The sequence below is a fragment of the Acinonyx jubatus genome, chromosome D1 (assembly GCF_027475565.1).
Source record: "Acinonyx jubatus isolate Ajub_Pintada_27869175 chromosome D1, VMU_Ajub_asm_v1.0, whole genome shotgun sequence".
NCBI classification, from domain to species: Eukaryota; Metazoa; Chordata; class Mammalia; order Carnivora; family Felidae; genus Acinonyx; species Acinonyx jubatus.
The window spans coordinates 74,266,417-74,554,774 of NC_069390.1; the positions used below are offsets into that span (position 1 = coordinate 74,266,417).

Genomic DNA, 288,358 nt, shown 5'->3' on the forward strand with positions numbered 1-288,358 from the left:
CCATAGTCAACTGGGATTTATCCCTGGGATGCAAGGGCCGTTCCATATTTGCAAGTCAATTAATATGATATATCACATCGACAAAAGAAGGGATAAAAACCATATGATCATTTCAATAGATGCAGAAAAAGCATTTGACAAAGTACAACATCTATTCATGATGAAAACCCTCAAAAGAGTAGGTTTAGAGGGAACATACCTCAACATAGTAAAGGTCTTATATGGGAAAACCACAGCTGACATCATACTGAATGGGGGAAACCTGAGGGCATTTACCCAGGGTCAGGAACAAGATATGGATGTCCACTCTCACTACTATTATTTAATGTAACCCTGGAAGTCCTAGCCACAGCAATCAAACAAGAAGAAGGAATAAAAGGCATCCAAATCAGTAAAGAAGAAGTAAAACATTCACTATTTGCAGATGGCATGATACACTATATGGAAAACCCTAAAGACCACCAAAAAACTACTAGAACTGATAAATGAATTCAGTAAGTTGCAGGAAACAAAATCAATGTACAGAAATCCATGGAATCCTTTAAAATATAATTTATTGTCAAATTGCTTTCTATCCAACACTCAGTGGTCATCCCAACAAGTGCCCTCCTCAATGTCCATCGCCCACTTTCTCCTACCCCCCATCAACCCTCAATTTGTTCTCAGTATCCAAGAGTCTCTTATGGTTCGCCTTCTTCCGTCTCTGTAAATTTTTCCCCCTTCCCCTCCCCCATGGTCTTCTGTTAAGTTTCTCAAGATCCACATATGAGTGAAAACATATGGTATCTGTCTTTCTCTGCCTGACTTATTTCACTTAGCATAACAGTCTCCACTTCCATCCACGTTGCTTCAAATGGCCAGATTTCATTCTTTCTCATTGCCAAGTAGTTTTCCATCATATATATAAACCACATCTCTTTATCCATTCATCAGTTGATGGACATTTAGGCTCTTTCCATAATTTGGCTATTGTTGAAAGTGCTGCTATAAACATTGGGGTACAAGTGCCCCTATGCATCAGTACTCCTGTATCCCTTGGGTAGGTTCCTAGCAGTGCTATTTCTGGGTCATAAGGTAATTCTAGTTTTAATTTTTTGAGGAACCTCCACACTGTTTTCCAGAGCGGCTGCACCAGTTTGCATTCCCACCAACAGTATAAGAGGGTTCCCGTTTCTCCACATCCTCTCCAGCATCTATAGTCTCCTGATCTGCTCATTTTAGCCACTCTGACTGGCGTGAGGTGGTATCTCAGTGTGGTTTTGATTTGTATTTCTCTGATGAGGAGCGACATTGAGCATCTTTTCATATGCCTGTTGGTCATCTGGATGTCTTCTATAGAAAAGGGTCTATTCATGTCTTCTGCCCATTTCTTCACTGGATTATTTGTTTTTCAGGTGTGGAGTTTGCTGAGTTCTTTATAGATTTTGGATACAAGCCCTTTGTCCGATATGTCATTTGCAAATATCTTTTCCCATTCCGTCGGTTGCCTTTTAGTTTTGTTGATTGTTTCCTTTGCAGTGCAAAAGCTTTTTATCTTCATAAGGTCCCAATGGGTCATTTTTGCTTTTAATTTCCTTGCCTCTGGAGATGTGTCAAGTAAGAAATTGTTGCGGCTGAGGTCAAAGAGGTTTTTTCCTGCTTTCTCCTCTAGGGTTTGGATGGTTTCCTGTCTCACATTCAGGTCCTTCATCCATTTTGAGTTTATTTTTGTGAATGGTGTAAGAAAGTGGTCTAGTTTCATTCTTCTGCACGTGGCTGTCCGGTTCTCCCAGCACCATTTGTTAAAGAGACTGTCTGTTTTCCATTGGATATGCTTTCCTGCTTTGTCAAAGATTAGTTGGCCATACATTTGTGGGTCCAATTCTGGGGTCTCTATTCTATTCCATTGGTCCGTGTCTGTTTTTGTGCCCATACCATACTGTCTTGATGATTACAGCTTTGTAGTAGAGGCTAAAGTCTAGGATAGTGATGGCTCCTGCTTTGGTTTTCTTCAATATTGCTTTGGCTATTCGGGGTCTTTTGTGGTTCCATACAAATTTTAGGATTGTTCTAGCTTTGAGAAGAATGCTGGTGCAATTTTGACTGATATTTCACTGAATGTGTGGATAGCTTTGGGTAGTATGGACATTTAACAGTATTTATTCTTCCAATCCATGAGCATGGAATGTTTTTCCATTTCTTTGTATCTTCTTCAATTTCCTTCATAAGCTTTCTATAGTTTTCAGCATACAGATCTTTTACATCTTTGGTTAGGTTTATTCCTAGGTATTTTATGATTCTTGGTGCCATTGTGAATGGCATCAGTTTCTTTATTTCTCTTTCTGTTGCTTTATTATTGGTGTATAAAAATCCAACCTATTTCTGTACATTGATTTTGTATCCTGCAACTTTGCTGAATTCATGTGTCAGTTCTAGCAGGCTTCTGGTGGAGTCTGTCGGGTTTTCCATGTAGAGTATCATGTCGTCTGTGAAAAGTGAAAGTTTGACTTGATCTTTGATAATTCTGATGCCTTTGATTTCCTTTTGTTGTCTGATTGCTGATGCTAGGACTTCCAACACTATGTTAAACAACAGCGGTGAGAGTGGACATCCCTGTCATGTTCCTGATCTCAGGGGGAAACTCTCACTTTTTCCCCATTGAGGATGATATTAGCTGTGGGCTTTTCATAAGTGACTTTTATGATGTTTAAGTATGTTCCTTCTAGCCCGACTTTCTTGAGGGTTTTTATTAAGAAAGGATGCTGAATTTTGTCAAATGGTTTTTCTGCATCGATTGACAGGATCATATGGTTCTTATCTCTTCTTTTATTAATGAGATGTATCACATTGATTGATTTGCGAATATTGAACCTGCCTATAGCCCAGGAATGAATCCCACTTGATCATGGTGAATAATTCCTTTTATATGTTTTGGAATTCGATTTGCTAGTATCTTGTTGAGAATTTTCGCATCCATATTCATCAGGGATATTGGCCTGTAGTTCTCTTTTTTTACTGGGTCTCTGTCTGGTTTGGGAATCAAAGTAATTTTGGCTTCATAGTATTAGTCTGGAAGTTTTCCCTTCATTTCTATTTTTTGGAACAACTTGCAAGGATAGGTATTATCTCTGCTTTAAATGTCTGGTAGAATTCCCCAGAGAAGCCATCTGGTCCAGGACTCTTATTTGTTGGGAGATTTTTGATAATGGATTGAATTTCTTCACTAGTTATGGGTCTGTTCAAATTTTCTATTTCTTCTTGTTTGAGTTTTGGTAGTGTATGGGTATTTAGGAATTTGTCCATTTCTTCCAGGTTGTCCAGTTTGTTGGCATATAATTTTTCATAGTATTCCCTGATAATTCTGGGAACATAATTCCCTTGTATTTCTGAGGGGTTTGTCATAATAAATCAATTCTCATTCATTATTTTATCTATTTGGATCCTCTCTCTTCTTTTTGAGGGGCTTGTCTAGAGGTTTATTAATTTTGTTTATTTTTTCAAAGAACCAACTCTTGATTTCATTGATCTGTTCTACTGTGGTTTTTGGATTCTATATTTTTTATTTCTGCTCTGATCCTTATTGTTTATCTTCTTTGGCTAGGTTTGGGGTGTGTTTACTGTTCTGTTTCTAGTTCCTTTAAGTGTGCTGTTAGATTTCGTACTTGGGATTTTTCTTGTTTCTTGAAATAGGCCTGGATTACAATGTATTTTCCTCCTAAGACTGCCTTTGCTGCGTCCCAAAGGTTTGGGATTGTTGTATTTTCATTTTCATTTGTTTCCATATATTTTTAAATTTCTTCTCTAATTGCCTGGTTGACCCATTCATTCTTTAGTAAGATGTTCTTTAACCTCCATGCTTTTGGAGACTTTCCAGACTTTTTATTGTGGTTTATTTCAAGTTTCATAGCATTGTGATCTGAAAGTGTACATGGTCTGATCTCAATTCTTTTATACTTATTGAGGGATGTTTTGTGACCCAGTATGTGATCTGTCTTGGAGTATTCCATGTGCACTCGAGAAGAAGGTATATTCTGCTGCTTTGGGATGTAGAGTTCTAAATATATCTGTCAAGTCCATCTGGTCCAATGTATCATTCAGGGCCATTGTTTCTTTACTGATTCTCTGTCTAGATGATCTGTCCATTGTTGTAAGTGTAAGATCTGTCCATTGTTGTAAGTCCATTGTTGTAACTGCAATTACCACATTCTTATCAATAAGGTTGCTTATGTTTGTCATTCATTGTTTTATATATTTGGAGGCTCTCGTATTCAGCGCATAGACATTTATAATTGTTAGCTCTTCCTGATGGATAGACCCTGAAATTATTATATAATGCCCTTCTTCATCTCCTGTTACATCCTTTAATTTAAAGTCTAGTTTGTCTGATATAAGTATGGCTACCTCAGCTTTCTTTTGACTTCCAGTAGCATGATGGATATTTCCTCATCCCACTTTCAATCTGAAGGTGTCCTCAGGTCTAAAGTGGGTCTTTTGTAGAGAGCAAATAGATGGGTCTTGTTTTTTTATCCATTCTGATACACTATGTCTTTTGGTTGGAGCATTTAGTCCATTTATATTCAGTGTTATTATTGAAAGATGTGGGTTTACAGTCACTGTGACATCTGTAGTTTTCATGCTTGCAGTGATGTCTGTGGTACTTTGTGGTCCTTGCAACATTTCACTCACAGAGTTCCCTTTAGGATCTCTTCTAGGACTGGTTTAGTTGTGATGAATTCCTTTCAGGTTTTGTTTGGGATAACCTCTATCTCTCCTTCTTTTCTGAATGATAGGCTTGCTGGATAAAGGATTCTTGGCTGCATATTTTTCCCGTTCATCACATTGAAGATTTCCTGCTATTCCTTTCTGACCTGCCAAGTTTCAGTAGATAGGTCTGCTACTATTCTTATGTGTCTACCTTTGTAAGTTAGAGCCTGTTTATCCCTAGCTGCTTTCAGAATTTTCTCTTTATCTTTGTATTTTGCCAGTTTATGATATATCATGCAGAAGATCAATTCTAGTTACGTTTGAAGGGAGTTCTCTGTGCCTCTTGAATTTCAATGCCTGTTTCCTTCCCCAGATTGGGGAAGTTCTCAGCTACGATTTGTTCAAGTATACCTTCAGCCCCTTTCTCTCTCTCTTCTTCTTCTGCAATTCCTATGATATGGATATTGTTCTATTTGATGGAATCGCTTAGTTCTCTAATTCTCCCCTCATGATCCTGGATTTTTTTTTCTCTCTTTTTTTCAGCTTCCTCTTTTTCCATAATTTGAGCTTCTAATTCACCTATTCTCCCTGTGCCTCTTCAATCTGCACTGTGGTCACCTCCATTTTATCTTGCACCTCATTTATAAAATTTTTTAGTTCATCATGACTATTTTTTAGTCCCTTGATCTCTGCAGCAGTAGATGCTCTCCTGTCTTCTATGCTTTTTTCAAGCCCAGCGATTAATCTTATGACCATTATTCTAAATTCTTGTTTAGTTATGTTGCTTATATCTGGTTTGATCAATTCTTTAGCTGTCACTTCTTCCTGGAATTTCTTTTGAGGAGAATTCTTCCATTTCATCATTTTGCCTAGTTTTCTGTCCCTTATGAGTTCTAAAAGCTCGTTATGTGCTCTGCGTCTGAGAACACTGCTATATGAAAGCAGGGGGTCATACACTCTCCAGGGCCTGGCCCTTCAGGAGGTGTTTTTTTTGGAGACTGTTACTTGTTGTCTGTTGTTTTGATTTCAGTTACTGTATCTCCCTACTCGTAGTGATGTTTTGGACCCTCCACCAGGTGTGCTTTGATTTGTCCCTTGAAGTAGCCCTGGAAAGGAAAACAAACAGACAAACAGGAAACCAAAACATGCAAACACACAAACCAAGAAAACAAACAAACAAAGAAAAATAAAAAACCAAAAAACTAAAAACAATCCAAAAGCAAAACCCAGAAACACTAGCTACAAGCAAAGAACAGGGTAGAGGCGGTGCTGATGGAAGAGTGCATACAAAAAAAAGAAATGACAGGGGTGGGAAAAAGTAAAAAATAAACATTGACCAGGAAGAGAGACTAAAGGCCTAACCCAGAGAGAGAGAAAGGAACATAAGGAAGGGGGGAGGAAAAAGAAATGAAGATAAAGTTACCCAGACGGAGAAATTATATGGCTTGGTTATTCCAGAGAGAGAAGGGAATGTAAAGAAGGAGGTGTAGAACATGTATCAAGAGAATGGATTAAATATGTCTGTTTAAACAAACCAATAACCAGAGTAAATAGCCTAGAGGAGGGAAGAGATAAGAAGGAGAAATGGAAGGGAGAATATATCCAAATAAGAATTGTCCTACAGTTAATCCAGGCAATGCAACAGTGCTGGAATGGAGAAGGGGTCCGTCTGGTTCCACAATGTCTATCCCACTCCAGTAGGTACGCAGTTACCCATGGGGAGGGGGGTGGTTTGGTGTAGGCTGGTCCCGCCTCCACTGACCAATCCCTGAGGCCCTGCCTTGGTGGTGGTGGGGAGAAAAATGGCAACCCCCCAGTCTCTTCTCCACGACCCAGTGTCCCAAATCACTCCTTTGGAGCCGTCCTCACTGTGCTACAGGCACAGATGAGGCTGTGTGTCTCACTCCACTGACTCCCTTGCCCCAGTGCTTGGCTGGGAGTTAAACTCCCACTCCATATGCCCCGGTACTGGGGAAGCGCCTCCCGATATGTGGTCCCAGCTGGTTTTGTCCTGTGTTGCAGCACTTCAGGGGAGGGGACCGGTTTCTCCTGCTGTGGACTGTGCCCTTGATCTGCCACTGAACCTGGAGGTGGCTCCCCTCCTCCCCAGGTGCGCGAACAGAGCAGCCGGCCCCAGTCCGAAGATGGGATCTGCAGTTAGAGATCCTCCAACCTGCAGTTAGAGATGAGATCCCTCTCTGTCCTGGTCCAAGGTTTTTTCTCTTGTCCAGATACAGTCCAACACTTCCCCAGCCACTCTTTGTCTTCCCTTTGTCTCTCTGCAGAAGGGGATCCCTCCCCTTTGTGCCTACGAGGCCTGTTTTATCTCCCCCAGTTCACAATCACCCACCTATGGCCCCTCAGATTGTCCCAGTTTCTCCCCGGTAGACTAGTCTCTTTTCCTCCCAGACTCGGGGTTCAAAGTCCTTTAGCTTCAGTCCTTCTTTGTTTGAGAGACGCGGGAAGTACGGATTCCCCTACTTCTCCCCCATGTTGACTCCAGTCCAATTACATACCAGAAATCTGTGGAATTTTTATGTACTTATAATGAAGCAAGAGAAAGAGAAATTAAGGAAGCAGTCTTGTTTACAATTGCACCAAAGATACTAAACTACCTAGGAATAAACATAACCAAGTAAGTGAAAGACCTGTACCTGAAAATTGTAAAACATTGATGAAAGATATTGACAATGATGCAAACAAGTGGAAAGATATTCCATGATCATGGATGAGAAGAATAAATATTGTTAAAATATCTGTACTATCCAAAGCAATCTACAGATTCAATGCAATCTCTCTCAGATTACCAAAACATTTTTCACAGAACTAGAACAAATGATTCTAAAATTTGTAGGGAACGACAAAAGACCCCAAATAGCCAAAAACGATCTTGAAAAAGAAAAATAAAGCTGGAGGTATCACAATTCCAGATTTCAAGTTATACTACAAAGAGGTAGTAATCAAAACTAACATGGTCCTGACACAAAAATAGGCACATAGATCAATGGAACAGAATAGAAAACCCAGAAATGAACCCACAACTATATGGTCAAGTAATCTTCAACAAAGCAGGAAAGAGTATGCAATGGGAAAAAGACAGTCTCTTCAATAAATGGTGTTGGGAGAACTGGACAGCAACATGCAAAAGAGTAAAACTGGACCAATTTCTTACACCATACACAAAAAGAAACTCAAAATGGTTAAAGACCTAAATGTGAGTCCTGAAACCATAAAATCCTAGAAGGGAGCATAGGCAGTAATTTCTTTGACATTGGCTGTAGCAATATTTTTCTAGGTATATATCCTGAGGCAAAGGAAATAAAAGCAAAAATAAGCTATTGGGACTATATCAAAATAAAAAACTTCTTCACAGTGAAGCAAACTACCAAGAAAACCAAAAGATAGCCCACTGAATGGGAGAAGATATTTGCAAATGACATCTCTGATAAAGGATTAGCATCCGAAATATATAAAGAACTGATACAACTCAACACCAAAAAACCCAAATAACCTAATTAACATATGGGCAGAAGACGTGAATAGACATTTCTCCAAAGAAGACATACAGACGGCCAACAGACTCTTGAAAAGATGCTTAACATCACTCATCATCAGGGAAATGCAAATCAAAACCACAATGAGATATCACTTCACACCTGTCAGAATGACTAACATCAACAACACAAGAAACCACAGCGGTTAGAGAGGATGTGGAGAAATAGGAACCCTCATACACTGTCGGTGACAATGTAAACTTGTGCAGCTCCTGTGGAAAACAGTATGGGACTTCCTCAAAAATTTAAAAATGAGGCCTACCCTATGATCCAGTAATCACGCTACTGGGTATTTACCTGAAGAATAAAACAAAACAAAACGAAACACTAATTCAAAGGGATTCATGCACCCTTATGTTTACTGCAATATTATTTACAACTGTCAAGATATGGAAGCAGCCAAAGTGTTCATCAATTGATGAATGGATAAAGAGGATATGGTATATATATATTCAATGGAATATTATTCAGCCATAAAAAGACTGAAATCTTGTTATTTGCAATGACAGGGTTGGAGGTAAAGAGTATGATGCTAAGTGAAATAAGTCAGTCAGAGATGGACTCATATGTGGAGTTTAAGAAACAACAAATGAGCAAAGGAAAAAAAAAGAGACAAACCAAGAAACAAACTCTTAACTATGGAGAACAAACTGGTGGTTACCAGAGGGGAGGTGGTGGGGGGGATAGGCAAAATAGGTGATGGGGATTAAGGAGTGCACTTACCATGATGGGCACTAAGCAATGTCTAGAATTGTTGAATCACTATATTATACACCTGCAACTAATATAACACTGTATGTTAATATACTGGAATTAAAATTAAAAACAATAAAAAAGTAACAGTGATTGAAACCATATAGCTTGCAGTTTAAGAGATTTATCAGTGCAATAGAGTAATAGAAAATTCAGAAATTCAAAATTGTATAGAACTTTATAACATAGTAGAAACAGTATGACAGCAGGGAAAAGGATCATTATTCAATATGCTTTGTAGAAACTGGATCTCAGTAAGGAAGAGAATAAACTCAGAGCTATACCATAGAATAGACACTCAATAAGTCAAAGAACAAACTATGTAAAAACAACCTGTCAAAAAAGGAGCTTGAAGTAAAAAATTCATGTAACTGAATACTATGGAAGACTGTCATGGGACAGCTTGAAGGTCAGTATCACTATGTTGCCTGACTACAGGGGCACCATTCATGTACAAATTTCTGTGATAGCAGATGTTGTAAGTACCCATTGAAAAGAAAAGACATAGGTTGGGGAAATTTTATATCTGAATAAGTGTAAAAATTTTATAGAAATGTATAATGTTCCCATTTGGATACTACTTTGAATGTAGTAAAAAATGAATAGATGTTTTGTTGCTGATGGAAAAGATGCTGTATCTTATCATGTGATAAAATGTCCATCCATGCTAGTGATTAAAAACAGACAAATAAAAACAACTCAGAGATACTATTATATCCCCATTAAAGTAACAAAACTAGTGATAAAATCCAATGATGACAAGGTTGGAAAGAAATAGTTTCATGAGAAATTGTATATTAGCCCGGTCTCTTTGGAGATCAGTGTGGTGATGCCCCTAAAAGGTTGTAAAGATGTTTATAAGTTTTGACCAGATAATTGCTTGTTGCCACAGGGAAGCACTTATTGTTTAAGGCCAAAGATGCTCATAAGAAAATCGATTATAAAAACATAAAGGGTAATGAATAGGCATGTCTATAGCTGTTAAAAATGGCAAAAGCCTAGATGATGTAAAGTGAAAGATGAGAACGTGCACGATTGTTCTCTGCTGGCTACTATCATATAAAGCTATGTATGGACATTGATAGATATCAAGAGTTAGTTCAGTTTACAGAGTACTTGCTAGGAGGCATGCTAGGCTCTCAGAGACAGAGGAAAAAGACAGGCATAGATACCCAGGTAAGTGTGCAGATATTTTCATTGTAGTAAGCGATACCAAAATAAATGTAACAACTAGCATTTAGGGCATAGTTAATACATCCCAGGTATAATTCTAAGCACTTTACATAAACCTCAAGTAATTATCCTGATAACCCTTGAGGTGGAAACCATTCTTCTTCTTCTTTTGCAGAGGAGGAAGCAAAGATAAGAGAGGTCAGGTCCTGTGCCCAAGGTCGTATAGCTCTGAGAGAGGTCAGCCTAAGATTTTGCCAGAGCTTCAAGTTGGAACTGCTAATCCAAGCTGGGGAAGACCAGAAGTGTTTCCAGAGAAGGTGATACATGCTCTGAGTCCGGCAGGACAGGAAGACAGATGGGGCAAGGGCATTGCCAGCAGAGAAACTGAGTGAATCAAGGTAGAGAAGAGAGGCGGTGTGGCATGGTGCATCCATGGACTGCTGGCAAGGCGTATTGCTGGAACACAAGGTTTCATCGGAAGAGGGGCAGGTATCAGATGTGGGCATGCATCAAATCAGTAGGGCTTTATATGTTGTGATGAAAACTTTGGACTTAATTTTTTCGAATTTGACTTCAATGATGGAAGAGAGAAGTACTAGCATTTATTGCTTACTACCATGTGACAAACCCTCTTTTATGTGTTTGACAAGGGTTATTTCAACAGATCACATTCTTTCTACAAAACTTTCTGTATTAATAAGAAACAGAGGGCACAGGTTATTTTCATCAGCCCAAAGGCTCTGTGACAACCTATCCCATTTCATGTTGGCACCATAAGAAAGATACTGCCAGAATTAATGTTACAAAGTACTGTTTTAAATGGGAAAGTGATAAGAATAATGTCCATGTGTTATTTATACTAGATAAAAGCTTCATAAATATTATATTATTAACCTTAAAGTGACAGGAACAATTAACCAGAAACCAACGTATCAGAACTACAAATCATCTTTTTTTTTTTTAAAGTTAATTTGTTTTGAGAGAGAGAGAGAGAGAGAGAGAGAGAGAGAGAGAGAGCAAGCAGGGGAGAGGCAGAGAGAGAGGGAGGGAGAGAATACCAAGCAGGTTCCATGCTGTCAGCCTCACTGAGAGGCTGGAACCCATGACTGTGAGATCATGACCTGAGCCAAAGTCAAGAGTTGGGTGCTCAACCAACTGAGCCACCCAGAAGCCCCACAACTCATCTTTTTTAAAGGTATCTTTTCTATTTTTTAATTAAGTTTTTAATTCTAGCATAGTTAACAAATAGTGTTATATTAGTTTCAGGTATAGATTATATGATGATTCAATAATCTATACATTACTCAGTGCTCATCATGATAAGTGTACTCTTGAATCCCCATCACCTCTTTAGAAACATAAATCATCTTGATCTCACCCTGTGATTCCAGTTTGGACCTTCCACCAGGTGTGTTTTAATTTGTTCATTGAAGTAACCCTGGAAAAAATGAAAAAGGGGGAGGGTGGAAGAAGGCTTACCCCATAGAAAGACAGAAATGACAGGGGCAGAGAAAAAAGACCAGGCAGAGAATCAAGGAAGCCATAGGTCCCACCAAGCTGTCTCCGTACACTCGTGGAGATGTTTCTTTCACTCTGTAGCCTGGATTCCTGGAGTTCCAAGGGTTCTGATCTCAATACTGCTGTGTTCCAGGGACCATGTTAATTCTGGTTCCCTGACTTCTCCGCCATCTTGGTTCTCCCCTCTGTGATTCCACTTTAAGGAGAAATAAGCAAAAGACAAAAAAAAAAAGTTGCTTTAGACGTATTAAGAGAAAAACCAACTTCTGAGTCAAGTCCTAAGGTCAACGAACATTCATTCCGACTCACTGTCTCTACCCTGCAGTGTGTACAACGAGGCCTGGTGTCCAGAGCAAAGACCACTGACCCTGCAGGATGGCAATTATCAATTCAGTTCATTGTGCTATACTTAATAAAGCAGGGGAATTTAACAGACAGTATAGAATAATTTTTGTATGGGGCCTTTCCAGGAGCTGGAGTTTTCTCCAGAACAAGGGAGTTCTTGAGCTGAGACATGAGATATGGAGTTTGTCAGGTAGACAAACAGGAAGGAAGTGTATTCCAGTTTGGGGGCCCTGAAGCCCCACTGCACATGGTGGGTTTGCAGACATATAAAGAATTCTCCACAGTGGAGGGTAAAGTTAGCAGGAGGTGTATGAGGTGGTGAGGCTGGTTTGTCCTCAGGGACCAGATTACAAGGGCCTTGAAGAAGGTTGAACTGGATGGATCAGGATCAGATTCATGTAATCGAAAGACAACTGGCAGAGTGGAGCCACCATGGAGGGGACAAGAAAAGCCCCGAGACCAGTGAAGACATGAGCCATCTCCAAGTATGAGATCACAGCTGTCTCAACTGTGGCTGTTGAAGTGAAGAGGAAAGGTAATAGTCGTTTAGGGAGACGGTAGTGGTGAGTGTGGCAGAAAGTGAGAGGAGGGTGTAAGAGGAATCCAGGTTTCTGGCCTAGGTCCCTAAGTGATGGCGGGACTTGTAGCTAATATGGAAGCAGGAGGGGCAGGATTGGGGGTTGAGATGTAAATCCTGGTAACACTAGTTCTAATTTCATACTTTAATAACTACAGGGACAGGTTATTCCTCCCAGTCCCTGGTGATGGAACAGCTCAAGTCAGATCGGTCCTTGACAGAACTGAAGGAGTCGTGGGCCTACCACATGGCAAGACACCATTTTCCATTTCTAAGAAGCAAAAATGGATCCCACTCACTTTTTTTCCTTTTTAAAAAATAATTATACAACTTCTATGTGACCATAGGCCTATTGGAAAAATTCAAGTTTTGTAATTTTCCTTTGCTAGGTTTATCAGAATAAGTCAGCAGTCCTCAAACTTTTGAATTCAAGACTTCTTTATACTCTCAAAAATTATTAAAGACCCAAAAAAGCTATCATTATGTGGATTATATCTATTGATCTTTACACATTAGAAATTAAAACAGAAATTTAAAAACGGTTAATTTATTTTAAATGAATAATAATAAATGTTAACATAATACCTATTAAATGTTAACATAAATAACATATTTTTTAAATGTTTATTTATTTTGAGAGAGAAAGAGCCCATGCACATAAGCAGGGGCAGGGCAGAGAGACGGGGAGAGAGAATCTCAAGCAGGCTTTGTGCTAAGAGCACAGAGCCTGATGCAAGGCTCAATCTCATGAATCATGAGATCATGACCAGAGCTGAAATCAAGAGTTGGAGGCTTAACTGACTGAGCCAGCCAGGTGCTCCTAAATAACATATTTTTAAATAAAAATATATTTCGCCCCAAAATACTTAGCGAGAACAGAAGCATAGCTATACAGTTAGGCTAACTTGTTCAGAGACAGATTGATATTCTCATATATGCTTCTGCCTTCAATCTGTTGCTGTATCACACATCATGCGCCTCCGTAGAACTTCCATACATACCCGATAGGATGAGAGCGACAAAAACATAGTCTCGACCTCACAGATGCCCTGAAAGGATCTCAGGGACCCCAGAGGCCCCTGGACTACACTTTGAGAATCACTGAACTAAGCACATTAAGGGAGGCATCACAGCTGAAGTGTAGTTGGGTTTCAGCGAAGTGCCTGGCGGTCTCAAGAGAGACATCTACCTTCTGACCACTCAGCTTCTCACTAAATTTAGCTCTGCCTTGGAGCAGCTTTGGGGCATTGCATGAGTCATGCAGCTCTCTGTGCCTGGCTTGCACCACCTGTGAGATGAAGTGGTAAGACTAGAACATCTCCAAGGACTCTTCATGCTCTAAAATTCCATACGTTTATACGGCTGCCCGTAGCAGGTGCTCAGTACACATATTTTGAATAAATATGTGAAAACTTGAATAAAGAAAGACTGCATGATGTTGTTGAAAGGACTTTGCATTGGGTGGAAACTTGTACCAGAATTCAAGGGTCACAAACGCACACACATTTTCCGGCCAAGTGTCCTGAACAGATGAAGTAAACAGATGCAAGACAGTGAGGAATGGTTAGATCTATGATTAACTGGAGGGCTCATATCCTACTTAGATGCAATAAAGTTCAGAATTTGTAGTAGGCACTATTCTAGACCAGTTACACAGGCTGGGTGTGGCCTGTGGGCTGTGGGTTACAACTTCTGAACCAGATGGTCACTTGGATTCCTTCTGATTTACTGGACCTCTTCCTGGAAGCCCAGGTGCCTTGTGCCCTCTCCCTTTTTCCTCCCAATCTAAACCTATTCATGGGAAAGGATCTAATAAACTCATTCATCGAAGGCAACCTCAACCAGCGAGACCAATACCAGGAGATATATTTACATGTTTACAGTGTTAGTCTTAAGCCAAAATCGGGAAGCTCTGATGGTGGAGTTGGAGCATCAATGATGAGACCAGAGCAGGGAGTCTTGGCCATGGTCCAGAATCCGTGCTGCATGTGCCTACATGCCCCAACTTGGGAGCTGAAGCATTACCTATAAAGATCTTCTCTACAGAATCACTAGGTGCTTTGATCGTCAGAGACATTTCTCCTGGGAATCTATGTCCCAGGGAGGTCTCAGGTGAGGTATGCCCCACCTGGAGCCAGGGCCCTCCTTTCTAGTAGGAATTCGCTTCCTGAAGCCACCCACACCCAGACATTTGCTACAGCTAACCAGCATCTTTGATGCCATATACTGGGGCTTCCTGAAGAGGAATCTTCAGGTGGGGTTTTTCAGAAGTGTTGAGATGAGCAGTCTGCTACCTTCTCAGAAAACATGTTGGAAAGTCGATAAACCCCTTTCTGAGTGCCCTTCCCTGCTCCTCTGCATTCCATAGAGCCAGGTCACCAGGGGTATACTAAGGACAGCCCTACTGAACCATTACTGGAAGAACAATAGAAGGGTAGGTGAAGGTAAAGGGGCTTTTCCATCTCCTAAAAATGGGGGAATCTAGAGTCTGGATTGACTTTCAACCAATCAATCCTATATAGCATCTTGATTTGCCAAATGCCTTCACACAGATATCACTCTGAAACCCTCGGGCCTCAGACAAGAGAATTCTAAGTCTCTAAGACTTCTTTGGTCGCTAATGATTAAGGGAGTTGGTGTTTTCTCCACTGGTATAAATCAAGACCATCACAACCAAGATTATTATAAAACGAGCCTCAAGGCTCAGGGAGAACCCACCTATTTTAAGAGAGTATTGGATACACACAAAAACTCTAGGTCCCTCAAAAGAATCCTGAGACTTTTGTTGCAATGGAATCTGTTACCGACCACTCAGCTAATTGTCAGACCATTGTCTTCTTAGTTTATGAATTGTGCACACACAGGCAGTCTCAAGAACATTTAGAGATTAACTTACAACAGAGCTGGCCATGAGATCTGAGCATGGAGGACAGCAGGGCACAGTCATGATGTCACAGAGATGGTGAAGGATAATCCCTGACATGGAAAGAGACAGGGAGTGGGTCTCTACCAGCTCTTTGCTCTTGGTTTTCTCTTTGAATGAATTACCTTAAAGGGCCTAGAAATGTCACTGAGATGTTATGAAAAAACCCTAAGTCTAGACCACAACGGCCAGATTGTTCCACTCCACTCCCCGACACACACACACACACACACACACCTGGAGCTGAGGGAGAACTAAACCCAGTATTTCCTTAGACCTGGCAACAGAATCCCTGCTCTGAGCCCTGGCCCTTAGGAAGTTCCTTGTTTTAGAGAGACTTCCTCCAAGGTGGTTTCCCTCTGGTGTCTGAGACTGTCTGGGCCTAGCAGTGCCACCTGGACAGGGTACCTTGAGCCCAGACAGGAACCTACATAGACTTCGGTCTGTGGTCCCATATCACCCCTTTGGGTGCTCTCCAACCCTCTAGCTTGTGCATGGGGTTGACCAGATGCCACCACGGGCTCTAGGATTTGCTTTTACACAGTTATCCCATGTGTCCTGGTGGGCAGATTGCTCCTGTTGGCATATGTGACATTTCTTTTGTGGGATTGTGTAAGATTGGCTTCCAGAAGGGTGCTAACACTCCAGTTCTTCATATTGACTTCCTCCCTACCCTGCCACACACACCCGAGGGGCAGCCCTGTGTGAGCCCATCCATACATCAAAGAGGCACTAGGGGATTGAATCATCTCCTCCATCTGTGCTGGTTTGTGTGAAAAAAGGGGAAGACAGTGGAGTCTGAGGAGAGAGCAAAGGGAAGTCCATTTCCTCTGCTCTTCCTTTGACTGTGTCTGTGATTGAAGGCTGGCTCTCTTGACTCTCTGACAGCAGGGGTTTGCCTCAGGCCTGTGGGAAGTGAGGTATCATCTGGTACTTCCCTAGTGGAGGAACAAATGAGGCCCTGAAAGTGGAAGTTCCCACTGGGCAGGTATGTGGCCCATTAACTTTCCTCCCAGAACTCAACCAAAGTGTCTCTTAGATCTGACGTTGGGTTTTTTATTGTTGTTGTTGTTTTGTTTTTTATGATGGCAGTGGGTGCAGCTTCTAGGGATGGGACTTCGATATGCTCTATTCCACCCTATAAAATATAAGCATGCTTCAAGAACAAGCTACTAGGCCACCTCCCCAAGCACCTCACACACCTCCTGGGTGCGGTCCTGATATGCTCCCCACACTATTTGTACTGAATTGAACTTGAACCTCACTGAACTGAACACAATATTTAGTTAATATTTTGAATTAGTATTTTAAAACTTACTTCTTTTTTATATTCTGTCTCCCTCACTAGAGTATAAACTGGTTGAGGGCAGCAACCTTGCATGTCTCATTTCTAGTTGACTAGAACAGTTAACAAGGTAGATGCTCAGTAAATATTTTCAAATGGTTGAATGAATGATGTTATCACTGGACTTTTGTGGACTAATTGTCCATGTACATTCTATACCCAATTCTGTTTAAATTCTTAGGTGGTGTCTATATATGAAGGAACTTCTCATATATTGCTAATGTTTCTTTCCTTGAAATGGTCTGCTGACCTTGCCTTAACTTTCAGTCCAGTGCAGTCCCACTAACATCTATTGAGTTTGGCTGTCTGGAATGGAAACTTCTGAAACAGGCAGACTGAGGAAGGTTTGAATCCTGGGTCTGCTATTTTCTACTTATGTGACCTTGGACAAGTTATTCGCCTTACCAAACCTTGGTTTCTCCATCTGAAATACAAGGACAAAAATATCTACCTCAGGGAGTATCATGGTATGATACATCTTACTGCTCAGTAAGTGAGCACACTGCCTACCATATTGGAAATACAACAGCTGTTAATACTGTTTTCTCCTCAGTGCCTACTGCTAACCACTGGCCTGTGCTAACCACTGAGGATGCAGAGATGAACAAGATGCCTTTTAAAGCTCCCAATCCAGACAAGAAGAGGCCTGAGCAGCAGACCGGGGCATGAGGCTGAGGCAGGACTGGCTTTCGGGCCTCAGAGCTTGGAGCAGAGGCATGAGTGAAAGATAGCACTGTGGGAGGGAGGCAGCAAAGAGAGGGGGAAGGCCAAAACCCCAGCCTAGGTGAGTCAATGGTCCAGAAAGGATGGGCGGGGTGAGACTGTTGGAAGAGTGAATGCAGAGGCTGGGCACCCTGGGCAGGGCGGAGGGGGGCAGGTGGAGGCTGGAGCTAGTCCCTGAGCTGCAGGTTCTTTCCTTGATACCTCATGTGTAGTGTGAGAGAGGTATTAAGGGCTGGTTGGACATTGCTCTCTAGGAGTTTAGAGACTAGTAAGGAAGACCGACACGTAAGCAAACAATATTATAAACAGTGTTATTAGAATATTGTATGCGCGCCGTGTCCAGAGGAAGCACATCGGAGGGAGTGGCTTATGCTGTGGCCTGGGAGGGAAGGCGTGGTGCTTGTGGCAGCAACCAAGGAAGGCTTCAGAGACAAAGAGCTTAGGAGGGTTTGGAGGATGAGAAAGAATTCAGTGGGGGTGAGAAATGGAGTTGCTGGAGGGTCTGGATCTAAGATGGGGGAATGAAGCAGAATGGTATATGTCTGGGTGTTTTCAATGTTCTGTAACAAATTAGGACTTTACCTGGGCTGTCGGGGGTGCATGGATGGGGCTGGAGGCGCATCTTGGGATCCTTTTCCAATGGACAGGTCGGGCTTATGTTTCTTTACAGAGAACGGGTCCCACTCGGTATGAAGCAGGCCACCATGATCACTGGGGCACCCCCCTCCTGTTCTCAGTCTGAGTGAACTGGGTAGGAATACTGGCTTCGGAGTCTCACAAAACTCTGCTGTTCACCAGCTGTGGGGCACTGAGCAAATCACCTCACCTTTCTAACCTTAGAGTTTCCTCATTTGGAAAACAGGGATGGAAATGGTGCACCCTTAATAGGGTTGTTTTAATAATTAAATGAGATGGTGCATGGAGAAGGCTTTGTATGGAAACCACTGCACAATACACCTGGGGTACATATCGGTAAGCATCCAATCATTCATTCACCCATGCATTGGTTCACCATTTAACAGCAGACACAGGGAACACAAATACGAGCAAGGCCCAGTCCCTGCCCATAAGGAGCCCGTACTGAGTATTTGTGTGGGAAGGCAGACGAACAAACAGGTGATTACCATGTGTGTGATAAGTGCAATGGCAGAGGCACCCACAGAGTCTTGACAAAAGCACAAATGAAGGGCGCACTCGTTGCCATGATCACGATCATCATCAGAGCATGGATGAAGTGTTGAGGAGAGGTCCCAGTCCCCAGGAGTCAGATCAGGACCAGCCTTGAAAGTCAAGTCAAAGCTGTCAGCCTTATCCTGAAGGCCACAGGAGCAACTGAAAACTCTGAAGCAGTGGGGATGTGCTGCTATGTGCATTCAGGAAGGTCACTCTGGCCTCAGGGAGAATGGTTAGGAAGCTATAGAATTCCAGGTGAGAAATAATGAGGTGCCGTCCAGGAACTGAGGGTCCTGATGAGGCCCGAGAGCCACAACCTGGCAGGGGAGTAAGACTGATGGGAATTTTCAATCCGAGTTTAGGATACCAAGAATCACTTAAGGAATATTTAATGTAGTTCCCAAAACACACACAAAGCCAGAGAAGGACAGATATCATATGTTTTCACTCATATGTGGATCTTGAGAAACTTAACAGAAGACCATGGGGGAAGGGGAGGGGGAAAACTAGTTACAAACAGAGAGGGAGGGAGGGAGGCAAGCCATGAGACTCTTAAATACAGAAAACAAACTGAGGGTGGATGGGAGGGTGGGGAAGAGGGGAAATGGGCATTGAGGAGAGCACTTGTTGGAATGAGCACTGGGTATTGTATGTCAGCCAATTTGACAATAAATTATATTAATAAAAAATACATTTTCCATTGTCATATTGTAACTGGTGTATTTATAGAAATTTATAGAAAAAATATTTATAGAAAAAAAAAGAGTGGGATAGCCAACTTTGTCTTTGACCCTTTATTATTTAAAATGACACCTCAGCCAAGGCTAGCTAGAATACTATTTCTCTGAATTGGTTTCTCCCATGAACGGTTTTGTTGTTGGAATATCCTGTACTCTGTTTCAGAGAAATCTGATTTGATGCAAGACTATCTTTCTCTTCTATCAATGCATGCCATCAAATTGGCCATATCTCAAACCTGGTGAGTGTATTGAGGAAATAATGGACTGTCATCTCACACAGTCAATGCTCTCTAGACACTGGGTTTCTCTGCTTTATTTATGTATGATTTGTGTCCAAGGGAGTTGAAAATACATGTCAGTGTTATCACTCACAGATTTCCTAATCAAACGCCAGACACTGCCCACCACGTCTTGTATTTAACTTTGGGTTCTCAGAAATGAGTGTCATAGGAACACTGCATTCACTTACACCAGTTACTTCCCTTTCTTCTAGCTCTTATGTAATTTAGTTCCTTGCTGAGCATCTTCGTTGTCCCAGGGTAAAGAAGAATTTCAGAGTGTTCTCCAGATGCGATTTCACTGCTTTCAGTAAACTGTTTCCCTGTCTCTTTTGCCTCTCGGGAACCACACTCTTAGCTCCAGACAGATTGAATGCCCCGGTCCGCTGCCGGAACTCTGGGGCTTCGGGTCTCTTGTATCCTCTGTCAAGCCTTGGTGTGAATCAGAAGTTAGGTGATGCCTTCCTCAGGGACTCAATCGCATGCATTCAGTGTCCCAGGTAGGAAAGTTAACTCTTTTGTGTTTTCGATCTGTGCCACTTATACCTCTGTTTCTTCTGCCCACCCCCACCCCCCAATCGCGGTGGACTATATCCTAATGAATTTTTTGATGCCACATCAAACCTGTTTGACCTAAAATAATCTGCTTCTGGGGTGCCTGAGTGGCTCGGTTGGTTGAGCATCTGACTCTTGATTTCGGCTTGGGTTATGATCTCAGGGTTGTGAGAGCGAGTCCTGCATTGGGCTCCGTGCTGGGCATGGAGCCTGCTTGGGGTTCTCTCTCTCCCTCTACCACTTATGAGAAAGAAAGAAAGAAAGAAAGAAAGAAAGAAAGAAAGAAAGAGAAAGAAAGAAAGAAGGAAGGAAGGAAGGAAGGAAGGAAGGAAGAAAGAAAAAGGAAGAAAGAAAGAAAGAAAGAAAGAAAGAAAGAAAGAAAGAGAAAGAAAGAAAGAAGGAAGAAAGGAAGGAAGGAAGGAAGAAAGAAAGAAAAAGGAAGAAAGAAAGAAAGAAAGAAAGAAAAGAAAGAAGAAGAAAGAAAGAGAAAGAAAGAAGGAAGAAAGGAAGGAAGGAAGAAAGAAAGAAAAAGGAAGAAAGAAAGAAAGAAAAGAAAGAAAGAAAAAGAAAGAAAGAGAAAGAAAGAAAGAAAGAAAAGAAAGAAAGAGAAAGAAAGAAAGAAAGAAAGAAAGAAAGAAAGAAAGAAAGAAAGAAAGAAAAATAATCTGCTTCTCTAGGGTATAAACACAAAGCTATTTGGCCCAAGACATCCAGATTCCAAAAACTCCTGAAGCCCTATTTCTCTTGAGGCCATGCTCCGATTCACCCTGTGAGTCCTTCCTCTGTAGTAGCTACTAGTGACAAACTCACGCAAAGCTTCCAAATGCATATTGAAGAGTAGATTTCAGTTAAAGGAAAATGTGCTATGGCAATTACTCTGTAAGTGTCTTGACGTAAAAACAAATCAATATGGCCAAGATGTTAAGAGTCTGGTTATGAAACAGAATACTCAGCATGTATTTTATCAGCTAATATGGATGTTAATTCAAAACTCATGCTGCAGCACATCTCTGAGGTATCTATAATTTAAAGAAAAGGGACTCTCTTACTTGAGGCTTGTGGGAGATATGGTGGATGGGACTCCTGGGAAGAAAGCAAAAGGTTGGAGATGGCATTCTGTCATCACAGAGGCTGAGGGAGTCTTTCTTAAGGGGGTGTGGATGGGGAAGAACGAATTGAACATTTATTGCACACGTACTCTATGCTGGAGCCATGATAGGAACTTTGCAGACATCTTTTTAAATATATATATATTTTTAACATAGATTGTCTTTTTTAGAGTGGTTGTAGGTTCACAGAAATGTTGAACAGAAGGTACAGAGCTTTCCCACACATGCTTAGCTTTCCCTATTATCCACATCCCCCACCATCATGGTTCAGTTGTTATAACTGATGAATCACATTGACACATCACCCAAAGTCCATAGTTTACATTAGGGTTCACGCTGGGTGTTGTGCTTTCTATGGGTTTAGACAAATGTATAATGACATGGATCTATCATTATAATATCTTATAGAATATTTTCTTATATTCTATAATATTATATATAATATAGTATATAATATAATATAATAATTCTTATATTTTATAATATTCTTATAGAATATTAGCTTGTTTCCTTTTAATGCTGCATAATATTCCAGTGTTGGGATGTGCCATAGTTTATTTACTTACTAACCTACTGAAGGACATCTTGGTTGCTTCCAAGGGTGGACGATTACGAATAAAGCTGTTGTAAACATTCATGTGAAGGTTTTTGTATGGACATAAGTTTTCAAGTCCTTTGGGTAAATATCCAAGAGCATAACTGCTGTGTCATATGGGAAGAGGTTTTGTTTGTTTGTTTTGTTGAGGTATAATTGACAAATAAACCTGTAAGATATTTAATGTGTGCTGTATATTTAGGTTTTTTAAAAAAATCTTTTTGAGTTTCTTGAGATTTGTTTTGTGGCCTATTCATGTACTCAATTCTGGAGAATGTTCCATTCGTATGTTTAGTTCTGTAAGAAAGTGCCAAAATGTCTTCCCAAGTGGCCGTATCATTCTGCATTCCCACCAGCAATGAATGAGTGTTCCTGTTGCTTCACACGCAGCATTTGGTGTAGTCAGTGTTCCAGATTTTGGCCATTCTAATAGTTGTGTAGTGGTATCTCATTGTTGCTTTAATTTGCATTTCCCTGATAGCATGTGATGTGGAGCATCTTTTCCTATGCTTATTTTCCATCTGTATATCTTCTCTGATGGGGTGTCTCTTGAGACTTTTTACCCATGTTTTAAATCAGGTGGTTTGTTTTCTTGTTGCTGAGTTTTTAAAAGTTTTTGTATATGTTGGATAACCGTCCTTTATCAGATGTCTTTTGGCAAAATATTTCCTAGTCTGGAGTTTCTGTTCTCATTCACTTGGCAGCAACTTTCACGGAGCAGGAATTTTTACTTTTTGAGTCTAGCTCAGCAGTTGTTTCTTTCATGCACTATGCCTCTGGTGTTGTATTGAAAAGCTCATCATCAAACCCAAGATCATCTAGATTTGCTGCTCTGTCATCCTTTAAATCTCCTTAACAGTCCCTCCATCCCTGTTTTACAGATCCAGGCTTAGAGAGGGCGAGTGATTCTTCAATGCCACTATGTGGTGGAACTGGATTCAAACACAGATCTGCCGATCTCAAAGCCAAGCCAGAAGGCCGTCTTCTTATTCCATGGCTGCTGCCTCCAGAGCAACTCTTCATGGCGATCAGATTGGCGCTCCTCCAGGGTTGGACAAGGTCTCCGTCAAGATTCTAGGTCACAGATTAGAGCACACAGAAGAGTAAGTACTCCCTTCGCCTTTTTGACTCAAACACCTGCTACAGAATTTTATCTTCATGTGCCTGAACGGTACTCCTCCTGCAGCATTTTCATTCATCCTTACAAAGGCAGCTCACTGGGGTGATGACCTCTAAAATTTTGGCTGAACTGAGTAATTGAGCTTCTCGTTTTTGCTGGTAAGATTTGAGAGAATTTGGGGGAGATGGTGCATGACCAAATGGAGAATTAGTGAGGTTTTACAATGTTGTTATAAACTTTATGATGTGAGTTGATTGTTTCATGTAGCCTCATAAAACAAGTTGGAGATGGCGGAGGGGGATTACATCACTCCCTCTGCCCTCCCATCAGAGATGAAGCTTTCTTTAGTGCTCAGGAACTTTCCTGATGGTCCACTCAGGCCAGCCCAGTTTCCAGATTTTAATATGTTCCTATAATAGGTGTGGAGAAAAAACGAGGAAGAAGGGAGGAAACCCATTAGCCCAACTTGTTGCACTCCCATTCCTGGCAAAGATGAATGACTAATGTCACAGCCGTGCACCAAAACTTACAGAAACAGGCCTGTTTGGCTTGGGTGCTAAATAAATAAGCCAGCTACACATTTCTTGGATGGCAGGCAAACGTTTTGTCATCATCGAACTCCCCTCATTGTTCGCGCTACTTACACAAGTTGTCAGTCTCTGTCCCAACCCCAAGCCACCTAAGGGGGAGGAGCTGGGCCTCGTTCATTCCTTATTTATAATTAGCTTCAAGTGAGGGGGAGGGACAGGCCGGGCTGCCTCCTGTGCAGGCTGCTTGCCTGAGTTACATCCACAAATGCCTCGGAAGCAGCAGGCTGACTGCGTCTTTCTCTTCACATTCCTGGGTCTGTCTGGGCTGGTTGGTGCAGTTACCAGAACATACCACATTGGGATTGTGGAAGAATACTGGAACTATGTGCCCCAAGGAAAGAACGTTATTACTGGGGAAAGCTTTTCAGAAGACAAGTGAGTAATGTTGGGGTTCCCTTAGACTCCTAGGTTTGGCTTTTTTCTTGCCTCTGCATGGAGGTTATAGTCCTTGGGTGGTTGTAATGGGGAGGGGTTGATCTAAACCAAGTGAAGGGGTTTTGTGTTGGTCTGGAGGGCCCTCACAAGGGAGGGTATGTAATGTCGACATTCTTAGCCGTACCTATTTGTTGAGCTGTCTATTCACAGCCTTCTCTGTGAAGCACTCGCTACACAACCAGGTGTTTTCAATAATGGCTCACTCTCTAAAAGGACCATTTTCGCTGAGCACCACTAGGGACTTCCAGGGGGTTCTGGGCTCAGTATGTTAAAAAAAAAAATTAACAGCGACCCTTGGGATGAGCATTTGAGAACTTTTACGAATTCTTTACCATTAAAACACCGTGTTTTCTAAGTTTTATTTTTGGAATGAAGACTGGAGATAAGTAAAATATGCCATAGGTAGTTATGTTTTGTTTTTCTTTTGCAACATTTAAAAGAGGGGCTGGGGCATCTGGGTGGCTCAGTCGGTTGAGCGTCCAACTTCGGCTCAGGTCACGATTTCACGGTCTGTGAGTTCGAGCCCCGCGTCGGGCTCTGGGCTGATGGCTCAGAGCCTGGAGCCTGCTTCCGATTCTGTGTCTCCCTCTCTCTCTGCCCCTCCCCCGTTCATGCTCTGTCTCTCTCTGTCTCAAAAATAAATAAACTTAAAAAAAATTTTTTTTTAAAGAGGGGCAGTTACAATAGATTTGGCTGGTATTTTAAGAGTTTCCCTGAGGCTTTTAGAAATGGCTTTTTCACTGGTGAAAGGTTTGTTACGGCCACCTCAAAGAAATGGGGACTATTCTAGTCCCCAGGCCTGTGGCATAGCTGGGTATTTCTCTGATTTTTAATTTTTTTGCAGAAAATAGCCCTCGCCCTTCCTCTCTCTCTCGGGGTCCAGTGTCTTGTATCTCTTATTTGTTCCCCGGAGCTCCCTCTGAAATTAGCTCCCGGCTTTAGAAGCTGTAATTCATACTTTCAACTTCGTGGTTCTTAGAACATCTTATGAGATGTTCTCGCAACCACTGTTGGATATACAGACATACTGGCTTCTTTCTGATAGGCAGAGCTCAGTACGCTCAACATCCAAGTTCTACTTTCTAAGGATGAAGTTAGTCGCTAACATTCAGGAATACCATGGGGTCTCCCAACAAGTCTTTAAGGCTTGAGGAAAGACCTCCCAACAAGGCTCTCAAGAAGTCCCCCTGCCTTGAGGAAAGACCAAAGAGCCAGTTGGCTTAGACACACATCTTCCGGGTTTTCTAACAATACAAAGGTGGCCTAGTCATGTTTGGTTAGAGAAGGGTAAAACTCATGCCAGCCAGGCTGCCGAGAAAGGATCTTCCTAAAGCCTTGAACCAGGAAACTTCATGTCCAGGGGGCTGTTTCCACAGAGAGCTCTTGACTTCCTTCAATCTCATATCTGCTGACCATTGGTTGTGGTAGTGTTTACTGTGACAAATGGATGTGGGAGCGAGAGGTTACCCTAACTGCCAGTAACCTTTCCCAAAATAGAGCTCTGCTGTCCTCAAAAAGAACTCAATAGGAAATTGTCATTGTGAGTGGCTATTGAACATGAAACTGTTCAAGACGCGTACAGTGAGAGTAGTGAATATAGTCTTTAAGCACGATGTGATATTGGATTGCCTTTCCACAAGGTTGAGTAAAAAGCTTAGAAGTCTATCTTTCTCCTAAAATATCAGCAGAACTGTTTGTGAGCATTTATTCTGACCGAGGAATTTCACCAGAGACTTTTCTTTCTTTCTTTCTTCTTTCTTTCTTTCTTTCTTTCTTTCTTTCTTTCTTTCTTTCTTTCTTTCTTTCTTTTTCTTTCTCTTTTAATTTATTTTTGAGAGAGAGAGAGAAACAGAGTACTAGTGGGGGAGGGGCAGAGAGAGAGGGAGACACAGAATCGGAAGCAGGCTCTGGGCTGGCAGCATAGAGCCCAATGCGGAGCTCGAACTCACAAACTGTGAGATCATGACCTGAGACGAAGTCGGACGCTTAACCAACTGAGCCACCCAGGTGCCCCTCACCAGAGACTTTCAACTCATTATTGCTTGCAAATGTTATTATTCCCATTTTACAAACTGAGAACTGAGGTTCCGAGGTTAAGTATTGTTGGAGTTTACAGAGTGAAGGCAGCACCAAACTCAACATTGCTCCAGAGCTCGTATTTTTTTTTTTTTTTTTAACCATACAACCTGCTTCTTGGTAAAGGTAATCCTCTCCCGCTGAATTAAACTCAGCTTTGATGGCAGCCGGGGATTCCAGCAGAAGGAACTTTCTAGAAAGTCCCAATTCTTACCAAAGGTAGGTTTAGTCCCATGGGTTACTCTTCCCAGAGAGATATTGTGGCCAAACCGGTTACCTGGGTTCATTCAAAAACCCAAAATACTTTAAATACCCAAATACTGCAATGCTATTTCCACTAAAGCGGAGTGCGGGAAGACGTTAGGGACTCTGTTGATCATTTCAGCCAGAAGATGGTGCTTTGAAGAACATACCATAAAGTGTTTGAAAATAATTATGGTGAAAAAGAAAAAAAATAAGGCATGGCTAAGTCATGGTTCGGTATCAGTTTAGAGTGGGGTGGTTTAACAAATGCTGTGGCCCCCCAGGAGAGGACTCTTGCCCTTCAGGCACAGCTGGCTTTCTAGACGTCATGCCAAAGTCCCCAGATATTTCCTTCTCATGGGTAAAGGGGTGGTGTTTGTGCAGGGCGGCTTCCTGATGCTTAAGGGGGAGCCTGGGTTACACAGTGTATACCGGCTTTTATTAGCAATCGTGTCCAGCAGGCTACCGGTGTGACAGGTGGCCCAGGGCAAGCCCCTGAGAGGGAACACTTGGAGTGGGCTGCTGACTCTTGCTTGGAGAACACAGGACACATGTCATGATTCACGTGTGTCACAGCTGCCACAGGTGTCACGTGTGAAGATGCCACAATTGTGGGACATAGGGAGTTCAGTACGCGTATTCTATTTTGTGCCATTTCCCCAGAAGCAAGGAGTCATCTTGGATACTGTGACCATGCCTCTCACTCAGCCTCCTGCACTTCTGAGGACAGTCTGCTGTTGAAGATATTCAGATCCAGACAAATGCCTGATGTTTAGGGGTCCAGGAGAGCCCGGGGTCTAGATCCCACTTTGAGTGGAAGGATTCTGACATAGGAATCAGGAGACCTCACTTCCAGTCCTTGCTCTGCCCCCAACTTGCTGTGAAACCTTGAACATCTCACATCATCTCTCTGAACATCAATTTCCCTAATTTGTATAACCAGGGAGTTGAACTATAATCCCTAAAATCACTTGAGAAGCGTAATTGTAAGGAATCAAAAATAATTTTTGAAACCGAATGAGAAACGTCTTACTTGGCTCGCTGGTTCTAGAAAGATTTTCCCAATGGTGAAAGAGAGAAGATTTGCATACATTCAGTCTAGGAATCAGAGCTGGAGACGGTCTGAGAGTGCGGATGTGTGACAAATTTTGAAATATTCTATATTTTTCTTTCTCTATTTTCCCCCTGTTCTTTAAGAACTATCTCCACTTTTTTTATGCAAAAATATTTCCCTGCAACCCTGGCTTATTCTGATCTGTTTCCTTCCTCACCGTTCACGGAGCTTGGTGTCTTTCTTAAGCCTGGGACACAGCGTTTTCTTCTCCCTGCATTGCTGTGTGGGTGTGTGAGGTACACTGGTCCCCTCTGCAGCTGAATGAAAAGTGCCACGATGGCTCAGAGGAAGGCCTAGAGTATATGTAATAATGCCCCTCACCCACACAGAGCTTCGCTGGTGACAGTGATTTATGGAGGACTGAACACAAGGCTATTCCTTTGGAATCATTAAAGCAAAAACTAACCCCTTTGTCAATTTAGTTATTGGGTTGCTTGATCTTTGATTACGAGGATGGGGAAAGTTAGGGGGATAGAATGGTGAGTGCCAAAGTTTCAGTGATGTGAAAAAAGCTTGGAAACCAAAATTAGGCAGCGCCAAGAGCCTAATAAATCCTGATTCATAAGGATAAAATAGGGAATACACTGACATCATTTTTTCCAAGACTCCATAGAAGTCAGATGGTACAATTTCACTTCCCTTCTTGGTACCTCTGCTTAATCATAGAGTTCAGAAATACAACAGAGACTGTAGGCACTAATATTTCCTAGAAAGCACAAAATTTAGGAGTTATATTCTATTTAGAAATATTTTATCCAGATGAATATATTTCCCCTGTTCCCCTTTGGGCCTAATGGGGACACCGGGCTCCTTTGATTTGCCTGGGGATGGTGTCAGCATTTGATCCATTCGTGCCCGTCCTGTTCGGGCTCATAAAGCGCTTAATTAAGGTGTACCTGTGCTTTGGTGGTAAAGCCTTGTCTTTAATGGAACCAGAGTGGGGTCACCTTATTTAAAGCTGCAATTCTCACCAAAGACCTCATTAGGCAACCAACACACATGCAGGATTTTTCTTCCCAGTAACGTGGGGGTTTTCATGGGTGCTAACTCACAGGCAGAACCCATCCTTGGCCATGAATGAGGCTGACCACTGCTCAAACCCCATCCAAGTTAGTTAGCATATAGTGCAATAATGATTTCAGGAGCAGATTTCAGTGATTCATCGTCTACATATAACACCCAGGGCTCATCCCAACAAGTGTCCTCCTTAATGCCCCTCACCCATTTAGCCCATCCCTCCACCCACAACCCCTCCAGCAACCCTCAGTTGGTTCTGTATATTGAAGAGCCTCTTATGTTTTGCCCCCTGCCTGTTTTTATATTATTTTTGCTTCCCTTGTGTTCATCTATTTTGTATCTTAAATTCCATGTGAGTGAAGCCATATGATATTTGTCTCTCTCTGAGTGACCGATTTCGCTTAGCATAATACACTTTAGTTCCATCCACGTTGTTGTAAATGGCAAGATTTCATTCTTTTTGATTGCCGAGTAGTACTCCATTGTATATAGATACCACATCTTCTTTATCCATTCATCTGTCGATGGACATTTGCGCTCCTTCCATACTTTGGCTATTGTCGATAGTGCTGCTATAAACATTAGAATGCATGTGCCCCTTCGAAACAGCACGCCCGTATCCCGTGGATAAATACCTAGTAGTGTAATTGCTGCATCATAGGGTAGTTCCATTTTCAACTTTCTGAGGAACCTCCATACTGTTTTCCAGAGTGGCTGCACCAGTTTGCATTCCCACCAGCAGTGCAAAAGAGATCCTCTTTCTCCACATCCTTGCCAGCATCTGTTGTTGCCTGAGTTATTAATGTTGGTCATCCTGACAGGTGTGAGGTGGTATCTCATTGCGGTTTTGATTTGTATTTCTCTGATGATGAGTGATGTCGAACATTTTTTCATGCGTCTGTTAGCCATCTGGGTAACCCATGATCTTTAGCATGTGACTTGATTCCTTAAGGTAGTTCATGGTCACAGTATGGCTGCTGGAACTCCAGCCCTCATGTCTATGTTCCAGGAAGGAAGAGAGGAAGGGAAAAGGTAAAGAGGGCACAATTCCTGCTGCATTATCCTATTAGCCCTTTAAAGGGCTCTCATGGAAACTCCAGACAGTCAGTTCTATGTACATCTCACTGGATACCCAAAGCCACAAAGGGGGCTCATAAATACGGGCTTTTAGTTTTGTGTTTTTCTTTCTGAGTGAAAGCAGACTTTGATTCTGTTACTCAGAAGGAGGGGAGCATAAACATTGCAAGGCAGCAGGCAGTCCCTGCCAACCTTCCCTTACCCCATTTCTCCCTGTTTCCTTCCCATCCATCACAAACACCCTCTTGGTCCCCCTCTGCCTTTTCCCGCCTCCAGATGGGGGGGGGGGGGTTCCAAGGCCTGGTTAGTGGGATTTAAGAGAACTCACAGACAATATAGTTGCTAACCGTCACTGCGCCCTCACTAGGTTCCAGGCATTATCATAAAAGGTTTTTATGCCACGCAGTGGGGTGACAGATGTCCTGTCTCAGGTCAGGGGGACCAGGAGTCCCAGGGTGGGTTTCCCTAGTCAAGTGTAGTCCAGCAGTGGTCTAACAGAGATGCCAAGGCAGCCTGGCTGGCTGGGGAAGTGTGCTCCGGCATCACCTGACAAGCTTACAGTTCTTGTTTCACCAACAGAGTAAGTATCTGAATCTCTTGTTGCCTCAACATGCTCATCAGTAAAATGGGGATAATGATAGCACTTGCTTTGGGGGTATACGAGTTCCCTGTGGCTGCCGTAACAAATTATCACAAACTAGGTGGCTTAAAACAACAGAAACGTGTTCTATCCTACTTCTGGAGGCAGAAGTCTGAAATAAAGATGTTGGCAGGGACACACTCCCTCTGGAGGCTTAAAAGAGAATCCATTTACTGACTTTTCCAGCTTCTGGTAGGAGCTGCTGGCGATCTTTGGTTGTGCCAAGGTGCCATGGCTCCGGCTTCTGCCTCCCTTTTCTTATCACTTTCTCTATGTGTGTCTCATCTTTCTCCTCATCTCAAAATCCTTAACTTGATCACATCTGCAAAGGCTCTTTTTCCAAATAAGGGAATCAGGACTGGGACTTGTCTCTGGAAGCCATTATCAGCCCACTCTGGGGAGGAGGGGATCAGGAGGCTCAGATGACATAGGATCCGTGAATGTGCTCAGAAGCGGTGCCTGGCACTGTGGGTTTGCGTGCAAGAAATGCTAGCCATCATGGTAGCTCTCCTATCTTGAGGGGTCTCTGGAGAGCAGGAGTTTTGTGGGAAAGAGACTGAAAACGGTCACGTTTCCCTCTTTCTAATTAGAGCTTTGCCATAACTCCCACCGACTGAGCACCCCCCTCTCCCAGATCCTCTGCAGGAGGCTCCATATCGCCTCCTTTTCTCCTCATGATGGCTCTGTCATGGTCACCAGTTTTCAGCCAAGGAAACCGGGGTTCAGAGAAGTTGCTTCCCCAAGATCTCACAGCATCAAGTAGGGACGCTGGGATTCAAGTGTCCTCTCTTTTCCCTTTACTGCAGAAATCTGTTTTTAGCCCACCTGTGTGTGTTCTGAGGGGCTTCTGGGGACATGAAGTGGGAGAAGGAAGAACTCAGGACTTGAGTGGTGCCGAGGAACCAGGGTGAGAGACTGCGTAGAAGAACGCATTGATTGGATGGCTTAAAATACATTAATTAGGGAGGGCGTGGCTGCACCCAAGTGTGAATGTGCATAGTCACCATCATCACCCTTCCTTTGCCAAGTAGCACTTGCCCCAATCTGGTCCTGTTTTCTCAATGTCCCTTCTCAAGCTCAGGCAACAACGTTGCTCCTCCTTCTTGGGACCATCATGGTCTCTCGCATGTTTGCTCTGACCACACCCCCTGCTGCTGCTCTGACCACACCCCCCCCTTCACCCCATCTCCCCTCCACACACTCACACCTGCAGGGTCTATATGGTGCAGCTGTCAATATAGAAAACTGGGTGTTGCCATTTACTCTCCTGTCTACGTTTTGGCTTCCCAGCCAGATGGTAAATCTCTTGAATGCAGAGACTGACATTCACACATCTTTGCCCCAGTTTCTAGTGTAGGGTCCCATTTAAAACGGAGGTTTATGGGGCGCCTGGGTGGCTCAGTCAGTTGAGCGTCCGACTTCAGCTCGGGTCACCATCTCGCGGTCCATGAGTTCGAGCCCCGCGTCGGGCTCTGGGCTGATGGCTCAGAGCCTGGAGCCTGCTTCCGATTCTGTGTCTCCCTCTCTCTCTGCCCCTCCCCCGTTCATGCTCTGTCTCTCTCTGTCTCAAAAATAAACAAAAAACGTTAAAAAAATAAAAAATAAAATAAAATAAAACGGAGGTTTAACAATTGCTCAGTAGTTGAATGGATGGGGGAAAAATCTGACTGAAAGATCCAAGTTGTCAGGGACAGAGGTGCTGGTGAGGTGCACATATGCTGTGAGCTACCAACTCCTCAGAATCTAACCTGGAAGCCCATCTCTGCACCGGTTAGATGGTTCTCGAAGTCAGGTTCCTTCTCACAGTGGCTAATCTCACCTGCTCCTGGAAGGCGTCTCCCTTCACGGTATTACCTGTGACCTTGGCAATGTCAATGTTCTATATGCTCATTTTGTCTTTCAAGCAGTTGCTCATGAGAAATTTTTCAGCCCGACTGGATTTTTTCACAGCATAAAATACATACCTCCTCAGTTTGAGTCAAAACGTCAGAATGTTGGTTAGGGATGAGCCTGAGTGGTAGTGATTGCTCAGTCCCTCACAGTAGGGCCATCCTGCGGCTACACTGTAAATCATATAAAGTCCACGAGCACAGACGTTCCAACTAGTGCTCTCTAGCTGTGTCAGAGGCTGCTTTCTGTGGACGGCTTCCTTGAGGTCACCTTCTTTTGTTTCTTGGGCAAGGGTTGCACCTTCCCAGACTCATGCGTGATGGAGCTTCTGTCCCACTGTTACGAATGTATAATGCGTTCTTAGCAGCAACTTGCTGCAGAGCCATTAAAAAGACTGATTTCACTGACTTTCATCTCTCCCTATTTTCTCCTCTTTGGCTGGTTCCTATGGTTTCAAACAGTTATTATGTTCTAGTTTCAAATAGCTGCTATGGTTTTTGTTTTGCACTGAGTACTACAGAGACGTGATTTCCCAACTTGTCTGCACATTCAGAACTGCATGGGTTAGAATAGGACAGGTTGTGCCATAGCAACAAAGAGCCCCCAGATCTCAGGGGCTTAACCCCACAGAGGCACATTTCTCACCCACTTGGCTTCATACAGGGCCATATGGCTCCAGGACAACTGTCCTCCTGGGACAAGTAATAAGCGGGGCTGCATGGATCTCGAGGCTTCACTATCTTCACCGTAAGCTTTTCCTACAGCAGAGGAAGTGAGGGGTTATTGCAATGGCAATTAAATGCCCCGGCCCAGAAATGACACATGTCACTTCCACTCACAGCCATTTGCCAAAATCGCGTGGCCCCACCTATCTGCAAAGGCTCTTTGCTCTCCCCTTCTGCTGGGAGGAAAGAAGAATCAGAATGGGTAAGCACTGGAAAGTTCCGCCGTAAGAATCGTTTGGTGAACTTAGGAAAAATAAAGATGCCACGCCAGAAAGTGTGATTCAGTTGCCCTGAAGTGGGGCCTGGGGGCCCGAGTTTTTGGCAAACGTCCCAAATAATTCTGAGGCAGCTGATACATGGATGGACATTGGGGAAACTACTGCTTTGGAAAACCTGATCCTGTCTCAGGATGACTATCGGCTCCCTATGTGGGAAGACTGACACGTCCAGGAATGTGCAAAGCAAGTCAATACATACAAGTCAGTGCTAAAATATGCAGCATATGTAATAGGTACTGTGGGAAGTCAACAAACATTCGCCCTCCTTCCGATACGCTTGCCTCTTGTTTGGGTGGCTCCGCCAGACAACTCGCGCCTGCTCAGGAACTCTTGCTCAGCACGCATTTGCGTGTGTGAGAGCGCGCATGCGTGCCCGCGCAGGCTGGGAGCCAAGAGTAGAGAAGCGGGGAGAATCAGACGTCCGTCTTTCCCTGCAGTCCCTGCTGGAGAGACAGGGCCCTGCCTATGAACGACCTTTTTATAGCCTTTTCCCCAACAGGCTGAGCCTACAGAGGACGCCAGTGATTCCATATCTAATTCTTCCTCTGTCGTTGCCTTCCTGGGTGGTCCAGTGTCAGCTATAAAGCCAGGTAACTCTCCTACTCTGGGGCCAATTAGCCAGCCTGAGGATGACTCATTTCTCCCCTGCTTCCTCCTCCTCCTCCTCCTCCTCCTCCTGAACAGCCCTATTCAATTAGGACTTGTATTCAGCTGCTGGTTAACAGAAGCCCGAAAAACGCTCAAATGTATTTTTTGGTTTACTCAAGAGAAAGCCAGAGGTTGGCAATCTTCAGGGTCCCAGATGCCTTTGGCTTTTCACTTGCCCTTCTGTAGGGTGTGACCTTCTTCCCCATTCTGTCAAGATGGCTGCCGAAGCTCGTCATCGTATCTTCATTTCAGGCATGAAAAAGGGGGAAGGGCCAACAACTGCGAGGGTCTGCGCCAGAGGAGTCCAGAAGAAGTCTCAGAATGACACATGCGTACATCTCATTGGCTAGAACTGTGTCACATGACCATCCAAGCTGCAAGTGAGGCTGGGAAATCTAAGGGCTCCTATCCCCAAAGCCCCAGTGTCAGGCGCCCAGACTTTTAATCCTATTCCCCTGCACAGGGAAATAGGCTTCTGCCTCACGGAACAGAAGAGGGTTGAACGCCTGCTTAGGGGCAGACACACACAGGCTCGGTAGATACACAGAAGACCGAGTGTTTACACATGGGGTCTGTGCCCAAGTTCTCGGTCTCGATGCCTGAGCGAGGACTTGTCAAGCCAGAGAGGTTGGGCAGTGACTGCCTTCCCTCCAACTCAGGCTGCAGGCGCTGTGCTCCCTGCTCAGGGCGCCAGTCCCCCCCCCCCCCCCCCCCCCCCCCCCCCCCGTGGAGGAGAACTCACTCGAACAACGCCCCTTGTGGTGGCAGCTATGTTTTCAGAGGGAGAAGCCACATGAGCAGAGAAGTTTGGCCCCTCAGTTGCCTAACAGCCTAGACCCTCTCTTCTAAATAAGATGTGAGCTTGTTTTTTTATTAAAGCTTTTTTTTTTTTAATTTTTCTAATGTTTATTTATTCTTGAGACAGAGACAGAGCGCCAACAGGGGAGGGGCAGAGAGAGAGGGAGACACAGAATCTGAAACAGGCTCCAGGCTCTGAGCTGTCAGCACAGAGCCCGACGTGGGGCTCGAACCCACGAACTGTGAGATCATGACCTGACCTGAAGTCGGATGCTCAACCGACTGAGCCACCCAGGCGCTCCGATGTGAGCTTGTTTTTATTATGAAAGTAAATAAAAGGTATAGAGTCAAACACGCCCAAGTACCGAAGAGGGTGAGTAAACTCATTCCTTCCCACTCCTGCCTGTGGCCTCAGCCCGTGGCCCAGCGGTTACACTTTTATGGTTTCCGTGGCCACTTTCCAAATGTTTTCTGTGCATATGTGTAAATGTGTATATTGTTTAAAAAAAAACACAGAAATGGGATCATACTTTACGTGCTGATCTGCAATTTGCTTTTTTCATGTGGTATCTTGGAGACTGTGCCATATTGCCCCCTGTAGAACCTCCTCATTCTGCTGTCTGGCCATGTGGTCTGAATATGCCATAGTTTATTTATCCAGTCACCAGTTGAAGAACATTTTGGTCTTTCCAGGCTTTTGCTACCAAAATCACTGTGGTAATACTCCAATCCTTTTGTCAGGATTCCTACCTTGTTAGTCCCATTATTTAGGTGCTGAACCTGGCAGGGTGGGGACAAAGAGCCTTTGCTGTCTCTGGGAAGACTAGTCCCCTGGTCCCTGACTCCTTGAAGGGGAGCCTAAATCCATGGATTTCCCCTCTGTCCTAGGGACTTCCTACCTACTGACTCCACACTAAGGGCAGGGCAGGGTTGACACTTGTGGGTGCCTGGCCAGGCTAGTAATCTGGTGCTCTGGGAAAATAAATAATATTGGGGCTCCTTCAACAGATACTTGCTCAACTCTTATTTGGAGGCAAGGCTGAGTGCCGAGGAGAGAAGAAGGTGGCCTGGTGGTGGCAGTTCATACCATCCCCTTGGTCACCAGAAGAAGGAACCCACTCTCCAGGTCACTGGAGCAATCCTTCTCGGAAGGGATTTCGGTGACCACCTGCTACTACGTGCACACATCCCCGGGGGGCTCCTTCCTTCCACCTCACAAACCCCATCTGATGCAGCTGATTCTTTCTGACCATATACAGTACTCACCACCCAGAGAAGTTCTAGAAGTTGCAATTCTCTCCACTTCCAATGTCATTTCCAGTTAATTTTATCCCTCTGGCAATGCCTTCAGCTCTACAGTGATGTGGCAATGCCCTTTAGAGCTGAGGCCTAGCTGCTCCACCCCTTAATTTGGCTTGGCTGAGAACTCTGGGAAGTTCCCTTCTTCCAAGGCCAGGACCAGTCTCTTTAAAAGGGGCTTTATTGGGGTGCCTGGGTGGTTCAGTCGGTTAATCGTCTGACTTCAGCTCAGGTCATGAACTCATGTTTCGTGAGTTCAAGCCCCTTGCCAGACTCTATGCTGACAGCTCAGAGCCTGGAGCCTGCTTCAGATTCTACGCCTCCCTCATTCTCTGTCCCTCCCCTGCTCACACTCTGTCTCTGTCTCTCTCTCTCTCAAAAGTAAAGATTTTTAAAAATTTTATTAAAAAAACAAAAAGGAGGGCTTTATTGCTGACAGGTGTGACCATGGTCTGTGATCTGGAGTAAGCTGGATGTCCTAGCTGGTTAGAACAAGGAAGTAATGACGCTGTGAAGAAAATGCTATTTATTTATTTATTTACTTATTTGAGTCGGTGGGGTGGGGGCGGGGGAGGAGATGGGCAGAGAGAGAGAGAGAGAGAGAATCCCATGGGGCTCAATCCCATGACCCTAAGATCATGATCTGAACTGAAATCAAGGGTCAGGTGCTCAACTGACTGAGCCACCCAGACGCCCCAAGAAATTGCTTTTAATCTGACTGGAAAACCATGCTATGTTCTGTTTAAATGCTTTTGTTTTAAATTTTGTTGTGCTGTAAGGGTCTGATTATACATTACAAAAAAGTAAGATGGTTGTTTGTCAGTAGGTCCTTAGGAGAAAGAAAACAGTCTTTGGAGGACAGGTCAGCAAACCAAATCTCATAAGGTCACAGGTTGGATTTCAGAGATATTCACTGGATATTTTCTGGTGTCCACAAACTCTTTCCTGGACCCAGCCATTATTGGATAGAATGTATTCTGTATTTTGGCTGCAAAGGGACCTGAGAAACAAACAATGAGGAGCTTATTCCCTCACTATTGCTACTACGAGAGAACAACTGAGTGTATGTTCTGCCAGTAGTGATAGAATTCTGTCATTCAGTTGTAGAGAAGGCCACACCCGAAGACCCTAAGGTATCCCGTTACCTGGCAGTCTGTGTAGAGCAAAGAGAGCAACCAAGTATGCCTCCAACCCCACATCCACGGTACACATCCCGAGGGGTTCATTCTTCTGCCTGCTTGAACTCAACCTTGACTTTTTCCCCTAAGCAGTCACTACCAATCAATCAGATTTGGTGCACAAGTTAAAACCTATCTGCCATCCCTGGCCTGGAGAATACTCAAAGTCAAGAATGGCCACATACCCTTTTCTGCAAATGTAGTTTGCAAAATTATCCCAGTTTTAAGCTGCCAATCTGGGGGCAAATTCAAGGCTTTTCTTTTTCTTTATTCCAAAGCCACTAAGCACCAACGCTTCTTAGGCAATTACTAAGCATTACAATAAAAAAAGGTATTTGATGGATTTTTGTCTTCAATTAGCTCACAAACCAGAGATGTACGTATCTTACTGTGACACGTTTTTGGCAAGTGTGTGATTCGTGCATGAACAGAGCACTGTGTGTGTCCAGAAGGGGAAAGGAGGAAGAGTTGCAACTGATTTGGAAGGGTGCTTGACAGGTAGAGAGTAGGGAATAACATCCAGACGCGGGGAAAGAATGTGTGCAAGTCTTGGAATGCTGGAAAGGATACAGTGCATTTTGAGGAGGCTGAATGTGAGGCCTGGCAGAAGTGTGAGGTCAGGGGAGGTAGGCAATGAGGAAATGAGGAAATGAGGCCGGGGAAGAAAGCTGGGCTGGATGTACCAAAGAACACTGCTCCTGCTTTGACTTGAGCCACTGGATCCCTGTCCCCTGCTTGACCCAGACACCCTCTCCTCCATCTACCTACACCCCTATCTGCTGCTCCATGGTGGGCTGGATGCCTGGCTGCTTGACACGCTGATATCTGGCTCCATCATCCTGAAGAGCCTGCAGGGTGGGCAAAGCTACCATTCATACCTGAGACTGCTGGACAGCTTTGTGGTAGGAGCTGCTTGGGAGCTTTGTATCTGAGTCACTGGTTACAAACACTGGGTAATCTCTTTGAGGAAATGAGGACGGAACCCTGAAAATATCTTGTGTCTTTGGCTTTTTGATCTATAGTGCTTTCCCCAACCTTAATGAAGCAAACAAATCCATTAGTCAATACTGAGACTCTCAGACCTGGTGTGACTCCATCAGCTCAATTGGTACTTAATCACATACTGCTGTATGTCGCTACCTAATTTTTCCATTAGGTCATACACTCTTTTGTATCCCTCCATAGCACACAGCAAGGTGCTGGGAACATGGTCAATACCTACTTAGTGTTTGTTAAAAGAAAATTGAAGGGGAACGTGTTGAACCCAAAGGGGCAAACGGACGGCGTGATTTTAGAGCATTTTGGTTTAGTTTGGTTGTGAATATTATTTGTGTCTTTTGGCTTGTCACTTACTCTCTTAGCCTCAGTTTCCTCAAAAGTAACTGAAAGATAATCTCACCATCTCTACAGAGTTTAGAGGGTTGTGTCCAACACCATATAAGAAATCATACACTCAAGTACTTTATGAACTGTTAAAATAAGCTATTAGGATTTCTCTTTTAATGTTAATTATAAAATATTTTCTTTCTTATTTTTAGACTTGCAACCTTATTTCTCGAAAGAGGGCCCAACAGGATAGGTAGTCTTTACAAAAAGGCTGTCTATAGACATTACACAGATGAGACCTATTCCACGGAGATCCCGAAACCTCCCTGGCTTGGATTCCTGGGCCCTATCTTGAGGGCTGAAGTGGGTGATGTGATTGTCATTCATTTAAAGAACTTTGCTTCCCGACCATACTCTTTGCATCCGCACGGCGTTTTCTACAACAAAGATTCAGAAGGTAAATATCAATCCTGTATCATTGGTGTCTTGTCTGTATTCCATAAATAAGGGAACTGTCCATTTCAGTTAAAGGGATCTAGGAGACAATGATCACACGTGTTCATTTGTCTTTTCCCATCTCCTCTCTCCCCATCTCTATCTGTTCCCCCTGATATAGAAGACTTCAACAACACTATCAACCACCTTGACCTAATGGACATCTATAGAACATCTCATCCACTGACTAAAGAATGCATCTTCACAAGAGCATATGGCACACTCCTCAGGGTAGACGATAGACTTAAAAGAAATCTAAATAAGTTTTAAAGAACTGATAGAATGCAAAGTATATTCTCCGATGGAATTAAATTTGATACAATCAATAAAAGAAATTTTGCAAATTCTTACAAATATTTGGAAATAAACAGTATACTTCTAAATAACCCATAGGTCAAAGAATAAATCACAAGATGGATTGTAAAATATTTTGAAGTGAATAAAAATGGAGATAAACCCTACCAGAATTTATGGTATACAGCCAAAGAAGTATTGAAAAGGAAATTTAGAGATTTAATCACTTATGTCAAGAGAAAAGAAAAGTCTCAAACCAATAACACAAGCTTCCACCTTAAGAAGCTAGAAAAGGAAGAGGAAACAAAACCCAAAGCCAGCAGAAAGAAGGGAATAATAAGGATTGGAGCAGAAATTCATGGAAGAAAAAAAAACAGAAAAATAATATAAAATACATTAAGCCAGAAGTTGGTTCCTTGAAAAAGATTAATAAAATTGAGAAAACTTTATCTAGCCTGATGAAGAGAGCACAAATTACCAAAATCAGGAATGAAAGATAGGACATCACTGTGACCTTACAAAAATTAAAAGGATTGTAAAGGAGGATTATAAACAATCTAATGGCAAAATATTAGACAACTTAGATAAAACTGACAACTTCCTAGAAAGACAAAATTTACCCAAACTGACTTAAGAATAAATTAAAAATTTGAACAGACCTACAAAATATAAAGAAATGGAATTAGCAATTAAAAATCTTCCCTCAGAGAAAAACCCAGGCTCAGATGGTTTCATTTCTAAATTCCGTCAAATACTGTAATAATAGTAATAATGAGAATCCTTTACAAAATCTTTCAGGAAACAGAAGAATACTTCCAAATTCATCCTATGAGGCAAACATTATCTTGATGCTAAAGCCAGATACGTACATCACAAGAAAACTACAGACCAATATTCCTCATGAATGTAGACACAAAAATTCTTAACAAAATTTTAGCAAACTGACATCAACAACATATAAGGAGAATTATACACCATGGTCAAATGGAATTTATCCTGTGATTGCAAGGTTGGTTTAATACTAAAAAATAAATGAGTGTAATACAACATATTAATAGAATAAAGGACAAAAACCATATGATCATCTCAAAAGGTGCAGAAAGGCATTTAACAAAATCTAGTACTTATCAATTAAAAACTTCCAACTAGAAACAGATAGGAACTTCCTCATCCTGTTAAAGGTTATCTGAGAAAAACCCACAGGTAAGATCATGGTTAATGGAAGGGATACTGAATGCCTTCTTCATAAGATTGTGAACAAGGTGAGAATGTCTGCTCTCACCACCATTATTAAATATTGTCCTAAAGATTCTAGCAAATGATAGACAGGTCTTCTAGCAACAAACTCAGTCTTTGTTTATCTAGAACGTCTTTACTTTCCCTTCCTTTTTTTAAAGGGATAGTTTGCTGGATAGGGTATTCTCAGCTGGCATTTCCCACCCCCTCACCCCAACACTTTGAGTTTGTCTTCCCACTGTCTTCTCATCTCCCAATATTCAGATGGGAAGTCAACTGTTAATCATGTTGATGCTCCCCTGTATGTGATGAGTCATTTTTCTCTTGTTTTTAACGTTTCATCTTTGCCTTTTTTTCCCTAACAATTTGACAACAATGTGTCTGTGTATGGATTCTTTGTATTTATTCTACTTGTGGTTCATTATGCTTCTTTGATGTGTAGATGAATGTTTTTCATCAAATTTGAAAAACTTCAGGCCATTATTTCTTAAGAACAGGTTTTTGTTTGTTTGTTTGTTTTTTGTTTTTTGTTGTTTTGTTTTATTTTTGTTCTGTTTTGTTTTTTTTCCTGTCCTCTTTTCTGTCTTTTCTCCTTTGGTGGATTACTACTATGCATATGTTAATACACTTGGTGTTGATCCACAGGCCTCTGAGGTTCTGTTTATTTTCTTCAATCTTTCCCTCCTCCTCTTTTTCAGACAGGATAATTCTGTTGATCTATCTTCCAGTTCATTGATTCTTTTGCCATCTTGAATCTGTTGTTGAGCCCCTGTAGTAAATGTTTTATATCATTTATTGTACTTTTCAATTTTCTATCTCCTTGAGGATGTTTTCCATTTGTTGAATCATTTTGTCCTACTTTTATTTAATTATTTAAACATAGTTTCTTTTAATTGCTTGAACATTTTTATAATAGCTTCCTTAAAGTCCTTATCTGCTAAATTTAACATCTAGAGTCATTTAGAGATAGTTTCTATTGGCTGCTTTTTTCCCCTGAGAATGGGTCACACTTTCTTGTTTCTTTTATTTTGTTGTTGCTATTGAAAACTGGAATTTTTTGAGAATATATTGAAGCAACTCTGGATTGGGATCCCTCCCTCATCCAAGGTTGTTTTTCCTGTTTGTTTGCTTTATTACTGAGTAACTTATCTGGACTAAATCTGTGATATCTGTCTTCCCTATAGTGTGAGGCCACCAAGGTTTCTGATCTTTCTTTTTTCTTGTATTTATTTTTAAGGCTGGTTGCTAAGGGTCACCTCTACATCTGCTTAGCTTTGAAGTCAGAAAGTTATTGGACAGAGGTTGTGGTTAAGCATCAGTAAATCTTCAGTTCTCAGCCATTGAAATTGTGGGTGGATAGAAAACCCATTCAAAGTTGTGATGGTTTTTGTCTGCCTTGGATTTTAGTTTTTGCTGGGCTCTTTGCTTCTCCTCTTTACGAGCACATAGCATTAGAGTCAGCCAGGAGTATGTGTATAAACATGTGCAACAATTTTTCAAGTGCAAACATTGCTGGGTACCTTGATTTGATTTCCAGAGCACTGAAATCGTCATTTTTCTCCATTTCTTTCAACTTTATGATTACTTTTGGGGGAGAGGATCAGCTATCTCACTCTCTTCTAATGAATTTTTCTCTTGGCTATAGTTGCACGCCTGCTAGTCTTTTTTTTTTTTCTTTAAGTTTATTTATTATTTTTTTTGAGAGAGAGAGAAAGACGGAAGAGCAGAGAGAGAGAGGTAAAGAGAGGATCCCAAGCAGACTTTTTTGTTGTCATCATGGAACTTGATGTGGGGCTCCAACTCATGAACTGTGAAATCATAACCTGAGCCAAAATCAAAAGTCAGACATTTAACTGATTGAGCCACCCAGGCGCCCTGCAAGCCTGGTAGTCTTGAAGTCCCTGCTCAGTTCAACTTAGTGTTTACTGTGAACTAGACCCAGTGCTGGATACTGGGGCTGTAAAAATGAGTAAATACACACTTGTTGCTTCCAAGATATTCATCTGGGGAGAGGTAGAGAATGAACTCAGAAGGAGTAAGTAGGTGGGACTAACATTGATTAAGCAATTACTAATATGCCAATGCCTATGCTAGAGCTCTTACATGCATTATCTCACTTAATAATAGAATTAACTAGTGCTTTCTTGATCTCCATACAAATATAGTTAAGTATCAGGACTATTTACAAACAAATTTTATTTTTGTCTTTTTAATTCAGAGAAGAATAAAGAAGGGGAAAATATCTTACATTCTCATTTCCTACATATCCACTAAAATGAGTTCAAAATGAAAAATTAAACAAAAAGTAGTATGTGAACATGGTTAGAAAATTTTAAGAGTGCAGAGAAGTATGAAAAGTAAAAATTCCTCCTACTTGTCTCTTACCTGAAAAATGATCGCTTTAAAAAATGTCTTATGGGGCACCTGGGTGGCTCAGTTGGTTAAATGTCTGACTTGGGCTCAGGTCATGATCTCACGGTTTGTGAGTTTGAGGCCGGCATCGGGCTCTGTGCTGACAGCTCAGAGCCCGGAGCCTGCTTTAGATTCCATGTCTCATTCTCTCTCTGCCCACCCGCCCCTCCCCCCCCCCCCCACCGCCCCAGCTTGTGCTCTGTCTCTGTCTCTCAAAAATAAATAAATGTAAAAAAAAATTTTTTTAATTAAAAAAATTAAAATGTCTTATAAATTTATCTTAGAAAATTTTCTATATATATATATATTTGTGTGTGTGTGTGTGTGTGTGTGTGTGGTTATGTGTGTATGTGTGTGGTTTTGTGTTTATTTGTACAAAAGAGATTATACTATCAGGCTGCTATGTATTTCCTGTTTTTCATTTTTCACTTCATCTTGGAGAGTTTCTCATATCATCACACATAGAAAGACCTCCTTTTAGCACTTGTGCAATATTCCATTGTGTGAATGGACCAGTTTGGTATTGACGATTACTTAGGTTGCTTTCCGTTTGGGGTTGATACCTGCACATTCCCCAATGAATATTCCAGTTCCAGTGTACAGTATATTCCAGTGAGTTTTGTTTTTTAATGTCCGTTTATTTTTAAGAGAGAGACAGAGCGTGAGCAAGGGAGGGGCAGACAGAGAGGGAGACACAGAATCCAAAGCAGGCTCCAGGCTCTGAGCTGTCAGCACAGAGCCCAACGTAGGGCTTGAGCTCACAAACCAAGAGATCATGACCTGAGCCGAAGTCAGATGCTTAACGAATTGAGCCACCCAGGCACCCCTATTCCAGTGTATTTTCAAAAACATTTTCAAGGATATTTCAGGGGTAAATTCCTAAAAGTAAATTGCTGGTTATACTCATATTCCTTCTTTCCTTCCTTTCTGCTTTCCTTCCTTCCTTCCTTCCTTCCTTCCTTCCTTCCTTCCTTCCTTTTTCTTTCTTTTTCTTTCTTTCTTTCTTTCTTTCTTTCTTTCTTTCTTTCTTTCTTTCTTTCTTTCTTTCTTTCTTCTTTCTTCCTCTTGCTCTCTCTCTTTCTCTCCTTCTTTCTTTCTTTCTATGGGAACTGGCAAGTTGTCCTCCAAAAAATTGCATATTTACACTTCCACGATTTGTTTATGAGCTGGCCTGTTAACTCCTACAACTTCACCAGTCCTCAATATTCTCAAATCTGATGGGTGAAAACTTGTATATAATAATTTCTAAAAACTCACACAGTCTCATATGCATAAAACCAAATTAATGTTTTAAAAATACTCTTATATTGTTAATGTTACCACTGCTCAAAACCTTTGCCAAATCAAAATCCCTTCCTGGGGATAACCTTCAGAACAACTTAATAAGCTACCCCCTCCCAAATCACTTTTTACTTTATATTCATGGTTTATTTTGCATCGCAAATGATCTTCCTCATCTTGAGTGCTGACACCAAGGATTTGCTTGGGGACTCTAGCCCCTCCTTTCAATAATAGCCATCAACACCTCCCAGTGATAATAAGCAAAAAGAAAGCACGTTAAATAAATTGTGAATATACGAATCTCTGGAAAAATTTCTACTGGTATTGATTTATATCATACAATCAAAGCAAAATGGGTGCTCTCAGTTGACGTTTCTAGACAAGTCCACAACCCTCCCGTCCTCCCCCAGCTACTGACCCTCAGTAAATTCAGAAGCTTCCAAGCCATGCATTTTGTTCACAGGGCTTTGGTGTATGGTGTATACTCATGCCACTCATTCATTATTTCATTCAACAGACGTTTGATACTGAGCACCCACTATACCAAGCACTGAGGTACATCTTGCATATAAAATTATGAGCATAAATAAACTTGGTTTGCATGGAAATTACAGTCTAACATGAGAGACAAGTATCTATCAAACATTACAGACACAATATTATCCATGTATAATTAAAAACATGGGCAAGTGCTATGAATAAATAATAGCTGATATTTACTGAACGCTTACTATATATGAGGGGCTGTGATAAATGTTTTGTAGATCATATGTCATGTAGGCCTCAACAACTCTATGCCATAAGGAGAATTATCATCCTCTTACAAATAAGAAGCTAAGATTCATAGAAGAGAAGGAAATTGCCTAAATCACAGCTAAGAAGTGAGAGAGATAAGATTTGTTTTCAGGCAGTCTAGCTTCAATGGCTGTGAACTTAATCACTGGCTATTCCGCCCTTCTCTTTGTGTGAATGCATTTCAGAAAACTGACCTAGTCCAGCGAGTTCAGGATTGCAAGTTTGTTGAATGAATTGGTGAACAAGTGAAAGAATGAAGAATGAACTTGGAGTGTGTCCACGCCCGTGTCCTTCTGGGCCGTTCACCTTCCAGCCTTCTTCTCAGTGCCGTCCAGTTCCTCCCCGTCCTTCCAGGCCCCTACCTGCTATCCAGGTGGTTATCAAACTAGTTTTGGCAGTGGACTTGCCTTCATTGAAAAATCTTGTGCCATCTTAGTTGATATAACAGAGGAAGGGAATGCCATGCCCATTTGCCCCTACCCACTCTGTGGTAGACCCCCCACCCCCACCTAGCTGAGCCCAAAATTTCATTCAACACATCACTCTATTTTACTCTCCAGTTGTCCTATATGATAACGATTCCTATTCTGGTCTGCTAAACAGAACTGTAGGCTCTCTGGAGGAAAGATGAATGTCTTACTCTTCCTTCCTATCTTTTATGAGACCCCAAACAAGTGCTGAATCAGTAATAAGTGCCCAAGAATTTCATTATTTCTTCTGCCTTTTCTCCTTTCCTTCTTGCGGTGATGTTAAATGGAGTGGATTCAAATCTTCCTGATTGGTACAAGAGGACCATCAGAAGGGGTCCTTATGAACATTTATTGAGCGTCTGGTTTTGTTTTGTTGCTTTGTATACATTGTGTCATCTAGTTTTCACATTCCTATGGGGTCGATATCCCCATTCTAGCTTTCCTGATAGGAAACCAAGGCACTGAGAATTTAAGTAACTTGCCTCAATCCCACAGGAAATACATTTTAATTCATATGTGTTTGATTCCAAAGCTCCGGCCCCGTCCACTATAGCATGTGATCTCTGTATTTTAAGTACGTTTTATCTTTTCTTGGAAGGAGCTCTATACCCAGATGGAACATCTGGAAGGAATAAGGATGATGATATGGTTCCTCCTGGCAAAAACTACACCTATGTCTGGCCAGTGAGAGAAGAGTATGCCCCTGCTCCAGCGGATGCCAACTGCCTGACCTGGGTGTACCATTCGCACATCGACGCTCCTAAGGACATCTGCTCTGGGTTAATTGGCCCACTGCTAGTGTGCAAGGAAGGTAAAGAGAGCCCCCTCCAACACACACACACACACACACACACACACACACACACACACACACACATAGAAGCCTATTCCCAGAGGTGTTGAAAAGTGTATCTAAATTTCAGGTCTTGTTTTGCCCACCTGCCTTGCTGCGTATGGAATGTGCCTTTTCTTCCAAGCTTTCTGTAGGATTCGGGAAATTCTTCTAACATAGAAGGTCAATCTGATGCCACAGCAGGGGCAATAATGCAGACTTCAAGCATCATAGCATTCTGAAACTTGCATGCTTTTCTTGTTCAAACAGGGACATTCCCTATTGAGAGCCATTCAGGCCACCCTGACACCACACATAGGCAAGTGAAAAAATGTAGCCCAATGCCCATGGGGGCTTTTGTTTTGTTATTTCAACTGCTTGATGATTTTGTGATTTTGTTCCCTATTGCTGTCAGTAAAGCTGACTCCCTTTAGGAGCAAGATTTTCAAGTCTCTGGTTGTGAAGACTTCTGTTTTATGACTTTTCTCTTCAGCTCTGTCATTTCTATTAAAATCCTTTGCCTGCTTTCATGTTGTGGTTACTCCTGTACATGTAAATCTTGATGAACCTTTACACTTACCTGGTACCATTGGCAAGAAACAAAACTCAACTTGATCTAATCCACTTTGAACTTTTTTTCTCTACTCTTTTAAATGTCCCCGATAGGTATCCTGAATAAATATTCAGGAACAAGGACAGATGTGGACCGAGAGTTCATTATAATGTTTACTCTGGTGGATGAGAACCAAAGCTGGTACCTTGATGAAAATATCAGACATTTCTGCACTGACCCCGATTCAGTTGACAAAAAAGATGCTGTTTTCCGAAGAAGTAACAAAATGCATGGTGAGTATTTCCCGTGTTGTCACATATGTACCAAATGCCTTTTGTGTATCTGATACTATGAGGGATGCAAAAACACAGAAGTGTCTAACCTGGTTTTCTAGGATTTACAGCTCAGGGATAAGAGTGATTAGAAAGTGATATGAAACACAATACATGTCAGATCCTAAAACAATCTGAGAAGGGAGAAAGCGATAGTTATAAGCTAAATTGGGTATGACAAAGCTATGATATAGAAAATGGAAGGATTAATGTTCTAATTAGGAAAGAATCAGGAGGTGAGCCTAGAGAGGATGGATGGGTTTATACTGATGGGAGAAAGGAGAATGAATCATCATCATATGACAATCCTGTGGTTTGCAACCTTTTGCATTTATCCAGTAACCATTTTCTGAGTGGCTGCCAAGTTCAAGAACTATGCTATATGCTGTGTTTAAATACACACTGCTGAATCTGTTATGTTTCCCAGACATCCTTTCAGTCAACATCTATTGAGCATTCACGATGTGCCAGACCCTGTGTTTGTTGAAAATAATGAATTTCTATAGTTACCCTGTCCATTGAGACAGAACACGTACCCATTTCTGTTTTGCAGAGCAGTGGCTTCATACAGAATTTTAGGACTTGGGGATTATTAAGTAGTCTCATTCCACTGTTTTCCCAGAGAGTTCTAGTGAACGGAAAGAACATCTTCAATGTAAACAAACTCTCCATGTCATTCATTGATAAATTTCCTCCATATTTGCTTGTCTGTCTCTCAGAGTCATCCTAACCAAGGCAGCATCAATGTAGTCATAAAATCATAGGAGAGAGGGAAGGAGCTGAACACCATCTGACCTCCCCCATTTTACAGATGAAGAAACTGAGGTCAAGGGACCATCAATGACTTGCCTGAGGTCAAAGTGGTGATTAGTGCCAGAGTTGCCTGACAGAACCTGAGAGAGAAGTCCCATAGCAAATAAATTTTAGTTTGGTTGTGTTTGATTCCAAAGTGTGCAGAAGTGTGAGTGTCCCTATTCTGACTGTTTCCACTGCATCAGACACCCTCTCTTTTCTTCCTAGTGGTATTTCAGCCACCTTGCGTGATGTGGATGTTGGGCAAATATTTTAGGAAGGAAGAAGTAATGGAGAGAAGGGAGGGAGGCAGCGAAAGAAACGAAGGATGGAATAAACAAAGACTTAAATTCAAATCGTTGCTGTGTCCAGTCAACTTGTACCTCTATTCCTTACAAAATGGTAGCGATGATCTCAAATCTTGCTGAAAACTACTAACCGTGATGGTTTATGACTCAGCTGTCCACATAATTCTTACTCTTTCAGATGAAAATGTCCAACAAAAGAGAAGGAACCACATAAGCAAATACAAACTATGTTTAAAATAAAATCCGTCCTGTGTGCAGAAGTAGGTGTTTGTAAACAAACAATCCTTCTTCGAGCTGGTAAAGGAGACCCAATGATAGAAAACAGAAAAATTTAAAAAACAACAAAAAAATGCTTAACCAATATAAGATTTATTGAAACATTTATCTAAATTTACTAAAATTATTCAGAATCAATTGTGCTGCCTTAATCATCATTATCTTAGTAACAGCTGCTTCTTAACTCAGTTTGAATTTAGGAAGTGATGTTGTGAGGGACGCCTGGGTGGCTCAGTCGGTTGAGCGTCTGACTCTTGATTGTGACTCAGGTCATGATCTCACAGTTCATGGGGTTCTCTCTCTCTGCCCCTCCCCTGCTTGCTCTCTCTCTCTCTCTCCCTCACTCTCTTTCTCTCAGAATAAATGAATAAACCCTTAAAAAATAAAAAATTCCTAAAAAAAAAAGAGAAGAAGAAGAATGATGTTATGACTCTTTAAAACCCTGAATCAAGTTTTCTTCCGCTCTTGGTCAAGTCCTTGCTGCCATTCAGATGATTTGATTTGAAAGAGTGGACCTTGGACTTCCAGTGTCAGCTCAACCAGTAAGATTCTGCCCCAGCAAGACCTAGTAAAAACACTGGCTTTTCTCCCTCATTTTAAAGTAACAAAACTTTAAAGTAACATGTCTTATAGGTCCCTTCTAGTCAGCTCCTTTTCTTTTCCTTCTTGTTGCAAGCTTTGGTTACTCAAGTTAAGTAGCTACTAGGTGCCAGCTTTTCTGCCAGGTCCTGACAGCTGTGAAATGAGTAAGACAGAGTTTCAGGAAACAGAGCCCCGTAGGGAAGTCAGGTATGAAAAGGAAGGATCTTGGCAGGAGATGGCGGAGCCATCCTGAAAGTCTGAGCAGCGCTCCGTTTACTCCTGACCTGGGTGCTGTGTTCACACAGCAGCTCCAAGGCTGTTTCCACGTGTGCTCATCTCCACTTTTGCTGAGTGCTTTTCTCTTGAAAAACCTAATACCTTTCATTCCTTTCTGGGACTATGTGAAAGGAGCCGCGCTTTTCTGCACAAAAACCTTGCAACCGATGACCAGTGCTAACTCTTCAGCTGTGCCGGCGCATGTGTTACCATTGTTTCTGGCCCTGCTCACCTCTACAGGGGAGTCTTTCCCACCAGTGTGCTTCTGTGTTTCAGCCCTCAATGGATACCTCTTTGGAAACTTCCCGGAGCCTGATATGTGTGTTGGTGAATCGGTGTCCTGGCACCTATTCGGGATGGGGAATGAGATCGACATCCATTCCATCTATTTTTATGGTAACACCTTCGTCAGCAGAGGGCATCGGACTGATGTCGTCAACCTGTTCCCAGCCACTTTCCTGACAACGGAAATGATAGTCGAGAATCCTGGGAAGTGGATGATAACCTGCCAAGTTAGTGATCACCTGCAAGGTAAAAAGGACAAGGACCAGCGTGTAGATGCTGAGAGTTGTACAACTGCACCACACAGTCAATGGTGTTCACTCAGTGCCTGCTGCTAGATAGATTCTTGTATTACATCTAATTCAATATTGAATACATAGGAATGCCCGTGCTCATTTATTTGCCATCCTGTCACCAGGTATTTAGTGATCACCTCTCTGTGAGACAGGTGGGAGGTGAATGCAAGAAATGGTAAGACTTTCAAGGAGCCTACAGTCTAGTAGCTAGACTTAGACATTTACAAAATGAAAAACTTTTTGAGGGAGAAAAATAAAGGTTCTTTGTGCACAACAGTCAATTCTCTGGAACAATCAGAGAGACTTCCTGAGGAGTTGGCTTCTAGTCTGAGTCTTGAAATATGGGCAGGAATTGAACAGATGAAGAAGGGGAGGAAGGCTTTCCAAGTAGAGGAAGCAACACGAACCAGGAAAATACACGTTCTATATGAGCAACTCTACATCAAATGATAACATCTTACCATCGGAAAGAAGTGTATAGATGATCTGGACCCATCCACCATCCAATTCTTGAATTTCTTTTGGGACTTCTCTTTTAAGTAATCGTAGCAGCCCATTTCATCTCTGGGCCACTCTGTTAGAATGTTCTTCCTTATACTGAGACAAGATCCAATGATACTTGCTAAGTCCCAGCATAGGTACATGATAGAATATTTTTTTGACTTTAATGCCTGGATAATGACTTAGTCTTGGTCCCTTGGGACCACATAGAATCGGTCTCTATTCACCTGGACCACAGGCTTATGCCAGAGGAGTGATAGAAGAGAAGCCCACGGAGGCAGAGCCCAGTAGGAGGAGCTTTGAATGGGAAACTGAAGGAAGCAGGGCTGTGTCTGGAAGGCCACAGTGAGTGCTTCCAGATCCTTTGGCACATCAGTGACATAATCAGTGCAGCAATTTAGGAAGATAAATATGGTGCCTGTGCACAGAAAGGATTTGGTGGAGAGATTCTGGCCCCTGGATGTTAGTTAACAAGCATGGTAACAATAGAGTTACAACACAGAAAAGGTCTGGCCTAAGATAGTGAAAACAGAATAGAAAAAAAAAGTGTCAGCGGAAGAGACACAGAAGAAATAATGTGTAATTATTGACGAACTATACACAGTCACCAGCAGGTACAGGGATGAGACTCTCCAGGGCAGGCTTTGATGACATATTCTTGTTCCCGTCCACCTTATCTTGCTGCTGTCAGCCTCAAGCAGCTAATCTTAGCATTAGTCAGCTGGATTATTCCAATTCAATTCAATTCAACAAATACAGAATTAATCAGTTAGTATGTGCCAGATACTGTTCTGGGAAGACACAGATTATGAAGACAAGATTGCTATTCTTATATTCTCTCAGTTTCATTGAGGCATAGTTGATGCATAGGAATGGTATATATTTAAGATGTGCAGCTTGATGTTTTGATATATGCATACATTGTGAACTGATCACCATACTCAAGCTAGTTAATATATCCATGACCACGCATAGTTAGCTGTGTGTGTGTGTGTGTGTGTGTGTGTGTGTGTGTTAGGAATACTTAAGATCTCAAAGAGTACAAAGTTTCAGTTATGCAAGATGAATGAGTTCTGGAGACCTAATGTACAGCATGGTGACTATGGTCAATACTGTAATCGAAATTTCCTAAGAAGGTAGATATTAAGAGTTCTTACCACAAGATGCCTATTCTTAAATGTTATATCTGGGGAGAAACTAATTGTAAAATCAAGGTATTAGCAGCCATTTGAGACTAATAAGATTACTAAGCTTGGCCAGTGGTTGTGGACATAAGCTGGTGTTTGTACATTACTGAAATATGATATTTTCTAAATTGTCCAAACCCTCAAAAAAAGTTATTGTAAAAAATTAGAAAATGCATTTAATTTTTTATTTTATTTTTTATTTCTTAAAAAAAATTTTTTTAACGTTTATTTATTTTTGAGACAGAGAGAGACAGAGCATGAACGGGGGAGGGTCAGAGAGAGGGAGACACAGAATCTGAAACAGGCTCCGGGCATCGAGCTGTCAGCACAGAGCCCAACGCGGGGCTTGAACTCACAGACTGTGAGATCATGACCGAGCTGAAGTCGGACGGTCAGCCGACTGAGCCAACCAGGCACCCCTACATTTAATTTTTTAAAAGTTTATTTACTTATTTTGATAGAGGGAGAAAGAGAGAAAGAGAAAGGGAGAGAGAGAACAGTGGGGGAGGGGCAGAGAGAGAGGAGAGAGAAAATCCTAAGCAGGAGGCTCTGTGCTGTCTGCACAGAGCCCGAGGCAAGGCTCCATCTCACAAACCAGGAGATCATGACCTGAGCTGAAATCAAGAGTCAAGCATTCAATTGACTGAGCCACCCAGGTGCTCCAGAAAATACATTTAATTTTTAATAACAGTAATCCTGTCTTAGGATAACGGTATCACATTTTGAGGAATATTCTCCCTATTTTCTAGACTTTTATACATAAATGCATATTATTTATAAAATGAAATTAATCTATTAACACTGTCCTTTATCTTACTTTTCCCACTTATTAATGTAACAGAAATATATTTCCATGTCAGTCAATAGAGACCTACTTCATCATTGTATATCCCCCTGTGTCCTTTCAAGGGAGATTACAATTTACCTAACCAATACCCCAATGCTTAACATTTGAATCCCCCCTTTCTTTTTTGTTTTTATAAACTATACTAAAAACCAAGAATTTATAGATACATTACACCTTTGTCTGACATATCTTTAGGAAAACTCTTAGAATTCTTGGGTCAAAGTGTTTGATTTCTCTCTTAAAGCTATGGAGGGACATAACATTGCCAAATTCTCTTTTATTCTTCACCCTTAGTGTGTGAAGATTCCCCTCCCCCCGTTCATCTGCCAACACTGAGAATTATTAATTTTTCTAATCTTTACCAATCTGATAAATGAGCAAGAGTGACGCTTGATTACTATTCAGGTTGAACTTTTTTTTTCATGTGCTTATAGTTAGATAGTATTTACAGAGATTTTGTGAATAATATGTTGATGTCCCTGGCCCACTTTCCATTAGGATATTTACTTTTTTCTTTCTCATTTGTCAAATATATTTACATATTGATCTGTCATCCTATGCATTAAAATATCTCCCAGCCCACCATGTACCCTTTACTTTTAACTTTGTTAAGGTCCTGTTTTCTGTACAACAGCTTTAAATGTGTATGAAGTCAAAGCTATCAGTCTTTTCCTGTCTGATTTCTTATGTGAGCATTTATACCCCGGCTTGTGGTTTCCCTCTGTTCTGCAGCTGGCATGCTGGGGCAGTACAATGTTGGTAACTGCAAAGGTGGTATTTCTCATCCCAGGATGACGGGTCAACAGAGGCGCTACTTTATAGCAGCTGAAAAAATTCTTTGGGATTATGCTCCTCAAGGCTATAACAAATTCAGTGGTCTTCCCCTAAATGCCTCCGGCAGGTAAGCTCTCTTTGCTGGCGTTTCTAAGACTCTCATAAGAGAGGCACCTGTTAGACTTTTCCCTGTGACCTCATTTATATACACAGCCCTTCTCCTATGAGCACATATGCATGGATGGCGTCATGACACCACGTAAGGAGTTCTGAGCCTCGTAATGTACATATTGCTGAGAATTGGCAGAGTATTTATTGTTTCATGATTTGCTGGCTAAATCAAAGCACTAGGTTCATTCATTCATTCATGAAGCATTTCTTCAGCACCTACTGTGTGCAAACTGCAATGCTAAGTGCCATAAGAAGTACTAAGCTGACAGAGAATAGAATAAGGCCTCTGCACATATGGAAGAGAGAGTTTTGAAGAGAGAAGAAGACAGGACCCTCTCTCATTGGAGGTGAACTGGCCAAGGAAAGTTATCCTTTTTGGTTCAAGGACAGCCTGATAGGTTGTGACTTCTCTACCCAGAATGTGCTTGTCCTACCTATCCAGCAAAATGTTACTTTTTCTTCAAATTCTAATGTCACTTCCTAAGTGAAGTGTCCCCTGACTCCTGAGTCATTAGTAATCATTTTCGCTCCCAGAGCATGTAGTATTTTTCAAATTGAATCTAACAATTCATTAAGTGGATGTGGACTCCTGTGACTTGTTATTATAGAATTCTGTGTAATGGTGTCTGTGAAAGCATTTAAAATATATGGTATGATACAAGAATGATTTTTATTACCCTATGATCTCTTTTATGTTCAAGGGAATGTTTTTAAAATTTTCTTTCTGATTGATAAGACACCCTTTGTTTCTTTCATTGTAAATTTCACTCATTCAGTCATTCATTCATTCTTCCACCAAACCAACGCACCTGACCCCAGCCTAAAGAATTTGTGTGAATCATTTATGAACGTGTTCGATATCAAAACTCTCTTTTGACCAGTATTTCTCCATAAACAGAATGAGAATTAGCACTAAGAATTCTGTCTTAGAAGGCTTCCAGAATTCTGAAGCACCTTACAAAATATAAAATATTGAATTATATTTAACTGATATTTAATGTGATATATGAAAGCACAACATAAAAAGCTATGGGAGAGTTGCAGGGAGGTGCCTAAGACAGTGTTCCCACCCTCAGGTCGGAAAGAAACTGCATGCACAGGAGAAGAGAAGTAACTTTGCAAGTTACAAATAAGATTAAGATGAGTTGCCCAGACAAGTGAGTTCTCTGGGCATTCAGAGAGCACTAAGATAGCCAGGGAACCCTTCACAGAGTCAATGGAACTTAAGCAGGGTCCTAAAGAATAACAGAATTCATGAAAGTGAATAGTAAAGAGAGAAATTTTATTTTATTTTTAATGTTTATTTTTGATAGAGAGAGAGAGAGAGCAAGGGAGGGGCAGAGAGAGAGAGGGAGACACAGAATCCAAAGCAGGCTCTGAGCTGTCAGCATAGAGGCTGACATGGGACCCGAACCCACAAACTGTGAGATCATGACCTGAGCCGAAGTCAGAAGCTTAACTGGCTGAGCCACCCAGGCGCCCCGAAAGAGAGATATTTTAGATGCAGGGGTTAGTTAGATCAAAGTGACTGGAGCGAATATTTGCATAGAGCCATAGGAAGAGAACTGGGTAAACTGGATCTCAACTGCATAGGGCCTATCATCCTTTTGAACTTGATTTGATTGGCATTTGCATGTGAGTGAAGATGCTGGAGCAGGTAAATGACTGTGAATATTACCATCTTGGGGATTAATATTATAGTAGTGTGTATGTTGAAGGGAAACTCTGAGTGAGCCAATGGAAGAGGGAGGGTGCCAAGAGCACAGTCGGAGCTCCGTGTAATGTTGCCAACACAAGGCGACGAGGGCAGGTACTGGGGTTGCAGCAGTGGGAAGAAAGGAAAGGAAAAGATGCCAAAAGGGCACAGAAAGGAAGGAAGCAGCAAAAGGCTACAAAATAAGGGTGAACAAGATAAGGGGATGAGGCAGAGAAAGAGGACAAAGTCAGCCTGTGTGACTCCAAGAGTGAAGGCACCATTGGCAGAAATAAGGTGTCTAGGACAGTGCTAGTCAGAATGTACGTTACTGTATTTCACATTTGGAATTTGGCTTTTCATGTATGTCGTTCGTACGATAACTCCACCAACGAAGCTATTTGATGAACTAGACACTTCATTCCTTGATCATGCCAGATATGAAAGAGCTTACTATATGCAAGACTATTCATACGGACATCAGCAAGAGATATAGAGGGATACTTACTCTGCAAAGAAACCAGTTAGCTCTTTACTTTGTAGGACACCATTCTGGGACTCTGACGCCGGTAAGTAAGGAGTTCACCTGTGCTTTCTTCGGTTGCTGGACCTCCAGGGAAGAAAGTACAGTGGCTGAGAGAGGAATGAGCTTGACCACCATCCAGCCCCCCCGGAGACTTTCAAAGTTGGCTAATTATTCCTGGGAACTTAGTTGAAGACGGTTCCGTCTTTCCTGGGGAGATATCTGGGTGGGTGGACGAGCTAAGGACAATCAAAGGGAGCTCCATAATTAAGGCATCTGGTGCATATGTAGAGATGTGCTCTCAGCCAGGTTCCTATTCTTTACACAGTGACTCCGAGCTCTACTTCACACAAGGGGACAACAGAATTGGAGGAAAATATTGGAAGGCTCAGTATATGGAGTATGTTGATGCAACTTTTACTCGAAGAAAGAGACTCTCTGAGGCAGAAGCCCATCTTGGAATTCTTGGTAGAATAAAACCATCTGTCATGTTTTGAATGGGGGGAGATGCTTTAGTGGGGCATATATGTCTACGTGGAATGACTCTTCCTCTCCTGCCTATATTCACTTCTCTCTGCCTCTTTTCATCCTCTTCTCCCTCCTCCTCTTGATATTTTTCAGGCCCCGTCATCAGGGCTGAGGTGGGTGATACCCTGTTAGTGACCTTTGCCAACAAAGCCGACAAAGTCTACAGTATTTTGCCTCATGGCGTCATCTATGACAAGGCCTCTGATGCAGCCCCGAACGTAGATGGTGAGTCTCAGCCTGGCCTCTGGGAGGAAAGAAGATGAGTAAACAGAGGACTTAGAAGTGGGTAGATTTGGTTCAAGTCCTGGTCCCTTTCCTTACCGGCCCTGTGAGCTTGTGCCATCATTTAAACTTTCTGAACTTTATTCTTCTCCCCTACTGAGGCAGGTAGTGACACTCACCTCACAGGGCTTCAGGACGAGCTGGAGAGAATTCAGGGCAGGGTCTGCCCCGCAGTAGGCACTTAGGAGATGTTGATGCCTTTCCTTCTCCTTCAGCAATGTAATAAATCTCAACGTGGGCTACGTTCACAGTCACTCCCACTACCCTGAGATGGAAAGATTTTTAGCCACGGGTTGTGGGGGATTCTGTGGGTGAAGGCTGAGGAGAAAATCTGATTTCCAATGTTTGGTTGTCTTCAAAATCTTACACATGGTCTTTGTTCTGTCTCTGTTGACAAATATTTATTAAAACCAGTCTTTTATGCCTACCATCATATATGGCCTCTCCTCATTACAGAGGAGGTAATAGAGATTCTACATATAAGAAAGGCAGTTTCTGCCCAGTAGCTGCAGGAACTATCTTCCACTCATGATATTGCTCTTGGGAAACTCCTGATATCTTTGGAAGCCTTCCCCATTCTGGCAACAGACATCATGAGTTCTGGTATACTTCTTTGTGCCCAATGATGGGGCTAGGCCCAGTCCAGAGCAGGTGTGAGGTGATGGGGAGGGAACAGAGAAGGAAGGAATGGAGGGAGGATTCCCCCTCCTCAGACCCATCATCACTCTCCCCACCTGGAACATCATCTCTTGTACCTGCACTTCCTTGGTCAAATGGTCACAAACACTGTGTGTGTGTGTGTGTGTGTGTGTGTGTGTGTGTGTGTGTGTGCACCCAGAAATGTCTATATTTTCTATTGTTTAACTTAGCAAACTTATTGGGCACCTTTTTGCAAAACTCTGAACAATATGCAGAGAGTTTCTGACCTCAGTCTAGCTGGAGAGACTCAACGTGTTCATTTAGCAATATAGTATGCAGGGTGAGTGCAAAGTCTTGGGAACCAGACAGTGCTGAGTTTGAATCCCAGATCTGTCACTCATCAGCCTTGTCACCTTGAGTATTCACCTACCTCCTCTATCTTACGATTATGTGGGGTTATTTTCTAGTTCAACCTTCTAGATTTCAAATTCTATTTTTTTAAAGATTTTTTTTTTGCATTTCCTTTTTTTAGTGTTTATTTATTTTTGAGAGAGAGAGGTGGGGGGGGGGGTGGGCAGAGAGAGAGAGGGAGACAGAATCCCAAGCAGGCTCCCTGCTGTCAGCACAGAGCCCTAGGTGAAGCTCCAGCTCACAAAGCTGTGAGATAATGACCTGAGCCGAAATCAAGAGTCAGACGCTTAACCTACTGAGCCACCCAGGCACCTCAAGATTTCCAACTCTTTAAAGTGAGGTCTCTTGCTTAACTTTCTGGGATATCCTCGTAGTGCCAACTTTAATATATTCCACATACAAAGGTGCTCAATGATATTTTATAGATTTACATTTAATTGTGAAATAGGCAACTGTCACTCTTTTAATATTTGCTAAACCTAGTATTTGAGTAAGAAATAACATCTATGAAGGTACTAAATGTAATCTCTGAAGAAGATCACCCTTTGATCCATACTTCTCTCTCATAAAACATCGGACTGTGGCAGTGGTCTCCCTGGTAGCATACACACGTGGGAACAACTGTCCTTCTACAAAATACATCATCAGAGAGAGACCCAGGGCTGGAAGACCCAGTCCAACAAGTTTAATGTCGTTGGCTCTGGCTTTGAGTAACTTTCATTTACCTCCTCAGGATTTCTGAAACCAGGGGCACATGTTAAGCCGGGTGAAACCTTCACATACAAATGGACGGTGCCTGAAAGTGTAAGCCCGACAGCCGGTGATCCCCCCTGTCTGACCTACCTTTACTTCTCAGCGGTTAAGCCAATCCAGGACACCAGCTCTGGCCTTGTGGGGCCCTTGCTAGTCTGTAAAAAGGGCGTTCTCAATGCTGATGGGACACAGGTAGGCCATCAAAGATCACCAAGTTCTTCTCAGGGTTGTATGTGGGAGACACCAGGAATATGGCTAGGGATTAAATAGTAATAAAGGGTCAGGTACGAAAAGCAATGCTTCCTCCACCCTCTTAATATTGATTTCTACATAATGAGTAATTTATTTTATTTTTTTGTAAATTTAAGATCTGAATTTAAATTTAATGTAATCTTAATGTAAAGTTAAGATCTAAAACTTACAGATGCCCACCCAGAAATCCAGGATTTCTGCTCGTTGCGGATGGGATTCAGTGGGTCCCTTTCCCTGTGCATTGTTTTGATTCTAGAATCTTCGGAGGTCCACATGGAATGTGAATTGAGGCCCTTTCTTCTTGGACGAGGCTTCTCAGACTTGGCCACGTGGGGAACCTTTTAAACACCTTTTATTCAGGCACTCCAGACCAATTAAGTCAGAATCTGCAGGGGCTCTCCAATGTGCAACCAAGGCTGAGAACCACTGTAACTCACCGCTGTAAGCCGAAAGTTAATCGTTAGGGTCGAAGGCACAAGAAAGCATGTAGATAAATTCTTACAAGTCCCACCTTTGAGGCTCCCCTGGTTGCACTGACTAGTGTGGCACAGCACAGCACTTCAAGCTATGTCCACATGATATTAAACACACTGATGAGAAGAGGCAAATCTAATCATGTAACCATTGTGGTTTACTTCACCAATCAGAAATAGCAAGACTATTTATTTAAATGGTATATTATATGATGTTTGGCATTGTAAGCACCCATTTCTGGACTCAACGGGATTTCTAGGTAGAGGACACAAAGTGTCTCGGTCCGCCTCAGACTTGTACTTCCCTGCACAAAGTTCCAACCCTAGAAATGTCTATTAGAGGCTGTGTCCCTAGCCCTCGGAATTGGCCCTCAGTAACGCACGTGCAATAAGACTGAATACAGTTGCACTGTACAACAAGAATCATATAGGGCAAAGCAGAATGACTATCCCTATTTTTTAACTAAGATGTTTATTTACTTATTTGGAGAGACAGAGAGAGAGCATGCATGCGTGCACAAGCGGGGGAGGGGCAGAGAGAGAGGGAGAGAGTGAATCTCAAGCAGGCTCCGCGTTCAGCACGGAGCCCAAAACGGGGCTCGCTCTCACAACCGTGAGATCATGACCCGAGCCGAAATCAAGAGTTGGCAGTTTAACCGACTAAGCCACCCAGTGCCCTAAGGATCCCTCTTTTAAAGTTGAAGAAACTGAGGCTCAGAGACAGTGAGTGACATCCCAAGAGACACCCCTAGTAAGTAGTGAAATTCGGCAGTAGAACGCGGAACTTTGAGCTTCCAACTTTGTTTTTGTTTTTGTTTTTGTTTTCCAAGACACCACCCTGCTTCCTCTAGCTCAATACATGAGCCCAGGAAATTGAGTGCCAAAAAACTTGTGTAAGGAGGCCCTGATTTTCCCCCAACTGCATCTATTTAATGGTGGCTTGAACGCTTGCTAGAAGCACCTTATGGTACATGGGGGGTTGTTGCCTGAGCCAAACACCATTCGCGGCCAACCCATTTCCACCAAGTTCATGAAAAAATTAACCGTAACCCGAAATACACCCTACTTGGGATTTGGCCGAGCGAGGAATCCATTTGGCCAGACAGAAAGTTATTTTCAACGCAAAAAATACTTAGGAAATGCATACTGAACCAGGCCCTCTATAGGTAAAAGCTTACGTCTCTCCTAGGTAGGTAGGTAGAGAACATAAAAGGTGTTTTCAACTCTTTCCAGTAAATTCTCCCAGAGGTGAATGGTTGTCACAGAATCTAACCAGGTGCTATAGGGCCCTTTCTAACATGTATGACCTTCTGCAACAGCCACTTAAACTCCCTGTTTGTCTATCCAGCCGTTTATACCGCCCTTATATTTTTTTATTTTGAGTAATTCAGTTTCAGATTTATGTAAAAGTTGCGAAGAAAAAAAACCCACAAAGAATTCCCGTATATCCTTCGCTCAGATTGCCCAAATGTAAACATTTTATCTCATTTGCTTTCTTAGGCTTCTCTTTATTTTTCTGGGTTTTGTTCCCCTAAACTATTTGAGGTAGGTTATAGACATGACGTCTCTTCAATGTGTTTCCTAAAAGCAAGGTCACTTTCGGACATAAACACAATGTAATTATCCAAGTCAGGAAATTAACCTTGATACTGTACTATTATCAAAGCTGAGTACCCTTTAAAATTTTTCTGTCTTTATCCTTTATAATAAAAGGAAAACATGTTTTTCCTCGACCAGGCTCTGGTCTACATCATGCATCATCTCTTCAAGCCCCTTTTTCTCCTGTGATCGGTTTCATCACAGGGAAGCAAGTGTGACTTTTTTTTCTTTAAAAAAAATTTTTTTAATGTTTATTTTTGAGAGAGAGAATGTGAGTTGGGGAGGTGCAGAGAGAGAGGGGGACACAGAACTCAAAGCAGGCCCCAGGCTCCGAACTGTCAGCACAGAGCCTGACACGGGGCTCGAACTCACAGACTCACGGACCGTGCGATCATGACCGGAGCCAAAGTCGGTCGCCCAACTGACTGAGCCACCCAGGCGCCTCACAAGTGTGACTTTTCTAAAATGCAAACAAGATCACGTAATATCCATGTTAAACAGCCTCCAGTGACTTCCTATCACACTTGGCATAAAAATCTACATTTCTTAGCCTAGACCTATGTCCCCCGGCCTCCAACTCCTTTGATGTATCTCACACACACCCTCATGCCTACTTATACTCCATCCACATAAGCCTTCCTGTTCCTTGAACAGGCCAAGCTTATCCTTGGCTTAGGGCCTCCTTACTAGGCTCCCTCTGCCTGACATGCCTTCTTCTGACCTTTGCGTGGCTGGCTCTTCCTGTCACCTCCTTAGAAAAGTCTTCCCTGATCACCAAGCTAAAGTCATATGCTATTACATGACCCGATTTTAATATCACTTACCACCAGAGGACATTTTCTTTGTTTACTTTTGATGTGTTATAGAACGTTTCTCCTCACAAGAGTGTGAGTACCATGGAGCAGGACACTTGTCTGTCTTATCTTCCTTTCCCAGAACAATGCCTGGTGCATTGTTGACACTCAACCAATATTATGGTTGATGAATGAAATACAGGGTAAGCATTCTTATCTTCAAAGTCATTATTAAGAAGTTTAGTTAACAAAAGGGCCACATTACACACACACTCAAACACTCCATGTGTGGCCTGCAAATAGACACTAAAAATTCCAGGACAAGCTTATTTGCCAAACTCCCCACATCCACGTTTTAAACACTCAGAGTTGTGTGAAGGACCATGGTTCAGACATCCCAGCTTCCCTACTGCTGTGGGAACCTAAAACATAGTGATGTTAAGTGCTTTTCACAGAATAGCTTTGTGCTGCAGACGCTAGCCATCACTCAGGTACATTCCATGCACGAGTGCAGGTTGGATTAATCCAAGTTCTCCAACGAAACAGAACCATAAGGATGTGTATGCAGACAGAAGCAGACTTATTATAAGGAGTTTGCTCACATGATTATGGGGGTTGACAATTTCCAGGACCTGCAGGGAGAGTCGGCAAGCAAGAGACCCAGGAGACACAAAAGTACAGAGGGCTCAAAGCCTTTGGAAGAGCCTCTGTTTGAGTTTGAGTCTGAAGGCAGAAAAAAGTCAATGTTCCACTTCAAAGACAGGAAGAATTCTCTTTTACTTGTGGGAGGGTCAGATTTTTTTGTTGTATTGAGTCTTTCAACTGATTGGATGTGGCCCACCCACATTGGAGACGGCGATGTGCTTTGCTCGTCTACCATTTAAATGTTAATTTCATCCAAATACACCTTCATAGAAACACCCAGAATAATGCTTGACCTAATATTTGGGCACCTATGGCCCAGTCAGGTTGACACATAAAATGAACCTTCACGTGGGTTATCACCATGTGGTATCACCTACTTTCTAACCTTTTCCTGGGTTAATTTCCCACCCTCATAGACCTAGTTACCTTCCAACTGACTCTCAGGTGATGAGGTTCTTCAACTCAATGCCTTTCAGTCATTCCTTCTTGTCTTATGGACAGTTGCAATTGCAGCTAATAGTCACAATTAACATTGAACACTTAGTATCTGCCAGATGTTGTCTTGAGTGCTTTACCTATATTATCTATTTTAACCTTCACACACACACACACACACACACACACACACACACACACACACAAAACCCCAGGAAGTGGAGACTACTCTTATTCTCATTTTTCAAATGAAGGAATTAGAGCTTAGAGAGAATAAATCACTTGCCCCAGTTTTCACAATGGATGTGCAGAATAACATTAGCACCCATAGCCCATAATCTTTTAAAATATCTTTGACCTCTTATTTCTCTCCAATTCTTCATATTTTCCTTTAAACATTGCAAGCCTACATCATTTCTTTTCATATCCCATGATCTTAAACTACTGCCTGCTAAAACACCATGTGATAAAAGCAGTAGGTGCATATAAGATATGGTGTGAGAATAAAGCAAAGGGCACCCACATCTCTGATGATGCATTAGGAAAGCATCACAGAGGTGGGACAGCTAAACTGGCTCTTGAGGTTGGATTGGGGTGGCATACCTTCAAGTTGAAGGGATGCATGCACGAAGGACAGAGGCCTACCGAACACAGCAAGTTCAGATCGCTGCAAGGGGCTTGGCCTCACTTTGGTCAAAGTGCCAAGAAGGAAGGGCTAAGAGCAGGTAAGCAAGAACGAGATCACTGTGACTTTAGACTGTATTGTCCAGTTTCAGAAGGAGAGAGATGTGATCTGTGGCAGTTCTGGGGATTCCTCCAGAGCAGGCAGCGGGTTAAAGGGTGAGTTGGAGGGGAATACATTAGACATAGGAAGATGGTTGAGGGACATAAAATACAGTCACCTCTCTGGTTCAGCTTTAAAGAAAAGCATATTTCGGCAATGCAGGATATTGTGTGTTGCGTGACATGCTCGGACAGGTAGATTAGGAATATACACAGCGGGAAGTAATCCATGGTGCCCTCCATTTCAACTTACATTAACGTAATTTAGCAAAGTCTGATGGGTTATGTGAATTCATTATTTCACTCAAAAACATGTAGAGTGCCTGCTTTTCCAGACATTATTTTATTTTATTTTATTTTATTTTATTTTATTTTATTTTATTTTATAAGTTTATTTATTTTGAGAGACAGATGATGCAGGGGAGGGGCAGAGAGAAAGGGAAACAGAGAATCCCCAGCAGGCTGCATGCTGTCAGCACAGAGCCCAACACAGGGCTTGAACTCATGAACCACGAGATCATGGCCCAAGCCAAAACCAAGAGTGGAATGCTTAACCAGCAGAACCATCCAGGCTTCTCTCTAGGCATTTTTTTAAAAGCCGGGGACACAGAGAGGAACCCAAAACTTCCCTACTCTCACAAAGCTACAATGCAATGGGACAACACTAAAAAAATGTAAGTTCACAAATGAAATATAATTGCAGGTGGAGTTAAGTACTATAAAGAAGAGTGAGTTGGGGGTAAGTGAGGTGAGTTTGCAGGCAGGGTGGATGCTAGGTGACTGTTTTAGACAGGGTGGTCAGGAAAGGGTACTTGAGGAGGTGACATTCGTGCAGAGAACTGAATGGAGTAAGGGAGTGAGCCAGGAAAGACCCGGGAGAACCTTCTAGGCAATGGGAACAGCACATGAAAAGTCCCTGAGGCAGGAGTGAAGTTGGTGTGTTCACAGAAGAGCAAAAGGCCGGGGTGGCTGGAGTAAATGAGGGGTGAGTACAAGGAGATGAAGTCAGAGAGAGAGACAGCCCAGGGCATGGAGGCCCTGGGAAGGAGAATAAGGTAGTGATGACCAGACTGAAAATAGGAGTCCCACAGTGTAGGGAAGCTTCTGAGCAAGGACCTATTTCCTCTGAGCAGATCTCAGAGGGATAAGGGAGGGATAAGGATATAAACAGAAAGATGAAACGTTAGGGTGTAAAATGAATTGATCAGAATCATGCTCAGAATCCTGATTTACAAAATGACCCAACTCACGTTGGTCCTAATTTATTTGTGTTCACGTTGAAAGTGAAGTAGAGATTAGAATTCCTCCAAGCTGTACTTTTTATACAGTTATGTTCTTCTTCTCTTTAGAGAGGAATCGACAAGGAATTTTATCTACTATTTACAGTCTTTGATGAGAATCTGAGCAGGTATCTTGATGAAAACATTCAGAGGTTTACATGGCGTCCCTTCAGTGTTGACAAAGAAGACAAAGATTTTGTGAAGTCCAACCGAATGCATGGTATGAAAAGTGTCTTTCTCTTCTGTGAGGATTTGAAGTGAAAATATTTGGAATGTTTTAACTATCTTGATTTTGGTTTCTTGGACATTGTTCTTGGTCAAGAGTAAATTGTTTCATGACTTCATCTCACAAGGTCTGGTGAAACCTCCTACCTCCCAGGGACATTGTGCAACTTAATTAATACTTCTGAAATACCTCATCAGCTTTAGATGAAGCAACACAAAATATGAACCAGCAGAGACTGCAGTACTTTATAAATGTAAAAAATGACTGACAAAATGCCCTCCCTTGGGTTCGTAATAACATCATTGAGGCTAATAATCCAAGTGATAATTGGAGATAATCATTAAACAACAAAGTGTCTCTTATCAAGTTGCATGAAAAACTGTCTAAACTGATAATGTGTAAAATACTAGCAAATTCCCATCCCAGATCTTATTTAAAAGGAATTACTTAATTCTCCTTCTCTTTCTTATATCAATTGTAACAGTGGCAAACCACCTCATAATTGGCGTGACTAACACAGGAGTCTCGTTAGTCTTAGGCACACTACCCTAGATGGCAGAATAGTGAGCGAGAGCCCAATCCCAAATAACTATGAGAGCGTGCAGTCAAAAAGGAGCTGAAAGCAAGCATTGTAAGATAACATGTGCTAAATTGCTTGTTTTAGGACCAAGGACAACATCTATTTATTGTTTTCAAAACATTATAGGAGAATAACAAAGTAGACCCTAATCTCCTTTCCCCACAAGGAGGTCAAGAAAGTCCAAGCTTCCAAGTGTCCCACAGCGACCAGCTCACAGACTCCTATGGTCCTGGATACTCCATGCCAACAGTCTCCTCTTGGACCAATGGAAAGCATAGCGTAACGCATTTTCAATACCATTTTCTACAAAATGTTTGTTATAACTGAATCATGAAATTTGGTTCCCACCCTCCTAGCAGCCAAAAAAATAAAAATAAAAAAGAAGAAGAAGAAAGTAGAATGAGGAAACATAGCAATTCCTTAGTGGAGAAGCTAAGTCGCAAAAGAAACTTATCCTAAGAGAGGCCCTTAGGATAAAGGATAAAGAGAAAAGATAAAACAACCCAACAGACCACATCACATCCAGCTCCATCCTGATTTGGCAATGTAATATACATGTTCATATTTTCGACATGGAGAGTACGTCATCTTTAAAACAAAATGCAAGGAAAACAATGTATTTTAATTTAAATTTTACATTAATTATGAATTAAATTCTATCTCCAGTCTTGCTTGCATGGAGTATGAGAGACAATGACGGCAACAATACCAAAGAAAAAGTGCCTCTCGTGTTACCCAGTGCCTTGCATTACACCTATTATGTGGTCTATATGAAAAGATGTGGACCTCCTTTCCTAGAGGGCATCCTCAACAGCTTGTGAGCTATCCTTGGGGGTCTTTTCTGATGAAAAAGAGGCATACCTACAGTAGTTCTTGGGTTAGTCAACAAATATCATCTGGGTTAGGGGACAAATCTACACGAGAAGGCAGAACAGTATAACTTCTTTACCAGACCTTACCATGGGCTTTGACTACCTTTATCTGACACTATAACCAGCAATGACATCATTCTTTCAATAAATTTTTAGAGTACTGTTAAACAAGCAAACAAACAAAGGTGTTTGTTGAATGCATGAATGAATGTTTCAGAAAGAGAGAATTTAAACTAGAGTTCCAAGGCAAGAGAAGATTCTCTACGGGCCAGTCAAGGACTAAATCATTAGTACCCCAATTTACAACATCACTTTAACATTCAATGGGCAGGATTTACATAATTTATTTGCAAAGGTATTATCAAAGATTTTTTTTCAGAAAATGCAATGTTCTCAAAGCATCCTTCTTAGATTTTCTGCTAATAATCTCAGATATTTGAGTAAAATTACCAAGCACCATTGGTTCTGCAGACGCAGAAATAAAAAGCAATTTTATCTGGCAATGGGATTATAACAGAAGGTCACTTAGGTGTGTGATAGTTGTTCTTTCCTACTATGGGCATTAGTAAGAAGTGGGAGAGGATAGAATCTTTATCTCTCTACGGGGCATCACGCATAAGACATGTGTGGTCACCCCTCAAACAGTGCTATTCAGTTAATGCATTCATCCCACACAGAGTGGGGTTCATCCCACACAGATGTGGTTTCTAAATTCTTTTCAAGACACTGCTCCAGGGAGCCACTATCAATGGATCGAGGTTGATATAAAAGAGAAAAACACTTTTCATTTCTGGAGATTCAGAAGATCTTCATATCTAAGTAACCATTATTCAAAGTTCCTTCAGTTATTTTACTGAGGCAGGGAAATAAAACTTACCAAAAGGCAAAATTATTTAATCAAAGGCTAGCCTCTTATAGACTTAGCATCCTTCTCCCTCCCCCCCGCCTCAAAACAATCCCTCTTCACTGACCAGACGTGCAAATACAATGTCAATCAATTGCAAATCTTTCAAATGACGCCAGTTCCATGAAATCAGTAATGAGATGTCTGATAACTTCTGGAATCAAATGTAAATCCATTGGTAAATGAAAATCTGATGAAATTAAGTGAATTAATGACCGAAGAAGAGACACTTAAGGGAGATAACAGAATAAGAACCTCAAAAGAAAGTGATTTTCAAATCACGAGTTTGGGGGAAAATGGCGAAGTCCATAAATATTTTCACAAGGACGATGCTCTTTATAATCTGCAAAACTAAAATGTGAAATGAAGGATATTGTATTACACTGTCAAACAATTTTGTCAGAAAAACTTATGCCAGAAAAAACCTGATTTGTTCCTTATCGATTCTTAGGGTTTGTGCCCTTGTGTATACATTGTTATACATAATATTTTCACAATTTTAGTATATTTTCATTATTCATTGTTCCTCTTAGTCTCCATTTTGGATTGAGTCACTGTGTGACTTTTCTCTAGTGTGTTTACTCTCTGGTAGTAAGGATCTTCTGTAAATAGTTTGAACTTGAGCAATTGAACAGACTGCCCCCACACACTGATAATCTTGTACTAAAATGGTGTGTTTTCTGTATCTATAAAATCGTACTGGGCTCTGACTATCTTTTTCCTTTCATTTAGCTATTAATGGCTATTTGTATGGCAACCAGCCAGGCCTAAGCATGTGCAAAAAGGATAGAGTTTCCTGGCATATGATTGGAATGGGCACTGACACTGATATGCACGGAGTTTATTTTCAAGGGAACACCATCCACCTACGAGGAACTCATCGTGACACCCTGGCCCTGTTTCCCCATACCTCCACAACGGTGTTCATGCAGCCAGACCATGCAGGTAAACTCGGCAGGGCCACCGCAGGTGACCAAATTACTGTCTTCAGGCATATACCCTTAACGTCCTCCCCTGGAATAAACTGGTTGAATTTGGGCACTTCAGAGGATGTAGCAAGACATACAGTCTTGGTTACAATCAGGTAATCCTAACTATTTTATTCCAAACACACAGTACAAAGGACAGAGGAGAAGCATCTAAAACGACATAAAGCATCTAAAATGACACAAAGAAGAAGTCCCCTAAATGACCTTGCCACACAAATCTTGGGAGAATGCCCTTGATTCATTCCTAGGAATGATTCAGCCCCAAGAAAGAGGGTATTTCTTGTTCTCCTGAAGCACAGACATTTTAGTTGCTGCTCTGAAGCATCTACCAGGTATAGACAGCCCAGTGGATGCTTCCAGGTGATAGACATGACCTTCTTTAGAGACTGATAAGTTACTTGGAGACTTCTCCATTTTCATTCTGTTGGGCACCATTAGTTTCCCTGGAGGGTAAGCTGCACTGGGTCAGAAGTCCACCGAGGGCCCATTGAAGGGCCAGTACTCATCCCTTCTCTTAGACATTTCCAAGCTAATTGGATAATTGGGGCATTTTTATAGAAGATTCAGAGCAACACATGGCTCGTTTGAAAAATAAGATAGCCAGTGCCATGGGCATTCAAAATGTTTCTCCAACCCAACTTTTTCATTAGTCTTAAAACAAAACCAATAAACTACCCAAGATGAGTACTTGTTGGCTCTGTCTTCTTTATGAATTAGTGTCTACTTTGCTTCGCACTAGAAGTACAGTTTAGATGCCTCTCAGTGTCATTGGTTAAACACTTAGGGCTTGTGCTTCAAAACTTTTGCCCAAGAACTGCCTGAAATTAGGAGTTCCATAACCCGTGCATTATAGACTTTGAGTATTCTACCTTTCTACATTAGTATAATTGATCAGTTATGAATCACCCAAACCAAGGAATGCCTTGAGCACAATGATTTTTGTTTTTGTTTCTTAAATATGCTCTTCGACACTGAAGATGGGAGAGGAGGGAAACAGCCAGATTTAATCCACAGAAATAGAAACTGGCATTCAAAGCTGCAGTTGGCTGCAATAATTTTAGAGACTTGGTTAATTATTCTAATGCTTTGGGTATTATACATGTGCCCTATGAGCTTCCAAATTGCTTATGACAATGTTTTCCAGTTTATGTTTTGTGGTGAGTATAAATCTGTGACTGCTTAACAGCTTGGTCATTTGGCCAAAATATGAGTAGACCCTAGGCTTCAACTCAAATTTTTTTGTCTTGTTCTTTTTTCTAAAAACCACTTTATTGAGATATGACTGATAGATAAAAAGTTGTTGATATTTAATATATACAAATCAATGAGTTCGTTAGGTGTCTTGTCATGTGTCTGTTGGCCATCTATATGTCTTCTTTGGAGAAGTGTCTATTCATGGACATTTTTTAATTGGATCATTTGTTTTTTGAGTATTGAGTTGTATCAGTTCATTATATTTTCTGGATACTAACCCTTTATCGGATATGTCATTTGCAAATATTTCTCTCATTCAATAGGTTGCCTTTTAGTTTTGTTGATTGCGTCTTTCACTGTGCAGAAACTTTTTATTGTAATGTAGTCCCAATAGTTTATTTTTGCTTTTATTTCCCTTCCCTCAGGAGACATATCTAGAAAAATGTTGCTATGGCCGATGTCAGAAAGATTACTGCCTGTGCTCTCTCTCCAAGAATTTTTATGGGTTCAGGTCTCACATTTAAGCCTTTAATCCATTTTGAATTTATTTTTGTGTATGGTGGAAGACAGTGGCCCAGTTTCATTCTTTTGCATGTAGCTGTACCAGTTTTGCCAACACCATTTGTTGAAGAGACTTTTTCCCATTGTATATTAATTCCTCCTTTGTTGAGGATTAATTGACATGATTAATTGTAGAGGATAATTGATATAATTGATACAATTAATATAATTGTGGGTTCATTTCTGGGGTTTTCATTCAATTCCATGATCTATGTGTCTATTTTGATGCCAGTACCATACTGTTTTAATTACTACTGGTTTGTAATACAACTTGAAATCTGGAATTGAGATCCCTCCAGTTTTTTCTTTTTCATGATTGCTTTGGCTTTTTGAGGTCTTTTGCGGTTTCATACAAATTTTAGGATCGTTCGTTCTTGTTTTGTGAAAAATGCTATTGGTATTTTGATGGAGATTACATTAAATGTGTAGATTGCTTTGGGTAGTATAGACATTTTAACAATATTTGTTCTTCCAACCCATGAGCATGGAATGTCTTTTCATCTCTTTGCGTCATCTTGAATTTCTTTCATCACTGTTTTATAGTTTTCAAGTACAGGTCTTTCACCTTGTTAGTTAAGTTTAGTTCTAGATAGTTACTGTTTTGGGTGCAATCGTAAATGGGATTGTTTTCTTCATTTCCCTTTCTGCTGCTTCAATATCAGTGTATAGAAATGCAACAGATTTCTTCACATTGATTTTGTATCCTGCGACTTTACTGAATTCATTTATCAGTTCTAGTAGTTTTTGGGTTTGCAAATTCTTTGCAAATTAAAACCACCATGAGATGTCACTTCACACCTGTCAGAATGGCTAAAATCAAAAACATAACAAACAATAAGTGTTGGTGAATGTATGGAGAAAAAGGAACTCTTGTGCACTGATGGTGGGATGCAAACTGGTGTAGACACTGTGGAAGACAGTCTGGAGGTTCCTCAAAAAATTAAAGCTAGAACTACTCTATGATCCAGGAATTGCACTACTGGGTGTTTACCACCCCCCCCCCCCCACAAAACACACAATTCAACGGGATACATGCACCCTGATGTTTATTGCAGCATTATTTACAACAGCCAAACTATGGAAGCAGCCCAGGTGTTTATGAAAAGATGAATATATAAAGAAGATGTGGTATATATGTACAATGGAATATTAGTCAGCCATAAAAAGAATGAAATCTTATCATCTGTAACAACAAGGATGGAACTAGACAATATAAGGCTAAGAGAAATAAGTCAGAGAAAGACAAATACCATCTGATTTCACTCATATGTGGAACTTAAAAAACAGAACAAATAAAGGGGTTCCTGGGTGGTTCGGTTAAACATCTGACTTCGGCTCAGGTCATGATCTCACGGATTGTGAGTTCGAGCCCCGTGTCAGGCTCTGTGCTGACAGCTCAGAGCCTGGAATCTGCTTTGGATTCTGTGTCTCCCTCTCTCTCTGCCCCTCCCCTGCTTGTGCTCTGTCTCTCACTATCTCTCAAAAATGAATAAATGTAAAAAATAATAATAATAGTAAAAAAACAAATGAGCAAAGGAAATAAAGAAAAGGAAAAGAGAGAGAGAGAGAGAGAGGGACAAACCAAGAAACAGATTCTTAACTACAGAGAGCAAACTGATGGTTACGAGAGGGGATGAAAAATAAGTAAAATGATAAAAAATAAAAGAAACATATATTTATGCATAAAAAAACACAGATTAATGGGGCGGGAGGTAAGTATATATACATCTGTGAAACCATCGCCACAACCAAGGCCTTCAATTCCTCTTTGTTCTTAGAGAAGATAATTCCTCGGCTAGTGAAGAACATAATGAACACATGAATAGCAAGCAGGCTGCCTGCCAAACAACACGTGCAGAGGGAGCTCTTCCCATGTCTACCTTCAGAGCGTCTTCTGTGTGGTTTCCCAAAGACCCTTCCTCATGAGGTCCTCGTCAGTGCTGGGGGGCTTGAGTACCCACTGAACCAATGGGTTTTGCTCATCCTCAAGGGGCAATTAATGAAACTAATCCCTGATCACTCGCCTCTAAGAACAGTGTCTACCAAAGGAAGGGAAGGTTTATTGATGCAGCAATTCCACTGACAGTTAATATCTTCCAATATTTTTGTTTCATATGATTTTATGGTGAGTTCAATTAAGATGTATCTACCTGATACCAATCTAGAAAATTCAGTTTATAAAGTTACATAATTCTCAGACATGCTTGTTGGCATCATGTAGGGCAATCTGGCTGATTTTTTTTTCTTTTCGTCTGGCATAATGTAGACCTGCCATTGGTAATGAGAACCTCCTTTGCTCAAAGGCCTAACGAAGTAATAATACACCTGGCTTTAATAATAGTACCTTACCTGTATATTGCACTGTATATAGTTTATGAAATATTTTAGGGCATAATACATGATTTCAGAAATGTGCCCTATTTGAACTTTGTTTAGAGTATTAATGATACAGGTCATTAGTTCATTTTAAACTGGACCAGGCTAAGATAATCGTACCCATCAGTGATTTTCCGGGGGCAACTATCTTCTAACAGGTGTATACAGTAGGGAAGACCCAGAGAAATCATTTCTCGGTAGCAACTTTGCAAGTTTTAATTTTCCATTACCAATGAATTTCAGATGGTATCTTTCCCCTGGTAAGTAAATATATTCAACGTACTTTATTCCCCCTTGGAGTCTGGCTTTAAACTACCATATAAAATTGATATTTGAAGAATTCACCTTACCATTTATTTATTTGGGAATAAAATGCTGTAGCTTGTGAGCAAACCGAAATCGAAAGCATGGAGCACCGCACACAACGCCAAGCGATTTCTGTTTCAGGTATTTTCAGGGTGTTTTGCTCCACCTTGCACCACTTCGTGAGAGGCATGAATCAGATATATGAGGTCAACAGCTGTGGCAACAGAGACCCTTCTGAGCAGCCGTACGGGATGATAAGAACCTTTTACATCGCCGCTGAAGAGGTAGAATGGGATTATGCCCCTAACAAAAACTGGGAGTTCGAAAAGCAGCACTTGGACGCAGGAGGGGAAAGGTACCACGGGCGAAGCCGTCAAGTCTCTTGGGTGGGATTGCACACACTCTGTAGACGTTTAGCAAATGTGAAAACCTGAACACGCCCTGCTTCTGTCTGCACTATTTTGGCAGACAGCGGCTTTTACTAGGGGCACAAAAGAGGAGGGAAGCTGCCAGGGCCTCATCCCGGGAGGGGAGTCTGAAGGAAGTCATTTGCACCCCCATCCCCACCCCCGCAGGCTCTGCGCATCCCCACCCACAGTGCGGTGCCGGTTGCAAGCGTGGCTGTCCCAAGAATGCATGTGCCTTTGAGAGAGCGCCTAGCGTGAAAGAAGGCCTTAGGGGAAGAGGCAGATCCCAGTGACGTGGGACTGTGAAGACGAAATGGGAGGGAGGGAGGGAGGCAGAGGCGGGTGCGCAGTGGGGTGAGCAGATGGGCTGCTCTAGATTGAGGAGCGTGGGGAAAGAGCATCCATCTGGATGGGGAGTGGGTCGGAGGCATTGCCTTGGCGGAGATCCTGGGACTGGGGGAGGGAGGAGCTGGTCTCTCTACTAGGCCCTGTACCCAGAAGGTCCCCAAGACTGACCTTCCCGTGAGAGCACTGTCTGCCGAAGCTGAACACCAAAGAGTCGGCAAGGCTGTGAGCCCTGGCCCCCCACCCACCCTAAGTATCCTTCACTTTCCACTGGGGTGTACTGGGGTAGAGTCATGCAAGGTATAGAGTCATCTGCTGGGCACTGACCTGCAGACTCCACCCCAAAGTCCATACTCTCCACTAAACAACTTGCTGCTTAGGTTATTTATTCCCTGTCCCCATATACAGACCAGGAGACTCAGTGCATAGAGGTAAGACTAACCTCTAGTCATTGACACTGGAATTGAACAAAGACCAATCTGTGTTCTCACCACCAAGCATGTTAATTTCCATGTCTTTGTTCCTCTTTGTTGTTTATTATCAGACCCCTCCCCCATACTAATTCTCTTCAGTCGTGTCACACACGGACTCCTCTATGCCCAAATGTTCCTAATCTTAACATGTCTTTTTTCTCGTCTTACTTGTTGGCCTGTTTTGAGGGTTTAGACACCCGGAAAAGAGAGTATAACAGCATCACCTCATGGATAAATGAAGAAACAAAATGCCTCTTCCACTTAAAAAAGATTTGCCTCAGGGACAGGGCGGTTTAAAATGTATTCCATGACTCACCAACCCACTTATTAAACCAGACACTCCTCTCCTGCAAAGCCAGTGCCGCCAATATAAGCTAAAGACTAATACTGGTGCATTGGAAAATGAAATGAATCGTAATTCAGCCTTTTCTAAAGTGATTATTTTTACTAAAAGGCTGCTATAACTGAAGAAATAGTTGTATGATAACTCTGTTGTATCTATATTGCGTGTATATTCTTAGCCCTTATACTCTTCGTCTTCCATGACTTTCTTGAGACTCAGTGTAATTTGTGTCTTCAGACCCCATCTCTCTGGGCTGGCAGGAAGCTCTAGTCTCAGTCTTCCGGGATTGTCTCCAGGTGATGTAGAGAGATAAAGTGTGCCGGGTGTGTCGGTACCCTGCCCTGCCACTCTGGATATTGCCCATAAATCACTAAAAACAAAGCCGATTGAGAGCTTGTTCACATATTCAAAGTACAACAGATCTGTAGATAAAAATTCAGTAGACATTGAAATGACCGGTTCCTGTCGTGGCATGCCTGTGGCACCCCTGCGGATCGAAGCCCAGGGACAAATGTCCTTTCTGCCCCCCAGTGGCTATGCCTCTGCTCGTTGAGCCAAAGCCATGGCATGGAGACACCCAGCTTTCAAACCACCTCTCAGTATGGGTTATCCCTGAGACATTTATTGTCCGGGTTAGCCCAGACCCTCTGCCTCAGATGTCTTTCCCACAGCTTCCTAAGAACGCACTGAGAAGCCCTCGGGATCCCAGAAAAGCAACCAATGGGACCATCAGCACAATGCCAGGGTTTGTGCAGTGGGAGAGAATTCGAAAACAGAGATTAAGTTGTTATAGAGAAAAAACCTTGTATTCCCAGTACTCCTGAGCTTGTGGACTGATACGCATTTAATTTAACCACCCTGGGACTTGAGATAGTGACTGCCATTTCTTGAGCACCCGCCATGTGCCAGGCATTTGCTAGGGTTTTTACCAACCCTATCTGATAAAGACCCTTAGGGTATACTTGACCCATTTGCTCAGCTTTGGCCCAGCATGTCACATGACTTCCCAGCAAGATGGTGATAGAGCATGCGCTTCCCTGGTGCTCAGTATGTGTCTGGCATAGCACTTTACAGATCGTAACCCATATAATCCTTACAGCAATCTGGGAGACGAATGCCTTATTATCATCCCACTCCGCAGAAGAGGAAAGCCGAGAAACAGTAAAGCTATGGCTCCAGAGGCATTTCTGTCACTACCACGTGTGTTATTAGGACTTCTGGAAAATAAAAGTAGGAGAAAAATTCTCTTGCCTCGGAAAGCATATGGTCTAGGTCAAAGATAAAGGTGCCTTTGTTGAGTACCTGCTGTCTGCTAGGCATTGTACAAAGTACGAGTGAAACAGTGCTGATAAGGGCAGGCCAGGTCCTTCCCCATACAGACTTCATGGTTCGTGGGGCAGACATTAGAACAAGCATCCTGAGTGAGGCAATCACTGTGAGAGGAGAGGTGCAGGGCACAGGGAGAGCTCACGGCAGGTGCACATGGCCCCACCTGGGGGAGAGAGGGAGAGAGGTGGTCAAGGAGGGAGTAGTCTTTGTCCTGGGACTTGAGGAATAAGACAAAGAGGTGGCAAGAGTGTTCTTGGCACAGGGAATAACACATGGAAGGCCCGGTGGTGGGGAGGGCATGTGGAGCTCAAGAGACAATGTTTAGGATGACCAGAGCGTAGAGTGCGTGGGTGCCAGTGACGAGAAGTGAGGCCTGAGAGGTTGGCAGAGGCAGACAGCAAAGGGGTGTGAGAGCTAATTTGAGGAATTTGGCAGTGGGAAGCCATCATCAGGTTTTCCACAAGGACTCACTTGGTGGAATTTATAGGTTAGGGTCACTCTGCGTGTAGAGTAGAGGATGGAGGGAAGGGGAAAGCGTGGGTGACAGGGAGAGTGATTAAGAACAAGTCCAGTTAATACGGGTAAGTGACCTAGCGGGCTTAGGTTGGAGTGCAGGTAGTTTAATAGAGGGAAATGGAAGGATGGGAGACATACTCTATTTTGTAGATAAAACTGATAGATTTTTTTTCTGTCTTTTTGTGATGATGTATCTTGGTGATGGATTAAATATATGGTTGATCCTCATTGTTTGCAGATTCCATATTTGTAAATTTGCCTAGTCACTGAAATTTATTTGTAACACCCAAACCAATTTTTGTGGTGCTGTTGTGGTCCTTCGTAGGTATGCATAAAGCAGCAAAGAGTTTGTGTCTCCCAATGTGCACATTTCCAGCTGAGGTCAAACAAACAAAACATCCCTCTGTCTTCACTGTCTTGTTTCAGCTTTCACACTGTAAACAAGCATCCTCTTTGTGGTCTATTTAGTGCCTGTGTGTGTGTGTGTGTGTGTGCTTTTCGTTGGTGACTTAGCTGTTTAAAATGGCCCCCAGGGTAAGTGCAAGAAGGCTGCAATGTGTCTTACAGAGGAAATACATGTGTTAGATAAACTGCCTTCAGGTGTGACTTATAGTGCTAGTGGCCATGAGTTCAAAGTTAATGAATCAGCAGTATATATTAAATAAGATGTCTTGAAAGAGAAGCACACATAGAACAAGGGTATTTATCAATCTGTTGATGAAAGTATTGGGACCAGAGGTCTGAAGAAACTTTTTTGCTGGGGAGGTGGATTTTCCTCTACCGTTCAAATTCTTCTGGCTGGCCTAAAAATTAAATTGACATGAGACAGATGAACAGGAGAGAATCAAATTTACTTACATAGGGAGAATCCACATAGACATGAGAGATTCCAAAGACAGTGAGGCCAAAGGAGATATATATGTCATTCTGAAGGAAGGAGAAGGAAGTAGGGGTCTGGGACTTCAAAGAGAAGGAAAGCAATTCATAGGAAGATGAAAAAGAGTACATGTTAGGTAAACAAATGTTGATTGGGCCACTCAGAAACAATGGGACAGAGAGAAGAATTTTAACAGACTTTGCTAAATTCCTCTCTGTCTCCCACCCCTAGTTCATATTATAAGATAGTTACCTTCTGTAATAGCCCCTTCCTGGAGTGGGTCCTCTACCTAAATTCTTCTGGGCAGTTAGAGGGAAAGTCAGAGCTTTTTCCTGCATCTTTTGGGTCTTGATTGCTTTCAACTCAACATAATCCACATGCCAAAGTGGCACGTCTTGGGGCAATTCATTCTGAACACCTGCAAAACCTAACCTTATGTTTCCCCTAGGGACAATGGTTTAGCGTTCATTATTTTGGTATTCAAGATGGCTTTCTAGAACATGACTCCTGTGAACACCAAGAATCAACTATGCCTATATTTGTATATGAGTATGTGCACAATATACAACCCAGAGTCTTTCTTGAGATCTTTAAGGTGGAAAAGTAGAATAAGGTATGGAATGATATAAATGGAATCTGAAGGAATTCAGGGTAGTAGAGTGTGAGCATGTGCATGTGTGCATACACATGCATGTGTGTGAGCTTGGCTAGTCCCAGGAAGAGGAGTACCACCTCAAGGGGCCCTTAGGAGTCTCCAACTAAGGCTGGCCCCCATTCAGCACCCTTTGGAACAATGGTTCCCAAGAAGTAAGACCTGGGCCAGTGCTGGCCTGCCCCAGTCAGAACCCCCTGCGGTGCTTTCAAATGCAGATTCCTGGCTCCACTCCCAGAGAGCCTGGTGCAAAAGTTGAGCTCCACTGGGAGATTCTGATGGCAGCCAGGTATGGGAAACTGTGCTCCCGAGTACCCCTGAATCACTCAGGAGCACCCAAGGTTCTTCTACCTTCTGACAACTTTAATTTCTGCTGCTTCTGATTTATAGACATGGAGATATATTTATGAACCACACTGAAAACTGGATTGGCTCTCAGTACAAGAAAGTGGTTTACAGAGAATACACCGATGGGGAATTTGTGGAGATCAAGGCCCGGCCGCCACGAGAGAAGCATTTGGAACTGCTGGGTATGACACAGATCGCAGCCATGCGCTGCCAGCCCCAAGGCACGTGAACATGTACACATACACTGTCACACTTAGACCTGAGAAGGGACAGCAGGGACAGAGTGGCCTGAGTGCATTCACCCAAGTGTGACATCTTCCTGCCCTCCCATTGTCAGGGAGCATGCTCTGTACTCAGCTCATTCAAAGGAGAGTTAACCGGATAACACACAAACACGAGTCCATATCGTCAACAGTCTAACCAGCATCTGTTGCCCTGAAATTCCTTTCCCATCCCTCTGCTGAGCCAGGACATTTTAATTGGAATAATGTGATGCCTCAGATGAGCAAGGAGAGTATTTGCATAGCTTCTTCAAGGGCCTGGATCATCTCTGCACAGGGCCATACGAACACACCATAAAAACAACTCCAGCAAAGGGCGCCTGGGTGGCTCAGTCATTTGAATGTCTGACTCTTGATCTCAGCTCAGGTCATGATCTCATGGTTTGTGGGATCAAACCCTGCGTCAGGCTCTGTGCTGACAGCACGGAGCCTACTTGGGATTCTCTCTCTCCCTCTCTCTTTCTCAAAATAAATAAATAAACATTAAGAAAATAATTCAAGCCAATGAGAAACTCCTTGCACAAGAGAAGTGCTAAGGGTAGAAGGCCTGGTTTGAGCTCAGGAGGCCCTGAATGTGGCTATCTCAGAACCTACTGTGCCTGTCTGATACCCTGGGCTGCCTGACCTGGGGATCAGATAAGCTCTTCCTTCCTGCTTTCCTTCCCCACTTTCACCTGGGAGTCACCAAACCTGACCCCATCATGAATATGAGATCTTTAGGCAGAAGGCTAATCTAGATGACTTTCTGAAATCCGTTCCCTTTTTTTTTCTGTTCTCATTTTTATTTTTTTATTTAAAAAATTTTTTAATGTTTATTTTCAAGAGAGAGAGCGAGAGAGAGAGAGAGAGAGCGCGCGCGCACAAGTGGGGGAGGGGCAGAGAGAGAGGGAGACACAGAATCCGAAGCAGGCTCCAGGCTCCGAGCTGTCAGCACAGGGCCCAACACAGGGCACCTCGAGATCACCACCTGAGCTGAAGTTGGATGCTTAACCAACTGAGCCACCCAAGCGCCCCTCTGTTCCCATATTTAAATGCACAGGGCGACTTGTATAAATAATATGAGTTTACACAGTGCTTCTTAATATTAAAAAAGGCACCAGGACAGCTAGCTTGATAAATTATTAGATGCCCCATCCACCTTCCCTGCACCCTCCCTGCATTGACATGCAAGCCTATCACACTAAAAGAGTCAACCCAGTGGGAACATTCCTTCTTTTGAGCTGTGTTTGTCATATGAACTCCAGAAAAAAAGGTGCTGGTCCTGCCAAGGGTGGGGTGGTTTGCCCCTCAAAAAGCCCCGGCTTGGGTCTACTCAGTAAAATGACACAAAGGAGGGACTCCGTCAGAGGCAAGCCCAGTAGTACTTCCCCTCAGGAGAGCACAAGGCCCATCCACTCATTTTCTGCATTTTCAGGGACAGGCCTGTGCTCCTGAAGTTCCAAAGGGCACAGGGCAGGCAACAGGCACACCTTTGCTCCTTACCACTCCCTGGGACCTATCAGGCCCCGAATCAGAAGACATTCACCCTTACCAGTACAGCAAAGCAGGTGCAATTGAAGTAGCAATGAGTCACAAATAAGGATTTTAGTACATGCGTGCACGTGCACCTATCTGTAACTATGCCCAAGTATGCTGTTTAAAAACATGCATTCTTTTCTAGCTCTATCATAAAAATAAAAGCATTTTTTCATACACTTCCTGATTCATACTCAGTATTTCCCTCCAAAGATTATAATAGCCCAACAAATTTGATTTAAATTTTTTTTAATGTTTATTTATTTTTGAGAGAGAGAGAGAGCGCGAGGGAGAGTGCATGAACGGGGGAGGAGCAGAGAGAGAGGGAGGCACAGAATCTGAAACAGGCTCCAGGCTCCGAGCTGTCAGCAGAGCCCAACATGCGGCTTGAACCCACAGACCACGAGATTATGAGCTGAGTGGAAGTTGGAGGCTTAACTGACTGAGTCATCCAGGCACCCCAGTCCAACAAATTTTAGGCTGATTTAACACTTCAGTGGCCTTTCTCAGAAAAGCAGTTGTGACCATCAGTAAAGACTGGATGGGTATATTCAGACTCCCTACCATGAGTGTGTCTTTCTATGATGTAGACTGCCATGGGCACCCAAGAATGCAAATAAATCCCTCAGGACCATAGGACCAGGTCTAAGGTGACTCCCAAATGGGAGTCTGTTCCATCCTTCTTGAAGCAGTGTCACATGACCCCGGTGTGTCTGGTGCTCTGTCAGGGGGGCGCCTGCACCGAGCAAGCTGCATTTGTGCCACTCACTGTTGAGGCACGGAGAGGTGAGGGGCACCCGGCATGGGCATGCTGGTCCAGCAGGGTGTGGGCCGATTCCCAGTGGCACACAGGAGGGCTGCTTCTCACAGAAATGTGTGTGCACGAGTGCTGAGGAGCACACATCTCCTCAAGGTATCCAAACACTAGGACACAGCACTGGACGTGCATTAATGAAATCACTGTATTGATCATAAATCAGCACGTGGATGTTTTAGTTTTGCTCTTGTCTTTCAAATCCCTTTTATACACAATATTTCTTTGGATCCTCATGATGGTGATGGTTATTAATATATCCATTTACCAGAAAATGAGCGATTTCAGACTTACCAAAGGTTACATACAACTGAAAAGCCACCATATCATGTGGATATGGCTTTTCCTGGAGATTATGTCTCAGCAGTAGTAAAATTGGCAGCATTTATTTACTGAGTACTTACTGTGTTTCAGTGTACTGAGATAAGCGCGTTACATACATTATCTTATTTAATCCTTATGATAGGTGTTATTAAACCCATTTCGTAGGTGAGGAAATTGAGAGTCAGGTAGGTTACTTGACTTTCCCAAGACCTCTCTAATAAGTGAAGGAAGCAGGATTTGAACCCAGGTTGGTCCAATTGCCAAATACTACATGAGTATTTAATGTTACGTATATTGCCCTCCAAAGGAAGTGCACTAATGAAGAAGGTAACCTTTGTTTTATTTTGCCAAATACCATCTACATTTATATTACATCAGTGTTGAAAAGAACAACGATAACGCACACAGGCCTGTGTTTTGCCTTTAGGCCCAATGGTTCATGCCGAGGTGGGTGACTCCATCCTGGTCATATTTAAGAACAAAGCTAAGCGGCCCTACTCCATCTCAGCCCATGGTATTGAAGACACGGATAGTGGGAAGCAACTCCAAGTGCCCATCACAAAGCCAGGTAAGTTACACCACACATCTGCTCCATGCTGATAAGGACACTGGACTCAACTCTCTTCTGATCTTTGAAGGGCCTTGGAAAGTTCATGTTAGTGTCAATATGTTCCAGCCATCACCCAGTCACTCCCAGTATGAAATCATCATTCATCTAATGACCAAGTGGTTATGGTGTTTCTAGGGCTCTATTTGGGAGCTAAAAGTGTAGTAAGACATAATAATAGCTAACATGTATTGAACGTTCATCTTTGGCCAGGTGCTGTGCCTTATATATTTTTTAAAAAAAACTAATAATCTCATGTTCTAGCAAGGTAGACACTAACATATGTCATGGACTATGATACCCTTGGTTGTAATATCCATCATTTTATCTGTTACTAAAAAAAAGAAAAAACACACTGCCAATTAAACTTTAACGTGCCACTGATTTGAAGATGCATCTTGATTTCAGTTATGTGAAAATGTGAAAAATGCACATTCTATAACTGAGGAAATATGCTATTGTCACGTCCACTTAACAGATGACTAAAACACAGAGGGGTGAGCTTGACCAGGTCATATATTAGTAATGGCAGGACCTCAATCTGTTGGATTTCAGAACCTATGCGCTTAACCATATATTTCTCTTGCGATGCTTAAAATGAGTTTGGAAGAAAAACAAGACAAACAAGATGAATTATTTCAGTAGTAATGCAGACTATACATAATGAAATTCTAACTGGTAGAGAGTTTCAAGAATGTATCTGGGAGTGTTTATAAAAATTTCAGAGAAGGAAAATCCATGAAGATCGATTGATTGATTCAGAGAAAATAGAGAAAGCCTTATAAAATAGGTAGAACTCCAGTTGAGTTTTAAAATATGCATTGAAGGGAGAGAAGATCTCATAATTAAAAGAACCATACATTTACACAGTTGGAATGTGGTTGTAGTAAATGTTAAGAGCCTCTGTGACCTTCAGTTATGAAATTGAAAGCAATCATAGGTGTAATTACAGGGGAATTATATGCCACTTAACTTATGTATATATATGAATAATACTAAATACTATAGTAATTACAATAAAAGTCATATAAGCCTTGGAAAAAATTAAAGATGCATAGAAGGAAGAAAAGAAAACAGTCTGATGCATCACCAGAAGACGTTAGCAAGACACTCTTCCATGGATGGGGGTGGGGGGAGGAAATCTTCACTGGACACAATCCCAAACTCTCCTGCCTCTCCGCACCCCACCCTACTCCCCAGTTCAGGAGCCTGTGTTTTACTGCTTTAGGAAGTCTCTCATGCATGTTCTAAATGTCTATCTATAGGGAGATACTTAATTAAATTTTGGAATCCCCTTACAGTGAACTATTACACAGCCATTAAATGGATGTGAAGGTTTTAATGACATGAGAAAAACCTGTGGTATCATATTAAGCAAACTACAGGTATGGAAAAAAGGTTAAAAAGGAAATAAGCCAAAATGTTAATAATGGTTGTACATTTTGGGTAGTATTTTAAGTAATAGTTAGGGTGATACTCTTTTCTATTTCTTCACGTTGTTTGTACTTTCTTCATTTTCTGTAATGGATGTCTTGCTTTTATGAAGAGGGCAATTGTTTTAATTAATTAATTAATTTATTTATTTATGTATGTATGTTAAGTTTATTTATTTTGAGAGAGAGAGAGAAAGTGCGAGTGGGGGAAGGGCAGAGAGAGAGGAGACAGCGATTATCCCAAGCAGTCTCTGAGCTTTCAGCACAGAGCCCGATGTGGCGCTCGAGCCCAAGAACTGTGAGATCATGACCTGAGCTAAAGTCAAATGCCAACTGAGCCACCCAAGCACCCCTGAGGGAAATGGTTTTAAATGGGCCAAAAAAGCAGTTAAAATTACTCATTTTTGATGGTTAAAAGCAACTCAGGAGGGAGGAAGAAAAGTGCCAATCAGGCATGGGTAGGCAGTCTGAGAGGGCTGTTGGGCCTGCTGGGTGAGCCCTCACAGGCTGCTGTGCCCTAATGGTGAGGACTAGTAAGGGACATAGCTCTTCTGTGCTGACTAGACTTCTAAGCATCCTTGATGGGGTTATGGGGTTAGAGAGAATGATTAGAACATGGCAGAGAAGCATTTTTCTCACTGAAACTCTGAGGGGAGAATCCCTATAAGGGATCCCTCTCTGATTCTATAAGGGTCTCTGACAAGCCTGAAAGTCTTGGGAGAGTCCAGAGATTAGGGGTAGGAGCAAGAAACTAATTTGGTGCACGAAATCCAGGCAAATTGGAGAAGAATGGTTATTCTAGGCATGCCTGAGATAAGGAAAGCAAACTAGTGCCTTAAGAAAAGTAAGCAGCCCCCTCTCAGATTTCTCCTCCTCCTTCTTCTTCAAGATGCCACTCAACAAACATGCACAGAACATCCTCTTTTTGTTTAGAGCTGCACCCCCCACTGGGGCGAACAATGAATCATTCCAACTTTAATAACACCACCCCTTAGCTATTTGCATTTAGGAAGCTAAATATCAGCTGTTTATCTTACAATTAACAAGGCAGGGGGGCTATTATGAAAGGTAATGGAAACCAGACCTAAAATTATATTGCTAACCTACTGGTGTATTTGCAAATATGGAGCAGTTTCATGTAAGCATAAGTTTTGTTTAACCTTGTGGCTCACATTCAGCTATAGGTTGTGTGTACTCATGGGGTGGGTATGGGACCTAGATAGTTCAAAAGGAGATAATGATTTAAATGTCGTTTTTATTTGAGACGTTTACAATGTGATTATCTTGCTAATTTATGTGAGTTTATTTATTACTTCTCTGCAAGGCTCTGGGTCAGCCACAGGGGATGCATAGATGTAGTCCCTGGCATACGTTTGTTATTAGTATACATACAAATAAACATTTATTAACTGCCTTCAATGTGAGACACTAACCTAGGTATTTAATTTTATTTAAACTTCACAACAATCTGAAAAATGGATGACTAACCCACTTTACAAATAAGGAGACTAAAGGTCAATGAAGTCAAGTAGCTTGTCAAAGGTTAGATAAATAGGAAGTGATAGGGTTGAGACTTGGAACTAAGTCTCTCTGATTCTCTCTGGTTCTAAATAGGTCCTGCTTATCTGCACATTAGAATCACCTGAGAATCTTTAAAAAAAATACTGATGCCCTTGTCCTAGGCCCCGGATACTCTAATTTCATTGGTTTGTAATGAGATCTCAGCAGTTAAGAGTTTACAAAGCTCCCTGGTGATTCAATCAGAAATCAAGGCTGAGTCCTACAGTAACTCAAGTGTGCTCAAGCATAGCTCTTGTGAGGGAGATATGGAATTTGAGGAGAAAAAACAGTGAAAAATAAAATAAGTCTTTGTGCCTTGAATAAACATCAGTTGATAATATATAGGGCAAATTAGAAAGAAAGCTATAGTCTGAAATGAAAAATCTGCCATTTTGAGAATAGAGAAACTCAAGATGTGAGTTTAATTGGAGCATTTCTAATGAATGAGTAATTCTCCCCAGTAATAAATATTAACCAAAGTACATAAAGATCTGTTTGTTATTTCTTTAGGTAAAACATCTGGAACAGAAGTAACACTAGTAAATTCTTTCTATTACTTCCCATTTGTTTCAGGAGAAATAAAAACTTACAGGTGGAATGTCCCTAAAAGGTCTGGTCCAGGACCAAATGACCCAAATTGTATTCCGTGGGTTTACTATTCAACAGCAAACTTTGTGAAGGTAAGATGAAGGGGGCAACCAAAATGCTTAAAGTAATATGACTTTAAACTGGTTATTCAAGTTATCACAACTCTGGTGTGTATATGTGTAATGGCCAACAGCAGGGATCTCAAACTATGGCCATGCACATTTGTGAACATTGTCTATGGTTGAATTGAATAGTATTAAGAAAACAAAATTCAACTGAATAAATTTTAAAGATCTAATTAGCTTTATTCAACAATTCATGGGCAGCGTCCCATCTAGCAGATAGAAAGGATGTTTGAAGAAGTGTACAAAAATGAGAGACTTTTATAGGCAGAGGGAGCCAAAAGAAGGAAGTTGCCAGCAAAAAGGAGATTGTCTGGGGCAAGGTCACCTTCCTTTGAGGAATAGCAGGGGTCTCACTACTGCTAATCAGGTAATTCCAGATTGACTAGTTTAAGATTCTGCTCCTGGGAGAGATTGAAACTTTAGTTAACCTAGGAATTAAGCCTTAGTTTGGTGATGTGGGCTTAGCACAAGTGACTCTATTTTGGACCTGTTGTCTCTCTCTCTCTCCCTCTCTCTTTAACAATTCCCCCGTTTTGATCAGACTCTCATCTTTATTGAGAGATGTGATAAAAATTTAAGGCATTAGCATCTCTCCCAGCTACTGCTCTGAAGCTCCCACAATTTTTGTTCATCTTCTGTGTGGTATTCACAGGTCATAATGCTTTTTGTTGAATCTCTGTGGTATTTATAGGACACAACTTTAGGTTCACATTCCTTAAATTGGTCATTTTCTTCATTCTTTTTCTGTGTTCTAGTCTTAGTGAGATCATTTGCTTGTTTAGCAGCTATGAAAATGCATTTCAAGCTTTTGAAGGAATACAGTGCACCAGGGAGACTACTGTGATTATTATAAGCAGAATAATCCCCCATATCTGGTGTGCACTTTGGAACCATGATCTCCAAGGCCCAAACCAATCAAAATCAAATAAGTCAAAGAAAGACCAGGTTGAAGGAGTCATTTTCTAAAGCCAAGTGGCTTGTTCAGTGGTTTCGTGTATCTGAGTTTCAACTTCCCAGAAATGTTATCCAGGTTCAAGTAGTGCTGGCCACAGCAAACGCACCTCCTTGTTCAGCTAAAAGATAATAAAAGGCTATCATATGATCAAGTACAACTTTGGCCTTGCAAAGGTGCATACTTTTAGCGAGATCTTTTTGTGATTGGGGCAGATCTGATTTACGTAATCATAAGAATGTAGGGGTGAAAATGTACTATGATTTGCATAGGTATTTGTGTTTAACTGAGCAAAGTACAGTTACAACTGGAGAAAGGTAAAAATGGGATACTGGATATTCTGGCCATAAAAGTTGGACTTTGTAAGTGCACTCCTAACTGGTGGTAGTGGGGGGGTGTCAATTGAGAATAGAAGAAAAACTGGTTGGAGGGAGGATCACAGGGTCTTTAGCATCATGGATTTTGAGGACAAATCTAGCAGTCTGAAAGGTTTCTGTCTCCCCTCCCCCCGCCATTTAGCAAGGGCCTGAGAGATATAGATGATGGTGTTATCTTTCCAGGCCAATGCCAGAGTATAGGAAGGAAAGAGAAGAAGGAAGGGTTTCATGTTTAGTTAAAGCATGCAGCTTTGGTGTGGCATCTTGGATGGAAGCAGTTTATCACAATGTAGGCTATTTCTTTTCCTCGTCAATTTGATTTGGAAATCTCTAGCATTTCTACAGGAACAGATATCAGGTGTTGGAGCCTTTTTCAGCTTTGAGATGTGTATTTGAGATCTAGTTTTACAGAAGTTGTCAATGGTCAGGAGCACTTGATAAGGCCTTTTCTATGAGTCTCACTCCTACAAAAATATCAGAGTAAATAATAACTCTCTGTGAATGATAAAAGTCTTCAAAATTTTCCATGGTTAAAGATCTGATGAGAGTTCATTATAATGGAATTCATAAGGAAGTTTGGTTATTTCTGTAATATACATTTTAAAATAATACATGGAATTATGACTGATAAAATTATACTAGGGTATATCAAATTTCTAGGAATTTAATCAATTTCTAGAACATTTATAATATATATCCATATGAATATAATATAAAAAAGGCTTAATATTACTTCTTATTTCACAATGTTTCCCATGTAATTTAACCTATCAAATACACTTAATTACTTTAACATCTCTCTTTCAATAAGGGGAGAGAACAAATCTTTTGAGATGTCCCAGGACCCTCTTAAAATATCCCCAAAGTTGGTTCAAGGTCAAAACGGCTTAATTTAGGATTTGATTTTTGGGAGGTTTCTGAAAAATATCAAAAGATTTAAAACCCCTTGATCAAAGAGGATCATAGGTCTCTGTGAAACAATAAATAGTTATCCACTTAACCATAGTGACAAAGATTTCACAAGGTTAAATAGTGAGGGTTAAATACACAAATACAGAAGGTTAAATAGTTCTAAAAATATCTTAGCTCTTCTAGTAGAGAACACTCAGCTCTTTCAAGGAATTGAAGACTTGATAAAGACAACATGAAATACAGAAAATTATTTTGATATGATAGAATCTCTGTTTTCTAGGCAGATTATGTAATCTGGGTAAAAAAAGAAAACTATACACACACCTTTTATTATCTCTTATCAAGAGTATATCAATAATCCAAGAAAATTTTATCACTTTAACAGAGAGGAAACTAAATTCTAACTTTATACCAGTGTACTGTTTTTTAAAAGGATAATGAACATACTATTAGTTTCAGGGGTACAACATACTGATTCAACACTTCTGTATATTACTCAATGCTCACCACAATAAATGTCAGTCACTATCTGTCACCATATAATATTACTACAATATTACTGACAATATTTCCTATGCTGTACTTTTCATCGCCTAGACTTATTTATGTTAGAACTGGGAGTTTGTACTTCATAATTCCCTTTACCTATGTCACCCATCCACCCATCCACCGCCTCTCTGGAAACCACTAGTTTAACTTGGTTTGGAGTTAACTTGGTTTTGTTTGTTCTTTGTTTCTTTATTCATTTTTTTTTTTTGCTTTTTAGATTCTACATATAAATGAAATCATATGGAATTTTAATTTCTTTTGTTGATTGCACTCAGCGTAATACCCTCTAGGGCCATCCACATTGTCACAAATGGCACAGTCTCACAAATTCTTTTTATAGGCTGAGTCATATTCCGTTGTATTCCTCTTCATTTGCTTCCATATCTTAACTATTGTGAATACACTGCAATAAATATAAGGATGCAGATATCTTTTCGAATTCGTTTGTATTTTCCTTGGGTATTACCTAGATGTGGAATTACTAGAGCATATGGTTTGTCTATATTTAAGTTTTTGAGGGACTTCCTTACTGTTTTCCACAGAGGCTATGGAAATTTACATTCCCACCATCAGTGCAAGAGGGTTCCTTTTTCTCCACATCCTCACCAACATTGCTATCTTTTTTATCTTTTTGATTCTAGCCATTCTGACTATTGTAAGGTGTTATCTCATTGTGTGTTTTTTTAATGTTTATTTTATTTTTGAGAGAGAGAGAGAGAGAGAGAGAGCAAGTGGGGGAGGGGCAGAGAGAGGGAGATACAGAATCCAAAGCAGGCAGGAGGCTCCAAGCTGTCAGCACAGAGCCCGACCTGGGGCTTGAACCCATGAACCATGAGATCATGACCTGAGCAGAAGTCTCAACTGACTGAGCCACCCAGGTGCCCCTCATTGTGGTTTTGATTTGCATTTCCCTGATGACTAGTGATTTTGAGCATTTTTTTTTATGTGTCTGTAGGCCATCTGTATATATTTTTGGAAAAATGTGTACTCAAATCCTCTGCCCATTTTTAAATTTGGTTACTTGTTTTTTTGGTGTTGGGGTGTATAAGTTCTTTATATATTTGTAATATAACCCCTTATTCAAAAATCATTTGCAAGTATCTTCTCCCATTTAGTGCGTTGCCTTTCCATTTTGTGACTGGTTTCATTCATTGTGTAAAAGCTTTTTATTTTGGTGTGATCTCAGTTGTTTATTTTTTTGCCTTTGTTCCCCTTGCCTGAGGAGACATATCTAGAAAAAACTTGCTAAGACTGATGTCAAAGAGTTTCCTACTGAGAGGGAGAGAGAGAGAGAGAGAGAGAGAGAGAGAGAGATTCCTACCCTGTTTTCTTCTAGGGGTTTTATGGTTTCAAGTCTCACATTTAGGTCTTGAATCCATTTCAGTTAATTTTTGGGTATGGTGTAAGAAAGTGGCCCAGTTTCATTCTTTGCATGTGGCGGTCCAGTTTTCCCAGCACCAGTTATTGAAGAGCCTGTCTTTTCTCCATTGTATATTCTTGCCTCCTTTGATATAGATTAACTGACCATATAATCACAGATTTATGTCAGGTATCTCTATTCTGTTCTATTGATCTCTGTGTCTATTTGTGTGCCATTACCATATTATTTTTATTAGTACAGGTTTGTAGCATATCATGAAATCTGGTATTGTTGATACCTACTGTTTTGTTCTTTTTCAACATTGCTTTGACAGTTTGCAGTCTTTCATGGTTACATACAAATTTTAGTGTTATTTATTCTAGTTCTGTAAAAAATGCTGTTGGTATTTTGATAGTGATTGCACTGAATCTGTAGATTGCTTTGGGTAATATGGACATTTTAACAATATTTGTTCCTCCAACCCACGAACATGGAATATCTTTCCCCTTGTTTGTGTCATATTCAGTTTCTTTTGTCAATGTTTTATAGTTTTCAGAGTACAGATCTTAACTTCCTTAGTTAGGTTTATTCTTAAGTATTTTACTCTTTTTGGTGCAATTGCAGATGGAATTGTTTTCTCAATTTCTCTTTCTGCTACTTCATTATTAGTGTAGAAATGCAACAGATTTCTGTATGTTAATTTCATATTCTGCAATTTTGCTGAATTCATTTATCAGTTCTAATAGTTCTTTGGTGGAGTCTTTAAGGTTTCCTATATATAGATTACTCACCTTATTTCTATGGCTAGGATCTGGTACTATGTTGAATAGAAGTGGTTAGAGTGGATATTTTTGTTTTGTTCCTGATCTTAAGTGAAAACTCTCCATTTTTCACTATTAAGGATAATGTTAGCTGTGGGTTTTTCATATATCACCTTTATTATGTTGAGATACGTAAAATCGCTTTGTTGAGAGTTTTTATCAAAAATGAACTTTGTATCTTATCAAATGCTTTTCTCCATCTGTTGAGATGATCATATGATTTTTGTCCTTTCTCTTGTAATATGATGTATCACATTGATTTCAAATATCAAATTACCCTTGCATCCCTGGAATAAATCCCGCTTGATTGTGGGGAATGATTTTAAGTGTACTGTTGAATTCTGTTTGCTAATATGTTGTTGAGGATTTTGGTATCTATGTTCATCATAGATATTGGCCTGTGGCTTTGGGACTTTGTTTTGTTTTGGTGTGGTTTGGTAGTGTCTTTGTGTGGTTTTGGTATCAGGGTGACATATTGACCTTGCCCACCTGCAAGCCCATGGCAGTCTCAGACGGGCCCCTCAATAGCCTAGGGACCAAACCCTGCCCTGTACATCCACAGCAGGTCATTGCAGCTCACTGCACTGAAAGCAAACATGTCTCTGCCACAACAATAGGAAGCACACAACTCACATACGAAACATCCCTGTATCACATGGTTCTGGTGATGGGAGGACAATGTGTTACAGGGCAGTACAGTACATCTTTTACAAAGGCCACCATTTTCAAGAGCAGGAGATGTGGTTGACCTCTCCAATACATAGAAACACAGAGAGTTAGACAACATGAAGGGACAGAGGAATAGGTCCCAAATGAAAGAATAAGACACAATCATAGCAAAAGAGCTAAATGAAATGGAGATAAACAACATGCTTAATAAAGAATTCAAACCAATGGTCATAAAGATACTGGACTTAAGAGTGGATGAACTCAATGAACACTTCAACAAAGAGATAGAAAATATAAAAATGAACCAGTCAGACATGAAAAATTCAATAACCTAAATAAAAAGAAATACACTACAGAGAATCAACAGCAGATTACAAGATGCAGAAGAATGGATTAGTGATCTGGAAGACAGGGTAATGGAAAGCAATCAAGCAGAAAAATAAAATAAATAAAATAGAATAATAAAAAATGAGGATAGGTTAAGGGACCTCAGCGACAACATCAAGCATAATACCATTCACATTTTAGGGATCCCAAAGAAGAAAAAGGGGAGGAGAAAAATTATTGGAAGAAATAATAGCTGAAAACTTCCCTAATCTGGGAAAGGAAACAGACATCCTGAACCAGGAAGCACAGAGGGCCTCTGATAAGATTAACCCAAGGAGGTCCACACCAAGACCTATAATAATTAAAATGGCAAAAAGTAATGATAGAGAGAGAATTTTAAAAGCAGCAAGAGAAAAGAAAACAGTTACGTACATGGGAAGTCCTATAAGGTTAAACAAATCTTTGAAATGTAGCCATACCAGCTTTTAACAGGAAGTTTATAGCAATACCTCAAGAAATAAGAAATATCTGAAATAATCTAGCCTTACACCTAAATGAGCTAGAAAAAGAAGAACAAAGCCCAACACTAGTAGAATAAAGAAAATAATAAAGATCAAAGCAGAAGTAAGTGAAATAAACACACACACACACACACACACACACACACACAAAACAATAGAAAAGATCAATGAAACCTGGAGCTAGTTCTTTGAAAAGATCAACAAGATTGACAAAACTTTAGCCAGACACATTAAGAAGAAAAAAAAGAGAGAGGACTCAAATAAAATCCGAAATGAAAAAGGGGAAATAACACCTAACACCACAGAAATACAAAGGATTGTAGGGAGAATACCATAAAAAATTATATGCCAACAAATTGGACAACCTAGAAGAAATGGATAAATTCCTAGAAAGATAAAATCTTTCAAAACTGAATCAGGAAAAAATGGAAAAATTTAACAGAACAATTACTAGTAATGAAATTTAATTGGTAATCTAAAAACTCCCAAGTAACAAAAGTCCAGGACCAGATGGCTTCGCAGGTGAGTTAAATGATACATTTAAAGATTTAATATGTATTTTTCTTAAACTATTCCAAAAATAGAAGAGGAAGGAAAACTTCCAAATTCATTCTACAAGGCCAGCATTATCCATATATCAGTATACTTTTGATATTAAAATGGTTTTTTTACCAAGTTTATTAGTCTTAGCCAGCTTGACTCACATAAAATTTCCTTCCCAAGATTCCCTTTTACAAACCTTCTACAACTTCCTTTTTCAAATCCAAATTTTGTCCTTTGTTTTTTCTCTTCCTTATTTTGAAATAACCAGCCTCGCTTTAGGACAAAATTGGTTTCCTTTCCCTCAACGAAAATGCATCTCCGTTTCTTATATCTTCTTTTACCAAAAGCACACAGCCTAGTTTCCTTGTGAACGGAGTTGTTGCCTTTATTGTTTCTAGTAGCTTACGTATATTGAATTTTTAAACATTAAACACCTTAATTTCTAGTGAAAATAAAAAAGTAAATAATTGTTAGCTTTTACGTTGGTATTTTGTGGTTTGGCAAATTTAAAATACATTTCATACGACACCCAGAGACCAATTTGACAATAAATTTCATATTAAAAAAATAATAAAATAAAATACATTTCATAATTTGTAGCAATATATTCTTCCGCATAGTAAATTTGTTAACATGGCATAAAACTTGTTTACTAATAGACCTCAATTTCTGGGCCAGTGTTTTGGTGATGGACCCCTCGGAGGGTATAATGAGGAAGGCCTAGGTATTGTTTTAGATACCTTTTGCATCTTTGTTTTTTCATTGGCCTTTTGCAAGGAAAATTTTTTTAATGTTTTCTTTATTTTTGAGAGAGAGAGAGAGAGAGAGAGAGAGAGAGAGAATCCAAAGCAGGTTCCAGGCTCCGAGCTGTCAGCACAGAGCCCAGTGCAGGACTTGAGCTCACAAACCATGAGATCATGATCTGAGCTGAAGTCAGACACTTAAGCAATTGAGCCACCCAGGTGCCCCTTGCAAGGGAAATTTTAATGAAGCTATTTTGGAATCTTAAAGCCTTTTGGAAGCTTTTACACACCAAATAAAATAAGTATCCCTTTCTGTTTGCTTGATTTGGAAACCCTTGTTTTTAAGTGAACTTCTTAAATAAATTATTTTGTCTCATTGGAATGTTCCCCACAATGGCCATTATAATTTTAGGTTGTCTTTAGTTAGATTTTGCCATTTTGTTAATATTTATAGTTTCTGGGAAATAGTTCTAAGACATAAAATAAGCAGGTGTGCCAGAAGGTGGCATGCTCAACTCTTTGGAATTTGAGGACCCCATTTTTTTTAAGCTAAGCTTTTGGGTCTCTTGGAGCCAAACTAATACCTATGGGGGATGTGCCACTGGGTTGGGGATTATGTGGTGTTTTACAGAGTACCTCTGTGCACAGACATTTTCTTAAGTTGGTGAGTGACCTAGTGTCAATCTAACCCATTGCATGACCAACTTATCCTACCATAGGAGTCTTAGAGTTAGGTAACAGATGTTGTAACAGCTTTTACGTGCTCAACCCATGCCCACCAATTTTGTAGCTTTTGGCTTCCAATTTTCCATTAGCAACAGATTTTACCTACACAAAGCAAGTAAAACAAAATTGTATTTTGGACACTGTGCGGTTTTTAAGTTGGATCCAGTCTGATTCCAGCCAATAACCACCAGCAATTACAAATGTGGAATTTGGGGACTGAACCAAGGGCTGGAGATTCCAATCATATGGGGCACTGTAGAAAGCTAATTAGATTGGGAACTTGACACAAAGAGAGTGGAACTCAGAACCACGAAAAACTTTCCTACAGTCCTCAGAAACGGCAATAAAGACAGAATTCAAAGGGTTTGCAGGTACCATGCCTGTGTTTCTCATTGTCCCTGATGCCATCAGGAATGTACTTTGGATTCTATCATGGCTACCAATGCTCTTAAAAAACAAAACTCAATTGACTACATTTTAGAGTTCCTATTAGCTTTATTCAGTGTCTCACGAATCAAGCAGCATCCCATCTGGCAGATAGAAGAGAGCGCCAAAGAGCTGCACAAAATAACTTTCATAGGCAGAGGGGGGTGGGATAAAGAGGTTTCTAGTAAAGGGTGGATTGCTTGTGTCAAGGTCACCTTCATTTAGGGGGGATGGCAGAAGTCTATGAGGCAGATTACCTCACTAGTGATGACCATGTCATTCCAGATTAAGATTCCACTCCTGGGAGAGGCTGAAATTGTATGGGCTTAGCACAAGTGATTCCATTTGGAGCCTATTGTCTCTGTTAACAGTGGCTGTGACCGAAACAGTATGGCCAACAAAGTAAAAAGTATTTACCATCTGGTGCTTTACCAAAAAAGTTTGCCAACCCTTATCTAAAATATAGGTTACACACACACACACACACACACACACACACACACACACGAAATCCCAACGTTTCAGTTGCCAAATTTAGAACTTACAAGGTAGCTGGAAGCAAAAGAGAATATGTAAATAGATAACTATAAAATAAAAATATGTATTAATGGAGTTTATATCACGGATTTTGATGTGTGAAATCTACCACTTTTAAGGCATTACCATGTTATTATCTGGACTCAGGAAGGAAAGCACACTCCAAACATAATAACCAAAACTATAAACTATTTGAATAATAAATAAACTAAAGATTCAATATTGAATTCAAGTCAAATATGTATATATAAAACAACTAGTCTCGAACTTTAGGTCGCAAGTCAAAATCCTAACTAAAGGTGTATCTGACATATAATGAAGCATTGCCCATTATTTAAAAAAGGTGAAGGATTATCCAACCTTCCTCTAAAATATTAGATGGCTGCATTAGCATCCTTGAGTTGTACTGGACAGTGCAAGAGTTCAGGAGAGAAATACAAGACATTTGAAAAAATAAAGTTATATATTGGAATTATGGGAATATGGGAATATTATGGGATAATATGGAATTATGGGAATATGGGAAACCCACATTTGTTTATTCCTTTGTGCATCCTGGTAAATATTTATTGAGCACTCGTAATATGCAAATGGACCTACCAAGTTCTGTGAGGGATGCAAATATTCTTATCTTGAAGGAATTTATCATCTTTGGGGAAAATAATCCATGTGCACACCCATAATTATAATACAACTCGGAATCTGGTGAGTTCAGTAGGAGTACAGAGCTATATAGGAGACATTGGAAAGGGAGTCTAAGAAGAGAGAACATTATGAGCAAAGTTGAAAATAGGAAAATAAAAGGTATGTTTGGAAAATGTTGAGCATCCTATTGGCTATCATATAAGGTAGGAAAGGAAAGCAGTTTGGGGATTATAAGATAGAAAAATCCATTGGTGGAGCACATGAGGGGCTTACAGCCCTGTCAAGGATTTGTATTTTATGCAGTAGGAATATCATGGGAAAATCACTGATGACTGGTAGATATGGGGGTGATGAGAGTAAGCTGATGGTGCTCAAAAAGATAGGCAGCAGGTGAGGTGAGCCAGAGACCACAGAGGAACTGATTTCTAATCCAGGGTGACGTATTAAGATCCTACACTAGATGGATGGCAGATGGAATGGAAAGAAAGTAACAGAAAGGAGAAGCATTGTGAAGGGAAAAGAAACATAAGATTTGACAGCAAGCGAGATGGGACAACGTGAGAAAGAAGTAAGAATTAAACACTGAAATGAGGTTTTCTGACTTAAATGACAGGAAATAGCATAGTACTGTCAACAGAAATAGAGAGTTCCAGAGAAGGAAATGGTCTGAGGGAAATAATAAAATCCACTATAAAAATGCTCAGCAGATTGAATTGTTGCAGGAAGTACATCCAGATGGAATATCTAAATAGGAAGTTGGACATGTGGGAGTTTTCATTCAAAAGAAAGCTTAGGGGCTGAACAATTTGATGTGGAGGTCATCCATGGTCCCATATAATTTTCTAATTATCCTGTTCACTTTTACCCGTAGAAAATGGACTATAAGCATCTGCATGTAGCCTCACTTGAAAAGCAAACAAGAAAATAAAAATAAGAATTAATTTATTCAACAAATATTTGAGTATCTTCTATGTACTAGACACTGGACTATACTCTGGAGACTCAGTGATGATGGAAGGACACAGCCTCAGCCCTCAGAGAGGTCACTCTGTAGTTCATCTTTAGGAACACTCAAGGCTTCTTAATACTTATTTTGTGGCCAATAGTCTTTTCACAATGACTCTCATACAAGCATGCAATCTGTATTATTAAACTATGTAAAGGCTCTTCTAATTCAGTTTATTTTTCTTTCAGGATACATATAGCGGTTTGATGGGTCCTCTGATTATTTGCAGAGAAGGGGTATTGAATGAAAAGGGAAGAAGAAGCGATGTTGATTATGAATTTGCTCTCCTGTTTTTGGTATTTAATGAGAATGAATCCTGGTATCTGGATGACAATATTAAGAAGTATCTCAATAAAGATCCACGAGATTTTAAGCACACTGACGATTTTGAAGAGAGCAACAAAATGCATGGTACACCAGAGGTTTAAAAAGAAACCCTTGCTGAGATAAACTCATAGAAATTCCTATAACTGTAGGAAGTCCCCAGCCTCCTTCTCTGAACCTTTCCCATTCCCAGGGGCACCTAGACTGAGGAAAGTCCTCCAAAACTTTCCTTCAGAGGGAATGAACTAAGCCATTGGTTGATTGCCAGCAAGGTCCAGTGAGACTCTGGACCAATTGTTTAGGGAGCTCTGTCTCTGAAGGCTGGAATCCCTAAACTATAAGCCTATAAAGTAATTCTTAAAAAATGAATCATCACTTATTGGTGTATTTCTATAAGAATACACAATGACATCTAGCTAATCAAATTTAAGGGTGTGGTTTAACTGTTGCTGGGACTTGAAGCACCATGATCAAGTTTCTGTTTTAAAGTGTCTATGTTATTTATTTAATTCTATGTAATTTAAGGTTTTTTTTTTAATGTTTGTTTGTTTATTTATTTATTTAGAGAGAGGGAGGGAGAGGGAGAGGGAGAGAGAAAGAGACAGAACGCAAGTGGAGGAGGGGCAGAGAGAGAGGGAGACAATCTGAAGCAGGTTCCAGACTCTGAGCTGTCAGCACAGAACTCACGAACTGCAAAATCATGACCTGAGCTGAAGTCAGATGCTTAACCAACTGAGCCACCCAGGTGCCCCAGTAGTTTCGTTGTTTTTTTTGTTTGTTTTTTTGTTTTTTAAGAGAGTAATATGTTGACACATCCACACTCTCTGTCCAAGATCTACCTCTGACCAAATGTATACAAAAAGAGGGCTGGCCTGAGATCACAAAATCAGTTCATTGACAACATTGATTAGAATATAGTAGGCTGATTTCTGATTCGGCTACTCTTTCTCCTATAGTTTTGCTTCCCTTTCCCCAAAATTTCTTAGTATGCTCTCTATTTTTAATAAATGTAACTCATTTGGTTGTGCCATGGTGCACAGAATAAAAAGTTAGTAGAAAGAGTGAGAGTTTCCATCATGTCAATCCAGCTTGAGTTTGCTTTGGTCATTGTTAGGTCATGGGCTCAGCCCATGTGAAGCTTTCCTTCTTTTGGAAATTCAGGTATTCTTAGGAACTTGCCCTAAACTCGTTCTCAGAAAGTGAAGTATTAAAGAAATGGCTCTTAATTCATTCAATTTTGATTTATATAAACTTGATTCTCTGTGCTTTAGTTCACTCATCGATAGACTGGTATAAGTAATGGCTGCCTCACAAATGAGCCTCTAACCCTCTCCATAAAGAGAATATGCCAAACAAACAAGCAACCAAACAGCACACGTTGCTACCCAAGACGTAGCTTTTAAAAATTAACTACTACTTCCCTTTTCTGTCTCTCTTCTATAAGGATTTCTTAGTAATCTGAGTTTTGGGTCTAGAATGGTGGGGACATGTTTATCAGGTAGATGAAAATATCGGTAACCTAAAGATCTTGAACCATTTCTAAAACCAGATTAAGTACTGACCACTAATTGAAGGCTATTTTGTTTTTCACCTTCCTAGCTATCAATGGAAAGATTTTTGGGAATCTCCATGGTCTTATCATGAATGAAGATACAATGACAAACTGGTATCTGTTGGGACTAGGAAATGAAGTGGACATACATACCATCCATTATCATGCTGAGAGCTTTCTTTTCAAAGTAAGTATAAGGAATATGCTTTGGGGAAGACTTTTTGAACTAAAAGATTCAATTTTTCACTGTGAACAAAGAGAGTTATTTGGCACTAAGGCTTGTGAGGTTCATATTAGAGATTGGAACAGAATAATGTGAGCCCGTCATTGGGTGAGCTCGAGCCCCACATTGGGTGAGCTCAAGGTAAGCAGGAGTCCTGCTTTGGGTAAGCTTGAGCTTCACTTCCCTTTCTCTCTCTAGCCCCCCTCCCCGCAATTTCTCTCTCTCTGCCCCTCGTGGGAGTCTCTCTGTCTCTCTGCCCCTTGCTCACCTGTGCCCCCCACTCTCTCTCAAAAATAAACAAACACACAAATAAATAAGTAAGTAAGTTATCCCAAGTGCTTAGTGAAATCTATAAGGAAATAGAATAGAAAAGAATCATCACATCTAATCTGTGGAAGTAACTGCATTGGTCCTTTTCTAGTTATACAGGAAGGAATAAATAGTATATTTAGTAAAACATCTGTTTTTCCCCTCTGTATATTTATTTAACATAGTTTAAGATACCCAGTATTAGTCTACAGTGATTACAGTTTTACATTTTAACTGGCTATCCTGCTTTTCAGAATTTGGCTTTTTCAACTCACATGTTAAAAAATGTATGAAAATTTATAGAATTCAATAAAATTGTAAAAATTGTAAAAATTCAAAAAAATTGTAAAAATTTACAATAAAATTGTAAAAATTGTAAAAAAATGTAAAAATTATAGAATTCAATAAAATTGCAATTATTTTGTATTATGTCTGTAAACTTGTAAAATTCAGTGTAATTTACATTGAGTAAAAGTCCCTGTTTTGGAAAGCACATACAGTAGTGTCATCTTAAAATATAGGACGTCTCCATCACCCCCTAAAATGTTCGTGTTGCATTTTCTGGAGCCAGCTACTTCTGACTGATTTATTTCCATCTCTCTCGTTTTGCCTTCACGGAAATGTCGTATAAATACCACCCATAGCACTTTGAATCTGGCCTGTCGCACTTGGCGTAGGCATTTGAACTGCATCCGTCTCGTGTGCATCAACACTGTGTTCTAGTTGATTGTCGAGTAGGAGTCCAGTGGATGAATATACTGCGGTTTGCTAATTCATTTCCCTATTTAGGGACATTTGGGTCTTTCCTGCGTTGGGGTCATTACAAGTAAAGTCATTATAAATATTTGTGTACGTATCTTCCTGTGAACCTAAGGTTTCATTTCCCGTGAGAAAATACCTTGGAGTTGGATTGCTAGACCATGTGATACGTGTACACTTAACTTGATGAGAAACTGCCAAAATACTTCCACAGAGGCAGTGCCACTTTGCATTCCCACCAGAAAAGTATGGGAGCATCACCCGTGCCATATCCATGTCTGTACTTGGGGTCTTCCATTTTTATTCATTTTTCTTCACCATCTTATTAAGTAAATAGTGGTATCTCATTGTGTTTTATTTACATTTTCCTAATGGCTAATGATATTGAGCACCTTTTCATGTTCTTACTTACCATCTGCCATCTGTAAACCTTCTTTGGTGAAGTGTCCACATTTTATACCCATTTTTTAATTTCATTGTTTGTTTCCTTATCGTTGAGTTTGAGGAATTTATACGTACACATACTTTACCCGCTATGCAATTGCAAATATTCGCTCCCAGTTTGTGGCTTATCTTTTCATTTCCTTAATGTTATCTTTCAAAGAACATAAATTATTATTTTTTAATGTTTATTTATTTTTGAGAGAGAGAGAAAGAGAGTGTAAGCAGACGAGGGGCAGAGAGAGGGAGACAGAATTAGAAGTAGGCTCTCAGTTGTCAGCACAGAGCCCAATGCAGGGCTCGAACTCACAAACCAACAGATCATGACCTGAGCCCAAGTTGGACGCTTAACCGACTGAGCCACCCAGGTGCTCCAAAGAACATAAATTCTTAATTCCGATGAAGTACAATTTATTTTTTTTCTTTTATGCATCATGCTTTTGGTGTCATATCTGGGAAGTCTTTGCTTAACTCAAGGTTATGAGGATTTTCTTCTAGCAGTTTTATAGTTTTAGGCTTTACATTTAGACCTCTGACCCATTTTAACGTTCATATACGGTCAAGGTTTAATTTTTGTATATGGATATCCAGTCATTCCATCACCGTTCATTGAAAAGGCCACTGTGGGGGCGCCTGGGTGGCGCAGTCGGTTAAGCGTCCGACTTCAGCCAGGTCACGATCTTGTGGTCCGTGAGTTTGAGCCCCACGTCAGGCTCTGGGCTGATGGCTCAGAGCCTGGAGCCTGTTTCCGATTCTGTGTCTCCCTCTCTCTCTGCCCCTCCCCCGTTCATGCTCTGTCTCTCTCTGTCCCAAAAATAAATAAACGTTGAAAAAAAAATTATTAAAAAAAAAAAAAAGAAAAGGCCACTGTGTCAAACTCATATCGATTGTATATATGTGGGTGTGTTCGGGGACTGTCTATTCTGTTACATTGATCTACGTCTCTGTCCTTTCTTGAATACCACCCTGTCTTCATTACGTTAGTATGATAGCCAGTCTTGAAATCAGGTGGTGATTATTTTAGCTATTCTAGATCTTTGCCTTCCCATATAAATTTTAGAAACGGCCTATTGATTTCTATTAAAAATCCCACTGCAATTTTGATTGGAATTGCATTGAATCTGTACATTGGCTTGAGAATTGATATCTTAACAATATTGAGTCTTCCAATTCGTGAACGTGGCATACCTCTCCATTTATTTAGATCTTCTTTGATTTCTTTCTTCAGTGTTTTGTAGTTTCAGCATACAGATCTTGCACATATTTTGTTGGATTATTGCCTAAGTGATATCATAGGTTTTGGTGATAGTATAAGTGGTATTGTCTTTATTTCAATTTTTAATTGTTCATTGCCAATATATAGAAATATAATTGATTTTTGTATAATCGACTTTGTATCCTACAACTTTGCTAAATAGTTCTAGTAGCTTTTTTGTAGATTTGGGGGTGATGGTTTCCTGCATAAACAATCTTCTTTTCTGTGAATAGAGATGGTTTTATTTCTTTATTTTCCATTTGTATACTTTTTATTTCTTTTCTTCCCTTATTGTACTGGCTAGGACCTCTAGGATAATGTTGCATATGATTAGTGATGGGGGGAAAGGATTCAGTCATCCATCATTAAATATAAAGTTATCTGTAGGGGTTTTTTTTTCCAATAGATCCTATTAACAAGTGGAAGAAGTTTCCTTCTAATCTTAGTTTGCTGATGGTTTTTATCATGAACAGATGGTAAATTCTATCAAATGCTTTTTCTGCATCTATTGAGATGGTCACATTTTTCTTCTTTAGTCTGTGAATTATTTTCTTTAGTACATTGGTGATTTACATGGATTGATTTTCAAGTTTTGAAACAGTTTTCAATCTCAGGATTGTCATAATGCATTATCCTTTTTATATATTGTTGGATTCAAGTTGCTAGTGTTTTTTTTAAAGGATTTTACATTTATTTTCATGAAGAATATTGGTTGTAGCTTTCTCTTCTAGTAAAGTATTTGTATGATTTGGGTATCAGGGTAATGCTGACCTCATAAAATTAGTTAGAAGTGATCTCTCCTCTTCTATTTTCTGGAAGAGTTTGTTTAGAATTGGTATTATTTCTGCTTTAAATATTTGGCAGAATTTGCCAATGAAGCCATATGGACCTAGAATTTTAACTTGTTGGAAAGTCTTAATGTAATTTCAGTCTCTTTAACAGATAATCTGAATAGTGACGTGAGGCAGTTTTCATCTTAAGGAATTTGTTCATACCACCTAAGTTGTAGGATCACAGACAGTTATTCATAATATTCCTCTATTATCCTTTTTAATGTCTGTAAGGCCTTAGTGATGTCCCCCTCTTTCATTCCTAGTATTTGTAATCTGTGGGCTTTTTTTTTCTTGGTCTGTTTGTCTATGAGTTTGTATTCGTTTTTTATTCCTGTGTAACAAACTACTCCAAAACTTCGTGGCCTAAAACAACAAACACTCACTCACAATTTTTTGGGTCGGAAATCTGGGAGTAGTTTAACTAGTTGGTTCTGATTCAGCATTTCTCATGAGGCTGCAATCAAGATGTCGGCTGGAGTTGCAGTCATCAGGTTTGACTGGGACTGGAGAACCCACTTCCAAATTCACTCACAGGGCTGTTGACTGAAGGTTTCAGTTCCTCACCACGTGGGTATGGCACAGGAGCTGACTTCCCCCAGGCTGAGTGATCCAAGAGAAGGGAGCAAGAGAGAGGGTCTAAATCTTTTGGAAGTAGAATGCCATCACTTCTGGCGCACACAGCTGGTCTCACAGACCGACTCTCACACACTGTAGAAGGGGACTACAAAGGTTATGAATATCAGGAGGCGGGGATCATTGGGGGCCATTGTGGAGAATGGTTACCACAAGGTTTATCACTCTTACTGACCTCTTCCAAGAACCAGCTTTTGCTTTCTTTGATTTACCTCTATTATTTTTCTATTCTCAATTTTATTGCCCTCTGCTCTTATCTTTATTACCTTCTTTCCACAGATAGATAAATCTTACCGAGAAGATGTGTATGATCTCTTTCCTGGGACATTCCAAACCATTGAGCTGTTTGCAGATCACCCAGGGACATGGCTGTTACACTGTCATGTGTCTGACCACATCCACGCTGGCATGGAAACAACTTACACGGTCCTTCGGAACATAGGTACTGTTTTCTGTCAGTGATGATGGGTGATAGCACCGGGCTTCCTGTACGCCCTGAAAATAGGGGGCACTAGACCCCCCAAGAGCTCAGAGTCAAGTAAGAGAAACAGACATATAAATAGTAACTATAAGGAGTGCCTGGGTGGTTCAGTCGGTTGAGCATCTGACTTCAGCTCAGGTCATGATCTCACAGATGGTGAGTTCCAGCCCCACCTCGGGCTCTGCACCGACAGCTCAGAGCCTGAAGCCTGCTTCGGATTCTGTGTCTCCTCTCTCTCTGCCCCTCCCCCATTTGCACTCGGTCTGTCTGTCTGTCTCTCATAAGTAAATGAATAAATAAATAAATAGTAACTATAATAGAATGCGACACATGCCAAAATCGAGTACGGAGGACAGGTTCAGTGGCAGCAGTAGGAGGTAATGGTTTATAGTTTGGGGGGGCATGAGCAAACATTCTAGAGACTATAATGCTTCAGCTGGGTCTTAATGGGTGGGCAGAAGCTTGGAAGGTAGATGGGGTAAGAACAGCATGTGCACTGGTGTGAAGTAGAAAAGGGAGAATTTCAGAAAGACTTGCGGATACAAATGGGATAAAATCCTCATTGGTACAATGAAATAACTCTTGAAATAACTCACGTCATGAAAAGAATCTACTTCGTTGTTTATAAAACAATCACCTTGTCTTCTTTGTGCAGACAACAGGATCCCTTACTCCACCAAGTCTCCGTCTGGAGCAGCGTCCACAGTGCCCCCCAACGGTAATGATACCCTCCCCGAATCCTGCATGTGAGTGGTCAGTGTTCATTCCCTGGGGAAAGGCAGAGGACTGACACCTCACCTCTTCTTGTTCACAGAAGAACCTGGCAAGGAGCAGCTCTATTTCTTTGGCAAGAATCTGGGTCCTAGGGGAGCCAAAGCAGCCTTGGTCAGCCTCTTCATCATCGGCCTCCTCCTCCTGGCCTCCACAGTGGTTCTCTCCCTCAGTCTGCACTCTGCAAGGAAGCGGGTTGTGTACCAGGAAGTCCAGTCCTGCGCACTCCCCACGGATGCTCTGTGACCCAGCTGGCCTTCCTCAGCAGGGAAACTGGACAAGATACGTTCATCGACAAAGGTTTACATTATTCCTGGATCAGGCTCTGATCGTCCGGAACACAAAGCAATTTGCTTTTACTTATTTATTTTTTAATGGGCTGTGAATAATCCTCAGGTATGAAAAACAGAAAGGAGAATACGTGTGACCGAGAAAACACACTCGGCCTGTTCTCTGAATGAATTTGCTGAAGTGGGGAAACCCTCTGAAAGGGATCTTTATTTTCCATTTCTCATAATTCTTAGATTAGACAGTGCTTCCTCAGCTAACCATCCCAAGTTTCCAGAAGGACGACCTTGGGAAAAGAGTCATAAGTCCTCAGACATCTAACGGGAGTAGCACTGATTTTTCAACACTGTTATGTAAGACGCTTCTCTTAGTCGTTCCAGGGAAAATAACTTTCTGAGGAGTTCACGAAAATGTCTAACTCAGTATCTGCTGGTAGAATTTGATCAGATGAAGTTTTGGGGAGGCTTTTTGCCGGCTCTCCTGGCCTTTTCCACTTGAATATAAACAGCCTGTGCAGTTTGCCACAGAAGGCAAAGGTATCAGCATTTAAAAAAATAATTGCTGCTGTTTTTATGCAAACCTATAGAGATACTTTAATGTTTACACCTCACTTACATGTTTTTACAATGTTTCCATTGCAACTTTTTTTTTTTTCCAAAAATCATCTGGAGAATTTGTACTTATAGTTGAGAATGTGGAGGGCTGGAAGCTGTAAAATCACAGGCTAGGTTCTCCTGTGATGAGACAGAGACTCCCTAAAAGGTGAGTGAGAGATTCTACGAGGGAGGGAAACTTTGCAGAAGGCGAGTCTTGACTTGAGCTCTGAGTCTGATTTTTCATTCACCTAGCAGGATCTTCCCATGTCTGCATCTTCTAGGAAATAAAAACAGCCTCATCATGTGAAAAACACCAGAAAGAATTCATCAGTGCAGCTGACTGGTTGCGAGATCTTAAAACATTCTTGATTCCATGCCTCTTAAAGACATAGCCCTTTGTGGGAGGAGAAAACAAAAGAAAAAGAAAGAAAAGAAAAGGCTAGAAAAAGAGAATACCAGTGGGAAGTTTTTAATCAGTAAATCAGCTTTGAAGATGTGCATTACAGTTTTCAGAAAGGCTCAAATGTACAATTAAAATATCAGCAGCTAAAGTCAACCCATTACAAGGCAATCCATACTCTCTGTACGCCTAATGCCTAAACATTAGGTTAAGATTGATAAAAGCAACTTTGCTTATGACTAGACTGAGACATTGCCCTTAGCTCGAGGTGCCCTGCGATGCCAATGTCAATGCCAGATGAGTGATATCAGTATATCTGCTTTAGCAGATCATTTGGATGTCCAGGTGAACGAGCAGGACCTGAAAAAATACTCTGGTGGCGGGATATTTCATACTTTCTCATCTTCATCTTGGTGAGGGGAAACGGGTAATTTGATAGAAGCTATAGTCTTATATCAAACAGGATGCGAATGCTAGTAGCTGTTTGCTCGAATGTCATATCGAACAGCGTACCCAAAGGATTTTGAATTCCAGCCTGCTAACCACTGATAATGTGATTTTGTAGTACGTGCTCTACAGTTTTCATCTGTGTGTAGGCTGTTTACTTTCATAATAATAATTATGATACATGCCTTATTTATAACTCATCTAGACAACAAATTAGTTATTTTTTCCTTTTCTCTTAGTCTATTTTTTAAATGAAAATGAAACCACAGAGTAGTTTGATCATACATACCATTTCTCTTTTTAATAAAGTTTCCCAGATTATAAAACGGCTATTTGCATTTTTTTTCACTAAGTACTACCAATCCCTGGACTTGGCATAGGAGATTGGTTAAAAGAGAACTATCTCTTAGATTTAGCAATTATCTTAGTTATACATGCTAAAGGAAATGAAACAAAAATAACAATATATCTCCAGGAATAATAGGACGCCCCCCCCCAAACATTGTTACCTGAAATGTACCATACTTCTTTCTCTGCTGGGGTCCTTTGAGAAAATCAGTTACATTTAGATACATCTCCTGTTACAATGCAGGACGTGTCCTTGCTCCTGGCAGGGCCCCTCTCTCACTTGGCTCTGGACCTCACCATTCTTACTTGCTCAAGGACTTTATTCCCTCAATATTTTGTTTTCTCTCTGAGAGGAAGTCGTCAACGGTACCCACCACTGAAAGTAGAAAACAGAGGGCTGTTGTCCTCAATTTCATAACCTAGTTTCTCTGTTCCCTCCGTAGCAGAACTTGCTACCTGTAACCACCTCACCTCCCGCTTTCCTCAACTTATTCCAGGGGCTTCCAATCCAGTGTGCCTTGCTCCCACATCCCAATATGCTGCTGTCAAAGCAACAACCATGATGCCATTTCCAGTGGCTTCTTCCCCATCTTTATTGCCCTCCACCTCTCCGCAACAGTCGACAGCTCCTTCCTTCTTAACACCCTCTGGTCCCTTGGCTCTTCAACATGAACCCCCACCAGCCTTCCTTCTTCAGTTGTTCTTCCTTCTTAGGCTCTTGCTAGTTCCTTCTCTCCCTTATAACTTAAGTGTTAGCATGCCTCGGGGCTGGACACTGGACCCTCTTCTCTCTTTTGCCCTCTAGGGTAGGCTGAATAATGTCCTCAAAGATTTTGTGTCCTAATCCCTGAACCTGTGTTGCCTTGTATGGCAAAAAGGACTTCGCAGGTATGAATAAGTTAAGGATTCTGAGACAGACTACCTAGATTGGCCATAAATAAAGTCACAGTGTCCTTCTAAAAGGGAAGCAGAGGGAGATTTGACTATAGAAGAAGGCAGTGTGACAACTGGAGCAGGACACTATGCTGCTGGCATTGGAGACAGAGGAAGGGGCCACAAACCAACGAATGCTGTTCTAAAACCGGGGAAAGGCAAGGGAACACATTCTCCCCCAGAGCCTCCAGAGGGATCTTGGCCCTGCTGGCACCTTTTGTTCCAGTGAGCATGATTCTGGATTTAAGAGCTCCAGAACTCTTAGAGACTAAATGTGAGCCATCAAGTTTGTGGCAATTTGTTATAGCCTTCTCCATACCTTATTTTATGTATCTTCGTGAATCTGAGAACCATCTTTATACTAGAAAATTAAAAATGTGTTTGGGCTGCAGGCCACAAATCCTGCTCAAGCAGGATCACTGCGGCAGTCTCCTAACCAGCCTCTCCACTGTCACTCTTGTCCCTTCCAACCGCTCCAACAGCTGCAGTGGTGTTCTTCCAGATCTGATCATGTCACTTCCCTGGGGAATACCCTTTGGTGTCTTTCCATTTCACTTTTAATTATATCCAAACTCCTTACCTTGGTCTAAGGCCCAGCCTGATTCGGCCCGTGCCCACCTCTCCAACTTCATCTCCAACTCTTCCCTGACCTTTTATCAGGTCTTGTGCCCTGCTAGTTCTTTCCTGCCTCAGGACCTTTGCACAGGTTGCTTTCTATGCCTGGAATACTCTTCCATTCCCCTCCCTCTCTTTCCTAGCTCATCTGTGAGCTCCCCTGACTGCCCTCTCTAAAGCAGATCTCTCCCCTTGTTATTTCCTATCTCCACTGTTTTCCACTGGAGCAGGGGTGGGGGCAGGGCAGGCGGGGAAGAAGATGTGTCATTCAATCCCAAAATGTACCTTACACTTAGAAACAAAGCAATGTCATCAAAACTAAGGAGAGTCTAAGAAACCGTCATAGCTAAGAGGAGCTAAGGAGACAAAGAAACATAATGTGGTATCCTAGATGGGATCCTACAACAGAAAAAGGATCCTAGGTAAACATTAAGGAGATACGAATAAACTAGATTTTCACTAATATTAACACATCATACTAATATGTTCACGGGAGGGGGAAATGGATGCAGGAAGGAGTGGGGGTAGATGGGAACTCCCTGTACCATCTGTTCAATTTTTCTGTAAATCTAACGCTATTCTACAAATTAAAGTCTATTTTTTTATTGAAAAGCAGCGTTACACACACTCGTGTGACACCTTAAACAGTAAATTGATAAATGGTTAAACGAATACTGTTAAATTGTAATTGTGATTATCATTAGAAAGGAAAAATAGGGGTGCCTCGGTAGCTCAGTCGGTTAAGCGTCCGACTTCGGCTCAGGTCATGATCTCATGGTTCATGAGTTTGAGCTCTGCCTTGGGCTGTGTGCTGACTGCTCGGAGCCTGGAGCCTGCTTTGGATTCTGTGTCTCCCTCTCCCTCTCTGCCCCTCCCTTGCTCGTGCTCTTTCTCTCAAAAATAAATAAAACATTTAAAACAAAGAAGGAAAAACAGAAGGCACAAATAACAGAATATTCCCATAGCATCCATCAGTCGCCAGGCACTGTTCTTGGCACTTTACATGTGTTAACGCATTTGATTCTTAGCACAATCCAAAGAGGCGTAACACTTTACAGATGAGAAAACGGAGGCACAGGAGGATGGGCTAACTTTCCAAGGCCCACAGCTAGCTACCAGTAGTGCCAGCGTAACAAGAATATACAACAAAGGGCCTAATTCAGTTAATTTACTCAGGGAAGACTTTCCTAAGGCAATGACATCCAGCTGAGGTGAGGAGGGTGCGTAAGGCCAAGCAAAGAGGCTACAATGGCAGTGTCTGGGGCAGGGAAAGGCTTGGAGGAGGCCAGGGGCTTGGCCAACTTGGAAAACTTTAGGGGAAAGTGTGAAGTTTGGTGAGGCAGGCAATGGCCATGCTAAGAAACAGGGATTTTATCCTAAACCCATTGTACACTTTAAGCGGGGGGTGGGGGGACGTGGTCAGATTGGGTCTTTTAAAAGTTCCCTCTGGCAGCTGTGGGAGCAAAGTGGCTCCCACACCTAGGGGATATACTCCTGTATGTGGTAAGGAGATAGGATGGTGGCCTGGATTCCAGTGTTGGAAATGCAGGTGGAGAAAAACCATCAGATTTTCTATATTTAGGAGAGAAGCGCCCAGTGAATTCGGAAATTGGTTATGGCAGCTGGAGAAATGGAAACGTGAGAGGTGGTGCTCGAGGTTTCTGGCTCGGTGGTAGGGGTGGATGGTGGGGCATTCCGCCAGATGGGGAAGACGGGAGTTCCGGTTGAGAGGAAGGGGGGTGGGCTGCAGTCCTGGCCGTGAGGAGTCTGAGGTCCTGTGAGCCATCCAAGTGCAGAGTTGCGCAAACTGTTGGATGAGCGCTCAGAGGACAGGCCAGGGTGGAGATCTGCTGGAGGGACCTGAGGGCACACGGAGGAGGCCTGCACGGACCTGCCCAGGAACAAAGGGCAGAGAAGGCAGCCCAGGCTAGCCCAGCCCAGCCCGAGGAGCCCTCTCGCTTAAAGGTCCTGTCAGCTCCTAATGTTGCCCGCTAGAGCATCTCCTCGTGTCTACTTCTGCTCCTGCTTACTTCCCGTAAGCGGTTCAGGAGCAGCCGCCCCCAGCCCCACACCCGTTCATTTGCGGACAGCCCGTAGCTGGCTCCCATCCCGAGGCTCTGACTGGGAAGGCTGGAGGCAAAGCGCGGACCGGGCAGCAATAAGGGAAGCGGGAGGCTCCGGCTCACCACGGACCTCGCGCCTCCCCTCGCGCCCAGCCCCTGGAAGGGTCCAGAGTCCCCTCTTCTCTACACCTCTTATGGAAGCCGTTGCTCTTTGAAGCCTTTGCGGCTCCTTTTAACCCGATTCCACCGTGTAGGAGTGTTGCGAGTGGGGCGTCAACGGGGACCATCCTGTCTCCAGGGTGCGGGGTCGCTTTCAGAAATGATTTCAAAACTCCCGGTCCGGGAAGAGGGGAAGGACGAGGCCGAGAGGGGCCGAGCATTTCCCGAGGTCCCGCCCCGGAGGAAGACCCCTCGGCAGAGGTGCGTCCCGGGGTCGCGGGCCGGCTGCCCGCGTCACCGCGGTTTCCGGCAACTCCACGCCCCCGGCATCTCTGGCTCCCCGGTAGTTCCGGAAGAGCGCGGCGCAGCGAGCGAGCGAGCGAGCGCGCGAGCCGGCCGGGGGCGGCTTCTGCCTCCGGAGCGGGGCGGAGGGGTCGCGGGAACGAGGAGAGAGGTTCTCGCGCCTGCGGAGGCGGGGCGGCGCGGGGCGCAGGCGGCGCGCGCATCCCGGGGGCCTGCGCGGGCCGAGCGCTCGGGGGCGGGCCTGCGCCCGAGCGAGCGCGAGAGCTCCTGCGCCCGGGCGCACGGCGCGAGCTGAAGCGGCGGCGCTGTGGCTCGCTGGCAGCCGGGCGCCTGCAGACACAAAGGCTGGTGGGTTGTATGAGCAACTGGGGAGCCGGCAAAGGGAAAGCGAAAGCCGGGGGCGCGGCAGGTGACGGAGAAGGCGCCGCGCAGTCCTCCGAACCCTCCAGACGTCGGCGGTACCGGCGCCTGCACTCCTGCGCCAGTGGGGCCGAACCCGCGCGCCTCAGCCATGGCTATCGCCCACCTGGCCACCGAGTACGTGTTCTCGGACTTCTTGCTGAAGGAGCCCTCGGAGCCCAAGTTCAAGGGGCTGCGGCTGGAGCTGGCAGTGGATAAAATGGTCACGTGCATCGCGGTGGGGCTGCCCCTGCTGCTCATTTCGCTGGCCTTCGCGCAGGAAATCTCGATCGGTAAGGCCAGAGGGGCGGGGAGGGGCGGGGAGGGGCGGGTCGGCCTGGCCGGCGCTCTCCGAGGTGCCGGGGTCTGGTGGGAAGTGATTTTACTGCGCGCCCCTGGCAGTCCTGGAGGCTGCGATGGATTGAGCGTTGGGAAGAAAGGTAGCCCCGGTTTTATTCTTTGTCCACGTGGTTCATTTACACCCCTGTGGATCCTGCTTGCATCCCTACTGCTCAGTTTTTCTCTCTGCTCCCCACTGATCCCGACAGCGGCTTAGTGTTCATGTCCCACACTTAGGACCGGCGCCCTTGCCATCAGCTTTGTCGAACGGCCTCCTGTCTCCTTCCCGTACCCCTACATTTGTGCAGGTACCTAAAATTTTGTAGCAGAGAAGTTCCTGAGTGGCTGAATAGAGGATAAGCACTCCATGAAAAGTGTGTGCGCTCTTCATCACCTGACATTTAGTTGATCCTTACTGAGACTTTGGCTCTACAGGGTTGTTGTGAATCATGGGAGAGAACTCAACTTGGCAGGTGTCAGGGGGATACCAGAATTCTTCATGGTTTGGGCAGGATTACATGGCCAATAAGAGTCTGGCCTTCCTCAGATGTTCTGACTTACACTATCTAAAAGGATGCTTATGAGTCAACAGGAAGTCAGTGTATGACAGCTAGAGACTGTTCAGTGAGGGAGAAGAGAGACCCGTGGGACTGGGCCTTGGGGAAAGCTTATGTGAGAAATTGTGCTGGGCCCGAGCTCTGGAGCATGGGTGGGAATTGAATAAGCAGAGGTGAGACCTTTGCCAAGATTATGAGATCGCAGAGAATGTTGCATGTTCCTGGAAGGAGAGAGGCAGGAAGGTTAGTCACAGTTCTTGGGATATGAGCATGAATATGGGTCCAGGTCAGTTAGAACAGAAGAGTACAGACTTGATGGTTTCAAAAGTGCAAAGTTACTGTTTGAGCAGAGGATGGACCCGTTGAAAACAGTCCTTAATAAGCCTGATGGTAACATGTAGGGTCTGTGAAGGGAGTTGGAGCTAGGGAGGCCGGATGCCAGAAGCTGGGGCATTGTTTGAGGTCTTGCGCTTGGGTGGGGGCCAGGACTTGAAGGGAGAGGATGGGAAGGGTGACTTAAAAGAGATCAAGGAGCAGTAAGCGGCACTTGGGTACCTAGTTTTTAATGGGCCATGAAGGGAAGAGACTGACCAGAGTTGTTGTAAAGGCTGCAGGCCCGAGTGATTGGAAATGGTGGTTGATTAGGAAAGGGTTGTGGTGAGCTTGATTTTGTGATCTACAGCCCTAAGTCATTAAACTTGGCAGGAAATTGCCAAATTCATTGTGGAAAATAAGTGTTCACCTTGTCTTTGGGCAGGCATAGTCATGGGGTATCCTTCCACCTTCCAGATGGAAGTTGGAGTTCCATCTTCCAACTTCCAGATGGAGTTGGGGAGTTCCAATAGAAAGGAAAACCAGCAAGTAGCTTGGGTCCTGGAGATAATCTCTCCCTTCAGCAGGTGTTCCTTGAGTACCAGCTGTGGCTGGACCAACGACCCAGGAGTAAAGGATGCACGGTCCCTGTCATGGAGAAGCAACAGTCTTGGGCATCTATCTGATGCCAGGAGGGAGGAGTTGGTTACCCTCTGTGATCAAACTTAATGTCTACCCCGCATATTAGAGGGATTCTGAAGGCAGCTGCACTGGAAGCACTCTCGACACATCCAAGTCGATGGGCTGCCTGAGAGGCATTTGGTTGGCATTGGAAGTGGGCTTACCCAGCAGGAGACTGACCTTATGCTATGTGCAGAGCACTGCTGTGTGCTGAGTGGGACATGAAAGGACTTTGAGGCATCGTCTTCTTCCCACCCTGCAAGAGTTTACCGTCCGCCTGGGCGCTAGAACAGACATGCTGACAGGTGCCATTCAGCAGCGTATGACTCAGTGACAAGACAGTGTCGAGCTCCGAGCACCAAGCAGGTGAAGGCTGGCAGGGACTGGGGTGAAGTTGTGGAGAGACCCCCATTCTTCTCAAGAGCTTCAGGACTTCCAGGGAGAGGACAGGCATGTGGGATGAAGCCAGCAGGACTAGGGAAGACCTGTCAGTACTCATTAGATGAAGCCAGAAAGAAAGACATTAGAGAGGAGAAGAGAGGTAACATAAATTAATGCATGGAGTTCGTACAGCGGGGTCATGTCAGACAGCATTGATTTTTGGGTAATGTCGGCTTTTGTGTAAAAGCAAAAACAAGCAGAGCAATTAAGGAGAGCAATAACAAAGAAAGAGAGTAGTAATTTAACATGTTTATTTATTTTTTACTGTTGAGAGAAAGCGAGCGCATGGGCAGGAGAGGGGCAGAGGGAGACGGAGAGAGAGAATCCCAAGCAGGCTCTGCTCTGTCCCACAAACCATGAAGTCATGACCTGAGCCAAAACCGAGTCAGATGCTCAAGTGACTAAGCCACCCATTCTCTCAAAGAATGAATAAATAAACTTAGAAAAATTTTTTTTAATCCTCCTTTTTTTTTTTTAACATTTTATTTATTTTTGAGAGACAGAGACAGAGCGTGAGTGGGGGAGGGGCAGAGAGAGAGAGAGACACAGAATCCAAAGCAGGCCCCAGGCTCTGAGCTAACAGCACAGAGCCTAACATGGGGCTCGAACCCACAAACCCCAAGATCATGACCTGAGCCGAAGTCGGACGCTTAACCAACTGAGCCACCCAGGTGCCCCCCCAAAATCCTCTTAAGCATAAAATAAATTTTATTTTCCAGTTTCTGAAAACTAAATTTTCCATTAACTGATTTCTACAAAACAGGATGCAGGTTGTAACTGGGTGACAATTTTTACTTTAAGAAAACATTTTTACTTTAAAGAAAAGATTCTAATAAATCTGAAAATTTGCACAGACTTTTTAGAATTAAAAAAGTGTATGCATATGGAAGCAGAGTGTTGAGGATTGGAGAATGTCCTCGTGATAAAACATATTAGGCTTTGTATTAAAGGCTTCTCCTTAGTCTTTGGCCCATTTTCTCACTAGTTCAGCCCACCGGGCTCCTCTCAGAAAAAAAGGGACAGACCCTGCCCAGGCCACAGGGACCTGCAGGTGGGGCAGTGAACGACCTTTATTTAGGCCCTGCTGGGTGCCGGCACAAGGGCTGCAGACAGAGTCCCCTCCACAGAGATTCTGGCCCCTTCACTTCCCATGGGCCCTGGTGAGGGGCTGCTTGCAGGGATGAGGATTGCTGCAGGGGTGGGGAGCAACAAGGGACTCCACCTTGCTATTTGCCCACAAGGTGTGGGTCATCATAGAAGTGATGAGATGCAGACGAGCAGAGAGGGGCTGGTGCCCATGGTCAAGGTAAAGGGAACTCCGGTAGCGCCTGTAGCGCCTGAGGCTGGGACTGCTTACTGATCCTGACTGCCCCGTGATGGAGAGAAGTACAAGCAGAAACATTCTGGAAGGAGTTGCTAGGGGACTTCTTAACCCCTGAGTTGTGGTTGGGAGCATTTTGAAGGCTTTTGGATAGTGAGCCACTGACTGTTGAACTGATGTAAGAATTAAATAACTCCTGGTCTGGTTGGGCCCGATGCTTCTACTCTGCTCTCCTGAAACACTCCAGGCCCTCCCTGCTCCCCAGAGGGTAAGTTGGGTATGGAGAAGAACAACCACTCAATTTTACATCACCTGGCACGCAGCAGAAGACGGTCTGAATGTAATTGTGACCAGACTGGGACGATCACGTGGTGGGAGCCCGGCAAGGCAGAACGGACGCTCTGTTTGACCAGCCCTCACTTTTTCTCTCTCCGAGTCTGGCATCATGTCTTGTACGCCACGGGCGCTCAGTCAAAATGTGGTGAAGGAAATGCTGGAGCACGTTCAAGACGCTCTGGGGTCCTCTCTTGGACTGCAGCTGGGCTGAGGGGGAGCAGGGGCATTCCGGGAAAGGGGAAGCATGGAAGACGGGAAGCCAGGTTCACATGCCAAGGTCAGGCCAGAGGTTGCAGTTGGCAGGTCCTACCCGGTGCCTGGAATTCACCAGCTAGAAGCGTGGGGTCCCTAGTATGGAGAGGGAGATTCCCAGTCGCCGGGATTCCCAGGTCTTTTAAAAATCCAAGTCATGCCTTGTCATGGTTTCCTTCCTGATGTCTGCCCCAGATAATAGCATTGACGGATGTGGGTTATCAAGAGACAGAGCCAAGTTGCCTCACTTGACTTAGAAGTCTAGGTTATATTCCAGGTACCTCCAGTTCCCTTCTGCAGTGTTCTGGGGCATGGGGGGAGCTGTGTTTGTGATGTTGAAGGGCTCTACCTCTACTGTGTAGGGAGGATGACATTCCCTGTGGCCCAGAGAACACACACGTCACCAGTGTGGAAGCTGCAGGGAGACAAAGTTCTGGGCCACAGAAGGCCCCTCATTCTTTTTTTTTTTTTTTCATTTTCTTAATATAATTTATTGTCAAGTTGGCTAACATACAGAGTATACGGTGTGCTCTTTGTTTTGGGGGTAGATCCCCATGATTCTTTGCTCACATACAACACCCAGTGCTCATCCCAACAAGTGTCCTCCTCAGTGCCTAACACACCTGTTTTCAGAGAGAGTTTAGGAAACATGCGGGTGACAACTCTGTGTAGAATACAAACGTAAGTAGACTACGTGGCCTTTAAGCTCAGATTCTGAGTATGTATCCAAACTATTGAAGAAAAGTGCTACCTTTCAACGTGAATGGGATTGTGTTCTTGGAGTCTTTTGACGGGGTCTGCGGTGCCCTTGGCTTAGGGCTGTTCAGGGTCTGATGCTGAGATGCTCCTCTTCAGGGACCGCTCTGATTCTCTGGTGCCGTAATCTGGCACGTTAGGCAGCCCTGGGAGAGGAGAGCTCCCGTCTGCTGCCAGGATATGCTGCTTGCCCTGAGCCCGGCTGGCTGGAGCAGATGAGCCGTGGGGACAGCCAGCAGGCCCTTGGGAAGGGGTGTTTTGTCTGCCCTTCCCTCCCTGCTGCCCTCCCAGTGAACACCCACGGTTCTGGGCAAAGGGGTTTGGTCTCTCCCGGCTGGCTCCGCTCTCTGGCTGTTTTTACAGGGCACTGCTTCCAGTAAGCAGTGGGGAGGCTGCCAACGAGTACAAATTTTTCAGGGTGAATTTTGTCTTAACTGTTGTATTTTTATTGTACGAATAGTACCTAAATACATTCTCATGGTAAATAATGCGTAAACTTCCTCCATCATGTGCCGGAGGTAATCGCCACGGACACCCGGTACAGCTGTGAAGCGCTTTCCTCTCATTAGTGCAACAGGTGTACGCATTCTTTTAGAAACAAATTGAGTCATATGTAACGGTTTGCTTTTCCCCACATAGTATGTTTTGGAGAGCATTCCATGTTAGTACATAGGCATTGCCTTACTATTAGTCTTTAACTCAAGTGTAGTTAACTTACAGTGTTAATATTAGTCTCCGGTATACACTGTAATTACTCAACTCTTCCATATGTTACTCAGTGGTCATCATGACAAGTGTCCCCTTTTCCTCTTTACCTGTTTCACCCATTTCCCCCTCTTGAAACCATCAGTTTGTTGTCTGTATTTAAGAGTGTACTTTGGGGTACCCAGGTGGCTCAGTTGGTTAAGCATCTGGCTCTTGATTTCAGCTCAGGTCATGATCTCATGGTTTATGGGATCAAGTCCTGTATCCTGCTCCGTGCTGACAGCATGGAGCCTGGTTGGGATTCTCTTCTCTCTAACCCACCCTGCTTGTGCAAGCACTCTCTCTCAAAATAAATAAATAAACATTTTTTTAAAAAGTCTATTTGTCTCTTTTCTTTATTTCTTAACTTCTACATATGAATGAAATCATAGGGTATTTGTCTTTACCTCCATCCATGTTCTTACAGAGCATAGTATATCCTTATCATAATTCATCTGAGCACTCTCTGAATGATGCACATCTAGGTTCTTTCAAAATTTCTTCTATTAAATTTTTTTTATGTTTATTTGTTTTTGACAGAGAGAGAGAGACAGAACATGAGCGGGGGGGTGGGGAGGTGGGGGGAGAGAGGGAGACACAGAATCTGAAACAGGCTCCAGGCTCTGAGCTGTCAGCACAGAGCCTGACGTGGGGCTTGAACTCACAGACCGTGAGATCATGACCTGAGCCGAAGTCAGATGCTCAATCAACTGAGCCACCCAGCTGCCCCAAAATTTCTTCTATTAATTAAACACAAAGTTTGTTTGTACATAAGTCTTTGTAAATACTCCCCTCCTCTCTACATTGAAAGAAGAAACCAGTATCAATTTCCAGGATGAAATAATTTTCCAGGATAGTTGTGCATTCCTGTGTTCTTACTGCAAGTAAGTACAAAACACACAAGAGCCTCCACCACTACCTCCCTCTAAATGTGACTCTATCAGAGGATTGGAAAAGGCGTTTTGATGTGCTTCCAGCTTTAAGAAAGAAAGAGCGTGTTTCAGGAGTAAAATTATAATAGTCAGTGGACTTCCTGATGTGTTCTCACAGCATCTATAAGTTTCCTTCCTAGCACTTAACCACAAGTTACAGTTAGGTAATTTGTGTAAGTATTTGTTAAATACTGTCTCCCCCTAAGACTGTAAGTTCACTGAGGGCAGGAACCACTTGTCCTCTCTGGTTGACTGCTCCATCCATAGCCTCGAACATAAAACTTGATACATAGCAGGCGTTTAACAGAGTGTGTGAAGGAATAGAATGAGCAGGGATGTCAGAAGGATTGAATCTCTGTAAAAATGGAATTTTATGTATCTTGGAAGAGTCAGTGTTAAAAAATTGTCATAAAAATATTTGAAAACTCTGTATATTATCATTGGAACTGACTAGAATAACAATAATAGAACAAGGAATTGAACTGAGAGATGAAAAGCAAACATTTAGTAATGATGAGATTGGTTTTTAAAACAACTAGAAGTTGCCCAGGCAGCATTTGTTCTGTTTTATTCTTTTTATTTATTTATTTATCTTTTGAGTATAGTTGATACACAATATTACATTAGTTTCAGGTGTACAAGCTAGTGATTCAACATCTCTATGTGTTACGTTATGCTCATCTCAAGTGTAACTCCCATCTGTCACCATACAGTGCTATCACAGTATTGTTGACTATATTGCATATGCTGTGCCTTCTCTTCCCATGACTTATTCATTCCATAAGTGGTACCCCTATCTCCCACTCCCCTTCACCAATTTGGCCAGTCCCTTCATGCCCCCTTCTCTCTGGCAACCATCAGTTTGTTTTACATATTTGTAGGCATGGTTCTGCTTTTCATGTATTTGTTTTCACTTATTCATTTGTTTTGTTTATTAGATTCTGCACCTGAGTGAAATCATATGGTATTTGTCTTTCTCGGTCCGACTTATTTCACTTGGCATAATACCCTCTAGTTCCATCTATGGATTGTCATAAATGGCAAGATCTCATCCTTTTTTGTAGCTGCATAATATTCTTTGTGTGTGTGTGTGTGTGTGTGTGTGTGTGTGTGTGTGTACATTTTTATACATTCATCTATTAATGTATACTTAGGTTGCTTCCATATTTTAGCTATTATAAATCATGCTGTGATAAACATAGGGTGCCTTTATCTTTTCAAATTAGTGTTTTTGTTTTATTTGGGTAAATACCCAGTAGCGGAATTATTGAATCATATGGTATTTCTATTTTTGGTGTTTTGAAGAGCCTCCTAGTGTTTTCCACAGTGGCTATATCATTTTTACAGTGGGAAAAGGACAGTGTCTTCAATAAATGATGCTGGGAAAACTGGACAGCTACATGCAAAAGAATGAAACTGGCCCACTTTCTCATACCATACACAAAAATAAGCTCAAATTGGATTAAAGACCTAAATGTGAGACCTGAAGCCATAAAAAACCTTGAAGAGAACATAAGTAGTGATTTTTTTGACGTCAGCCATAGCAACATTTTTCTAGACAGGCCTCCTAAGGCAAGGGAAATGAAAGCAAAAATCAACTGTTGGGATTACATCAGAGTAAAAAGCTTCTGCACAGCCAAGGAAACCACCAACAAAACAAAAGGCAACCTACTGAGTTGGAGAAGATGGTTGCAAATGATACATCCAATAAAGGGTTATACTACCAAAAATACATAAAGAACTCATACAACTCAACACCAAAACAAAACAAAAAGACCAGTCTGATTAAAAATAGAAGACATGAAAATTTTCCAAAGAAAGACATACAGACAGCCAACAGACACATGAAAAGATGCCCAACATCACTTATCAGGGAAATGCAAATCAAAACTACAATGAGCACCTCACACCAGTCAGAATGGCTAAAATAAAAAAAATAAAAACAAAAACAAGAAATAACAAGTTGGCGAGGATGTAGAGAAAAAGGAACCCACATCTGCTTTTGGTGGGAAGGCCTTCTTTCTGTTTCTGTTTCAGTGCACAATGTTTCCTGACTTGAAGAGTCCCAGTAAATTAGATCCATATTTGATTATTTACTGCTCCCTTTCTGTGTCTCCCCATTCCTACCCCAAGAAGAAAAAGGAAGGAAAGAAAACGAAACTTGAGGTGGGGGAAGTCTATTTTTTCGAAATAGATGGAACTCCCATCCCTAGCAAAAACTGAAAATACATCTTGGACCTTTGGCAGATTCCAAGTTTGGATCGGCAGCATCCTTTTTAAAAACCATGCAAACACCACCTTTCCGCTGCAGATTGCTCCCTTGGATTGCTTTTGTCTCAAACCCCTAACTGAGGCAGTGAGTTTGGTCCAGAGTGGAGAAGGGTAGGCAGTTTGAGGCCCATGCCCACTGGGCCCTGGCTGAGTGAGGAGGGCAGCGTGGGGACATAGGTGGCCAGGGGTGGGGGAGGAGGGACCTACAGAGAACCCATGTGCTACCGAGGCAAGCCTGGCTCTGTGTGGGATACAAGGAGCATGTTGGGAAAGGGGTTTTCATTCTTATGTATTTTTTATTCATCCTCTCTAAAGCTCGTATTCCTTTATATGTGTGTGTGTGTCTGATTGTAAAGATAGGGCTTATTGTAGAAAATACAGGAAATGCAGAAGAGAAACTTGGTAGTAATTCTACCACCAGTGTTAGCCACTGTTACATCTTGGTGTATTTTATGCCTTGGCTTTTTATATATACATAGCTGACAGCTTCTACTTAAAAAAAAAAACAATCAAACACTAATTCAGAGCCTTTTGCCATATTCTTTTTTTTTTTTTTTAAGTTTATTTATTTTGAGAGAGACCGAACACTTAAGCATGGGAGGGGCAGCGAGAGGGAGAGAGAGAATCCCAAGCAGGCTCTGCGCTGTCAGCACAGAGCCCAAGACGGGGCTCAAATCCATGAACTGTGAGATCAAGACCTGAGCCGGAGTTATAGAGCTAGGCACTTGGGGCGCCTGGGTGGCGCAGTCGGTTAAGCGTCCGACTTCAGCCAGGTCACGATCTCGCGGTCCGTGAGTTCAAGCCCCGCGTCAGGCTCTGGGCTGATGGCTTGGAGCCTGTTTCCGATTCTGTGTCTCCCTCTCTCTCTGCCCCTCCCCCGTTCATGCTCTGTCTCTCTCTGTCCCAAAAATAAATTAAAAACGTTGAAAAAAAATTAAAAAAAAAATAAAGAGCTAGACACTTAACCACCTGAGCCACCCAGGTGCCCCATTTTGCCATATTCTTAAACTTGATGTTTGGTGGCTGCAAAACTTGACGTTGAATAGGAATATCAAAATTTAACCCTTGCACAACATTTTTGCTGATATAAATAGCATTGTGCAGAATACACCTGAACACAAACCTCTTCACTATAAAGATTTCAGTATTTCAACAAATTGTGTACGTCTCATTATGAGGCCAAAGTGTGTGCAGACAGTTTCAGGACTGGTTGGCATGGCAGCTTGCCCTCCGGAAGGATGGTCCCTGCCACTTCCACCAGCAGTGAGGAGAGTACCCTCCTCATCGCCGCCAGCAGCATGTAGCGATGGTCCCTGGCAGTTTAGTAGACGGATAAAAGTACACCATTGTTTTAGGTCACATTTATTCAATTACTGTGTTGAACATTTTTCCATAGGTATTTTTACCATTTATATAGTTCTGTGACTCGTTCTTGTCTTTTGCTTATCTTTCAAAGGGGATGTTGGTTTCTTCTTTTTTTTTTTTTTTTGAGATTTATTTATTTTGAGAGAGAGAGCGCATGTGCATGCTGGAGCAAGGGAGGTGTAGAGAGGGAGACAGAGGATCCCAAGCAGGCTCAGTGCAGAGCCTGACTCGGGGCTCAATCCCACAAACTGTGAGATCATGACCTGAGCCGAAATCAAGAGTCAGACATTTAACTGAAGGAGCCACGCAGGTGCCCCAGGATGTTGAGGTCTCAATGGATTTTATGAACTCTATGGGTAACATAGTTTCAGATATTTTTTGGCTCTCTTTTATTGCAGGTATCTTCCTTTCAGTTGTCTGTGACCTTTGAATTGTGGCTGTGGTTCATTTTGATGAGCAGCAGTTGTTTTAAGTTTGTCAAACTGCCCATTTTTTAAATTTCTTTAATTCTGTTATGATGAGATTGATATAGCTCCTCCTTACAGCACTTAAATAACCATCTCCTTTTTCTTCATTATCTTCAGTGATCTTATTTATTAACCTTTACCCCTTCAGTCTGTTTTGTTCTTTTGATGGTGGAAGTGAAGACTGTAGCTAATTCCCCCATTTATTCCCCCATGTCATTTATTGAGGAACCTATTCTTTACTCATTAATCTATGGTGGTTTTCTTACTACAAACTCTTACGTAAGTGAGCCTGTTTTCGGGCTATGTGTATCGTCCCTCTGGTCTATTCTTGTAAAACACCAGACCTTTCTGTTATTGCTTTCGTACTGGCTTGTTTCTAGGTGCAAGGAGATACGTGTGTCAATTAAGTAACTGCAATCATGGAATATTAGAATCATGAGCTAAGAAACCAGTGCAAAGCTCAGCAGTTGAAGCAACGGACTTGCCTAGGGCAGATCGTTGCATCTTTAGGAGAAAAATTCTTCACACCGTATTAAATATTTAAAATGTTATTGGATTACAGGAAGAGGATCATTATCAGCTGGTCCTTATTGGGAACTTGTCAGGTTATCTCAACTATTGGACATTTTGTTTTGATAGTTGCAAGAACCAGTCTATTGCTACATTTTGGGGTGTCATCAAGGTTACTTTCCATATTTTGATCACTGCTATTCCTCTGTCTTTGGGATGACAGGAAGTTGAAACAGATTATGAATGGGCTTTGAGAAGAATTACAATTTCCAAGTTGGTTTGGAAAGTGGTGAATATTCCAGGAGGAAGTATGAATAAGCTGTACATGACCTCGGGCTTCAGCTGATGAGACAGGCTGTGGGCATGAGGCTGTCCTGAGATGCTCCCTGCCCCAGTACCAGTAGGTCTCACCACCTGCTGCTGATAGGATAGTGGAGGGAGTTTCCCAGATTTGTCATTCGAATTTGCCACATGTCTGTAAGTATGTGTGTTTGTGTGTGTCTATGTTAAAGTTCAGACAGTAAGAGAAAATTAAAGCCCTGCCCTTGCTCACTCCCCAGAGGTAACTAACGACCATTACTGCATACTGTTAGTGTTTTATGCTGCTCTGTGTTCCCGTGGAAAAAACATGATTTTATTTGCATTTCATTATTATTAAATTTTTAAAGTTTTTTTGAGAGAGAGTGAGGGAGGGAGGGAGGGAGGGGCAGAGAAGAGAGAGGGAGACATAGAATCTGAAGCAGGCTCCAGGCTTTGAGCTGTCAGCACAGAGTCTGATGGGGGACTCGAACTCACGGACCATGAGATCGTGACCTGAGCTGAAGTCAGATGCTTAACCGACTAAGCCACCCAGGCGCTGCCATTATTATTAAATCTTTAAGAAAATGTTATGCCACGTATTAATAGTGTGCAATTTGCTCACTTATCTGCAGTGTGTCCTGGAGATATTTTCACGTTGGTGCACGTAGATGTATCTGCCTCACTCTTTTTAGATGTGGCATCGTTTTCCGTAGTCTGACTACACCCCAGTTCATTTAACCATTCTGTTAAGGGACATGGAAGTTCATTCTGCATTTTCCTACTATACACAGTGGCTCAGTGAACATCCTTGGATGTGCTTCCTCATGCAAAATGTGTTTCTCTAGATCAGTGGTTAGTGGTTCTCAAACTTTTTGGTCTCATGACATTTCACACTCTTAAGTCTTATTGAAGATTTCAAAGAACTTTTGTTTGTGGGTTGTGTCTGTCAGTATTTAGCATGTTAAAAATTAAAACAAATTGCGAAAACATGAACTTAATAAGAAGCCCATTATATGTTATATTGTCATATATTTTCATTAAAATGTGTTATTTTTTCACATATGTGTGAAACATATATTTTCATTTAAAAAACTTCAAAAACAAAAATCTTAAGAGTAGCGTTTTCCATTTTTGCCAAATCTCCTTAATGTCTAGCTTAATGGAAGACCACTGCATTCTCACATCTGCTTTTCATTCATTATGTGGCAATATCCCATGTCCGTAGCCTCTGGAAATTCACTATCTAAACTCATAAAAGAATGAGAGTAAGAAGGCAAATAAAGCTGATTGTGAAAGCAGGCTTAACATCACAATCTTCTTGAAAGATTCTCAGGTTCCAGACCACACTTTGAGAACCATTGCTCCAGGGTCAGACTTGAGGGTGGAGTTGGAAGTTCAAGGGTCACAAGGTATGCACATTCCAAATATAAAAGCTACTTCCGGTTGCTCTCAGAAATGTTAACACACACATCAGGGATGTCGGGGAGCAGCCCCCTTCCCCACTTCTTTAGTGATACTTAATATTTTCGGAGTTTTATATTTGCCATTCTCTTGGAAACGACATCTCACTGTTTCAGTTAGTAGTTCCCTATTTGCACTGGGATTTCACAAGACGTGGCTCTGGAGTCTGGCTATGACACTTAGAGGTGTGCTAGGGGCTGCTCATTGTTTCCAGCCACTTACTGTTGCGTTTTGGCCTCAGGTATTTGATCCTAGAGAGACCGTCAGGTCTCAGCTCTTTATCATTGCTTTATGAAATCTCCTCCAACCCCAGTCTGTCTTGACTTTTTTTTTTTTTTTTTTTTAAGCAAAACGTTCTCTGCTTAATCTTAGTCAATGAGCAAAACTAGCACATGCCTACTAGGAAATGTAAGGATGTATTTTATTTTATTTTATTTTATTTTATTTTATTTATTTTTTTAAATTTTTATTAATTTTTTTAAATTTTTTAAAAAATTTTTTATTTTTAACGTTTATTTATTTTTGAGACAGAGAGAGACACAGCATGAATGGGGGAGGGTCAGAGAGAGAGGGAGACACAGAATCCGAAACAGGCTCCGGGATCTGAGCTGTCAGCACAGAGCCCGACGCGGGGCTCGAACTCACGGACCGCGAGATCATGACCTGAGCTGAAGTCGAATGCTTAACCGACTGAGCCACCCAGGCGCCCCAAATTTTTATTTTTTTAAATATAATGTCAATTTGACTAACATGCAGTGTGTACGGTGTGCTCTTGGTTTTGGGGATAGATTACCACGATTCATCGCTTACGTGCAACACCCAGTGCTCCTCCCAACAGGTGCCTCCTCAATGCCCATCACCCATTTTCCCCTCTCCCCGTACACCCCCCCCATCAACCCTCAGTTTGTTCTCAGTATCCAAGAGTCTCTTATGGTTTGCCTCCCTCCCTCTCAGTTTGTAACTATTTTTTCCCCTTCCCTTCCCCCATGGTCTTGTTAAGTTTCTCAAGTTCCACATGGGTGAAAACATATAATATCTGTCTTTCTCTGACTTATTTCACTTAGCATAATACCCTCCAGTTCCATCCACAGTGCTGCAAATGGCAGGATTTCATTCTTTCTCATTGCCAAGTAGTATTCCATTGTATATATAAACCACATCTTCTTTATCCATTCATCAGTTGATGGACATTTGGGCTCTTTCCATACTTTGGCTATTGTTGAAAGTGCTGCTATGAATTGGGGTACATGTGCCCCTATGAATCAGCACTCCTGAATCCTTTGGATAAATTCCTAACAGTGCTATTGCTGGGTCATAGAGTAGTTCTATTTTTAATTTTTTGAGGAACCTCCACACTGTTTTCCAGAGCAGCTGCACCAGTTTGCATTCCCACCAACAGTGCAAGAGGGTTCCCGTTTCTCCACATCCTCACAAGTGTCTGTTGTCTCCTGAGTTGTTACTTTTAGCCATTCTGACAGGTGTGAAGTGTTATCTCAGTGTGGTTTTGATTTGTATTTCCCTGATGATGAATGACGTTGAGCATTTTTTCATGTGTGTCTGTTGGCCATCTGGATGTCTTCTTTGGAAAAGTGTCTCTTCATGTCTTTTGCCCATTTCTTCACTGCATTATTTGTTTTTCGGGTGTTGAGTTTGGTAAGTTCTTTATAGATTGTGGATACTAACCCTTTATCTGATATGTCATTTGCAAATTTCTTTTCCCATTCCGTCAGTTGCCTTTTAGTTTTGTTGATTGTTTCCTTTGCAGTGCAGAAGGTTTTTATCTTGATGAGGTCCCAATAGTTCATTTTTACTTTTAATTTTCATGCCTTTGGAGATGTGTGCAGCAAGAAATTGCTGCAGCTGAGGTCAAAGAGGTTGTTGCCTGCTTTCTCCTCTAGGGTTTTGATGGTTTCCTGTCTCACATTTAGGTCTTTCATTGTAAGGATGTCTTTTTAAAAAGTCTTTCGGGGGCACCTGGGTGGCTCAGTCGGTTGAGCATCCAACTTCGGCTCAGGTCATGATCTCATGGTTTGTGGGTTCGAGCCTCGCGTCGGGCTCTGTGCTGACAGCTCAGAGCCTGGAACCTGCTTCCGATTCTGCGTCTCCTTCTCTCTCTCTGCCCCTCCCCTGCTCATGCTCTGTCTCTTTCTGTCTCTCAAAAATAAATAAATGTTAATAAATAAATAAGTCTTTTGCATCTCCTGGGTGGCTCAGTTGGTTGAGCATATGACTCTTAATTTTGGCTTAGGTCATGATCCCAGAGTCATGAGATCAAGCCTGTGTTGGGCTCCACACTGGGCATGGAGCCTGCTTGAGATTCTGTCTCTCCCACTCTGTCCCTCTCCCCTGCTCACACCCTCTCTCTCACACTCTCTTAAAACAAAAAACAAAAAACAAAAAACAACAAAGCTCTTTCTTTTAAGTGTTAACATCTGCTGCACATTTGATGATCATGCATAAGGGTTCTTAAAATTTCAAAAAGCACAGACAGAGACGTTCTGTACCCTTTCTTGGTGAGGTTTCCCTCTTCTTTGACCAGGTTGTGTTTGCAAAACAGAAAATGATATCTATCAAATGAGAGAATAGATGGAAAGAGGCCTGAAGCATGGTTTGTATTCAGTACGTGCTGGTTGATGCTGAAGCTAGTGTATGTTAAGCTTTTGCAACCTGGGCGTGCTTTGCAGTATTGTGATGAGCCAATACAGCTGAGATGAGAGGCTTTGCTTCTTCCCAGCTCTCCCCCATACTCAGGCACTACTCGGGTGCTGGAGGCTCAACTCCGGATGAGTCTGGGTGACAGTAACTGGCCTCCTTTCCCCTCGCCAGTGTCCCTTACAGGAAGGAGGGTCTGATGATTGTGAAAATCTTCTTCCTAATAAGGCTTCATTCCTTTTAAGTCTCTGTAAACTCTCTAAGCCTTTATGCTTTCAGTTTTCTCTGCTGCACACACCAAAGTGAATAGTGGGACAGAAAACGGATGCTCTGGGGCTTTCTGGGCGGCTCAGTCGGTTAAGTGTCCGACTTCACCTCAGGTCACGATCTCATGATTTGTGGGTTCAAGCCTTGCATTGGGCTCTGTGCTGACGGCTCAGAGCCTGGAGCCTGCTTCAGATTCTGTGTCTCAGTCTCTCTACCCCTCACTCGCACTCTGTCTCTCTCTCTCAAAAATAAACAAACATGAAAAAAAAAAAAGGATGTGCTGTAAAGAACAGAAGGAACACTCTTGTGACACTTAATGCTTCCCAGTGAGGAACAGCTGTGTGGGGCACGTGGGCCCAAAAGGCATCTCGCCTTAGAATCTGTATCAACCCTTGTAACGTGAGGACATTGGCTAAAATTAGTTACTGGATGCACACCAGTCCCCTTCTGATTCTGGCCTGCGGTTCCCTCTGTGCCTTACTGTTCTTTTCCACCCCTCATCTCCATTTGTTCATGTTCTTATTCATTTGGCCCTTCATTGAGCACCGCACTGTGCACTAGGACCTACCAGTGAAGAAGGCTGGGGGCTTGCAGCCTGGCGGGGGAGACAGCTCCCCGGGAATTGCTGTGAGAAGTGTTTTGGAGCAAGGGCCCTGGTGGGGAGCCTCACCCCATCCGGGACACTGGAGATGGCTTTAGGAGGAGCGGTCCATCAGCCTGTGTGAAGCCTCTTAGGGGAGAGCGGACATGGTTTCTTGAAAGAAGCAGAAGAGGGTCAGTGTTGCTGGGGCCTGTTGAACAGGGGGAAGAGGTGGGGGGCAAGACCTGGGAGGGGTGGGCAGGGGCCCCATCAAGGAGTGCCTGTGGCATTCGGATTTTAGCTTATCCAGCGCAGTCAGAGGGCTCTTAGCTAAACGGGACATAATCACAGCCACGTTTTAAAACCTCACCCGGGTGGGCTGCAGGAATGGATTGCAGTTGTGGAGAGACTAATTAGGGGCTCCTGCAGTGCAGTTCGGGCTGACGATCTCTGTGCACTTTGAGGACGGGGACTGTTACAGGTGTCTTGGAGTCCACCACGATATTCTGTGTGGGGCGGATACCTTATCACAGTTTCCCAGGAGCCATCGTGGGGAACTCCGTGAGCACATGGGAGCTCTCCTGCCCCTCCTGGGGTGTTGGAGCTGACCTGGGAAGGACCCAAGCCAGTCCCATTGGGCAGCTCTGCTCTGGGGTTTCGTGGTCACTTCCGCAGCCTGGCCTGGCACTGGACGGTGAGGAAGGAGTGGGCCGGGCCTGGTGTGGAAGCCTGATGTCCTGGGTGGGGCTGGCGGTTGGCACTCAGCACCAGGCCGAGCAGGCGGCCCTGTTGTGGGCCTGTGAGAAGCCGCAGCTCTGGGAGGGCCCTGGAGGGGGGCAGCTGAGGGGCTGGGGTCCTGCAGGGAAATGCCACTTCCCTCTGCGCCTGGACAGTTGCTCCCAATGCCTGCCTTCCTCTGCTGTCTTTAGGACCAGTATTAACAGCTACTGAGGTGCATGTATACACACACACACACACACACACACAAATTTTATGAAGGCTCTACTTTCCTAGAGCATTAAGTTCACAGCAAAACTGAGGGGAGGTACAGAGATTTGCTAAATACTCCCTGCCCCTACACAGGCATGGCCTTCCCCATTATCAACATCCCCCACAAGAGTCGTACATTCTGTGGGCTGGGAAACCGTGAAAATGACCTGTATCCATCATTATGGTATCATACAGAATATTTTCACTGCCCTAAAAATCCTCTGTGCTCTGCTTATTCGACCCCTATCCCCACACCCCTGGCAACCACTGATCTTTTTACCGTCTTTAGAGTTTGGTCTTTTCCACAGTGTCATAGAGTTGGAACCGTATGGTATGTAGCCTTTTCAGATTGGCTTCTTTCACTTAGTCATACACACAATGTTTCTCCATGACTTTTTGTAGCTTACTGGCTCATTTCTCTTTAAATTTTTTTTTAAATGTTTATTTAGTTTTGAGAGAGAGACAGAGACAGAGTGTGAGCAGGCAAGGGGTAGAGAGAGAGGGAGACACAGAATCAGAAGCAGGCTCCAGGCTCCAAGCTGTCAGCACAGAGCCCGACACGGGGCTCGAACTCACAAACCACGAGATCATGACTTGAAGCAAAGTCCGCCACTCAACTGAGCCACCCAGGCTCCCCAGCTCATTTCTCTTTAGTGTTGAGTATCCCATTGTCTTGAGGTACCACGGTTTATCTGAAGGACATCATGGTTGCTTCCAAATTTTGGCAAATTATGAGTAAAGCTGCTGTAAACCTCCATGTGCAGGTTTTTGTGTAGACATGAGTTTTCAAGTCCTTTGGGCAAATACTAAGGAGCAAGATTACTGGATCATGTGGTAAAAGCATGTTTAGTTTCTTAAGAACCTGCCCGAATGTCTTCCAAAGTGGCTCTACTATATCGCATTCCCAGTCACAACGAATGAGTGTTCCTATTGCCCCAGGTGTTGTCAGTGTTCCAGATTTTGGCCATTCTAATGGGCACGTACTGGTACCTTGTTTTCATCTGCATTTCTCTGATGACACATGACTCTCTTCATAGACTCGTTTCCCATCTGCTTGTCTTCTTTAGTGAGGTCTTTGCTAAGGTCTTTGGCCATTTTTAATTGAGTTGTTTGTTTTCTTATGTTGAGTTTTAAGAGTTCTTTGTATATTTTGAGTAACAGTTGTCTCTCACCTGAACCCAGCATATACTGACTCCACCTGTGTGTCAGGTCCTTTCAGCGCCGTGTTTTCCCGGCAGCAGTCCTTCCAGACAGTTCCATTTGTTTTTCACTTTTGAGAGACTGTGGGATAGCCATTAAGATGCGAGTTTTGGAGTTGGACCGCCTGGGTTCCGATCCTGGCAGGCGACATACCCACTGTGAGACCTGAGGCAAGTTGCATAATTTCTCTGTCCCACAGTTTCGTCATCAGTAAATTGGGTAAGAGTAGAGCCTGTCTCATGGGGTGGTGACAGTGAAAGGGACTAGCACAGCGAGCACCAGACCAGGGTCTAGGACAGGGCAGGCACTCTGGAAAGACTGGCTGCCGAGCCGACAGATGAGGAACTGAGGCGGGCAGAGGTCAGATCACCAGCCCGGGGGCACGCGGAGCGGGCCTGGTAAGCAGCTCCATCCCGAAGCCTGTGTACTCTGCCCTCCCCCAGTCTTGTGAGCGGGGAGCAGTGCAGACAGAGCAGGCTAGCTCGTGCCCCAGCACAGAAGCTGCTCACTTATGCTGGGGCTTGGGTCCCGCCGCTGTGGGATCACCCTCCCCACCGCTTGCACTCTTGCTGGGGAGGCCACTTGCTCTGCTGCAGCCATGACCAGCCCCACCCCAGCCCTGCAGGTCACCAGGGCTGCAACTGTGGGGCTGACAGCCGCAAGGACGTTGAAACCCCCTCCCCCCACCAAGCCCTCCCTGCCAGGATCAAGTCTGCAGGGCTGTCCTTTACGTGATCCCCAGATGGACCCTGTGTCCCGGGTGCAGTGGTCTGCTCCCCTTCATGATGCGCCGCAAACTCTAAAGGCTCCAGGTGTCTGCTTGGGCTGGTTCCCCAACTGGGTCCTCCTCCCTTCAAACAGGAACACCTGCCAGGGCTCAGCCATCACCCTGATGCACTTTGTCTTGTCTGTTATCACTGGTGGCTCTGTTCTTGGCCTCCTCTACTGGACTGTAAGCTCTTCGAGGACAGGGACCATGTCGTCTTTACCTTTGAGCCCCTGAGTTGAGCTTAGCACCACTGAGTTCCGAGTACCTTCGGGAGAACATCTGTGCTGTGTTGCCCTGTGATAGACACAGGAAGAATAGAGCTCCTGGGGAGGGTAGGTGTCCTTGGCACCTTGGCTGTCTCTGATATGCTGCTGGCACAAAGGCCCTGTGCCATTAAATACCTAGCTCTGATGAACTTGGATGTCTCTTTTCTTTTTTGAGGCTTCTTGAGAAAAGTGTTTGCCCTGTAATCCGCGATATCTTAGAATGAGTGTCTTTGTATTTGCAAATGAGTCTCGTGACCGGTTATCTGAATAATGGAAACAGTTGTTGTGAGTTGTTTTCATTTTATTGGAGTCACTAACTTTGATTCATTACCAGATTTAGACACTCAAAGCCTTATCCTACACAATAGAGCTCCTCTGTTGCCAGAACTCCAAAAGCTAGCTTTTACAAGCCATCATTGAGGGGGAGATGATGCAAAAGGACTTAACAAAGCTGTCTGGTCTCAGGCTGTGGCCCCATTAAATCTAAGATCCCAGTTATCCAAGGCAGGCTTTCACGGTACGTATGTTCAAGAGTTGTGGGAGATAAGACAAATGTGTAAACCAGTTAATAAAGGTGAAATTCAAATAATTATAAGTGCACTGAAGAAAATAATACAGGGTGTGACCGAGGAGCCCCGTATCCCCATTGCTTACCGTGGAGTCTGATGCATAGAACATAAGACTGACAGCTGCTGCTTATTGAGTTCTTATGGTATGCTGGCACTGTGGCAAGCATTTCTGTGAGGCTTTGCCAATGAGAAAAATCAGGTTCTCAGAGGTTAAGTGACTTGTTAGTAAAAGAGAAAACCCAATGGCTCTTCGATATCGTGAGATCTTTATAAAAGCAATATTCAGGAATAAAGATTCCAGAACCTCCCCCCCCCAAAAGATTTACCTAACTTTTCCCTTCAGGCTAAAATGCCTTCCCCCTATCCAGTTGGACTTCCATATTTCTTTCCACACAGGTTGGCCTCTGTGTCAGGGACGACTGGCTGGATGGTAATTTTCTTCTAACCTCTTTATACTTAAAAGTGTTTGTTGGGGCGCCTGGGTGGCTCAGTCGGTTAAGTGGCCGACTTCGGCTCAGGTCATGATCTCGCGGTCCGTGCGTTCGAGCCCCGCGTCGGGCTCTGTGCTGACAGCTCAGAGCCTGGAGCCTGTTTCAGATTCTGTGTCTCCCTCTCTCTGACCCTCCCCCGTTCATGCTCTGTCTCTCTCTGTCTCAAAAATAAATAAACGTTAAAAAAAAAAAGTGTCTGTTAAATTGCCCCTTGGCCTTAAGTGTCTGTTCATTGGACATTTTTTCTTAAGCTGACTTCATGTCCCTGACCTCCTTGTTTGGACAGCATCCATTTCTCGTGTTCATTTTGAAATGGTGTTTCCCTGCTGCCCTCTTACAGTGCAGAAATCCAGGCTGCATTTCCTTTAGTGGAGGTGTGGCAGGTCTGGGACTGCTAAGGAACTTATTCCTGGCTCTCACATGTCGTATTCCTGCTGGGATGTTTTGATGACACAGTTTATTTGATCTGGCCCTTCCCTTCCATGGGTCCAGCCTCCATCCCTACTGAGTAAACTCCATGCCAGAGATAAAGACTCATATGTGCCACCGACTGAGCCAGCCAGATGCCTGGCACTGTGGGTTTTGATGACACTTTCTTATCAGCTTGGGCCCGGAGCTCAGGACCAGGCTGCTGGGGAGCTGAGGCTCGCCCTTTCCTGCTTCTTCTCGTGTCATTGGCTGGCCTGGCATTGCACAACACCTACCCTTCTGCACTCCACCCTGCCTCCATGCCCTGCCTCCACCTTCTCTCCTCCCTGGTCACTCATTCCCAGGGTGTCATCACCCTGGGGGAAGAGCAGGGACTTGGGATCGTGTCGCATCTGCACCAAGTATTAGCTGTCTGACTTTGGAAGTTACTCTGAGCCTTATTTCTTCATCTGACAAATAGGACCAGATGACAACTAGTCCGTAGGTTCTTTCATTGGATTGAACAAGAGCATCTAATTCCTATTTAATTGTAGTATTTAATAAATGACCCATTTTCCTTTAGTAAGTGATTCTGTGATGGGAAGTAGCTTGTATGTGATCAGTACGTGAGGGAATACCAGTATGGGGGAGTCACATTGGTTTTCATGGCTTGGTGAGTACATGGTACCCATTCACCCCATGCTCTTCCTCTGGGCTCTGGTCACGTGCCGTGTTTCAGAAGTGCTGTCAGGCAGTTCTCTTTGGTCTTTCTCCATTTTCCTTTCTCTTCTTGTGCACATAACCCAGCAACCTTCTTCACATACCCTTTCATCGCACTAGTATGTTTTTATCAGGATTGTTGCTGTTTGGTTAGTGCTCTAGGTACAGATCTTGTGTGATTTTCTAGAACGGTACTATTCTTTTTTTTTAACACGTAAATGGCATTGTAGCAGAGATGCTTGTGTTGATTTCTTTGTTCTGCCTCCCATCTGGCCTTTTGCACTGCGCTTCATTTCATGGAACCAATCCTTTAGCCTGGACCTGGCTAGGACCTACAGGAAATCAAAGACAGTTCAGCCAGGGGCACCTGGATGACTCAGTTGGTTAAGTGTCCGACTTCGGCTCAGGTCATGATCTCACAGCTTGTGAGTTTGAGCCCTGTGTGGGGCTCTGTGCTGATAGCCGGGAGCCTGGAGCCCGCTTCGGATTCTGGAGCCCTCTCTCTCTCTCTCTCTCTCTCTGCTCCTCCTCCACTCCCGCTCTGTGTCTCTCGCTCTCAAAAATAAATAAACATTAAAAAAAATTTTTTTTTAAACAAAGACAATGCAGGCAGTTGCGTACTGTGACTGTTTTTTGTTTTTGTTTTGTTTTATTTTGTTTTTTCTTTAGAGAGAGAGAGCTTGAGCAGGGGAGGGGCAGAGAGAGAGGGGGACAGAGAATCCAAAGTAGGCTCTGCGCTGACAGCAGCAAGCCTGATGAGGGACTTGAACCCACCAATTGTGAGATCATGACCTGAGCTGAAGTCAGATACTCAACCAGCTGAGCCCCCGTGTCTTTTCATGTGTGCCCCTGTGACTGTTTTTTCGTGTTGTTTTCACCTGCACTGTTGTGGCACATTCCTGACTGGTGTCCGCTTCTATTCTTGACCCTGGATGCGCAGTTATTGACATCACATCTAGAGTAACCCTTTAAAATGAAAATCAGAATATATGTTTGCATTAAAAATTCTGAAAGTTATTCTGTGTGAATTTTAGGATTGAGGAAATGAATATGTGGATATATTTGGGATCTAGGGTTCTCACTGTAAGAGAAAATACAGATGTGGACTGGGGGAAGGGCAGTGGTGTTAAATTGGAATTTTCAGTATAAAGTCTGTCTCTCTCTCTCACACACACATGTACAGATTGATTTCCTAGCTGTGTCTGCCGAAGGAGGCTAGGAGCAACAGCATCCCTGAGCAGTGGGCACATCTGGCTTCCATATCCTGGGTTTACAAATTCCGTTACCCACTAAAAGGAACTGGGGCTCCCTGAAGAGAGAATTCTTAAACTTATTCCCCACAGGGAGCATGGCAGAAGGACACAGGAGCTAGTTTGAAACATTTTGAGTGTCAAGATAAGTAACAGCAACCAGATCATAAACTGTTGAAAAACAAAAGACCATATGAGTCCATATTGATACTAAAAAGCATAAATTGGGGGAAGGGGAAGTTCCTTGTTATTGTAAAATGCTAACTGTTACAAATGCAGCAGGAAGGATAAAGTTGGAAAACTCCATCTGCGACCCCAGTTGAAGTGTCTGATTCACCTCTGGGTGAAAGTTTGTTGGGGACCAAATACTTACACAGTCAGAGGACACAGACAACTTGCTTCTCAGGAAAAAAAGGCACTTTTACGGCAAAGCCCTGACAGTAGCTTAACCAAGTAACCGTCATATGTGACATCACTTGTTCTGGAGGAAACCGATGTCAGGTGCCTTCCCAGGGTGTCCTGCAAGGGACCCCCAACCCTTCTGTAGGAGACCTGCCTGTAATGCACAGTCTGGGTTGGAGCATGAAAAGACAAGCAGATGAACACAAATTAGGGATCATCACACAAAACAGAGGGCCTGTGGTCTTTGCCCCCGTGAGGGTCACAAATAACAGAGGAAAGCTGTGGAACCCTTCCACGACAGGGTGACTGAAGAGACGTGACATCTGGATGCATGCTGTATGGTGCAGGATTGGATCCTGATTGGAGGAGGGGAAAGTTGCTGCATAAGATAGTTTAGAAAATCCAAACATAGATAGCAGTATTGTATTTTTTTTTTAAATGGATAATTGCACTGGGTTCTATAGGAATGTCTTGTTCTTAGAATCACACACTCCTGAGAGGAAAGGCTCATGACCTCTGCAACTTACTCTCAGGTGGTTCAGGAAGAAAAATAAACGTATGTATTATATATACATGTGTGGATGGAGAGAGCAGAATGTTAACAATGGTTGAATCCAAATGCCAGAGTATTTGGGATTTCACTGCAATACTCTTTTTTGTTATGCCGATACTGTATTTCCTGCACGTTTACAGATTTTATGTAATTTTTCCACTCGTATTGTACAGCTCTCTTCAGAGCTGTAACTGACATATAATATTCTGTAAATTTAAGGTACACAACATAATGATTTGACATATGTATGTATTGCAAAATGATGACCACAGTAGTTTTAGTTAGCATTCATCACCCCACATAGTCTTTTTTCTTACGATGTGAACTTTTAAGATTTTATTAGCAGCTTTTGAATATATGGTACAGTGTTGTAGTTTTAACTGTAGTCACTATGCCATGTATTACGTCCTCAAACTTACTTATCTTCAAACTAGAAGTTTGTGCCCTTTGACCACCTTCACCCACTTCCTGTACCTGCCCCCATGTTCCACCTCTGGCAACTACCAAACTCTTCTCTGTTTCCATGAGTTTGGTTTTGCTAGAGAAAACATAGAAGTAAGATCATACAGTACTTGTCTTTCTCTGACTTCTTTCACTTACCATAATGCCCTCAAGGTCCATCCATGGTGCAAATGGCAGGATTTCCTTCCTTTTTTTTTTTTTTTTTTTTAAATACTTTATTTGTTTTTGAGAGAGAGAGAGAGACAGAGCAGAGTGGTGGAGGGGCAGAGAGAGGGGAAGACATAGAATCTGAAGCAGGCTCCAGGCTCTGAGCTGTCAGCACAGAGCCCGACACGGGGTTCAAACCCAGGAACCGTGAGATCATGACCTGACCCCAAGTCGGAGGCTTAACCAACTGAGCCACCCAGGCACCCTGAGGATTTCCTTCCTTTATAAGACTGAACATTATAACTTCTCCGTAGGTCTGAAAAAAAAAAAATCTAAATAAAATGCTTAATTAAAAAAAAAAAAGAGGTAAATGCAACAAAATGTCGATATTGTTTTAAACTCCTGGGTGTCTGTTATATTATTTTCTGTAATCTTATGTATGTTTACGTTAATTAATCTCTGATGATAAAAAACTTTTAAAATAAAATATTTAGTACATTGGGTACTACTTGCCTCTTTACTAGAACACTGAGTTCTTTTTATGCCTTTTTTGCCCTGGTACCCAGGTTATGGGAATTTTTTTACTCACTGGACAATCGTCAGGTTTATACAAGCTCTTCTTCCCTGTGGTGTAGACTTTCGGGGTTCCCCACCACAGGAAGGAAACCCTTCTCGTTACTCCCACCCTTCTGTCCCAGCTTGGCTCCTGCTGTTCCCTGAGTCTTGACTTCCTGTATTTCTCATTTCTGGCCTGGGAATACCCTTCGGGGCTCGATGTGTTTCTTTTCCTGGATTTGTCTTTGACCCTTCCCAGAAAGCTCTGCCCCTCTGGTCACTCAGAAGAACCACTTGGCCCAAGTCGCTCCCATTCCAACAGAGCCCTGACTCCTGGGACCCCTCTAGCATGGCCTCGTTGGAGTGATTGGCCCAGAGAGGAGTGTTTTAAGAGACTGAGAGATTAAAGTTCTGGTGTTACCAGTAACTAGCTTGGATAGAGATTATTTTGAGCTTTTGGTTTTATCTAGGGTAAAATGAAGATAAGATACCGTTTTCTCCCTCCCTCTCTCTTTCTCTCTGATTTGGTCGTGAGGTTTAAATGAGGCAAGGGTTTAAGGACCGCCTGTATCCTGTGAATGTGGGTTGTCTGTTGTCTTTTCTTCTGACCTTCCATTCCAGATGAAAAACATTTTGAGCTCAGCACATCCTCAATTTCCGTCTCTCTAGACTCAGTTATATTTTCTTTCTTCCTCTTTTGCAAAAGCTTTGGTATGAAAAGTTTACTTATTTATGCTCTGGCAGTTTCCACCGGTGCCTTGGGGGAGGTTTTTGAGGTCCCAAGACAGGACCTGAAACACATTATCCTATAGAAAGAATGTTACTACATGCTGGCTATGTGCACTGCCAGGACCATACCTAAGAAATACAAGGAAGGAGCAGACAGGTTTTCATGAAATCCTGAAAGTACTGTCCTTTTGCATGAGAAAGTATCTGGAGAGAGGATACCAAGCAAGCAACGCATCAGAAACCATCCATTTATAACCGAGATCAGTAAGCCTTGGTGGGTGGGGACTTCCTAGGCAGCGTTTAGCAAAGTCATGCTAATGCAAGAGCTGTGTGACGTTATCCTTACGGCCCAGCGCTGTTCTGACCACTCTGTTTTTATAAAATGCAAGAACTGAAGTTCAGTGGGCTATGAGAATTGAAAGCTCCTTGAAATGCGTGACCCACCCCCAACTCATACTGAAGCCATTCCTAGCTGGCAAGAACATACCCTATCGTTGGACACTCTCTGACGATATGTGACTTTTCACTGTGATGTCCTCCAAGGGCTCTTGCTGACAAGTCCTTTCTTGATGTCTGTGGGTATAAAAATACCCAAGGAAGTGGGGGTGCTCTGACCTCATTGTACCTCCTCCACCACAAGATTCTGCTCCCCGGACAACATCCCCGTCACTGCCTTCTCCTGCCACAAGCGTAAAGCCCACCCCCTCCCCAGAGGGAGGTGACGCTTTGAGGCTTTTTATGTTTCAGGGACTAGGGAAGTCCACCCCAGTATCTTCCTGCCACCCCTTTCCCCTCTTTCCAGGGTGGCATGCCCCCACTCTTTAAAGCAACAACAGAACCTGCTAGTTACCTCATACAGAAGAATGCAATACTTCCTGAGTAACTCCTGGGAACCAGGCAGCCTACTGAGAATATAGACATTAATGTCATCGTCTGTTTGGAGAGCCTTGGCTTTGGAAGGTGAAGTGACCTGAGGTCACCCAGCTGTGAGTGGCAGAGTTGGGTTTGAATAGAACAGCATCAGAGCCCAAGCACCTAGCACCTCTCACACTGTGCAAGGTGTGGAGGACAGTGTGCCTGCTCTCGGCTTGAGATACACGCTCCCACATGTGCCAGATGGGGGCCCGGGAGTAGGACCCAGGTTTCCTGCCACCCCGCCCCACACCCGTCCCTCCGTTAGCGGGTTTGCTCTCTCTTCCTCGGGCTGTACTTTTACCTGTGCCTTCTTTCTTCTTGGAGGAGACGGAAAACTGCTGATTTGCCATCCAGTGACCTGTCACCAAAAGTTTCTTCAGCCTTCCCTTCATCAGGGTAGAAGTCCTGGCTTCTCTGTTCTAAAGGACTCCTTTTCTAGTCCAGTTTTCTTTCTTTTTAAAAAAAAATTTTTTTTAATGTTTATTTTTGAGAGAGAGACAGAGCATGAGCAGGGAGGGGCAGAGAGAGAGAGGGAGACACAGAATCTGAAGCAGGCTTCAGGCTCTGAGCGCTCAGCACAAAGCCCAAAGCGGGGCTCGAACTTATGAACCACGAGATCATGACCTGAGCTGAAGTCAGAAGCTTAACCGGCTGAGCCACCCGGGCACCCCATCTTTTTCTTATTTTTTTTTTAATGTTTATTTATTTTTGAGAGAGAGTGAGAGCACATGCCTGAGCAGGAGAGGGGCAGAGAGAGAGGGAGACAGAAGAACCAAAGCAGGCTCTGTGCTGTCAGCAGTGAGCCTGACACCGGGCTCGAACTCAAGAACCGGGAGATCATGACCTAAGCCAAAGTCAGATGCTCAGCCAACTGAGGCACCCAGGCACCCTTTTGCCCAGTTTTCTGATAGACCCTCCCCCTTCACTCAAACCTCACCCAAATTCAGCCAGCCTTGCTATTCTTTTAGCCCTGGTTCTTTTCCTGCCCACTTTTTCTTTTTATGGTGGTTTCACTTTCAAGAGCTTTCTCCAGCTGAGCCCAAGCTGCCGTCATGACCAGCGTCGGCCAAAAATCTCTCAAATACTCAGCTTTAATATGAATCTGGTTTTGGTTCTGACCTTGTGGCGCATTGCTCTGTGACTGCTACCACTGAGAGACCTGAGGCTGGGGGGTGGGGGGTGGGGTGGTCCAGATACTGCTCACACATTTATTTAGCGCTGTCTCTTTTTGCTTCTCAGGTACCCAGATAAGCTGTTTCTCCCCAAGTTCCTTCTCCTGGCGTCAGGCTGCCTTCGTGGATTCTTACTGTTGGGCTGCCGTTCAGCAGAAGGACTCCTTGCAGGGCGATTCCGGACACCTTCCACTGTGGCTGCATAAGGTAACTGGGGATGTTTTCTCACCCGATAGCCTTGTAGACGGGGGACCCGAGGCCCGGAGAGGCTGTGCCACGCAGTCACACAGATGCGCATGGCCAGCCAGCAGCCCTGTCACTCGGATCATACAAGCCTAGCACTTTAAATTTGGTCAGAAGAACTCAGAAACCTCAGAGATTACTTGCTTCGGCACCTTCACTAGCAGATGCAGAAACTGAGGCACTTTTTGGATTTTCGCGCCATAACGGCGGGCACCTATTGTGTCATGTTTCTACCCTTACTGCCCAGTGGCGTCTGATGCAGAGTAGGCTCTCGGTGCCTTTTGAATTGCCTGGGTGAGCGATGTTAGATAGGGGCAGAGCCAGGACTCAAACCTAGCCTTGGCCAGCGCCTTTTCCACTGCTCCCAGGGTCCCTTGGGGAAAGTGGCCGCCAACATACAATTTGGTGTCTTCTCGCCAGTGCGTTGCTGGAGCATCGGGAAGCCTAGTGATGACTCCTTCTGGGGGTGTTGGCTGCGACAGAGCTGCAGGGATTGATTCCTTGGCGTTTTGACGGGTCCACATTCCGCAAGGAAGGGGAGACATACTACATAGGAGACTCCAGTGTCCTACAGAGAAGAGGCCCCGTCAGGAGCTCCCTGGTCAGGGAGTGATGGAGTTGGGGGGTAACATGGGGTATGGGCGGTGAGGAACCGGCGCCGGAGTCAGCGGGTTTGTGCAGAACGTTTTTTGTGTCATGACACGGCTCGAGTAGGTCTTCTCCATGCGTGTGAAAGTAGGACTGTGTATCAACCCGTCATCATTTTCAACCACTGGTTCTGCCATCCATCATGAAAACAAAAAGAATGTTTGTGTTTCTTCTGGTGTTCTCCTCCACTGAGGAAAGAGTGCTGCTTTAGTTTCTGAAAAGCCAAAGGCTGAAAAGTTTGACTCTGGCCTTGACCTGTTGCTGAACACACCGCATCCTTTGTAAAAAAAGAACAATTTAAGTCCTTTGCTATGACTCAGGCCTCATCCCCTCGTGTTAATTTATTGTGTGCCACCAGGCAGAGTGATGCCTACAGTGGCTGCTTTCTTCTTTGGGGTTGGGCTTTGCTCTTTGACTTTTAGCCTTAGGGCTAGCTGGGTCCTCGTCAACACTGTAGGTCTTAGTAGCCAGGCCAGCAAATAATAAAGATATTCTATAGGAATGGGTACAGTTCCAGAAGCTGAACAGCCTTGTCTGCACGTCAGAATCCATGCTGTTTTGACGTGGGTCTCTGTGTTGTGACGCTCTTAGGGGAAGGAAGGAAGCTGGGCACTGACAGAGCCGCAGAAGAAGAATGTATCATCTGGCGTGTCCAGCGTATGTTAGGGATGTTAGAGACTGTGAAACTTTGAAAGTAGGAAGAAACAAGGGTTCTGATGCAGTATAAGGTGAAGGACACCTAGAGAGACAAGCCGAGGACTCAGGACTAGTTGCTGACCACAGTCAGGTCCCTGGCCATCCACTGCCCCTGCCGTGTAGGAGGAGAAGCCCTGTAGAGTGGTGTGGGCAGCCAAGCCCCCGGTGTCCAGTGTTAGTGAGACACTAAGGAGCTTTCTGGTGGTAGTAGGCTAGCTTGTTTGGATGGAAGTTTGGCTGAGAGACTTTTCCAGATCCACAGGGCTTGGGGCAAAAATTAAGAGTTGACACAGCCAAGTTGAAAGGAGCTTGGTCAACACACCCCAGGCTCGAGAGCCCGTTGCTAGGGAGTAAGGGGTGATCCTAAATTAGACCAGCCCTCATGGGGACCAGCGTCCTGGTTTGAATCACTTTCAGTACTGACTGAATGAGGAGATACGGGGACTGTCAGCATCTCGAGTCTGCCCACCAGCCAGCAGCAAAAATAAATCTTTTCCAGAAGTAGGTAACTTCATCCAGAGCCTCAAACTCTTGTCTGGTTTTTCACGTGTAGTTTCAGCAGCTGATACACAGGAAAACCAAGAGAAAAATCAGAACTAGAAACAGACCCACAGGATATCCAGTTGATAAATTGATCAGATACCCTATTTATTTATTTGTCAGGTGCCCTCCTCAGTGGCCATCACCCACCCTCCCCCCTACGTGCCCCATCAACCCTCAGTTTATTCTCAGTTTTTAAGAGTCTCTTATGGTTTGGCTCCCTCCCTAACTTTTTTCTTTCCTTCCCCTCCTCCATGGTCTTCTGTTAAGTTTCTCAGGATCCACATAAGAGCAGATACCCCATTTGAATAATCACTAATACTATAGTATTAGTATTAATACTGATGATATGGAGCATTTCAAGAGAGTGGAAATTCTTTTTTTTTTTAAATATGAAATTTATTGTCAAATTCGTTTCCATACAACACCCAGTGCTCATCCCAAAAGGTGCCCCCCTCAATACCCATCACCCCCCCCCCTCCCTCCCATCCCCCATCAACCCTCAGTTTGTTCTCAGTTTTAAGAGTCTCTTATGCTTTGGCTCCCTCCCTCTCTAACCTTCTTTTTTTTTTCTTCCCCTTCCCCATGGACTTCTGTTAAGTTTCTCAGGATCCACATAAGAGTGAAAACATATAGTATCTGCTTCTCTCTGTATGACTTATTTCACTTAGCATAACACTCTCCAGTTCCATCCACTTTGCTACAAAAGGCCGTATTTCGTTCTTTCTCATTGCCAAGTAGTAGTCCATTGTATATATAAACCACAACTTCTTTATCCATTCATCAGTTGATGGACATTTAGGCTCTTTCCATAATTTGGCTATTGTTGAAAGTGCTGCTATAAACATTGGGGTACAAGTGCCCCTATGCATCAGCACTCCTGTATCCCTTGGGTAAATTCCTAGCAGTGCTATTGCTGGGTCATAGGATAGATCTATTTTTAACTTTTTGAGGAACCTCCACACTGTTTTCCAGAGTGGCTGCACCAGTTTGCATTCCCACCAACAGTGCAAGAGGGTTCCCATTTCTCCACATCCTCGCCAGCATCTCTAGTCTCCTGATTTGTTCCTTTTAGCCAGAGAGTGAAAATTCTTGAGCTGAAAACAGTAAATGACAATTGATTTTAGCTCACATTCACTGACGTCCTGCCTACCGTATACTAGAATGTATGTGTGGCATCAGAGAGCCACACATGACGCGGCCCCTTCCTCAGGAAGCTCCCTGTTTGGTGGGGAAGACAGATATGTAACGAAGACGCTGAGAAGGAGTATTCCAGAAGCGAGATGGGAAAAGAAGAGTGTGGTTATCACGGAAGCCTGGGGGAGAGTGTTCTTGGACAGAGCAGTGAACTCTGTTCAGTGCCCTTGCAGAGGGGATGGTGCAGTAGGAGTGAAGCAGGCTTACTGGCGTGGGTGAAATCATTAGTGCCCCCGGCAGAGGTGATTTTAGTGAAGCAGTGGGTGAACGGTGAGGTGAGGAGGTGAAGATGATGGTGGTAGATAGTTCCTTCAGATTTTTTCCCCCCAGAAAATCTCTCTCTCTGGGAAAAGGAGGAGAGAGCAATAAGCTGGGTGGTAGCTGGAGGGAAGGTTTGGGAGCCTCTGGGAGATTGTGTAATATGAGAGAGTTTGGCACACATTCAGATACCAACGGCAGTAAGAAAGTGGACTGGCTGCACCAACGGTGCACTGGCTGGGGAGGGCCTGTGGCACCTTCTGGCACAGGGGAGGGCGCCGGCTTGTCCTGTTGGGGGGCAGCGGGGCCTCGACTGACTCTACAGGGTAAGCCCAGGTTATACGGGACCTTTGAAAACTTAACAGGTGTGTGTAGGCTAAGTGCTGGAAACAGTGAGAGCCACTGCAGTTCCTTGATCGGGGAATATGGTGTTTCCAGGAGACAATCCTCAGAGGTGGAGTGCGGGAGGGAAAGGAGGGAGGGAGGCAGGGAGGGAGCAGCCTGGCAGGCAGATTGAGGCTTTTGATCAGGAGACAGAAAAGAAGGGGAGCTGTTGGCATGAGAAAGGGAAAGAACAATCTAAAAGCAACACAGGTGTTTTGTTGTTGGCTGGAGGACCACAGTGAAGGACAGTCACAGGTGACATCCGTGTTTAGACTAGGGGTCAGCGAGCTTTTCTGTGAAGGGCCACATGGTCCATTTTCTCATCAAGGCAGGTCTGGCAGTTACTCTGCGGAGATGCAGATGCATCTGTGGCCGCATTGGGCTCGTGGGAGCGTTTTGCTGTCCTGCGGGCTCAGGGGATAGCAGTGGGGGTGGTGGGAAGTACAAAGATTCTGGGCATCTTGGAAGATGTGCCAGTGGGACACAGAGGACAAGGGAAAGGTCAGAGTCATGGACACGGCACGCCCAAGGATTTAGGCAGTGGGTGAAGAAGGTGAGGCCATTCGCCCCTTTGAAGAAGTCTGGGGAGGGAGAAGGTTTTGGAGGAAAGCCAAACGGTTCTGCACACATGCAGTCAGAGCTGCTCGGTGAGCGGCACGATGTTAGGTAGGCCGTGGGCCGTGGTGTCCCGAGGTCCAAGGCGAGAGGGGTGTGGAGGCACCCGCGACAGTGTGTCAGAGGGAGGTGGTAGTCAACGCTGGGGTTTCCTAGGGCGTGCGTGCAGACAGGGCAGTGTCTGAGGGGGAGGAGGAGAAGTTGGCCGAGGAGTCCGAGCCGCGGCTGGTGGGGAAAACGTGAAGGCTGTGCGCCGCAGGAAGGAAAGCCAGGAGGTCCTGTGAGGAAGGCCTGTGTCAACATAGTACCGTGTCAGGTGCTGCCGGGGGATGGAGATGAAGTCTTCATTTGGGTGGGGGTGTGACCTGAATTGTATCCCCTAAAAGGTCTGTTGATGTCCTAACGCCTGTCCCCTCGAATGGGCCCTTTGGTGGAAATAGGCTTGTTGCAGGTGGAATCAGTCGAGGTGAGGCCCTGCCAGAGTAAGGTGGGCCCCTCGTCCAGTATGGCTGGTGTCTTCCTGATTGGGGGACATTTGGGCGCAGACACACACAAAGGGGAGAGATGCGAGACACCGGGGACAAGATGGCGTGTGATGCAGAGACCTAGCGCAGAGCTATGGTGCCGTGAGCCAAGAACCCTGATTCCACTTTCTGCAAGAGACGGGCACGGGTCATCCCCCAGAGGCTCTGGCGGGAGCAAGACCTGCCAATACCTTGATTTCAGACGTCCGGCTACCCGGACTCTGAGAGACAACGTTGTTGTTTAAACCATCCAGCCCGTGGGACACGGTTAGGGCAGCCCTAGGGAGCTGGTGCAGGTGGTTAGAGAAATTGGGACTCCGGCCTCATTGGAGGGGAAATAAAAGCTATGTCAGATTTGAATGTCCATGGGGCTTTGTTAGCCAAGCCAGATTCTGTGATCGCAGCTGCTTTATTTTCACATTGATTTCGTCTTCGGCTTTTTTCTTTTAATTGTGGTCAAATGCACACCACGGAAAATGTACCTTCCTAACCCCTGTTAGGTGTGCAGTTGGGCAGCACAGAGTACGTTCGCCATGTTGTGCAACCATTGCCAAGATCCATCTGAACTTTCTCAGCTTCCCAAACCGGAACTCTGTGCCCCTTAGACACCGACTCCCTGCTTTTCCCTTCCGCCAGCTCCTGGCAACCACCATTCTACCTTCTGAGTCTTATCTCCTCTTCCAGGCACCTCAGATAGCCACGGTCACGCAGTCTGTGCGCTTTTACATCTGGATGGTTTCAGTCAGCATGTCTCCAAAGTTCACTCATATGGTAGCATGATCAGAACTCCCTGCCTTTTTAAGGCTGCATAATATTCCATCGTGTGTGTGTGTGTGTGTGTGTGTGTGTGTGTGTGTCTGTATGCGCCATGCTGTGTGTGTCCACGCATCCAGCCGTGGGTGCTTATCTTTCTTGCACCTTGTGGCAATTGCGATGAATGCTGCCCTGAACATGGGGGGTACAGACACCTGTCTGAGTCCCTGCTTGCAGCTCCTGTGAGTATATACCCAGATGTGGAGTTGCCAGATTCTTTCTCAAGTTTAGAACATCTTTCCCGGTGGCTTTCTCTTGGCTTCTCCACATTTAGCCGACTCCTGATTGCTAAGCCAGCAGGCACCCTGTGAGCCAGGCTCCCCATCTCCTGAAGGGCCAGAGCAGTCGATGCTGTGTGCAAGGCCCCATGGCCAGGTGGTGGCAAAGCACAGGACCGCCTTCAGACTTCAGGTGTTTCTCACATGTGAGAAGGTGAAGGCTTAATTTGTATGGCTTCAGAGTGTGCACTCTAACCTGGGGGTAGCTACCAGTGGCTGAACTTTGGCTCGACACAGAAAGGGAGTTTCTGGCAGAAGGGCTGTCCAGCAGGGGGCCCACCCGCTGGTGGAACCAAGGAGGTCTTTGGTTCCAGGTGGGCACGAAGGTGTGTGTCTTCTCCCCATGTCTTTATTCCTTACCCCTGCTGCGCTTCCTTCATGTAAAATCCCTCCTGAGCTATTCTTGACACCTGGCTACGTCATTCCCCACCCCCCCCATTGCTGTCATCCTCTGTCACCCCAATTCGTTCACGACTGCGGTAGTGGCTCATAGACATTCCCGTCCCAGGAGAACTCTGTCCTCCCCGAAGGTGCATCCAGTATCCCATCCACTGTCTGATCTCCAAGGACTCTGACCCCCTCTCCACATGTCTGCCTCATCCCGTGGCCGCCTCACTCATTACCTGGAACTAAAGAGGGGACCCCACTCCCTGCCCCCACCTCCTGCCCTCTGAGGTCCTGCCTTTCTGACTCTGTCATTTCCCCAAACAAACCCCCCCCCCAGAGTCCCTACAAAATGTCTGTATTTCTTTCAAAAGACAAACTACTCTGGCTTCCAAGCTTCTCTCTGCCACTGGGCCCTGTGAACCATCCCAGCCTCACTTCTGGGCCCATCCCCACCATCCCTGGGCCCCCGGGACCCTGACTTCCTGTAGCTCTCACCTTTCCTGGCTGTTTCACACGCATCTTCCGTTGACCCCTCCTCCCCTCTAATCTGGCCACCTCCTATTGTATGATTCTGCTCTCAGCTTCCACCTGGAAGTTTCCTCTGGATCTCTAGATGGAGGCTTCTTGCTTTCAGGGCCAGGCGGGTCAATGTGAAGTCTCCAGGAATAAGACCATGAGGCCACTGTGTGGACAGTAGACCGCACACCCTGCCTAAAAGCAGTGAGATCCTAAAAATGGGGTGTTAACCAACAAAACATCGGCTGCACCACACACACCCTGGTCAATACTGTGCACTCCCAAGCAGTCTGTGCTTTTCCTGCAGTCACCATGGGACGCGGCAATTACTTGCCTGAAGTCTACTTAATTGATTCTTCATTTCTTTTTATTTAAAATTATTTTTAACATTTATTTATTACAGAACAGGGGGAGGTGGGTAGAGAGAGGGAGACAGAGGATGCAAAGTGGGTTCCGCGCTGTGAGCATAGAGCCTGATGTGGAACTCGAACCCATGAACTGTGCGATCAGGACCCGAGCCAAAATCAAGAGTCAGTCACTTGACTGATCCACCCAGGTGCCCCTGATCCTTTATTTCTAAGACTGCAGGTTCCATGCACGTAGAGACCATGCCCGTGTCCCTCATCAGTGCACTCTGGGACAGCATAGCCCATAATGGGTGCTCAAATCACATGTGTGGAAGGGAGGAGGAGAGTGAGGCGGTTTCTATGTGCTGTTCAGAACCTGAGTTCCTTCTCCAGGAGCATTCTGAGTCCAGGGCGAGAGCCTTAGAGGCACCAGGTTTATATGAACACTTCTCAGTTCAGTTCTGATGCCAGACTTCAAACCAGGAGACCCAAATTCCCCCCAAAGAAATGAGTCAGTGTAATCTTTAAGTGTACATCAGTGTAGTGTGTGGTCCTGGTATAATTAATGCTGTACTTTCTTTCTCCCCAGCTGTTTATTCCATGTCTCCTTTCCTCTTCCTCCCCCTACTCTCTCCTACTCCATTTCTTTCCGGTAGCCTCCAGTACCTCTGAGGAAATAGATTTGTGGAAATGAGTGTGCTTTCAGGGGGGACCAGCAGGTGGTGCTGTAGGACCTCCAGGACTGTTTGATAACCGGCATTTTCTTTTTCTTTCTTTCTGCTTTCTTGCTTTTTTTTTTTTTTTCTTTCTCTCTTTCTTTCAGTGCTCTTTTCTCTTTGTTCAAGCTCACAATGTAGGCAAACCGTTAGGCAAGATTTTTTCAGAAACAGGAAAGCAGGGTTTTGACTGAAAAAAAAAAAGCAACAGAACAGGAAAATAAAATTAATAGAATGGACAAATCTTTATTTCCTTTAAGTGGATTCACAGAAACTTAGTTTAGAAGGGTCCTCTGAGGCTCCCAGACCAGAGGTTTCCAAGCCTTAGCATTATCTGGGGTGGGGGGGTAGGGGGTGTGTGAAAATTTAGGATCCTGAGGGCCAGGAATATGGTTTTCATCAGCTTCCCAGGAGATTCAGATACTGCTGGCCCAACTTGGGCTCCCGTGTGGGTACCCCTCATCTAGACCAGTGTTTCCCAAATTCTGTGTGTATGAAAATCACCTGCAGAACTTGTTGAAATGTTGACTCAGGTTCAGTAGATCTGACAGGGCCTGCATTTTTCCTTTCTAACAAATTCTCAGGTGATACTGACGTTGCTGGTCTGTGGACCATTCTTTGAGAAGCAAGGATCAGGAGCAAGGGATTGACCAACAATGGCCTAAACGCTCCAGCCAAATCCAGCCCATCGATCACCTGTTTCTGCAAATAGTTTTATTGGAACACAGCCACGCCCATACCTTTACACATTACCTATGTCTGGTTTCACGTATGCAACAGAGGTCATATAGCTCACAAACATTTACTGTCTGGCCCTTTGCCCGCCCCTAATCTAAAATTCTAAAGCCCTCCCAGATGATTCATTGAAAGGGAACTCCCTGCCTCACAGGACAGTTCATTCCATGTTGATACAGATCTTTAGGAAGGTTTTTCCTTGCTTCCTTGTGACTTGGTATTAATTCTGTTGTCAGGAGTCTCTTTCTACTTCCACGCCTAAGTGCTTTGCTCACCATCCTGTCTTCCCTAGGTCTCTCCTGTGGCCCTTCTAGGCCCTTCCTAGAATGTTATGAATCATGAAGCCCACTGCCTTGGGTGTCTTCCCAAGAGCACAGAATAGAATGGCGTACCACCTCCTTCTCTGTCCTCTGTAAGCTGCTCGTGGAACGCATTTCATTGGCCTTCTGGGTAGACCTTCACTCGTGACTTCCTACATTTGGGATTATCTTTAACGTGGGTTTCTCTCTGGGGCGCCTGGGTGGCTCAGTCGGTTAAGCCTCTGACTCTTGATTTCAGCTTCAGTCATGATCACATGGTTCATGGGATCTAGCCCTGCGCTGGGCTCTGTGCTAATAGCACAGGATTGTCTCTCTTCCTCTCTCTCTGCCCCTCCCCTTGCGTGCACGCTCTCTCTCTCTCTCTCTCTCTCTCTCACATTCTCTCTTTCTCAAAATAATAAACTGAAAAAAAAAGTGGGCTATTATCTGAAAAACATGCAAACAAGAGCAGACATCTTTTGTGTCACTTTTTACATCACTTCCCCAGTGCAATTTGTTCTTGGTTTACCTGCTTCCTACTTTCTGACCATTCCTTCCCATGTCTTCCAGGGTTCTCTTTTTGCCCGACCCTAATGTTAGGATTCCATGTCCCTCTCTTATTCTCTTGTCTCCTTCTACATATTCTCCTTGGATGATCTCGGTCACTCTTGGCTTCAACCATCCATATGCTACAAAATCCTCAATTGTAAGGTTGGCTGGAGTTTTTTCTTTTATTTCCAGTTACTTACTCTCCACTAGGATTAGAGTTCTGGGGTGTGAGTAGCTTATGTTCATAATTTCTCATCTTCTTGGGTCTGCCTCCCACCTCACTCCCCTCTGCTTGGAATCTGTTCCTTCTTGCTTCTTTATTGCAACTAATGGTACTATCACCCACACCCTTGCATAGGCTAGAAATGTAGAATTAGCCTCTGTTCTTCCCTCTTGCATCCCTCACTTCCAGGTAGGCACTGAAATGTCCGTCTCTTGCTTTTGATAGCTCTTAAATGTCTTCCCCTCTCCCCACGGCTGCTGCCTCAGTTCAGTGCATATCACTTCCCGCCTCTCCGTCGCAGCAACCAACTGCCTTGTCTCTCTCCCCTCCAGTGTGTTCCCTTCTCCACGGCTGAAGCAATCTTTCCAAAATAAATTTTCCTCGTGCCCCCCCACCAGTGGCTTCCCATTGTGTATGATGTGGGAAGGTGAGGGCCTCGTAATTTAGTTCCTGCTTACCCTGCATATGAGTCTCCTAGGACCACTGTAACAAATTACCACAAACTCAGTAGCTTGGAACAATGGAACTTCATTCTCTCATATTTCTGGAGACCAGGAGTTGGAAATGAAGGTGTCAGCACGGTGGGGTCCTTCTTGGGGGCTCAGAGGGAGAGTTGTGTGCCTCTCTTCTAGTGGCTGGTGGTGGCCAGCCATCTGTGGCGTTCCTTGGCTTGTAGATGCATCACTCCAGTCTCCCCTGTGTGTCTCTGTGTCTTAAAATGGTCTTCTTAGAGGGACATCGGTTACTGGATTAGGTCCCACTCTGATATAGTACAGCCTCATTTTAACTAATTAGATCCGCAAAGTCTCTATTTCCAAACAAGGTCACATTCTGAGTTCCAAGTGGACATGAGTTTGGCAGGGGGGGACCCCATTCAACCCTAGTACATTCTTCCAGCCTCAGCTCTTACTGTGTCCTCACCATGGGCTCACTCATTTGCTTTGGTGCCCTCGACGGGTAGGAATTCACTTGGCAGAAAAAGAGAATTCCATGCAGAGGAAGGAGTGTGTCTGAAGGGCCACAAGAAGGTGAAATCTGAGCTGGGTCTCAATATACTTATGGAATTATTTTGGGGGTTTTTGTTGTTGTGGTTATTGCCTCACAGTACTTGAAGACGTAGCTCAGATGTCACCTCTTTTATGAAGCCTTCCCTGAGCTCCCCAAGGACATTTCAAGTTGCTCGCTACTTAGTACCTATGTATTTAGTGGCCTTCACTTTTATGTTTTGTTTAATCGTTAGCTTGCATTCCCATCTGGCCTATGTGGTCCTGGAGCAGACTCTGTGCATTTTGTCTGCAGGGGCCAAGCTTCCAGCCCAGATGTGGTTTTCCGGAGTGGGAGGTGGTTTGCCTTTTGTTTTTAAAGATTTTATTTCTTTAAGTAATCTCTACACCCAGTGTGGGGCTCGAACTCATACCCGAGATCAAGAGTCACGTGCTCCACTGACTGAGCCAGCCGGGTGCCCCCAGCCCAGATGCTTTTGAAAGAAATTACCCATCTGCATTTAATCCCGTAAGAAGCGATCACATACATTTCAGGGGAGGAGATGGTCAGTCCTAACTGGATGCTTCTTCGCCTTAGAGGAGGTCGGGGTGACTCGAATGTGGAAGGAGGCTGTACCAGAGCCTCTCCACACTTCCTTCCATCTGGAGCTTCTGTTGTTCTAACTACAACCCCTTCCGGAAACAACGCAAACTTTTAAGGCACACAGACTGGGCATTGTGCTTCCTTTTGGTGGTTTCGAGAAGCTTCACTGTCACTGGAAGGGCTCGGTGTTAACATGAACCACATTAACGGACCCCCGTGGCCTTGAGAGATGCTCGGTGTCTCGGACCTCACTGGGAGCAGACAAAGCTTACGGACAAAGCCATTCCCACCCAGCAGATGCACTCGTAAAGCTTGGCAGTTTTTCCCTGTTCTTTATGTGGACAAAAGGATTTTAAAGACTGTAATTTAATGCTGTTTTGGATTCCTGTTGCTGTTGAATCGATTTTAATACCTTGTTACAGAGTTACATTTTCCTTTTTGATGAAAACGAAAAAGAGGTTTCACTGTGGGGAAAACCAAGGAGTGGGCCATTCAACTACATTCCTTACAGAGGTGATCAAGGTACAGGGATATTGGAAGCGAAAGCAAACACCCTATATGTAAATACCCTTAAACATTCATTTTTTCCAATTACAATGAGCTATGTTGATCTATTCATTGGTACTAATTCTTGTACCACCTAGGCATGTTGGGAAAATTGCCACAGATTGTAAACAGGCACTTTTTAACTCAGAAGAACAGTTTGTGGTAAAATTCTATTAATTCAAATTGCCTAGAAACAAAAGTGACTTCTGAAACTACTCCGCAGTCCCAAATTAGAGATCGTGTTCCCTCTGTAGTTTCCAAAGAAAATGCCAGGTTCTCTTGGTCTTGGGAGCAGCACTGACTCTATATCACACGGTTACATTTTTATCCCATTTTTACCCCCCTTTGGAGTATGCAAGGATTGAAGGAACAGAGCTTCTCACCGCAGCCAGCTACGAATTATGTAGCCGAAATTCATGGAATCGCAGCCTGTCACGGTTGTCATTGTGTAGCGGCCCTTTGCACATGGGTTGAATCATTTTGAGAAACCCCATCCCATGCCCAGTACAGACTGAAGTGCCTGTACTGGTGAAGGGGCTTTGCAGAGTTTCAGAGGCGTTGTGCCATTGCCATCTTTCCTGTGGGGCGGGAATTCCGAGCGTGGGCTCCAAGTGGTGGCAGGGAATCCGGGAACAAGGGTAGGAAGACACGTCACAGCTTTATTTTTTATGCCTTTCTTGACTAAAACTTAACCTCAGAAAACATGTACCATGGAAGCAACGATCCATCATGGTATTTGTGGACTCTGTGATTCTGTCACAGATCTCTTCACCACTTCAGAGTTGGTGGTACAGCACGGGTAGGTCCTACTTAATGTGTTAATAAGCACACACAAATTTGTTTAATATTCTGATAACTATATCCGTATCACCCATTTCTTCTGTGAACTTTTAGGTGCTACTTTATGTGTTAGTTTTAAATGAAAAGCATGGAAAACATGAAAAACCAGGAAAGACCTGAGAAATTGTCACAGAATCAAGGAGACGAGGGAGGCACGACGCCTCAATGTCACGGATAGACCCCGAACTGGATCTCTGAACAGAAAGAAGACAATAATGGGAACACTGGAGAAATCCAAGTGAAAGTCTGAAATTTGGTCAATGATGGTTTCTTAGTGTTGACAAGTATACCACGGAAATGTAAAGTGGTAACAGCGGGAAAACCAGATGAGTGTTACTTGAGAACGCTCCGTACATCTGATTTTACAGTGAGAGTCACGGTGTTGGGCCAGCTGCCTGCCCCTAGAGATCTGTGGGGTGGGACTTCTGTGTCATCTCAAGGCCATCACTGTCACAACTCTGAGGCAATTGGAGACCAAGCCAAAGATCGGGAGAAATTTTCCAGAGAAATAATTTGCAGCATATTCCAGTGGGAAAGGCATGGCCGTGGGTTCACTTTGTCCTCTGTGGCTAGGAGCTGTTCTGGGCTTCCTCTTCCCCTTTGAGAGTAAAGCCATCGATAAAGGCCTTATCAGTGCCCATGCGAGGACTAAAGATCACGTGCCCACCAGGTGGCTCTTCTGTTGGTTTTAGCTGGTGTGCTGTCTTGCATTTTACATGCCAGGCACCACGCTAAACACTTTTCATATACCATCTAATTTAGTCTTCATAATACTTGTATCACACAACCATTTCATTCTGAGAGTGAGAGGCTCAGTGACCTCAGTACCCAAGAATGCTTAAGCTGGACTAAATCTCAGGTCCGTGCTAACTGCGGTACATGGTGTTCCTTTATCTTCTCTCAGGGCTAAGCCTTTCCTAAGGCTGGATGGACCTGGTGACCGGGTGCTCTTTGCTTTCTCTGACTCCTGAACCCCTCTGTGTTTGTTTTGCACGTACATCCACATCCAGATGCTCTCCACATGTCTGTTGCCCGTCACGGTTGGCTTGTCTGGACTTGAGATTACTCCACTGTAAAATGAGGGTGTTGGGTGGTCCTCAGGAGTGTCCAGCATGGAAGGCCTATTCTGCATTCTGTGAATTTTAACGGCTTATTCCAGCTGTTTAATAGGGGTGACTATTGGATCACTGAAGCCACAATTTTTCTAATTCGTATTGGATAAGGTCTGCATTCCTGGGTCATTCTCCCAAATTCTAGAGAGAGGAGAAAGAAAAGAGCTCTAAGATTAGTGACCTCCTAACACCATGGCAATGAAAACCCAAAAACCACCAGAGACCACTGTGACATTTATCCGTTCCCTAATTGGGATTTTACTGAGGAATTACTCTAAAGGCCGCGGGAGTAATTTTATTTTTTTGTTCCCTTCCGTGATTAGGGCGGAGGCACCATGCGTCACTGTGTAGTTGCCAGTTATTTCAAATTGAAGTCTTTTGGAGGGGGAAAAAAAGGTAGTTACCGCTGTTAAGTAGCTGCACAGGTGAATTCAGCCAAAAATGGTTACGAGGTAATGAGCCCTATTTCCGAAATTGACATGCGCGTGCACATTGTCTCAAAGTGAGAAAAGTGAGAGCAGCACTGGTACACTTTGTTTACTTAAGTGGGGCACCTGTTGAACCCATGATTTGCTCTCTTGTTTTCCAGTTTTTCCCCTACATCCTGCTCCTGGTCGCCATCCTCCTGTACCTGCCCTCCCTGTTCTGGCGTTTTGCAGCAGCTCCTCATCTTTGCTCAGATTTGAAGTTTATCATGGAAGAACTTGACAAAGTATACAACCGCTCCATTAAAGCCGCAGAGAGCCTGTGTGATCAGGACATGAGAGACGGTCCCGGCCCCGTTCCAGGTGTTAATGAGAACACAGGACAAAGGTAACTCAGCCCCCGGCTCGTTTCTCATCAGGCTTTGGGGTGTGACGTCTCAGCCCTTCTCCTGCCCCTCTGGGCTTACGGTTCGCACTGTACTAGATGGGGGGGGGGCGGTCATCCACCTACAGACAGGCTGTGGGAGCCTGGAAGGCCCGCCCCCGCGAATCTCACCCCCACCTGCCTGCCTCCGCACCTGTCCTCACATCAGGAAACTTTCCCTTTTTGCGAGCAATGCCGCCGTCTTGTGGTCTGGAAGGCAGATGTAGGTAGGGTAACAGGTTAAGGCGCTACGTACTTGCTTGCTTTGACCTGCTCCTCAATGGAGAAGCACAGAGGATTATGGGGCTGCTGAGCTTGGAGAACCGGGGTGAGAAAAATGGGCAATGAGTAGGCAGTGCATTGCCTGTTGCACAGTCTTCTCTGGTTCTTGTCATCAACAATGGTGATCGTATTTATAGCTAATATTCCCGATACCACATTGAGCTCTCCTAGTACATTATCTCATTTAACCCTCAGAATGTCATTACAACTAACTGCATTTATTTACTGCCCCCCCCCTTTTCCCCAGATAAAAACATTCTCCCATAGCTACCAGTGGGAGAGCTGGGACCTGACCCTGGTCTGTCCGTCTGGAGCCTGACCCCCCTTGCCTGCAGGAGGCGCGCATGTTCTGGTTAGGCTGGAAAGTCTTTATTCTGCACACTTGAGAAAATTGTAGGTTGTTTTTTTTTTTTTTTTTAAAGTAGTAGAATCAAACAGTCAACATTTAGCATTTACTGAGTGCCAGGCACTTTAAGGATTTACAATTATAACTCATTTAATGAACCAGACCTTTAAAACGTTAAGGGGGAGAGCATTTTATTTATTTATTTTTTTAAACAGGATTTTATTCCCTGATACCCCAGCGAAGTTATAGGTAAAGTAGGGAGGGAGGAAAGGTGTTTGAGATTTTTAGTGTGATATTGCTCTGTGTGTACGTCTTTAACATTTGATCTTCGTAAGGGTTGAAGTTTTTATTCTCCCCCCACCCCCTTTAGTTTGTGGGAGATATCTGAAAGCCACTTCAAATACCCAATTGTGGAGCAGTACTTGAAGACGAAGAAACACTGTAACAATTTGATCATCAAGTACGTCAGCTGCCGGTTGCTGACCCTCAGCATAATACTGTTAGCGTGCATCTACCTGGGCTATTACTTCAGCCTCTCCTCCCTCTCAGATGAGTTTGTCTGCAGCATCAAGTCGGGGATCCTGAGAAATGACACCACCATCCCCGAGCGGTTTCAGTGCAAGCTCATCGCCGTCGGCATCTTCCAGCTGCTCAGCTTTATCAACCTCATGGTGTACATCCTGTTGGCTCCCGTGGTTGTCTACACGCTCTGTGTTCCGTCCCGACAGAAGACGGACATTCTCAAAGTGTACGAAATCCTGCCCACTTTCGAAGTCCTGCGTTTCAAGTCTGAAGGGTACAACGACCTGAGTCTCTACAATCTTTTCCTGGAGGAGAACATAAGTGAGCTCAAGTCCTACAAGTGTCTGAAGGTGCTGGAGAACATCAAAAGCAGCAGCCAGGGTGTCGACCCAATGCTTCTCCTCACGAACCTTGGCCTGATCAAGATGGACGTTGTCGACGGCAGAGGACCCGAGACTGTAGAGATGATGGCACAGGAGGAGGAAGACCCGACAGCAGAGCTCAAAGGTAGGGTTAGCTCTCAGGGCAGAGGCTGAGGAAGCCCACGGAACACCCAGGCGGCCGGCCTCCACGAACCATCCCGTCTTTACCCCGGCCCGGCGTCCCTAAACCATTCTCCTGTGTGGTCTTAGGTGAGACCCCTCCCCTACTGGGTGACGGAGGGAGAGAACTGGTCAGACCTCCACAGGAAGGTGTGCCTCCTCCAGACTGTTCTCTCCTCCTTTTCCTCCTCACGCTGTCTCCTGCGCTGCCTCTTGCTCAGGCATTCCTGCTTGCTGTCATGCTCGCTCATGCTTGTCCCGTTCTGCTGCTTCTGTCCCTGCACCTCTGAGCCTCTTGCCTGTTGTTCTCCACCTCCTTTCAAAGAGACTGAAAGGTCATTGATTTAGTCGTGGCGCTGACCTAGCTTCACTGTGCTCTGAAATTTGGCTCAGAAGCAAAAGCCGGTAAGGCAAAGAATGCTGAGATTTCTAGAAGGGAAAGTAATTCCTGCTGTGGCTTCCTGCTGTGTGACTTCTGCCATCAATATTTGTTTTCCATTTTGACAGATTTGAATGCACCCAGTGAAACTAAAGTAAGCAATGGAGGGAAGGATGCTCGGCAGAGGCTTCTGGATTCTTCTTGCTGAAGGTTTTTTCCTTTGAACTTGAGATCTGTGACTTCTGTGAGGTGGGATTTGTAACGGCTGAAGCACTCGGTCGGGTTTCCAGCTGGTTTGCAGCCAGTGCTTCTTGGTAGAAACACTGAGCTTGTCTTATCGAGTCCCTGATGAAAATTACGGTCAACAGAATGGTGTGGAAGTAAGGTTCATGGACTTCCAACGAGAAGCACCATGGAGATAAGTGAACCACAGCAAGTGTTGATGTGTAAGTCCTCATCGAATGGAAAGTGGAAAGGCTCATCAAAGAGTCCTAGCCCTTTGAGTGCCTCAGAGGGACACCTTTCTGTGGAGATAGTGCAGTGAGACTCAGAGCTACCAGCAAGGACTTTGGGAGGCCTTATTTTTAATTTGTTTTAGGAAAAAATAATAAACATGTCAGGATACAATTTTAATCTGAGTCTCCTCTGTGTTAATAACTGTTGGACAAGAGAAACATCCACCGACCCACAGGCAGTCCTGCTCCCGGTGGTGTCCTAACCTGGGGACGGTGCTGGTGTCTCTTCACACTGCTGCTTGTCACCCTGGCTAACTGAAATCGCTGACCGTGGTTTGTCTCACTCTGCTGGGAAGGGCTGCGGGCCCATGCACTGCTCTGACGGGAGACTTGGTGAACGAGATGTGTGCAAAGGATACTTCATTGTGACTTCTGTACAGGAAAAGAATGCCGCAAAAAGGGCCCCGTGGGGAAATCTGCACGTGCACAGCAACTCAGTTTTCCAAGAGGTTTTCTGCAGGTAATCCTCTGCTGTCAAAAGAATGGAAACAGGATGTTACTTAAATGAGCGGAACACAGAATGCTTAAAACAAGGGACATTTTGCTTATTATGATCAGAACATATGAATGACATCTGCCATATGGCGTGCTTGGAGCCAGAACAACTTAGCGGTTTATTTACACTGGAGCATATCTTTTAAAAATTCATTTTAATTTAGAAGTGTATGATATCAAACTTGAGGCCATTTGGGAAGGATGTTCTGGTTTTGATGGAGAATTATAGACTACATGTTAAAAACGGGTATATAACACCCAAGCATTATTTCATAAACATTTAAGTCCGATTCAGAGTATGTTAAAAAAAACTTTTCCCTTTCTAACCATGTAAGTGGGTCCTAACTATGTTTACATTTTATACAAAATTCTTTAAAACCGTATCTGTGGATCTCCCTGTGTTTGTTCTTAGGACGTTAACACATTTCTAAAGTAAGTAATCCTCAGGAACCTAAAGTTTACGTTTGACTCTTAGCGATAGTTGTTTAATATAATTACTGTTTTTTGAAAAACAAAAGTTATATAAGCTGAGAATATTCTGAGCATATTCTAGTCTCTCTCCAGAGTATTCACAGAAGTGGATTTTAGCTGTGCCTCTGTGATGGTTTCTGAGATGGAAAGCTAATAATAATAAGTATTAAGGATGCAGTCCGTGCTTTAAATTATTCTTATTACGTGATATTTATTACCATTGAATTACAGTGTGATTTAGAAATGGTAGTAACCTAAATATCCCATTTCCCCTCATTTTTGTATCACTGTGTGTGTCTGTTCACTGTTCACAGTTCTCCTCACTGGTTTCTTTTTATACTCGGAAAAGATTTCTGAGAGGTATTTTTCTATCATATACTTCCCCCGCCCCCACAAAAGCTTCATCTTCTCTACAGGCTGCCCCTTATTTGTATTTTGAAGAAGTAAAAGTGGATCCATTATCTTAGGAAAACAGCAGCTCTGTAAGCCCTGGCACACGCAATCCTTTCATTAGGATTGTGGTTGGAGTCCTTGACCTCTGTTCCTTTTTGCTGTTCCCACCTGCTGAGCTCCAGTGGGGTCTGCGATGTCCCGGGCTAGTCCTGCTAGTCACTGATTGTGTGGCTGTGATGAATAAGGCACAGCTTTGAGGAGTTCACAGTCTAGTCAAAGGCCGCAAAGGCAGAGGCAGGTACAAAAAAGGAGCAGCCACAATAAAGGCCCTTCCAGAAAACTTCCAGCAAACGCTCTGTGTTCTTGGTGGATGCCATATTGTTTTCCTCTCTGCCGTAGCCTCTGTAGCCGGTGGTTTTAAGAATCTGGTCGCAGTTTTTCCCAGAGTTTCTTTAGCCACAAGTACTCCAGTCTGAAGCTTAGACAAAACGATAAGGTATCGATTTTGAGTAGTAGGAGCTCCACTGGCCTTTTGCACCTGGCCTTGCGGGTGAGGGCAAGCCTGTGGCGGACATGGAGTTGCCCGTGAACGACAGTCGTGGAGCCAAGGGGCTGATGTGGATGCCTGGTCATACATTCTGGCTTGGGAAAAAGTGTTATCAAGAAAGGTAACTCGTTCATCTCCTGTGAGTTGCTGGCTTACAGGACTACTTTTGAGCATCCCATTTTCTGAGGGTAAGAGTCATTTAAAAGGGGACAGACCGATCCTAAATGTGTACCCCAGCGACTGACTTTGTTTCCGGCTCACGTCTTCCTAGTAAAGCACCAGCTGGGCCTCGAACGGATCATTCTGAAAGCAGTATCCAGCCACGTGTTCGCTTTTACCACACGGAAGGCAGAGACTTCCCATCTTAAGACGGGAATGTAGACATTCTTAAGCCTCCAGGAAGTTACAGACCCCTTGCCAATACTTTTAAAGCTACGAACCCTTTCCTCTGGGATGCACACAACACTAAATACACCTTCAGGGGCCATCGTCGTCCACGAAGCTGTGCTCTTGTGGCTGGAGACCAAGGCGCACGGCACAGAACGGAGGCCCCTTTGTCCACGTGGAAAGCTGCTGCGTATTTAGTGAAATCATGTCTGCGCACTCTTGAGCGTGCTCTACCTTTTGAGGAATGGATTTCATTTTGTAGAGTCAGGCTGAAAAAGTCAACTAAGAGAGTGCGTGTGGCTGGCAGTGGCCCGGAGCAACCCCTGTCCGGCTTCTCTAGAGTGCGGGTGAGGGTGAGCACAGCCCTTGTCAAATGCTTTGTCCTCCTTTGTAGCTGTGCTGTGAAAATGCGAGAACTTCCAGCTGTGCGGCAGGGCTTGCTGCACGTCTGTGTTTCGCTCGCTCGTAGAAGCTCCCTGTTCACTGAGCATCCTCTCCTATCCAACACTGAGCGGAGGTGGGGTGGGGGCGCTGCCGGCCTCCGCCCTGTGACAGGGAGTTCTGCTCCTGGGGGTGGATTGCCGCATGCGTTTTAAACTGTGTTCGCGTTGGTTTATTTTGCTTATTGTCAGTCCCAGTTGACAGAATATCTACAGTGATGGGAGTTGTTATCTAGTGCTGTACCGCAGGCTCCTAACACAGCGACTGGCTGGAGTGTAACGGACGTTGTGTAAATATTTGGTGAACACATGAACACACTGTTAGGAGAAGTCCTAGTTTGTTGGCAACTAACTGTTGATTTAAAAGGCAAACCGTCCTTGGCAGGAGACGAGAGGGGAGACTCAGCCTCACGGTGGAGAGAGGAATATTTCTGTAAATGACTAGGTCTCTACATGTAAGTAATGACAGTCCTTGGCTTTTTACTGTGAAGTTGTGACCAGTTTCCAAGTTCAGTACAAGTTCAGTGTTGCCTTGCAGTGATGAAATTTTTTTTTTTTGAAATTGAAGTTTTAAAGCCCCTGATCTCCGTTATTTCCCAGAACGACCTCTTGAAAAGGAACGTTGATTGAAATGCGCAATTGCCAGTAATTGGGGGTTCTTCTGAGGGCGTGGAGATGAAGTGGCTCCTTCTGGGCGATCGTTGGCCTTTTGGTCCTGTTTTTCACAAGTGATGTGAAACCTTTAAAAAAGATTGGCAAAGATGATATTGTGTCATTTGTGGAACATAATAGATGTTAATTCGTGATTGCTTTGTTCGGCCTGCTGGAAATGAAATGTATTGTTTCAGCGTTCTCTCTTTAGCCGTAAAAATACTGTGTCACTGAAAGCATGTGTTTGATCCGTGATTGTTCTTCAAGTTCTTGAAAGCGACAAGAGTTTCTAATGCCTTGAGTGCTCTCCCCTGCCCACCAGAGGAGGAAAGTCCTTGCAGAATTTGACAGTGTCACCAGTGTTCCCTACAAAGGATGAAGCCATCAATTCCTGTTTACAAGTCGGAGTTTTTTAAAGGCACCGTAATTACAGCCTAATGGGGTTCTGTAAAGCGGCGCTCTAGGTGTAATTCACATTCTTTTCAACGACCAAACATCTCCAGAACTTTTAAAGAGAGACACGCATGCTCTTTTTGCTGTATCATTTGGTAAGAACGATCACTTTCTGTTCCACAAGGATCAAAGGATGACAGCGTATCATGGTTAGAAAACGGTCCTTAAAAAAAGCACAAGAACCTTGAAACTCTCCAGTTTGGTGGCTATCACTGTTACATTTTTGTATTTCCATGTAAGCCGCCTGTCCAAGTTCTGCGTTCTGATCCAGCCGGCCTCCCTTTAGGGAGGGATGAAAGATGGATCCCTCCCTAAATCAAGGCTGCTGTGTAGGGAAGGGTGAAGCACTGTTTTGGTTCTGCACTGTTATGCCCACCTAAATAAAACTTCTCTCAGCAGTGAAAAATGTGTCTTCCTGCTTCTTGCCTTCTCTTCAAGGAAGACGGGCCCTGAAATGCGTGGGGAGGCCCGTATTCCTCTCTGCTGGACACATGAGATTCACTAGGTACTCTCCACAAGCCGTCTGGCAGCAACCGAAGAACAAAGTCCTCGATTAAGGGCCCACGGATCCTGCAATTTCCACAGCAGAAATCACACGCGCTTTATTGCCTAGAATCGAGTCCCAGGTCCTGCCCACTAAGGGGGAGGAGATTGTACAGGTGTAACCACGGGGGAGAATCATAGGGCCATCTTGGGAGGGTCTCCTAAATCCCAGCCCCTCTGTCTCTGAGCTTTCTGTACAACCTTGACATCTGTCTGAGGCCTCCCTCCATTCCCAGAGCTATCTTCGAGCCTCTGACCCCCTCTTTCCTGAATTTCTCTTATAGTCTTTCCCTGTCCTAAGCATCTTCTACGTTCCTCTCAAGACTGTTGAGAATACAAATCCGGTCATGCCAGCCCTCCCCACCTCACCCCCACCATTTTAAATCCCTTGAGAGTCTTCACGGATTTGGGGATAAAGAACACACTTCTGCTTCTTCAGGCTCATCTCTACCACCGTCCCTCCCGTCTCGGATGCAGCCTCATGTCCTGCTCCTTAAAGGACCCTCTTCTTCCTCAGGCGCTCTTCCCTGTCCCCACCCCCTCTTCCCTTCTGTTCAAAAGTCAGCTCTGTGTCAGTGGGAACGTCAAATGGTACAGCCACTATGGAAAACAGGATGTCAGGTCCTCAAAAAATTAAGCATAGAATTACCATCTGATCCAGCCAGCAACCCCACTTCTGGACCTGTAGTAGCTCAGGCTGCCATAACAGAACCCCAGAGGCTGGTGGCTTACACAACAGAATTACTTTCTTATGAGAAGGGACCCTCTTTCTGGAGGCTAGACATCCAAGGTGGAGGTTCCAGCCAATTCAGTGTCTGGTGAGAACTCTTCCTGGCTCGCACACAGCTGCCTTCTTGCCACGTCCACACGTGGCTTTCCTTGGTGTATGTGGTGATTGGGGTGGGGCTGGGGTGAGGGTGGCGACATATGTCTCTTTTCCTCTTCTAAGGCTACTAGTCCTATGGTGTTAGGACCCCACCCTTATGAGCTCATAATTATCTCCTCAAGACCTTATCTCCAAATACAGTAGCATTGAGGGGCTAGGGTTTCAACATATGAACGGGTGGGGGCGGGGGCAGAGGGAGAAGAACTGTCCAGTCTGTGCACTAACATGTTAAGGTGACAAAAGGGTCTTTGTCATGTCTGTGTGGAAATTAGGAAACCTTGATTTTTATAACCACACTAGATCTTGTGACATGCAATGATACCTTTAGAGAGCTGCCTGTAGGCAGGTATATTCCTTCCCCTTTTTGCACATGATCCCCCGTGAGCTAACAAGCTTTGGCGTTCTTCAGAGCAATCTGGAAAACTGCCTGCTGGGCTATATAGTCCTCGGTAAGACAGGGAACAAAGCCTTTACTAACCTACTTTGAGGTTGACTTTTTTTTCAGTCAGCAAGTCCAAAGCAGGGTGTATAACTCAGAGAACTGAAATTCGGGTCTTTTTTGAGAGAGAGTAAGAGCACAAACAGTAGAGGGAGTAGGGAGAGAGAATCTTACACAGGCGTCAGATTCAGCACACAGCCCAACTCAGAGCTTGATCTCATGACCCTGAGATGATGATCTGAACCCAAGCCAAGAGACGCTTAACTGACTGAGCCACCAAGGTGCCCCTGAAATTGGGCTCTTGAAGAACTGTACATCTGTGTTACAGCACCATTATTCACAATAGCCAAAATATGGAAGCAACCAAAATGTCCATCGGTGGATGAACCGATAATGGAATCATTTATATACAGACCCTCCTTAAAAAAGGAAGCAATTTCTGATACATGGTGCAACATGGATGAACCTTGAAGACATCATACTCAGTGAAACGAGTCAATCACAAAAAGACAACCTCATAGGATTCTACTTCTATGCATTGCCTAGAGCAGTGAGATTCACAGAAATAGAGTAGAATGGGGTTTTCCAGGGGCTGGGGAGAGGGGACAAGAGAGTTTGTTTAAACAAAACAGAGTTCAGTTTTGCAAAATGGAAAGAGTTCCACAGATTGGAGAGTGGTTATACAACAATGGGAATGCACTTATCACTACTGAAATGTACACTTAAGAGTGGTTAAGGTGTTAAATGTTATGTTACGTGCATTTTGCCACAGTAAGAAAAATGCTCCAGCATCCACTGCAGGCATCCCTCTGTTACCCACCCCCCCCCCCACTCCTCTTAAAAACCGCACCGCTCCCCCTGCTGAGCTCAGATCACACATTTTGGCTTAGTGCAAGGCAGGACTGCCTGTCTCCCACTGTTGGAACAGTGCCTTCCTGTCCCTGATTCCTGGCACCTGGCCCGCAGCCTAGGCATTTTTCATACCTTCATATCCCCCATGATGTCTCCTGGGAATGCCCAGTGCAGACAGACGAAAGCATCAAATGAGAAGGGACGCTCCCCTGGCCGATCATTGGTCTCGGCACTGCTCCCTCCAGTTTGCCCAATCCAAGGTGTCCAAGGACAAGGCATCTTCTGTTTCCTTCTCCCACTTCAGTGACTGAGGGCTTAACTGGGGCCTTTCTGAAACACTTTTTTTTTGACATTTACTTTTGAGAGAGAGAGAGAGAGAACAAGCAGGGGAGAGACAGAGAAAAAGAATCCTAAGCAGGCTCTGCACTGTCAGCGCAGAACCTGACTTGAGCTGAAACCAAGAGTCGGATGCTTAACTGACTGAGCCACCCAGGAGCCCTTCTAAGGCACTTTTAAGGAGCTTTCCTGGTTGGTGATTTCACCATCTGCACCCATGCCCATTTATGTCATTTCATTTTCTAGGGGTTCTAACGTACTTTGCAGGTAAAATTAAATTTCCTTCCAACCTGCAGCCCATTGACACATACTTGAGGTAAACACAGAGTGTAACATTTCTCCAGGAACTCCCTGCTGTCTTAACGTGAATGCTTTGTTGGAGGGAAAAACCACCTTAGCTCCACAATAGCTCTGCCTCCAGTTTCCTGTGAATCTTCTTTAGCATATGAAAATCTCTTTGGAAACTTCCTTTTTGCCTTTACCTCCCCAAGTCCACAGTATATAACCAGCCATTCTTCACAACCCCAGTGCAGCTCTTTCTGCCCATGGGTCCTGTCCCCAGGCTTTAACAAAATCACCTCTTTGCACCAAAGACATCTTCAAGAATTCCTTCTTGACCATCAGCTCCAAACCCCACTATCACCCCGAAACCTCATCACAACCACCCCCACCACCCGGGGATGAGGGCAGGGGGATGGGAGAGAGGTTGGGCTGGAGACTGCCGACTTGAGTCAGCAGCTCTGTGCCCTTCCTGCTAAAACTGAATTACAGTGAACAGCAGAACGGACAATTTGTTGATTCAAATCCCACCCCTTCCCCCTTCAAATAACATCAGTGTCCTAGGTTCCCCTTCTTGAAAATGAGATGAGAAAATGAGAAGGAACACGTAAATGCTCCTTTGTGGTCTAGTGACTGCAGACCCCTCAGGGAAAGGAGACGCAAGTCAAATCCAGCGAATGAAAGGACTCTCGCAAGAGTCCTGTTTGATTGTTTCAATGTGGCTTTTCAGATGTGAGGGAAAGGAAAACCAGAGAAACGAAAATGTTGTCAAAAATCATTTCTAAATCCCCAGAACTGTGATTCACATTACCCTCAGGAAGCAGAGTCCCTCAGAACCAGAGCTTCCATGGAAACTTCAGGAATGTAAAAGGGACTGTTCTGATGGTGATTTCAGAGGTAAAGATTTTAATGTTCATCTCTTTTGCTCATTTTGAATATGAAAACTGCTACCAAGGAAGCACTGTTAAGCAGAGAGGCCCTGGAGGCTCTTTACCATCTTTTAAAGTACTCTATAAATAATATCACCTCTTGAGATAAGGAAGATCATTTAAGAGAAATTACCCAAAACTACGGCTGCTACAAAAGGGAGAAGAAAAAAGAGTCAGCATTAGAATAAGCATGGCTAGATAGGCTGTCCAATAGAATATGAGAGCCACATAATTTAGAATTTTCTAGTAGCCACATAAAAAAGTAAAAGGAGGGGTGCCTGGGTGGCTCAGTCCGTGAAGCGTCCGACTTCCCTTAGGTCACAGTCTCTCGGGTCGTGGATTCGAGCCCCACGTCGGGTTCTGTGCTGACAGCTCAGAGCCTGGAGCCTGTTTTGCATTCTGTGTCTCCCTCTCTCTCTGTCCCTCCCCTGCTCACGCTCTGTCTCTGTCTCAAAAAAAAAAAAAAAAAAAAAAAAGTAAAAGGAGACTGGTGAAATTAATGTTAATAATTATTTTAACCCAATATACCAAAAATATAATTTCAATATATAACCAATATAAAACATAGTGAGACATACATTTTTTTGTACTAAGTCTTAGAACTACCAGCCATGTATTTTACACTTACAGCATATGTCATGTCAGACTAGCCTCATTTAAAGTGCTCAGTGGTCACACGTGGCCAGTGGCTACCATATTGGACAGGGTAGGTCAAAACAGAGTGCTGTGCCCACATCTTTGCTCCTACTCAAAGGCTTGTGCTTTAAATTTCATTGTGCCTTTGCCAGTGTCTTTCTTCTGGCCTGGGGTTCTCTCTTCTTGAAGCCTAGCTCCTTTCTGAAAGATCATCTGACCTTCTCAGAAGGGCGCGTGTCCTCTGCTTGAAACTCAACAAGTCAGTGAGTACTCACACCACCTGCTTGCGAAGAGTTGTGCATCAGATACCTCCCTCTGAAGCAGCTTTCATCTGGAGTGAGAGTTGGTGGCTGCTTCCCCAACCGCTCTCGCTCTCTCTTGCCTTGTTTTGTTTGTTGCGACTTGTCCTCGTTCTCCTCAAATGAGCCATAGACCTGTTAAATTCAGGCATCTGGTCTCAGTGTCTCCACGGTACGCCTCCCCACGCCAACCTCCGCGTAGCAAATGCCAAGCACAGCTAGAAGAAACGAGATGGGGAAAGTTAAGTCTGTGGGTGAAGAAGTGTTCCGTTCCTCTGAGAGCAAACTGCGGGTGCTCAGGGTCATTCCTTCTCCTTCAACCAAAGTCTTGATGAACCTGGGCCAAGAGACGTAATAAAAGTGCACAGCAGAGGCCCTCCAAAAATGTCTGTCCACCAGTGAGCTAAAGCATAGACTCTCACCACCCAGGTGGAAAAAAACATACTGCATGTGTTCCCTTGGCAGGATCAGGCACTGAAACTCTGAAGAGAGAACTTCGAAGTCAGCGAGTAGAGAACAACTTGGGACTATAATGGGCTGGCTTACGGCGTCTCCCTTTCCACACCCAAAGCCCTTGGTAGACAGAGAAGCTCACAGTTCCGAGGTTAGAGTGTTGTTGAAAACCAACTCTCATATTTTGCAGCCAAAATGGAACTCCCAGAGAGAATGTGGAATAAAGAGGAGCATTAGCTCTCTTGCTTTGCTGGGCAAAAGAGGCTGCCACCCGCTGAGGCCTTTAAAAACTGCAAGCTGGGTGGGAGGAAGGGGCTGGTGGGTTTTATAGGGAAATAATGGGATCTTGCCACTTTCAACAGGAATTGTGTACCTCCTGCCAGCCTCTTTTGTTACATTTTCCAGGTGGTACTGGGTTCCTGAAGCAAAAGGCTAAGAAGGGAGGAGGGGAGTTTTGCAGAAGAGAGGAAAAGATTACTCAGTTGCAGCTTCGTGAAGCATTAGTGCAGCCATATTGATTTTTGTTCAACTCTATGCTTTTAAGCGGTTTCAAGAGAAGTGAATCAAATTTTTACTCTCCTACTAAGAGCTATCTATATGACCTCCAGGAGCTTCAGGTTTCTCTTCTGTAGAATGGGATAATAATATCTCATAGGCTTTCTGAACTTTTATTTGGAAGTACTTATAGACCCACAGGAAACTGTAAAATTAGAACAGAAAGGTCTCCTTTACCCTTCACCCAGCCTTCCCCAATGGTAACATCTTACAAATTATAGTATGATATCAAAACCAGGAAATGGACATTGGTACAATCTACATGCTTTATTCAGATTTCATCAGTTTTACATGCACTCATTTGTGTGTGTGTGTGTGTGTGTGTGTGTGTGTGTGTGTGCCTAGTTGGTACAATTTCTCACCTGCATAGATCTGTGTGACCACAATCAATCAAGATACAGACTGGTGTTTTAAAGTTTATTTATTTTATTTTGAGAGTGAGTGAGAGACAGCAAGTGCATGCAAACAGGGGAGGGGCAGAGAGAGAAGAGGGAGAGAGAAACCCAAGAAGGCTCCTCAATGTCAGCACAGAGCTGACTCCATCTCACAGACCATGAGATCAAGACGCAGACCATGAGATCACAGACGCAAGGCTCCATCTCACAGACCATGAGATCAAGAGTCAGACACTTAACCAACTGAGCCACCCAGGCACCCCAGAACTGTTTTATATCTACAAAAGGATTCCATGCTTCTCCTTTATAGTCAGGCCCCCACCCACACTTCCCCAATCCCTAGCAACCACTAATCTACTCTCTACCTCTATAATTTTGTCATTTCTACAATGCTTATATAAGTAGAATCATACAGAATATAACCCTTGGAAATGGCGCTTTTTTTTTTTTCACTCAGCATCATGCCCTGGAGATCCATTCATGTGGCTGCATGTATCAATAGCTCATCCCTTTTTTACTGTTGAAGAGTTTTCCATACAAGCTAGTTTTGAGGATCCCACAGAACAGCACAAAGGCAAGTCACGAGCACAGTGCTCAGCAAACATTAGGTCTTTCCTGGAAGCTGATTCTGAGCTCTTGCTGAAGATCAACACCAGCCTGGGACAGTGATTCACCCTGCCCATGAATTTACACTCTCCCTCAGTGTGTTTCCCCATTGTATACAGCCTTGTGGTCAGAGCTCGTCTGGTCCACTCCTTCCTTGCAGGGTGGAGGGTAGTATGGCGCAGAGAGACAGGAGGCCAAGTACGAGACGCCAGGTCATGCATTCAGGGTTCCTTCCACCATACTGTGCCTGCTCCCCAGCCCACAGCCTATGGCAGGTGGTTAATCCCGCACTTGGCCGGGGGCAGTCTGTGTACAGCGCGTCAGCTGGGAAACTGGGCTCCTCACCAAGTCAATGAGTCACCCCTGAGCACTGATTGAGTTGGGGCAGGGAGCCAAAGATTGTCAGTTTTCCCCTAGATACAAAGCTCGGGGGGGGGGGGGGTGCGGGAGCCTTCAAAACTTCAAACGCAACTTAACTACAAGATGAGGTTGGCATTCATTCATTCAACAAAGGCTTTTCAAACTCCTACTGTAACAGATGACGGATATAAAGTTGAGCAAACCAGTAGGCTTTGGTCTTCATGGAGTCTCCTGGAAATTTGGGCGTGGGGGGGTGTGCTGGGGGAGGCTGACAAAGACGAAGTCTTTGCTTCCATCCATCATTTCACTTCTTCTAGCTGTCTGCTCGGTGTGGGGCTCAGACTAAATAGCCTCTGAAGTCTAACATCTTTGCTTCTGGGATCAATACTGTCACGCTCTAGATCCTTGGAACCTGGAAAGAAGAAGAAAGGAATCAGTATTTGTTGAGTACCTGTATGCCAGGCATTTAAAAATATACATTATCTTCACAATCTAGTGAGAATGTTCCCTTAGTTTGGGGATGATAGATGTAATCAAGTGATTTAAGGGAACGGCTGCTTAAGGCAAGCTGCCCGAGTCCTGTCTGACCTCTGTATGACCTTGGCCCCTGACTCCTCTAGTCCTTGGTCTCCTCATCTATAATATCTATATCATCATGGGGTTTCGATGAGGATCAAAGGCATCTAAATAAAGGCACTCAACATTGTGCCGGCACATGGAAAACATTTAATTCTTGTTTAAAAAAAAAAAAAAGCCAAGTTCACAAAGTAAACCATATTTGAAAACTAGAAAACCCCCAACTCATGAAAAGGCAGGCAGCCTGGCGCACTGCAAAAGCTCAATTTGAGTTTTGATCAGAAAATCTGGTTCCGTGCCTTAGCTCTAAAATTACAAGAGGTGTCTGGGAAAGTCATTTAAAATGTTCTTCCTTGTGCCAAAGTTCACCTTTCAGGACTGTTGTGAAAATTCAAGGATATTATGCACCTGGCACCGAATAGAGCTCAGAAATAATGGCTATTTGTCTTACCTCAAATAGAAACCCACTAATGACAGCTAAGGACAAGGGAAGCCCCTTGAATGTTTTCATAGAACCCAACGGCGGGGCACTTGGCTGGGAAAGTATCTGGAAAGGTCGTTGCTAAGACAGGAAAACCTTCACTCTTTCCAAGAGCAGCTGGATACTTGATCCCGGGGTTTCGTGCCTGGGCCCCACACGAGTGGCAGCAGAGAGGTGGGGCTGTGAGGGTGGCTTGGGGATTTTCGGAACTACTCAGGAGTGTCCCTGAGTCAGCGAGCCAGATGGGCCCTGTGGGTGTGAACCTGCCAGCATTTGGAGCAGATGCTGGAGAAGCTTCCCCGGGGGACCCCCCAGCCCCCCGCCTGTGTGCTGACGGGCCAGCGTGGGTGTCAGCGCCCCTGTTCCCACGGGAGGGCACTGCGCACCCCTTCCCAGCCTGGAGCAGCGAGGAGTGAGGCCCCAGGCTGGCCGGCCCCTCCTCCCGTTCCTCCCCATTTCTTCCTTTTGTTTCCAGCCCCCGCCCAGGGCCTTGCTCTGCCCACTTAATGCTTTTAGGACTGAATCATTCAGGAAGAGGAAGAGTGTCATAATTTTCTGACACGTATTTTTCTAGCAACCTGTAACATTTCAGTCAAGCATTACTGGCTTGGGAGGAATTCTTTTTCAAGTGCATTTAAAGAGGGCTCAGAGGGTGGGCTCTCCAGCTGGCAGGCTGGCTCCCAGTGTGGTTTTGGTGCTTGACTTCAGGGCTCCTCAGCCTCCTGATGATTCCATATTCAGCTGAAAACTGGGGATAGTATCACCTACCTCAGAAGACCCTTGTGAGGTTCAAATGAGGGAAGACATACAAAGAGCTACGGTGCCTGGCACAAGTGAAGTCCGTTAGCTCTCCTTCCTTGATTTGACTCCCTTTGCTTGCTGTACAACGTAACCCTCCGTCAGCCGGTACTACGTTTTCAGGCTCTTGGTGGTTGCCTCACAATGGGAATCTATCCAGTTTACGGACGCCGAAAGGAGCCTGGTGAATTTAGGCTTCTGATGCTTCTAGAATCCACTCAACGAAGTCTCGGCTTATCCTCTCAGATCCTCAGCTTCCTCGTCTATAAAATGGGGACCATAATAGAATTGTTGAGAAGACCTATTGAGTAACATAGGTAGAGCACAGAGGCCCCGCGGAAACCCACACCCTATGGCAGATGTAATTATTCCCAATGTCACGGCTAAATCAGATAACATATACAAAGTGCTTGGGCCAGCGGATGCGCAGGATAGATTAGCCATTGCTCCCATAATCAGTATTAGGTCCATCCTTAAGAAACCAACTTTGGATTTGATACCCCCAAAAAGAGTCGTTTTTGCTGTGGATAGCTTCATGTGCATTTTTGCCTTGTACAAGAACTGAAGGTACTGAGGAGAGTGTTTGTCTCACAGCCCATTATCAATTCCAGAAGATTCTATTTGGACGAACTGCTTGGCTTCAGAAAGACACATGGATTGCAGGCAGGCACCCCATGTGCACAGTTAACGGGGCCTATTAAAACAGTGAACCACTAAAACGTAATGCAAAAGGTCTGCTGGGATTCACCCAGAGTTGTATAGGGCCTTCAAGTCTGAACTTCCTGTAGAAATCACTTTTGGTGACCCCAACATGACCCATTGGAAGGACGTGATGAAGATAAAATTCAGGCAGTTCTGAACCAGAGCCAGGGGACACTGGGTGCTACAAGCTATTGTCTCAGCTTTTAAAACATATGTTGCCATAAAATGAACATAACATCCAGAAACAATCTTGCCAGAAGTCGGGAATTACCCACAGGGGGAAAAACTTGCAAGTTGTTTGACAAGAGAAGATATCGTAAATCTCTTTCGTTGTCAGAATCGCTGTGCAGCCCCAGGACAGACCCCAGTTTCTGTAGTGCCAGGGGTAGAGCAGGTAGAAACTGATGGTGGAGGAAACCCTGTATGGACCTGGAGCCAACCTGGGGTCACGTGCGCTCATAATTCAGAGGCTGAGGTTCAGGGTGAGACATGTAGGCAATAATCAGGAAGACCCAAGCTCTCCAGCGGTGGTCAGAAGCAACCATCCTAAACCAGATGGCATGGCAACTTCTCACCTAGGAATTTTCTAGAGCTGTCCTCTTCCTCTCAATTCACAGAAACATGTGACAGCATCTCAACACGTCCTGGCCTGAGCTGAGCACAGTCTTCCATTTGTAGTAGGAAAGAACAGAGGTCCAGTAGGGTTATTAATTCTCATGATCTGAAAACCAATGAGCTTGTAACCTTTAAAGTTTGTCCCTTTCTCAGTCTCATCAACAGTTTTGCGTTTAACACTGTGAAATAACACAGCCATGTGTCCATTCACTCAACAAATATGTGTTACTACTAAATGCCTTCCTTCTTTAAATGTCACCACCTCGTCTCCATTCCCATGTGGCGACACCCTCCTCTTCCATTCATCTTGTAACTACTTTTTTGGCTGCCCAGGAAATTTACAGCAAGAGCTATGGTATAATTTGCACAATATCTACGATCCGCATGGTGGGCTACGTGGGTTTTTACATCTTCATTTCCTTTCACACGAGGTGATAAACCAGAGAGCTGAATTTGAAGGTTTGGTGATGGTGTGCCGAATACAAATTAACAGCCTGTGTCCAGAGCCTGGAGGTTGGATCCCCATTAGACGCTTCAAACCAATATCAGAAACAGGCTGCTCCGTCCACCACCTCCTTTACCCCAGCTATTCTTGCCCACTTCCCAACGGGCATCAGCTCTTTTAATTCTCTCTATATCCCCTTCAATCCCTGGTCTGCCTGGAGTGAGTAAAAGGAAACGGGGAAAATGTGGACAGTTGAAGCTGTGGTTCTCAAAGTGTAATCCCCGGATCAGCAGCAGCACCAGGGAGCCAGTAGAAATGCAAACCCCCAATCCCCACACCAGACCTACTGAATCAGAAACTCAGTGGGGGTGGAGGGGCAACTATCTTAACAAACTATTTTTTTTAATGTTTGTTTATTTTTGAGAGAGAGAGAGAGAGCACACACAGGAGAGGGGCAGAGAGAGACACACACACAGAATCCAAAGCAGGCTCCAGGCTCTGAGCTGTCTGATGCAGGGCTTGAACTCAACAAACCATGAGATCATGACCTGAGCTGACGTCTGAAGCTTAATCGACTGAGCCACCCAGGCGCCCCTTAACCAACTTTTTAAAAAATTTTTATTTATTTATTTTGGGAGAGAGAGACAGAAAGTGGGAGAGGGGCAGAGAGAGGGCTGGAGGGAGGGGGGGGAGAGAGAGAGAGAGAGAGAGAGAGAGAGAGAGAGAGAGAGAATCCCAAGCAAGCTCTGCACCATCAGTGTAGAGCCCGGTGTGGGGCTCAAATTCACGAATCATGAGATTATGACCTGAGCCAAAAGCAAGAACTATACTGAACCACCCAGGCGCCCCATAACCAACTATTTTAACAACCATCAAGATGATCCCAAAGCTTGAGAATAACTAATTCAAACCATTGCATAGAATGAAAGGCATCAACTTTTGGTCATAAATTAAGCACCTATATAAAGTATCTGTTTAACCCAGCCTAAGCTGATAAAGATTCCTTGAGAGCACTCCCAGCAGCTTACCACTGCCTTTGTTCTGCCTTCTCGCTTTTCAGGGGCTCCCAGAAAAGGAAATTCCTACAAAGAGAGAATATCAGTCCTGTTGTCCATATTCCCACTCCTCCCACTTAGCAGTGTCTTTGGAGACACCAAGATCAAGGCTCTCTGTGTGTGCCCCTTCAGTGTTTCTACATCTCTGGTGAAATGAAAATGTTTCTTCCCACAAAAAGATTAGGATACATTTCATATTAAGAGTGAAGCCTGTAAGAGGTGCCTGGGTGGCTCAGTCAGTTAAGCACCAAATTCGGCTTGGGTCATGGTCTCACCGTTCCCAAGTTCGAGCCCTGCTTCCGGCTGTGCTGACAGCTCAAAGCCTGCTGTGGATTCTGGGTCTCCCTCTCTTTCTCTGCCCCTTCCCCATTCATGCTCTCTCTCAAAAATAAAGATTAAAAAAATTTTTTTTAAAGAGTGAAGTTTTAAAAAAATCTGCTTGGAGGGGCACCTGGGTGGCTCAGTCAGTTGAGCGTCCATCTTCAGTTCAGGTCATGATCTTGAGGTTTGTGGGTTCAAACCCCACATGGGGCTCACTGCTGTCAGCATGGAGCCTGCTTCAGATCCTCTGTCCCCCTCTCTCTCTGCCCCTCCCCTGCTCACAATTGATCAAAAATGAGTGAACATTTAAAAATTTTTTTTAAATATTTAAAAATCTACTTGGAATGGCTACAATTAACAACTCAGGCAATGACAGATATTGGCAAGGATACAGAGAAAGAGGAATGCTTTTGCACTGCTGGTGGGAATGAAAACTGGTGCAGCCACTCTGGAAGACAGTATGAAGTTTCCTCAAAAAATTAAAAATAAAACTACCCTATGACCCAGTAATTGCACTACTAGGTATTTATCCAAGGGATACAGGTGTGCTGTTTTGAAGGGGAACATGCACCCCAATGTTTATAGCAGCACTATTGACAATAGCCAAAGTATGGAAAGAGCCCAATGTCCATCAATGGATGAATGGATAAAGAAGAAGTGGTGTATGTATGTGTGTGTGTGTGTGTGTGTGTGTGTGTGTATACACATACACAATGGAGTATCGCTCGGCAGTCGAGAAGAATGAAATCCAGCCATTTGCAATGACATGGATGGAACTAGAGTGTATTATGCTAAGCAAAAGTAGTCAGATAAAGACAAATATATGACTTCACTCATATGAGGAATTTAAGATACAAAACACATGAACATAAGGGAAAGGAAGCAAAAACAATAGAAAAAAGGGAGGGTGACAAAACACAAGAGACTCTTAAATATAGAGAACTGAGGGCTGCTGGAAGGGTTGTTGCGGGGGACAGACTAAATGAGCAAGAGGCATTAAGGAGGACACTCACTGGGATGAGTACTGGGTGTTATATGTTGGGGAAGAGTCACTGGCATCTACTCCTGAAATCATTATTATACTATATCCTAACTAACTTGGATGTAAATTAAAAAGTAAATTAAAAAAATCTGCTTGGAGATATTGCATGATCATGTCATGAGAAGTTAATTGAGGGGGAAGGAATGAGACACATATAAACACAAGGCAGCTGAATGGTTAAATGTACACCCACCTGTGTCTTTGCCAGGGGTCCACCACATCCTGGGAGATCTCAAAGTTCAGTCCAGGTCAGGGCCTTACATGGCCCCACTTGTCTAACTTTCTTCTCCACATGATTTCAGCAGTTCAGGGGCAGGGCCTGGAGGTTGAGTCTGGCTGCCTGCAACCACCGGAGGGTCAACAGAAGCGAGAATCCAGGAAGTGAGGCAGAGAGCTCTTCAGGCAACAACAAAGCTTGTTTTCAAATACATGCTCAAATAAATGCAACTGCATGAAACCACAGGGGTTGTTTATCTCTTGTTTGTTTGAAACATAGAAATAACCACAAGTTGGGGGGCGCCTGGGTGGCTCAGTCGGTTAAGCACCCGACTTCGGCTCAGGTCATGATTTCACAGCTGGTAAGTTCGAGCCCCGTGTCACGCTCTGAGCTGTCAGCCCAGAGCCTGGAACCTGCTTCAGATTCTGTGTCTCCCTCTCTCTCTCTGCCCCTCCCCTGCTCGTACTCTGTCTCTTTCTTTCTCTCTCAAAAATAAGTAAACGTGAAAAAATTTGTTTTAATAACCACAATTTTTAAATGTCAAGAGGGAGAGAAACAAATCTATCATTTCAAAAGCCAACCTAATGGCTACTGTAGGTTTTTGCATGAGATTTTCAGTCTTGGGCCGTTTGCACTCTGTGAAGTATGCCTTGTGTTTCGCGGGTGGTCTTTTCTCTTAATATCATCATTAATGCATTTTCTCCAGGTTGTTGCCAGGCAAACACTGCAATCTAACCAGAAGGTTACCTAGAACCATAGAACATCAGAGCTATATAGGACTCTGGAGGTCGTCTTCTCAAGGAATTCTTAGTTAGTTCTTCATAGATGCTTTGTACCACACCTGAAATTATTTGCAGAATTTTACCATAATCATGTACACCTTGCTAGGGATAACAATATTTATTTTTCATCTGATTCTCCAAATGGCTTAGACCCCCCAAATGTGATCCATTCTTTCCACAAGGGTCACTGTGTACAGCCCTTCAGGCTGTTCCTTGCACAACTCTGGGTGGGAGATTCACCCACTCAGGGTATAACACCCCATAGAAATGTGCAGTGCACAATCTGTATACACATGGATGATGGGCCTGCATTCTATTCTATACTCATTTTATGCTTGGCACCAAAGAGCAGAGACGTGATTTGCCCTTTCCTTCCTTCCATAGCTCCTTGCAGATAATTCTTTCATTACTGAGATTATACTGAAATGACTTTAGGAAGTATGTTTAATTCTAGGATTCAGTATTAAGAAATCCACTGTTGCACCTGTTGTCATGTTTTCCAATGTCAGTTTTATTACTAATAAAACCAACATTTTATTCTACCTGAGCCTGACGCCTTTTTAAAAGAATTTTTTAAATGTTTATTTTTGAGAGAGAGAGAGAGAGAGCGAGCAAGCAGGGGAGGGGCAAAGAGAGAGGGAGACACAGAACCCAAAGCGGGCTCCAGGCTCCGAGCTGTCAGCACAGAGACTGATGCGGGGCTCGAACTCACCGACTGTGAGATCATGACCTGAGCCGAAGTCAGAGGCTTAACTGACTAAGCCACCCAGGTGCCCTCTGACTCCTTTTTATTTTGCAGTTGTTTCCCAAATTCAGGTAGACAAGAAGGATGCTATTTATTGTCCCCTAAATCTTCTTTTTAAGTTATTTTTTTCTCATGGAAATAATTCTTTTTTTAAATTTTATTTTAGACAGAGAGTGAGTGAGGAGGGGAGAGGAGCAGAGGGAGAGAATCAAGGAGGCTCCACTTTCAGCCCAGAGCCTGACATGGGGCTTGATCCCATGAACCTGGGATCATGACCTGAGCTCAAATCAAGAGTTGGACGCTCAGCCAACTGAGCCACCCAAGACCCTGTCCCTTAAATCTTAAGCATGTTCATGAAGAGTCAGTCAACAATTCATGAATAAAAGAAGTAAAAAAAATAGCTGTACAAGGCAATGAGGACTAAGGACCCAATGAAAAATTAATTCCTTCTGTAATTCTAGCTGCTAGAAATATTTCCCTTAAGGGTATTTTCATACTTTGCTGTTTCTCTATTTAGAAGCCTCAGTTCCCTCTTCTATTAAATTTTGCAAGGGCTTCTATGAATTTTAATGATCAATAGCTGATCCTCATGGTTCTCAAAACACAATTACATGAGTTGATGTCTCAACAGGAAGAACAGGTGTCATCTCCATTTTACACAAAGAGAAAAAAATAAGACTGGAGAGACGGTATGACTACACTTTGTGAGTGGCACAGCTGGGCCTCAGCCAAGGTATGTCTGGCTTGGAATTCATCACACTAAGACCCCATTCCAGGCAGTGTGATAGACAACACAAATGATCACCAATATCTAGTTCTCCTCTACTTCTAGGCAAACAGAGGATTGTGCTTCCCTTAGAGTTGGACATGGCTGCTTATATTGGCTAGTTATGACCAGTAATGAGAAAAGGCATTGGTGTCACTTTTGCACCAAAGCATTTAATTCTTGGTGGCCAACTCATCAGCTCTCCTTCTTTCCCTGTTACAACTTCCAAGGCATAGAAGTTGTTATATGGAGGTGCCATATGATCAAAGCAGCCTAGAATGATAAGACAACAAATGGAAGACATTTGCTCTGGTGAGCCACCTGATCCTGTAGCTGACTTTTCAGGAGCAAGAACTTAACTTGTACTGTGGGGCAGTCAAGAAGATTTGGGGATTGTTTGTTATCACAGCATAACTTAGCCTACCCTAATTAATACCAACAGACTCCCTATGGGACTGGTCTTCTCTCTGTTACAGCTCAGGCTGGTGCTCTGAGAGACACGTGAAACCATGCTCAAATGTACTTCCCTCCTCAAATTCAGCAATCTCCTTTGTATCTGGAGACTTCACCTACCACATTTTAAACCATGGATATGGCAGAAGATATAGCCCAGAGAAGGAGAGTTGGGAAGGGGCAGATTCCTGCATGGTTGAGGGGAGACATCCCCTCAGGTGTAGTACATGCTGTGGGCTGGGTCGTATATGAGTTTCCCATGATTGACTGTAGTGGCCTAATGAGATGAGGTCAAGATCATCATCCCAAGACCACAAGGAAAGGAAAAGATCAAAGTAGCAAATGAGGGTCAAGTAAGAGAAAAGGGTCAGCCTGGCTGGGAGCTGATTCAGCACCACAGACAGATCCCGTGGGCCTATTCTGATGATTTTTCCCAGGCAGCTCAGTCTTCAGTTAGCCCTGCCTTTGAAGTGTCCTTGTAGGTTCCAAATGCCCAGCGCTTCCCAAGTAAGAGCTTGTCATGCCCTAGACCAGGGACCATGTCCTTATTCATCCAACACAGTGCTCCCAACTTATTTTTCTCCATTGTATATGATGCATGAGAATATTTACCTGGCATCCTGGGATAAATGCTTGGGGCTGCTTCTGGCTAGAGGTGGCAAACCTGTGAGCTCCAGCCAACCCAAGCCCTGCCTTATGGTATCCTACCACACTTGTAATATCCTCCTGGGAAGTTCTGATCCAGTAATCCCTCCTTACCCTCTACTTGTCAGGGACTCGGCTAGGTCTTCTATGTGACCTTTGGGCCAAGCTAGGTCTGGGTCTTCCATCACTTGATCCTGGCTCCTTTGGACCCTCTTCCCAAATCTTACTATGCTCATAGCTAAGCCAGAGGTCCAGAAGACCAAGGCAAAGCACCTGGGACTCCCCACTGCCTCCTACACTCATTTATTCATTTGGCACATATCAAGCACCTGCCATATATTAGGTTGATAATTACCTCTGAGAATACAGTGGAGAACAAGATGGATATGGTCCTGCTCTCCCATAGCTTACAGTCCATTAGGGGAATCTATTAACCAGCACTTATAAGAAAGTATGATTAGTATTATGATGGGGACATACACAGATGCTATGGATTGCCTAGCTGAGGAAACTAACTTGGAGGATGGGTGAGTTCAGGGAGGACTTTTGACAAGTTTTAGTCCCCTTTTGAACTATTCCTTAATATGTATCTAACTATACGTAACTGTGGGGATCTAATGGGTGGCATGAAGTATGGATTTCCCATGACTTTAAATTCCGCAAACATTTTCCAGGCACTATGTTGGATGTTCACCCTTGAATTACCTAACAACAACACTGAGGGAAGGGTTTTGTTTTTCTAATTTTCTGTGCAGCCTCGAGAGGCCCCATGGCTAGTTTACAATGGACTCACATGTTGGACTCTTTCCCATGCTACACTGAGCCTATGGGAGCTCCACTTGCCCTCTGTCCTGCTTCTGAGAACACATACCTCAGCATTCTGAGAGCTCAGGTCCTTACGCCCTTGAAGTCTTCTGTGGAGAAGCAGCATCCAAGTTAGCTACAATTTCCTCAAGGTGTTTGGTTGCTTTCAAGAAGTGTTCACTGCGTGTGTGAGTGGTAATAGGACTGCTCTTGTGGCCCCTTGATGTAAGAAGGTGGCAAATGTCCCTACAACCCGCCACCAAGGATTTCCTTCCACCAGGTGAAAGTGTCCTTGTGGAAACAGAACAGTGATCCTCACATCACTCCAGCCAGAGGCGCAGACAGGAGCAGAGGCAGCATGAAATCCCCGGGACACACCCCTGTCCTGTCTTATTGTGAAGGAGATTTGGCTCTTCCTTATTGTGATTTTCACTCCAGACTTGATGGCTCTAGCTGTGTTCCTGCCAGAGTTGCCCATCTTCCTCTACGTTTAAAAATGAGATACCTGGGGCGCCTGGGTGGCTCAGTCGGTTGAGCGTCCGACTTCAGCTCAGGTCATGATCTCGTGGTCCGTGAGTTTGAGCCCCATGTCGGGCTCTGGGCTGATGGCTCAGAGCCTGGAGCCTGCTTCCGATTCTGTGTCTCCCTCTCTCTCTGCCCCTCCCCCGTTCATGCTCTGTCTCTGTCTCAAAAATAAATAAACGTTAAAAAAAAATAAAAAATAAAAGGAAAATGAGATACCTGTTTACCTCTTTTTTTTTTTTTTATGGGTTACTGTCAGGCAACGATTCTCAAACTCAGGGACCACAAGTGTCCAGAGGAGCACCCACAGATAGACCTCAGCTAGTTTTACTGCATATAATGTGAAAAGGTCTGTGCTTTCCTTGAAGGCAGAACTTCAGTTAGTCTTTCTCTTCTCACCTCAAGTGAACAAGACCTCAGGCCTTTGCTCCCACTATTTTCTCAACCCGTGATGTCTTCTCTCTTGCTGACTGCCTGGCCAACAGTAGCATGTTTTCCAAATCTCTGCTCTACCTCCTTTATGAGTCCCTCCTTGACCACGCTCCTCTGCAAGGTAGAACTTATCTTCTTACTCTAGGACTCTACTGTGTGCTGCACACACATCTATTATAGCATCCATGATGTTCTGTCACAACTCATTCTTCATAGGGTGCAGGTTGGCCACCCAGCAAATACTTGTTGGATGAACTCAGGTGTTCCTGTGGAAAGAGCCCTGAAGCCAGAAGGCCTGGACTTTGGTAAGTGTGTAAGTTTGACTAAGTCATCGCACAGCCCTACATCTCATTTTTATCTTCTCTAAAATGCACAAGTTGGAAAGCTGGAGTAGCCATACTTATATCAGACAAACTAGACTTTAAATTAAAGGCTGTAACAAGAGATGAAGAAGGGCATTATATAATAATTACAGGGTCTATCCATCAGGAAGAGCTAACAATTATAAATGTCTATGCGCCGAATACCGGAGCCCCCAAATATATAAAGCAATTACTCATAAACATAAGCAACCTTATTGATAAGAATGTGGTAATTGCAGGGGACTTTAACACCCCACTTACAGAAATGGATAGATCATCTAGACACACGGTCTATAAAGAAACAAGGGCCCTGAATGATACATTGGATCAGATGGACTTGACAGATATATTTAGAATTCTGCATCCCAAAGCAACAGAATATACTTTCTTCTCGAGTGCACATGGAACATTCTCCAAGATAGATCATATACTGGGTCACAAAACAGCCCTTCATAAGTTTACAAGAATTGAAATTATACCATGCATACTTTCAGACCACAATGCTATGAAGCTTGAAATCAAACACAGAAAAAAGTCTGGAAAACCTCCAAAAGCATGGAGGTTAAAGAACACCCTACTAACGAATGAGTGGGTCAACCAGGCAATTAGAGAAGAAATTAAAAAATATATGGAAACAAACGAAAATGAAAATACAACAATCCAAACGCTTTGGGACGTAGTGAAGGCAGTCCTGAGAGGAAAATACATTGCAATCCAGGCCTATCTCAAGAAACAAGAAAAATCCCAAATACAAAATCTAACAGCACACCTAAAGGAACTAGAAGCAGAACAGCAAAGGCAGCCTAAACCCAGCAGAAGAAGAGAAATAATAAAGGTCAGAGCAGAAATAAACAATATAGAATCTAAAAAAACTGTAGAGCAGATCAACAAAACCAAGAGTTGGTTTTTTGAAAAAATAAACAAAATTGACACACCTCTAGCCAGGCTTCTCAAAAAGAAAAGGGAGATGACCCAAATAGATAAAATCATGAATGAAAATGGAATTATTACAACCAATCCCTCAGAGATACAAACAATTATCAGGGAATACTATGAAAAATTATATGCCAACAAATTGGACAACCTGGAAGAAATGGACAAATTCCTAAACACCCACACTCTTCCAAAACTCAATCAGGAGGAAATAGAAAGCTTGAACAGACCCATAACCAGCGAAGAAATTGAATCGGTTATCAAAAATCTCCCAACAAATAAGAGTCCGGGACCAGATGGCTTCCCAGGGGAGTTCCACCAGACGTTTAAAGCAGAGATAATACCTATCCTTCTCAAGCTATTCCAAGAAATAGAAGGGGAAGGAAAACTTCCAGACTCATTCTATGAAGCCAGTATTACTTTGATTCGTAAACCAGACAGAAACCCAGTAAAAAAAGAGAACTACAGGCCAATATCCCTGATGAATATGGATGCAAAAATTCTCAATAAGATACTAGCAAATCGAATTCAACAGCATATAAAAAGAATTATTCACCATGACCAAGTGGGATTCATTCCTGGGATGCAGGGCTGGTTCAATATTCGTAAATCAATCAACGTGATACATCACATTAACAAAAAAAAAGAGAAGAACCATATGATCCTGTTAATCGATGCAGAAAAGGCCTTTGACAAAATCCAGCACCCTTTCTTTTTTTTTTTTTTAATTTTTTTTCAACGTTTTTTATTTATTTTTGGGACAGAGAGAGACAGAGCATGAACGGGGGAGCGGCAGAGAGAGAGGGAGACACAGAATCGGAAACAGGCTCCAGGCTCCGAGCCATCAGCCCAGAGCCTGATGCGGGGCTCGAACTCACGGACCGCGAGATCGTGACCTGGCTGAAGTCGGACGCTTAACCGACTGCGCCACCCAGGCGCCCCAGCACCCTTTCTTAATAAAAACCCTTGAGAAAGTCGGGATAGAAGGAACATACTTAAAGATCATAAAAGCCATTTATGAAAAGCCCACAGCTAACATCATCCTCAACGGGGAAAAACTGAGAGCTTTTTCCCTGAGATCAGGAACACGACAGGGATGCCCACTCTCACTGCTGTTGTTTAACATAGTGCTAGAAGTTCTAGCATCAGCAATCAGACAACAAAAGGAAATCAAAGGCATCAAAATTGGCAAAGATGAAGTCAAGCTTTCGCTTTTTAAAATGCACAAGTTGGAGCTGATAAGGTGGAAGGCAACTTCCTGCTCTAAATTTCTATTTAGAAGTAAAAATGGAAAGACCACTGTGATGGTCTTTTGCAGGGTTGACTTGGCTAGTCTACAGCCCCTACTTACTCAAACACAAATCAAGGTATTGCTGTGATGGTATTTTGGAGATGTGATTAATGTCCATAATCAGTTGATTATCACAGATAATAGGTGGGCCTGGTTCAATCATTTGAAAGGCCTTAAGAGCAGAGCTGAAGCTCTCTTAAAAAAGTAATTCTGCCTGTGGACTCCAGTATCAGCTCATGCCTGAGAATGCCAGCCTGCCTTTTCTGATGACCTACCCTCTGCATTTCTAACTTGCTTATGCAGTCCTCACAGTTGTTTAAGCTAATTCCTTGCAGTAACTCTTACTATGTATCTCTGTTACTCTGTTCTGTTACTCTGGTTGAACTCTGACTGACATAGCTTTATACTCATGGAAACCCCAGTCAAAACCCCAGCTCTACTACTTATTAGTTGTGTGATCTTAGGAAAGATACTAAATGGCTCTGGGCCTCTGCTTTCTTATCTATAAAATGAGAGAAATAACTACTTCATAGTTAATAATAAAAGCTATTCTTATTTATGTGTTTTGGAGCACTACAATGTTTGGTACTTTCTATGTTTCAGCTTCTCTGAGAAGCACTTAACATATATGATCTCATTTAATCATCTATAAACCCTTATAGATTAAATGCCATAATGCATGTAAATGATGATAAACACAGCCATACCATATGCATTTAAGATGCTTAATAAGAGTTAATTCTGCCTTTTCCTTTCCTTTACAAACATTTTTTTTTCATTTCAGAGAGCATTCCAGGAGAAGGGGGCAGAGGGACAGAGAGAGAGAATCTTCAGCAGGCTCCACACTCAACATAGAGCCCAACATGTGGCTCAATCCCACAACCCTGGGATCATGACCTGAACTGAAATGAAGAGTCAGACACTCAAGTGACTGAGCCACCCAGGCGTCCCTATGTATATAATATTTCTAAATGGTAAGCTGTCATAAGGAGGATCCATTCTTTGTATCCATTCTCATGAGGCTTTACAGTGATGGGGAAGGGGATGAGAGTGGGAAGACAGATCTGAACTGGGCAATTGGTAAAAATAAATACGCTGTAATTGTATGGGATTTTTTTTTTTTTTACCCCACTGGTCTGTACCATTAAAAAGTTCTGGAAACAATGGTTTTGACTGTGTATATGACTTAAAGAAAACAAGCTATGGGATTAAAAGACAATTAACTTTGTTGACCCACTCTCATCTCCAGATTGGTTTGCAGATACATCCCTCTGAACATTAAATTGCCCTGGAATTCTAGTACCTTTTGTATGAGGATTTATGAAGATGGTCTATATGCATCAGAGAGGAAGAGGAGATCACCCCCCACTCCATGGAAAAAAGTGAGGTGACCAGAAATATCATGAAGTCAAATTAGAAAATATCACCTCTCTGGATTAATCACAGATTTGTTTCACTATGTAAATCAGATTAAAAAGTGCGGTACATAAAACACTACCTGGATGCACAGGGCTGGATTAGGATTTGTGAAGATATAGGTATACAGACATAGAAGTCCCTGTGTGCCAGAAAGAAGTTTACTCAGTTCTAGGAACTCCATGCCATTTAATACAATCAACCTCACTTATTCATCCTGGCCCAGTCATTGAGCAGATACAGGCCTACCCACCGCCTCATCTTCATGCTCAAGCATAAAAGAAGAGGAAGAAGCAAAGTCGGTAGTAAATGGGGCACTTGTGAGTGGGGTAGAAGGTGCTTAGATACATAGCCTTGGAAGGTAGTGCCTGGAATAAGGGGTGGACTGTTAAGTAGGTGCATGGGAGAAAATGTGTAAGCACAGAAGCGAAGGATTAGACAGTCATCCATGGATGCAAGTTTCCACGCTAAGTCCCAGTTTCCATGTTGGCCTGGCTCTTTCCCCAGGTCTACAACCCCTTATAATCGGCCATACTGATGTCCATTCCACCAGTATGCAGCCTCTGTTGTGCCCTTTTCCCAAGCCAGTCCTGACTGATGTGGGAATATATTTTTAATTGTTTACTACAGAAAACAAACATATATATAGAAGTAGAGAGAATAATATTATGGATGCACGTACCCACTCCCCAGTTTCAACAATTTTCAATTCATGGCTGATCTTGTTTCATTTATATTCCCACATACTTCTTTCTCATTCCATGAATAATTTTGAAGAAAATTCCAGATGACATATCATTTCATTCACAAATATTTCAGTTTGTATCTCTAAAACATAACGACTCTAAAAAATAACTAATATATTTATCACGCCTAAATATTCATCATAATTCCTTAATAACAGTAAGTATTCTGCCAATGAATCATCTTTTTGTTAATTTGGCGTGCTTGAGTCAGATTCCAACTAAGACCCATTCGTTGTTATTTAATTTTATATCTTACAAGTCTCCTTGACTCAGCAATACCCTCCCACCTCCTTTTTCCCTCCACTTGCAATTATTTGTTGAAGAGAACAAGCTGCTCATCCTGTAGAGTTTCTCACAGTCTTGATTTTGCTGATTGCATCCGTATGGTGTCATTTACAGAAATGGTATTTACAGAACACAGTCTGGGTACTAGGGTATTCAGTTCCTACTGATGGACGTTTAGTCCTTCTAGTCTTTTAGTGCAGGAGGGTTCCTCTGCCCTCATGAGTGGCATATAGCATTAGTCCCCCCCCCCTTAACAGCCATGAAACCAATATGGTTTTCCTATTTTTCCTTTTCTGCCACTCATTCACTCTGTGGAAAAATCAGTAACTACCTGATATTTAAGAAGCAAAATAGAATAGCTGTTAAGAACACATATTCTGGAGCCAGCCTTCCTGGTTTTAGATCCTAGCTTTGTTATTTACTAGTTCTCTGGCCTCTCTATACCTCGGTTTTCTAATCCCTAAAAGAGTAGTGGCCGTAACACAACTTAAATGGCATTATTTTTGAATGAATTAATATACATAAAGCATTTCAATAATGGCAGGTACATACTAAGCATGTATAAACACTTACCATTAATATTTGCAGTGGGCATTGTACATGTGCAAACACAGGTACTTCAGCATGTAACTCAACTCAAACTAACTTAACAAAAAAAATAGGACTTACTGAATTACAAAGCTTGCAGTAGTCATGGGGAAGTGATAGAATAAAGGGGTGAGGTATAAGAGCTAAGGAATTACTCAGAAACTGGAGTAGAGGACACAAGCCTCCTTACCCTACATATCACTGTTCAATTCTCCTTCTGTCTTGTCCTCACTCTTTTTCCTTCAGATAGGTTGGTGTCAGGGAATTAGGCTGCTGCTGCCCAAAATCAATGTTCTTTCAGCTCAGAATCCAAGAAAAAATGGCTACCCTTTCCCTTCCAATCCAGAGAATTTAATGAAGCACTCTGATGGCTGACCTTGAATCATATGTTCATCTTTGGGCTAATCCAGGGCTTTGAAGGAGTATTGAATTATGGTTTGCCCTGTGTGGGTCACATGCCTACCCCTGTGAATGGGGGAAATCTTAAGTAAAGCCTACCAGGACCACACAGAGTGAGGAGGAGATCCCCAAAGGAAAAGACACCCCCTTAAGAAGGGAGAAATGAAAGCATACTGGAGACATAAAAACAATAACCGCCAGAGCTAACTACAAAGAAAATACAATATGGTGCTCACTTTCAAGGAACTTGGATCCTGGTAGGAGAAGAGGCATAACAGATAAACTAATCATGCCATTATTAAGCAACTATTCCATGTCAGGGACCACGTGGCGGCGGTACAGGAAGGAGTGAGAGACACCCTCTTTCTCAGCAGCTGATCTAATACAAATATCTTGCTTTCCCTATTGTGTTCCTGAATGCCTAATGCTCACTCTGGTATTTGAAATGCAGCAAGCAAACTGGGCGCAGAGATTTCATGCCAGACTCCAGAGGAATGAAACACAGGCACTCATTTCTAATTTGGGAAGGAGCTTGTCTGGGCAGTCTTTCTTCTTCTTTTTACAAACCCTTTAATTATATCATAGAAGTCACATTTACTGGGGGGAGGGGCTAGGACTTCCTATCGTTTGGGAGAGACATGCAACTTGTAACAAGCTTCATCTCATTTTCAAGAGATTTGAAGTAACTTACAACAGTGAATGAAAGTGGAATGTCCCACGCATCCCATCAGCTGGATAGCATGAGGAGGTTACGTGCACACCAGCATTAATCTCCTATCTACAACGACAGCCTCTCCCTACCTGATCATGGGCAACTTCCAAAACCAAACCAGACAACAATAAACCTAAGAGCGCTTTCTGAGAGGTTTCCCCAACAGGGAGGAGGACCATGTTCTCACTCTTGAGACGCATCTTATTGTCTCTGTGGCCGGTGACACCCCGAGAGTACTGGCCACTGGTACACTCCCTGCATTTCTATGGCCAACGCTGTGGTTTGTGGCCATGGAAAGGATTTAGGTCCTTGTCCTCCCACTGGTTGCACCTTTTTACAAAGTTGTCCTGAGCCCATCCCAGCAGCCTGGGGCCCTGCATATTCCCACAGAGGCTTCTATCGAGGCTGGGGCCAGACTACACCACTCCCTCCATGGGTATCATTTCTGACTGTCGTCCTTACACCAGGGCACACAGCTCTCCCATCCATTGTTTCCCCTTTCTCCTCCGAACCACACATAACTGCAAAAGCCTTTTCTATCATTTTATGAAATTAGATCCCCAAAGAGCCCAGAACAAATCTGTAAGAGCCTGAACAAACAACCAGACTTTGAACCTGGGGGTGAGCTTACCCTGAAAGCAGGAGCCCAAAAGCATCTGCTTCATATGCAAATCCATCTTTCCAAAATAAATAAAGAAACCCAAGAAAGGGGGAAATAAATGTAGATTTATTACAAAAAAATAAACACAAGGCCAGAAGAAAAAGATTATACATAGAAGCACACACTGTACAGTTGTGCAGCTGAGCTTTGCAGTAGCTAAAGTGAAGACAGAAAAAAGAATCCGCGAGCAGGTTCAGAATTTCATCGGAAATAAATAAAACCAGTACTTCAGGAGGAGTATGGCTTGGTCTGGCAGTGTTGTGGAGTCTTTACTTCAGTTAACTTTACATTTTGGTTTGCTGCTTTGTCCTATCAAGTCCCCTTCCCTTTCCTCTGGTACACAGTTAGACCACATTCCCCAGCTCTCTTGCTGTCAGGTGTGGCCGTGTGACTGAGCTCCAGCCAAGGAAATATGGCCAGAAGTGCTGTGTGTCATTTCTGGGCAGACTCTGATAAGAATCAGGTCTACCTCTCCTATAGTTTCTGTCCCCATCTACCAGTTGAACAGGAAAAACTCTGCCCCTCATGAGGAGAGTGGATCATGAGCTGGATAGAGACTGGGTCCCCAAGTGCTGGTGTGGAAGGCTGCTAAGCCATGCCACTCACAGCAGACTGAGCCATAGGGAGAGGTAACACAATCAGTATTAAGCCACTAAAACTGCAGCATTTATCTGTTAGAGCAGCTGATGTCACCATGCCCAAAATATACGGGCTAACACTGGCCTCCCTTGTCTTAAACTTCTCTTCCACCCACTCTCCCCGATGCCCCAACAAACATTCCAAAATTTTATCTGCAACCTCTCCCAGCACAATAGAAGATATTCTATCAGGGGAGGGCTCAAAGCCACTTAGATTGACTCTGAGCCCTCGGATGATCTTTCTTCTCCTGGATCTCTATGCCCTCTAGCTAATATCACCCTGTCCCTTGCAATCTGACAACTGTCCATTCTTCATACCAGAAGAGACCAAAGGAGGTGGGATTTGGGAAATTCTGCATTCTCTCCGCACTGGCCACACTGCAACATCTGAGAGTTGTTGTTTCCTGTGACGACAAAACACCAAGCATGCGTCCCTCCTGCTGAGTCGCAGAACAGGCCATGTGGCACACTGTCCAGAACTGCAGGTCCCCACAGCCCTTTTAGAAGAGCCAGGGGGCATGAAGGGTGGAGAGGGGCCAACCCCAGCCAGTCAGGTCTTTCAGTAAGTTAGGCGTTGGCCTGGAAGGAGGTCCACAGGCATGCTGATACAGCTGATGGAGTCCTGACTGTCACACCATTAGTACTCTGAAGGACTCAGGTACTATCGTTTTCTGGGAGGTCATGTTGACATAACATTCCCATGGTAATTGGCCTTGCAAAATTCACTGGTCAAAATGTTCATTTCCTGAGCAGAGATTGCAATTAGTAGCCAATCAGTGAAGCCAATCACTCAGCACATCTACGTCAAAATTTGAAGAGTTCTGAGTAGCTCCGTCACTTGGGCACTTGCTAAAATCTAGAAGAAATATTGGTCTGGACGACATAATGCCTGGGTTTCAACTGATCCAACAATAGCCACCACTTACGGGGTACTTGCTGCGTCCCAGATCATTCTGGGCACTCTGTATGCAGCATTTCAAACATCTCCTTTGAAACAGGGTATCATTTGCATGCCCATGTATTTGAGAGATAACCTCATTTCACAGAAAAATACAACTGTCTACTGTACACACAACTGTAGGCTAGTCCCTCCTGGAAATAGATCAGGACTTTGATTTTGAGTTTAAAATCTCTTTGTGGAAGTGAAATTTTTCAGAAATAATTTGAGAATCCTATAAAATAGCATACACAGCTAGCCTTTTTTCTGCTCAAAGCTAGATGGGGACTGAAGGTTCTGTAGAGAAAAAGGGATGTGTGGGGGGCGGGGAGAGTCATGTCAGCCTGAGACGTAAGGCCAGGGTTGCAGGGTAAAACCAGCTCCGTTACCAGGGGTCTGGATGGACAAACACCAGTTGCTGAGGGGGAGGACGGCCAGCACTGAGGTGTGGGTGGGGAGGTAGAGTAGACAGCACCTTGGGAGAGAAGAGATGAGGCGCTCAAGAAGAAGCTGAAGACGGCCTGTTTTCATTCTGTTGGGCAGCTGCCCCAGAGATGCCCTCAGAGCAGTGACTCTGACCCACAAACCGCGGCAATCAGCCTGGGAAGCCAAACCATCAGCTAGCAACCAGTCAATGAAATCAAATCACAACCTCTGTAGCAATAGGCCCCGATCAGATTTGATCAGTAACTGATGGCTTCGCTAAGTTTTGCCCTTACTTCCGACTCAGGATCACCCAGACATGGCCAGATATGTTCCCCTCACCAATTACGCAGGATGCTCAGCTCTGGTTATCCCACCTCCTGCTTCCCCATGCAAACTGCCTCCAATAGGCGCACACCTGACCCTTGCCCTTTTTTCTCACTATAAAGCTTTTTCACTCCCTCGCTGCCTTTGAGTCTCTGCCCAAATGCAAGTGATGGGGGCTGACTCTACCATTAGAGCAAGTCCTGAATAAATAGCCTTTACCTGTCCTCATGTGGGTGGTCTTTGTTTATTTCCACACAACCAAGCAAGGAGGAAAGAACAGGAATTAAAAATCAGACTGAATGACTGAATGACGAAGTCCACCAGCAGAAAAATGAATCCATGGTGATGGAAATAAGAAAGCGGTTGTCAGGATGTGTGTGGGGGGGGGGGGGAATGGCAGGAGTGGGGTGAATTCACTAAAAAGGGTCATTAGACGCTTTCTAAGATGATGGAAATGGTCTGTCTTATTTTGAGTGATGGTTACATGGTGTATTAAGTTGTCAAAACTCATTGACTTAAATCCTTAAGATTTAAAGTGCATTAGACTGTACTAACATTATTACTTATGGCAGGCTGCCTTTAGGAGGGTCCTCAACTCCTGGTATTCACACCCTTGTGCAGTGCTCTCCCCTGGTGTGTGGGCCAGACCTAATGACCAACTTCCCACAAACAGGTACAGCACAAGTGACAGTTTATCACTTCTGAGGTTGGGTTATGAGAAACTGTGGCTTTCAGGACACTCTGTCTTTCTCTTGCTCTCACTCTGGGAGAGGCTGGCTGGCCTATTGTGAACTTACCCTAAGGAGAGGACAACATGGCAAGGAACTTAGCTTCCAACCCACAGCCAGTAAGGACCCTGGGGCCTGGCAATAGCCAATAAACTTGAAGCAGATCCTTCTCTGGTAAGCCTTGCTGTTATCTTGATTGCAGCCTTGGAAAAGACCCTGAATCAGAACCACCCATCTACACTGTGCCTGGATTCCTTGGCCACAGAAACTGTGAGATCATAAATATTTATAATTTTAAGCTACTAAGTTTTGGGGTAATTTGTTATGTAATAATAGATAATGAATACAAAGATGAAACCTGTTCTGTATCAATTAAAAAAAAAACCAACCACTTGTTAAAAAGGAAGGGAATGGGGGCACCTGGGTGGCTCAGTCGGTTGAGCATCTGACTTTGGCTCAAGTCATGATCTCATGATTCATGGGTTCAAGCCCCACATCAGGTTCTGTGCTGACAGAACCTGTGTCTCCCTCTCTCTCTCTATGCCCATCCCTCGCTCATGCTGTCTCAAAAACAAATAAACATTAAAAAAAAATTAAAAGGAAAGGAAGCACAGTACCTGGTAATACATGCCTCTGTTCCTTTCCTAGCTCAGGGACTCTGCTCTGTCCACCATGATCTACCCAAGTCTTTCCCGGAAAGCGTTCTTCCAGAAGAGAAGTTTTCTCAGTATAAAAATAAGTAGGACATACAGACACATCCATGGAAGATCTCCTCTAAGGCACAGGGAGAGAGATTCTCCACATGCTGTTACAGGAACATTCCTAGCTCTGAGGTGCACATGGAATTCAAACATGCTGATACCCAGACAGGTTCATGGAGGGAGGGAGGTGGCAGAAGGGGCTATCTCTTCCCTCAGATGCATGGTCTTCACCATGCAGCTCCTCCTCACATCTTCCCCTCTCTTAGCCCAGAAGGCAGGGGAAAGCCTCCCTGGTCAGGACCGCCTCTGTCAGGGGGAGAGCGGAGAGAACGTGGGCTGTGACAGCACACAGATCTGGACTCAGGTCCAGCCCCATGAGCGGGGGGGAGGGAGGGGAGCTTTAGTGCACTGAGGAAGCTCAGGACGTGCCACTTGGTATAGTGATTATTTTGATCTCAAAGCACTTGAAAAATAATACGTGCAGAGAGATACTTTTCTCTGTACACCCTTATCTGCCTAAAGACAGAGCCTCCAACAGGAACTCAACTGTTATAAATCCCCTCCCCTGGGGTTCCATCAACCAGAGGCGATGGACCCCTTTCACAGGAAAGGAGACTAGAAGTAGATGCCACATCCCGACCAACTTTGTCACAAACCATCATATCTCTCCCACCTATTTTGCTTGGGGCCCATTCATCTTCCCTAAAAACCACTCACTCACCTCCCACTTCCCTTATTCAGATGGCATGTCAATTCTGAAATCTCACCACGTCTGGGGGCATTCACTTTTCTGTGTATGACATCCCTCTGCGCATAATATTGAAAATGAATAATTGTATATTCCTTTTCTCCCAGACCTAGACGAGGACAGTAGAGGGAAAGTCTTTCCTTCCCTGCAACACCATGACTCCTTTCTGGCCTCAAGAACCTCATCTATAAAATTAAGATAACTCCGACCTTGAGGAATGATCGTAAAAATTAGCGACAGACACCAATATGGATGAACCTCAAATGTACTGGCCTGAGAGAAAACAGCCAGATTCAAAGGCTACATAATATGACATGCTGGAAAGCACAAAACCATAAGGGCAGAAAACAGATCAGAGGTGAGAGGGTGGGAGGAGGGGAGGGCCACAAAGTGGCACCAGAGAATTCAAGGGGTGCAGTGACACGGCTGTTCTATATCTCAATTATACTGATGGCTGCATGACTGTATGTGTCAAAATGCACAGAACTGCACATAAAATTGATGAATTTTATTGTACGTAAATTGTACCTCAGTACACCTGCTTTGAAAAATAGGGGCAAAGTAAAAGGCACAGACACAATAATTCTCTCGTTCTAGCCCACTGCCCAGGCTGGGGTCACAGCCTCTAAGACTGCCCACTGACTCCTCTCTGCCTTGGGGAGTTTGTCATTTGGGGGCACACAGACTTAGCCCTGGGAAGAGTGGTATCAGGACCATTCAAAGATGGCACCCTGTCCTGTTCCATCAGCTAACAGGGGAACATTAAGAGTCAGCCATTTTCATCTATCATTAGCCTCTATACAAATTCATGTATGTTTTTTACTCCAAACCAGCAAACAGGATGTTGACACAACCATAGAGCAGTGCCTACAAATCAGACATATATGTTATATGTAAGCTGCTAACAAACTATTGAATTCACCCACCCTCCTTTGCACCAGCAAGGTAAAGAGCAGAAATGTGAGTTTTTAATCAAATCAGAAAATGAGAACCAAAATATGGCAATGGTGCCTGTTAATCTCCTCTAAGTTTCCACAAGGATGGGCCCAGCCAGAAGCCTTCATTTCAATGGAAGATACAAATGGTTAGTTTGGATAAAAGAAAATGAAACCAGGGCAGAGAAGGGAGTGGCTACATCCTGAGCAAGACTGAATTCCGAGATTGGTCAGTCGAAGGGCAGCTTATAGCTCGGAAGGCAAAGCCTTGGGTTACCAAGCCCAGGCAAAAGGATCTTACAGGCTGGAGGGCTGGTCAGAAACCTGGATGTCCAACTTCTTTAGGCCTCGGGGACTCCAGAGAAATCCAGCGAGACTCGTGTGGGTGGGCCAAGGCAAAAGCACAGGCAGGAGAAAATAGGGAGGGGATTCCACGCCCAGCAGGAAGTGCTTCCTGACACCCCGGAAATACACTCTCCTCTGCAGGCATCTGTCTCCATTGTACCACAGATCAGGCTATAGTAATAGGCCGCTTACTTGCTGTCTCCACCACTGGATTCCTTGTTAAGAGGAAGGGTGTATGGAACTCATCATTGTATTAACAGCTTCTAGCTCTGTGCCCAGCCCTTCTGGCAGCAAGTACAACAGGAACAGCTAACTCTCATATAATAACAACTAACACACGTTGCACTCCGAATGTGTCATGTGTACTCTAAATTCTTCACATCTATTAACTTAATTTTTTTTAATGTTTATTTGTTTTTGAGAGAGACAGAGACAGAGACTGAGTGGGGGAAGGGCAGAGAGAAAGGGGGATACAGAATCTGAAGCAGGCTCCAGGCTCCAAGCTGTCAGCACAGAGTCCAATGTGGGGCTTGAACCCCTGAACCGCGAGCTCATGACCTGAGCCAAAGTTGGACGCTTAACCAACTGAGCCACCCAGGCACCCCACATCTATTCACTTTTAAAATTCTCAGTGTTGGAGAAACTTAACAGAAGACCATGGGGCAGGGGAAGGGGGAAAAAAAGTTACAGAGAGGGAAGGAGGCAAACCATAAGAGACTCTTAAAAACTGAGAATAAACTGAGGGTTGATGGGGGGTGTGAGGGAGGGGAAAGTGGGTGATGGGCATTGAGGAGGGCACCTGTTGGGATGAGCACTGGGTGTTGTATGGAAACCAATTTGACAATAAATTTCATGTTAAAAAAAAAAAGAAGGAACATAACAAATGACACAAGAGAAAAAAATTCTCAGTGTTAATATTATATTTTATAGATAAGGAAACTAAGGCACAGAGAGTTCAAGATGCTTGTCCTAGGCTATACCACTGGTAAATGGCAGAGCTGGGCTGTCTACTCCAGAGTGTATTTTTGGCCTTCTAATAATGTACTTGGTAAAGATCTGCTGACTGAACAGGCCAAGGCTCTGTCCTTGCCCTCTTCTCTCGGACTCTTTCTCCATGGCCTCATCTACCTCTTCGGTTCCTAATATTACATCTCTGCGGCCTAATCTCTCTCTTCAGCCTACTTCCCAACACTAAAGACATCTCTGCCTTTAAATGTTTATGGTTTAGTCAAGAGACAGATACATAATCAATACCAGTAAATCATTCACCTACCGGTACCACCCTACCTCTCTAGCTCCTCTCTCTCTCTCTCTCTCTTTTTACGTGTGCACACACATGAATCCCCAAAGTCCATCCCTTACTGCCTTCTCCTCGGTAGGATATAACTGACCAGAAGGGGTATGTCTTACAGTTAACCTACTGAATAGCTGAGTGGGTTACTCAACACCAGTTCTGTTTCTACTACCAGCCCCTCAGCACACAGAACAATGGGTAGGTAGCAGCATTTTCCCCCAGCGTGAAACCTGAGACCTGCTCTACAAGGAAGAGTCTGCATGGAGAGGCCAGGGCTCTCGGGCGGGAGTCTGCTGCCCACCTCAGGGTAAATCTCTCTTCATTTATCTGCAAAGTTGGAGATGGGGGTGAGGGGCGACCCTGCCTGTTTGCTTCCAACAAACATAATAATTCACTCAATGTACTCTACACAAGTACACAGAGCTCACAGCCAACCCTTTTCACTTGGGAACATATGCATTGGAGAAATGGCAGAGGAAGCCTCTCTTTCCTAAATACAAAAGGAAACCCAGGATCGTAAGCTTTATGAAAAAAAATCAATAGGTTAAAAGCGGAGAGCAGATAAAACAAAACAAGAAACTCCCTCAAAACAAATTCTAAAAAAGAAAAAATCGGACTTTAGAGGAAACAGAATACTCAAGAAAAGAGGGAAAATGTAAAAGTTTTTATTAATATGATCAGATATTTGAGAAGCTATTACATCAATGGAACATGAATAGGCTGCTAATACAGAGGACATTGAGAAAATAATTGGAAATTAAAAATGTGATTTCTGCAATAAAAATTTAAAAGTACGGGCTCAATGATAAAATTAAGGAAACTGTCAAGAACATGGAACAACAGGGACACCTGGGTGGCTCATTTGTTGGGCATCTGACTCTTGATTTCAGCTCAGGTCATGATCTCAAAGTTCGTGAGTTTGATTCCCATGTCTGGCTGTGCACTGACGGTGCAGAGTCTGCTTGGGATTCTTTCTCTCTCTCTCCCCCCCCCGCCCCCCCTTCTCTCTCTTTCTAAACAAACAAACAAACAAACAAACATAAAAAAGACATGGAATGAAAGAAAAAGGATACAAAACATGAGAGAAAAGACACAAAGCATCAAACCAGGCATCCAGGTGTCCAACATCCATCCCAGAAAAACTGAATCCAGTACATGAAAGAGGACATAATTGAGAAATTAAAAAATATATAAATTTTCCAGAGTCCCCCCCAAAACTTCACACCTTCAGAATGAAATGTGTTCCCCCAAAGCTAGAAGAAGAATGAAAAAAGATATGTACACAAATACATCAGTATAAAATTTCACTAAGAATAGATACTCTTAAAAGCCACCACTAAAAAAAGTAAAGCACACATAAAGTTGGTCAACTCCAAAGGGACAAAAATTAGATTGACTACCGACATTGTAGCATTGATATTGGAAATTACAATATGATCTAGCAGCACCTGGGAAATATTGAGAAAATGACACTATGCCCACTGGCTTGGCTGTCCCAAAGGATGGATGGAGAGAGTCAAGAGACACAGGCAGACATCCAGATCCTTCCGTGTAGTTAGAAGGTACAATTACAGCCATACAGAGCACAGAGCAGCAGCACACCCAGTCAGAGTGCAAACCCTCTGGCTTTCACATCTCCCTGAAGGCTCACAGCCACTGCTGTCCTACCTGGCTCAGGTAAGCATTCCATTCAAGAAGCTGTTTGGGGTGTGTGTGTGTGTGTGTGTGTGTGTGTGTGTGTGTGTGTGTGTTTAATGTTTATTTATTTATTTTTGAGAGAGAAAGAGAGAGAGAGGGAGACAGCAAATCTGAAGGACAGAGCCCATTATGGGGTTTGAACTCATGAACCATGAGAACCTGAGCCGAAACTGAGAGTCAGACACTTAACCAACTGGTCCACCCAGCTGCCTCCGGTGTTTTTGTATCGAATCCTTATCCACACTCTGCCAGCCCAATAGGAGCAAGTAACTGATTACAACTCCAGCCTGTTCCAGAACGTTCACTGCGAGACAGGATGAATCCGAGGTTAGTCTCCCAAAGTCAGTCTCCTAGGCATCCTGCCCTCCAGCAGATCTACATGTGAGGGTCCCTTGAAGCCATTTCCTGCTGCAGTCAGTCACCATGGGGACCAAATTCATTTCAGAACTACAAGAGGTCAAAGAGTTTATCTCCCATAGTCTTGCTGAAAAAATAATGACTTGGGAATTTATTCGGAAATTGAAAAATGAAACTAAAAAAAGAAGAATTTAAGAACAATGTGGATTGGAGGATTGTCTACAATAACAACAGAAAGATTTATTCCATGGAAACAACAAAAAGGCGAATCAGATGACAATTGTACAGGGAGTGTATAAACCAATTGGCCCAAATTAGAAACTGAAGTCAAAGGACTTAAGATGAATATCTCCAAGAAAAAAAAAAAAAAAAAAAGGATTTCGCTCATCAGATAGTATTAAAAACCTAGAAATATCCAGGAATTAAAAAGGCATTTATTTCTCTCAACAAGAAACAAGGAAACAATTAGAAACTCCAAGGAAAGCAAACAAGCAAATGTGAGAAAAATCCCAGTGCAAAGACAGAGAACAAACTAAAATGGCATGATTTTGAGCAAGGCTGGAACGTGAGAGAATTTAATTGCTCCATGGGCTCGAATATTCTTTGAACCGAGCAGGATTAGTGACATGGGATTTCACTGTATTTGGTTCTACAGTAAGTCAAAAATATATAACTATCATACGGGTGGTGATGTTTTATTTTTTAGAGTCAATCTGTAGACAAAACATGAGATATAATTATAGGCACACAAAAGAATTCAAACAGCTGAACTTTGCAAAAATGGTAGTCTGCAACTGACAAGGAAAAAGTGGAAGATGTTGCATCAGCTCTGACTGCTCCTCCAGCAGGGACCATCTCAAGTTTACTGAACTGAAATTTGAGTATATTGTATAGTTCACTCTACAGTGACTTACCACACGCCCTCCACACGCTACACATTGCCCTGGGTCTTGAGAGACGATACTGAGCATGTCTACAGTGCTGACAGGCAGGTTTCCTGCCCTTGGGGCGCAGGTCATGGGACACTGTGGAGGGAGAGTGCAAGTGACAGAAAGTCACCATCTTTGATGGCAGGCAAAGAATGTAAGACTCCTTGACAATTATGGTAAAAGCCAAACAAAAAATAAAGTTAGAAATGGTTAAAAGCACTTGCTGTAGAAAGTAAGACTGGTTGGTGGGGCAGTGGAGTTTAAGAAATGAGCTTTTTTACTTGACTCAATTTGCACTACTTTGAACCTTGCCTTATAAGGTTTATTTTAATCATAATTAAAAAAAAAACTGTAATAATGCTACTTCTAACCGGCACGGTCAGAGTGGCTCACACTAAGTGCAAATGTTGCATAAAAGACCTGATGTCAGGGCTTCAGGATCCTGAATTTTGTGCAAAGAGTGTGAAATGGTGCATCTGGGAGCCATTTTCTTCAATATACACTGAGAAGATTTTGGTCCTATAATTGTGCATCTGGATATTTTAATAGTGGTATGATATAAAATAAGCCTCTAGAAATATACTGTGTTGCCCTTTCTGCTTTTTTTATTGCTGTAAGTTGACTTTTAATTTTTTAAGTAGTATATAAATATTTTAGAAGGTGCTGTGAAAAAGTGCTTAAGAAAGTACATACTTGGGACACCTAGGTGGCTCCGTTGGTTAAACAACCAGCTTTGGCTCAGGTCACGATCTCGTAGTTCATGAGTTCAAGCCCTGCATGGGCTCTCTGTTATCAGCTCAGAGCCCACCTCTGATCCTGTCTCCCTCTCTCTCTGCCCTTGTCCCACTTGCTCTCCCTCTCTCTCTCTGAAAATAAACATTAAAAAAAAAAGTGCATACTTGTCTATACACAAAAAACATGTTTGAGTGGTTCAACCCCTCTTATAGCCCATATCTAATAGTATGTTGGGATCTAACCATCGTGGGCAACAATGATCCCTGAAAAGACGTGTCCAGAGGTCTGTTTTGCCTGATCCCTTCCAATCTCTTTCGTCATTCTCTCCCAGACTACCTGAAGCTGCCCCTCCATAGCTCTAGAACTCTGGGAGCAGGAACAGTCATGGGGAAAGACGGAGGGTGGAAGGGGGTCCACTTCAGAATGGGGTGGGGTGAGAAAGAACGAGGGGCACTGTGAAAGATCAGCTCTGATCTGGGAGGGACTCTGAGGAGGCATTAGGTTAGAGGTGAGCAGTGAGGGGCAGAGAAGAACGGATCTGCCCGTAAGGCAGGAGAGGGTGTGGGAGCAGTAGGAAAGCTGGTGTGGAGTTTAGGGCAGTGAACAGAGTGGCTCCAAATGGACTGGAAGGAAGACCTGCAAGGCAGGGATGTGGTGAAGGAAAAGTGAGGGCAACACAGCCAAGCCCTTGTGGTGAGAAATGAACTGCCGTAGACATTGCTCAGGAAAGGTGGGCATCCCAGGGCCTGCCTGGGAAGGACACTTGGTCTATCTTAGGTGCTTTGGCCGTGTGGTCTCGGGTCCAAGCCCACCCAGGGACTCAGTGACATAGAATGGAGAATTTGTTTAATGAACCCAGAGCATAAAGAATCTGATCAACAAAGCATAAAAATCACTTGGGGACTACCCCTACCTCAGTTGTGTCCAGTTGGGGGTCTGTTCTGTGGCCTACTTCCCATCAACCTCTGCTCTCATCCTTAGAGCAGGTGTACGTGAGCACTCATTTCTGTCTCCACCTCCAGTCTGTCCTGGGACGCGGGTCTGGGTCACAGCTCCTAGACACTGAAAAAACACAGAGGGAGAATGTGTCTGTACTTGACCATCTGAATCAGAGCCCCATGCTCTCAGAAAAAGGCGGTGACTCCCCCTGACCTACATTTTCAGGACTCGCGTTCTTAACCCCGCCATCGAGGGTGGTGACAGCTGCCAAGCACTGTTAATTCTAGACCTGTCACCAATCCTCTTCCCTGCAGGGCTTGAACACAAGGAACCATGAGCCATTATTGCCTTCTTTCTGCTGTGTAGGAAGAAACTACGACTGATTCCTTTCACCCTGAATTTCCTGAGAGTCGGAGTCACATGCCATGGGCTTTGGAAACACTGACCTAGGCTTGAGTTCCAACGTCACCATTTTCTAGCTGTGCAGCTTGCAAATTTTCTTAACTCGTCTGAGCTATAATTTTTTTAAATTAACAACTCGATATTAATAATTACCTCATTGTATTATATGGAGAATTAAGTGAAATAATATGCATAAAGTACCTAATTCAGAGTCTGGCACGTTGTACTCATCTTTGTTCTCCCATGTCTAGACATAGGTGGTGTTGAAAGTATCCTTGCCCTCATTTCCTGGCAAAAAAAGTGGGACCGCAGGACCCAGCTGTCTCCCATACCCCCCGAGTCTGGTCCACACCCCGTTGTCACTGCCTGCACGGTCTCAGGTATGGTTTTCAGGCAGATCCTCCCTTCTTTCTGTTTATATATCATATAAGCATGCTGCAAACAAGAGGCTGTCTCTGGTTCTTGTCATATCCGTGTTGAGTTGCCATGCTCCCCGACTCTGTGCAGAGGGTGTAGCTGGCTGTCCAATGCCCACTAAGTCAGCGTTAAGGCTGGGTCTCAATCCAGTCCCTGGGCTAGCTTCCCAGGGCTACTCCAGGCAGCCAACCCAGCAGAGCTTGCACACCAAAACCTCAATCCCAGCTTCTCCTTCTCTGAGTTCACCCCATGTGGGCACCTGTCTCCTTCAGCTGCGGGAAAAACTCCCAGATATGAGAACAAATGAGTCTGCAGGGTCATTCTGGCCTCTTACTGGATACCAGCAGCCCAGATTCAGAAAGATCAGGGCTTTCCCAGCAAAGGTTCTGGGAAGCCTGCTTTTTCCTCTTTTCTTCTCTTTTCTTGTGTTACTCTATTTTTTAGAGATCCTAGCTGTTGAAAAATATACTTTCTATCAACCACGCTGACAATTTCAACACAAGAGTGTGGTTGAGAAGACAGGCTTTAAATTTGGATAGAACTAGAGGTGAATTTCATACCACCTTTATGAGCTGTGTGACCTTGAGCTAGTTACTTTAATCTTCTCATCCCAAACTGAAAATGATAGTATCTAAAGCATGTATTTCATCATTTGGTTACAAGTGAAGAAATCTGACTCAGTGGTTTAAACAAAAAGGAATAGTTTCTCTCACCTAGCAAGAGCTCTGGAAGTGGTGACTGTGTAGTTTCAGCACCTCATAAACATCTCCCAGATTCTTTTGGCCTTTATCTCATCCTTATTGCCTCATGTTTATAAAATGGCTGTTGTGGCTCCAAATATCACATTTATATCAAGGTACCTGTATCTTTCCTTTTAACAGGAAAATAGAAGGCTTCGCAGTAGTCTTTGTTCTGGACTTTTCTTTAGATCCTATTAGCCAGAACTGGGAGATATGGCAATTCATAGCAAGGGAGCTGGGAAATTGGGGAATATTATTGGCTTAGACCAAACAGAATTCATATCTTGGAGCTGGGCACATTGCAGCTCAGGGGGAAAAAAGTCAGGGTTTAGTTACCTAATGTGATATTGTGATTTATTATAAGAAATACATATTTGTATTTCTTATATTTGTATTTCTTATATATTGTATCAAATATTTGGTCTTTGTCCCCATTTCTGGCACACAACTCAAAACCCTTGGAATTTCCTGTGTTGAGAGTTTATCACACTTTGTTATGTTAATGAGGCAACTTTTGGAAAACACCTCAGGATGGGGGCTGGTTGCCAATGGAGCCTATCTTGCCATGGTTGCTCCATGGTTGCCAATGGGGCCTGATTTTGATTAAAGGGTTAGAACTTTCACTCCTCACCCCCCTCCCAGTCCCCACCTCCCTGCCCCCCACCCTGACCTCAGGGGAGGGGAGACAGGCTGGAGGTGGAATCAATCGCAATGGCCAATAATTTAATCAGCCATGCCTATGTAACGAAGCCTCCATAAAAACCCAAGAGTACAGGGTTCAGAGACTTTCAGGGTTGATGAACATGTGGACATCAGGAGACACCAGGAGAATGGTGTGCCTGGGGAGGACACGGGAGTTCTACACTCTGCTCACACACCTTGCTCTATGCATCTTTCCCACCTGGCTTTTCTGGAGTTATATCCTTTCATAATAAAGTGGTAATACAGTGAATAAAATGTTTCTCTGAGTTCTGTTAGCCAATCTGGCAAATCAACCAAACCCAAGAAAAGAGTCCTAGGAATCACTGATTTATAGCCAGTTGGTCAGAAGCACAGGTAACCTGGCCATGTAACTGGCATCTGAAGGTGGGGGGGGGGGGGTTAGTGGGAGGGGGGACTCATGGTAAGGGGGGGGCTCATGGTGAGGGGTAGTCGTATGGGACTGAACACTTAACCTGTGAGATCCAATACTATCTTCAGGCAGATGGTGATAGAACTGAGTTGAATTGTTGGACGCCCAGTTGGTGTCCCCAGAGAAGTGCGGGTGCAGGTAACCCACATTGGAATGGAGTCTCAGAACCATTTTCCCAAGCAAGAGGTAGGTATGGCTAAAGGGCAAGTAACCAGAGAAGTCTGACTTGACACAGGCTTGTGGTATTAAACTTAAGAATATTTGTAGGGTCGCCTGGGTGGCTTAGTCATTTGGGCGTCTGACTCTTGGTTTCAACTCAAGTCATGATCTAACAGTTCATGGGTTCGAGCCCCGTGTTGGGCTCCATGCCAACAGTGCAGAGCCTGCTTGGAATTCTGTCCCTCTCTGACCCTCCCCCACTTGTGTGTGCATGCGTTCTCTCTCTCTCAAAATAAATAAATAAACTTAAAAAATTGTTAAAAACAAAGAATATTTATAAAGTACTTAGTGCAGTGTCAGACTTATAAGTAGTGTTTAATACATTATACCCATCATTATCAATAAAATATAAATTGTTGGGGGGCCTGGGTGGCTCAGTCAGTTGAGCATCCAACTCTTGGTTTCAGCTCAGGTCATGATCTCAAGGTTCATGAGTTTGAGTCCCGCATCAGACTCTGCGCTGACAGTGCAGAGGCTGCTTGGGATTCTCTCTCTCTCTCCCTCTTTCTCTGCCCCTCCCTAGCTTGTTCTCACTCTCTTAAAATAAATCAATAAAAACTTTAAATATCTATCTATCTATATAGATAGATAGATAGATATAAATTGCCAAAGTTGGTTGATCATGCCCTATAGATAATTAAATATAGTAGTTAGAAAGTGATAAAATTGATAGCACAACTCAGCTGTACTGATTTCTGAGTGTCCCCCAGCCCCACCAGCGTAGGACTTATTCCCATTCATTCTTTCAGGCACAAATATCAAGTACCAACTTTGCATCAGGTGCAAGGCCAGGTATAGGCAACAATCCCTCTCCCTGACTCCCTAGGCCTCAGAAATTTAATTCCCATACCTTTTGTGCTCGTGTTCTCTGGCTGGAACCCCAGGTCCAAGCTCCTGCAGACCCCTGGATCTTCCCTTTCCCCGCCAAAGTCAGAAACCACAAGAATGGTTTCAACTTAAGGGCAGCACGGTAATTCGTGCCACATCCACACCTTCCTTTTTGGATTTTGAGATTCCCCAGAACATAAATGCGAATGAAGCAGACACCCAAAGAGCTAGCAGGGAACTCTTCACAAAGCGCACAGTTTTCACGAGCACCAAACCGGGAGCTTCCCCAGATTCTGTCGACTCCTTATGACTGAATTCAAACGTTTGTCCAGCAAGGGCTGTTCATAAGCAGACCTTCTGTGCTGGACCCCAAGAACACGTTCCAGAGCACATCCTCAGTTTCACCAGCAGTGAGGTCCTCAAAGCGGGCCTCATCCTCCATTAATAATGGTGTTAGAACCCATAACGCGGATGTTCACAGTGCCAGGCCCTGTACTAGGCACTTTATATACATTCTCTCATTTAATCTTCCTGCACTGCCAGATGGGTACTATTATCTCCAGTTTACAGTTGAGCAAACTGAGGCCCAGAAAGGGTAATTTACCTGAGGTCACACAGCGAGTTGATGGCAAAGCCACAGCTGAAACCTGAGCCTCCAATATCTAATCCCAAATACTGCCTCTGGGGCTATGTGGCCCCTCACTACATGCATTCTCTGGAATAATGTTCTTGCTTCGAATCTTTTTTTTTTTTGCCATCGGAGTGGAAGTTTTCTAGAGAAAGATAGTATTCTTTAAGCTAGGAGTGTGGATTTCGGCCGCCTGTATTTTCTATAATCGCATTTCTAGAAATGACCAAATTGCTTTTTCTTTCCCTTCCTGTACCTCACCACCAGCACCACCGTTTTGCTCTACTTTTTTGCCACAGAAGAAGCTATGGGAGGTAGCGTTAGAATGAGCTTGACGACGGAATTGCAAAGAATCACTGAAGTGCTGTCCACCCCATCTAAACCGTCTCTACAGGAAGAGACCCTGCCAGTACCAAGGACGCATCTGGGAGAGTATTGTGGAGAGAGAGGTAAGAATAAGGATGGGAATTGCCAATAGGCTGAAAAACGACCTATTTAAATCTGGTAAATATTGGCAGGAAGAGAAATGAAACATCCTGAAATGGAGATGGGGCAGACCCCTGCTTCCCTTTACTTCGTTCCTGATGCAGAGATTACACAACAGCAGCATGACCTCGCTTGGAGCCTGGGCCTGTGCCACGTGGAGAGAGGGAGGGGAACCAATTCACTGTGTCCTATGCTCAGCTGAACCGTTGCTACCTACTTGGTCTGACCAAACTTCAAGCACAGCCTCCTTTCCCTTCCAGTGCACTAGGAAACTGAAGGGAAGCCCCTATACCAGGTGACTCCTGAAAGATTTCTGAAATTGTACCCTGCACGCCGTCTCATCCCGTTGTGCTTTACGTCAATGCCGTGTCAGAAAACCAGGGCTCACCTCAGGGTCAACACAGAACAGAAATACCCAGCAGATATGCTAACACTCTCTAGCCTCACGCAGAAGTTCGCTCTATAATGAAATTTGAATCCAAGAGTTCTTGCAAGAAAATTTGGCCCTGCTGCTCCTGCAGGTCCCAGTGTTCCTGTGACTGTCCTCCAGTCTTTCTGGAAATCAGGGCCATCGTTGTTTCTTATCAGGACATTGCCAGAACCTGCTGGTGTAACATCAGCTTTCTCTAAGACAGACAGATGGGTTCCTGCTGTTCCCTCCCGGAGAAGGGAAGTGAAGGGGCAGATCTATGAAGTGCAGCGTACTTTGGACAGAACCACAAAGCCCAAAAAGCACAGTCACAAGTGGGGAATTCTCTTTCTGGTGGGTGGAGGAGGGAGGAGGGGGCAGTGTACAATGACTGCCCATATTCTTCATTTGGAAGAGACTAAAATAAGTAGACATAGGTGTTCGGGTGAAGTAGGATAAACTGAGTGCCAAAGACAGAAAACATGACTGGTTCATTCCATTATCAATGATTCACTTATACAGTCATTCACTTCTCATCCATTCATGTATTCATTTCACATTCATGATTATGTACTGGATATAGCCCTAGAGAGAAGGCAGAGAAAGACCCAAGGATGTAATCCCCCTGCTTTGTGGTAAGGGCTAAAGGAGTCCACGAAGGGTTCACCATCGAGTTGCTCTTTCCTCTTTTTCTCTTACTCACATCCTGCAAAGGTTTGATTTTTGATAATTTGCCTGAGCTTTACTGATCCACTCTCCAGAGCTCTAGAAACACTATCTAGAGTACCATTGAAACAAAAATGATGAAAATGATAATAGACAACACTTACTGAGTACTTTTTGTATGTGAAGTAATGTTCTAAACATTTTAAGTAGATTACCTTATTTATACATTATAAGAGTATGACAAGCTGGGTACCATTAATATGCTTGTTTTCCAGATAAGAAAGCTGAGGTATAAAGAAATTCATCAACTTGTCAATGCCACACCACAAATAAGAGGAAGAACTGGGGTTTGGATGAAGGCAGTCTAGCTCCAAATCTTCCCTTTTAGCCATTACTCTATCTGTATAATGGATGAAGTGTTTGACCTCAGAGAAAATTTCAAGTATATGTAGTTTTCTTTGCTGACTTGAATCATATAATTTTAAACATCCAATAGTGGTTGCTAGTGGAAACTATTGGAAGCCTGTTCAGTACTAAACCCAGTCATTAACAGCCACTCTTGAAGCCAGGCTGTATTTAGCCCTCCCCAAGCAGGGAAGAAACAAATTTTACTGAGAAGGTGTCAAAGTCACACAGCTAGTGAACCATGGGGCCAAGGTTCAAGCCTGTGCCTAGCACATGGCCTTCAACAAATATTTGTTGAGCAATGAATAAATGAATGCATAAAGAAAATGAAAACGTGAGCAAGCAGGCAGGCAGGCAGGCAGGGCTGTGTAGCCCAAAAGTTCATGCTCCATCCTTTGTACTGGTGGTTTTAAATTGTGTGCCACAAAGGCCTCAGGTAATGTGAGGAGGGGTAGTGTGGAATAGCTAGCTACCTGTGAGACTGGAGCCCCAGGCCTCCTATCCCTGCTCCAATCAGAGAATCTCTGCCTCTATATGTGTTAGGTACTGGAGGACAGGTGTCACCAAAAATAGTAGGGAGACCCAAGTATCTATCCCTCCACTGAAGAAAACATTAAGCTGGCAAAAATAATCAGAATGAGGAATGTAATAAAAAAAAATTTGCGAAAACCAGGGAAGTGCTTAATGAAGCAGCTGCTGCTAATTTTAGTAAAAGCATGTGGCATTTTTCTTACCCACCTACGATCCCCCCCATTCTCTAGCTTGGCCCATGGCCATGTTGGTGGTTAACTCCCATTCCTGGTGGTTCGGTTTGCTGATGCCAGAGGGGCAATTCAAACTTTGTTATCAAAGAACTGTAGTTGTGCATTTTGACCTGTCTGTCGGTTCCGTGACTCACTGGCTCAGAAGCTGCCTTTGTTTTGACCCTCTTGGAATTTTCTCAGGGATGGAATGGACTTCTGGGCAGCATTCGTTGAAAGGATGTAAAGGCATCTTACTACTGACAGTCACCTGGGGCAAAGGATGGAGAATGGGACAAGCAGCTGACAGACCAAAAACTTGGGAAAGAGTAGCCTGAGGAGGAAGATAACTGAAGGTATAAGGGCTTGGAAGGGTTTCCAGGTATGCCAGGGAATCCGGAGGGCCATATGCATGCCCAAGTCTGAATATATATACTCAGAAAAAGTGAGGTGATCTGATCTTTGGGTTCTTTGTGAGAGTTAAGACAGTTGTAGATGGTCTGGCTAAGCACTGAAGGACTGTAGTTCACAAACAATCTGCAAAGACTGCAAATACCACAAAGTCTTTTCTGTTTTGTTTTCTTTTTGGTTCCAAACACTTAAGGAAATATCTCTCAGGTTCCTGGATGAATGCTGAGATAATGGAAGCGAGACTTGCATGACCACAGATGACAAGAAATGTATGCAAAATCATTTGGAAAAGTCACTAAATAAGTAGATGATTGTAACTCACAATAAGAAACAATAGCACATCATGGGAAGGGGAAAGAATTTCTGGAGTTATCACTTTATAATACTCAAAATGTCAAGTTTTCAACAAAAATTTAGCAGCATGCCAAGAAACAGGAAACTATGGTGCATTCACAGGAAAAAGAAAATAAAGTGACAGAAATGGTCTCTGAGGAAGCCCAGACAGACAGATTATCTTGAAGATGCTCAAGTCAACTATCTTGAAGATGTTCAAAGAACTAAAGGAAACCAGGAGAATGATGTCTCAACAAATAGAGAATATCAATCAATAATAAAATGAACCAAATAAAAATTCTGGAGCTTGAAAGTACAATAGCTAAAATGAAAAATTCACTAGAGATGTTCAGCAGAAGATCTGACAGGAAGGAGAATTGGGTAACTTGGAGATTGGTCCATTAAAATTATCCAGTCTGAAAAGCATAAAGAAAAAAGAAAGAAGAAAAGTGAACATACCTAAAGGGACATGTGGGACATCATCAAAAGTACCAACATGCACACTATGGGAATCTCAGACAGGAGAGGAAAGAGAGAAAGAGGCAAAAAAAAAAAATATTGAAGAATTAATGTCCCAAGAGTCCCAAACTGATAAAAAAACATGAATCTACACCTCCAAAACGTTCAATGAGGCTCAGGTAGGATAAAGTCAAAGGCATCCACACTGAGATACATTGTTAATCCAATTGTCAAAAGACAAATATAGTGTTGAAAGCAGCAACAGAGAAGCAACTAGTCATGTGCAAAGGATCCTCAATATAATAACAGCTGGTTTCTCATCAGAAACCACAGAGGCCAGAGGACAATGGGGTAACATATTTAAAGTAGTGAGAAAAAGAAAAAGAAACCCTCTCACCCAATAATTCTATACCTGGCAAAAGTATCCTCCAAAAGTGAAAGAGAAATTAAGATATTCACAGATGAACAAAAACTGAGGGAGTTTATTGCTAGTTGACCTGCCTTAGAGGGTATACCAAAGGGAGTCTTTCAGAATGAAATGAAAGGACACTAGACAGTAACTCAAAACCATATGAAGAAATGAAGAACATCAGCAAAGGTAACTACATAGGCAAATATGAAAACCAGTATTACTGTATTTTTTGGTGTGTAATTCCTCTTTCATTTCCTATATGATTTAAAATACAAATGCTGTGGATATTATTTCATTTTATGGAATCACTAAGTTCTTTGTCTCCCCTCATTGTCTAATAATTTCCTCTCCCTCTTTTTTTTAAACTTCATTATTTTCCACAATTTTATGTTCCATATCACCTATTCTCTCTTCTTCTTCTTCAATTCCCATTGTGACTGTATCCAGTCAGTATTACATCTTAATTATAGCACTTTTTTAATTTCAGCCTGACTATTATAGGTCTTTGACCTCTGAAGCAATGTTTCTCTGGTGTCTTCTATACTTTTTTCAAGGCCAGCTATTAGTCTTATGACTGCTGTTCTAAATTCTTGTTCATATATATTGCTTATAACTGTTTTGATCAAGTCCCTTGGCTGTGATTTCTTCTTGACCTTTCTTTTGGGGAGAATTCCTCTGTCTTGTCATATTGGCTAAGTTTCTGTCCTTTGCATGTTTTAAAATCTTGTTATGTTTCCTGCTTCTGAGAGTACTACTATATTAAAAAGGGCCATACACTGTCCAGGGCTGGCACTTTAGGAAGTGTTTCTGGTGTGTGCTGTGCGCACTCTGCTGTTGAGTTTTGAATATTCTTTCTCACTGGTCAGTCCTCTGCAGAGCTCCTCTTGCAGTGGGGAGTGTTTAGACCTTTAACCAGATATAAATAACATAACTGATCAAGAATTTAGAATAGTCATAAAATTAATCACTGGGCCTGGAAAAAACATAGACAGCAGAGAATCTATTGCTGCAGAGATCAAGGGACTAAACAATAGTCGTGATGAATTAAAAAATGTTATAAATGAAGTGCAAAATAAAATGGAGGTGACCACAGTGCAGATTGAAGAGGCAGAGGGGAGATTAGGTCAATTAGAAGATAAAATTATGGAAAAAGAGAAAGCTGAAAAAAATAGAGATAAAACAATCCATGATCATGAGGGGGAGAATTAGAGAACTAAGTGATTCAAACAGAACACTATCTGTTATCATAGGAATTCCAGAAGAAGAAGGAGAGAGAGAGAAAGGGGCTGAAGGTGTTCTTGAACAAATCATAGCTGAGAAAACTTCCCTGATCTGGGGAAGGAAACAGGCATTGAAATCCAAGAGGCACAGAGAACTCTCTTCAGATGTAACTTGAATCGATCTTCTGCATGACATATCAGAGAAATTGGCAAAATACAAGGATAAAGAGAGAATTCTGAAAGCAGCTAGGGATAAACAAGCCTTAACATACAAAGGTAGACACATAAGGGTGGTAGCAGACCTATCTACTGAAACTTGGCACGACAAAAAGGAATGGCAGGAAATCTTCAATGTGATGAAGAGAAAAAATATGCAGCCAAGAATCCTTTATCCAGCAAGCCTGTCATTCAGAATAGGAGAGATAAAGATTTTCCCAAAGAAACAAAAACTGAAGGAATTCATCAGCACTAAACCAGCCCTACAAAAGATCCTAAGGGGGATTCTGTGAGTGCAATGTTGCAAGGACCACAAAATACCAGAGACATCACTACAAGCATGAAACCTACAGATAACACAATGACTCTAAACCCATATCTTTCAATAACACTGAATGTAAATGGACTAAATACTCCAACCAAAAGACATAGGGTATCAGAATGGATTAAAAAAAAATAAGACCCATCTATTTGCTGTCTATAAGAGACTCATTTTAGACCTGAGGACACCTTCAGATGGAAAGTGAGGGGATGGAGAACTATCCATCATGCTACTGGAAGTCACAAGAAAGCTGGAGTAGCCATACTTATATCAGACAAACTAGACTTTAAATTAAAGGCTGTAACAAGAGATGAAGAAGGGCATTATATAATAATTACAGGGTCTATCCATCAGGAAGAGCTAACAATTATAAATGTCTATGCACCAAATACAGGAGCCCCCAAATATATAAAACAATGAATCACAAACATAAGCAACCTTATTGATAAGAATGTGGTAATTGCGGGGACTTTAATATTCCACTTACAACAATGGATAGATCATCTAGACAGAGAATCAGTAAAGAAACAATGGCCCTGAATGATACATTGGATCAGATGGACTTGACACATATATTTAGAACTCTTCATCCCAAAGCAACAGAAAACACTTTCTTCTCAAGTGCGCATGGAACATTCTCCAAGATAGATCACATACTGGGTCACAAAACAGCCCTTAATAAGTATAAAAGAATTGATATCATACCATGTACACTTTCAAATAACAATGCTATGAAACTTGAAAGCAACCACAGGAAAAAGTCTGGAAAATCTCCAAAAGCATGGAGGTTAAAGAACATCTTACTAAAGAATTAATGGGTCAATGAGGCAATTACAGAAGACTTTAAAAAATATATAGCAACAAATGAAAATGAAAATACAACAATCCAAACACTTTGGGATGCAGCGAAGGCAGTCCTGAGAGGAAAATACATTGCAATCCAGGCCTATCTCAAGAAACAAGAAAAATCCCAAATACAAAATCTAACAGCACACCTAAAGGAACTAGAAGCAGAACAGCAAAGACATCCCAAACCTAGGAGAAGAAGAAAGAGAAATAATAAAATCAGAGCAGAAATAAACAATATAGTATCCAAAAAACAGTAGAGCGTATCAATGAAACCAAGAGTTGGTTTTTTGGAAAAAAAAACAAAAAAAAACTGATAAACCTCTAGCCAGGCTTCTCAAAAAGAAAAGGGAGACGACCCAAATAGATAAAATCATGAATGAAAATGGAATTATTACAACCAATCCCTTAGAAATGTAAGCAATTATCAGGGAATACTATGAAAAATTATATGTCAACAAACTGGACAACCTGGAAGAAATGGACAAATTCCTAAGCACCCACACACTTCCAAAGCTCAAACAGGAAGAAATAGAAAACTTGAACAGACCATAACCAGTGAAGAAATTGAGTCAGTTATCAAAAATCTCCCAACAAATAAGAGTCCAGGACCCGATGGCTTCCCTGGGGAATTCTACCAGACATTTAAAGCAGAGATAATACCTAACCTTCTCAAGCTATTCCAAAAAATAGAAAGGGAAGGAAAACTTCCAGACTCATTCTATGAATCCAGAATTACTTTGATTCCCAAACCAGACAGAGACCCAGCAAAAAAAGAGAACTACAGGCCAATATCCCTGATGAATATGGAGGCAAAAATTTTCAACAAGATATTAGCAAATCAAATTTAACAGCATATAAAAAGAATTATTCACCATGATCAAGTGGGATTCATTCCTGTGCTTCAGGACTGGCTCAACATTCACAAATCAATCAATGTGATACATCACATTAATAAAAGAAGAGATAAGAACCATATGATCCTGTCAATAGATACAGAAAAAACATTTGACAAAACTCAGCATCCTTTCTTAATCAAAACCCTCAAGAAAGTCGGGATAGAAGGAAAATACTTAAACAGCATAAAAGCCATTTATGAAAAGCCCACAGCTGGGGCACCTGGGTGGCTTAGTTGGTTGAGCATCTAACTTTGGCTCAGGTCATGATCTCATGGTTCGTGAGTTTGAGCCCCACATCAGACTCTGTGCTGTCAGCTCAGAGCCTGGAGCCTGCTTTAGATTCTGTGTCTCCCTCTCTCTCTGCCTCTGCTCTGCTCACACTCTGTCTCTGTCTCTCAAAAAAAGTGAATAAACATTTAAAAAATATTTTAAAAAAGCCCATAGCTAATATCATCCTCAATGGGGAAAAACTGAGAGCTTTCCCCTGAGATCAGGAACACAACAGGGATGCCCACTCTCAGCACTGTTGTTTAACATAGTGTTGGAAGTCCAAGCATCAGCAATCAGACAACAAAATGAAATCAAAAGCATCAAAATTGGCAAAGATGAAGTCAAACTTTCACTTTTTGCAGACAATATGATATTCTACATGGAAAACCAGACAGACTCCACCAAAAGTCTGCTAGAGCTGATACATGAATTCAGCAAATTTGCAGGGTACAAAATTAATGTACAGAAATTGGTTGCATTTTTATACACCAATAATGAAACAACAGAAAGAAAAATAAATAAACTAATCCCATTCACAATGGCACCAAGAATCACAAAATACCTAGGAATAAACCTAACCAAAGATGTAAAAGATCTTTATGCTGAAAACTATATAAAGCTTATGAAGGAAATTGAAGAAGATACAAAGAAATGGAAAAACATTCCATGCTCATGGATTGGAAGAATAAATATTGTTAAAATGTCAATACTACCCAAGGCAATCTACACATTCAATGCAATCCCAATCAAAATTGCACCAGCATTCTTCTCAAAGCTAGAACAAATAATCCTAAAATTTGTATGGAACCACAAAAGACCCTGAATAGCCAAAGTAATATTGAAGAAGAAAACCAAAGCGGGAAGCATCACAATCCCAGACTTTAGCCTCTACTACAAAGCTGTAATCATCAAGACAGTATGGTATTAGCACAAAAACAGACACATAGGCCAATGGAATAGAATAGAGACTCCAGAATTGAACCCACAAACGTATGGCCAACTAATCTTTGACAAAGCAGGAAAGAGTATCCAATGGAAAAAAGACAGTCTCTTTAACAAATGGTGCTGGGAGAACTGGACAGCAACATGCAGAAGAATGAAACTAGACCACTTTCTTACACCATACACAAAAATAAACTCAAAATGGATAAAGGACCTGAATGTGAGATAGGAAACTATCCAAACCCTAGAGGAGAAGCAGGCAAAGACCTCTTTGACCTCAGCTGCAGCAATTTCTTGCTGAACACATCTCCAAAGCCAAGGGACTTAAAAGCAAAAATGAACTATTGGGACCTCATCAAGATAAAAAGCTTCTGCACTGTAAAGGAAACAATCAACAAAACTAAAAGGCAACTGAAGGATTGGCAAAGTTATTTGCAAATGACATATTGGATAAAGGGCTAGTATCCAAAATCTATAAAGAACTCACCAAACTCCACACCCGAAAAACAAATAATCCAGTGAAGAAATGGGAAGAAGACATGAATAGACACTTTTCTAAAGAAGACATCCAGATGACCAACAGGCACATGAAAAGATGTTCAATGTCACTCCTCATCAGGGAAATACAAATCAAAACCACACTGAGATGCCACCTCATGCCAGTCAGAGTAGCTAAAATGAACAAATCAGGAGACTATAGATGGCTGGCGAGGATATGGAGAAATGGGAACCCTCTTGCACTGTTGGTAGGAATGCAAACCGGTGCAGCTGCTCTGGAAAACAGTGTGGAGCTTCCTCAAAAAATTAAAAATAGATCTACCCTATGACCCAACAACAGCACTGCTAGGAATTTACCCAAGAGATACAGGAGTGCATAGGGGCACATGTACCCCAATGTTTATAGCAGCACTCTCAACAATATCCAAATTATGGAAAGAGCCTAAATGTCCATCAACTGACAAATGGATAAAGAAGGTGTGGTTTATATATACAATGGAATACTACTCGGCAATGAGGAAGAATGAAATCTGGCCATTTGTAGCAATGTGGGTGGAACTGGAGGGTATTACACTAAGTGAAATAAGTCAGGCAGAGAAAGACAGATACCATATGTTTTCACTCATGTGGATCCTGAGAAACTTAACAGAAGACCATGGGGGAGGGGAAAGGGGGAAAAAAAGAGAGAGGCAGGGAGGCAAACCATAAGAGACTCTTAAATACTGAGAACAAACTGAGGGTTGGTGGGGGGTGGGGGAGAGGAGAAAGTGGGTGATGGGCATTGAGGAGGGCACTTGGGATGAGCACTGGGTGTTGTATGGAAACCAATTTGACAATAAATTACATTTAACATAAAAAAAAGAAATGAGAGGAAATCAAAATGGCACACAAGAGAAAAAAACGAAAGAAGAATTTAGAGGTTCTCTGGTTCATCCTGCCAAAAGAAGCAAAGATTATCTTTCACTGGATCTGACATGTAGCCCAGGGCAAAATGAGGCTACTCCAAACAGAAATTCAGCCCATATAAGGCTTTTACCCAAAATATAATATAAATGTGAAGCATTATCTAAGTAATAGGTATGACCCAGGAGCTTGATATGGTCTGAGCACCTTCCCCACTATTAATACTGTGAAACTGATGCCTGTTGCCACATAGCAGCCCAGGACTTCCCTATGTGTGATCAGCAAAGCACTCACGCCATGATGTTTGTGGTTATAACACACACAAGGACTGCTGTGGTCAAATATGTTTAGAAATACTGGGTTAAGAGGAGTTCAAGAAATGTCTTTATTGCAGGACACCTTGTTGTTATATATCATGCATATAGACTGAGTCCTCAGGAGGTGGTGATAGCATGAATACTTCCCCAATTTTTTATGAAAGAATCTGTTATTTGGGAGACGGGGGCTTCAGGGAACATCCTTTAGGAAAGAGTTAAACATAGTATGGAGGTTTTCTATACCTCACGTTCTTCATGACCACAGCTGGGGCGATGGCATTTAGGGTTGCTGTGTAATAACCTGAGTGACATACCTGGCCCAGTGCCTGAGTAAGCACTTAATACTTTGCAGATTTGATTATAAGATCTAAGTGCCAAGGAATAATTCAATAGACTTTTTTTGTCCTGTTTAATGCCAAACAGGAGAACACAGATTTTGAAGCTAGATAGACCTAGACTCAAATCCTTATTTCTCACCGCTAATTATGGATTTTAATAAGTTCAACAAAACACCTGCACAGCCACATCTAGGTTAGTGTTACTGAATAACAGGGGATACTAACCCAGACAAGATGACATATAGAACTATCACAGTCTTCTCTTGTCAGCTTGGCACCCACACACATCTTAAACCATACTTAATCTCCAAGTAAAGACAATAAAGTCAAACTACCATATGATACAGTTATCCCCAATACAACCAGTAAAGTGCTAATCCATTCCAAGGAGAGTTAAGATCCTTGGGTGATATTTACTCTTCTCCTTTGATATCCTATAATTTGAATACTGTGATATAAAATTAACTATTACAGGGCACCTGGGTGGCTCAGTCGGTTAAGTGTCTGACTTCGGCTCAGGTCATAAGCTTGCTGTTTGGGAGTTTGAGCCCCACATCGGTCTCTCTGCTGTCAGCACACAGCCTGCTTTGGATCCTCTGTGCCCCTCTATCTCTGCCCCTCCCCTGCTTGTGCTGTCTCTCCAAAAATAAATAAACTTTAAATAAATAAAATTAACTATAACTAATATATCTTAGGTTAGATGATAAGGAGATAAGAGCTTAAACAACTTGTATAACCTGTCTGAGGTCATCTGTAAAATGGGTTTATAATACCTATGCAGGGTTATTTGCTCATTCATTCAGCAATCATTTGGACTAATCAGTACAAACTGTGTAGTATACAGTATTGAACTACACATGGTTTTTGCCCCTGACTAGCACATAAGACAATGAGATAAGGTCTATCAAGAGTTTGGGCCTAGACCAGAGTAATACTTGAGAAACTTTAGCTGACTTCCCCTTTCTCCAGGAATGGGAAAGGCACAGTTCTCAGAATAACCAATGGTAAATGGTGTCTCCTCACTCCACCTAAAGGCACCATTCATTTTGCAGTAGAAAACCCAGGAAACTTCTTCTGAATCCAAAGAAATCACCATGCCAGGGAATTTGGAGGAGATCGAGAGTTTCCACATTTCTGTGGATATGCGCAGTGCTCTGTGTTTAAGGATAATGCACTAAGATGACTCAGTAGTTCCTCTTAAGCCCCAGTGTCCATAGCAACCAGACATTCCACAGGCTTTGATTAAAAACAAAAACAGACAAAAAAACAGAATCATCAACTCAGGTATGAGGAGACGTTTAGCAATTAAAATCTAGTTTCGTAAACTATTTGAATATTTACAATCATTAACATTTTTCCAGAGTATTAAGTCTTCAGTAAACATCATACATTTAAGAGCTCCTCATAATGTTATATCATAATGCTTTAGAATAGAGGTCATGGAAGAATCAGAAAATTCACTTTTCTAGAAATGCCAACTGCTTCATCATTGTTTTACCGGAAGACAATTTACCCACAGTCTCTTGCAAAATTGATTTTTCCCATCTCTACCTTGTCATTTGTAGGCACAAGGGCATGAGGAGTCAAATATTTGCCAACTTCAAATGATCCACTTTCTACCACTTTCTTTCCAATAAACAACAGAACACATGATGGACCTTCCAATCCTTCTGTGCATTTTCTCAGACATTTTCAATGTAAGACCAAGACACACAGACCAAAACAAACCTAGAATATTTATATTTGTTTGTGTATTTCCTTTAGTCTGTGAAATATAAGCTGATCCAATTCCATTCTTTGAACTTGAAATTATGTACATGCCTTAGAGAAAAACAATTCACCAGTCACAATAGCCAACGCTTATGGTTAACAGAGCTGTGGGGAGTCAAGAAGATGAGTAAGACAAGACCAAAACAATTTTAAAAAAAGATGGACATCCACAAGCTTGTACACCACATACACATAACTCTTATAACTCTTACCACAAAAATTCTGAGGCTTCCTAGAATTTGTCCGGGTATACTTCTTAGTAAAAATGAATCATGGAAGAGAATCCTTCTTACCAAAAAGAATTACTTGTTCATTCAATAAACACCTAGTGAGTGTCTACTCTGTACCAGGCACTCAGTTACAGCTGTGAAACTGACAGACACAGTCCCCACTGGTCTAGGAGCTTTCAGGCCACTAGGGAACATGTAAGTGGGCAGGCCATTCTGGGATAGTTGTGGCGTCATAAGAGAGGTCACCCACAGGTTGTGAGAGCACCAGGAGGGACACCTAACTTAGACTTGGACTTCCTTGAATGTGGACCGCTCCAATCTGAGACCTAAAAAATAAGGTGTCTGATAAGAGAAGTACTAAGAGTGTTGAGGACAGGGGCAAGGTCCCAAGTAAAAGGGGACAGCATGTGTAGAGACCTGAGAAAGAGTGACCACAGAATGTTGAAAGTATTAAAGATAGTTCAGTTTAGCTGGGGCTTGGGACCCCTGTCTCTTTTAAGGCTAACACCAGCATTGGCTGCCCCATAGATTGGGGGGGTGGGAGCTGGAGGGAGAGTACGGTGGTGCTAAGAGTCATGATCTAAGCAGCCATGCCTGGACAGGACCTCAAAACCATCTAAACCATACGTATTATAACCATGTGAATTTGTCCCAATCTAAACGAACATATTTAGGAATGTTTCAAGATCCTCTGAGAGGAGCTACACATAGGTCTGTGCTTTCCCAGACAAATTTTCAATTTTAAATACAGTAGGCAGGTGGGATGAAACATCCAAGGGACAGGTGCTGGAAATTGGACCTGAGGAAACAGCACTGTCCACAGGCTCAAAAAGACTGGGTTCTACATACAAGTTCAGGCCCCTGTGGATCGTCAGATGTGGCACATACCACTCACTCATTTATTCAAACATTTGGAGGCTCTTACATACACCATAAACTGTGCTGGAGGCTGGTAGCCAAAGGAGGAGACAAAGTCTTCACCCTCAGGGAACTCCAAATCTACATAGGGAGGCAAGCAATGCAGAAGATTATGCTACCTTGTAATAAACTCAATACTAAAAAATAGTATGGAAACCTATGGGAGTCCACAGAAGGGATCCTAACCTAGGGAGAGGCAAAGGCAGGCTTCCTAGAGGTGATGCTGCTTGAGTGGAGCCCTAAGAGAAGAGTACTTGGGTGAAGAAGCCGGGAAAGGTCATTCCTGGCAGATGGAGCTGTAGGTGCTAAGGTACAGGGCAGGGGCAAATTCAGATAGCAGCAAGGATTTCAGCATGGCAAGTGTGTCCGGTGAGGATGGGATTGGGAGGAAGAGGAACTTCCGCAGTAGCCAATTGCCAGGCCATGAAGAATTCTGTGTGTCATGTTAAAGGATTCGCATGAGGTGGGAGAGGAAAAAGAGTCCAGGTTAACTCCAGGACCATGACCTGGATGACTAGAGGGACCAGTAACCAAGAAAGAAAAGCAGATTGAATGAAGAGCTAAGAACAACAAGGTCATACTGAGTATAAGGCGCCTGTTGGAAATCCAGGTAAAATACTCCTGGAGATAGATCAGTAGACACCCTCACATATCTGCCATTCTACAGGTCAGGACTGGAGAGAGATTTAAGAGTCACCTGCAGAGAGGAGACAGATCACTGAAGCTACACTGGGGGTAAGGTTGCACAGAGAGAGTATGGACAGTAGAAAGAAAAGAGGCCCAAGGAGAGCGTTCAAAAAAACCCACTTAAATGGCAGATGGAGGAAATAGAGCCTGCCAAGGAGACGGAGAAGGGACAAGTTGAGAGGTTGGAGGGAAACCAGGACACAGAGGAGCCCTGGGAATCAAGGAGGAGATGAGTTTTAAGAAGGTAGGAGGGATTCTGTTGGCCAAAGGCAGCTGAGAGGTCAACTAGGATAGAACAATTTGGAGGTTGTTAGTGAAGTTGGCAAGAGTGGATGCCATGGGATGGCAAGCAGAAGCTGAACACCAATGGTTCATAAATGAATGTGAGGTGACACAAAGAAGCCACAATGAACACACACAGGTGTGTTTTTAGGAAGCAAGCCTGGGAAGAGAGAGAGAGAGAGAGAGAGAGAGAGAGAGAGGTTTGTAGCTGGGGTGAAACTTCAGGTCAAGAGATATTTGCGGGGAGGGATGCCAGGAGGATCGAGAGAGACAATGTATTGATTTCAGCTGCACATTTTAAACTGCAAACCTTAGTTATTTCTTAAAACCTATCTCCCAGCTGCCCGGCAGCAGCCTGGTTTGGATGTCACAGTGAGACGCTGGCACTGGGGAAACCGTGTTGAAGGGAAAAGAATCCAGCAGCCTGAGAAGAGAAATAAGTAGGCAAGTAAAGACATTTGTTCTTTGTGACATACCTTTCTTCCAACTCCGATTTTCCGCTAATCACTTTCTGGTGGGACTTTGATGTTTTTCTGTTTCAACCTACTTGGACTCTCTTCAACACTGACAGGCTTCACACTCATTTCCTTTTGTGGTGGCTAGACCTAGAAAGTGGTCTCTTCACATGGTGATGAAAGGGCACTGACGCACTGAGACCTCACAGAACTCACCAGAAACTGTAGATGGTCCCAGGTGGAAGTCGGAGGGGGAGGGAGGCCAGAAGGGGGAGAGAAGGGAGAGAAAGAGGATGGTGAGGAGAGAAGACAGGGAACAGAAAATGAGAGGTCATTTTAAACTCCAGGTGAGGATGGAATAAAGGAAGGGAGGGAAGACGAAAGGGCAAGGAGAGAGGATAGGTCAGGTTAACCTAGGGAAGCGCGTGGATAGTTTTATTCTATGCAGGTATTTTCTGCCCATTTCCTCAGCAAACATGTATTGACTAGTCACTCTGGGCCAGGCACTGTGTTTGGTACTGTGAGTACTCCTGTGGTAAATTCCACGTCGGTGACAAGCATAAGACCCCAAGAGAACAATTCACCAATCCTGGGGGGAACCACACAGGTTCCCTGAGTAGCCATCTGTCCTCGGAGCTAAAGGGCCAGTAGGAGTTACCAGTCACAGAGAGTGAGCTCTGAGAGAACAGCCAGGCAAAGGAGAGTGATGGGAAGTTAGGGATGTTGAGGGGTGAGGACTGCCTGCAAGGCAGGTGAGAGAAAGGACCACAGGTTAGCATGGAAAAGTAAATAGGGACCAAATTAAACAGGGTTCTTGTGACATGTTAAGGTTGGGACTTAGCCTAGAAGGGTTTTAAACATGGGAGTAGCTTAATCTTTACCTTCTTTAAAAAAAAAAAAAAGTTTATTTATTTATTGTGTGTGTGTGTGTGTGTGTGACAGAGAGAGAGAGAGAGAGAGAGCACGCACCAGCAAGAGAGGGAAAAAGAATCCCAAGTGCTCCGAGGTATCAGCACAGAGCTGGACACAGGGCTGGAACTCACAAACCCAGATGACCTGAACCTAAGAGTCAGACACTTAACCAACTGAACCAACCAGGTGCCCCTAATCATCTTTACATTAAAAAAAATAATTTGAAGCGAAAAAACCTGCAGGCAAATATTGAACTCTGGTTAATGATAAGGATGCACAAATTATTTAGGAGGATGTTGGTGACCAAAAGGAAGACTGATGGATGACCAGAAGGCTAGCTAGATGTGGGACAAATATAGCGAAAGGGTAATGGCAAAATCAAAGTCGTGGTTATATGGGGGCTCACTGTAAAATTCTCTCAACTTTCCTTATGTTTGAAAACTTTCATAGTAAAATACTGGGAAATTAGATCACTCTGGCCGCTACTTGGATAAAGGTTTTGGAAAGGGGCAAGGGAGCCAGTTAGTAATTGAGGCAAGGCGTGGTCGCAGCCCAGGAATTGGGAAGAACCAGGGATAAAAGAATTTGAATTGAAGAGATCCTTTGGGAGGGGGGCGCTTGGGTGGCTCAGTCAGTTAAGTGTTCAACTCTTGATTTTGACTCAGATCATGATCTCACGGTTCATGGGATGGAGCCCATGCTCTGCACTGATATCACAGAGCCTGCTTAGCATTCTCTCTCTCTCCTTGTCTCTCTGCCCTTCCCCTGCTCATGCTCTCCCTTTCTCTCTCTCTCTCTCTCTCTCTTTCTCAGTTTTAAAAATTTTTTTTCAACGTTTTTTATTTATTTTTGGGACAGAGAGAGAGACAGAGCATGAACGGGGGAGGGGCAGAGAGAGAGGGAGACACAGAATCGGAAACAGGCTCCAGGCTCTGAGCCATCAGCCCAGAGCCCGACGCGGGGCTCCAACTCACGGACCACGAGATCGTGACCTGGCTGAAGTCGGACGCTTAACCGACTGCGCCACCCAGGCGCCCCTCTTTCTCAGTTTTAATTAAAGAAAAAAATTTTTTAAGATACTCTGGAAGCTAAATCAACAGTTTGGTGATGGAAAGGATGTGGAGGGAAGGAGGACTAGAGATAAACAAACCTGCCTTAGCCACACACCAATTAAGGGTCGAGTCAAAGATGGCCAGTAGATTTTGGGGTGAAAAGAAGAACTCATGAGGCCCATTAAGAACTCTGAATCACCAATGTCCCCTTCAGCTGGCCTCTGACTTCAGATTCTCACCAGGAGATTCCTGACATGAAGTCTTGCCTTAGTCTGCTCTCAGAACTCAGTGGGGCTGGGCACCTTGGGCGACCTCACAAGCGGTGGGGGGGACCCGGAGAGGGGCTCCTACCGTGCGTGCGTGGTGGCCTGCTCAGGGCTAGGCCATCCTGCCCAGCTCTCCCTCCCGTCAGACCTCTCTGAGAGCTGCTTTCTGCGAGCTGCTCTGCTCTCATCAATTTAAGTGTTCTGTTTTGTTTCTTTAGAGCAAAATTGTTTGGGGTCAGCAGCTTTCAATGGCTTCATCCACAGCCAGCTTTAATTTATCAGCTTTCAGTTACAAAACAGATTTCTCTGGAAGACTCAATCACAATAGAGCAAAAATGAGTTTTCTTCAAGGGCTGCTAACTGCCTCTTTGCTGGAGCAGATGTTGGCCTGATGGTTCTCCGAGAGGCAGCCTCCATAATCCCTCCCTCCCCCGGAACCCGCACAGACTGTAATTTTAGCTCATTTCCTACAGCCTTGTCCTAGAGACTGTTAGCGAGCCCCTCCTCGTCCTCCTTCCCTCCACGTGAAGAATGTTTATCAGAGGACCTGTTTTACATTTCAGTAATTACTCCTGCGCTTCATTTCTGGATTCTTGTCCCTGGCACGTCCACAGTTTACAGCCAACTCAATGTTAAACCCCAACGCTCTTTCCTCCTCAAGGCTTACTGCCCGTGAGTGTTTGTCAGGACTTGAACAGGACAGGCCTGTCTGCTCTGCCCCTGCTGAGTGGACGCTGGTGGAAAGAGACCCAGGCTTCAGAAATGCAGTTACTATTTGGTATTGGACCCTGAAAGGGGGACTCCTAACTCTGCTTAAGGCAGGGACTCGGGAGGCTGGGCTGGTAACCATCACTGTTCCCAAATAAAGCTGGCACAGGTCTCCCAACACACAATCTGATGGTGGCATTTGACTCTTTAAAACACAGACTTCGCTTGAGACCTGGATGGCACCTACCCCTTCAGTCTTGGAGGCTGCCCCCGTCAGCTGGTCCTTAGGCATCAGATATGGGGTATTGACCTGAGTTCAGATCCTAGCTCTTCCACTCCCCAGCTGAGCCTCAGCCTCCCCACAGTTAAATCAAGGAGGGCATTCAGGTTGGGGGTCGTTTCTAGGGGCTTTGTTTCCCTCAAATATAAAAACGCTTTTATTATTCTCATTTCCTATGTGTTGGTAACATGTCAGTCACTTTGGCTGCTTGTCCCTTGGAGAGGGGACTGGGTTCAAGAAACAGGCAAGGAGAGGGGCTCCTTTTCCAGCATTTTCATTACCTTTGAGACTCTCCCAAGAGTCCTGTCCCAGTTTCCCAGCCTCTCCTTGTTAAGAAGGACTTCCTTGTGTGCATCATCACTGCTGAGGACACTTGCAGGATATTTCACAGGACAGGGTCTCTGCATGCTAAGGGAGACAGTTCTGTGGGCTGTGGAGGGACTTTTTTGGTTTTGTTAGTTTGGGCTTTGGTCACACCTTTAAATTCTTGGGTCTCCAAGGCCCCACTTTATCTCTGGGTCACTGTGCTGCCGTGCCTGTTCCCTGGCAGGAGCCTTAGCTCCTGTGGGCTGACAGAGGTCACTGTTACTCAGGCCACCAGAGGGTGCATCCCAGGTACCTGAGCTGACAAAGGGGCAGGTAGAGCTGCGGAACGGGGCGAGAAACAGTGCACAGGAGAAAGGAAAAGAATTAAAGCCGCTAAGACTTACTCTGTGCCAGGCACGATGCCAAGTCCGTATGGTGTATTTTCTCTTTCACTGCGTTCCCCCAGCAATCTCTGTTATAAAACGGCCCTCTATACAGATAGGAAAACTTAGAGAGTTTGGCATTTCCTCCAGGTCATCCAGCTGGCAAGGAGCAGAGCCAAGAGCGGAAGTCGGTAGCCGACGAGAGCCCGGGATCCTACCCACTACCTGGTCTCTGCTTCTCTGAGTAAGTGAAAGCCTCAGGCTCCAACCACAGAAGACCCCTTCACCTCGGTGAGATGGATGTGTTTAACCGGAGCCACCTGGAGCTCTGTATTTGCACCTGGGCTGGTAGGAAGTGGAGTGGGTGATAAATGAGCAAGATGGCAGCCTCCAGTCTCTGGAGGTGGGAGGGAGCGGCTCCTGCTATGAAAGTAAGTATGAAGAAAGCAGTGGAAGGAGGAGCATCTTTCCTCTAATTCCCCTGATGCACCAGATTCTTTAAAGATACGGGATGGCTGCAGCTATGCCTGAGACTGGAGGGGGGCAGCCGCAGATTGGGACTTGAGGGTAGGCTTGGAAGGCGGGACGGGGTCTCCATCCCCAGCCTGCTTGATGTTCTAAACTCAGGTGAGGCCAGAGGTTTTCAATTTCACTCTGATGGGTCCGTGGTCCCTCTTGCAAGGCCTGGGGGACTGTGGGAGCCAAGGGGTCCTGGGTGGGTGAAGGCTGAAGGAGCCCTGTTTCCCAAAGTGTTGGGCACTTGAGACATGGTGCTCTTCTGCCTTTCTTCTTTTTGTCTCCCGTTTCTTTCCCTCACATTACCAGCACTGCCCAGAACAGAGTGGGAAACACAGTGCTCAACAAACATCAAGGGAAAAGTCAGCCTTCTCACTCCTGTGGTGAGGACCTGACTTTGGGTGCACAAGGCCGGCACATCTGACTGCCTGGGCATGCTCCCTGGCTCTGGGTGCCCAGGCTCCTGCTCAGGAGGGTTGGTGATGGGTTGGAGCTGGTGGAGGCAGAGGGGCTGCCATCACCGCTGGCTCTCGATGGTGTAAGGATTGCACTTGTCACACTACCATGTCCCACCATGCCCTCTGTCCCCTGTAGAATCTGGTGATTTGCTCTGTTCCTCACCCAGAATTAAAGCTCTGAATTCCAGCCCGTATGTCATGGAGTTGGAAAGTCTGCCTTGGAAGGGGAGGGACCAAGAAAAGCTCCCCAGAGCAGGCTGGAGCCATTTCACCAGACCCTCCCTTACCTCAGGGCTGGCCTCTTCCTGGGATTTCACTCACGTGTCTGTGCATCCGTTGGGGGTGGGCATCAGAACTCTCAGGTTTGTTTCACCTGCCCTGACATTTTATGATGCTGCCTCAGATAGAGGTCCTCGGGGCAGCCAGAGTGTCATAATCACTTGAGGGAGGGAGCCTTGAAACCCATACTCACTCCCTGGGAGAGTAGAGAGAATGGAGCGGGTGTCCTGTCTATCACACAAGCAGGTGGGTCTCCTCTCTGCAGTAGGCCATGGGACGGTGGTGGCAGCTCGTGTTACGGCTGTGGACAGTCGTGCCCATCTGGGCTGGGGACGAGCTGCTCAATGTCTGCATGAACACCAAACACCACAAGCGAGAGCCTGGCCCAGAAGACCAGCTCTACGATGAGGTACAAAGGCCAGACCTTGCCTGGGGACGGGAGTGAGGCTGCTGTGGCAGATCAGGGAAGGGACACAAATGCCAAGATGGCTTCTGAACCATCACCAACCCTCACTCATTTGGTTCCTTATGTTGGGATTTGGGCAAAGACCACTGGAGGGACACTTTGGCCTTTTGAGATCATAACTGTTGAGTGCTTCCAAGTCCCCATACCTGAGCTGCCCGGCCACTTGGGGGACAGGGGCAGGGGCAGATAGTGATCCAAGATAGTGAACCATCACTGGTTCAGCATACATTCAAACAAACCAGGTCCCCCTTCTTTTTTTCTCTTTTTTTTTTTAAATTTTTTTTCAACGTTTATTTATTTTTGGGACAGAGAGAGACAGAGCATGAACGGGGGAGGGGCAGAGAGAGAGGGAGACACAGAATCGGAAACAGGCTCCAGGCTCCGAGCCATTAGCCCAGAGCCCGACGCGGGGCTCGAACTCACGGACCGCGAGATCGTGACCTGGCTGAAGTCGGACACTTAACCGACTGCGCCACCCAGGCGCCCCAGGTCCCCCTTCTTTAGCCTTCCTACCCATAGGCACTGGGGAGACTTATGACTCAGGTGACTCCTCCCCAGACCCCTAGAGGCAACTGACAGGGACACAGGAGGAGTCGTGGAGCTGACTTTTACCTATAAGCTCTTCTCAACTCTGGTGCCCTCCCATCCAGGGCAGCCCCACACTCCTCTGGGTCTTGTGGGGTTCCTCTGCTGCCTTTAGGAGCTGAGATCCTGGAAACCCTGTTTCTAGGGAATGGCATCAGCCTGCGGCAGGGAGATTGGTGTGCAGGAGCCCTTTGGCTACAAATATTGACATAGTATCACCATTCCTTCTAGATGGGCATTGCTGGCCTGAAGTCCTCCCATTTGCCCAGGCCCTCTTCTAGGGGACATTTTTACCTCTCTGCCCTGGACACTCCTCCGTCTCCTGCCTCTTATCCAACCCCCTGCCTTTTGCTTCTTCCTCCACCTTCAGTGCACCCCCTGGAAAGACAATGCCTGCTGCACGGCCAGCACAAGCTGGGAAGCCCACCTCGATGTGTCCCTGCTTTACAACTTCAGCTTGATTCACTGTGGGTTGATGATGCCAGGCTGTGAGAAGCACTTCATCCAGGCTATCTGCTTCTATGAGTGCTCCCCAAACCTGGGACCTTGGATCCGGAAGGTCAGAAGGCTGGGCTGGGGAGGCAGGAGGCACATCCACACAGTGCCCTGTTACTAAGAGCCTGAGGTCCACGATGCTAGCAGGAGCAGGACACGCTGTACCCCTACGGACAAGAGCAGAGTCAGAAGCTGGGTTGGGGAAAAAAGTGGAGAGAAAGCCACCTCTGGCCGCGAAGAGCAGCATAGGGGAGCACAAATGAGAACTTTAGGATAAGGGACGACACTAAAACCTTGGCTTGTGAGCATAATTCATTCTGGAAACATGTTTGCCATCCAAAGCACTTGTATATCAAAGTGAATTTCAAGAACCACTGGCTCAGCTGTGATCATGTGACATTCCATGTCATGTACTACTCATATTGCAGGGCATCACTCGTTTATCAAGTTAAAATTTATTAGAAACGTTTCCTTGTCTTGCGGAACACTCGCAGAACAAGTTACTCGCAATCCAAGGTTTTGCTGCCTTTGAATCCCATCTCCTGTATGTAGGAAGCTGTGTAGCTGGGGCCAAACCATTCAGCCTCCGTAGCCTCATTGTTCTCATTGGTTTTCTTTTTTTAAGTTTATTTATTGATTTAGAGGTGGGGGGAGGGGCAGAGAGAAGCCCAAGCAGGCTCCCTGCTGTCAGTGCAGAGTCCGATGCAGGGCTCTCTCCCATGAACTGTGAGATCATGACCTGAGCTAAAATCATGAGTTGGACACTTAACCGACGGAGCCGCCCAGGCGCCCCTCATTGTGCTCATTTGTAAAGGAATGCTTACAGACTTCCTAGGAGTCAGTATCTAGGCGTCTGTACCGTGTCTTCCAATGGTAACCGGCAGAGTACCATTGTAGCTACTGATCATCTCTGGATCCTGGCTATTAGCATTCTTGTCTCTTGCTATGCCTGCACCCAGATGGACTTGGCTGGGCCAGGAGAGCGAATCCTGGATGTGCCACTCTGCCAGGAGGACTGCGAGCAGTGGTGGGAAGACTGTCGCACATCTTACACGTGCAAGTCCAACTGGCACGGCGACTGGGACTGGAGTCGGGGTGAGTGGCGCTTGACAGGGCACCCACCTGGCAGCAAGCGCGAGCTCCCTATGCTCCCCTAGGGCAAAGGATGGGGACGTGAGGGTGGGAGTCTTGGGAGGGCAAAGGATGGGGACGTGAGGGTGGGAGTCTTGGGAGGTAACTTTGTGCCCCAACCCCCCCCCCCCCCCCCCCCGCCTCCCTCCCAGGGAAGAACCGCTGCCCTGCGAGGGCCGTCTGCCACCCCTTCCCCCATTACTTCCCCACCCCCGCTGACCTGTGTGAGAAGATTTGGAGCAACTCATTCAAGGCAAGCCCTGAGGGCAGGAACAGTGGGCGGTGCCTGCAGAAGTGGTTTGAGCCCACCCAGGACAACCCCAATGTGGCCGTGGCCCGCCTCTTTGCCAGCACTGCCCCACCCTGGGAAGTCTCCTACAGTCTCCTGGCCTTCTCTCTGTACCTGTCATTCCTATCCTAAAAGCCCCTTCTCCCTCCCACACTCCTATGCCCTCCCCAGCCCCCCCCCCCTCCGGCTATGGGTCAGGTCAGCCGTGGCAGCCTCCTCCCTTGGGTCCTTCCTTTAATGGAGCAGAGCAGGCCAGGGGTTTGGTAGGGACGCTGAGGCTGTCGCTGGTGCCCAAGCTGTGAACACTCGGAGCTAGGCCCCCCCTCCACCTCTCTGCTCTGCTTTCAGGGGCTGGGAGAGTCCATGTGACCTGCCCCCTCCTGCCTTTATGGCTGGCTGGAGTCGGGGTCTCTGAGGTGGGACTCCAGGCCTCTCTCCTCCAGTGCATGCCCACCCCCTTCCCTGGCAGAGCTAATGGTGCTCCCAATAAAACAGCAGCTTCCCTTTCTCTCTGTGGGACCCACTCTCTCCTAGCTCTACGGTCAGGGAGTCAATGTCCAAAGAGGGAGTCCGTTTGCCTCCTGCACTGAAGTCTCAACGTTGGTTGCTACTTAACTAATAACCATTAGCTGCTTGACATGTGCTTGGCCTTCTCCTATCCTTGCAACACCTCCTGGGGGGGAAGACTCACAATCTCTTTTGCTTTGGGAGCAGTACAGCCTACAAAAGACCCAAAGCCAGGGTAAGGACTACCCAGACCATCGTCTTTACTGTGGATGCAAGGCTGAAGCCACTGCCTCTATTGCTTTAGGCGTCTCCTGTCCTGATGAACCCCAGAATCACAACACGCTGCTCTGGAAATTCAGAAGCCAGAGCTCTAATCCAGTTCTACCACTTTCTGTGTGACTTTTGGCAGGTCCTTTGGCCTTTATTTAAGACTGTCTCTGCTTCCCTCTCCCCTGAGACGAATGAGGGAGTTGGACCCCCTTGATTTTAACTTACAAAAAGAAAGAGGAAAAAGCCAATGCCGGGGTGCCTGGGTGGCCTAGTCGGTTAAGCGTCAGACTCTGGATTGCAGCTCAGGTCCTGATCTCACGGATCTCACGGTTCGTGGGATCAAGCCCCGTGTCAGGCCCTGCACTGACCGTGCAGAGCCTGCTTGGATTTCTCCCTCTCCATCTCTCTCTGCCCCTCCCCTGCTTGCTTGCCATCTCTCAAAATAAATTAAAAAAAAAAAAAAAGCCAGTGCCATTGTTTGTGGGGATCTAGTCTGTGCCTCTCGGGCAGTGCCAGCCCCTAAGGAATAAGAGTCAGAACTGAACTCAAGAAGGGGCACCGGGGCAGCCTTCATGTCCTCTGTGGAAGTGGACTGGTGGCTAGCCTGCCCACTTAGCACCTTCTGGAGGCTGAAGCCCAGCAGCTTCTCAGCACAGATGGTGCCTTCCCTACAACCTTTTCTTTGACAAAGATGGTTTCTAATAGGTCTGCATCTGAGGTAGTTGATTTTGCTGACGATTACTCATTCTCACCACACACCAGCAAGCCCTGCTGGTCCATTAAACTCTACCCCCTTTCCTCCCACGCCTCCCCTGACTGTGCTCCTTCACTGAGCAGAACCTCTTACAGGCAGGGCACTCGTGTTCTAACACCAATGAGGACGGTCCTCCTACGTGAGGTGCTCAGAGTCTGGAGTAGGAGACTGATGCTAGCAATGGAGACCAAGCAAGAACAGGGCCTGGGCTGGGGGTCCTCACGAAGGGGGTGCTGTCTGAGCCCCAGTGAAAAGGGTCACTTCGTTAAGAACAGGAAATAAAAGGGGCGCCTGGGTGGCTCAGTCCATTAGCCTCTGACTCTGGCTCAGGTCATGGTCTTGCTGTTCATTGGTTCAAACCCCATTCGGGCTCTATGCTGACAGCTCAGAGCCTGGAGCCTGCTTCCGATTCTGTTTCCCTCTCTCTCTGCCCCTCCCCCATTTGTGCGCGCGCGCGCTCTCTCTCTCTCTCTGACTCTCTCAAAAATAAATAAGCATTAAAAAGAAAAAAACCTAGGAAAAATTGCTGAATGAAAATCAGGCGGTCCCTAAAGCACTTAACTATCTGAAGCAGGAATTTCACTTACTCTGAAATGAGTCAATAAATTGTGGCTTCAAAAACACATCTAGGGGGGCGCCTGGGTGGCTCAGTCGGTTGAGCGTCCGACTTCGGCTCAGGTCACGATCTCGCAGTCCGTGAGTTCGAGCCCCGCGTCGGGCTCTGGGCTGATGGCTCAGAGCCTGGAGCCTGCTTCTGATTCTGTGTCTCCCTCTCTCTCTGCCCCTCCCCTGTTCATGCTCTGTCTCTCTCTGTCTCAAAAATAAATAAATGTTAAAAAAAAAATTAAAAAAATAAACACATCTAGGTAAAGTTTCTTAAGAACTGAGGACTGGGGGCACCTGGGTGGCTCCATCGGTTAAGCGTCCAACTTTGCCTCATGTCATCTCATGGTTTGTGAGTTCGAGCCTGCATCAGGGTCTCTGCTGTCAGCATGGAGCCTGCTTCGGATCCTCTGCTCCCCTCTCTCTGCCCCTCCCTTGCTCACTCTCTCAAAAATGAATAAACATCTAAAGAAAAACCCGAGGACTGAATGAAGTGTCTGAGGGTATGTGTGTGGTAATAAAGCTGAGAGTTTAATGACTTTTTTTTTTTTTAACGTTTATTCATTTCTGAGAGATAGAGCGCAAGCAGGGGAGGGGCAGAGAGAGAGGGAGACACAGAATCTGAAGTGGGCTCCAGGCTCCGAGCTGTCAGCACAGAGCACAATGCAGGTTCGAACCCACAAACTGTGAGATCATGACCTGAGCCAAAGTTGGACACTTAACCAACTTAGCCACCCAGGCACCCCAAGTTTAATGACTTGAAAGAGGAGTTTTAGGTAAAAATATAAAAATAAAGTAGGCTTAAAACTGAGACAGCCAAAACAAGACTAGTCCTGGGAACCCTAGTAACTGTTAGTATATATTGATCACTTACTCTGTGCCTGGGGCTCTCTTAAGCTACTAACATGTATTAGCTGATCTGATGGCTCCAAAAGCTTTGAGAGCCACACTCATACCCATCTTTCTTTCCTTTTTTTAAATGTTTATTTATTTTGAGAGAGGGAGAGACAGAATATGAGCAGGGGAGGGGCTGAGAGTGAGGGAAACACAGAATCCAAAGCAGGCTCCAGGTTCTGAGCTGTCAGCACAGAGCCTGTCTCAGGGCTTGAACCCATGAATCATAAGATCACGACCCTGCCGAAATCGAATGCTCAACAGACTGAGCCACCCAGGTGCCCCCCATCTTTCAAATTAGGTCAGACATATGTGATTTGAAACCAGGTAAGTCTGACACCACAATCTCAGCTCATGAGGCTTATACAGAATACCCTGGCAAGTGGGGCTGGAGCAAATGTGGGGAATGGAGGGAGAGGGGAAGGGCACAGGCTATGGCAGGTTATGAGCAGGAAATGGGGACTAAGCTTTCTCCCCATAAGTGGTTAGAAGAGTAATAGTTTTCAGTAGTAGAATGGAATGATCAGATTTGCAGTTAACTGATTTGCTTTAATCAGAGTGATCTATGCATGTGGCTAAAACACAGGTCAAAGGATCTCTAACACAGAACCACACAGCCCCAGCCAGCCAGTCCCTTGGTACCCACTTTGGAACCATTTCTGGATTTAAGCCTATGAAGAAGTTCCAAATGTGGCTTATCTTTTCTGCCACACAGGCTACCTTTTTGCTCTCTGTGTGGTTAGTTTCTTGATCCTCCAATCTTTTTAATTTTGGAAATTCACTTTTAATTTCCAGGAGATTTTTTTTTTATTCCCTTGTTCTTCATAGCCTGCTGTTTTTGGTTTTATGGATGTAATATCTTCTCAACTCTCACTGAAGCTCTAATCAGAATTTTTGTTAAGTCTTTTTTTTTTTTTTTTTCCCTAGTGTCTGCATGACCTATTTCCTCCAAGGGCAATCTGCTCTGTTTATCTTAATCTTCCCCTGTGTGCTGCTGGTTCTCTCTATGTCTGGTGACCTTGGCTGTGTATCCGTATTTAAGAATGACAGGCTGGGTTCATTTTTCTAGCTAGCTGGTATAGGTGTCCTGTGGTTATATCTGTGCCTCTTCTTGCCCCTGAAGAGCAAAGCTGATGGGGAGTTCTGGGTATATGGGGGAAGGCTTATTGGCTAGCAGGCACCTTCTGAATATGGAAGTAAATGAGAACAAGCAAATTTATTTGGTCAGAGCTTGCTGTAATGAGGCGGTCAGTCACCATCACTTGAGTTCTGGCAGACACCCAAAAGCTTTGAAGGGGAAAACTTCAGGTATGCCCTAATGGAGGCTGTTGGCATGGGGAAGCTGTAGGCGGGCTAACTGGAAGCGGGGCATCCTAGGTGGTTGGTTAATAATGTGTATTTGGCTTTCTCTGGAGATCCTCCATTGGAAACAGGGATAAAAAGTAGGAAAGCTGTCACTCGTTAATCAAGTCCTGCCTGTTGGGGCCAATTGTTAATTGGGTAATTGGCTGGCTTCCTGGGCTGGTTGTTAAAATAGCGGCCTAACTTCCTGTAAGTTTAATTTAGATAGCAGGTTGGCTTTCTGAGCTGCTTACTGCAGATAATGGGTTGAAACTCTATATACACCCAACCGTTGTCCATTTATATATGTACGCTATCAAGATTGAGTTGGCAGGAGCCATATTGGAGTGCAGACCCCTCAAATACTGAGATAAAGATGGTTCTCTTTGGGATGTCAATACCATGTATTTCATGATACATGAAATCTCAGCATTATCCAGAATTTAACTTTTCAGGGAAGACTCCCTCCAGGGGTTAAAGTTGGGTTACCTTAGCTCCAGAACTGAGCAGAAGACAGAAGGCTTTTTCTCACTGCCCCCTATGCCTGCCAGCTCTGCCCATAAGAGCTCATCTTCCTTCCAGAAATGAGCTCCTCTTTCCACTTCAGCTGCCTCTTCCATTTCTTCTGGCCACCACTGTGCCCTTTGTGTGTTTCCATATGCTCTCTAGCTTCTAAATATTTATTTATTTATAAACATTTATTTGAGAGGGAGAGAGAGAGAGAGCACTAGCAGGGGAGAGGGACAGAGGGAGAAAGAGAGAGTCTTAAGCAAGCTCCATACTCAGCATCCCATGATGCTGGGATCATGACCTGAGCCAAAATCAAGAGCCGAACACTCAACCGACTGAACCACCAGGTGCCTCTATCTTCTAAATATTTTTTGAAATCTCTTGTTCACTGATGGTCTTCTTCACACTCTTTAGCAAAGGAACACTTAGAAAGAAATATCTTTGTGAGATCCTAGTAATTCATTCTACCTTCTGTAATGAGAAACTGCAAATTAAAAAAAGATCTCATTATATAAAGAGAAGATTAAAAGGGGGCCAAACTGGAGACAAAGAGGCTGAGGACAACATATAGGATGAAATTTATAGGAGGGAATGACATAAGAAATGCATATGGTAGGAACTTAATTGTGAGTAGAGCTCTAGGAGGCATTAAGTCAGGCTATAGGAGAGACCAGTGAATCAGAATATGGCAGATGCAGAAACAATTAGGAAAATAGAACCTATGGAAATTTGGATCACACTTTTGTATACAGTGCCACAAAATACATAAAAGATGAAGGGTGGGGGAGAGAGAACTATCACAAAGGAAGCAACAGCCTTTGAAAACTCAACTCTGATGCTCCCATTTGTAAGAGGTACTTTCCCTAGTCTAGATTATACCAGGTCTTGGGTGGAGGACATTCCTTCTACCGGATGCAACCCATTCACTTTTCCACATGGGAACATTAAATCTTGTTCAAGTCCTTTCTCAGAGAATGCTGGGAAGTTCTGGGTAGCCAGTGAAAAACAAAAACATGTATGCTTCCCTTACTTTAAGATTCCTTTTTGAATAACTTTCCTGAATAGGACTTCATACAGAAGTGTGGAATTCACAGCAGCCTGACATGAATACACTGGGATCAGACCACCTCTGCTGCCAATAAAAGAATGCTGAGCACCCCTTCTGTTCCTCTTCAACCATGTCCTTGTCCACTCCTTTTCCCACCCCATCCTCACTGACACCCCCCGCAAAAATTACTGTTTTCTTAGGTATTTCCCACTGTCCCATTGCGTTTTTTGTGGGGAAAGCAGGAGGATACAGATTTGGAGATTCTTCTGGTGTCCAAGGCAGGTGTCTCTCACATTGGATCACATTCCCCAGTTCCAGCCCGTGAGACAGCTTGAGTGTCCAGTCTCTTCTTGCACCTCAGAGGGGCAGTATTCCTGCCAACAAAACCAATCACTTGTTTGCATTTTCCACCTTTCCTTCTGTTCTGCTCACATCCATCCTCAGATTTACCCTCCCACAGAACCAGAAAGCACTTTTAGTAGTGCTTTTGCTACAAATGGACCAAACAGAAAACTCTGGAGGAAGAGAGAGGACTTCCTAGACGGGAGAGGCTGATGATAGGCTTGAAGATGCTGGTGAGATGTCAGCATAGAGCTGTTTATCAGACAATGACTTGGGGTACATAAGAGAGGTCAGAGCTAGAGATAAGAATTTTGGAATCACTTCTCTGGAAGTGTTATTTGACACTTTGGAAGTAAACATGTTTTCTAAGAAAAAAACGTAGACAAAAAAACCGAAAAGCTTGCAGAGAATCTCTAACTTACCTACAGTTTGGAGGTGACTGGGAAAATGGAGCTAGTCAAGTTGCAGGAAAGCAGAAACTAGGGGTAGAAGAGAAATGAAAAGAACTATATCTCAAAGGGGCAATATTAAATTCTGAGTTGGATCCATATGCAAATTAATTCATAAAAAACTATTGAGTTATTACTCTATGCTGGACACTGTGCTGGTCCTGGGGACTGAGGGACTGAGTAACAATGAATAACAACTAGACTATAAATATAGGGCTCTACCCCATAACCTGTAACAATCAGCCCAGGAAGCCAGCTACTTCCTGCAGGAACCAGTCAAAGAAGTCAAACTACTATCCATAACAACCAGTCCAGGAAGCCAAATAATAACCCCTCTAATAATCATCCCCAAATGGCCAGGACTTAATTAATTACTGACAACTTCTCTATTTTTACTCCCCATTTCCAACTTAGGACCAATTGGAGAAAGCCAAATGTGTATTCCTAACCAATCTCATGCAATGGCTCATTTCTGCTTGGCCACTTAAGCTTCCCCATGCCAATAGCATCAAATCAGGACATACCCAAATCCTTTTCTTTTTTCCATTCTTCTGCCTGTCTTTGAGTCTGTCTTTGAGTTTGTCTTTGTCTTCTGCCAAAATCCAACTGATGGTGACTGACACTCTTGCAAGTTTGAATAAATAGTCTGTGCTTGTACTCATTTGGTTGGTCTTCATTGATTTTCATGGATAAAATAATGAGTGAGGCAAACATGATTCCTGTCCTCATGGAAATGATATAGTAGTGAGGAATACAGTAAAAATATGAGTAAACAATAATAAATAAATACAAATGAGATAATCATTTGGAAGGAACCATACAAAGGACTCAGAGAGGATTGGTTGAGGTGGCTAATTTGGATAAGGTAGCTATTTTATTTTTATTATTTTTTTCATGTGTTAACTTATTTAACTTTAATTAATTAAGAGATAGCTACGATTATTATCCAGAATTTACATATGAATAAATGGAGGCAAGGAGAGATCAAGAAACTTGTCCAAGTTTACACAGTCAGTGACAGGTACAAATCCAGGCAATTTACTTCCAGAATCCATGCATTAATCATTAAATTCCATTGACAATGTATAAGACAGATAAGATAGCTATTTTAAAGGAGTACGCAGCTTAAGGAACATTTTAACGATTGAGGTGCATGTTTGTAGAATAAATGAAAAGTGTTATGGGTGGTAAAGTTAAAAGAGAGCTGAAGAGCTGAGGGAATGAGTTCAAAGATGGGTGGGTGATCCATGGCATAAATGCAAAGGTTGACCTTGGCAAGGAGTTGAGATATTTTTTTCATTGAGACAGAAAAAGGGAGAAAATATGAAAAAGTGACTTCAGAATTAAAATATTTCAAATATAAACCACTGACTCAATTAACATTAAGACTTTGCCATCTGTTGGGAGTTTAGAAACCCAGACTACTGGGCTAGTGGGAGCATTCTGGCCAAAGCATGGAGCCTGGGCAGCTGCTCCTTACAGCCAGCTTTCCAAATTCACAGCCCAGGCAGTTTGTCTATCTTAGCCATATGGTTATTGTAAATTTTCCAGAGGATTAATATCTCCCCAAGGGTGATATTCAAAAAACTGAAACAGGATTATTTTCAGGGTGAGGACATTTTATGAATAAAGTGACTAAGAGTTAGTACCAGCAATGAAAAATCAAAAAAATTTAATTCATCCTGGCCTTTTCTGAGCTCTACATTGTGTCTGCAGAGACAGAAGCTGTTTCTGATCCCAGAACAGTCTCGATTGTGAAGCTGCTGGTCTCGGGTCCTTTGTTTCCTGCTTCACAGAGGAGAACTCTAGAACTTAACAGGCTCTGATTACTTTGAATTAAAGGTGAGCTTTAAAAGGAAGGAGTATTTTTTCCCTGGGGTGGATCCTGGTGCCTTAGCAGAGAACTCCCAAAAGCTGGATCATAGGGGTCCCTAGGTGGCTCAGTTGGTTAAGTGTCTGATTTCGGCTCAGGTCATGATCTCAGTTTGTGAGTTCAAGCCCCACATCAGGTTCTTTGTGACAGTGCAGAGCCCCCTTGGGATTCTCTCTCTCTCCCTCTCTCTCTGCCCCTTCCTCATGCTCTCTTCTTCTAAATAAAAAAACTTAAAATCTGGGTCATAGATGAGAACAAAAGAAGGCAATGAGAGGGGACCATTTCTCCCCAATGGTTAGGTTTAGAGTTTAACCTCCATGAACACCAGCCAAATGTGGTTTTTGGCCCTCTAAGATAATCAAAATAGCCATAGCAAGACATTAAATAATATATGTTGCTATGTTTTCATTATTAAGTAAAAGGTATAACATCACCCAGTTCTTAATCCATTGGTCTTAGTCCCTCCAGGGAGACTCATAGGTGGGGTAGAAATATTTGTCTTACACATTACTTAATTTTAAAAACTAATGGAAAAATTGATGATGTGTGAAAGTAATGAGTGAGATGGAAATATGGGTGAATATTTTTATAATTTTGGTAGAAGAACTTTCTCAAGCCTAGAGCTATGAAAGATTAATAATAGAGTTACTATAATTTTTTAGAAGGCACAATAGAAAGGAAAGGGAACGGGATTTTTAAAACACTGTAAACAAAGGTAAAAGACAAATGAAAAATAGAGGGAAACATCTACAATATACATATGTACAGATGTTAATAATTTTAATACGATAATAGTTTTAAAAAATCAATATAAAAATATGACTACTCCAATTGAAATATGGGCAAATTATTTGTATAAGCAATTCACATTTAGAATAAAATCTCAACTCCTTACAGGACTTTACAGGCCTCCTTTGGCCTTATAGGTTCCATGGATCTGTCACTGCCTACCTCTCTGACCTCAGCTCCTGACTTTCTCTCCCACTTACTATTCTCTAGCCACATGGGATTTCTTCGAGTCTTGAAATAGACTAAACTCCTTCCTGCCTCAGAATATTTGCACTTATTGTTTCCTATTCCTCTTATGAGTTTGCCCCATATCTTTGCATACCTAAATCTTTCTCATAATTGGGTATTCAAATATCACATCTTCAGAGAAGCCTTCCACAATGACCCAGTATATACTGCATCACATCATCTTATTTTTGTATAGCTTGTATCACCATCTGAAGTTGCATGTGTGTGCTGTCTTCTCCAACTCCCATTTGAAGGCAAGCTCCCTGAGAGGAGAGCCCCCTATCTCTTGTTTGTTGCACTATCCCTAGCATATAGAATGCTCCCTGGTGCATAGCAGGTGCTATGTATAGCAGGAGCTAAAATGACTAACACAATTAAGAAAAATAAGAACACATGATCCATTAACATGAACAAAGGCTTGATTCCATAGGTAATGAAAGAAATGCAAATGAAAACAATAGGAACTTTCATAACCATTTAGATTGACAATCAAAAAGAATATGCTACTGTCTGCTGATGGAAATGTAAATTGGTAGACATTTTGTGGAAGGTAAATTGGTAAAATCCAATAAGTTTAAATTTTTAAATCTTTTGAGCCACAATTCTATGAAGAGTCCTAGGAAAAGATCACTTCTGCTTCAGACCCAAATGATAAAACCTTGAATCTAAGATGCTCATTGAAACTCCAGCACAAGAAACATGAAGATAGCACCAAAACAAATAATTCTAAAATTGCTCAAAACTTGGATAAAGAGAAAATCTTAAAACAGCCAGAGAAATAAAAGAGTAAATATATTCAGAGGAACAAAATGAAAGATGACAGCATGTTTCTTATGGTAAACAATGCAAGTGAGGTGATAATGGAGAACATCTTCAAAGTGCTGAAAGAAACTGTCAACCTATAATTCTATACCTGGAAAAAGTATCTGTTTGGGGCTGAACTGTGCCCACCTCCAAATCTGTATGTTGAAATCCTAACTTCCCAGTAGCTCAGAATGTCACTGTATTTGGAGATAGGACTTTTAAGAGGTAATTAAAATAAAATAAAGTCGTATGTGTGGGCCCTAATCCAGTATGACTGGCGTCCTTGTAATAACTTATAATAAGAGATTAAGGGGGTACCTGGGTGGCTCAGTTTGTAAAGTGTCCAACACTTGATCTCAGCTCAGGTCACGATCTCTCAGTTTGTGAGACTGAGCCTTGCTTGGTATTCTCTCTCCCTTGCTCTGACACTCCCCCACTCACACATTCTCTCTCTCTCTCTCTCTCTCTCTCTCTCTCTCTTTCTCTCTCTTTCTCTCAAAATAAAAAAAATAAACTTAAAAAAAATAAGAGAATAGGACCCAGATGCAGTCTGAGAGCTAACAATGTGAAGACATAGAAGGCAGCCATCCACAAGCCAAACAGAGAGGCTTCAGAAGAAACCTAACCCTGATCTTTAATTTTTGGCTTCCAGAACTCAGGGGAAATACATTTCTGTTGTTTAAGAAACCCAGTCTGGGTATTTTGTTATGGCAACCCTAGAAAGCTAATATATCTTTTAAAAATCAAGACAAAATACTTTTACAAAATATTTTTTAGAAAAATCTGAAAGAATTCATTACTAGCAGACCCATACAATAAGAAATGTTAAATAAGCAGAAGAAAATGAGGATAGATCAAAATATAGATCTTCACAAAGGAGTGAGGAACACTGGAAAGATTTACTACATGAGTGAATATGTAAGAGCCTTAAAAATTATTTAAATCTCCTTAAAATATTATGTAGTGGGGGAGAAATGGCAGTGTGTTACTGTAAGGTTTTTATACCATAGTAAAGTGGTATAATAGGACTTTAATGTTTCTGAACCCAATTTCAATGTGTTTGTGTGGAGTTTTCCCCATATCACTAAGAAATTCTACAACACCAGCTGGATGTTCTATAATCAACTCAATTCTGACACTATCTACCTGGAGATAGTCCTACAAGACTGCCCCCAACATACATATATTTGAGATGCCATTCACAAGCCCAGGTTATCACCTACACTTCTGTTCAGCTGGTCATAGATTGGAGGTTCCAATGACTCCCTTCTTCAGTTCAATTAATTTGCTATTATGGCTCACAGGATTCAGAAAAATATTTACTTACCAGATTACCAGTTTATTATAAAGGGATATAATTTAGGAACAACCGGATGGAAGAAATGCATAGGCAAGGTATGGAGAAAGGGTGAGTTTCCGTCCCACTCTCCCTGAATCTCTACATGTTCACCAACCTAGAAATTCGCCAAATCTTGTCCTTTTTTTTTTTTTAATGCAGGTTTCATTATATACGTGTGATTAATTAAATAATTGGCCATTGGTGACTTAATTCAATCTCCAGCCCCTCTCCCCTCCCTGGAAGTAAGGTGGTGAGATTCAAAGTTCCAACCAGCTAATCACCTGGGTGACTCAACTGGCAACCAGCCTGTATTCTTAGATGACTTATGGGCTTTCTAAAAGTCAACCTAATTAACATACCAAAAATACCTTTATCATTCTCATCACTTAGGGTATTCCAAGGGTTTTAGGAGCTCTATACCAGAAATGAGGGTGAAACCAACTATATATTTCTTTCTTTTTAATTCAACAATTAATAACATAAAAATAAATAACATTAATAAGATCAATTGAAGTAACCTGATCATCTTATTAAATAACACTTGGAAAGTTCTTAATTCTGATTTTTATGTCATATTATATATTCAAACATAGAAAAAAACCTCAAAAATCACTTTAATAACTTAAAACAATATTAACACAAAAAATCATTTTAAACCTTTGAGTTATTTTCAATAACTTTCTTCTTCTTTCATAAAATGTGTATATGTTTTCATTATGGTAGACCTAAAAAAAGAACTAAGAATTCAATCAATACCTCATTTTAGAGCTAGCTGAATAATTTCAAAAAGGTTTAATAATTCCTACTCATTATATCAAGGCATATGGGAATAACGAGCAGTGCTAGACATCTAAATTCCTTCGACTTTGCTCCATCCAAATATTCTCAGTTTATTTACTTTCCTTTTCCCTGATGGTTATAGATTTCCTTGCTTTCTCAACTAAAAAGCTTACCCAGCGCTAACTTTTCTAGCTTGTGTTTTTAATCATATTCTTTTTTAGCTGTTCTATTAGGCTTCAAAAAGTTCAAACCTCCCATAATTTAAAACCACCACCAAATACTACCATTAATAATAAATCTGCACCCCCCCCCCATTTTTCCTTTGTCCTCTAAAGGCAGTGCTCTCAAAGCCAGCCCTTTATTTAGGATATCTTTCTACCTGGAATGTCTTCCATACTGCCACTCATCAAGGCTCATCCTAAATATAACCTTCTCTTTTATTTGGTCATATATTCTTTCATAAAGGATGTTCACACTAATCATAGCAACCCTAAAAATTCATGTTTAGCTCATTTTTTGGTACTTTTCCCTTTTTTAAATTTAAATTTTAGGGGCACCTGGGTGGCTCAGTCCGTTAAGCGTCTGACTTTGGCTCAGGTCATGATCTCATGGCTCATGAGTTTAAGCCCCACTTCAGGCTCTGTGCTAACAGTTCAGAGCCTGGAGCCTGCTTCGGATTCTGTGTCTCCCTCTCACTCTCTGCCCCTCCCCCACTCACACTCTGTTTCTCTCTCAAAAAAAATAAAGATTAAAATTTTTTTTAAATAAAATAAAATTTTAATTTTAGTTAGCTAACATGCAATGCAATATTGGCTTCAGGAATAGAATTCAGTGATTCATCACTTACATACAACACCCAGTGCTCATCACAAGTGCCCTTCATAGTACCCATCACCCATCTAGCCCATGTCTCACCACCTCCCTCCATCAACCCATAATTTGTTCTCTATCATTAAGAGTTTCTTGTGGTTTGTTTCCCTCTCTTCTCTTTTTTCACCATTCCCATATGGTCACCTGTTTTGTTTCTTAAATTCCACATATGAGTGAAATCATATGGTATTTCTCTTTCTCTGATTGAGTTATATTGCTTAGCATGATACATCCTAGCTCCATCTACATCATTGCAAATGGCAAGATTTCATTCTGTTTGATAGCTGAAGAATATTCTATTGTGTATGTATGCCACAGCTTCTTTATCCATTCATCAGTCAATGGACATTTGGGCTCTCTCCATAGTTTGGGTATTATTGATCAACAATACCCAAATAAACCTTGGGGTGCATGTAACCCCTTCAAAAGGTACTTTTGTATCCTTTGAGTAAATACCTAATAGTGCAATTGCTGGATCATAGGGTAGTTCTATTTTTAAATTTTGAGGAACCTCCATGCTGTTCTCCAGAGTGGCTGCATCAGTTTGCATTCCCACCAACACTGCAAGAGGGTTCCCCTTTCTCCACATCCTTGCCAACACCTGTTGTTTCTTGTGTTGTTGATTTTAGCCATCTGACAGGTGTGAGATGGTATCTCATTGTGGTTTTGATTTGTATTTCCCTGATGATTAGTGATATTGAGCATCTTTTCATGTGTCTGTTGGCCATCTTGATGTCTTCTTTGGACAAGACCAACTATAAATTTCTTATTTAAAAATCACAATATCACAGACTTTAAGGTAATCTGTGATAAGTTAAATATATATAATACAAACACTAAAACAACCACCATAATAACACATAAAAAAACAGTTGTAGCTATTTACAAAGTAAATAAATGGGATCATAAAAAATAATCCAAAATATGGCACACAAAAGGAAAAAAGAAACAAAGTACAGATGGCACAAATAGAAAACAGTAAGATGGTAGACTTAAATCTCATCATATAACTAATCATATTAAATATAAATGATCAAACATTCTAGTTGAAAGGCAGAGATTGTCTGGTTTTGATTAAAAAAAAGAAAGAAGACCCAACCATATACAAGAAATATACTTTAAATGTAAACACACAAATAAATAAAAAGTAAAATAAAGGTATATCATGTTAATGCTATGCAAAAGAAATCTGTATTGATATATTAATATCAGACAAAGTAGATTTCACAACAGACTATTACCAGGGACAAAGGAGTTCATTTTATAATGGTAAAGGTTTAATTCATCATGAGGACATAACAATACACACAAATGCTTGTATACAGAATAACAGAGCTATAAAACACATTAAGCAAAAACTGATAGAACTGCAAGAAGCAGAAAAATTCATAACCTTAGTCAAAGATGTCAATCACCTATCTCAATAATTATTGCAACATGTAGATAGAAAATGAATAAAGATATAGAAGACTTGAAGATATTGAGAAGTCTCAATATATTTAAAAGTATTATTAATACCATATTTTTTCTAAGATCACAATAGAATTAAACTGGAAATCAATTATGATCTCTGGAAAAATTCCAAATATTAGGAAACTAACTGGTGCATTTTTAAATAATGGATCAAAGAAGAAATCAAAATGGAAATTAGACATTACTTTAAACTGAATGAAAATAAACACAACATACTAAAAATTCATAAGATGCCGGTAAAGCAATACCTAGGGTGATAGTCATAACACCAAATGTTTATATTAAAAAACACTAAAAGTCTCAAATCAATGACTTCAGCTTCCACATTAAGAAACTATTTTTTAAAAGATCAAATTAAACTCGAAGTAAGCAGATGAAAGGAAATAATAAAGAGCAAATGCAGAGATCGATGAAATAGAAAACAAAAGAATAACAGAGAAAAATCAATGAAATAAAAAGCTGGTTCTTTCAGATGATCAATAAAATTGAAACTCTCTAGCCAGATTTATAAGGAAAAAAAAAAGAAATACACAAATTGCCAATATCAGGAATGAGAGAAGTAACATCACTCTAGAATCTATAGATATTAAAAGCATAATAAAGGACAGGCATAATAAGTAAACAACATTATGCTAGTAAAGTCAACAACTTAGATAAAATAAAATTCCTTGAAAGACACAAACTATCAAGAAGATACAAAACATGAGAAGAAATAATCTAAGTAGTCCTATATCTATCAGAAAAATAAACTTACAGTTAAAAAACATTCCCATAAAGAAAACTCTAGGTCCAAATGGCTTGGCTGATGAATCATACCAAACATTTAAAGAAGTCATACCACCTCTACACAAACTCTTTCAGAAATTTAAAGAAAAAATATTTTCAAACATATCCATTTTGTTATTATTTTATTTTAAAGAGAGAGAGTGAGCAAGCGGGGAGAGGGGCAAAGTGAGAGAGAGAGAGAATCCTAAGCAGTGTGGATCCCACAACCCTGGGATCATGACCTGAGCTGAAATCAAGAGTCAGATGTTCAACTGACTGAGCCATCCATATACCCCAAAACATCCATTTGCCTTAATAATATATTATGTATAATTCTAATCAATACCCTTTCATTAACACATAACATGTACATGGGGGTAATGGAGCTCTGAAGAGACAACAAAGAAAAGTGGAGTTTGATGAAGAATAAACGGGAGAAGATACCAGACAAAGAGCCCTGCTACACAGGATAGAAGAGGATGCTCATAAGGGAGAGTTCCTCTCTCCAGATGCTCTCAACAACCCAGGAGCAAGAAACATTGCCTATGTTTCACTGAGGTTATACTAATATTTCCAGAGCACTACTGAGTAACAATTGTAGCCAATAGCAATGTTTCACTCTATATCAGCATCTACTACCATTTATTGAGGATCATCCATATGCTGGGTTCTATGCTGGAAATCTCTGTGAGTGATATTTCTTCCTATCCTTACAACCATCCTCTGTTTTAGGAACACCATCAAGTACAGCACACTCCTGCCAGGGTTCTGAGTTTTTTCACCAGTCAGGAGAAGCACAAGATGAAATAATGGAAGGCAAAGAAATCATGAGAAGAATTAGGTTAGATTTATCCATTGATGTAACCCATATGGCAAGCTCCTCCTTTCTTTCTTCCACAAATGATGTCTCTAATAACCTTTCTGGAAGGGAGAAATAGGCAGCAGTGAGAGGCGGGGAACAGGGATAGAATCCATCTTACTATGTCTCCAACTGGGCCATCATCCTCAGGGCATATCCTCATCACTTTGTGGTCTATAATGAAGTTGTTTCCTCAGCCTAGTAGATGAGCTCTGGTAATAACTCTTTTTCTATATTCCCACCTTCCTTTCATTGAATTCTGATGAAAAGTTATGCCAATCTTTATTGCTAAATCCACATGGGGTTGGAAAGGAGTGATGAAAAAAAATCGATTGTCTTTTTTTCCTGATCCAAGTTTCAGTTCTTTGAATAAAAGAATAAAGCTTTATTGTCCAGAGCTTCTAAATATATGCCAATTTCCAATTTTTCCTTCTCTTTTCTTCTCATAGACCTTTCTCTTTTAACCACAAATACCTCTGTCTCACTCTCCCTTCAGAATAACCAATCCCTAGTACCCTTGTTGGGCATTAGAAATCCATAACTGCAGGCATTTGATAAGTGAAAATGGCTTTATCTGATTTAGCAGAACTGTTGGCTGAACTCTGGTCTTACCATCTTCTGGCTCTGCTAGGAAGTAAGGAAGCGGGAGAGGGAGCTTTGGGGCAGTGGAATGTTGGAAAGATAGAAAAACGGGGGAATTTTTCCATTCTGAGTTGCAGCTATTTTTTTCCCTCAAAGGCATCTGAAATGAAACATATTTTACCACCATGAGGACTCATTTCCTTCTTCAGACTTTCCTATCTCCCATTAGAGAAGTTCAAATTCCTTCTTTTGGCCTATGTCTTAGAAAACAGTAACACAGCTATGAATAGAGACTGCCCCTTTCCACCCTGTTCCGCAGCGTTCTCACACTGTCTGAGAATTAGGGCTCCATAACTTCATTTTGAACCCATGTTTCTCTTTTGAGTACTGGAGTGAGAAAGAAAGTACAGTTTTGATTCTCAATCAATACCACCTCTCAATTTGGATAAATTAAAGGCTCCAGCCAATAAGCAATTAATCACAAGATAACCTACAGTGAATGCTAACATATAGAGTGGAGAAGAAGGGAGAAGATAACTGGTTATTAGCCACCTGTGTTACTGCTCCTACTGTTTCTGCAGGAACATTTAGAACATCTTGGTCCTATAGGTAGGAGGGAATGGAACACATATGAATGGAGGAAAAGGTTGCATGGAAATAAATGAAGATTACCTAAATGAGAACAAACAGAAGCTATTTATTCAGAGCTTGCTATAACAGAGGAGTCAGCCACCATCATTTGCCATTTGGTAGAGATTCAAAGGCAAGCAGGAAGCTTTACAGTAAAAAAAAAAAAAGGCATGAGGATAGCCTCATAAGCTCTGATTGGAGTTTGTTAGCATAAGGAGATGGATGCCAGCTAATTAGAAGTGGAACATGTTATATAATTGATTTGGAAAGCATATTTGGCTTTTAAGCTTGGTCTTGAGTTGAAAATAGGGGCAAAAAATCAGGAAACTGGCAAGGTCAGTTGGGAAATGGTGGAGTGGAAAGACCCTATGCTCACCTCATCCCATGGATACAACTAAATAACATTCGCATAAGCATAAACAACCCAGAAAATGACCTGAAGACTGGCAGAACAAATTCCACAACTAAAGGTAGAGAAGAAGCCACACTGAAGAAGGTGGAAAGAGTGAAGATGTGGTCTGGGAGTGAAAGGGACCATGGCCAACCATGGGGGGATGGAGCTGGTGGTGCAGAGAAGGGTGAAAAACAGACTTTCACACCAGGGAGTCCACAGATGAATAGGGAGGATGAACCCCCATAATATTTGCCTTTGAAAGTGAGAGGGGCCAAATCTCATGAGTTCTTACAATCAGCAGGACGTAAAGCCTGGAATTTTAAAAATCAGTGGCTCTGCTCTGGGAGAACCTAGAAGGTGTTAGGAAGCAGAATCCCCCTGCCCTTAAAGAACCAGCATGACAAACAGCTCTTGCAGATATAGTGTAGAACCAGTACTTTGAAGAATGCCAGGGCCAGACAGGAGGGAAAAAGACTTGCCCATCTCAGAGCATGGCCTGGAGAGGCAAGGATCATGGGAGAGCCCTCCAGGAACAACGGAGCTAACAGGCGCAATTTCCCTCCCCACGCCCCATCTGTGGAACCAACACTGCCCCAACACTTGTTACCTAACTTGCTTACACCAAGTCCCAACCCCTGCAAGTTGAGAATAGTCTTAGGGAACTCAATGAATCCATCAAGGTTAATACATTCCCATTATAGAGGTCTCAGAAGAAGAAGAGAGAAAAAGGAACAGAAAATTTATGTGAAGAAATAATAGCTGAAAACTTCCCTAATCTGGAGAAGGAAATAGATAGCCAGATCCAGGATGCACAGAGATCCCCACAAAAACTCAATACACCAAGACACATAGTAATCAAAATGGCAAAAAAGTAGTGATAAAAAAATTTTTTTAGGAGCACCTGGCTGGCTCAGTTGGAAGAGCTTGTGACTCTCAATATTGGGGTTGTGAGTTCAAGCTCCACACTGGGTGTAGATATTACTTAAACAAAACAAAAGGTCACCTGGGTGGCTCAGTCGGTTGGGCATCTGACTTTGGCTCAGGTCATGATCTTGCAGTTCATGAGTTTAAGCCCCACATGGGGTTCTGTGCTGACAGCTCAGAGCCTGGAGCTTGTTTTGGATTCTGTGTCTCACTCTCTGCCTCTGCACCACTCGCACTCTGTCTCTCCCTCTCTCAAAAAAATGAATAAACATTTAAAAAAAAAGAAAAAAATTAAAAGTAGCCACAGAAAAGACAGTTGCATACAAGGGAAACCCCATAAGTCTGTCATCAGATTTTTTCAACAGAAACTTTGCAGGCCAGGAGGGATTGGCAGGATACATTCAAAGTGCTGAAACAAAAGTCCAGGACCAGATGGCTTCACAGGTGAATTCTACTAAACATTTAAAGAAGAGATAATTCCTATTCTCAAGCTTTTCCAAAGAATACAAGAGAATGGAAAACTTCCGAATTTATTCTATGAAGCCAGTATCACCCTGATACTAAAACCAGATAAAGACACCACAAAAAAGAAAACTACAGGCTAATATCTCTCATGAACATAGAAGCAAAATCCTCAACAAAATATTAGGAAACCAAATCCAACAATACATTACAAAAAATATACCAGCGTCAAGTGGGATTTATTCCCAGGATGCAAGTGTGGTTCAATATTCACAAAACAGTCAACACGATACATCACATCAATACTAGAGAGGATAAAAACCATATGATCATTTCAATAGTTGCAGAAAAAGCATTTGACAAAGTACAACATTCATTCATGATAAAAACCCTCAAAAAGGAGGTCTAGAGGGAAAATACCTCAACATAATAAAGGTTATATATGAAAAACCCACAGCCAACATTATACTCAATGGTGAAAACCTGAGAGCTTTTTCCCTAAGGTCGGGAACAAGACAAGGATGTCCAATCTCACCACTTTTATTCAACATAGTACTGGAAGTCCTAGCCACAGTCATCAGACACCATAATGAAATAAAGGGCATCCAAATTGGTAAGGAAGATGTAAAACTGCCATTATTTGCAGATGACATAATACTATATATAGAAAACCCAAAAGACTCCATCAAAAAACTACTAGAACTGATAAATGAATTCAGTAAAGTTGCAGGATATAAAATAAATGTACAGAAATCTGTTGCATTTCCTATACACTAATAATGAAGCAGCAGAAAGAGAAATTAAAAAACAATCCCATTTACAATTGCACCAAAACCAATAAATTATCTAGGAATAAACTTAACCAAAGAAGTCAAAGACCTGTACTCTGAAAACTATAAAACACTGATGAAAGAAATTCAAGACAATGCAAAGAACTAGAAAAATATTTCATGCTCATGAGTTGGAAGAACAAATATTATTAAAATGTCTATACCGTCCAAAGAAATCTACAGATTTAATGCAATCTCTATCAAAATACCATCAGCATTTGTCACAGAACTAGAATGATCCTAAAATTTGTATGAAACCAATAGGGCCCCAAACAGCCAAAGCAATCTTGAAAAAGAAAAAACTGGGGGTATCACAGTACCAGATTTTAAGTTATATTACAAGGTAGTAGTAATTAAAACAGTATGGTATTGACATAAAAATAGACATAGAGAGCAATGACATAGAACATAAAACCCATAAATAAACCCACAAGTATGTGGTCAATCAATCTTCAACAAAAGAAGAACGAATATACAGTGGGGAAAAGACAGTCTCTTCAACAAGTGGTGCTGGGACAACTGGACAGCTGTATGCAAAGGAATGAAACTGGACCACTATCTTTCACCATACCCCAAGATAAATTCAAAATAGATTAAAGACCTACATGTAAGATCTGAACCAAAAAAAATCCTTGAAGAGAGCACTATTGGCCATAATAACATTTTTCTAGATATGTCTCCTGAGGCAAGGGAATAAGAGCAAAAAGAAACTACTGGGGCTACATAAAAATAAAATGTTTCTGCACAGTGAAGGAAACAATAAAACTGAAAGGCAACCTACTGAATGGAAGAAGATATTTGCAAATGACCATATCTGATAAAAGGTTAGTATACAAAACATATAAAGAACTGATACAACTCAATACCCAAAAACAAATAATTCCAAAAAAAAATAAGCAGAAGACATGAAAGACATTTGTCCAAAGAAGACATCCAGATGGCCAAGGAACACATGAAAAGATGCTTAACGTCACTCATCATCAGGGAAATGCAAGTAAAAACTACAACAAGAAATCACCTCACACCTGTCAGAATGGTTAAAATCAACAACACAAGAAACAACAGATGTTGGCGAGGATGTGGAGAAAAAGAAACCCTCCTGCACTGTTGGTAGGAATGCAAAGTGATGTAGCCACTGTGGAAAAGAGTGTGGAGGTTCCTCAAAAAGTTAAAAATAGAACTACCCTATGATCCAGCCATCGACTACTGGGTATTTACCCAAAGAATGTGAAAACATGAATTCAAAGGTACACATGCATCCCTATGTTTATAGCAGCATTATTCACAATAGCCAAACTATGGAAGCAGCCCAAGTATACATCAATTTGATGAATGAATAAAGAAGATGTAATATATTACTCAGAAGAATATTACTAAGCCATAAAAAAGAATGAAATCTTGCCATTTGCAATGATATGGATGGAGTTACAGAGTATAATGCTAAGTGAAGTAAGTCAGCCAAAGAAAGACCAATACCATATGATTTCACTCATATGTGAAATTTACAAAACAAAACTGAGCGAAGAAAAAAGAGGGAAATAGACAGACCAAGAGACAAACCCAACCATAGAGAACAAACCGATGGTTACCAGAGAGGCAGTGAGTTGGGGGATGGGTGCAATATGGATGGGGATTAAGTACACTTACCATGATGAAATGAAATGAAGTGAAGTGAAGTGAAGTGAAGTGAAATGAAATGAAATGAAATGAAATGAAATGAAATGAAATGAAATGAAAAAAATCAGGAAGCTGACAATTATTGATCAGGTCCTGACCATTCTGGGACAATTGCTGCAGAGGTTGTGGTTTAGCTTCTAGGCTGGTTATTACAGACTTCTCTTGTAATATATGGTCTGGTCATTGTCCATGTATGTATTTAGTCTCTCCATGCTTAACCACCATTTTTGGTCTGATCTCCCTATAGCTACTCGGGAGACAGCCTTTATGTCCCCAGGTCCTGGACCTCTGTGGAGGATTCCCTATCATCAACTTTGTGTAGTTATTTACTGCTGTGTAATAAATTACCCCCCAAATATAGTGGCTTAAAACAATATTCATTACCACAGTTTCTTTGGGTCAAGAATCCAGGTGTGGCTTAGCTGGTCCTCTGGTTTAGGGTCTCTTACAAGTATGCAATTAAGGTATCACCTGTGTCTTAGTCTATTAGGGTTGCTATATCAGGATACCACGGACTGTATGGCTTATAAACAACAGGAATTTATTTTTCGAAGTTCCAGAGGCTGAGAAGTCCAAGATCAAGGTACAAACCCAAGATCATTTGATGTCTGGTAAGAATGTGCTCTCTGAGACAAATATGACTTCACTCATAGGAGGAATTTAAGACACAAAACAGATGAACATAAGGGAAGGGAAGCAAAACTAATATAAAAACAAGGAGGGGAAAAACAAAGAGACTCTTAAATAGAGAGAACAAACTGAGGAGTGCTGGAGGGATTGTGGTGGTGGGGATGGGCCAAATGGGTAAGGGGCATTAAGGAAGACATTTGTTGAGATGAGCACTGTGTGTTATACATAGGGGATGAATCACTGGAATCTACTCCTGAAATCATTATGGCACTAGATGCTAACTAACTTGGATGTAAATTAAAAATACATTAAAAAAAAAAAAAGAAAGAATGTGCTTTCTGGTTCATAGACTTAAGTTTTTTTTGCTGTAACTTCACGTGGCAGAAGGGGTGAAGGATCTTTCTGGAGTCTCTTTTATAAGGGTACTAATCCCATTCACGAGTGCTCCATGATCTAATTACCTCCCAGAATCCCCACCTACTAATACCATCGCATTGGAGGTTTAGATTTCAATATATTTGGAGGGGAGAGGATACAAATATTCAATCCCTAGCATCCCAGTTCTGTAGTCATCTTAAGCATCAACTAGGTAAAGATCCACTTCCAAGTCCACTCTCAACAATCCTGCTCACACGGTTGTTGGCAGGATTCAGTTTTTTGAGGCCTTATTGGACTGAGGGCTTCAGTTCCTCACCAGCTGTGGGCCAGAGGCGACTTTCAGTTCCTTGCCCCTTGTTTCTCTCCATGGGTCTCTGTAGCCCACAACATGGCAGTTTCTTTCATCAGAGCCAGGAAACCAAGAAGAGCCAGAGATAGAGAATGTAAGCAAGACAGAAGTCAGAGGCTTTTGCAACCTAATCTTAGAAGTGACATCCAACTGCTTTTGCCATATATTCTATTCATTAGAAGTGTCAACTTTAAATTGTTGGGAGGCAACAGTTAAGCAAAAGCATTTATTTGGGATCAAAGAACTGCAGTTCAAGATTTGGGTAGCAACCCAAACAGCAAAAGTCAGGGACTTTTAAAGACAAAAAAAGGGAATGCTTGTATAAGTTGTTTACAAAGAATTTCGATTGGTGTTGGCAGCAGAAAACTAATCTTGGCCAAACATAATTGGTTGCTAAGGCTATCACTAAGCAAAAGTCTGCTACTGTAGCAAGTGGCAAGCCTTCTTGCTTGCAGAGTTCTTGGAGTATTTGCACTTTGGCCCTGTTCAAAAGTTCATGGTTCCACCGGTGAGGATATGCATAAGGCCACCTCCTTAATGGCCTCCCAGCTCCACTTTAAACTCTCTTGACATAGGGGTGCCTGGGTGGCTTGGTTGGTTTTGTCCAACTCTTGATTTCCGCTTAGGTCATGATCCTGTAGTTGGTGAGTTGAGCCCCTAGTCGGGCTCTGTGCTGATGGTGCAGAGCCTGAGTGGGATTCTCTGTCTCCCTCTCTCTCTGCCCCTCCCTCATGCACTCTTTCTCTCTCAAAAACAAACATTAAAAAAAATTAAAAATAAAATAAAATCCCTTGACATAAATGACTCCCATTTTATTTGACCTTTCTCAGAAGCAAAGTACGAGGTCCAGCCTACACTCAAGGGTGGGGATGATGCAAGAGAGTATCAGGAGTGGGGATCATTGAGGGCCATCTTGTAAGCTATCACAAAACTCTGTCAAATCAAAATCAGATCCAGACTAGTAAGAGACTTCATTAGTAGGGATCATTGCAAGAGTGGGGAAGGATTATTGCAGTAAGGAGAACATTGATGGAAAGATCAGCAAGCATCTCAAGTTTGGGAAAAGTTTTCTTCTATAAAGTAGAGAATACAAGGCTATGGGATGAAAGAAACCAATATATGCATGGTTGTGTGGCAGTTCAGAGAATGTCTTACCCTGAGGCTGGCCTCTTTTCCAAGAGGACCCTTAAGGAAAGGCTATATGCTGGCCAAAGCTGAGGGTGGGCCAAGGTTCAATCCCCTGAGAGAACCAGAGAACTGTATCCTGGGTTCAGTTAACAGCATTTTGTTCCTATTGATCAGTGGGGACAAAAACAATTCATCCAATCATTGATGAGGCCAAGAATGGGAATTTGGATAATGAAAAGGCTGCCCAGGAGCCTTATCTAACCCATATGGGAAGGGTACTTCTTTGCAGTAAGCCATTTCCTGAAACACAAAGGGCAAGGAGATTCCTTAAGCTTCCCTGTTTTCCCTGCTCAGGTCAAATTCAACAACATCATTTTCATTCCCATCCCTCTTGCTTCCAGCATGGGGGCGCCTCCACAGAAGCTGACCATCCTTGGTTTGGCTCTGCACCCCAGTTTTTCACCCAGTGGGCTGCCTTGGGCAGGATGAGGAAGAAGAGGGGCAAGAAGAGGAAAGGAAAGAATAGAAAACATTTACTAAGCAGTTGCAGGTGCCAGCAGTGTCCTAAATGCTTTCTCCACATTATCTCATAAACTTTCCATTTAGCCACTTCTGGTTCCTTCCCATTCCTTCCCTCAGGCCCCACCCTTGACACCCCCTCCCCCCCGCCCACCCTCCAGTCATGAACTCAAATTGCCCTGCACTACTCAAGATGCACTTGCCATTCACATGTTTCACTGCATTACTATTATTTATAAATAATTCCTAGACTGCAGGCTGAGTGACCCCTTCACTTTTGTGAGTTCCCTGGCATTCCATTTTTTATCTGTAAAAACTGGGACTGGAGAAGTGAACACTGTGTTGGGTTTACAGAATCTTAGATTTTCTGTTTCTCAGGTGACCACAAACTACTGGAAAACAGCCAAGCAAAGTCTCAAATCCACCTCAGAGAAGGAAACTTTCCCAACAATAGTACTTACCAGGATCTTCTCTTTGTAACAGAATCTTCTGCAACATTCCACCAAGGCCACACTTCCTCTGATCCCACCACAAATAGAGCTCCCTCCATCCCATAACAAACCCTTCTAATACCTGGCTGTTTAAGGAATGTCTCATCTTCTTTCCACAGAATTATAGAACTCCTTGACATTCAAATAACTTCCTAGCTTCCCCAGCCATTCCCAATTTCCTGGCATCTACCATAGTATTTCGAATTCAACGTATCCAACAATGGAAGCCATTTCCTATAAGGAGGCCCAGAAAACACTGTGGATTAGAGGAAATACTGATTTGCCACAAAGGAAGGTAATTATATAAACAAAGCTAAGAGCTGCTTGGCCTTGAGGAGAATGACTCACACAACCTACAAAATCACTTGTTAGAATACAGAAGTGGAAAGTAAGCGTACACTAAACCCTTCTTCTGTTTTTTAGAGCAGTAAAAATCTATTGTGTTAGGAAATAGGCTTCTATAAAGATTAGCCCTTAGCTTCTACAACATCAGTATGGGCAAACCTTTTTTCATTGTGCTTTGCAAATAAACTGCATTTTTTACAAACCGAAGGTTTGTGGCAACCCTGTGTCAAGTCAAGTCTATTGGCACCATTTTTCTAACGGCATTTCCTTACTTTGTGCCTCTGTGTCACATTTTGGTAATTCTCATAATTTTCCAAATGTTTTCATTATTATATTTGTAATGGTGATCTGTGATCAGTGATCTTGGGTGTATTGGAATTATTTGGGGGCACCACAAACCTTGCCCACATAAGACAATGAATTTAACTGATAAGTGTCGTGAGTGTTCTGAAAGCCCCACCAACCAGTCGTTCCCTGCTTATACCTCACCTCTCTCCCCTCTCCTTGGGCTTCCCTATTCCCTGAGACACAACAATATTGATTTAGGCCAGTTAATAACCTCACAATGGCCTCTCAGTATTCAAGTGAAAGGAAGAGTTGATCGATAACGGCAGATTTCATTGTTGTCTTATTTTAAGAAATTGCCACCGCCACCCCAGCCTTCAAAAACCACCACCTGATCAGTCAGCAGCCATCAACAATGAGGCAAGATCTTCCACCAGCAAAAAGATTATAACTCACTGAAAGCTCAGATGATTGTTAGCATTTTATAGCAATAAGGGTATTTTTATTTTACTTTTTTATTTTATTTTATTTTATTTTATTTTATTTTATTTTATTTTATTTTATCTTATCTTATTTTATTGAGAGCAAATGAAAATGTATGAGTGGGCGAGAGGGAGAGAGAGAGAGAATCCCAAGCAGGTTCCACACTCAGCGTGGAGCCCAATGTGAGGTTTGATCCCACGACTCTGGAATCATGATCTGAGCCAAAATCAAGAGCTGGATGCTCAACAGAATGAGCTACCCAGGAGCCCCACAATAAAGGTGTTTTTAAAAATTTTTTAAATTTTTTTAAAGTTTATTATTTTTAAGAGAGAGAGACAGACAGAGAGCAAGCAGGGAAGGGGCAGAGAGAGAGGGAAACACAGAATCAGAAGCAGGCTCCAGGCTCTGAGCTCTCAGCACACAGCCCAAAGTGGGGGTCGAACTCACAGACCGCAAGATCATGACCTGAGCTGCAGTCGGCCACCCAACCGACTGAGCCACTCAGACGCCCCAAGGTGTTTTTAAATTAAGGTATGTACATTGGTTTTTTTTAAGACATAATGCTATTGCACACTAAATAGACTATAGTATAGTGTCAACATTAACTTTTATATACACCAGGAAACCAAAAACTGCATTTGACTCACTTTATTGTAATAATTGCTTTTTTGTGGTGGTCTGGAACCAAACCTGCAATATCTCAAAGGTATGCCTGTACACAGTAACAAATGTATTATTGTCTCCATTTTTGTGAATGAGATTACCAAGTCTGGGAGCATGCTGAAGTTTACAGAGCATGCAGAGCGGCAGAGTGGTTTACAAATAAGCCCCATTCCAAAAAGTATGCAATGAGCTCACATGCCCTGAATTCTTCTACTTACCCTCCCCTACCCCCCGAGTCCTGGAAGGCATGACTATATTTAACAATTATTTGTGCAACTTACACAGTGCTTTGTACATTATCAGTCTTCAGTAAGTATTTACAATTCTGGACCTATGAAAACCTAGTTGGAAATGGCTTCAAATCCACATAACAGAAAATCCTAGTAACAGGAGCTCGGGTAAATAGGGTCTTGTTTTAGTCACATAACAATGTCTTACATAGAGGTAGCTGGCTTGCTTAGGTCAGCAGTTTCAGCATCTCTAGAATTCTCTTAAACTTCCAGAATGGGTGTTGGGATAGCCAACATGCAGTGTTGGACACAGGCCTTTAGAGGGCATCTGGTCCCAAACCTACATGTTATAGGGAGGGACTGCAGCCCAGAGAAGTTGCCCGAGATCCCACAGCTAAGTGGCCAAGCTCAGGTTTAAACCCAGAACTCCCTAAGCCATGGCCTTTTCTCTTTCTAAGAATTGATCCTTCTGGGATCCTGATATCTACTAGAAATAACTTGATAATGTATTATGAATTAGTCTTTGATCACCCATATGTTCACCAGATTAAGAGATGTATTTATAACATAACCTGAGATTTCAGTGACTTATTCCCAAGCAGTGGTCATAATGGTGGAAATTACAGTTTCCATGTCACTCAGAGTGAGGAGAGATGATTTCGAGGCCGGGGCTGGCAGTGCCTCCTCAGTCATATAGAAAACTAGTGACTCGCTTAGGTTGTTTGTCTGCTACTACCAACTTGTATTCAACCTTCTAAACCCAAGCATGCTATAGTAATATGTCTCGTCTATGTCTGGGATTCCTGGCATGGAGCTCCCAAAGCCCTTGGGATTCCCTGAATGATAGTAATGTTTTCTTATGCTCCTGAAGTGATTCATGGTGTACCCCTAGATAGCTTCATCCTGCGGCTGATCACCAGGAAGTCCTACTACATGATTAGAGGGTTGGAACTTTGGGCCAGCCTAACCTCTGGGGAAGGGAAGGGGGCTAGAGATTGAGTTCAATCATGTGCCAATGATGTAATCAACCATGCCTATTTAGTAAAACCTCAATAAAAACTCTGGACACCAAAGTTCAGCGGAGCTTCCTTGTTGGTGAATACATTGATATGACACTGATATACCCTCTAACTCCATGGGGAGAGGGCACAGAAGCCCTGCATCCCTCCCATACCTCACCCTATGCATGTCCTTTATATTAAAACTGTAATTGTAGGTAGAGTACCTTTCTGGGTTCTGTGAGTCTTTCTAGTGAATTATCCCACCTGAGGGAGCTGTGGGAAACCCTGAATCTGTAGGCAGATAGTCAGAAGTGTGGCTGACATCTGGAGCGAGGGCAGTCTTATAGAGGAGTTCACCCTGAACTTGCAAAATCTGTATTAGCTCTGGGTAGTTAGCATCAGAACTGAATGGTAGCATACCCAGTTGGTGTTAGACAAGTTGGGGTGGAAATGAAACACCAACTCAGATTCACCCCCTCCTGGATGCCTTTCCCTCTCCAGATAGAATAAACCCTCCCTCTCCTGTGCTACCTTAAAAATACACTGTATTTATCACACTGTATAATGTTATATTTATATACTTTTTGATGTCCTCCAACTAGATCATTAGCTCCTAGAAGAAAAAGATTCTACCATATCAATTCTACACGCGTTTCCATAGTGCTTGGCAAATGTGCTCAGGGCATTTTTAATGAGCTAATGGATAAATGAGTGATTGTGTGACAATCTCTCTATTCAGCACCTCCATCTCTCTGAGCTTGCTTTCTTCCTCATGCTGTCCTCCTGCTTCACTCTTTCTTGCACAGAGCAGGGTAATTATTTCTACACAAGCACCACTCTACCATAGCTGCTCTTTATTTTCTGATTTAGAACAGACGCTGCCTGCTGCACAGGAGTTTAATTTCTTTGTGTCTCTGAGCCCAGTACCCAAATGATGAGTGACTGGTAGGACATGGCTAGAGGAAGAGCTGATGGGTTCACATGTTCTGAGCATCCCTCAGGTACTGTTCCCTGCTCAATCCCATCCCCAACCCCTGAAAATGCAATGGCATTATTTGTAATATCAGGTACTGTAAGAAGTACATACCACCAATAAAACATCTGTTGTGCAATAAGAAATAATTAAATAATCATATCCTAATCTCACAGAGACCCCCTCACTCCAGCTTGGCTACTCTTCTGCTCCCCTGCCATGTTTGACTTGGCACATGCCTCTCTATGAAGCTCCTAGGTTCCTCAACCCACATCTGAGAAAGCAGGATGCCAGGCTAGATATTTCTCAGTCCCTTGATGTTTCTAGCATCAGATGCTTCAAGGCTTGGGGAGAGAAGCATGGGTTGGGAGAAATCTTGCTCCTCTCTCTCCCCTTCTCCCTTCCATCTTCCCAGTACCACAGAGGCTTCCTTCTTCCTCTTTCTATGTGACAGGAGCTCGCTTTTGTGTCATTTTTTCCTTCTTCCTTGCTCTGTGTGTTTCTTTCTTCTAGGTGATGTTTACAACCCCTTCTCTGAAACACTGAGTCTTATGGCCAAGTCTTACACTCTTAAGGGCTATTGGGGATGGAAAGGAAAATCTCTAAGAGGAGAAATACTGAAGTCTTTGTAAAGTATTATCTGTGTTACATAGACATCTAGCCAACATTTATTCCTAGTTATTCTGTGCCAGTCAAAAGTCTAACTGAAAGGTAAGGCATAACTTCTTCCTTCAGGCAGCAACCAAGTTAACGGGAGAGACAGACAAGCAAAGAAGCAATTACAAACCAAAGAGCTCAAGGAAGGTCAGAGTTCTGAGCTTTCATAGAAGAGGGGCTCCTTAACCCGGATGTGGGCATCTTGATGAGAGTCACATGATCCTGAGCTGATACCTGAAAGACACATAGGAGTTAAAGAAGAAACCTTGGGTAAATAATGGATAACAGCCGGAGGATCTGTGCAAAGGTCCAGAACATCAGGAACTTCAAGTCAGTAGTTCAGCTTAGTGGAAGCTGAAGCAGGAAGAGTGGGAAGAGGTGAGGCTCTGTGGGCAGGTAGGCTTTTGTAGGCAATGAGGGCCCAGTGAAATGTTCTAGTCAGGAGATGACAGGTTTGACTTTGAGTTACTTTAACCCATGGCATGAAGAATTAATTGGATGGGGCAAGACTGGCACTTGGAGGCCAGTTTGGAGACCACTGCTTTACCCAGGATGAGGCAAACAAGGTACTGAGTGTGCAAAACTTAAGAAGGCATTCACTCTCAGAGCTGTGCAACTGCTTTGTTATACCTGTGACTTCAGCCCCTCCCTTGCCTCGCCCTCTTCCAAGCGCTAGCTGAGAATATGAACTCATGCACTGATAACTGATCATTTACATGTTCACTGAGGTATTTGCTTTTGTCAAAAGAACGCTTGAGCTAGAGGAATAATTCCTAAAAATGAGATCCTATGAAATTCTAATGTACCCAACACACAACAGCATGCATAAACATGTCCATGAATGTGACAAAAAGAGCCTCTGTGAGTTTGACTTCTCAGGATGAGGCTCTTGAGAAAGGGTCATAACAAGGAGAGGAATTTTTTTTTCCTCTAATGTGGGGGCAACTTTATCACAAAAGAGGTGGGGGCTGCTCAATGTCAGGGTAGCTTAGTTTCAAGAGCCGAGGTAATGTTGAAGAGGATGGTGTCCATCCATGTCCAAGGCAGCCTCACTACAGAGTCTAAATCCCTTGGTACCCACGATGGGCTCCAAGGCAATGGCCTTCAAACATATTTAGGCAGATGCCCCCTAAACAAATCAATCACAAACCAAAACAAAAGCCTCAAGAATGGGAACAAACAGGGATGAAGAATGCAAAGAATAAAGTCTCACAAGCTAGTTGTAAAATCAGGTGAGAGAGTGAATAGAAAGTCCTGGTAGCATAGTATCCTCCAGAGACTTTGTTCCATCAGTGTTAATTCACTTCACCTTCCCTTCTGAGTTCTGTACAGAAGCTTATAGATGATAACTAGAGTTGCCGTTGATCAAACAATTACAAAAGAATAAGCACTTTCCATGCATTATTTCATCCTTACAACAGCCCCATTTTACAGATAATGAATTTGAGGCTCAGAGAAGTTAATTTAGTTGCCCGAGAGCACACAAGGGTGAGATGGATTTAAGCCCCAGTTTGTCTAGCCCTAGCAGAGCTGAGGCATGAACTACACCCTCCTGCCCCTCCTGGTGTCAGAGTCACAGAATGGGGCAAATACCCAGCAAACGATGATTCACTGAGCCCTCCTTCCCAGACGAGCACCTCCCAGGAAAGAGATTCCTCAGCCTTCCTGGGGAAGCAATTCCATGTCCTAAAGCATCACACTCAGACTGCTCAGAGAACTCTCCTCTGTCAAAACCTCATTTGCCTTTTGCTGTAATTTCAACTCATCACTTCTTTAGTTTTGTAGGTAAGACTTAGAATAAAATGAAATTGAAGTTTTATTTCAAAACACTTATGTCTCCATCCTTCATAAAAAAGACTGTTCCACATTTTTTTTTTTGGACTTGTGGCAACAGTGATTTATTTCTTACTTTCAAGACCAAGCTCTAGCTAGTAAAAATAAAATGAGGGGTGGGGGGTAGCAAAAATAAAAATTATTCTTTGCCAAGGGACTGAAGCTCAAACTTATTTTTCTTTGAAGAGAATTTGAAAAAAAAAAAAAAAAAGTCTAACATGCTGTCCAAGCTATTGGCTTCCTCTTCTTTGTACTTTTTTTTCTCAAGCTGAGGTTTGACGGCAACCTTATATCCTACAAATCCTCAGTTTAGCCTATTTTTAGCTCCATACAGTTCTTTTTTTTTAAATGTTTATTTATTTTTGAGACAATGTGAGAGACAGAGTGCAAGCAGCGGAGGGGCAGATAGAGGGAGACACAGAATCTGAAGCGGGCTCCAGGCTCTGAGCTGTCAGCCCAGAGCTGGACGTGGGGCTCGAACTCACGAACCATGAGATCATGACCTGAGCTGAAGTCAGATGCTCAACCGACTGAGCCACTCAGGCTCCCCTGGCTCCATACAGTTCTAATGACAAATATTCACCAAACAATATGTACTGAATTTTCATTATTTTACCTGAAAAAGAAGAAAGAAACTGCCAGGGTCTCTTTGACACAGGACAGCAGATCCTCGACATTTTCAAGGGGTTTTCCCAAGACTTTGGCAAACTCCTAAAAATAACTTTTGTAAAAATGTTTAGATCGGCACTTAATCGCCCTTCAAATTACATTTTAGTCCAAAGTCACATGTTTCCTCTATACAACCTCACAATCTAAATTAATTTTTATTTTTCATTCCAGTTTTATCTTCCACTTAAGAAACAAATTAGGGCTGACTGGACAGTCAGTGAAAGTGCCCCAAAATCCCCTTTGCCTTTTTTGTATGGATTGATCCTGTTCACATTAAAGACTTGAGTCCTTCCTAAAGCATCCCTCTTTCAAGTAGCCTAAACTCCTAATCTCTGGACAATCAGAACTACTTTCTCTTGGAAGTAAGTGTAAGAAACCACTTCGGTCATATTTCATGATGAGTAATCAAAATAAGTGGTATAGGTGTAAGAGAACAAGAAAGAGATGTTTAGGCAAATAATTCATAATGATACTAGTTATGGACTGAATTGTGTCTCCCCAATCCCTATGTTGAAGCCATAATCCCCACTGTGATTGTAGTTGGAAACAGGGCCCTGGGGGAGGTAATTCAGGTTAAATGAGTCATAAGGGTGGGGTGCTAATCCAATAGGACTGGTATGTTTATAAGAAGAAGAGGAGGGGTGCCTGAGTGGCTCAGTGGTTGAGTGTCTGACTTTGGCTCAGGTCATGGTCTCATGGTTCATGGGTTCAAGCCCCACATTGGGCTCCGTGCTGATGGTGTGGAGCCAGCTTGGGATTCTCTCTCTCTCCCTCTCTCTCTGCCCCTCCTGCACTCACGCTTTCTCTCTCTTATAAACAAACAAACACACAAACAAACTTTTTTAAAAATTAAAAAAGACAAGAGATACCAGAGAGTGTTCTCATCCCTCACCCCTAGCTTGAGCATACAAAAGAAAGGTCTTGTGAGGATGCAGTGGGAAGGGGGCTATCTGCAAGCCAGGAGGAGAGGCCTCACTAGTACTTTGGTGGCACCTTGACCTTGGACATGTGACCTCCAGAAAATTTCCTGTCAGGAAATAAACTTCTGCCTTTTAGTCCACCCAGTCTGTGGTATTTTATTATGAAAGTCCTAGCACACTTAGACAATACCACTAGATGGAATTAAAAGGATTATTTAACCAACAAAAGTAGGAAGCAGTGAGGGTCTGGGAAAGAGTCCAGGAGAAATGAGGAAGTAGGGAAGTTTAAGTGAGCTGATCACTCAGGTTCTATGACAGGGAACCAATAGATATTAGAGAGAATTGATAAGTCAAGAAAGGGGAATTTTGAATACATTATTTAAAGTTACAGAGGTGAGCCCTTTAAGAATGCTTCCACTCCAATTACTAGAACATCTGACTACAGTGGACTGAAGAAATAGTTATTTTTTCTCCTCATCCCTCATAACAAGCAGTGCAGGAGGAAGCAGCTGCTGGCATTAATTCAGAAACACCCCCAACATCACTGTAATTCTCTTGGCCTTCTCTTCATGATCACAAGTTGGACCTTGCATCTCCAGCCATTGAGACCTCATTCCAGACAGGAATAAGAAGTAAGGGAGAAGGGATAGCACCAGCAGACTAGAAGGAAAAGAAATCATGCCTCAGGTTTGTAAATTACTACATGTCGTGGACACCTTGGGGTGTGACTGTTGAAGCCACAATTTTAAATCAGTGACTGCTAAGAATCTACCTGATGTGATGTTTCCTGGGGTAGCCCCTGGAGGTTCTGAATTCATTTAGCATCTCTAAGAGTCTCATAGGTAGGTATTTAAGCCATCCTCCTTGAGCTATCTACTCTAGATCTCAATGATGGCTACTAGATGATTTGGCAAGACATACAACTGCACAGAGTAATGGTTAAAAGCATGGCCAATGGAGGGGCACCTGGGTGGTTCAGTTGGTTAAGCATCTGATTCTTGATCTCAGCTCAGGTATTGATCTCAGGATTGTGAGTTCAAGCCCTGCATTGCACTCAGCATTGGGTGTGAAACCTATTTTAAAAAATCATTACCAGTGGAGTTGGAAAGACTTTGGTCTGACATTCACTACATACTTCTTACCAATTGTGTCAAATTGGACAGATTACTTTAGATCACTTTCCTGAATCTCAGTTTCCTTACTTATAAAATAGAGATAGTGGGGCACCTAAGTGGCTCAGTTGGTCGAGTGACCAACTCTTGATTTCAGCTTGTCATGATCTTTCAGTTCATGGGCCCCAGCTCCATGTTAGCGTCCATGCTGAGCTTGGAGCCTGTTTAAGATTCTCTCTTGCTCTCCCTCTGGTTTGCATTCTCTCTCTCTCTTTCTCCCTCGGAAGAAAGAAAAGAAAAGAAAAGAAAAGAAAAGAAAAGAAAAGAAAAGAAAAGAAAAGGAAAGGAAAGGAAAGGAAAGGAAAGGAAAGGAAAGGAAAGGAAAGGAAAGGAAAGGAAAGGAGGATGGAAGGAAGGAAGGAAGGAAGAAAAGAGAAAGAAGAGAGAGAAAGAAAGAAAAAAGAAAGAAAGAAAGAAAGAAAGAAAGAAAGAAAGAAAGAAAAGAAAGAAAATGAAATAAGATAGTGACACTTCACAGTCCAGTGTTTGCAGTGAGAATTCACTACTCTATTGCCAGCTCTTAGAATGCCTGACTCACTGAATGTTTGTTGAATAGTTTGTGAACATTTTCATTTCCATTTCCCTAAGAACTGTCATCATGTCTGAAGTTGGCACCTCATTTTTTTTACGGTGACTCTTAAGTCAGCTTTCAACTTTACATTCAACCAAATTGCATATAAATTGCATCTCTCAAGTAGTTAATGCATAATAGAAGCTGGAATTTAAAAACAACTTCACGAAAGAAATTCTCGTGCAAAGTGAATTATGGGACTTTTGTTCAAAACGTGTCCCTGGGCTGAAGCAGCATGTTCCACGCCTACTGCAAACACTGAGCAATGTTGTTCAAAGTGAAGGAATGGGAAAACCCAGATTCCACAAACAAGGAGTAAACTAAAAGCTGAAGTGCTGAGTAGGAGTTGATAGTGGAGCCGCCCCTGAGAATATCAGGACTATTTCAGAGGGTCAGGTTGTGACTATGAGGCCACATTCACCACGGGGAGGGGTCAGAGCTGGAATTTCCTGCCTGGTGCCGGAAGCCTATCCATGGCTTGGATGTGGGGCCAAATTTACCCTACTCATGGGGTTTGGAAAGCTTAAGCTTGAGAAACAACCTTAACTTATTCAGAGTTATAATAGCAGAAAAACTAGGTCAGGTTAATCTTTTTGTATTAACAACGAAAGATCAGGAAAAACATTTTTTTTAATGTTTTGAGAGAGAGAGAGAGAGAGACAGAGTGCTGGCGAGAGAGAGAGGGAGACGCAGAATCTGAAGCAGGTTCCAGGCTCTGAGCTGTCAGCACAGAGCCCAACTGGGGGCTCACACTCATGGACCACGAGATCATGACCTGAGCCGGAGTCGGATGCTTAACTGACTGAGCCACCCAGGCGCCCCAGTCTGGAATAATATTTTAAGGCAACTATCTGAAGGCACTGGAGAGGAACAAGATCATGTAGAAACTGGGTAAGAGCCCACCGTTGAAATACAATTACAATTGGTGTGATTTGGGGGTTTCAGGCCTTTTGTCTACATGCTGCCCACCACAGGGGAAATCAAGGTTACTGCCTGCTAGACCCAAATAAGAAAAATGAAATTCTTCAGAGAAGCATAAAATCCAGAATCTGGTCACCATACCATCGTAATATCCATAATGCAGTCAATCCAAAAAAATCACCAAACATGCAAAGAAACAGACATATGTGACCCATTCTCTAAAGAAAAACCAGGCAAAAGAAACGAATTCAGAGATGACTTAGATGTTGCAATTAGCAGACAAGAAATTTTAAGGCAGCCACTGGCATAGCAGTTCAAATATTTTACGGGAAAATATGTTTATTGTGAAAAGATGGAGTGATAATCTCAGCAGAGAAATAAAAGTTATAAAAAATAATCAAATAGGGGAAGGATGGGATTTCTGTAATGGTAGATTTAAACGTTCAGGGAATCATTGGGGCACCGGGGTGGCTCAGTTGGTTAAGCGTCTGACTTTGCTCAGGTCATGATCTCACAGATCGTGAGTTCGAGCCCCGTATCGGCCTCTGTGCTGACAGCTTGGAGCCTGGAGCCTGCTTCAGATTCTGTGTCTCCCTCTCTCTCTGCCCCTTACCCGCTCACTCTCTGTCTCTCAAACATAAATAAACATTAAAAAAAAAAAGTTCAGGGAATTGCTTTTGAAGATAAAAATCATAAAATGTGACAAAATTATTTGAAACCATTTCTGTCCTGTGAAAGATAACGTCAAGAGAATAAGAAGACGCTCCACAGACTGGGAGAAAATATTTGAAAAAGACACTTCTGGTAGAGAACTGTTACAAAGAACTCTCAAAATGTGACCATAAAAGAACAAACAACCTGATGGAAAAATGGGCCAAAGACTTTAACAGACACCTCACCAAAGAGAGTATACAGGTGGAAGGGCACCTTGCTGGCTCAGTCGGTTAAGTGTCCAGCTCTTGATTTCAGCTCAGGTCATGATCTCACAGTTTCATGAATTCAAGCCCTGCGTCAGGCTCTGTGCTGACAGCATGGAGCCTGCTTGGGATTCTCCCTCTGTCTCTGCCCTTTCCCTGGTCGTGCTCTTTCTGTCTCTCTCAAAATAAATAAACTTAAAAAAATAAATCCTTAAAAAAAAAGAAGATATACAGGTGGCAAATAAGCATATGAAAAGATGCTACATCATTTGTCATCAGGGAAACACAAGTTCAAACAATGAGCTACCGTTACATACTTATTAGAAAAGCCGAATCTGGAACCAATTTAAAAATTTTTAAACTGAAAAATACATCTAAAATCCATGCCCACCACTTCTATTCGCTATTGTAGAGGAAAATCTAGTTAGTATAAGAAGATAAGAAAATGATATAACAGTTATATATGTTACAAAGAAGTAAAGTTGTCTTTATTTGCAAATAACATGATCATGTACATAGATAATTCTAAAGAATCTACACACACACACACACACACACACACACACACACACACACAGTCTGCTAGAATGAATTACTGATTTAGCATGGTTGCAGGATAAGAGTTTGACATAAAGGAGCGCCTAGGTGGCTCAGTTGGTTAAATGTCCCACTCTTGATTTCCACTCAGATCATGATCTCACATTTCATGAGTTCGAGCCCTGCATCAGGTTCTGCACTGACAGCACAGAGCCTGCTTGGGATTTCTATCTCCTTCTCTCTCTGCCCCTCCAGAGCTCGCTTGCTCGCTCTCTCTCTCTCAAAAAATAAATATATAACCATAATTTAAAAAAAGAGTTTGACATAAAAAGAAATGTTTTCTGTATGTTGGATCTACAAAAAGGGATGAGAAGCCCAGATGTGATGGCCTAACAAATGCCCTTAGGGCCTGACGGGGGTAGGGAAACTTAACACAACATAAAATTAGGTAAGAAAAAGTGCTTCAGCAACACTTTGTATAATAAGGGAGGAAGAGATTCCAGCTTCCCCTGGGAAGAAAATCAGGCCTCTGGATGATAAAATTGCTTTGAGTGGATAAGATCTAAAAAGGCATCCAGCATTTCTGAGGCGCAGAGCTAGGTAACTCTTCTTTGAAGGGACTATGTCTGGTTTGACTACCTGTACTCTTTCAATGGCTCTACAGAGACTTCCCAAGTGCCCTGTCATGCTTGAAATTCCATGCCTGGGATGCTTTAAAATTTTTCATATTCCACAACTTACAATTAGCAATCTTTATGTGACCCAGGTTCTGGCAGACACACTCACAGATACCTGGAAGGCAGAAGTGAGCTATGTGACGTAGAAGCTGGGTGAAGGTCAAAGTGCTCTTCTATTGGACACTGAGTTTGAGGTATTTGGTTGATTTGTGGCAGCTGTGGCAGAGATTCTCCTATGCTGGGTGGTGAATGATGGTCAATGACAGCAAGTGGGTTTTCTTCTAGCATTGTCCCACGGAGTAACTGGGCATTTCTCTTGGTGGATGAGCTTCTGCTGGTAAGACCTCCCAAGTAGGTTCTCTAGTTCCTAAAAATCTCTCTAATATTCTGCAAAAATTGCATTTAGACTTAAACTAGCTAGAGTGGGTTCTGTTTTCTGTAACAAAGGACATCGGTTAGTAAGGAATTTGCTCCAGAAATGGTGGCAGGCTACAGAGTTACAAAGAAATCGGAATCTGGAATTAGTTGTCTTATGTCAGAGAATTTGAAGGCCATGGGGATTGGGTTAGCAGTACAAGAAGAGGCACAGGTGTTGCATAGCATATTTGGGTTTGAGCAGTCACTTAAATGAACAACCATGGTCACTTGGAATGAAATGCATATTGAAGGCAAAGCTTTGGTGACCACAGCAATGGACCATTATCACAGATGTAAGAAATACATGGATTGTAATGTGGGATGGCTGCTTCTAACTAAGCTGTAATAGTTTTAAAAAGAAAAAGACAGGCTGAGAATTTGTAAAATTCTCTGATGCAGTCAGAGAGTGAGGGATATTCTGTGACTGTCCTGATAGACTTTCCTGTATCTCAAAACTGCACAATTAAGGTAGCTAGCATAGTGGTTAATCAGATATAGTGGGCTGTCAAATTACAACATATGTTTAATTCATAGCCTCCTTTGGTCTCTAGTGTGAAAGTTAAGTCATTTATAAGGGAGTCTGGCACCCTGAAAATTAGAATGGGAATATTTGTGGGTATTCAGATGACTCCAATAACCCCAACACTTCACTGAGCCTCACTGAGCCTTTCTTGCTGAAGAAGTTCCTCCTCTCTCTCTGATGAGGCCGGCCCATCCTGATTACAGACCCAGAATAACCTCATCAGAGAACACCTTGATATGAATTGTCAAGCCTCTTCAAGTTCCACTGCTAACTCTAGAACCCAGGGTGCTGTTACGGGGCCATTTACAACATCAAACCCAGAGGAGATATTGCATACCAAACCAGTTGTATGATTTAAATAATTGGAATATGTAAACATGTAGGTAACATATGTGAGAATGGATGATCAGAGTGCTAGAAGAGGGAGGAAAGAATAAAAATGTTAATTAGGCTGAATTTTATCAAATTTGGAAAACACACCAGAGATTCTGGAGTCAGTGGATTAAGTCTGGGCTGCTGAGAAGGGTTTTGTTTTTTTTTTTTCTGATGTTCAATTTACATTCTTTTTTTAAAAAATTGTGGTTAAAACACACATAATATTTATCGTCTTTTTTCCAGTAAAATAAGACCAAGAAAAAGAGCATGTGGTTTCTTTGTTTTTAGTTGAAGTATAGTTGACATATGATGTTATATTAGTTTCAGGTGTACAACACAGTGATTCCTCAATACTTTGCTCACCACAATAAGTAATATTTGCCATCTTAATCATTTTTAAGTGTACCATTCATTAGTGTTAAACACATTTGTCATACATACATTGTCATACAACTAATCTCCAGAACTCTTTTCATTTTGCAGAACCCCAAACTCGATACCTATTAAACAATTCCATATTTTCTTCTCCCCCCGGCCCCTGGAAACCACCATTTTACTTCCTGTTTCTATGAATTTGACTACTCTAGGTCCCTCATAGAAGTAAAATCATACAATATTTTTCCTTTTGTTACTGGCTAATTTCACAGAGCATATTGTATGTACCATGTTTTATCATCCGTCAGAATTTCCTTACTTTTTAAGGCTGAATAATATTCCATTGTGTGTATAGACCACATTTTCTTTATCCATTCATAGACTGAGAGACAGTTGAGTTGATTCCACCTTATGACTTGTGAATAATGCTGCTATGAAGATGGGTGTGCAAATACCTCTTGACAAGACTCTACTTTCAAATCCTTTGGGTTTACAACCAAAAGTGGAATCTCTGAATCATATGGCAATTCTATTTTTAATTTTTTGAGGAATTCCCACACTATTTTCCATAGGAGTTTTCCATTTTACATTCCTACCAACCACGTACAAGAGTTCCAATTTCCCTACATTCTCTCCAAACTAGTTATGTTTTTTTTTTATACCAGCCATCCTAATGGGTAGAAAGTGGTATCTCATTGCGATATGGATTTGCATCTCCCTAATGATTTATGATGTTGAGCATCTTTTCAAATGTTTGTTGGCTATTTGTATATCTTCTCTGGAGTAATGTCTATGCTGATCCTTTGCTCATTTTTTAACTGGGTTGTTTTTTGTTGTTGTTGAGTGGTAGAAGTACTTTATATATTCTAGCTACTAACTCCTTATCAGATATTTAACTTGCAATTGTTCCCTTTGATACACAGAAGTTTTAAATTTTGATGTAGTCTGATTTATCTATTTTTTACTTTTGTTGCCTGTGCTTTTGGTGTTCAAGAAGTTATTGCCAAATCAAATGTCATGAAGATTTGTTTCCCTTATGTTTTCTTCTAAGAGTTTTACAGTTTAAGCTCTTACAGGTCTTAGGTCTTTGATTCATTTTGCATTGATTTTTGTATACAATATGAGGTAAGGGTCCAACTTCATTCTTTTGCATGTGGATATCCAGTTTACCTAACATCACTTGTTAGAAAGATTCATTTCCTCCATTGGTTTTAGCACCCTGGTGGAAAATCATTTGACCATATATGTGAGGGTTTATATCTGGGCTTTCTATTCCATTGGTCTATGTGGCTTTTTGCCAGTATCACACTATTTTGATTACTGTAGCTCTATAATAAGTTTTGAAATCAGGAAGTGTGAAACCTCCAACTTTGCCGTCTTTTTCAAGATTACTTTAGCCACTTGGGGTCTTGAGAATGGTTCTAATTGATTTAATTAAAAATCAATAATAATTTAATTATTAATTTAATTATTTTATGATCTGCTAGGTTTCTATTATCTCTGGGTTCAATACTGGTCTATGACAAATGAGCTTGAGATGTCATGAATACCTTTGTAAGTTAGGAGAAGTAATACAAAGACTTTGAGAACTAGGAATAGCACAGTGGATTTATTAGGTGTGACCCATGTGTTCATCCTTAAATATGTCACCCAGAACTTTCTATGGCATAGAGAAACACACTAGTGAGAGAAATGCAGGCATATGCAAAAGTGCTAGAGTGGATCTTTTCCATGCATCAAAAATAAATGTGAGGATGCTGTCTTTGAAATGTGCTTCCTAATGTGAATGAAGTTAATGGGATTAGATTCTAGGGTGGCAAAAGCCAAGCATTAGTACTCAGCTCTAGTGGCACAGAAGGTATGATTAGTATAGCAGTTAGTAGGGTAAGTTCAGTAATCAATGATTTGGCCCACAGGATCTTCATGGTGCCTAAATCATCACAGAGACCTTGAATAAATAGAAGAACATCCTACTATGGTACTACTTGATTTGTATAACAGAACAAAACAAAACAAAACAAAAAACAGCTATAGGTCTGGCAAATGCAGCCCTAACTTTAGCCACCACATTTGAAATTTAGAGCCCCTTACTTAATTTCCATTACCAAATTAGTTTACAGACTATGGATCCCTTGAATAAAGAGAAGACTATGACAATATCACTGTAAGTATTATAGTTCTCCCAATCAGCTTCTCTAAACAGGCTTATGGAATGGCCACATTCCCAATTTGGAGATAACTGGATTGGCTTTTGGTCCACATAATTTAAAAAAACCTTTTTTTTAATGTTTATTTATTTTTGAGAGAGGAAGACAGAACACGAATGGGGGGTGGGGGACAGAAAGAAAGGGAGACACAGAATCTGAAGCAGGCTCCAGGCTCTGAGCTGTCAGCACAGAGCCTGATATAGGGCTCAAACCCACAAGCTGTGACATCATGACCTGAGCTGAAGTTGGATGCTTAACTGACTGAGCCACCCAGGCATGCCTACATCAAAATTTTTTAATGTCTATTTATTTATTTTGAGAGAGAGACAATGAGGTGGGGGCTGAGAGGGAGAGAGAGAATCCCAAGCAGGCTTCATGCTGTCAGTGCAGAGCCTGATGTGGGGCTTGATCTCACAAACTGCAAGATCATGACCTGAACTGAAATCAACAATTGGATGCTTAACTGACTGAGCCACACACGTGCACCTACACCAATTCTTAGAGAGGAAAAAAGCCACTGTGGCCCATAGGTGAGAGTGAAGACTTATAGAGGTCAAGTGATAAATGGAATCCTGCCTGTGTCCAACTCATATGGGGCCCCTGAGTCTACTCTGTGGCTAATTCCTGAGTTACTAAGTGTAGAGTTAGAATACTTGGCAACTTGCAAAATCCACACATGAGGTCACTTACACTAGTGTCAAATGGAAGCCCCTGAAGCTCCTCCTCCCAGTGAAAATATAAACCAAAAGGAATGTCACATATATGAAGGAATCACAGCAGTTGGTGTCAAATTAAATACTTCATAGGTGCAGAAGTAATGATTCTTATTTTAGTCACTCAACTCACCTACTTGGCCTCTACTTAAAATAGATCATCTTAGGTCACACACATAGGACTAGAAATCTCAATACTACCCAAAGCAATCTACACATTCAATGCAACCCCAATCAAAATTGCACCGGCATTCTTCTCAAAGCTAGAACAAATAATCCTAAAATTTGTATGGAACCACAAAAGACCCCGAATAGCCAAAGTAATATTGAAGAAGAAAACCAAAGCGGGAGGCGTCACAATCCCAAACGTTAGCCTCTACTACAAAGCTGTAATCATCAAGACAGTATGGTACTGGCACAAAAACAGACACATAGACCAATGGAATAGAACAGAGAACCCAGAGTTGGACCCACAATTATATGGTCAACTAATTTTTGACAAAGCAGGAAAGAACATCCAGTGGAAAAAAGACAGTCTCTTTAGCATATAGTGCTGGGAGAACTGGACAGCAACATGCAGAAGGATGAAACTAGACCACTTTCTTACACCATTCACAAAAATAAACTCAAAATGGATGAAAGACCTAAATGTGAGATAGGAAACCATCCAAACCCTAGAGGAGAAAGTAGGCAACAACCTCTTTGACCTCAGCCGCAGCAATTTCTTGCTGGACACATCTCCAAAGGCAAGGGAATTAAAAGCAAAAATGAACTATTGGGACCTCATCAAGATAAAAAGCTTCTGCACTGCAAAGGAAACAATCAACAAAACTAAAAGGCAACCGATGGATTGGCAAAGTTATTTGCAAATGACATATCGTATAAAGGGTTAGTATACAAAATCTATAAAGAACTCACCAAATCCACACCTGAAAAACAAATAATCCAGTAAAGAAATGGGCAGGAGACATGAATAGACACTTTTCCAAAGAAGACATCCAGATGGCCAACAGGCACATGAAAAGATGCTCAACATCACTCATCATCAGGGAAATACAAATCAAAACCACCCTGAGATACCACCTCACATGGGTCAGAGTGGCTAAAATGAACAAATCAGGAAACTAAAGATGCTGGTGAGGATGTGGAGAAATGGGAGCCCTCTTGCACTGTTGGTGGGAATGCAAACTGGTGCAGCTACTCTGCAAAACAGTGTGGAGGTTCCTCAAAAAATTAAAATAGATCTACCCTATGACCCAGCAATAGCACTGCTAAGAATTTACCCAAGGGATACAGGAGTGCTGATGCATAGGGGCACTTGTACCCCAATGTTTATAGCAGCACTTTCAACAATAGCCAAATTATAGAAAGAGCCTAAATGTCCATCAACTGGTGAATGGATAAAGAAGATGTGGTTTACATATACAAAGGAATACTTCTCAGCAATGAGAAAGAATGAAATCATTCCATTTGCAACAATGTGGATGGAACTGGAAGGTATTATGCTGAGTGAAATAAGTCAGTCAGAGAAGGACAGATATGATATGTTTTCACTCATATGTGAATCTTGAGAAACTTAACAGAAGACCATGGGGGAAGGGAAGGGGAAAAAATAGTTACAAAGAGGGAGGGAGGCAAACCACAAGAGACTATTAAATACAGAGAACAAACTGAAGGTGGATGGGGGGGGATGGAGGAGAGGGAAAATGGGTGATGGGCATTGAGGAGGGCACTTGTTGGGATGAGCATTGGGTGTTGTATGTAAGCCAATATTAAAAAAAGAAAAGATCAATAAGATTACTAAAACTAACAGACCGACTAGGGAAAAAAAGGAAATCAGAAAAGCATCCAATTTCTCAGCAGCAGTGCTGGAAAGTAGATGAGCGATGCTGGCAGGCATAATAAATTTGTGTTGTTTAAGCCACTAAGGCTGTGGGTATTTGTTATGGCAGCAATAGAAAACCAATAGAAATTCCTTCAAAATTCAGTTTGTTCCTATATACCTTTTCTTGGCCAACAGCTAGAGGATGTGGTCTTCTACAATAAAGGAGTAAATTAAAAAAGAGGAAGACAGGGGTTTAGGAAACTGGAAGACCTAGTCCCTGGGTAGAGGACAAGGGAGGGTCCTGGGAAGAGCAGGTATTCTGCAGACAGAGAGATCTGCCAGCCCAGGGAAGAGCAGCTGACAACCCAGGAGGTGTGGGGGAGGGGTGCTGGCAGATACTTGATGTGTGTAGACAAGTCACAAAGGGACTCTCAACTATTTTGAAAAATTGTGAAAGAATTAGTGATAGTGACATAAAAAACTAAGCCAGAAACAAAACGGAAGTTTTAACTCCAGAAAAGCAAGATTGTTTTTAAAAAGGAAATATGATTGTCATATCCTACTTGTCTTAGAAGTCAACTCTATTTGCATGTTTTAATAATACAGATGTAGATGTAACTTGATTGGAAGGATACAGGGAAGAAAATTAGGTTAAGGACTGTTTTTTCCCTTGCTGCTTTCCTTTCCTGAATATTCTTTCTATGCCTGAGTATTTTCTGAATTTGACTATGATATGCCTTGTTAATGGTCAGTTTTTGTTGAATCTTATGGGAGTCCTCTGTGCTTCCTGGATTTTGATGTCTGTGTCCTTCCCCAGATTAGGAAAGTTTTCAGCTATACTTTGCTCACACAAAACTTCTGCTCCTTTTTTCTCTCTCTTCACTTCTGGGACTTCTACAATTCAAATATTACTCCTTTTTAATAAGTCACTGAGTTCTCTAAGTCTTGTATAGTAATCTTTTGCCTTTGTTTCCCTCTTTTTTTCTGCTTCATTATTTTCCATAATTTTATCCTCTATCTCACTGATTTGCTGCTCTCCTGTGTCCATCCTAGCTGTCACGGTATCCATTCGAGATTGCATTTTGTTTATAGCATTTTTAATATCAGCCTGACTAGATTTTAGTTCTTTTGTCTCTATAGAAAGAGATTCTCTGGTGTCATCTATGCTTTTTTCAACTCCAGCTATTATTCTTATAATCATGGTTTTAAATTCTAGTTCAGACATCTTACTTATATCTGTGTTGATTAAGCCCCTGGCCATCATTTCCTCCTGTTCTTTCTTTTGGGGTGAATTGTTCCATCTTGTCATTTGGGGGAAGAAAAACATTAATAAAATAAAAAATTAAAATTAAAAAAGAAACCAAACAAAATCAAATCAAATAAAGGAAGCTAGATCCCAGGTGTGTTTCAGTCTGTTTGTTGAAAGAAGCTTGACAGAATAGAGGAAAAAGAAAAAGGAAAGAAAAAAAAAAAAGTTAAAAGTTAAAAAAAATTACAAATTAAAAAAATTTAAATAGTAAAATAGAATAAAAGAAAATAAAATAGAATAAAAATTAAAAAGAATTTGTTTTTTTGTATCCGAGAAAGAGAAAAAAAGAAAGGAAAAAAAGAAAAGAAAGCAAGAGCAAATAAAATGAACAAATAAGTGAACCAGCAAACACAATGAAACCCAAGTGAACTTACATCCAGTTTCCCCTAGAACTGAAACTTTGAATCACACTACATACACTAAGCAGGTGGAGGGATTTGTGCTGGCCTTTTGGGGGATATGGCTGGAGGGCACAGTTGGGTGGGGCTTGGTGTAATGGCTCCATTTTCCACTTGGTGGCACTGCTTAGTTTACTGGGGTGGATCTGTGAGTGTGTGAGTGTGTGTGTGTGTGTGTGTGTGCGCACGCACGTGTGCATGTAGGGGTGAAAATGGCCTCACCCAGCTCCCCAGTCTCTGGCACAGGAACTTTGCACTCTCACTGGCCCGCGATCAAGCACCCCTCCTTTGTCTCAGGCCTCCGTCCACTCCCCACCTTTACTCTGTGTCCAAGCTGTCTGCCTGCCAGGTGGCCCCTCCCTCCAGAGTTTTATCTCAGATGGGGTTGTGTTTCAAAACCCCATGCTTCAGGGCCCCCTGGCGCTTGGACCTGTGCTACTCTCTAGGGGAGGGTCTCACTGAGCAATGGACAGGTGCCGGCTTGCCCCAGAAAACATTCGTGCAATCTCACAGCAGCAGAGGGTCAGAGGTTATGGGAAATCACCAACACATGGCTGGTGCCAGATTTCCCTGCACTCTGGCGTCTTTGTCCCAATACCAACAAACGCAGATGCTCTCCGGCATCCCCTGGGACCTTTGCCTGCAAGAAGGCCATAGGGCCTCTACCAAATGCACTCCAAGCAGGGGAACTGCTTCTTCCTGTGTGGCACATGGACTCCTTGGACCCTACCGCCTGCTACTGAGGATTTGCCCCGCTTCTTCACCAGAACATCTCCAGGCACTGAGTTCCGCTGTTTAGAGGATCCTGGTGGTATTGAAACTCTCTCCTTTCTCCCTGTCAGTAGTTTTGGGGAACAGATTTCTTGTCCAGTCTCTTGTGAGTGTTTTCACTCTTTCTCTCTTTCTCTCCAGCTGCTTTCAGGGGGAGTGCTTTTCTTGCACAATCCCAATGCACTGAACTCTCCCCCTTTCTCTTTCTCTCTCTGTCCTCTCTCCACAAAAACAGCTCTCTACCCTCTGCAGCACCATGGCTTTCCTCTCCCCCATTTCACCTCTCCACACTGCATACCTGCCAAGTTCTGGGGCTCAAGTTATGCAGATTGTTGCTTTAATCTTCAGGTCAATTTCCTAGGTGTTCAAAATGGTTTGACGCTGATCTCACTGGGTTTCAGGGATGAGACAAGCTCAGGTCCACTATACTGCCTCTCCATCTTAACTCCTCTTATTTGTTCCTTCTTGCACTACTCCTTGAAATGAGAGAGAATGGTGGGGCAAGGGCGGGTACACAGAGATGTCGAAGCAAGATGCTAATGACATGATCTCACAGCACTATGAGCATCTTCTGCCACCTGCCTGTAGGCAACACTCAAAGGCAAGCTTGTTTCCCCAGTCAATGCTCCCTTGCCATCTTCCAGATTTGCCCCTGGCCCCAGACACTCTCGCATGCCTCCCATTACCCTAAAGCCTAGAGCTTGGTCAGCAGCATAGAAGCCCTGGAGGCACATCATACCAGTTTGGAGCAGTAAGGGTTTAGCTGAGCTCTCCCTGTGCAGTCTGAGGACCCTGAGGCCTGGGCTGGCTATGAGACAGCTATTTGCCTTGACAACCTATTATGGTTGGTCAAGCAGGGCACCAGCAATCTGGAAGTCACTTACAGTTCGTTTGTAAGATGTGTCTAACCAGAATGGAGTCCTCAAGGCAGCATAAGATCCTGCCTATACCAGAACCATGGACTCATTGGCCATGAAGCTGCAAGGGCCTTGGGGTCCACCTAGTAGTCAAGCATTTCCCAAAGCAAAACTCAAGCGCTGATTTTTAGGATGGCTAACAGGTTTTACCCCCAAAAAGTGTCTCGCCATCAAGGAAATTTGTCGAACCTTGAATTAAAAACAAATTAAGATTCTTTTTTACATGCCTTCTCAGGATTTAATTTCCAAGAAGGTAGAATTTCCCAAATTTTGCTGGGTGACCCTTCGCTGCTGGAAGCCAAGTTTCCTTAACCGTAATACGGAAATGATAATGCCCACCTTGGAGAATTGTTGTGAGGTTGAATGAGATCATGAGCTGAGAAGCATTTAGCATAGTATCTCACATATTAGGGGTCAGCAAATTTTACTTCCCTTCTCTTTCTCCTACGCCTTTCATTGTTCTTTCAAATCTTCCCCTAGGCTCGGTAAATTACCGCTATATACAACCTTCTGTGAAATTATGTGAAACCGATTTCCTGGCCTCTGGATGGCATCAGAGTATTTATGTATGCCACAAAGCTTCCTACCCAGCTTATCTGGAGGACAGGGGAACCCCGGAACCAATGGGGCAGAAATCCTGGTAAACACAAAAACGCGGCACGCACGGCACAGTGCAAGTGGGGGGACCGATCCCCAGTCTCCAGTGGCAGCTTTGCCTCCTCCCGAATCACCAAGGACTCACAGGTGGAGTCCTAAGTTCTCAGCACAGATTCACAATCACAAAAGAGGCGACGTGGCTGCCAGCTCACTGGAAGAAGCTCTAGACCAAGATGAGAGGTTTTCAGCTGGCTATTTACCCTAGCCAAAGCATGGTGGCACTTCCTCAGTTGTGAAATGCAGGGATGTGGGCAGATGATCTTCACGCTCTCTTCGTAATTTGCACAGATCCCCATTTTAAAGGTTACCAGCTGTAGTTTAATCAGAAGTCCAAGAAACATAGTCCATGCACCCCAAATATATTTTATTGAGAGCGGAGCAATTACAATAAAGTACTCATTACGGCACACTGGAAAGGCTCAAGTCCTACAAATTTCACATTCACAAATACAAATCGCTGTTTGCTCTGAGGCACACAGGGAACAAGGGGAATGGGGAAGACAAGGTACTGACGGGAGACCCGGACCTATGGGCCATCTGTGAGTCTTCCTCCAGGGAAGGGCCTTCTCTGACTTGGCAGAATTTCTAAAAATTTTTTTTACATTTATTTATTTTTGAGAGACAGAGAGAGACAGAGTGTGAACGGGGCGGGGGGGGGGGGCAGAGAGAGAGAGGGAGACACAGAATCCGAAGCAGGCTCCAGGCTCTGAGCTGGCAGCACAGAGCCCAACGCGGGGCTCGAACCCACGAACTGTGAGATCGTGACCTGAGCCGAAGTCAGACGCTTAACTGACTGAGCCACCCAGGTGCCCCGGCAGTATTTCTAGATTCCCTCAGAGAGGAGCAAAGCAAAGCTCTCCCCATGATCCCAGAGCAGGACCAACTATCTGTAGTCTTGCTACCTATTCTCTTTCTAGTTCAAAGAATTTCTATGGCAGCATTAGGATGAAACGATTAGCTACTTCTTGACACGACAGAGACAGGAGGCACAGGCATGGGAGCCATTTGGCCTGAAAAATCCATCTTGGGATCCATACGGGCTTAGAAGCCTCTCTGTCCCATGGAAGTCAAACACTTCAAACATTCTCATAAATAGACTAGTATAATGAACCCCCATGTCTCATTATAGGAAAGCAGATGATAAGACCGAGTTCAATTTCTATTAACAGCCAAGAGATCTAAGTAAACCTTGGATAAAGCCCTTCTCCCCAAACCTCAGTTTTCTACTCAGCTGCATATCCATGTTTGCTTTCAAGTCTATTTGGTGTTAGAAAGGAACCTAAAACCAGTGTGAGAATGGCAATTGCTTAGGGTGGGTGAATTAAGCACTATTCTGCCTTTGTCTTCCGGGTGACCTAGTGAGTCACTCAAGACCAGATGAACGATGATGAAAACAGTCTCTGGAATGAGATTTCTCTGGCATGTTGAGTCCTTAAAGACCATCACAATGTCGTAGGTTTCTGTAAGTGACACGTGAGCCACTAGGGTGATGTTGACAAGTGAGTTGTCTTCAGGGAACTGGCGTGAAGAAGCCTTATTATTTAGACAACACAGAGAAGTGGCCTGTCTAGACAGCTTGCAAGGATGAAGTGTCTAAGTACAATTATTTCTGGCATGTTGGAAAGACTGCTCCATCATCTCCTGTAGAAGCAGGGCAGTGTTTTTACCACCTCTTGTTCTATGTGAGTGCAAAGGAGAAGGAATTAAGCCTCCTTGGATGAGTTTTGTTCCCTGGCTCATCACGATGGCCGCCATCTGAGAAGAGGTACTTCATCTGGGTCTTTCCCTCCGCTGGGTACAGGATGACGGCAGTCTGTTGGCTTTGACAGCCTTCTCCTTGTGTTCCTCTCCCACCTCTTCTTCCAACTCTTCCCGTGGACACTGTTCCTGGGAGAGGGGCTCAGAAGTTCCCTGCTATGCCCTGTTTCTTGCTTATCTCTACATGGAAAAGTGTAATTCAGAACGGAATGAAAAGCGCATGCACACACATGCACACACACATGCGCACAGACACACAAAGGAAAAAAGTTGCAAGTGAATCCACAGCACGTTAACAAAACTCATCACAGTTGGTGGGAGAACGGGGTGACTTTTGTTTTCTTCTTTGTGCTTTTCTAAATTTTCTGAAGTTTTATAATAATAATTCTTCAAGAGAACTCAGTAATTTCTCTTTGCTTTCAGGGACTGAATTGGCCCTGTCTTGTCATGTATCCAAGCCAGCCACCACACGGCTGTGATTCATCCTGGCCCAGGACTTTGGGAAGTGAGGCAAAAAAAACGTGGCATCTCTGGCTCACTCACCTTTTGCTGGCATGAACCTTTTTCAAGCAGAGTTCTGTGCATCTGGGTCAGCCACACCCCAAGTATGACTCAGGTGTCCTTTGCGGATGTTCCATGGTAGGGAGTATTGTCAGGCAGCTGACTCAGCCCTCATGTGGGCTGCAGCTTCCCTGGGTTCTCTGGCTCAGGGAACCCAGGTGATATGCTTTGCAGCATTTCTTGGACAGGAATTCACAAACACATGTCTAATTGGGTGTTGCCTTTTAGTTTTCACACCAAATGGGGTAGAAGGCTAGACAGAGCTTCCTGGGAAATGAAGACTCCCATGGCTTCTGTAGGACCTTGTTTTTAGCACTGTGAGGGCCATGGGTGAGAGGACAGGCTTCTTTTCCAGTCTCTGTCCTCAGGCCCTTTCCCAGCCTCAGTTGGAGAGAGAGCTCGCCCCCTGACTCTTCGCACTCTCCCCTAACTCACTGCCACGATGGGCTCCACAGAAGACAGGTCTGTCTTCCCAGACTGCAGTTGGGAGGAGGGCAGGAGGTTGTTGGCTAGCAGAGCCCTCCGGCCACTGCTCTTCTCTGTCCAAGCCACCCTGAAGGAAGGGACTGGGGAGGGTGGCCTGTCCTCCTGGGGCTTGGGCAGCCTTTGGCACATGCTCAGTAATGCCTTCAGCTCTACCCTGAAGTTCTCATTGAGCCAGCAGTAGATGAAGGGGTTGTAGCAAGTGCTGCTCATGGCAAACCAGTGGAAGGCGAAGTAGAGGGCGTTGTTGGTGTGGATGACCTTGCTGGACAGGAGGAGGACATAGCAGTTGAGGGGGAACCAGCAGAGGGCAAAGAGGACCACCACCAACATCAGCATCTTCATGGTCTTCTTCTTCTTGCGCCGCAGGGCCAGGTACTGCTCCGTGGTCACATCGCCGATCGTGTTGCACATCCACAGCTTCTTGGCCACGCGGGCATAGGCCACGGAGATGATGAGGAGGGGTAGGATATAAAGTAGGATGAAGGTGGCCAAGTCCAGATACTTCCAGAAGAGGTCAGCTGGCTCAGGGAAGTCTGGCAGGCACAGGGAGCGGACAACGTCCTCGCTGGTGACAGGGGAGAGAGGGAGACAGAGAAACAGAGATAGAGACAGAGGGAGGCAGAGAGAGAGGAAGAGAGAGGAAGGGTGTGCCATTAGTGTGGAAAGGCCTCGTCCCAAGATTCTGGCTCTCCCACTAGATTGGGGTTTTATAGAGACAAGGAAAACACCTGCTCTCTCTGTGTTGTCTTAAACTTATATAATTCCTAGCCTGTAACAAAGACCCAGTAAATATCTGTCCAATGAATGAATACAACACTGGCATTCCTAGTCTTAGAACTAACTCATCCTGAGAGCACAATGTGCTCAGGAAACATTGGAATTCCTCCATTCCAGAGGGGAACTAAGGAACGGGGCAAAGAAATGATGGATCTTGGGAATGTGAGCGGCAAAGCCCGAACGAACACACCTTGAGCCATACGTGTAACAAGTATCTATTTTCCATGGAATGTACCCAGTCCTCCTTGAAGAAACCCTAGAGCTGATGTGTTGAGACTAGGCAGACTATAGCCCCCTGAAAGAGGGGGCACAAATCACCCACACAGGGCTGGCCAGTACCACCCTTGGTGTCCAAGCTCCCACTTTGGGGAACTGAAAACCTTAGGGCCATTTTGATTGAAGGCGCAGTTTGAATACACTCACACAAAGGAAGTAAAGTCACCAGATACATTACTTACAAATCCCAGCATGGAGACGCCAGGAGCTGAGGGGAAGGGCAGTCCTCTGTCCCAGGTTGTGAGCAAGCAGGAGATAGAGAGCAGGGTCATAAGCGCCCATTACTTATAGGGCAGTTGAGGCACAGTCACCAATTTTTCACAGCCTCAACCCGGAGTGGTTAGTTTATTTTTTGAGAGAGAGAGAGAAAGTGTGAGCAGGGGAGAGGGGCAGAGGGAGAGAGAGAGGGAATCTTAAGCAGGCTCCACACTCAGTGCAGAGCCCCATTTGGGGCTCAATCCCATGACCCTGGGATCATAACCTGAGCCAAAATCAAGAGTTGGATGCTCAACTGACTGAGCCACCCAGGTGCCCCTCTGAGTGGTCATTTTAAAACGTGACCCGGGGGCACCTGGGTGGCTCAGTCAGTTAGGTGTCTGACTTCGGCTCAGGTCATGATCTCTGTGAGTTCAAACCCCAAGTCGGGCTCTGTGCTGACAGCTTGGAGCCTGGAGCCCGCTTCCGATTCTGTGTCTCCCTCTCTCTCTCTGTCCCTCCCCCGCCATGCTCTCTCAAAAATACATGTTACAAAAAAAAAAATGGTGACCTGGAAAAGCAAGGCAGGAACTTGTGATGGAATCCTAACCTTGAGTCCCAATCTAAATGCCCAGACTGTGCGTGTGAACAGGGTTGTCATACTGTTAAAATGTCTAGGCAGCAACTCAAAATGGCTGTTTCTTCAGCACATTATGTCGCTTGTGCACTTGTTATATGTGCTGATGGCCATCACTACTGAAAGAAAGAGAATTCTCTTTGCTTTCGTTAGCAGAAAAAAAAAATAGCTCCCCATATGTGAAGGCAGATGGGGGTCTGAGTGCTAGATTTGGGTATGCGATTTGTTCCGATATCGTAGAATTTGGGGAGGGAGAAGCCTTTGTAAGTTACAGTCGACCCTTGAGCAACATGGAGGTTAGGGGCACCGACCCCTGCGCCGTTGAAAACCCATGCATGACTTTTGACTACCCCCAAATCTAACTACTAATAGCCTACTATTGACTGGAAGTCATATCGATAACATGAACAGTTGATTAATACACATTCTGTAGGTGTATGATACACTGTGTTCTTACAAGAAAGTAAGCTAAGGAAAAGAAAATGCTATTAAAATCATAAGGAAGAGAAAATACACTTACGGTACTGTACCATAGTAATCGAAAAAATCCACACAGAAGTGGACCCACACAGTCCAAACTAGCGTTGCTCGGGGTCAAATGTAGTTGTAATCAGCCTTCAGAGCTTGTTCTGCTGACCCTGCTTATGGCATAGGCATGTGTGTTTTGCAGTGTGTGTTTCAGGCGGAGCAGCACAGAGTTATTGCAGGACACACGTGGCTACTGGTCTGGAGCGCCAGGTTGCTAGCTCCCGGCCAACCCACAAGAAGCAGCTGGCACCTGTGATATTGTAGGGACCTAGCACTACCGTAGGACCACTAAAGTCATTTCCTACAGATCCACTAAGACCCAGAGGTGGCTGGGAGTTTTCGATTTCTGCAGGGAGCCCGGAATATGACAGCCCAGCGTCCTGGCCTCGAGGCTGAACAAACTCTGTGTTATCTTTGCTCTAGAGCCCCCTGTGCTGCTGCCTGTAGCTCCTCCTGACATCCCTCCAATGCCAACATTGCACCCTCCCTTGGTCTCTTGCTATCCTGCCTGCTCACTCCCTTATCCATCACTCCCAGGAGCACTTCCTTGAAAAATCCCAAGCACGATCTGTATCTCAGGGTCTATTTCTAAGGAACCTCCTCTAAAACAAGTACTGACTGATGAAAATCACTCTAAGCTTGCTCATTCGTTCATCCATTCAGTAATTATGTATTGAGGGGCTGTTATATGGAGACAGTAGGTCAGGTGCTAGGGACACCAGGAAATTCTTGTGCTGCGACAGCACAGGACAAAGAAACCTGAATGGGAGGTAGGAGATAGAGCATCCTGCCTCAGACACACAGACACATGCTTGCTTTATTTATATGTTGTGCGAGAGAATGTAAACGTTGCCATTTTAAACAAGGCCTGGGTGACTTTGATTCTCAGTCTGTGTGAGTACCTGTCCCCAGCGAAAGAAGCTGTTGGCTCCTGCCCTGACCTCGCAGACAAGCTGGGTGGAGAATAAGGAGGGAGCTAAAGTTGCTGAGAAGAAAAGGTGAGGAAAAGCAGAACAAATGCCACAGATAGGCCCCAGACTTGGAAGCAAGAGAATGGGAGACAGAAGTGCTGGGTGCAGCAGATACCAGTCACTCAGACTCAGAGGGGGCTCAGACTTCCCTCTGTCAGGGCCCTCTGAGTCCCCAAGCTGCTCCCGACTAGCCAACTCACCTGTACTTGAAGGTAAATAATTTCTGGCAGATGGCGTGTGGGAGTGAAAAGAACGTAGCCATGGTCCAGATGACCGTGACGTAGATGACACCTTTTGTGATCGAGATCCGGGGTTTTAATGGATGCATAATGACCTGGAAAACAAGCAAACTGTGCATCACTGGCTGAAGAAGTCTAGAAGCAGATCAAATCTCAATGACGGAGCTCACGTGCCACACTAAGGCAGGTAGGTCCTATTTATAAACAAGCACCCCTTCATTCAGTATTAAGCCCCTGAGCTGCACCACCCCACGGTCCACCTCCAGAAGCAAAAAGAAGGTATCGTCTGAGACTCCAGGTCTGGAGACTCCAGACCTGGAGTCTCAGAGACTCCAGGTGGCTCAGATGCCTCTTACAGGTCATGTGTAGCAGAACCAGAGTGCAGTGAGGGGATGGGGAAGGGGTGAAGCAGGAGGTCTGCTCCCATGACACCCACAAGGCCAGAAGAGGAACAAGCCACAATCAGCCTCCACCTTGGGATCCGATCTCATTCTGCCATGATTCTAGACCCCTTGGGTTATGGAGGGCTCTGAGAGGATCTGGGGTGACAAGCCTGGAGAGGAGTCTCTATTTGTCATGGGAAGTTGCACTGACATTTATGTGGGGGTTTGCAACACTGTTTACAAAAGCTATTTCTAAATTGTGGGGTCCAGCTTTCCCACCACTTATAGTAAAGCCTGTGTTACAGGCTTTGAGCTGAAAAGCATTTTGGAATTACTACAGTTGGACAATCCATTCTGCTAAAAGGTTTAAATAAAGATTTGGGAACTCAACGGCATCCTCATGTTAAGATTAGGATCATTATATCTTGAAAAAGGCATTCTGAGACAGGTGAATCCAGGGTCAGGGAGAGAGGTCCTCAAGAGCTGCCATCACCTAAGGATGTCATCCCAGGACACAGTGGACATTCTGGCTGTGTCCTCCCAAATTTTGTCTCTAGGTTCTTTCAAGATTTTATGAGAGGAAGTGACTAGGCTTTAGAAGCTGCTCAGCACAGCCCCCTTCTGGATTTTGCCATATTTGCCCCTCAGACTCCCTCGTTGTTCGGGTTGCTGAAGACAGTGAAAGCCTGGGTCAGAGGCCCCAGACATCGCTCAAAGATTTCACTGCTTTGGGAAAAGGCCCCATGTTGGGGTTTATGTCACAGCAACGTGATCAGTGTTGGCAAGACTTAACCCCCTTGTTCCTCAGACCCACCTTTGGCCCAAGGGGCAACTGTCGGTGAGGCTGTGTTAAGTGGGGGTAAGCATCGGCCAGGTGGAAGTAATCCAGAGTCCCTCTTGTTGAATTAGGGGAGAAGGTTAAGAAAAGGCAGAAAACATTAGCATGCAGCCTTTTCAGACTTTGCCCAGAGTATCTGCAATATAAATGCCAAAATGATGGAATTTCGGGGCTAAAGAGATCGCAAAGTTTGCCAAATCCAATTCCCTACCAGATAATGAACGTCCTCTAAAACATCCCTATCAAGTGTCATCCAGACCTTGCTTAAAAATGGCTGGGGAAATGAAACTCACTACCCGCCCCCCCCACCCCCACCCCGGCAGCTTCGTTCTGCTAGAAAATTCTTTCTCCTACTGAGCTGCACCTTTGAGTCTGCATCTTTGAGGCCTCCTCTCCTTTGCACCTCTTGCAGCTGCTCAGAATAAATTCTTCCTCTCTCTGTCCTGCTGGCCCTTATGATATTGGTCACCTTGAGCCTTCTCAGAGTAGGGCGGCCTCATGATCAGGGCAGAGGTATGAAGCCAGACAGACCTCAGTGCTAATCCTGGCCTCATCATTCACCAGGCATGTGATCTCAGGAGGGCTACCCATGCACTCTTCTGAGCTTCCATTCCTTGATTCGGCATAGACCTCGTATACACCATGGATTTACTGAGTTAGCACATGCAAGGTGCTTGGCAGGGAGCCATCCTCTTCCCGGATAGAGTCCTCTTTGATTTCCTTTACCATACCCACCATGTGCCTCTGGTGGGGCAGGGCAGTGGCTGCCTGCTCCTGCCACATGGCACCCTAGCTTGTTTTCCTCCTCAACAACTTGGGCCCCGGGGGCTCCATCCCCCTCGTCTCTGACCTGCAACGATGTGCCGATCTCTTTTCAACTGTGATTTTCAGGTTGGCTTTTCTCCCCCACCCCCAAACAAGCTCGTTAATTTCTGAGACACAAAATATAAGTGATGAGCCTTTGTTAGAACAACAAACTGGGAATAACTTTTTGTGGCACTTAGCACAAATGTTTTAAAGCGCCTCATCTAAGTGCTCATATTAGTCAATAAGAAGACAGATACACTTATTGAAAACTGTGCTAAAATACTGTCTCGAGGGCCCCTGCAGCTCCCCGGAAAACAAAGCTGGAGGGGGAAGGACTGGATGTTGGGGGTAGGTGCCCTCACCTGGTGGCGGTCCACAGCAATGGCCGTCAACGTCAGTGCTGAGACATGCAGAGAGCAGTACTGGGCAAAGCGGCTGACGTGGCACATGCCTTTCCCGAACACCCATGTGCTGTTCACAAAGCGGACCTGGAAACCAGCCCACAGAGGTCAGAAGACAAACAGGGCCTTGACCCTGACACCCCTACCCCCATCCGTGGCCTCTGAGGAGCATCCCTTGGGAGGCATCTTCCGGCTCCTCTCTTCTTCCATTCCACACTACTAAATTGTGCATCACACGTGACTTTCTCCAGCATGACTCATTTCCAATCATTCGATTCAACAAAACCTGATCATACCGCCGGGGCCAAGCCTTGTTAGGTGCCAGGAGGGCGTGGGAATACGTGGGCCTTGCAGTTGGACTTCCCACCTCTAACAGTTTGAAGCTATATGACCTTGGGCAAGGTGTGTATAATCTCTCTGAACCTCAGTTTCCTCATTTGTAAAAAAAAAAAAGGGGGGGGCTTAAAAACTTCTACCTTGTAGGCTTATTACATGGATTAAGGTTTTAAAAATCTATAAAGGGTGGAACACAACGTCTGGCAGATTGGTAGAGAGATATTCTTAGAAATAAATAGTAGCTATTTTTATGGTAATAATAAAATCCATTCTCAGTCCACATGAGTTCAGACTACTGGGGGAGACCCACGTGAAAAATCACAACATAGCGTGTAGGCTGTGCTCTCTAATGTTGACTAAGCAGGCCTTACAACGTCATCTGGGAAGGGGACTGAGGGGCCTGGAGGGGTGGGGGTGGGGCAGAGCGGGAGAATGGCAAGCTGCAGGACAGTGTGGGGCCCTCGGAGCAGGCCCACATCATCCATGGCTACTTGCCCACTCAGTCAGTGCCTGGGCAGCTCCTGTGAGTGATGCCCACGCCCAAGAAACATCAAGCACCGATTCTGAACAAGGAGCTTCCGGTCTGGGTAGAGGACCCAGGCACCTCCGGATGCAAGAAAGACAGTATTCAGTGCCCACAGAAGGCCCAGACAGAGGGCTTCGGGGCCGCAGGGTGGGAACGGAGTGGGCTGAGGTAGAGGGGAAAAATGATAGAGAAAGATCTAGAGCAAGTCAGTCCGAAAGAAAGAAGATCATGTAGTGGTGGCCAGCAGAGTCACCCGGGGCAAGGCCCTTGGGCTCCACAAGCACCACTGCCCCCATCTGTAAAATGCGGCTAATGGTCTTCACATGGTTGTTAGGAAAATCAGAGGAGAGATGACGCGCGAAAAGTAGGTGCGGCAGGGCCTCGAACACTAGTAAATTCGCCCTCCACTACCCTCGTTACGACACATGAGGCATCGGAGACGAGCTTTAAGAATACGTGGCATTTGTACTTGTGGCAGCAAGAACAAAGGGCTTGGCGCTGAGTCAGAAATCCCAGGACCTATTTGAGGAAAGAGGAGTGGGATGGTTTGGCTGGAGGGTGAGAGTCGGGAGACACGGATCGTGTCGCTAGGACAGCAGCTTCATTCTCTGTGAGGCTGGCAGGTGGCAGCCACACGGGGCTTCTGAGCAGTCCGGGAACATTACAGAGCTAGAAGTCCTTAGTTCCTCCCACATCCAGTACGTTGCAAAGTCAACCGGTGCCCCTCTCATCCCAAAGTCGTGGCCCTCGTCTCTCACCTGGACCTTTACAGCCTCCCAGCTGCTACCCTTGCCCTCCGGTCTTGTCCACTTGTCATTCAGCCTTCACTCTGCTGATGGGATTTTTCTTAACCAAAAATCAGATGACTGTCACCTTCCTGCTTAGAACCATCCTGGCCCTCAGGACAGAGCCAGATGCCTTAGGAGTCTGCAGGCCCATTCACAAGCTGGCCCCAGCCTTCCTCTCTGGCCCACCTGCACTTGTCCCCACCCCCCACCCCCTGTTCCTCTCCGTTCCTCCCACTGTGCTTCCTGCCTCGTTGCTGCAGCTACATCAAGCCTCTCAACATTCCCTCAACACACCATGAACTCTGAAGCCCTTTGTTCTCCAGGTCCCTCTGTCTGCATTGAGCGTTCATCTTGACCTGGGAAATTCCTGCTCTTCCAGGCCCTTTGAAATGTCACGTTCTTTGCACAGTCTCCTTTGACCCTCTCATGAGACCCTGGCAGGACAGAATAAATGATTCTCTCCTCTGGGCTCCACAGCACTCCATACGTGTCTCTGCCATGGGAATTGTAAGTACCTGTTTGCTCTTCTCTCAATGACCAGGGCTGGGCTTCATGCTCGCTGTCGTGTGTAAGTAAAGTGAACAGAAAAGGAAACCAGGTTGCAAGAATACTCTCACCAACTAGCTGGAAGGCAGGATGCCTTACCTAGTCAATTAGCAATTGATACACCAGCTGTGGCACAAAGCAGCGTCCTAGGGTGGGGGTGGGGGGGCATTGAATGGACTGGATTTCATGGGTGGGGGGTGACCTAATGATCTCTGCCAACATTTCCAGAAGCTTCGATTTACTGCTTGACTATCGAATAGGCCCACGTGCACTGCCATTAAGTAGGAGTGTGAGGGCTTAGGAGATCCTCCCCCTCAACCCTTTCATTCTCCCTGCTTGCCAGCACCTTGTAAGCTCTGACAGGAATTCAGATTGGGGCAGTTACACGGGTCAGGTTCAAGGCCAGGCCGCTCTGGATTATCTTAGAGGAGTGCTGGGTTCTCAGGACCCTGATCCTCCTCTCTTGCAGGAGATCATCCAAGGCTGGACTTGTCAGGCCCCAGCCACAGCCTAGCGTGGGATTCATGGTTTCTCTCTCCCATCCCCCAGCCTCTTCTGTGCATACTGCTCTGGGCAGTAGCACAGGGGCCATGCCCCGGGGCCAGTTCTCATCCTGGGTGTCCCAGCCCAACCCTAGCATTGCAGATGGTCAGGATAGAAACCAAGGGGGCAGGGGCAACCAAGGAGAGCCAGAGATACACAATCTCATGCTTCAAGGTAAGAGGCAGTTACCTTGGCAGGGTGGGGCCTGGTATTTGAAAGCCCTTTTGTCCTTGGCTAGAGAATATAAACTGGCAGGAGAGCAGGAAAAATCCATGTTTCAGAATAGTGGAAGCTTAGCATGGTCCAAGAAGCCCTCCTCACCCACCACCCCCCAGCGCTAGGTGGCTTAGTGGACAGACCTCTGACTTGAGTCAGGAAAGTAATTCTCATCGTGGCTCGGCCAATTACTAGCTAAGTGACCCTGGACGAGGGATTGAACCTCTGTGTGCCTTAGTTTCCTCATCTGCAAAACGTAATATTCTTGTGAGGACAAAGGTAGAATGCAGTTTTAAAATGTGAGGTTTAGAAGGACGTGCATGCAGGTGGATGGATTTGTGGGAGTTCACCCTCTTCTGGCTTGTCTATTATTTCTGGTTGGGTGTGTGTATATGTGTGAGAGAGAGACAGAGACAGAGAGCAAGGTACGAACAGATACTGTTTTGGTAGTAACTCAAATAACGGTAAGGTTATTCCATAAGGTGAAAAAATGTAACACTCATGCTGCAGAAACATAAGGGGTAACTGTCAGTAGATTGCTCAGTCATCGCCCTCACGGTCCCAAACCACCCATGAGCACCAGGCTCCCAAGTCACAGAGGGGCAGAAATGACACCACTAACGCTGAGCAGCCAAGGCTTGGGGACGGGAGCCACATCTGCCACGATGGGCACGTGCCCCCGGCCTATTCCTGGGCCCCAAGCCCACCTCATTCCCATGTCTTCCCCAACACACACTGCCTACACAGCCTTACTGTCAAACCACAAAAGAGAAACACAATTTAAATAAGTGGTCTAGGAAAACGCACTGAAGTTTCCATTAACAATTAGCAACTGACATATCGGCTGTGGCACAAAGCAGTCTCCTAGGGTGGGGGTGTGGGAGAGCATTTAATGCACTGGATTTCGGGGGTGGGGGGGTGACCTAACAATCTCTGCCAACGTTTCCAGAAGCTTCGATTTACTGCTTGACGATCAAATAGGCCCACGTGCACTGCCATTAAGTAGGAAATGGTCATTTGCTCCCGGCTGAGCGCAGACACTCCAATCATTGACCCCATGGCCCCCAGCTGCAGAAGGTGATGAGACAGAGACCGAGAGGGGAAGAGAACGAGAAAAGGAAGAAGGACGGAAGCAAGGGAGGGAAAAGGGAGGGTAGAGACCCAGATGGAGGAACAGACAGAACGACAGTCACAGAGAGGGAAAAAGATGAAGACACAAAGAAAACGGAGAGGGACAGAAAGTCTAGGAAGTGGAGAGAGTTGAGAGGGGAGCTGAGAGGGCAGAGGGGGAAGGAGCTGGAAAGGCGCAGCCAGCCAGCGGGACCCAGGAAGCGCGGACGAAGAGAGGGGCTGGGGCAGCGGGGCGGGAGGGGAGCGGAGGGCTTGGGGGAAGGAGAGCCGAGCCCGCCACGGCGGGCGGGCGGGCGGGCGGGAGCCGGGGCCTCACCAAGGTGAAGGGCGTGTTGAGCAGCGTGATCATGATGTCGGCGACCGCCAGGTTGACGATGAAGAGGCTGGTGGCCGAGTGCATCCGCTGGTTCTTGAAGATGACATGACAGACCAGCACGTTGCCGAAGAGCGAGAAGACGATGATGAAGGAGTAAGCCACGATGAGCAGGGCTTTCACCGTGGGGTTCTGGGACTCGGCCCCGTAGCGCCTCCGACCCACAAAGTTCTGCCAGTCGGAGAAGGTGTAGTTGCTCCAGAAGAAGTGCGAGGCGTTGGGCACGGCCAGGGCCGCCTCCAGGCCCGGGTCGTCGGCCCGGCCCTCGGGGCGCTCGGCGGCTCGCACCAGCGGGAGCAGGCAGAGCAGCACCCCGCGCGGGCCCATCCCGCAGCAGCCCCAGCGCCGC

At 43.4% G+C, this 288,358-nt stretch overlaps 4 protein-coding genes and 1 long non-coding RNA gene across 6 annotated transcripts in view; 3 read left to right on the forward strand and 2 right to left on the reverse strand.

The window, feature by feature from the left end:
- The first annotated feature begins 23,903 nt into the window (after nucleotides 1–23,903).
- On the forward strand, nucleotides 23,904–105,877 carry HEPHL1 (hephaestin like 1). 2 transcript variants are annotated; one of them, XM_015085317.3, is made up of 20 exons: nucleotides 23,904–24,129; nucleotides 38,711–38,955; nucleotides 46,080–46,292; nucleotides 46,980–47,159; nucleotides 49,709–49,963; nucleotides 53,278–53,446; nucleotides 56,035–56,174; nucleotides 56,328–56,459; nucleotides 58,300–58,511; nucleotides 64,650–64,800; nucleotides 67,895–68,107; nucleotides 72,730–72,943; nucleotides 77,921–78,060; nucleotides 81,240–81,380; nucleotides 84,986–85,092; nucleotides 96,428–96,650; nucleotides 98,163–98,302; nucleotides 102,848–103,010; nucleotides 103,705–103,767; nucleotides 103,864–105,877. In XM_015085317.3, exons 1-20 carry the CDS (start codon nucleotides 23,960–23,962, stop codon nucleotides 104,064–104,066), a joined length of 3,474 nt encoding a protein of 1,157 aa, XP_014940803.1. In that variant the 5' UTR covers nucleotides 23,904–23,959; the 3' UTR covers nucleotides 104,067–105,877. The 2 variants fall into 2 exon arrangements, with proteins under 2 accessions (XP_014940803.1, XP_053059800.1); XM_053203825.1 differs by lacking the exon at nucleotides 23,904–24,129 and adding an exon at nucleotides 33,398–33,839.
- Nucleotides 105,878–110,141: 4,264 nt separating this feature from the next.
- PANX1 (pannexin 1) lies at nucleotides 110,142–156,119 on the forward strand. Its single transcript, XM_015085308.3, has 5 exons — nucleotides 110,142–110,664; nucleotides 138,581–138,720; nucleotides 153,156–153,379; nucleotides 154,414–155,072; nucleotides 155,615–156,119. Exons 1-5 carry the CDS (start codon nucleotides 110,484–110,486, stop codon nucleotides 155,692–155,694), a joined length of 1,284 nt encoding a protein of 427 aa, XP_014940794.2. The 5' UTR covers nucleotides 110,142–110,483; the 3' UTR covers nucleotides 155,695–156,119.
- Nucleotides 156,120–156,333: 214 nt separating this feature from the next.
- Nucleotides 156,334–222,199, reverse strand: LOC113593801 (uncharacterized). The gene is made up of 6 exons (XR_008290542.1): nucleotides 221,663–222,199; nucleotides 197,909–198,057; nucleotides 173,635–173,781; nucleotides 169,232–169,524; nucleotides 165,014–165,255; nucleotides 156,334–156,472 (listed from the first exon to the last, which is right to left on the reverse strand). It is a non-coding gene; the product is annotated as an uncharacterized LOC113593801 (long non-coding RNA).
- A 920-nt stretch (nucleotides 222,200–223,119) lies between these two features.
- Nucleotides 223,120–225,992, forward strand: IZUMO1R (IZUMO1 receptor, JUNO). The gene is made up of 4 exons (XM_053203826.1): nucleotides 223,120–223,303; nucleotides 224,316–224,523; nucleotides 225,398–225,535; nucleotides 225,724–225,992. Exons 1-4 carry the CDS (start codon nucleotides 223,166–223,168, stop codon nucleotides 225,990–225,992), a joined length of 753 nt encoding a protein of 250 aa, XP_053059801.1. The 5' UTR covers nucleotides 223,120–223,165.
- Nucleotides 225,993–275,036: 49,044 nt separating this feature from the next.
- The window catches only part of GPR83 (G protein-coupled receptor 83), a 13,443-nt gene continuing 121 nt past the window's right edge, over nucleotides 275,037–288,358 (reverse strand). The window contains exons 1-4 of the mRNA XM_027040033.2: nucleotides 287,953–288,358; nucleotides 283,512–283,637; nucleotides 281,083–281,216; nucleotides 275,037–278,063 (exon numbers count right to left, since the gene is read on the reverse strand). The exon at nucleotides 287,953–288,358 is cut by the window's right edge and continues 121 nt beyond it. Of these exons, the coding sequence (XP_026895834.1) occupies nucleotides 277,439–278,063; nucleotides 281,083–281,216; nucleotides 283,512–283,637; nucleotides 287,953–288,336 (1,269 nt within the window). The 5' untranslated portion in view covers nucleotides 288,337–288,358 and the 3' untranslated portion in view covers nucleotides 275,037–277,438. The remainder of the gene's footprint in view (nucleotides 278,064–281,082; nucleotides 281,217–283,511; nucleotides 283,638–287,952) is intronic.

Coding starts and splice junctions, on each gene's coding strand:
- PANX1 (XM_015085308.3), top strand. CDS start 110,484: ATGGCTATCGCCCACCTGGCCACCGAGTACGTGTTCTCGGACTTCTTG. Junction 110,665..138,580: donor CGCGCAGGAAATCTCGATCG/GTAAGGCCAGAG, acceptor TTTGCTTCTCAG/GTACCCAGATAAGCTGTTTC. Junction 155,073..155,614: donor CCCGACAGCAGAGCTCAAAG/GTAGGGTTAGCT, acceptor CCATTTTGACAG/ATTTGAATGCACCCAGTGAA.
- HEPHL1 (XM_015085317.3), top strand. CDS start 23,960: ATGCCTCGGAAGCAGCAGGCTGACTGCGTCTTTCTCTTCACATTCCTG. Junction 47,160..49,708: donor AAGAAGTAACAAAATGCATG/GTGAGTATTTCC, acceptor TCTGTGTTTCAG/CCCTCAATGGATACCTCTTT. Junction 98,303..102,847: donor CTGAGAGCTTTCTTTTCAAA/GTAAGTATAAGG, acceptor TTCTTTCCACAG/ATAGATAAATCTTACCGAGA.
- IZUMO1R (XM_053203826.1), top strand. CDS start 223,166: ATGGGACGGTGGTGGCAGCTCGTGTTACGGCTGTGGACAGTCGTGCCC. Junction 224,524..225,397: donor GGTCAGAAGGCTGGGCTGGG/GAGGCAGGAGGC, acceptor ATGCCTGCACCC/AGATGGACTTGGCTGGGCCA. Junction 225,536..225,723: donor CGACTGGGACTGGAGTCGGG/GTGAGTGGCGCT, acceptor CCTCCCTCCCAG/GGAAGAACCGCTGCCCTGCG.